This window comes from Anabas testudineus, chromosome 4, assembly GCF_900324465.2.
Source record: "Anabas testudineus chromosome 4, fAnaTes1.2, whole genome shotgun sequence".
In the NCBI taxonomy this organism is placed as follows: Eukaryota; Metazoa; Chordata; class Actinopteri; order Anabantiformes; family Anabantidae; genus Anabas; species Anabas testudineus.
Genome location: NC_046613.1, coordinates 20,378,443 through 20,613,635, shown reverse-complemented (window position 1 = coordinate 20,613,635; position 235,193 = coordinate 20,378,443). Strand labels below are relative to the sequence as shown.

General features: G+C 39.2%; 7 protein-coding genes across 10 annotated transcripts; 3 read left to right on the top strand and 4 right to left on the bottom strand.

Moving 5' to 3' along the window:
• Positions 1–8,312: 8,312 nt before the first annotated feature.
• c4h1orf52 (chromosome 4 C1orf52 homolog) lies at positions 8,313–10,343 on the bottom strand. Its single transcript, XM_026345865.2, has 3 exons — positions 9,917–10,343; positions 9,250–9,460; positions 8,313–8,865 (listed from the first exon to the last, which is right to left on the bottom strand). The coding sequence occupies exons 1-3, from the start codon at positions 10,214–10,216 to the stop codon at positions 8,711–8,713; spliced, it is 666 nt and encodes a 221-aa protein (XP_026201650.1). The 5' UTR covers positions 10,217–10,343; the 3' UTR covers positions 8,313–8,710.
• A 20,067-nt stretch (positions 10,344–30,410) lies between these two features.
• LOC113152336 (collagen alpha-1(XXIV) chain) lies at positions 30,411–101,673 on the top strand. The gene is made up of 60 exons (XM_026345520.1): positions 30,411–30,919; positions 37,637–37,707; positions 42,107–43,479; positions 46,472–46,525; positions 50,586–50,639; positions 53,733–53,786; positions 54,588–54,641; positions 55,919–55,963; positions 56,754–56,807; positions 57,233–57,277; positions 59,290–59,343; positions 59,893–59,937; positions 61,326–61,379; positions 61,885–61,929; positions 66,227–66,280; positions 66,633–66,677; positions 66,892–66,945; positions 67,323–67,376; positions 67,741–67,794; positions 69,440–69,493; positions 69,580–69,633; positions 70,187–70,231; positions 70,424–70,477; positions 70,768–70,812; positions 73,412–73,465; positions 74,458–74,511; positions 76,095–76,148; positions 77,350–77,403; positions 78,527–78,580; positions 78,765–78,809; positions 79,323–79,367; positions 81,771–81,824; positions 82,519–82,572; positions 82,696–82,749; positions 83,126–83,179; positions 83,591–83,644; positions 83,971–84,078; positions 85,923–85,976; positions 86,340–86,447; positions 87,301–87,354; positions 88,142–88,195; positions 88,337–88,393; positions 89,227–89,280; positions 90,225–90,278; positions 90,766–90,819; positions 91,972–92,025; positions 92,445–92,552; positions 94,905–95,012; positions 95,122–95,229; positions 96,709–96,762; positions 96,887–96,949; positions 97,064–97,117; positions 97,319–97,354; positions 98,167–98,202; positions 98,395–98,421; positions 99,100–99,162; positions 99,304–99,472; positions 99,565–99,674; positions 99,875–100,111; positions 100,331–101,673. The coding sequence occupies exons 1-60, from the start codon at positions 30,867–30,869 to the stop codon at positions 100,472–100,474; spliced, it is 5,166 nt and encodes a 1,721-aa protein (XP_026201305.1). The 5' UTR covers positions 30,411–30,866; the 3' UTR covers positions 100,475–101,673.
• Positions 101,674–102,215: 542 nt separating this feature from the next.
• znhit6 (zinc finger HIT-type containing 6) lies at positions 102,216–130,285 on the top strand. The gene is made up of 10 exons (XM_026345768.1): positions 102,216–102,382; positions 103,167–103,232; positions 104,881–104,987; positions 105,168–105,253; positions 107,292–107,392; positions 116,757–116,825; positions 117,123–117,203; positions 118,193–118,273; positions 127,508–127,632; positions 129,519–130,285. The coding sequence occupies exons 1-10, from the start codon at positions 102,246–102,248 to the stop codon at positions 130,106–130,108; spliced, it is 1,443 nt and encodes a 480-aa protein (XP_026201553.1). The 5' UTR covers positions 102,216–102,245; the 3' UTR covers positions 130,109–130,285.
• A 6,249-nt stretch (positions 130,286–136,534) lies between these two features.
• On the bottom strand, positions 136,535–139,310 carry ccn1 (cellular communication network factor 1). Its single transcript, XM_026345769.1, has 5 exons — positions 139,054–139,310; positions 138,627–138,852; positions 137,967–138,311; positions 137,642–137,844; positions 136,535–137,523 (listed from the first exon to the last, which is right to left on the bottom strand). Exons 1-5 carry the CDS (start codon positions 139,099–139,101, stop codon positions 137,221–137,223), a joined length of 1,125 nt encoding a protein of 374 aa, XP_026201554.1. The 5' UTR covers positions 139,102–139,310; the 3' UTR covers positions 136,535–137,220.
• Positions 139,311–140,142: 832 nt separating this feature from the next.
• Positions 140,143–203,543, top strand: ddah1 (dimethylarginine dimethylaminohydrolase 1). 3 transcript variants are annotated; one of them, XM_026346415.1, is made up of 7 exons: positions 140,143–140,611; positions 144,600–144,932; positions 185,774–185,873; positions 186,762–186,835; positions 192,176–192,295; positions 197,213–197,356; positions 200,647–203,543. In XM_026346415.1, the coding sequence occupies exons 2-7, from the start codon at positions 144,633–144,635 to the stop codon at positions 200,761–200,763; spliced, it is 855 nt and encodes a 284-aa protein (XP_026202200.1). In that variant the 5' UTR covers positions 140,143–140,611; positions 144,600–144,632; the 3' UTR covers positions 200,764–203,543. The 3 variants fall into 3 exon arrangements, with proteins under 3 accessions (XP_026202200.1, XP_026202198.1, XP_026202201.1); XM_026346413.1 differs by lacking the exon at positions 140,143–140,611 and adding an exon at positions 144,329–144,465; XM_026346416.1 differs by lacking the exons at positions 140,143–140,611; positions 144,600–144,932 and adding an exon at positions 183,325–183,330.
• Positions 203,544–203,624: 81 nt separating this feature from the next.
• On the bottom strand, positions 203,625–209,981 carry mpl (MPL proto-oncogene, thrombopoietin receptor). Its single transcript, XM_026346353.1, has 12 exons — positions 209,795–209,981; positions 208,850–208,970; positions 208,336–208,514; positions 207,618–207,772; positions 207,165–207,303; positions 206,961–207,075; positions 206,634–206,803; positions 206,235–206,377; positions 205,713–205,872; positions 205,525–205,606; positions 205,200–205,287; positions 203,625–205,066 (listed from the first exon to the last, which is right to left on the bottom strand). Exons 1-12 carry the CDS (start codon positions 209,904–209,906, stop codon positions 204,599–204,601), a joined length of 1,932 nt encoding a protein of 643 aa, XP_026202138.1. The 5' UTR covers positions 209,907–209,981; the 3' UTR covers positions 203,625–204,598.
• A 2,917-nt stretch (positions 209,982–212,898) lies between these two features.
• On the bottom strand, positions 212,899–230,299 carry tie1 (tyrosine kinase with immunoglobulin-like and EGF-like domains 1). 2 transcript variants are annotated; one of them, XM_026345967.1, is made up of 24 exons: positions 230,002–230,299; positions 228,647–228,940; positions 228,424–228,534; positions 228,085–228,240; positions 227,435–227,566; positions 226,265–226,405; positions 226,027–226,155; positions 225,505–225,647; positions 224,289–224,433; positions 224,050–224,208; positions 223,708–223,848; positions 222,492–222,794; positions 221,801–222,091; positions 221,097–221,290; positions 220,830–220,976; positions 220,655–220,718; positions 220,350–220,460; positions 218,501–218,691; positions 218,030–218,143; positions 217,373–217,443; positions 215,450–215,490; positions 215,096–215,192; positions 214,447–214,546; positions 212,899–213,913 (listed from the first exon to the last, which is right to left on the bottom strand). In XM_026345967.1, exons 1-24 carry the CDS (start codon positions 230,045–230,047, stop codon positions 213,842–213,844), a joined length of 3,393 nt encoding a protein of 1,130 aa, XP_026201752.1. In that variant the 5' UTR covers positions 230,048–230,299; the 3' UTR covers positions 212,899–213,841. The 2 variants fall into 2 exon arrangements, with proteins under 2 accessions (XP_026201752.1, XP_026201753.1); XM_026345968.1 differs by lacking the exon at positions 222,492–222,794.
• Between the last annotated feature and the right edge of the window lie 4,894 nt (positions 230,300–235,193).

The window sequence follows — 235,193 nt, the reverse complement described above, 5'->3', positions numbered from 1 at the left end:
TAATTAATCTGATGAATCAGTCACAACCTGGCAATGGAAAAACTATTCTTAGAAATGTGTTGTTACTGTTGTTACTGCCAATAAGGTTATTTTGAAATTGTAAATAGTTTTATCATAGTTCATTGAAATCACATTCTATGAATCTGTTAACTGATAAAAATAATCAGATGATTAAGCCTTAATAATAAAAAATAGTCTTTATAGGCTCAGTTTTTATTAATGGTGGAAGAGTAAGTAAAAGCAATTACTGAGATCTTTTATCTGTAAAATATATTAGCTGTTAAATAAATGTAGAGGAGGAAATAGTAGAATACCCCCCTTTGTATGTCCACACAAGTTCCTCAGTACAATGCTGAATTTCTGTAATGCTTATAAAAGATGAGGGTGGTGTCAGATATCATCAGGGTGTTTACTTTTCTCTAATACCAGCGTGTAAACTCTCTGAGCTTAAGTCTGGGTGGTGGTACGTGAAATGCAACTCCAGCATCACTATTGAAATTCAGCACATTTTTGTCCCTGAAATGTGAATTCACTTCAGTTGCAGAGCAGCGAGCCGGGTCTTCTCCACCACCTTCACTCGTAGCTGTGAAAGCATTTGAGCAAACCGCAGAAAAAACAACTCACATCTCAGGGGAGTTGGAGAAAGAAACAACAAAGAGGACGGAGGATGGAGATAACCTCCCGCCTCTCAATCATCTGCTACCACAAATGAGCCAGATTGTGAATGTCATGAAGCATTTGTCTTTCTCATAGGTTCATCTTCATTATTACCCACAGATGAAGGCTATTTTTTATCCTCCAGTGTCAACACCTATCCAAAAACAGGGCTTGTCACATGATGGATCACTGCTGATTATGGGACAGACAGTTTTATCTGAAGAGCATCTTGAGCAATCCACTCCTCTTTGACCTTGCGTATAGGCCCTGTCCCTGCTCGCAGCACAACCTGGGGCTTTAAGGCGGGCGGACACAGCGGAGAAAGGAATGAAATACTTAGCTTTAACCTTAAGCCATTTGTTTGCTGTTGCCTCTACTTGGAATGTGCAAGAGAATGAGCTGCTGAAAAGCTGCAGTGGGTGTATGAGTGCACATGCGCTCTGTAGGCCTCTTTAAAGCACACACACAAACACACACTCACATACCTGAACACACACACACACACACACACACACACACACACACACACACAGACCGAATCTGAATCCTTTATAACCCTCCTGGCAAAGCTGTGCCTTTATTAAGGTACAATGTCTACCCATGATTGAGGGCATTTATTGTCAGAGCCATTCATTGACCGGGCCCCAGCGTCCCACATTCACCCCTCCACCACCACTGCTTCCCTCAGTAAAACATGATAAGCATCTGTTATTGCTCTGCAGGAGCCACGCAGGCCCTGACGCCTCGGCCTGCCTCCCCGACTGACTGACTAGACCCTGTCTGGGCAGTTATTTACAGGTCAAAACCTACGGGCTTCATGTGTCTATGTGGGAAAGAGGCAAAAAGGGAGAGTGATGGGGAGGATGGAGAGAGTTAATGAAGAGAGGCTTGATGCATTGGGAAAGCTGCAGCATTTAAACTATACAGGAGGGTTCCACACACTCACTGCAGTGCATGAGCCATGTCTGTTTGACAAATAAGGCCAATAATTGCATGCCTAAAAATGTGATTTTGTGTTGTGATATTCTTTAGTATTCAGGTTTATTCAATAAGGCATGACTTGTACTTAAACCAGGGTTTTGACCACTGGTGTAACTCAAGTGCTGCACATATGAGCAAATTTGAGGTACTGAGGTTTTACCTGAGCAGTTGTGTTTCCTCACGATTACTACTTAGACTACATGAAAATATAAAGACCGATGTTGCTATACGTTATATTGTATGTTTAGGTTTGACTTACCACTAAGAGGGGAAGAATGCAGATTGATTTGTCCATTTCTTTTAGTGATTTAATTTTTTCTTGTCCAATAATACAACATACATACAATAGGAATGACCTTGTGTTGGAATATCAGATATAAGCTGGAACGTCTGCAATAATGACCACATCAATTTTTAATCCTAATTTAGTTTGTTAATCTGTGGATGAAATGATGACTTCATGAGTTTATTTTTTCACAAACACATTTTGCTGTTAACGAATCCATAAAACCATGGCCTTGTTGATTTGTTTACATTCTACAAGTAAACAAATCAACCTCGATTTAAAATAAAACAGCATCCAATTTGGTAATAGGGATTTAAAGGAACACAAAATAAGCTCTTGTCATGAGTCCTGCATGCTGAGTCAAGGGAAAACGAGGAAGTTTGTCTCCCTTTTCTCTTTTCTCCTCACCCGTGCCTTTGTGAAGAGAGTGCCTTTGTGAAGACAGTGGCAGAACATCTGCTTAGCTGCCCCCCTTTCAGATGTCCTGGCCAGAGAGTGCATGACCAAGAAAACGGAGTCAGTGTGTGTGTGACACAGAGGGAAAGAAAGCAAAGCAGAGAGACAGTATAAATGTGTATGTCGGTGCACGTTTCTGTGTGCACGGGAGTGTGCGGATACGTGGTTGTGCAGCTGTTGGGGTTCTCCTCCTGATGGCGGCCCTTTGTTCCCTCTCTCTCTCACTCTGCGCCGACCAGTTTATGGGCCTTCTCTATTTCTCAGCGCACACCACAGCTAAATTTATGTCCCTGGACACAAGCCTTTCTCATGGTATAAATTAGGATGGATGATCCCTCTTAGAGTGGGGTTGCCAAGGGACCGCTGCCTTACATTCCACAGGGTCCCATTATTTTTATAGCCATTCAGTCATATTTTACTTTTGAAAAAAAAAAAAAAAAAAAACTGAGATGAAGTGCATCTGTATCCACACCAGTGTCTTGTTAAGATTGTGAATGTTTAAGTCAGGTTTTGAACAATGTTTCTTATTCTATTTGAGGGTTTATGGATACATAGGTAGTAATTAGATGCTAAAACCCAATCAAATCAATAAGACTATTAATCCTTCTATGTACAATGGTACAATGGTCTCAATAAAGGAATAACTCATAACTTCTGTTTGTTTTTGCACGGATCAAACAGGGACAATGTGATGTGTTGATTGGTGAGGTTAAAAATAGAGGATAGCTGTTTCCCTTGGTTTCCAGTCTTTATGCTAAGCTAAGTGGCTTCTGGCTGTGGCTTCATGTTCAACAGGTAGATGTCAGATCAAAAATGTCAATCCATACCTTTATGTTAAATCAAAAACAAGCTAAATTCCTAGTGTTTTTGCTGCATCTGTGTGATCAGGGTATGAATGAACATAACATGAACAAAGTGCACATAATATCCCAAGTGTGATAAAAGGGCAGTGAATTGATTGGTGTAAACATAACTGTTGGATATTGAGTCGGTGTGAGCAAACATCATTTCCTCATGTCTGGAATCCAGATAAGCTCTTATCTCATTAGACATACATACTGCAGTTATATTAGCCTAAATATACTGTTTGCATAGAAACATCTGTGAGTGTTGATGCACTGGAAACATAGAAACCGATTCAGGCCTCACTGCCTGTAGCTTCTAGAATAAAGTGTTTCTTTAGTGACTCATTTGAGCTAAATTGAGCAGCTTCATTCAGGAAAATTATATAAACTATAAATTACATTACATTTCAAAGTTCTAGTCATACAGAATACAAAATACTGAGAAACTGTGTGGGTGTGCTCACAACCTGCCCAATTGGGTAAAACAAGCAACTCCTCCATTACTGGACAGCAGCCAGGTTAGCTGACCGCCGCTGGCTGACTAACCCTAACCCTAACCCAGAGAGAACATGGAGAGCCTGGGGTGTCCACAGCACGTCCTTATCAACAGACGACCTCTGACATGTTTATCGAGACAATAGGTCACACTGCATTTCTCTCGCTACTGTGCTCCATCACTGTTCCTTCCACGTAATCAGGTGTGCTAAATACATTACTTAATGCCCCCATCCCCCTGTGCCTCACTTTGAACCACCTAAGGAGAGAGTTAAGGAAGTCTAAGGCCAGGAAGGCCACAGGCCCAGACTACATTAGCTCCGAGCTGCTCAGAGAGGTGGTTCTGTACATGTTTAACATGAGTCTGGGACTGGTGTGAGCAAAACCAACCTGCTCCTGAAGATTAGCAAAGGAGTTGGTGATTGACTTCGGCAGAAACCTGCACCACCCATGCTGGTGAGCATTCACACAAACTGTGGAGGTTCTGAGTATCTCCTTCAGCACTCCAAGTGCAAGTAGGAGCGCTACCGCAGCTCATTTCTCCCCACTGCCATTATACTGTACAATATATCACTGAAGTACTTAAAAAATGGATTTGGACTTCAATGGACTTTGAATTAGATTAATTTTAATTACAACTTTGTCTTCATCTCTATAGCAAAGCATATCTAGCTAATACAACACTGTAACCATGATTTATTGTGTCTTTTTATAAATATAATTTTTTTGTTGAATATTAACAACAGCCAGGGGCGCTGGCAGAGGGGTGGGGAGGGAGGGCACAGGCCTCTTTTGCTGCCACTCCTGTGAAAATCTCCTTAGGAGAAGGATATTAGCCACACAAGAGTTGCTATAGAACGAAGTGTCTATATACACAGTATATTACTTCTCACTTTATTAGGTATAGCTATGGTATAGTAACACAGCCCCACAATAAATCCTTCCATTCATGATGATTGTGATTTTCAGTGCTGTGTTGCTATTTTTCTTTTCTTTTGGAGAGCACAACTTGTCTCTCTTGCGTCTCACTTGCGTTAATGATTGTATCTAAACTAATTTTAGGAAAATTATATCAGACAAAAACCAAAACTAAAATGAGGCTGAAATGAGAATCACAACTTTGACTCAGAGCAGTGGTAGAGCAGTCAAATTTTCCTCTGGGCTTCTTTTAACATTGGCACATTTTGAATAAAGTTAAATGTCAAATGTCAGGAGCAATCTATGAAATGTAAACACAGGAACACGTATAAGAATATTGTCAGAGATGAGTTTTTAGATCATTGATTAATAGAAATAGACACACAAATAAGTATGCATGACTAATTACTGAAAGGAGAAGAATAAATTAACAAACTGTGTGATTCACAATGTCATGTTTGTGACAGATGACTACTTTTGTAATTTGCCATACCTGGATTTATGTTGTAGATTGCAGCTCTACTACAATACTGATGTGGTTCTTCTTTAAAATATGAAACTTTAGAGAAGTTATTGTGTGATTCAGAGGAATAGAACTAGTAAGCTAACTTCAAACAAGTTGGGACTTTTGGAAATATTCAGCTGCAATCAGCAGCCAGTACCACAATGTTACTGTAAATTACAATATTAGGTTACAGCCTGACCATCATCTGGAAAATTCCACTCCATGTTTAATATGAGGACTAGAAAGTAGAACCTGTGGTGACCATAGCGTGCTCTGAGCTGAGCAGTTATTTCAGTCTTATGAACTGACTTATGAACTGATTTCAACACAATAAAATACCATACAGTGATAACATGCCTGCAATATGCTTCTGATCTGGAATAAAAGCCCAAATGACAGATCCGAGAGACATTTGTTTGTCTCTGGCTCCACAGATCTTTCCTCTACTGCTAAACATCTGTTTCACATGATCAGCCAGGTTTCTGGTGTGAAAAGCAACTGTTTGCCTCAAGAAAACATCCAAGATCAGTGAGAAGTTGACAAGTCAGTGAGTGTGTTGACACGGAACCGGAGCTCTGCGTTTAGCCAAGCCAAGGTATTGGTCCATTGGTTCGGACAGCCAAAACTAAATGTACATGCAAGCAGCAACGTGCTGTGTGAAAATGTCAGACGGCAGCAGCTGTAGGCAGACATCTCAGTGGGGTCCCCGAATACTCAATGGCTATCATGAGGTCTTGACCTTCCTGGCAGTGTGTCACAGTGATAAACAGCGAGTGTGACTGACACTGAATAATTAAATTTAGAAGTGTTCTGACTGATGTTCTGATTGCAGCAGTGTAATATAAGAGCCAAGACATTCTCTTTTAATAAAGGAAGATAAGGTCAGCCATGTGTGACATCCAGGAGAACAAAAATGCAACCTGATCCCTGAAATCCAAATAGGATATAATCCAGGAATGCCGTGGATGGATATCAAAGACAGAAACGGTTCAATCCCACATACACACAAAAACTACACTGGAATAGTAGTTTACCACACAATTAAAAAAATACAACTTCACACTGATTCATTATCTAAACAAAGTGACAGTGAAGTGAGTCATTCTAAAACGCTGATGAATGTAATCTTGCTTGTCAGTTCTCATAGTTAGTACAGAAGGAAGAGTTATTTGTTCATAGATATGACTGATAAAATCAGTCTGCTGCTGCTGCTGTGCAGGACCAGGTACACATTTCAGACAAGGCCAGGCACATACCTGCAGGTTGGAATTTTATCAGAAGCATATTTACCACTATTTCATGTCAACTCACGATGACAGATAGGCCTGGAATTCCTCTGATCACCAAACTGTTGCAAAGTGGGAACTTTCCTCTTTTTCTTGACTTGAATAAATATATTTACCAAAGTGGACAAGGAAATCCAAAGTATGAAATGTGGGAATATATGGTCTAGTACAATGGTCCAAATAAAAACAATATAACATTGTTAACACTTGGGTCAGTGTGATCACGAGTGAGTTTATTCTATGCTGTTATCTCATTATCAGACAAACACAATTTTAAATGACTGAAAGAACAGAAAGATTTCCATTAAAATCTTTTATTGCTTATGAGGTTTATGATATCTCAAACCTTTACAGTTGTTTGCACTATGTGAACTAACTTGTGAAACAAATAATAATGTTCCAAACATCTTCTTTATCAATACTTAACATGTACAAACTGGATTTGGTTTATTAAGAAACAGATGTAAAGTGTTGTGGGACCACGAGGCAAACTTCCAAATCCAACATTAGCACTCCCTTCCTAGGAAACCCTGCTTATAAACACGGCCCCTGATTGGGATTTGGATTATCACCATTTACACTAAGTGCAAAACTTCAAACTACACAAGAACACAATGAATTCTAGTGCAGCTTATGGGCGCCACCTGGTGCCCATAAGAAGGAAGAGCAAGTCCTCTGTTGTAAATGGTAGTTTTTAATCACCTAAGACATTTTGACGTGTCGCAGCAGGAGAAACATTTTGGGTTTCTGGTACAGTGCATGTTGGTGCACTGTCACACCGTCATGACTTACTAGGAAAAAACACTAAGTCAACACCCGTGCTTTTCCTACTATGACAAGACAAATCTGCTCTGAAAAAGGAGTATTTGAACAGATTTACAGTCATTTTGATCACATTTTAGAGGAAAGTCGCTGAATGAACACAACACAAACACTGAGGATACAAAACATATCACAAACACAGGGCACATAAACCACTACAACCAGATGTCAATATATTAAAGCACAGTAATTAAATAAGAGAGAGACAAATGACCACCACACCTAAATGTGTCACAGCAGGATGGAAAGTGGCTCCTCATTTAATGAAAACTGCAGTGTTTGACAACAATCAGAGCACTCAGACAGAATTAAACATGTCCCATGTTGCCCTGTTGTCTAAACTACAGTGTTTGAATTCAAGCAGCTGGGACCAGACATGGCTTGTTTGGTAATGCGCAGTCTTCTGTACACAAAATAAAGCTGTGCCAAATTAGTAAGGACTGTAAAGCACTTTTATTTCCCCTTGACCTTGTAAAATAGATAGAAGGGATTTCTAGAATCAGGGTTCTCAGATGTAAAGTGTTTTGTTTCAAGTCAGTGAAGGTCATTTGATAACAAAAGAAATATACACTGCCCATCAAAAAAAAAATCACGAACGTCCAGAGTTTACGTTTTAAATTAAAATAACTTTTTCACTAAGATTTTGTATTATGATGGGAGACAGACCACTCTGCAAAGTCTTCTCCAGCACATCCCAAAGATTCTCCATGGGGTTAAAGTCTGGACTCCGTGGAGGCCAATCTAAGTGTGAAAATAATGTGTCATGCTGCCTAATTCACTCTTTCACAATTTGAGCCCGGTGAATCCTGGTATTGTCATCTTGGAATATGCTCGTGACACCACAGGGAAAAAAATCCATTGTTGTAATAACCTGGTCATTCAGTATATTCAGGTAGTCAGCTGACCTCATTCTTTGCACTCATAACGTTGCTGGCATTATGGGTGCATCACTTCACCCACCTCTCTTCTTACCCCATCACTCTGGAACAGGGTAAATCTGGACTCATCAGAGTACATGACCTTCTTCCATTGGACAGTTCCAGTTTTAGTTTAGTTTCATCAATCTCTGTAGATGTTTTCTTTGCTTGATTAGAGCCAATAATTTTATGCTTCTGAAACAGATTAACATCTTTTCCACGACCACAGGATGTTTTTCAATATATGAGAAGCTACTTACTGCATCATTAAGGGTTAAAAAACTTGTTGCCAGTTGAAAAATAATCATCCATGCAGTATTTATCCAATGGGAGGCTCTTACCCATTTGCTTAGTTAAATCCAGGTGGTGACATTTTTTTGGGACGGGCAGTGTATATTATTACTACACACCTGAATAGGTAAAATGGTTGTGTGTGTTTGCAGCATACAATCTGCTTGAGCATTGTGCTAATGTCCATGAAAGTTCTTGACTGACATAAAATTTAATTATACACTAAATCTTTGTTACAGGAAGTTTGAGCCTCACTCAATCTTTTGCCTGAGGATCCTTTTCTCCTCCTCAACAAAATTCTTGTCAGAGGTGGCTTGTCCCAAGTCCCTCTTCCTTTTCTCCTTCTGCTGGAAAGTTTCCACCCGACGTTTTTTGGCAGACAGACCTGGCTTGTCAGACTCTTCATCTGATCACCAGAGGAGTGGTAGTAGTTGGTTTAGGAATTTTAGGGAAGTGGAGGGACAGCAGAAAATAGTGATTATTGATTTAGTCAACATTAGACTATTCACATTTTGTTTTGATGTAGCCTCTTGGGTTTATCTTGATTTAAGCTGTAGTATATCTTTACATTTATTATATTCATACAACCACATATAATATATTTGTATATGTGTATGTATATTAAAGCATTTTTTTGCTTGTTTTTTTGTATGGCCTGCAATGTTGCACTTGACGCAATTTTAAGTATGTGGTGAAGACAAAAATAATTTTCCACAATGTCGTCAATAAAGTTTCTATCTAACAAACTAAGGGACTCTAAAGAATGCTCAATCTGGCACATTTCACCAACCTGAGTCACACAGTTGCTCCTCTGCGGGTAGGAACTGGGCCTTCCCAGTGTAAGGTTGTGGGGCATCTTCCCCATTGTCCTCATACACACTGGACCACTTTATAGCCATGTCCATGCCTGGAGGAGGTCCCTTCTTCTTCTCTGGTTCTGAAGCATAGCTCTCTGGAGGGGGGACAGCGTTTGTCTTCCACGGCTTAAACTCTCTGACGGGCTTCAGGTAATAATGAAAAAAGAATACAATTGGAGAACTGACTTTAATAATGAAGCAACAAAGGAAAGGTTTAAAAAATGTGCTAAATTACACATCTAAATCCATCCATCTTATGATCTTATATTTATCAATATATGTATTTATATACATTTGGAAATGATTCACCAACAAATCACATGTCAATCAAATATCGTTATTAGGGGTTTTAATGTTTTATTGTCAGTTATAAGCTTATAGCAGAAATAAAATAGTCACATGTGCCATCATTTACTCTCACATAAGCTGGTGCCAGTGACACATTTACCTTAATTCATTTAATATTCATCAAATATTCATTTCTACAGCCCTGGTTGGTTTCTGATATAATAATAAAACAGTAAATTGGGTGTGTACATGGGTATTTGTGTAACTTTACCAGCTGAAGTACTTTAATATATCGTATGTGTGGATTTTTACCTCTTCGGGGGCTTTAACAGTCAGACTATCCCAGTCTATCTGTTTATTCAGTGGGTTGTAGAGAAACGCGGGTTTGGACACGGAGCTGAACAGCTCGTCAGGTCTGGGTAACGGAGCTCCACCGGCGGCTCGTTTGGTCCCGAGTTGGGAGGACTGAGCCCCGGTCCCCGGAGCATCTTTACCCGGTGTCTTCTTCCGACTCTGTCCCTCCTCGTCCGAGTCGCTGTCGTTGCTGCTGTCGCTCAAGTCGTCGTAACTCGAAAAGAAACCCAAAGAGCCGGACTTCTTTTCTTCTGACATCTTGTTTGAGTTATTGATTTTCTAATTTAGCAGCAACCAGTGGACGTAAAAGCGGACGAAACGTTAAATTAGAGCTGAGGAGCCGGACTCGGTTAAGTTCAGGAGCTCCAGGCTCGACTCCATTTTGAATCAGCCTCCAAAACAGTCGTAAAGCGCGAAACTGTCGTGACGACTGTCGCAAAGCCGCTTGGTTAAAGGAGCAACCCGTGTAAAAACGAATCCTTGTATAATTATACATAAGGATTTCTACATAATTTCCTTTTATTTATGATCTGTTACTAATGCACTCATTTGTACTGGATGATTTATGATCATTCTTCCACAAACATCTGATTCTCCTGTTACTTAAATAATCTACAAACTGATTTTAAATAGTCTGTGCAGCCTCACCATGTCCCAGTTAAGTTGTCTTTGTGAGTATTTTTCTTTTATTTGAAATAGAAGCAAATGACTAATACTCTTTTGCTATTAACACATCAATGATATATTAGTTAAGTTAGTTAGGAACTTGTACATAACAGCTTTGACAGTGACTATACAGAATGATTAATATGTCAAAGCACAAAACTAACAGTCACAATAATAAGATAAGATAAGATAAGATATTCTTTATTGATCCCACATTGGGGAAATTCAATTGCTACAGCAGGTCAGTGCAAAAAGAACAACAGCAATGTGCAAAAAGAATGAGAGGGTGTGCAAAAATACAAAAGTAATAAACATTTTACGAGAATCTACAACTATATACACTATTACGAGTTAACATATATAATATGTTATACGTAATAAAAAATAAATAAAAAATAAATAAACTATATATAATACTAACTATATCCACCTTTTTTCCACTGTTACAGGCTCTAAAGCTGTTGTATCTCTGATAATGCATGCACACACAGACTTATTTGCATATGTGTGATATGCATTATACATCTCTTTATCTTGCATCTTAGTTGTTGCCTTCACTTGTCGATGTACAGTAGGATCACCAGTGTGTGCTTCACTGTGCAACAACAGGATGAACAGAAAAAACAAGCAAGCAAAGGCTTTAACATTTGTTGACCACTAGAGTGTAGTGTAGTCACACCAATGAGACCGACTAAAAAAAAAAAGCAGCGAGGAACTGAACTGGAAGTGACATTCACCAAACCATTGTCCACTCATTACTTTCCACTGTATCTATATAAACAATCCCTGAAGTCTTGACTATAGCTGTAAGTAAATATGTCTCTCCACACTGAGAGTAACAGTCTGCTCTCATTAAACGTATCACCACATATCCTAAGCCTCCTAACAGACATTCAGCCCACATAACACCTAAAGTTCAGACCTTCTTCTCCGTCCAACCACATCAGGTCTTCTGATGATGACTAGCTGTTCCTAAACCAGTCTGACAAGTTGTTTTTTTTTTTTTGTAATCAGGTAAAGGTTGCAGCCTTTGCCCTGTGCACGTCCAAACACCAACTAAAGTTACAAATATTTCTCTCTATTTTCCCCTTCTTCTCTCTCACCCACCCTTTACGCTCAGTGATAACAATGCAGATCCTTTGAATGAGGTGTCTTGAGTTTTTAGGTGAACTGAAGGTCAGTTTGCAAAGATTTACAGGCAGGGGGGGGTCCAGCCTGAACACATTCTAAAGGTAAAAGTTCATGTAAAGGAAATAATTGGCATTTTTTCACTATGAGGCTAAAGAGCGTCTTCCTCGTTGTTATTCTGCTCCTTCGTCCTGGGATTTATCTTCACCTCTTTCTCTTCCTCCTCTCATCTAACACCAACTGCAGTCAGTCACTGGTTCAATTAAAATCAGGTGGTTTCTGTACATTGAATGCTGACAGTTGATTTCACCTTTCTGCAAACAGAAGCATTTAAAAAAAAAAGGTCTTGTAGCATAAAACACAGTGACATGCGTGTGTGTGACTGTTGGGATATATATCATGCTGTTACAACCCCCATTTAGGCCCAGTGGTGTTTTTGCACTAATGCATTTGATGGCAAATGATGACACTGTGTCAAGTTGTAACTTATGAACCAGCCAAAGCCTGGAAGGTGATATACGCAGATATTCCCATTTTTGACAGGCTTTATGTTACTTACATAGTAATTGCGTGTAACTTATATCTGTGTTATATTTTAAGCTGTTTTATCTTTGACAGTATTGTCTCTTTCAGCCTGTGTTGTAAGGCGATCCAGATCCAGACTTCTTGCAGAGTCTTGCACCAAATAAGCTCAATTTAAAGTTTGTGAGGGAGGTGAATTGCATTGAAATATGATGGTATTTATTTCACAGCTGTGCTCACCTGAGTCTAACAGAGCACTGACATATAGTTGTTCTAAGTCCTGGAAAAAGAACATGATGTTCATCTCTGGTTTTATACTGACCTGTCTGTGTGGATTACAAAATGTCACTGAGTCACTGAGACACTTAAAACTAAACACTAGACGTAAGTAATTGCAATTTGTTCTTTGACATTAAATATTTACTTTTAGAAAAATAAATAAAAAATGATTAAATGTGCTTTAATAATTTCACTTGCTCCAAGCCCAGTCTTCACTAAACAGGATATGGCACATCAAGAAAATGTTTCCTCTGTCAGCTTCACTGTTGAGCTACAGGAAAAGTACTTTATAATGTTTTTCCTACTACATCTAACATACTACCTGGACAGCAAGAGACTCCTCTTCCTCTTGTTTTTCTAATCATGAAACTGGCTTTGGGCCAGTGCATGTACTTGGATGCAAAGAATCTGAAAAAGGAATTGCCCCTTCCTCTGGCTTTCATTTTTGCCTCCAGTCTCTACAGAGGCTGATCGTGATGTGAGAAATTCCCCATGGAGGTGAAAAGCCACACCTATCTACATCTCTGTTTAATCTAGCCATTCATAATACCTTGGATGTCTTTATTTTATCCATAGGCTTAACACAAGTCAGGACACATGTATGTCTGCATGACATACATGACAGCGTGATTTAATTAGTTTTAGCAGAAGAGCAGTGGGCAGATGCTTCTCTCTGTCTCTTTTTTACTTTCCTATAATTAACAAGAGAGAGATGCACTTATCTGAGCAAACTAGCGCCTTTACAACAAATAATCCCTGTTACACTGGACATCAGATGTTATCTGTTTGTTTGCTTGATGTTTCCATTGTAGCACCTGTGTGCTCTCTCTCTTGAAGGCACACTGGATGAGTTTGAGCATTTGAGATCTTAATTATAGAGGTCCTGTTTACATTTAACTTAATTAAACCCACAGTCATCATCCAAGACACCTGCAGAATAAAAAAGTGGGTTGTTGATGTTATGATACTCATAAAACCCAGATGGAAGTTTTTGTTCTTTTTATTTCACCAACATGCAACAATGCCGGCTGGACGTCTTCTTATTGTCTTGCAGGCTTAGTTGTTTTCACCAGGTTTAGTCTTTATCCATCATATCTCTTGTCTCTTTTCATCGACACATCCTTATTTACAGCGTTAATAAGGTGAGCCTGTATACTTTTTATTTAACTTTCTAAGAGTTTAAACAGTTAAAGGTGCAACTCAATAAACCTCTGGCTGATGAAGTGAAGTGACTGAAATGACCTTTGACTTCAAGCTGTGTTAATTCTACTGGGATGACACAAGGTAAAATAGTGACCTTAAAACAGTTAATGAGGAAAACAGACACATCACTGTGAAGCTTGTTCTGCTCCTTGAAAATAAATCAGTTTATCAGTCCTCATATAACCCATCAACACATTTATGACGGGTTTCTGTTTAATGCCTTGCTGACAGAAATGGGAGATCCAAACTAAAATGCACTGATAAAGCAAAATTAGGTCATATGATAGCGCTGATTTGACAATTGAAATAAAAACAAGTTTTAGCGTGGCTAATTTATTCCAGGAAACAAGTCTCTTTTGAGTGGAAAACACATGTAAATGATTACGTGAGTATTTAGTGGTGGGAAGGTATTTACTTTGCTTGAGTATTTCCATTTTCTGCTACTTTCTACTACTACTTCATTACATTTTGCAGGTATTGGGGGGGTTAGACTTCTCACTCCACTACAGTAACTTAGATATATCATAGAATAATATGAGACTTTATAAATCCCTAGAGGAACTTCACAAAATGCCCTGATACTATAAAACATGATTAAAATGATCAGAAGCAACATTACAATGATTCAGTGCTGTATTTTACTTTTGTACTTGTACTTAAGTGAACTTTTAGTATTATTACAATATAAAGCCAATCTTTATGCTTTTTCTTAAGTAAAGGATCTGAGTATTTCTTCCACCATTTTGTGCATGACATACTGTAGTTTTTTATGTATCTTGTGTTATTGTCTGTGTCTGTTTTATGTTTTACCCAGCTGCAGAACAAATTTCCCATTGGGGACATAAAAGTTAAGTCAAAGTCGACATTGCTGTTGTGTGCGTGCACTTCTGACATTGCTGACTGTGACACAAATACTAGATGTTATCACCAATCCTTCAGTTGTCTCATGGTTCAAATGACTCTTTTTGTCTTCATCTATCTACATTGTGAAGCCTTAGAAACAGAACTTGTCATAACAGAGTGAATTGAGTAATGCAAGAATTATTTATGCCATCTTTGCTGTGTGTTTTTGTTTATAGCCAGGCTAATGGTCAAACAGGCATTTTTTAGTCATGAAAGCATCATAGGACATTTAAATATCATGCAGCAGGAACATTTGACTTACAGTCATACACAACGTGCGCCTATTATATAACATTATGCTGCTGAACAAGACAAAACATAAAAAGATCAACCTCAACTGTCAAAGCAGCACCTGTGGAAATTAAACATTCATGCTCACCTCCTCTTCCAGCATTACTCGATACATATCTATCATCTCTCCTTTCATCTTTTTCCATCCCTCTTTCCATTTGAATCCATCACTGATATCATTACTTGAAAAAAGACTTAGGTGGAAATAACGTGTGGTGTCATGACTCGTCTCCCCCCCCCCCCTTTTTATTTTCCTGAGAGAGAGAAAAAAAAAGTCGCAGCTGTTTAAGTTGGAAGTCCAGAGGGAAGATTCATGTTGAAACATGCATTTTTATATTTATACATGCTGACTGTACATAGATTAATAAAATCTGAACAACCTTCCATCTTCAGCTTTATTAACTTTTTCCTACTTCCTTCCTCCAGTCTACTGTTCTTTGCATTCAGTCCTTTCTGTTTTTAGCTGTGTATGCCACACAGACACATGCACACATACACTTCACCGCTGTGTTTTCTCTGGTCACTTAACACTCAGTCAGATTTCAAACCTGAGAGGTGGCATTCTTTGGCTCATTACGTTAACTCGAGGCTCTGTTTGCACCGCGGCCTGTTGGGGCTCGTGGCTGGAGGCCGGAATGGGATCCAACTGATGTGGCAAGAGGAGAGAAAGTGCGAAAGAGAGAGAGAGAGAGAGAGAGAGACGGGTAGGGTGGGGGAGCAGGGAGAGAGAAAAAGAAAAGTGCGTTGCTGTGATGAAGGTGTGGGAGATCTGGGTCAAAAGGACAGTTTGTGGGTGAGTGGGGTGAGGTATGGTATGGGCAGGGGTGGGTGATCATCCCCATCACATGTTCCACGGTGTCCTGCAGCGTGGATGGCTGTGGGCTAAGCACACACAGCACACTCAACCCCATGCCCTTCCTGATGCTTTGATTTTTGCCGCTCTCCCTGCTCAACAACACCACGCCACTCACACTCTCAGCTGTACTCTGAGATGTTCATTCATACAAAAACAAAAATTTGAGAGGGGCAGTTCGTGAGTTTGTAGAAATTGTGTGCAGCAGGTCATGTTTTTTTCACTGCTCCAAGGCTTAACACATAAAGTCACAAAGAATGATGCTATATGAGGTAACCACACTGACAGTTTTTGATTATGAATTTCACTGTGTCCATGTCCAGCTATGTAAAAACAAACTGCAGAGCGGAAAAATCCATGTTAACCTCACTGTCTGAAACATTTAATATTTTGACTGCACTGACAGCTTGTTGATTTATCTAGAAAATTCTCAGTTGTGGGTCATGTCGGTGCTTTTATGTTGTAGCGGTGCCATCACTTCCTTAAATCCATATTGTCAGACAATCTGTTTGCAGGCTGTAGGGTAGTCCACATTTGCATATTTTGGCTTTTGGATATCTATTTTCCCAGTAAAGTTGTTAGGTTTCCAGTAATGTGGCTTTGAGTTTGTCTGAAAACATGTGACTGTAGTATTTCTTTTACTCTTCCAGATGCAGATATTCTTTAAAAATAGTGTTAAGATGTTTTGTTGGAAGCTACACTGAGAGAAAACCCTGACGTCTTTGCTTTCAACTGACAGGAGTAAGACAGCCCCCACTCATAAGCCAAAATTTGCTTAAACAAGATCAATTACTGGTTGACTCTTGTCTATTCTTAGCAGACAAAAGGGAATTACACAATACCTGAAGGGCACAGAAATAAACAGAGACAGACAAGCATGCTTCAATGATCTTGTGGAGAAGATTCAAGGCTGTCTGCAGAACAGATTGGTCACTACGTGAAGAACCTCCCCGCCTGTATGTTCTGCACATGTCATGGAAGAATGCTTTGAGCCGGGGCCAGCAACATCTACTTTTCGAACGCATAATTCGAATAAGCCCCATTCAGTTCTTTCTGCCAATCATGTCTACAAAACAGGAGAGCAGGATGGGGGATCAAAAATAGTTTGATAATGAGCAAACATTGCTATGCTCCATGAGAAAGGATGTGAGGAACAGACAGATTAAAGCCAAGCCCCTGATGCAAATCCTGTACTTGTCACTTTCCCACCACTGCTCCTTATTTCTTTCAAAATTTTATGGTTAATTTGACAATGCCTGAAGTGTTTGTAACATTTTTGCACGTTTGAACCTACTAATCCATAAGCTAAGGCATAAAAATATGTCCTCAAGTGACAAATCTAATGAATCACTGTACATGAGTGCCACATGAGAAAGGGATTTTCCCTTTAACAAGAGGTGAAATCTTCTCCCACTGGCTTCGTCAATTCTTTACCACAACACATTTTATCAGGGTCTATTGCATTACTGCACACCATGTTTAACAAAAAGCATACTTGTGTTGTGCACAAAGCTGTGCAACATCAACACGAGGGAGGGAATAATGTGATTGGTGGAAGTTGGAGGACTATTAATCAACAACCTGGAACGTTAGCCATTGTGATGATCATCTTATTGTTTTGTAACATTTCTCAATATGTTGTGCTATATTGTAGGAAACCATGCACATTAGTATGAAGATGTCCTATTAGGTCAAAAACTGAAATTATATTAACTATTTGGAAAGAACGATCAGCACTACATTTCGTAAGGTATGGTGGAGGAATCATCATGATTTGGGCCTGCTTTGCTGCGCCAGGGCCTGGCCAGCTTGCAGTGATTGAGGGGAAGATGAATTCCCAAGTACATCAAAATATTTCTCAGCAAAATGTGAGAATGTCTGTACGTCAGAGTGGCTTGACTTGAAGAAAGCCACAGACATGAGACATTGAAACAATATGACGGAGCTAAAGCAATTGTGCAGGAAGAATGGGCTAAAATTCCTCCTGAACAATGTGCGGGTCTGATCCACAGCTACAGGAAGCGGCTGGTTGAGGTCATTGCTGCTGGGGGTTCATATACTTTTTCCACTAGCATTGTGAGGTTTTTATGGTTGTTCTCAATAAAGACATGAAAGATTAACAGGTTGCTGACTGGGAAGTGTACTTTTCTTGTTAGATGAGACCACGGATAAATGATTATTTGTCCATTAAGCGTACAGCTACAGCCAGCTTAGCCAGCTCTGCAACCTCCCAGTGGCAGAATTCAAGAAGCTGCTCCCTCAAACAAACATAAATCTCAAACGATAGCTTGTCATTTTTATGCTTCAGTTTGTGCACTGATTTTTTAAATAGGGATATAATGTATTAATTAGAGAGCTTTAGAAGTGCTGGTAGACAGATTTTATTACCTTTGGACAGAGCCAGCCCAGCTGCTTTGCTGTGCTTTCCTGCTTTTCTGCTAAACAAAGCCAATCGCCTGCTGGCTGAAGCTCCATATTAAACGTGCAACCATGAGAGCAGTGTCAGTCCTCTCATCTAACTCTAACTCTCAAGAAAGTAAATAGGTTCATTTCACAAAATGTTAAACCGTTTCTCTGAACAAATACTTCTTCTGCTTCTGTGATGGTCAGATACCGACATTATAGGAATAGCTGAAGGCTTTGGCGCTGCTTTCTGTGCTGTCTGTTCCTGTGCCAGTCCTTCTCCTGCTGTAGGTCTGCTGTGTGATGGGGCGTGTAGGAAAGGGATTGGGGGCACATTTCACACCTTGGGGGCAGCTTGGTGGGGGGGTTGGCAGCAGCTTGATGAACAGAGTGCACCTGGCTGAGTGGAAAGGTCCCCCAGCCTCCCTGGTAAAGACATGGTTTATAGATCAAAGCAGGGTAATCCCTGCTGCGTACACACTTCTTCTCCTCCTACGCCTTCTCCTCCTTGGAGTCCTTGTAGTGTTTAATCTCTCCAGCTCTGAGTTTGCTCTCCTGCAAAGCGCTCTTCATGAAACACACCTCGTCCTCTCTCCTATATGCTTGAACTACCTGTTTCCCCTGATGGCCATGGTGAACCCTGAAGCCCTGGTTGTAGGATTTTCTGACTCATTAGCTCTGCTCAGTCAAGTGGAGCATCCTGCAGATTCCTTCCAACCAAGTTCATCAACCGAGCCAGCAGCTCTGACTGTGAGGTGATAAGAGAGAGGGGGCTCCAGCCATCGGACCCTGCAGCGACTTTGTTTAGTGTGAAATGAGATGAGGAAGAGGGGGAAGGAGATGGGAGTGCTAATCAAGGCCTGCAGATGGGTTTTGATGAAGTCAGGTATGGGCAGCAGGGTAGCCTAATGCAGTGCAGCGTATTTAACACAGCTTAGCAGTGTAGTTACAGGAGTGTTAACGCCTGTCAGTTATACGGCTCCGCGTCTTGGCAGCAGGTGTCTCTTTGACCCTGGGTCTATTATGTAGACGGTGTCCTGTTGACCTGGACTGTGTGAAGGAATATGATGATGAGCACAGAACAGCATGGAAAGAAGGGGAGCACCTTTTCACACCAACATTCTCAAAAGATTTGCTTTTGACCCGAACTGTTAAAAAGATGATAGTTGCTCTCGTCACGTGCTCTCTGACATCTGAGCACTGGCCGTCTGCATCTGAGTAAAACAGTTGAGAAGGCTTACCACGTTAATCGTTCTGCAAAATGTTTTTCAGCATTATCTGTTTAAATAAATTTCCTTTCATGTTGGCTGCATTGAGCTAAAACTCTCCTCCAAAAATCGTTCTTCAGAGAGTCAAATCCTTCTCATCTGTAGGCGTCAGAGGAGGCACTGAAGTGCGCGGCACCAACCAGCAACCTGCTCAGCCAAAAATAAAAAAATGAGAGTTGCTTTCCAAATTGAGCCATATGACATTTTAGGTCTGGTGCCCCTGATTTCCATAGCAGACGTTTAGACAGATCTTATTGATAACACTACAGTGCACCAGCCTACAAAGGACCTAAAACTGAACATTCAGACATCTTCATTTTTATTTATTACATCTGTGTTTTTCCTACAGCTAAATCTTTGGAAAAGATCTTAGTCATGGCAACAAAACTGAGAGTCAACTGGCGCTAAACACAGGTCTCCCAAACACCCATCCTGACCTCATGACTGAGGTTTTGTAGTGCCACAGTACAACGTTACGCCACTTAACCGTCCTGCTTCTCAGAGACAACAGCCATAAATCACATCTACAAGACGTTCCTGTGAGGTAAAGCTAGACATACCCAGACTCTTTAAGGCATCTGACCAATCAACTGATGCATGAACATCATTTTGCTGAAAGTGGGTTTCCACAGGAATTCATTGGAAATGTTGTCTGAGTCAATCAGTCAGTCTGAGCAACCTTTGCAGTCTTTAATCAGGGAGTATTAGATTCTTAAATTTGATTTCAGTGGAGTGTACCTTTTAAACAACTTCTTCTTTCTTCTTTTTATTTTCTGTTCATGAAATGAAATACTGATTTCTATGCTTCTGGCATTGTGTGATGGGCTGGTGCTGATCTGAGCAGTTGAGTTGATGTATTAGATTTCACACAGACTCCTTGATTCAAAAACAAAGACTTGCCAACAGAACTCTGCCCTCCCAATTTCTACTTCAGCAAATAAATCAGAGCTGGATACAAGCATGGTTAAAGCTGCACGACTGTTGTGCCAATGTACTGAAAATATTCTTTTGAGTATCCCGGTTTGTTTTACCCACTGCTGGACTCCTCTGGTGCTCATAAACATGTGCCTTACTTATCTTGCCACTGAAGCCATTTCTGTCTCATGGGGGAAATGGGTGAACAACAGGGCTAACAGATATATCCTTGTGAAATGTGAAGCTCAAGTGTCCTTGTCTCTATGCTGTAAATAAATGTAGAGGAATTAGACAAGCAGCTGGAGTCTCTGGTGACGGCACGGTTATTTAGCACTGAAACGCTTGACTTGCAACACACCACACACAGGAATGAACACAAACTGATAAGAAATGGACAAGACTCAGTGAGAGTATTAGAGCTTTTCAAGGCCTTATTTGCATCTTGTAACTTTGCAGACAGTCATCTTGTTTCATTTAGGTCCGTTCCCTACAATTTAGCCTGTATGTTCTCCAAAGGAAAATGCAGTCAGTGCAAATCCACCGGCAGGAACTTTACAGACCTTGCAGGGCACAGATAATAGCTGGATGCCTTCACCGTGTGTGTTTCTTCAACTCACGCCACAGGCTACTCATTTAGAGGAAATTGTTCACAGATCTTAACTCGATCACTGTATTCATCAAAGATGTTCCTTCTCATTTAATTCATTTTTGGACTGATGTTGTTTTGCTTTTGGTGTGAACAGGTTCGTATGGGTCTTGTTTCTTGTTGGGATGGCTGAATTTGACCTTTTCAGCCCCAGATGAACTAGCTTATCTTGGCATCATAATTTTAAACAGGAAAACAATTTGTCGTTTTTACGACCTAGTTTTTGTACAGATTAAACAAAGGAGCTACGGCGTGTTAATTGGTGACATCAGAGGAGGAGGCTGCCCAATGAACTACTTCACCCTTGCAGAGCAGGCTAAATTGTGCCACAGACATTGAAGCCTCATGTAACAAATACATGTAATTCCCAAAATATCAAACTATGCCCACGAAAGATGAAGTCTTTGAAATAGGAAAACAATAATAAAATCATAAGATTAATTTTTTTTTGAGGGGGGGAGGCATTAATTCGTTCTATTCTAAATTACATAATATAACCACAGTTGACATAACCTCTGTCTTGGCCTGTTTAATGTTTGGGTTTCCATCCTGTCCTGTGTCCACCAGACCCAGTCAGCTCAAAACAGTCTGGAAGTCATGATGTTACAGACTTCAGGGGCATCCCTGTCTAGTCTACTTGGGTAAATCTATTATTAATTTTCAGCTGTGCAACGTGATATATTCCTTGAAAATATCCACAATGTTTTAATCATAGTTTCAACATTGATCTTCATCAAGTGTCCAAAACTATCCGTTATAGAACATGTCAGTGACGTGGTGCTGAGATGCAGATATCATGCTTAGAGTCTTCACAGTTTCTACTGGGAGTACTTGCTGTACGTGCATATTAAATCTGACTTTACCATCAATTGGTTGTTTTTTCAAAATTGAAAAACCATGTTATTTGTGTGCCTCGGCCTTAGACTGGGTCCTATTTTCAGTGATTCCATTCTCAGTAATGAAATAATGAGGGAGCCTTTAACATGAATATACTGCGATACTCAGGCTGCAAGATCTAATTCAGTGGTGCAAAGTACCTTAAGTATATACATTTGCTAAAGTATTGTAAAAATTAATAATTTGAGTGACCTATACTACTATTCTTTCCGTTTTAGTCTACTTTATAGCTCTACTCCACATTTCAGAGGAAAAAAAATATCACATTTTACTCATTTACAGTAAGAGCTTTTGAAATAATAATTTAAAAAATAAATAAAATGCACTGTTAAAGTTCAAATGAGTCTTTCACAAACTAAAACTTAAAACAAAAGCTTTGCCTTTGTTATGTTTCAGATGTTTATGAGATATTAGCAGCTTGTATGAATTTACTGCTGTGACCTAAAATGAAGCAACTATTAACGATTAAGAAGGAAAGCTTAATGTCAATGGAGCAGTACAATATTTATGTGGGCAGATAGATAATTAAGCCGTCCACTGGTTCAAGTCTCTCATCTCAGGCTTCACCAATCATCTCAGCTAGAAGCCAAATCTCATTGTAAACCAGGCTTCTTCCATGGATGCCTTTGATTTGGGGTCATTGAGTAAGTAAATGAATGCAGGTTTTAGCCACTTAATTCGCACTTTAGGAAATTATTAATCTTATGTTGTCTTTAATCCAAGAAGTGACCTAAGACTTTGTTCTTTTATGTCTATGTAATACTGTTGCTGGCAGCGCTGACAGCATACACGTATGAGGTAATGACAATGAAGTCTGCGAGCCAGCCACACCAAAACCGGCTGTAACCCTGATAGCAAACACATGAGCTAGTGATGACTGTCCATCTGTGTCTGGAGCCTGGCTTTTTAGACCGGTGTTGTGGCTGACAGGTGGCACTGCTTTGCCCCAGTGGACAGAGACGCTGCAGGGCAGGAAGCCTGGGTTATTTTTTGCCCGGGTGACAGTAGATGGTGACACGGGGCAACTGATGGATAGAGAAGTGTCTGAGTTTAAAGTAGGCCTGACGAGTAAGGAACAAAAGGTCGTAGCCACCCATGAGTAGTGAGATAAAGGGAGAAAGGTTTGGTATGGAAGTGGAAATTAACTGTGACACATAAAACGCATATTCCTATAAACGCTTTAGGATTTTAGTTATCAAGTTTCTATGTAAGATTTTTTTATTAACGATGGAACAAATGACTCATAATGACAAATGGCATTTGGCCATAGAAGGCAGCTGCTTTTAGCCAAATAAAATAAAATCTGACAGCAAACAGAGCAAAAGCTGGCGACTGGCTGGTCAATGTGGTGTATTAAACAACTAAAGAGCCAGATCATTTTCACAGGAGTTAGCAAAGACTAAACTCAATGCTTAAAGGAAAGATAATCCAGCTCCAAATGAACTATATATTTGCTTTTGGCAGCTTGGGCAAGATGTTGCATCACATAATGATGCTTCTCATACTGAAGGTAGCCATTGGTGTCACTGATGCACCGCGTGCGTCGCTTCTTGATGCCTTGGGAATGATGGCGGCTGTCTATCACACTTTTTATCAATATTGAAAGATTTGTTACAGGGTGGAAAAGTCACAGCCTAATTGAATTTAGGTGGAGAAGGTGATATGACATCCCTATGCTTCTTATATATCAATCCTAAGAGGTGTTAGCCTTGATATGAGACAGCAAGGAACATGACAAGGCATCAGTTTTTGACATCCTTGGACTGAGAATGGGTTGATTTGGGACAGTAGTCTACAATACTCCCTTTAAAAGACAGACACACTGCAACTCCCTAGCTTTTATACATTTTTTTTCCAAGTTAAAACTTCCAACTGAAACTGTTTAATTTTGTCCTATATGTGCCTCAGATGTTGAATCCAGTCTGTTTCCTCTTCTCTTCCTGCTCCTTAGGGCTATTATTGTGGAAACCCAACAAAACCAGGGATCACAGTGGGTTCTCTTCTCCTGCAGCAGTAAATGTATGTTGTCCCCCGTTGGAACTGGGAACAATCTTCTGCACAGTTGTTTCTAATCTTTCTCAGAAGTCATTGTTTTTGTGCATTTGCGTTTCCACGAAATAAATAGAAAGCCTGTTTGTCATTGATTCTGTTTGAAGTTTTGAGTAGATACACTTGGGTTTTACTGAGGGTCTGTAGGGCTGCAGTTTCATGCACAGGTAGGAAGGAGTAATGAAGATTTCTAAGGACAGGAAGAGGAGCTGACTTTTCCCTCGCAATACTTCCCAGAGGCTGCCCAGAACTATCACAAATAAAATATCATTGCCAGGACACTCACAAATGTAAAAGCTATAAACTCTGTCGCTGAAAAAAAAAAGGATGTTTCCTAATAGTGTCCTCATTCTCTATTTTCTCTGAGCACTCCACCACTGAAATCTGTGCCAGACAGTGTTTTACTTTCAGTGTTTATTTAAATGGATCTGGAGTAGCAGATGTGGGGTGTAAATTCAGAGAAGTGTATTGGCATAAAAATAGCTTGCCTTTTTGAAATTATCGTAATTTTTTTGGCTGAACAACCTGCATCGAAATCAAAGAGGTTTGTAAAGCCAAAGGAGCACTCAGGAAGCCTGCAGAAGCGTCACATGGGAGAAAGGTAATGGTCCATTTTCCCATTTTCACATGGCCACCATGCACAAGGCAAGTGTTGAGACAGGTGTCAGACCTCTCTGAGATAAAAAAAAAAAACTGGTCCTGCACCTAAACATGTTTTAAAAACATCCCTGTCTCTACTCTGGATCTGTAAGATGATACGAAGGCAGACAAAAGGATATTTGTGGACTTTTTTGGGGTGAAAATATACAGAGAATAATAATTTATCTTCCCCCAAACCACCATCTGCTAAAAGCCATAATTCTATTATGAATGACAGTGAACAGATGAGTTGAGAGGGCTGGGCGGGGGTTGACCTGAAAGGTAAAGTGGGCCTGCAGTCAGAGCAGACATGGGAAATAGTTTTGTCCCTCTTAAAGTGTGGGAGAGACGACTGAGCGAACTGGTGTGAAGTTTTTTACTGGGCTCTGCCCATGAAAGCGGGACATGTACTTCTGAACCCTAATGTCTTAACTCCTAGTACCACCAAGGTCACTGCTGTGCAGCATAACTAGTGTCTCCTGTTCTCACTGCAGCACCTGTGCGATCTCTTCTGACAGCTTCCCCAGCCAGTTTTGGCTGGGGAAGCTTTCCCAGAGTCCCAAACCACCTTTCAATTGAAATATGGGAAATATGCTTATTTGAATGCGGGAATTACAAGATGAAATGATAGCAAACAAAAGCTGGAAACACGATCCATGTGGATTCAGCAGGATGCACCACATAACACTTCTTTTGTATTTGACTTTTTAACTCTCTATCCAGATTTTTCAACACTTCGCCTTTGTTAAAGATAATAATCGTGAGCACTGGCTTCACTTCACAAAGAAAATATAATGGATCAGGCCTAAATTACTTACAGACTAATGTTATCAGTGGAGATAAGAGAGAACATGCCTTTCAAGCCATTCTCTCAACCCTCTCGACAAATGAAATGGGATTTTGTATGAGGAACATTGTAGTAAGCAAGCATAAAGCCACTCTCTGTTCCACAGCCAACTCCACAGAGAATTCAGCCAGACAGAGGATCAGCTCCAGAGATGAAAGTGAGGTCAAGGTGACTTTTTTCCCCTTCGTAAGTAAGCTTCTACTATCACTATTCCTCTCCTCCATTCTCCTGTTCTCTCCTTTTTCCCAAACAGGGGAACTCAGGAAAATAAGGAATGACGTTGAGATAGAGGATTCACCAATTCTTTGGATTGTCTGGCTTGAATATCAACAAAAAGACATTGATTCACACGTTTTAACTATCCAGTACCAGGTTTGTTGTGATCTTTGCTGCTGTTTTATTCGTTGTAATAACATTTTGCATCTTATCCTGTACAGTATGGCCCAGGACTGTCAGGACCAAGAGACTGTAGCACAGAAGCACTAGCTGGCATATTTTTCTTCATCAAGCTCTCATTTGTCAAACGCCAATGTCAATTTCCCCAAATGTCTAATATCCATTTACTGTTGTTACTTTTCATTTCCAGTCGGCTGAGCATAAAATTCCTAATGCAATGCAGAGAGGCATATTTGATAATACACGATTTTAAACAGATGAAGTAGTGAAGGTCATTAGTTAGCAATCACTATTCCTGTCATGAGTGCTATCATACATTTATCAAGCTTTCTAGATTTTTCTCATTTCAGCTTTTTTCTTGTTCAGACTGCGTGTGTGTCAAAGCCATCGGTGGTAATACTACAGAATAAACCATTCTGGATAAGAAACAGTGTAAACATCTTTCTAAAATCGAGTTAGGCGCTGACTGATTTACTTATTTTGGTTGCCAGTAGCAATTTACCTGAGTTAATGTAGCCTTGCTAGAGCTCATTTGTCATTTTTGCAGGGTCAGTTCGCTAAATGAAGACTCTTGTGTCTTCAAACATGATGTTAGCTTTGTGTCATTTTCAGAACAAAACCCTGATATTTTTTAGTAAATTGTATATAATCATGTCCAAAAATAACAAAAACAGAGCTACATACATTCATTACATATAATGGTTCCCTCATGTATCCCAACATTCAGAGCCCATACATTAGAACCAGTTGCCTTCACTTTTGCACTGGACGTTGCATTTGCTTCATTTGGAGAATGGACAATTTTCCTCTCATCACTTTAGTGCATAAAGGAGTCTGCATACTGGAGGTCTGATTCAACAACAAGTGGAAAGACAGTAGTGATTACATAGGACACATTAATTACATCCAAAGTATATTAAAGGGCACATCCCTACACTAAACACATCCCTTTTTCTGTTCCTATTTTTCTAAAAGACGAGTCTCTTTTCTAAGGCGTAGCTACATTCAAGTCCAGACACTGTACTGGTTTCACAAGAACTGTTAATTGATGTAAAGAAAACTGTAAATGACTTAACATTCATATGAAATGTGAGTCATTTCTAATGCTGTGATGTGTTATTTTGACTACATTTGGATGCCAGAGGTTTTTATGTAAATGTTGACAGACAGGCTTGTTTTTGTGGGTTTGACTTCTGCTCAACATGTGCAACATAAACCGTTCTGACGGTGCAGTCATGCAATCAGACGTAAAAGAGCAACCAGTTTGTGGCAATTTCCTCACAATAAAGCAACAATAATAAACATGTTTACACATGATGATACAAAGAACTGTTTAGTTTTCTGCTGTTGTGAAAGGTGTTTCAGGACACCGCTCAAACGAACCATCAAATCACTGGGCACCAGTTTCGAGTGTCACAACTGAAAAATTCATCAGCAGTGTTTGCAACTAAAAGCCATTTTAATGAGGCAACACCTCCCTCTGCAGTGTTAGAGACCCTCTTCATCCAACATGTCAGCTAATGGAGCTTTCACTTTCCCTGTACACTCCCAAACTTCCACTTATGCCAGACACCAATATCACCCCGGACTCCCCTGGCCCCTCTTTCGCTGCTTTCTCATGATTCCTAAAGCTCTGCAAACCCACCTCACTGCATGCACACTCACACACACTGTTACATGCAGCATTGTTTCATCGATTGCTCTATATTCCACCATCTGTTAAACACTCTCCCAGCTGTTGCCCACACTCTCCCTGCTCGGCAAAATAACAGCCCTACAAGCCAGTGACACGCACACAGGACAGAAATTACACAGGGCTGCTTCTGCTAATTAGAGACAAAGGAAGGTTTAGTGTCTAGCCAGTCTGCAGGTAGACTTAGCTGCCAATCTGGTCGTTCTCCCTCAGCCGGATTCATGGTAGACGCTGATGGAGGAGCTGTTTACCTAATGAGGCACACTTAACAAACTGTGTGTGCAGCATTATTTTGAGAGGAATGTGCTACAGTAGGCACTCAAAAACACATTTTATTGAGTCTACGCTCCATCAGTCTATCCAAAGAGCACATGGTGATTTGATTCAGGTACAGTATTCAAATAGGAAACTCTGGAAATTAAATCACTGTGAGTGTCCAGGTAACATGTCTCAGTACAAACTCAGCACGGATTTCCAACACCAAACTGCCAACAAATGCAAAACATGGAGTTTCGTGGAATTGAAAAAGAAAAGTTGCTTCTCATGTATAGGAGTCCAACTTGACATGAAGAAGAAGAAGATGTGTTATTTGATCACAAGAAAGGACTTTGTGTCCATGTGCTGCTTCAATTGCAATAAGGTCTAGCCTTCATGCACAAACTCTGCAGTCGTTATCCGAAAACACAGGTTCATTGACTGCCATTGTGATTCTGGCTTGATTGCAATATATTTACTGGCTGTTTCACGGGATAAGTTATGAAACTGCAAAATGGGGAATACCGCATGTTCCAGGAGGGGGTCAGTGTACACTCATCTGTGTCTGCCCATTCCTCAAGAGAGAAATAGGAGAAGCGATCTGATTCTGATTATCTGACACCAGTCACTCTTTGGGCCCAGCGCTCTGTTCTCAGTGCACATTGGATTGATTAGTACACATCTGGACATGAGAAAAAAGAGAACATTTATCTTGAAGTTTGCTGTAAGTCTGTGTGCATATTTGGCTGATCTAATTTTATTTTATAATATAGTAAAAAACTTTATAGGCTATCTTCGCAGCAAAAGAGGCCCTGTGTCAATAATTTATCCAAAGTCTCATGAACATGACAAAGTCTGGATCCAAACTTTTCCAATGCTTACCAGTCAACAAATAGCACATGTTCTACTCCTCTAAGAGAGATATTATCTAGGCCTCCAATATATGTGTCAGAGTTTTGCTACAAACTCATCATGTGATTAATTTGTTCATGATGTTTCATAGTGAGAGAATCACCATCTCACCAGTTTTGTTACCTGGAAGTGGGATAGCAAGAAGCCTGCTGATGGCAAAGCCAGACTGAAAACGAGACAGGGAGTGTGCATCCTGTTCTGTCTTTGATGAAGAGGGGGAAGAAAGTTTGACCTACTGCAGCAGACACTCACAGATCAGAGGCACAAAGAGCTACAGATGCCGTGTTTGCAGGCACCACCTTTCATTTTCCATGCCACTTTGACCTCTCTTACACTGATCTGCAACAGCAAAATTGTGGTGAACAAGGCAAAAATGTAATGCGGGCCATGATTGACAGGTGCTGGCACACAGAGGGCAGCTCAGTTTGCTGGATATGGGGCTGCGTAGCTGCAGACTGTTCAGGATGTCCATCCTGGCCCCTTAACACCCAGGACTGTTATTGTTATGGCTGATCTGTGTCTCTTACTCCATGTTTGGGCATAATTTCTGTCCCCTTGTTGTTTTCAAGTTAAGAAACCCTGTATGCCTCACCTGGGATTAAAGGCAGGAACTGTTCTGTCTTATTGTAGCGTTCCCCAGTTCCCTAAACTGCAAACCATATGGACTCCCTTCACATCCAGGATGAACTGGTTGAGGCTGCGGACGTCTAGAGGAGGATGCTGGGGTACGTGGGCAGGGGGCCCAGAGACCCACAGAGCTCTGTTTGTTCTAGGATAATGGGTTAACCTGGATAGGGAGTTGCAAAGGTGATTAAAGCCTGTTTGTTTGTGAAAGGACTGTCATTTACAAGGGGCAAATACAGCAATGCTGTGTTCAAAAGTGGTTACAGTGACACAGAGAAAGGTTCTCTAAATGTGACTGCTCCAGAACAAAAACATTTAATAATAAACACTTTTTTACTGCTAATAAATCAATGTTTGCGTTAACCTCTTCAGATGGAGCAGATGCAAAATCTAAACTTCTAAACCACAGGACATTAAATTATCTGCATTTAATACTCTATGACATGCTTGTGATTACGTCAGATGTTGGCGGTCTGTTTCATAATTGTTTGCTTTTGATGAGTACATATGCAGTTAATAGGAGGTTCCTCATTTAAAACTTGATTGTTTTGGATTGTGGTTAACGAAAATAAAGACCAGTATGCAGCAGGAATGATTTACAGCACGTATATGCACCACCACATACTGTGCATATTTATACACCTCAACTCATGTATATAAATACTCTACCTCCTTTATCATCTTTTATTTATGGGTGCATAAGGTAAACAGTCCTTATATAAACAGATACAACTGTGCCTTAAGCAGCAGCACCAAGCAGATTTGCTTGTCAGCAGGCAACATGAGTCTGCAGCAGCTGACCTCCTCTGATCTTCTCTGGCATTATTTCAGTCCATGTTTCTTTGTTAACAGGATTATACTGCTTTTACAAGTAGAACACAGGACACCCTCTACCTTGTGCACAGTGGGCTTTGAGCAAAAACAGTAGTAGTAAAGTTCAGAAGTAGACAATGAGCATTGAAAAACACAAGCCAAAACTATATCCGTGATGTCACGAGTCAGTAGCTGGTGAAATCCAACACCACCAGCTGCAGTTGTGTGTTGGGGTGAATACAGGTCCCCTTGCATCAGTGCAAGTCAAGGCACATAGCAGAAACCACCGCCTGGAGGTAAAGACGCGCAGAGCTGGATCTGCTCCAGTGTTGGAGACCAAGCCGAGAAGAAGTCGAGCTCTGATTCTCTGTATCACACGGAGCAGTCGACTGTCCGAGTAGCCGCTCTCCAATCCCACTTCTTTTTTTTTTTTTTTTACTGTGAAGCTGTCGCGCGTCTCTACTTTGGATAGAAACCTTAATCTGTGCGCGCTGCAGAGCGCAAAGTAGAAGCTCAGGTTTGAACGAGTGGGAGAAATCTCACCTCCCGACTGAAATACGATGAGGACATTCTGAGTTGGCAGCACTCCCCCGTCCAGTGTGTGCTTCCTTTGGCTGTTACCAAAGGATTAGCCCATGAGCAGGTATCCTCTTGAGTGCGATTCTATTTTCACCCAGATCTCTGCTGCCTGGACAAATGCATACAAATGCATTTAGGAGCTCAACGGACAAGGAGTGGACACGTTTCCGCGGCAGCAACGTAAGTGGCTGTTCAGTCAAGTGTTGTGCATGTGTCATTTAAAACAGCAGGAGTTAGTGCTGTTCGTGTTTTTTGGAGTCTTTCCCTGTTAGAGGCGCCAATTGACTAAACATAGACCCCGCAGCTACAAGTTTCTGTCACCAAGTGATCTCTGGTGCATTTGAACTTCTGGTTTATTCTTAGTTCTTAGATCTTGATGATTGTAGCTGAGAGTTGTGGTCTTGGTTTGGATTTTGCCATACGACCATGCAACCTGGCATCTCCTTTTTCCAACACCATGTTGGCTTCTCCTGTATCTTAAATTCTAGTGTGGCTATGATAAGATGAGGAATAGACGCTGGAGCAGGGAAAGATGATGAATGAGTTGGTCCTGGAAGCAGTGATGCTTCTTCAGGGTGTCAGTGCTACATCTTGGCTATAGTGTATGATGCTGTTTGGTGCCTTTAAACCTTAACATTCCTCATGGATGTGTGTATCATTGACATCTAGGATGCAGGTTTTGTTGTCCTGTTACAGTATATCCAGCTGGAACTGTGAAGAAACAGATATGTGCATGCTCTGCAGCTGTTGTCCCACTGTATTCTGTTGTTCTGAAAACTGAAAACAAAGTGCACCTGAAGTCTTCAGTTTGTCCTTGAGAGTGAAAATGAGAGCCTTATGGCAAAACTGAGCTGAATGAGAACAAGTGTGGCCTCCCTTGAATTCACTGAGAGAGTTAGTGTGTATGCATCAGTGGTTAACTGGCTCCTGAGCTCCAGACAATCACCCACTGTTGCAGGCATTGCTGCTCCATTGCTGGCAGTGGTTGGGCCGTATAGTTGCAGAGATTCACAACTACTCAACATATTATACATTCGACTGAGAGCTGTCCTCAACGGTGACTCGTGCAAAAGTTCTCATAATACTGTGATGGATTTGAGATGGGCAGTACTTGTTCCACTGGAGCAGTCAGTCTATAAAAAGGTAAAGAACAGAACTTAGAACAGGAGTTGGTTTGAAAGGAAAGGAACATTGATGAAGATGGGTTGTAGTACACAAAACAAGATGTCACACAACTGCTGCTTTGACTGTGCAGCATGGAGCAGACAATGAGTCATTAATGATTGTTGTTGATGATCTTTGAATCTTGAATCTTGAATCTTGTTGTTGCAAAATAACCCTAAACCTTCTTGATTGATTGGAAATGGATGAATGTTATCTGGGGAAAGTAGAAGGTAACATCAGAACACACTACTGCTCCTGATATGATTGACTGAATGCGCTAGAGGAAGATAAAGTATATGTATATATATGTATATTAGGATACAAATATGAAAATACACACTTTGGCCATGTGATGGGACCACCAACCATGCTAATGACTGGGAAACTGTAAATACACAAGGGATGTTTTTCCATGTAGCATGTCACCACTCACTAGCTCTTGTGGTCATTACATGAAGAACAGATACTCAAGCTTGCCATGAGGTTACCATCATATTTAATCACTATAATTACTTTAATATGGCCCTCAGCTTTTCTTTTCATGTACTCTAGTTGAATATCCTGGCAAGTAACACTTGGTTATACATCACACACTGAAAGCATTCCCATATATGTGGACTATGTTATGGGATGGATTCATTTTTGTTTTGGTGATTGAAATCTCCCATTTCTAATGGTGTCTAGCCATGTAGTCACTTATGATTTTATTTTTCCCTGCTGAGATTGTTGCTGCTTATGTCAATGGATCTCTAAGAAGTAGGATTTCACTTGTGGGGCTTTAGCTTTAGCATTAGAAAATTGAAACTCAACAGCTAAGAAACAGTGTCCTGGTATCCTGGTGTGGAGACTGGCAGCCAGGTTTCTCGCCTGTAGTCTGGTTCTGCTTGAAAAATAATCATCACGGCTTCATCACAGGGATCACAGCTTGCACACTGAAACACACCAACCTTCTCCACACCAGCGGCTGTAGAGACTTTGCCCTGTCTGTGTAAGCCAGTGTCTTTAACCTCCTAAAATCTGCAGCTCCTTCTGCAACAGGAAAAGAGCAAACCAATAAAGGCCAGTGGAAGTTTACTCACAGCCCGTTGTCTGCTCGCTGTCTTATGGACTAAGTCAATCTTTACTCTGGTCTGCAGTGACCTCTTGACTCCAGTCACCAATCTAAGTGAGCCTACAAACGCTTGGCTCTTTGTCAGAGAAGAAGAATCCGGACATGTTTGCCTTTGAAAATTATACAATTCATGTTTTTATTCATGAGTTGCTTGAGGTAGTTTGATATTTAAATGAAAAGTATTTCAAGCCTTGGCTAATGAGGAATTACAAGCAACTGAAACATGGAAATTGTTGACTTGTTAATTTTTGCTGCTGGCCATTTGGATATGAATACAAGCCCACCTAATGTTCCTATAACGAAGTAATTATTATCAGGATACAAGTGCTAAGGCTGAAAAACAGCCAGTAGGAACAGACATTGGCTGTGGATCAGTTACTTATTCACATCCAGGAATGTTTTGGTTGAGATAGAGAGGTGAAGCATGCAGGAACAGAACACCTTATTAGCAAGAAATACAGATGTTTACTTTATGCCTTGGCAAAGTCTGAGCTTCAGCTCTTTATGCTGATTAGCCACAACTTAAGTACCAGCATAGATAAAATGTAATGCCAGCCATGACTGACAGCTGTCAGAACATACAGTTTTTTCCATCTCTCTGGTTTGAATTCAGCTCCAACTGAGCCACATGGTTATCAAAGTGGCACATAACAGTCCAAGGTCAAAAAATCAACAGTTGGGGTGAATTAGGATGCGTCAGTCAAGGTGAGTCCCATCAGGTTTGTTTAGATGATCCAACATGCCTTTACAAATCACTTTTCCACCAAACAGTTGTTGGCTTTTTATCATTTAAGGCATTTATCAAGTTGTTTGGGTAGATTAAGAGCTGCATGGTTAGTCAATACTAATAGATTTGGTAAGTAGCCTGCTAAATTAGACATGTAAACAGTATTGTGTGAAAGTCACTGCTCAAACTAAAGCCACTGCCTGACAGGCTTCAATAATGAACATAACAAAATTGTTTCCCTCTTCTTCTGTGAATTGTTAACAGAGCTTAAGTGAGTTTGCTCCTATTTGCCAAACCAAATTGAACACTCAACACTGAACACTCTCAATTTGCTTCTCAGCCTCTTCCTCAGTTGACTGAACCATTGTGAGGCATCCAAGCTAATTTAGAGCAGAGGAAGGCAAGGTCTGTTGCTTCTGGAATGATTCATGGCAGAGGGGAGTTTTAAGTTGTGATTATTTATAGTCTTTACTTGACACCCATTCCCCACATAGTGGTATTTCCCTTAGTCAACAGAGCAGTGTTTGGGGAGCTTTGTCTTGCTTTCAGCAGTCTTTTACATTAACTCTTAAGATTGGGAAGCATGTCATAGTGTGCTGTCACAGACAAGGATTTACCACAGAATTTAATAAAGAAATATCAAAATTAATTGATTTGCAGGCCATAATGGAACTGTCTCAGGTTATTCACTTCCTTTGTGTTTGCTTATAAAAAATAAAATGCCTAACACATTTCAAAGATAATAATATACTCAAAATCATCTTACACCGATACAGAAGGATGGCAAATGGTAGGGTCAAGGTGCTGGAAAATTCCCGCCATTTGTACTTAAATGACTGTGAAAGGGCTGAGTGTGTTGGGTGGCAGAGCCTCAGGGATGTCTTAAATAGATCTGTCTTTATGACAGACAGGCAGAAAAAAGTTGTCTGAATCAGCATCAGATGGCCCCACTTGACACTTCAAAAAGGGAATGTTAAGTATTAAGTGTTGAATTCAATTACTTATAAATTCAGTTTTTGTCTCCTTTTAAACCAAACTAACTTTGAAGCTGAACGAGCTACAGTACTTATTGGCTTTTTAAATGTCAGTTTTATTTGTTCATATACCCCCCTTCTGTTTTCTCCCATTGCATTTTCCCTGCTTTGGAGACATGTCTGTTTTCCCGGCTGTGGAATGTCGCACCACTTTCTTGATGGGGAACAGGTGACAGACAGTTCATGGTGTTTCTACTTATAGTTAACCAATTCGTTTTTCAGTATTTCTCCTTGCTATTTTTTCTCTTTGCTTCTACCCTCCATCTTTCTTTGACTCTTATTCTCTGCCTCTGTTTCTCTTTCTTTTGCTCAAATCTGCAAGACCACCTTTTTCTGAGAAAACAAACATGCCTGTCTGTCTGTGGATCTCTGTCAAGCAGGGCCATGCAAACACTGGAAGCCTGTGTGCTGGATTAATCTGGTCTTTTAAGTCCACAAAGGAGAAATGTTTGACATTTTACCATGGTGTTTGTAGCTATCACACTGTGTAACCATAGCCTGTGACTGATGGCACTCTTTTTGAGACCAACAAAAAGGGAGAGATCATACAGTAACGTGTATGACCATGCCTATTCTACCTGATCTGATGAACACACAGTAAAGATACATATGTTCTGTGTAGTTCCTGATCTTAAATTGCCCTTTGTTGAAATAAAAACGGACTTTACTTTCCATATGCATTTTAACAGAAGTAGTGATGTGTCTTAACAGTCCTGCTGCTGACAAAAAAGGAGCAGATTGACACAGATGGGCTCATATGAAGTACACTTTGTGTTAATGCAGATGCACTCAATTTAATGTATGTGAATAAGTTAAACAAATGTCAGTGTAAATTCTCACCTGGGTTTTGTTTGGCATTTAACTGATTTTATGTAGCAAATGCTGCCAGTTTTCTGTAGCTGTATGGTGAGCAGTGCCACCTAGAGGTGCTATGAGTTAGGGTCAAACAACTGAAGAAGGTTAGTCTCAGTGTACAATATTAGTAAAATAGGTCATTAAATCTCACTATGTGAGTAGTTTGAAATAAGACATAAATCTAACTCTAAAGTAATATAAAATTAGGCCATTATGTGTGCTTTTTATTTTGTACTGCAGCAGATTCTGTTAAAAAGTTAGTTTCACAGTGAAGATTTGTGGCTTTTTTTTATATGATTTTATTTTATATTTGAACACATCTGATCCAAGTAATCTGATTTGGGCAGGGATCGGTGGAAAACAAACAGGGAAGTGGGCTTGAGGACCAAGGTTGGACATTTAAGTGGTCTTGGAACAGGAATAATCCATCATTCTGTGGAAACACTAAAACATGATTGAATAATGCTTTTTAACATATTTTTAGTTATAAAAATGTCAATGGCTGATGTCTTTTTGTGATTACACTGTGCCTGTGGAGTCACTTTGTCTTTAAGGACCTAAACATTTTTTTTTCTATTACATGTTCCCTGTAGGCTACTGATTTTAATTCTATTATTCAGTACTATCCAGGATCAGAGATATCAATTTTTAGTTTAGTCTACAAAATGAAAACAAAGAAAAAGTCACATCTTGCATTCAGATGCTAATAACGTATTCCACTTTTTCCAAAACCCAAAGATTTTGCATTTACACTTACACTGCCTTTGGGCCAAATTAGGGCAAACAAAAGAGTCCTCATATATGAGACATTCGAGACAGAAAAGTGGAGCCTGATATGTTAGGATTTCATTTCTTGATACAGGAACTGTACCATGATTATTATTACCTTAGACCTTTTACCATTGGAGTGAATTACATAGACTAATGAATGAATATGAACAGTGGTGAAGTAGTGCACCCTATATGCAAAGTCAGTCAATTATTACAATCACAATTAAGATAAATGTACCTTTCCATTAAACCAGAGCAGTGATAAATTACTGTGCATGTTTAGGTATGTTTCTGTATTATGTTTATTAATTTGGCCTAAAAACAGATAATATGATAAGTTTGTAGAAACAAAGATCCGGTCAGCTTTTTACAAATACGAATCACTGCGCAAGGTTTAAATTGACGTTGCTCGGGAACTAATTAACGCGACTTAATAACCGTTAGCTAGCCAGCTACTGCTAAATTAGCTTAGCTCAGGTTAAACTAATGATAATTGGAGATTCAGTTATACAAATAAGACAAACAATTTTAAAAAAATACCTTAACTAACTTAATCTTACGACATTTAGCGACTAACCACAGTTTGGACCGACTAGTACCATGTGTAGAAAAACTACAGAAAAGCAGAAGAGGGTGAGAATTTCCTCTGTTAGCTAACAGCTAGCCTAGCTAATGTTAATGATTGACTGTTTGAGGTTGGGTTGTAAATTAAACTAACATAATAGATTTCTCTCCTGTCTGTGGTAAAATATTCTGTATGTGAATGTCTTCATTATTAAGATTTGAAAAACTTAACATTCAGAATTTGTTACTAGCATTTCAACAAGTAGCTACAGTTAGCTAACTAATTTCCTAAGTCATGCTAAGTCACAGGAAATATTTCCAGCCTCTCAAATGATTATCTTCACAAATGTGTGTCTTCACCTTATGGCCCAGTTCCAAAAAGATCAATTCCTTATTCTCTAAACTCCTGATTACAGAGAAATGCTTACTGCTTCTGACAGAAGGGTAAAGCAAGACTTCTAATAGCTAATGACTGATAAGAAAACAGAGCCGATTTGTAGTAATGGGTTTTATGTCAGATTGTTCAGTTTTGTCCATAATAAATAATAACAATAAATAAGTGCATTTACAATATGAATGTATAAGAGAAGGAACTTAAAAAATGCTTATCTGCTTAGAAGGATTTTTGATCAGAAGTGAATTGATGTCTTTGTGTTTGTATGTCCCTTTAGGTGGAACTTTCTCCTGCTCCTGTCAGTATGCTCAGCAGTACTCTCTGGAGAAGAAGACTACCTAGCTCAAGGTAATTAGCAGAATCCTAATGCACAATTAAAAACAGGGCACACACAGACCCATAGATGTTGAGAAAATTGTTGGTACACTTCTGTTAAAGAACGAAAAACCCTCAGTTGTCATTTAAACTGACAACGGTAATAATAAATACAATTTTGTAAAAATAATTAAATCGTGAAAATCAGACATTGCTTTTGAGCATTTAGAAAACAAACTAATGAAACTGGCCTCTACAAAAAATGTGGTACCCCTATAAAAACTAAAATGTGTCCTGTAATTAGCATCACAGGTGACTTCAAACTTGTAATCAGTCAGTCTGTCTATTTAATGTGTGAAAAGTAGTCACTGTTCTGTTTTGTATCATGGTGTGTACTACATGAACTAGAGAAAGCTAAGGAGAGAGTTGTCTCAGGAGATTAGGACAAAAAAGATAGACATCAAGGTAAAAAACATAAGACCATCTCCCGGCAGCTTGATGTTCCTGTGACTACAATTGCATTCATTATTCAGAAGTTTAAGGTTCACAGAACTGTAACAAAATTTCAACATGAACATGAGTCCAAGAGAAAAAAATTGACAAATGGAAGATCCAGAAAAACATGTATATTGTAGATGTATATTGCCCAACCACAAACCTTCTGGGAGAATGCCTTTTTGGCAAGTCACATCAGCTGTGTTCACAGATCCAAAAATTTAGCATACAAGGAAAAGAACGCTATGCTTACTGGGACACAGTAGAGGCTTGGTTATGTTCTGGGGCTGCTTTGCTCCATCTGGCACAGGGTTTCTTAAATCTGTGCAGGGTACAATGAAATCTCAAGGCAATCAAGGCATTCTGGAGCAAAACGTGCTTTCCAGTGTCAGGAAGCTTGTTCTTTGTCACAGGTTGTGGTCCTCCAAAAGGATGTTACTTTCCATTGCATTCTGCATAATGAGGTACACAGGCCTTAAATGCTATGCTTCATATTCAATATTGGAAGCAGTACTTGCATAGTCCACTTTTTCCATGCCACTATAGTTACTTTTTGAGGCACTATTACACGCTTAGAAGTACATTTTTATTGTTTTATATTTTATAATCGATCAAGTAGATATTGAGTCAGCCGCTTCAAACAGCCCACTTGTGTTTTCCTCTTCTTTTTAACCTTCTCTTTTAACATGTCAGTTCTTGCTCCCCAGGCCACAGTATCCATCTATTGTTTTTTTAAACAAACTAACAAGGATCAGAGGAGTTGTATGTAACAAGAGCAAAAGTTAGCATTTAATCGTAGAGGTAAATTTTTTTTATCAAGCCTCTAAAAAGGATGTGCCTATCAAAGTAACTTTTGAGTAAAGGGCTGTCAAAAGAATCCAAAGAAAACCCTTGAAACCAAACTCATTTGAGAAGATGTGTTGTTTTTTGAGTGACTGGACCAGTGACAGAAATAGCAATTTAAAGTTGCCTTCATGATGAATTTTCGCATTTGTTAATGTCTCCACGTGTCTGCTGCCCCTTATACAGAGGAAAAAACCCGGCCCCCCTAATTCATCCTTGGATTGTCTTCTGCCCACATATCTAGTCCACACATATCATATAGTCCACACAGGATCAATCCTTCATAGTGAGGAGAAGAGGAATGCACATAGAGGGGTAGAGAGGCTTGTCTTCACATACAAGACAGGTTAATTTGAATCTGGGCTGACATTACTTTGGGCAAAGAATGTCAAGGACACTGCAGTGTGTCAGCTACCTGGGCTGGAGGATTAAAAATCCAGCAACACCACTTTCATTATGATGTATGTGTTGCTTCTACTAATCACATACTCTCTCTGTCTTGCCCATTTTTCCCCCTCCACAGCACTGTTAGATTATTACATCATGAAAATAACTTACTTACAGAGATGATCATTTTATGTCTAAAGTAGCAAGAGGCTGTAACTACACAACATCTAATTAGTGTAAATTGCCATTTAAATTGTTCTAGGTTACCTTGAAAAATTATATTGTGATCGTGACAAATTAAACCCATAACGCTGTGGTGAAAGCAGGTTTCCAAATTGTTAAAATGAAAGAATACAAGACAGTGGAAACCCTTCTTTGAAAGTTGACTCCTCAAAAACTGTGGAGAAAATGCTTCCAAGGAAAGGAGTATCTCTGGATTAGCAATGAAAATACTTCAGACTTCTCCTAAGATCTCTGCACCAAAACCCTTTGATGCTAATGACAATGACACTTCAGCTGACTGTCTCAGTCTCGCATGGACAGAAATTGTTCACATAATAGACATTTTTCTGGAGCAACTGGAACTCATTGCACAGTACTTATATATGTGACATATATAATGCTAAAGGATAAAATGGCTGACCATTAATTAAGGTTAAACAAAGATTGGATAAATAACAGCTTTCCTGTTTTATTAAAAACTATTAAATTATCCTGTAGGAAAATCTGTTTTGTGGCAAAAAACTCTGGCTTTTTTCATGCGTGTGCTAAATAGTGTATGCATTAGTTACTTGTTAAATTATAACAACAAAAACAAGCTAAATGGTAATTTAAGACAGATGAATGGACATGAAATAATGAGCAAAAACCTGTAGAACTGCTGCAAAATGAGCATCGTACATTCAGTATTTTTCAGGATCTGTCATCTTGTAGGAAAAAGATTTATGAAACTAAATTAATCTTCTGAGATTTCGACAAAGATGTAACAAACCATTAAAACTTCTATGAAGGTAAGATTAATATTTATTGTTGTGGCTATGGCTGTAACATTACTGTCAGTGGATATGTGGCTTTCAAAAGGAATAATTAAGGTGGTCAGCCATCTAAATCTTCGCAAAATCAGTCAGAAGATCTCACTTAATCATTTGACCTAGGTGAGATTTGTCGCGCAGTTCTGTTAGAACAGGGCTACTAGGCTGCGTAGCTGACGTGTTACGACAAAACAAGGAAAACATTTGACAGAGAGGAGGAAAACCGTGTTAATAGAAAGATTAAAATGAGCTAATGTGAGTAGAGTCAGATCCTCTCAAAAGACCAGGAAATGGTGTTGTAGTTCTCTCATTTGTAGTCGAGCTCTGCAATGCTTATTTCTGTTGCATAGGCTAAGTGTGTGTATGTGGAAAAAATTTGGGCAGGTTGATTTCTGACATGGGGGTAGCTAAACTCTTGACACTATTTATCAGTAGTAAATTACAGTATACAAAGCATTCAGAAGCAGCTAAATAGAATGGACTTGGTATTGGCAGATATACAGTATTAAATTACTCCAATACAAAAAATATATACATATATTTTCAGTGAGACTTGACATAATACACTATATCTAACAAACATGATAAAGCAATTTCTTTTGTTGTTAATGGTATAAGGCACAGCCCTTTGTTAAAGTCAAGTCCTATATTTACACTTGTTTTAATGTTTTGTCTTACACAGTATATAGTTTTTAATACAAAAACCGAATATATTAAGATATGTATCAACATGTTTTTTTTTTTGTTTTTTTGCGTGTTATGCTGATGACACTGAGGTGTACATCTCAGTTAGAACCTCTTACACTAGCATGGCAAATGCCTAGCATTGCCAATGTGATGGCAAAAAAGCGAATGTATAAAGTGTTTCTCTTGCTCAACACTAGTGAAACAAGATCTTTGTTGTTGGCTTCCAGCACATTACATGACAAATTCTGCCATCTGCTGGTCCTCTGCTGAAACATGTTAAGCATGTTGCAAGGATTCTGTCTTTGTTTGACAGTAATTACCATTCTTAGCCACATATGACAAAGCTGGGACAACCATGTTTTTATTGTCTTAAAATGATTTAAACATTTTTTTTCTTTTAAAGACAAACCATTTTACAGACATTAATTCAACAAGAACTAGGCGTCATGGCCACATTACTACTGTTTTTTTTTTTTCAGTATGTTTTAGAATTTATATATAACTATTTTTATTTATTTATTTGGAAGTTTTTCATTACACTTGAGAGTCTTCATGGCTTTCCTCCCAGGTAAATATATGACCCCTTAGCACCATATAGGCAAGTATGTATTATGACATCCTCAGGCGAAGATCTTTTATCTGCTCCAGAGACCTGGCTGGAAACTAAAAGGAACAAAGCATTTGCAGTCAGGGCCCCAAGGCTCTGTAACAACCTGCCTCAGAAAATCAGAGAGGCTGAGTCATTGACATTTTTTAAATCCCCACTAAAAACATTCTTTGAAAATCCTACACTAATTTTTATTTTTATTTTTTTATTTTTATCTTACAACACTCAATTTGTTTTTTTTTTTTACCTTATAATTTGATTAGATTTTGTTGCCTTTTTATGGTATGCTCAAACTTTATTAAGTTTTAAATTTGCTATTTAAACAAAGCATCCCTGCCTGCTTTGTGAACCTGTCTGAGCATGTGTCTTCTCTGTTCTGCAGGAGTGGATATCCTTTATCGTTTGGGGCTTACAGCTCAAAGCAGGACCGACAGCGAGAGGACAAGCTCACCTTTGACTACATATACCACTGTTCCTTCGCCTTTGAATCTTCCTGGTTCTGGATATGGTGTATTACTCGACTCAAACTCCCTTTATGAGACCCCAGCAGACAGTCTATTCCCGCCGGAGTTTGGCGAGGAGTTTTCTGTTGTGGTTAGCCTAAGCTCCTGGCGAGCAAACAATGCTTTTCTTTTTAGTGTCAGAGATGGCAGGGACAGGCTGCGTTTTGGCATTCAGCTGCTGCCACACAGAGTGGTGGTGTACACTGCTGAAAAGGCCTCCATCTACTTCACCTACAACTGGCAGGATGGGCGCCAGCATCCTTTTGCTGTTGGTGTTCGTGCTCGCTCAGTGTCCTTTTATGCGGATTGTGGGGCAGTGCAACAGCGAGAGCAGACCCTGGGGAGATCGCAGACTTTGGGGAATACTAGGGGTCTATTCACTCTAGGGAGGATGAACTCCAAAGCAGCTGCGTTCAATGGTCAAGTCTGCCAACTAGATATTTATCCCTCTGCTCAAGCTGCTGCTCACTACTGCAGCTACCTTAAAAAAGAGTGCCGGCTGGCCGACACTTTCCGGTTGCCTTTGTCACATTCTGGTTTGGATATTGAGGCAAATGACCCTCCTTCTAATCCCTTGACTAAGTCTTCTGTTGGAGAACCTTTTACCCACCGTGTGTCAATCAAAGCTACAGAAGAAGTGAAGCAAACCTTGGTCACACAGACTTCAACTTTAAATACATCAATAAAACTTAATCAGGAGGACCAGAGCCACATTTCCATGTTGAATACCCATGCCGACTCCACTACATCCATACATCAGCCTTACAGCCCCACCTCACCTCATCTGAATGGGCAAGCAGTGCTGGATCCCATCTATAGCACAACTATGACCACTATTAAAAATATGTTGGCAGAAAAGAGTGGATCCCAGGGGGATGGTGATCTCTCTGAAAACAGTACAGAAGAAGAGAGCAGCTCCTTCAGCCTGCAGACTCCACATGCCACCCCAGGCCTCACTTTCCCAGCGAAACAAAGTCTAATGAAAGAAGGACCGGGAAACAACTCCATCTCCAGTTCCAGGGATTCTCGCTTTCGGTCTAAACAGACTCTTCAGCTCCAGGAGATGTATCTGAGAGGCAATGGAACAACTTTGTACCGGGAGAATCAGGTGGACAGTTCAGAACAGCATGATCTGGATGGCAGCTACGATGATGTAGAAATGGGGGGATATGATTATGGATATGAGGATCCATATGTCTTCTATGATTATGAAGATATTTTTCGCGGTCCCAAAGGAGAGCCAGGTCCTCCGGTAAGCAATTGAATTTATGAATGAAAAGCAGATCGGAGTGTTAATGGAACAGTTTTCAAAGAGATGAAATACAAGTCAGTGCACTGTTTTACATTGTCAAGAGTAAAATATCAATACAAGCAATCATAGCTGATTTATGGTCCTTACACTTTGAATGCTATGTAAAATTTGCTACATGGGCTAAAAATATATGAAGAAATATTTTGGCAGGGTGGTGTAGTGGTTTAGAGGTGATGACATGTTAAAACACTGTTCTTTTTTCATGCATCCACAAGTTGTTAAAATAACATGTCATTCCCTTGCTGAAATCCTGCCAGCCACTTCTGTTCTTATGAGAATGGATTGCCCAGATGAAGAGTAGGAGTAAACCCTGGCTAGAACAAATTAGCTGTCTATCCACCCTTATCTTGGAAGTAGACTGTGAGTTTTGCCTCCAAACATGCTTTATATCTCCGTTTTTTTGGGAATTGTTTACGTTTCTGTGTGAAAGGTGTTGGGATGTAAGATGTCTGGACTCATCTGCCAGTTTCCAAAGCATTACCTCAGCTCTAAAGTGCCTGCAGGCCATTAGGTGGGACAAAGCTGTCATAGCACCGAGCACTGCTCCTCATCTCAGGACCTGACTACACTAAATTACAGTATTATGGACATGATGCAGTTTTTGCCAAAGGCCCTTTTCTTTTGGCTCAGAGTTGGACAAAATATTGACAAATTAGCTAGTGTGTGTTTCCTTAGCCACAGTATGGAGGGACGTTTCAGATAACTCACAATTAATTTTAGTTTTACCTGGAAAGTAAATTGCAATTGGCAGCCTAACCTAAATCACAAGATCAAGTCCTGTAAAGTAAGGGCCTGACTCTTTTCCTGTACTTATTTCTATAACTAAGCTCTTTAGTTGTCATTACATAGTTAGACATGCCATTTTAACCTATCGTTAGGCCCCACAGTGTGGTGTCAAGCCATGCCATCATAAATCTGCTGGCCCTATGATAAGTGATAAGTTCAAAGGATGACTCATTCTACCCTTCAGTTTGACAATTTTACTGTCTGAGTGCTTCAGTTTCTGTAGGCCCTGGTGAAGGCGGTGGTGTGCTCACAGTTTCCATGTGTCTTTATGTGGGAGTCAAGAGGAACAAACAGCTGTTTCTTTATTAATGTCTCCCTCTCTGCCCATCTACTGCTCTGATGGGATAAGAATACTCTAGAGAATCATTTTATCTTTATTTTAATTTACACTGTTCAAAATGTGTTTTTTCCGTTTTTTTAAAGAGTGGAATTGGGCAGTAGCAGACTTAAAGTGTGATTTATTTATTTTAGCCAGTCACTTCACGTTAAAGTATTATTTGACTTGTTTTCACAAATATCAGTGAAATGTCCTGCTTGATTTGTATGCTTGGCATGCCAATTGAATTTATGGTAGATATTCAAAAATGTTTCTATTGTGCTTTTTTCCATAAAAAACAATTTTGATGGAGACCCAGCCAATCAGTATTATATTAACATTCGGAAAAAAATATTTTTTAGTTAATATATTCCAATATAAAATATTTTAAGTTAAAAAGTAAGGTTAATTTGAGCTGCCTATCTTACCCATCTTCAGCTATGACAAACTGTATAAATGATGGTCTATGTGGAACCTCATCAGTTTATTCAGGTTTAGCTATCGCTTAGCAGATCTAGAGAATGTATCTTCAAGAAGGACAGGCTGGAAAAAAAGACTCGGACCCCTGAGCTCCGAGCTTGGTTAGTTTTTTTAAGAGATATTAACTCAGACTACATGTAAACAGATACAACTGAGTTGAACAATGTGTGGATTCAACTATCTTCAGTCCATTCCTGCCAGTGAGCTAATGCTAGCTGGCCAACTGACATCAGACTAATGTCGTAATGTTGGTGATCTGACTCAGTTTCCTGTGTGCTCAAATTCATCATTAAAGAGGATTTGGTGAATTTAGTAGAAGCATAAGAGAACATTTATTTAACTATATTTATTTCATGCTTGCTCAACTGTTTTTATACATAGACAGTTTTAAAAGTCAAAGTTAGACACAGGTGATGCTGTAGAGACAGTGTTTTTTTTCTAGCAAAGATAGTTAAAATGCCCATATTATGCCCCTATTGAGCTTAAATGAGTCACCATACAATTCACCACTGCAATTATAATGATTTTAAAAGTTTCACACAAGGTCTCTAGAACTTCCTGACCGTCCAACTGTGTAATTAGCCTGATTATTTCTCCTGCTCCAGAGTATGAGATAGGCCAACGTAAGCCACATTAGCAGCTTAGCATTACTGTGCAGCTAATGTGACTACAGTCAGCTGGCTAACCCGGCAAACAAACAAGACAAAACACTTCAAAATGAATGGTAACACTTGACTTGAAACTCTGAATGAGTCCTAAGTTTAGGTCACAGACAGAATCAGACTATCTTTGAGCTTCAGTCCTTATCTGTCATGAAAAAATAAGCGTGTTCAGATCCTGAGAGTTTTCGTGGGTGGTGTTTGGGCGGAGCAGAGATTGGGTCTCTGAGACTCGACAATACGTTATTTCAAGTGTAAACTTTGTATGTCACATTTGTATGCATCATAAGTGTAAAATGTACACAGCTGTAACACAAATGCATGTAAGGCCAACAGATTGGCCTGCGGTTTCTGGGATAAGGCCTATGTCTTTTTCAGTCTACTTCTAAAATATGTCATTTTCGTTTTGTATCTCATACACACTAGAACATTACATGCAATTGTTCCATATGTTTTATGCTAGGTTTTGCCATGATAGAGGATTATGCTAATCACAAAGAGTTGGTGGTTTCTTATCTTGATAATATAATGTAAGCCTTCTGCTCAGAGCATTCCAGATAGAGCGTTTAGTTAAAAACACTTGGATGTTATTGCTTCCCATTAACATACTGTATTCTCTTTTTCCTCTTCACTCCATTTCTTTCCCTGTCTCTACAACATCACCTTCTTTCTCTCACTGTCTCTGATGTAGGGTCCTCCTGGTCCCCCTGGTTTACCTGGTCCTTCAGGAAAGAGGGGTTCTCGGGTGAGTAACGTGCAGATGCAGATTCTGCAGATGCTTTTTCTATATGTAATAGTGTAACAACTGGACTTGCTTGTTGCTTGTAAGTTGACAGCTGCATAAATAGTGCTGCTATTTCAAAAAATAGACTGTTTTAACATCTTATGAGGTGCTGGGCACTTTACAGAGGCCATCATAGCAGATAACATATTGTGGTTTGACCACTGAGGTGCTACAAAGGCTACAAAGTCTAGTTTATTGGCATTGAAAACTGTATGATTATGGCAGTCAGAGGGCACTGGCTATTGGGCATTTTCCTGTATTTATCATATAAAATCCAACTGCTTCGGTCAGGGCAAATTGTGCTGACAGATATGGTAGCATGATTAAAGTCAAACATGGCACATGGCAATGATAGAGTTCACTTTGATGCAGGCAACGTTGTTTTCAGGGTCAGCACTTTTGAAGCATTATGGTTGAGTGACAAAACCTTTTCTGATGCAACCAGCAGCAGTGTCTGCTGATTTCGAGGGTACCCTATGTGCAGTTGCTAATGCTGTCATGATGTAATGTGTGATCATGCAAGAGGTCTCAAACGCATCTCTAAAAAGAACAAGACACATTTGTCTAAATGGGTGTGGTATGTTGGTGGTATGCATAGTTCACGCTTGGTCTTTCTGTAAGAAATATGTACCCTACATATAATATGCAATTAAATTAACTCAATTCTCTATGATTTATACACATATAATTTATTATTGACCCCTAAAAAAACAAAGACACCCAGGTGTCTGAATAATTGTCATTGATAAATCATTGTAAAATGATATAAAAATAATATACAAACCCTTCATTGTCAGGAAGAATCAGAAAGACAGATTAGAATATGTTTTTTGAGAAAAGCCACAAAAGGTTAATGGGCTGTTGAGACAAGATTAACCTCATCCAAAGTGATGGAAAGGCCAATATGTGATGAAGGAAGGGATGTGATTATACAAGCTCATCTTTAAAGCATGGTGAAGGTATAATGGCCTAGGTTTGAATGGCTGCTTGTGAAGCAGGCTTACTTATCTTTATTGTTGCAGTAATTCATGATAATAGTAGCAGGATGAATTATTGGGTGTACAGAAACATTCTGCCTGCTCATTTACACAAAAATGCTTAAAAGACTGGAAAAACAACACATCTATCAGCACAGATTTACAGAATATCTGGTTAGAACGGAGAAACTGCTAGTGGATTACTACTCCAAGCTGTGCTAAGAACATCAGAACTAAGAAATCACTTGCCTAAATAATTTCTCTAGTTTAATGTTTGCTCATACATTAATATTTAAGTTAACAAAGCTGAGATATGTCATTTTAAGATGACATTTGGCATTTGGAAGCTTTTCACTGTAACTCTCCACGAGGTCCAAAGAGGTGTCTATCTAAGTGAAGGAGGCCATCATCGGGCTGAAAAAAGCTAAAATTTATCAGAGAGACCGCAAAAAGGCCTGGAAGACTACTGTTATGTTACTTCTGTCTAGGGGTTAAATCAGTCCCCTGATCTCAACCTGATAGAGCAGCTTTTCACTTACTGAAGACAAAATTGAAGGTAGAATGACCCACAAACAAGCAGCAGCTGAAGGTAGATGCAGTAAAGGTCTGGCAAAGTATCTCAAGGGAAGAAACTACACTGCTCCAACACTTATCAGAGTTTAGCATCAAGTCAGTTATGGGATATTATTCCAGTCAGTTAAGTAGCAGAGGGGATTGTTAATCAGTTACAGCTGCTTTAATGTTACTGAAATTAATATCGGCGAACTAGAGGGGTAACTATGAGATGGGCCCCAAATCAGGAATGGGTTTACAGGTGGAGGCCACTAAAAGTTTTTCTCTCCTCATCTTTTCTGACAGTTTTTTCACTTTCACATTTTGCGTTCGGCTAGGGTCAGTGTCACTATTGGTAGCATGAGGTGATACCTGAACCCTACAGAGGTTTGACAGGCAGTCCAACTTGTGCAGGATGGCACAGCAGTACGTTCCATTGTCAGGTTTGCTGTCCCCCCAGCATAGTCTTAAGAGTCTTACAGGAGACAGCTACTTTAAGGTACTTTAAAGCTGGACAGGGTTGTGGAAGGTCCTTAACCCCTCAACAGCACCTGTATCTGCTCTTTTGTGCAAAGAGGAAAAAGATAAGCATTGTCAGAACCCTACAAAACGACCTCTAGCAGACCACTGGTGTGAATGTCTCTAACCAAACAATCACAAAGAAACAGACTTTATGAGAGTGGTCTGAGGGCCAGACGTCCTCTTGTGGGGCCTGTGATCACATTAAACCTGAAAGATTTGACATTGCTAACATCTTGAGTGTTTAATTTCAAATTTAATGTGGTTATGTACAGAAGACACATTCTAAAATACTTCTTTGTTCCATTACTTACAAACCTGACTAAATATAACTTTCATGTTGTAATACAATCAAATAGGAATGTAAACTTACATGTATTTGTTTGGCCATACCAGTCATATACCAGAGGCAGGCTCATCCCTGGAGCCACAGGCGTGGGAATCTCTGCTACATCAAGGGCTCAAAATGAATGAGAGTTAAGTGTTTGTTTTTTTTGTTATGCAGCACTAAAGTAACTCTGAATACACTTTATTCTCTGCTCTTCTAACAGGGAACATGACAGGAAAATAATACCACAGATAAAGAGAAGAGGAAGAGAGTAAAACATGTCCGCTAATAAAAGGCTGAGAAAACACATGGCTGATACATAACATACTCTTAAACCCATAGGCTAAGTCATAAAGGAGAGACAGAGGGAGGATTGGAACCATTATGTGGTGATAGCTGAGGCATTGTGTGATTCTTTGGTTGTGTCTGCTGGCTAAGCACAGAGGAGCAGACCTGCTATGCTGCCTCTAATTGTTACCTGACTTGGAGCTTATAAACCCCAGCATGTCGCTTTGAAGGGGCATTTGTTATGGAAATGATGAATAGTAATTTCCTTAAGAAGTCTTTGTTCTACTACTGAGGTGATGATCACCATGGCAGAGCATGTTAACATAAGGGAGTGCAAGTGGGCGAATTTTGGACGGAGCTCAGTGGTATTTTATGAGGAGTATCATCTTATGTCCCACCCAAAATGTATTTTTTGGGAGTGACAATTTGAATGGAGCAGGGTGCAGTGTAAGGTGAGGGCAACTTTGTGCAAGGGGAGTGAGGCAGGTGAACTGCTCCATAAGTGAGGAGTCACAATCCTCATTGCTCCACTCATGTTCTGTGACACGGTAATCAAACATTTTATGAAGAAAAAGGCTGACTAAAATTTTGTATTTCTGTTTTGCCATTTTGAGATGTAGCAAAGCTTGTTAAAGCATTTCCTTGCATAAAACCATACAAAAATCACAACTATATATATATATATGTATATATATATATATCAACTTGCATCTTGTAAGTTTGTAATTTGAGACTCTCTTATCACACATCATGCAGCATATACCAAACCTTTTAGCCAATTAAATTTTATTTGTATTCTTTTTGGTTGGACAATATATTCTTGTGGAAACCACTCTCAAAAACACACAAATAGACACAGTGAATGAGAGGAAGAAAGGGACAGGGAGATATTTTCCCTGACTTTTGGCTGTAGTTCATAAAAAACAGCAGGAAAACACATGCAGGAATGTACAGTATTTATGGTGTGTGGGTGTGTGTGTGAGAGAGAGAGAGAGAGAGTGAGAATACACTAATATAGTTGTTGGTGTAAGTGTGAATATGTGGTTGTGCATTCATTGGATATCTGTGATGTTCAAAGAATGAAATTGATGTGGTGCTCATACAAAATAACTATAGTTACTAGTTTATAGTAAGTGTTTGTGACTTCATATTGCAGAAACTACAATTTTACCGATTGTAGTGCAACAATTTCCTTAATTTCTTCACACAAATACGTCCAGGCTTTTGTTCTGTAGGTAACAGTCTTACCAGAAATCTAGCTGTCATATGAATTCTCTTAAATTCTGATCTGCTGAACTGTCGGCAATATACAGTAATTTTGTGTTGTGTTGCCTCTCACTATCTGCATTTTTTTTAGGGTCCTACTGGTCCACATGGAAACCCAGGACAGCCTGGACCGCCTGGGCCTAAGGTGAGTGGCTTCCTCCCATGGTTCAGAAAAAAAAGTTACTTTTAGATATGCACTGAAACCCAGAATGTATCTAGCCATTACTCCAGGTAAGCTAAATGTGAGAATAAAATATCCAGTTGGACAAACTGGAAATTACCAGGAGTTTATCATGCAAGCCCCTCTAGTACAAAGTCCAGGTGATGCTGTAATGTGAGCTCCCCTGTGTTACGCTATGCCTCCTGCATGCTCTACACAGGCGGCCTTGCCCCTTGCTGAATTCAAGCATAACTTACCCCAATGCAAGAATGACACAGACAACCTCCCACTGTGAACTACATATGTGAAAGCGCAACTCTGTGCAGTGTCTGGACCTGTTTATCCCAACAGTGTCTGAAGTTTATGTGAAAAAGGGTAATAAGCACCAGTGTGCCAGACAGGGTTCTGGTTATTGGCTATGTGTAAAAATTATTTACCACACCAACTGTCTGCCATTAATTATTCAGCAATACCTTTTTTTATCCATGGATTCATTTATGCATGATGGTGAATGTATTTGAACAGCAAGGCTCATTCATTTATTTTTGCTTCACACTGTGAATACATTTAGCCTTAAAGATAGATATGAGATGATAGTTTAAAATTTCAGCTTTGCATTCATGTTCAATCAGGTTAAGGTCTGGTGTCTGACTTGCCAAGGCTAGAACCTTTCTTCTTAAATGAAGAACAGGATCATTTGACAGATGTGTTTCTCCCTAAACAGCAGATCACTGCTTCTTTGTGGGTCCTGGTCACTGCTCACTAAACTTCATACATACCTTTTATAGTATAGGGGGAAAACCAAAACAAAAACAAAAGAATTTTATAATTTCTGTGAATCTTTCCTCACCATGGGACCAGATGTAACTAAGGGATTAGTATAGCTGAATAAGGATGCAGTGAGCTTTATGGAGATTGCTGTGGTGACTGTGGTCCACAGTCACCATTGCATTGACTGCATAGTGAGGAGCATAACTCCTCACTTGGAAAAGTACAGCATATAGCTAAACATTAGACAAATTTATGGGAATACCCTCAGACTTATTATCTCTTCGCCTAACTCACCCCACTCACGTAAAGACAGGAATGTCTTGTTTTCCCTTCTTGATTTGTCAAATAGCACAGGGAGACAGATGGATTTCTTCTGTATCGCCCCTGATCTTGCTGAGGCACTGTGCGCCTGAGGGACTCTGACGGATTATTATGAAATATATTGCTTTCTTCCTTTTTGCTGTTCCTTCAGCCAGTACACCCACATTCACGTGCATGCATACAAAACTGAGATCAGTGTATCTAATACCATAGTGGTCTTATAGTGAGTCATTCTTACACCCTAAACCCCTTTGCGGAGGTGGAATTTGGATTGAGAGAATCTTTGTCTCAATTTAGGAGAATATCTCGTGTTCAAATGTGTTTGGTTACAAAGTACAAATATAGATAAATTGGCTTTAGTTGATGTGTTTTAAGCACATTCTGAGCTATCAGTCAAAATATGTGCTGTGCTGGAAATGTTAAGACATTTATACATTAATTAACTGCATAGCTTAAATACACTAGGACTTCTTTCTTGTTTGGTTGAAATGTTTCACTACTCATCCTAGAAGCATATTCTGTCTCAAGAAGTCTCAGAATGAAGAAGCTACTTGGATGAGTTTTCAAATTAAGTCAAAGTTCAGTGGCCATGACCCAACTTCCAGATAACCTCACTTCAGTGGTCAGACTGGTCAGCATTCTCAGGCTTTTTCCTAAGTTTCTAACTCGTAACTCTTATGCCTCGTCAGGATAAGAACTTTATGGTCTTGGAAATATATTTTCGTTTGTATTAAGGGAGCACGCACTTAGCATCATAATATAAAGAATTAACATTAACATTACCCACTTGCCGAAGCAGTTGATATTGACCAGCACCTATGTGAAGCATGCTCTAAGATAAGGATGACTTTTTCAGAAAGCCAGTGCCTTCACACCTACAAAGTCTGGTTCTCTCCAGTATTAATGGCGTTTTTTCAGCAAAACCATGCAATTTATCTGCTGTAGTACTACAAATTATTGTAACCACTCAGTGTACTGTAGGAACATATGGATGATAACATCTTTGTCTTAACCCATAGATCCCTAGGGACATTTTAAGGGTTGTTTATTTTTGTAACAGAAGTGTGTTAAACACTGCAACTCTTAACTACTTCACTGTTCGTAAGTTAATAATAAATAATAATAATTACAACCATATCGGAAGACACGTCCTGTGATGAAATTATTGGCATGCATCAAGCAAAGAAAACACCTAAGGAGACTGCTGAAATTACTAACGTTGGGTTAAGAACTAACCAATGGATCATGTGGTCCGATGAGTCCACATTTACCCTGGGTGCAACAGGGTAAGGAGAGGCAGGTGAAGTGATGCATCCATCATGCCTAGTGCCTACCAAACAAGCCTGTGGGGGCAGTGCTATAATCTGGAGATGCTGCAGTTGGGCAGGTCTAGGTTCAGCAACGTTATCTGCCCAAAGAATGAGATGAGAATGAAATTAAAGTGTATGACTTTTATCAGTTTATCTCAGCACATATGCAGATAATCAAGGTGCATTAACTGGAGTTTCTAATCTGCTCCCCTCTTGATCAAGCTTCAAGTGCAGCAATGATGTCCTTGTGCCACTTAGTCTCCTTGTTTGCTCAAGACACAGCAGTGTTTAGATGTTCTGCTAGGTGTGGAGCTTGGAGGTTCTGGGCATTAGTTACTTCCCTAGGTCCACCTTCAACTGCCAGTCAAGACTCCAAATGTGTCTTACTATACTTGCTTACTCACATTTGTGTACTACTCAAAATGATTTTTGATGTAAAATGAATTTTACAGCAGATTTTCTTTAATAATGGGTGGTGATTGAAACTCTAATGGTGGTAATTATCTGTAGCCCATGACACATTACATAATTGGTCTGTTCACGTTAATGATATTCATGACTGTGAGAAAAGATTGAATAAGAAATGTTAAAAGAAATCACAGTAGTAACTAATAGTTTTGAAATAAAATTTAATTGTATAAGACATCCTTAGACTGCGATCTTGTTTCTGTTCTAGGGATCCAAAGGAGACCCTGGGCTGTCTCCAGGACAGGCTCCACTGGGAGAGAAGGTAATAAATCTGCCAACAGACTCTTTTTTTACTTTTGGTCTCTTCTGTTCTCCCTAGGCCCCTTTGACAGTGATGCATCAGTTTACTAGTATGCTCGGTATAATTAGGCTTCCAGTCTTCACAACATCAGTCCTGTGATATCACACCTCACAGCCTCTGATCACTGACTTCCTTTTTCATTGCACTTAACATTTTGAGTCTCTTCATTGTATACAAAGGCATCAAATCAACACTGTGTAATAAATTTCAATACCCAAAGTTTTGTTGTATGAATGCGAGAACATGAAATGAAATGAAATAAGATTTAATGTAAAAACGGGAGAAGCATAAAATAAACAAAGAGATGACTGAACACAAAAAACAAAGTAACAAAAGAACACAGGAGACAGGGTTTAGCCCAATATAATGTCTCAAAACTACTTAGCAAAAGATAAGAACAAGTAACAACAAAAGGTGCAGCCAAAAGAGCAGGGGGCTAAGGTAAAGTACAAGGTCTGTAATCTGAGCTCAGGTCCAAAGCTCACGGTAGGCAAATCACAAAGGGGCTAGGGTGAGGCAGGGTCCAGGAGTAAACAAGGTCTGGGTCTGGCAGGGGAGTGAAGTCTGAGGGGATCTTTAAAAAGGAGCAAGAGAGACCAAGTGAAACAAATTAGGTGATATATGGCAGGAGAGAACAGGTACAATACATTAGGGATGATTAAGAGAAGCAGGAGTTGTTACTCTGTAAATTAATTTGAGAGCCTTGTACTCCACATCTCATTTAATGCATTAAGCAAATTTCTCTTTCATTTGTCCTCATAGGGTGACAGAGGTCCACCAGGTCTGCCTGGGCTTAAAGGATTTCCAGGTCCACCGGTAAGATTTAGTGTGTTAAACAGTTTGTGTTTGAATAAGATAACAGTTAAACTTGCTGTACATTTTAAGAAATCTGTAATTATTTTTACTTTTAAAACACCAGTTTACTGTTTTAAAAAAAATAAATACAATTTCATAAATATACTATGTTTATTTATTTATTTTCTGTATTGATGTGAGGCAGCACGAGACATTGCACAAATGTCATTGGTTCATTTAAGTCAATTAAATTACATTTTACAGTTAAGAGCAGGCATATAAGTATGTACAAAAACATTATTACATACACGCACACACGAACACTTAATATGGTTCTCATACTATAGCCATTCAGGTTTTTGCCACGGATGTTATAAAGCTTCAACAACCCCACCGATCAGCCACAACATTAAAAGCACCTGTTTTAACATTGTGATCAGTTGTCAGAAAACACGGTGCATTGTAGGTTGATGTGTACGGAGCTAGTGTTTTATAGAGTGGCAAGAAAATTATGTGAACCTTTTGGAATTGAATGGTTTTCTGCAATAATTTGTCATAACATGTGATCCGATCTTCATCTTAGTCAAGAGTATTAACAATTATAATGTGCCTAAAATAATAACACAAAACAAATTCTGATCTTTCATGTGTTCATTGAGAACAATCATAAAACCTCACAGTGACAGTGGAAAAAGTATGTGAAGCCTAACTATTCTCTTAGGCCAACATTGGCTTTTAGTTGAGTGTGCTGGTGTCGAAACCTTGAAACCTTATAACTAATTCCATTAGTTTTGGCAATGTGACAAATAAACTGACCTAGTCTGGCCTTGCATTTTAATAATAAATTTAATTATTTTAAAACTGTAACCATCAACATCAACATGTTGTTGAAAATGTCAAAGGGAAAATGTAAATGGACTTAAGAGAACAAAAAGCTCTTTTACTAAATAATAAATCTTGTTTAGGTTATAAAGAAGACATGTATGTAAGTGGATTTGTTTGTAGTACAAAACTGAATGTGGATTACGAAGAGAGAAGTTTTAATGTTTTAAATTTTGTTCAAATTATTTTAAGTTATTTTGTCCTGACTTCATGAATATGTTAAACTAGATAGTGAACACGGTAAACATACCTACTAAGCAAGTTATCACTGTCACTGTAAACATCTCAACATCCTGACTTTAGCATCTTGTTCAGTTGCATCTAGCCTTAGTGGCACTGCTAACATACTGTAGCTGTAGACTCCTATTTATGTTTAAAGTACACTCAAAATACACTTGTTTTATTCCATTGTCAAGGGTCCTAAAGGTTATCCAGGCCCACCCGGACTTCCAGGTGAACAAGTAAGTAGTTACGTTTGTGTGTGTGTGTGACACATACACAAACATTTAACATTTAAGTTCATGGTATGTACATAATTATGTAAACACACATAAAATAGACAGCTGTGCCTGTGTGCATTATCAGCTAGTTACATCAATCCTGTCTTCTCAAGTCAGTGGAAGAAGTTTTCACCTGCTCAAAATGCTAACAATTTACAAGCCCAGTAGACAGGTGCTTTTATGCTCTTATTATAGCCTTCTGCTGTCCTCATCAGAGGTTTATGGAAGAGAGAAGTAATTAATTTCTGTTAATGCTGGGAATAATTTCAAAGCCAGTTATGCCGTAATCCTGCAGGTGACAGAGAGACCTGCACGCTTCCATTGGTATTTTGATTTGTTACCGCAAACCACTGATGATTTCCATTACAAAATTCAACAGCAGTCTGTGGAAGAAAAGTATCAATAGTGCAAAAATCTAATTTTTCCTTTTCAACAGATGAGCTGTTGGCGGTTTTAGAATGTGCTGTGGAAGAGCAGTGTAAATGCATAAAATGTAAAGTAAGATTTCAAGAGTGAGTTAAAAGAACAAAAGAGTGAGCCTGTGTGGGAGGGGTTAGTGGGAAGGGTGCACAAAGGTACAGGGTTGTTTTGGTGGAGGTTGTCTGGAATGAACAGTGCCTGTTTTATTCCTCAGTTGGCAAGACTGGTAGACATGTATGTTCTCCTTTTTCACTTTGTCATCTACGAATCTAATCTCTGTATTTGCTGCTCATGCTCACTCTGGCTCGCCTTCTCTCACTCTCTGTTGCAGGGCATACAGGGACCTCCTGGGGAAACTGGGGCTGCAGGTTACCCTGGCAGGCAGGTGCAGTGAAAAATACAACATTACACCTGCATCGATCCTGTTAGAAAATCATTGCTCGCTAACACGTGTTACTTTTTGTTTTTCTTTGCACTTTCCGTACCCCTGGACTTGGGACTTAGTGGAATATAGTTGCTGATTCTGCTATATTAAAATACGGTTTACAGTGAAATGCATAAATGAATGAAATTGGTTTCCTGGTGTTTTTCATGTGTGCAGTGTTTGGACTTTAACCATGTGCAGTGCCAGCAATGTGGACGAAAAAATTTAAAGTGCAACTTACAGTATAAAAACTATACATGTATATTTTTATTTAGTTGTCCATTAGGGCACTCAAAGTCTGATGAGTTAAGGTTTCCTTCACCCATGTGAGTTTACATGTATTGTGAGAACTGGTCCTTCTCATAACAGTCTTTGCTATGTTGCAGGGCTCAGCTGGGCCACAAGGTAACCCAGGACCTAAAGGTGTACGTGTAAGTACAAGTAACACTCTGCTCTCATTCTGCTTTTTTTTTCTTTTGCAGTGCTGAACACTTAATTTCCTGAAAGGATTAGAGCAGTGTCAGGCCTCCATCCTTGCTACAGGGACAAGCCAGGATATGAGTTGCATTTCTGACATGCTGCCTGATGGAGGCATAACACCCGATTAAGAAAAGGCTTATATCTCTGTAAAGGCAGGATAGTTCCTTTTAGTATGGTCCATTCCTCAGCGAGAATGATTACTCACAAAAAGAGAGGTTAGCAAACAGATGGGAAAACATTTAAAAGCAAGGAGGAAGTGGGAAACTGGGCAAGGGACTTAAGTTGGGCATAACAGCTCAGAGAAAGAGGATAGCTGGGATTAGTATGACAGAATTGAGGTAGGCAGTGCAACAGAGCCACAAAAACAGCCAGTGCACTGATAAAGTAGAGTGTGAGTGAGTGGTGGGATAGGATTGCACAATAGACCTATACATTCTCCCACGCTGACATAAACACTTAAATGCACTCAAGTCATGATGCTCTTTCCATATCTACCATGTCTAATATCACAGTGGTGGGTGATGGCTGTTTTTGATGTGTGTTAACCAGCAAGATACAACAGTAGTGGTAAAATTGGCTTATACTTGCAATAGCTTGCTTATAGGAATATATTGAGACATGGATATAAAAGGTTATATTGGTGTTGGGTTAATATATTTGTGTTTTGTGAAGCCATCCTGAAAGATAAGTAATAAGGAGGTTATATACAAAAATATATAACTTATAGCTCAGACCACTAAATTGAAGGAATTTCTTGCTTTTAAATATGAATTTATGTTTGGTTTGGGCAATTTTTGGTCTGGTTCACAATATGGCAGTACCCATAATCTCTGCAATACTGCAGTTTTATTTGGTCTGTCACTAGACCATCACCATTCAAGCTACTACTAGCAACACTACAACATTATAATAATGTAATATCATAGGAATAATCATGTCCAGGTCCGGAGTTCTGTATTTACTCAATAGATGCACTGCATTTACTATACTGTCCACATTTTAATTGAGTGTCTGAATCTTATGTTTAATTTTATTCTATATTGCACTCAGAGTACAGCTCAGTTCACTGTACAGATAAAGTTAAATAAAAGAGTTACAAGTGGGGAAAAAAATGCCAATAAGAAAAGATAAATATCCTGTTCATATATAAGAACAGTCGCAGCACCAACAATTTGTTTCATTTGCATGGTTATCTGTTCAGGCGTACCACTCATAGAGCGTAAGAAAGCCTGAACAGATAAGTTTTGAGCTGGGATTTGAAGTTAACTGATATTAGTTCAGGTAGGGAGAAGTCTAAACCGGGGGGCTGAGCAGCTGAAAGCTCTGCCCCATATAATAGTAAGGCGAGCAGTGGGGACAGCGATCTATTGTCAATAGATAAGGTAAAACTGTTAGATTTGGTAATAGTAGATTTAGTGCCAACAAGGAACATTTCGGTTATATCATTACCGGTATTTAATTTTAGAAAGTTATGCGTAAGCCAGGATTTTATATCGAGGAGGCGGTCAATGAGGGATAAAGGAGGAAGGGTGGAGTAAGGTTTGGTGGAAATATAGAGCTATGTGTCATCCGTGTAACAGTGGAAATGGATATATTTACGAAAAATGTGACCAAGGGGCAATATGTAAAAAGCAAGGGACTCAGGACAGAACCTTGGGGCACACCGGTGGTGAGTGGAAGAGAGTGCGATGTATAGGATTTCAACAGAAGCAAGGGGTATGTGAGTTATACCAATAGCAAGACGTCTAACCAGAAGAATGGTTGCTTGTTATCCATTGTGAACAGTAATTTCTGTGATGCTGCTCTGTGATACAGTATACAGTGTCTAGGCTACAACTGATTTATTCAGTTTAGAAAGGAAGAATGGTGGCTACATCTTAATGAAATACCCATCATATCTAAAATTCAGTTCTGTTGGTCATGTTCAGATAATGTTTTGATATGAATTATTGCTATTTTTCAGGGTTTCATTGGGCCTCCTGGCATTGCTGGGCCTCTGGGTTTGGAGGGTGAGAAAGTGAGTGATGTTTATTTATTATTATATAAAGTATTATTTCAATTTATCTCTAATATTGTCCTCCAATTCTTGTCTGTCCCCTCTACTTTTTCTTCTTCATTGTCTCATATTTATTATATCACAGTCTGAAGTTTGATACATGCAGCTTTTCATGAGATTTTTTGTTCTAGCACATAGCCTTCATCAGCATCTTGCTGTCAGCTTTGTTCCAGTATATCTTGATTTATGTTGCATTACTAAGCACACAGGAAATCCTGGTCTCTGTGTTCTCTGTTATGGCTTGCTGCACATCAACTTTGTCCCAAGGGAACTATTAGGTCAATGTGCTGAAACCATTTCTTGGCTTACTTACTACTCTGCTATAGCCTTTAAAAAAAAAAAAAAAAAATATATATATATATATATATATATATATATATATATATATATATATATATATATATATATATATATATATATATATAGTTTTTTAGTAAGATGCTAAAACCTTTTCCTAATGAACCACACCATTTTTAAATCTGTCATTACTTAACTTTTTTTCTTTTGTAGGGCCTTCCTGGTCCCATTGGAAAACCTGGCCCAAAAGGAAGACATGTAATAATTTACTTTTTGCTATGGTTGAAAGTTGCTTCCAAACACAAAAATATATCATCTGTCGTCCATCATCTGTCAGTAGCTATTGGAGCCACTTCCAAGAACAATTGTCCAGCTCATCTGAAAAATTAGGGTGATCGTGATAAAATTATTAGAACTTATTAAAGTTGGTACAAGTTAGTAAGTTAGGAAATGAAAGCTAAGTTAAATAGCTTAGAGAAAAACGAGAGAGAAGTAATTCTTTGTATGAAACTGAAAAGTTAATGTTTGAAAAACAAGCTTTAGCTTCTTTGCGTTGAAGTTGCCAAGTGGGCAGGCAGCCCAGTGTCTGTTTAATCTGAAGGTTCTTTTCTAGAACAATCATGTCTGGTTAACTGGATCAAAGGTTTTGGCCCAAGGGCTGTTGTAACTCAGCCCACAAGCTCACCAATACACACTGCTTAAAATTAAGGGAATACTTAATCATTACACTGTAACACTGAGCCAGTTAAACTTCAGCGATATCAATCTGTCCTTTTAAAAGGCACAAGTGATTGTGAATCACCTTCTTCGGTTCAAATTAAAGTGACAATCGGTGCATTGGAGAGGCAAAAGCAAGGAAACCTCCACAAGGGAAGGGTTTTGCATGTGGTGACCCCAGACAAATGCTTTCTTCTTTCTGACTTGAGTCTTCTCAAGTCTTGTGTTTTGTTAGTGTCATTGTCATTACTAGTAGCATGAAGCAGTGCCTGCAGTCTTCACAGATACATAGATAGATCAGTTTTGTATCATCAGGAGATTTGTATCTCCCAGCGCTGTCTCAAGAGCATGGACAAAACCGTCAGATATAGTCTCCCTGAAGGTGGCATGAAGGACCGACATCCTTTAGTACAACTTGTACTCACATCCAGACATTGTGCATTGTGTGTTTGGGGAGGGATATCCTTGGAGGGCTGCACAGAACTCCTTGTCATAGGCGACATTATCCTGTTTGCTGTGAGGTACTGGGATTAAATCTTCAAAGCAATTGTAAGACCTCTCTCAGGTGCAGTGTGTCTGTGTGGGTTTTGTCGTAGGACGTCCTTCCACAGGCTAAGAGGGAAGATTTTTAGGTAACTTAATGAATCGAAATTGCCTGTAGGTGTGAATGGTTGTCTGTCTCTATTTCTGATAGACTGGTGGGCAGCTGGGATGGCACCCTTTGACTATTAACAGGAACATTGGTTGGGATGATGGATGGATGACTGTTGTAATATAATATTGTCCTGAAAATTGTCTGAAAAATTTGCTTCGTCAAAATAATAATTTTGCACAATGTCAATATCGATTTCATCTCAGCAAAGTAAAAAGGTATTTAAAAATGTTTCTCTGACTTTGTTCAATTGAATATGGATGTACTTGTCTGACAGGGTGTGATGGGTGATGTGGGAGAGAGGGGGCCTCCTGGTCCTGATGGCAACGAGGTGAGGACTGTTGTCTTCCTCCTTTTGGCATTATTTGTATGTTTTTGTACACTTTTCATCTCTACCTGCTATTCCACATTTCTCTTGTATTTGAGTTTCCCTGCTACTCACCTATTGCCTCGTAACTCACCACATACAGAACACTGTACTAGATTATTTCTGGTATAAACTGATTTAAATGCTAATGACACAAAGTGCTATTGTAGTGGGACTGTCACTTTCTATTTGAAGTACAATAGGATGTGCATAAATTAGTTTGATATCATTAAGCATTTGTTAAGTGGCCGATTATACAAATTACTAATCAAACTTAATAATTATTTTATTATTCTTATTAATATATTTTTGTATCTCAGACATAAATACAGTATCAATGTCAATCAGTTGGTTAGCACAGAAACATTTTTTACTTGGCAATATTTCAGGTAGGCCTTGGAATAAGGAATGTACAGTACTGTAAGTGTCCTGTCCTGTGTACTTAGGATGTTGCTGTGATGTTTCACAGGGGCCTGTTGGTGGAACTGGTGTTAGCGGCTTTCCCGGTCTGAGGGTAAGTATCAGTTTTGTGGTGTTACCAGTTGTATTAATGTGTTATGTCCTAATCTTAATCTTTGCTTCCTTATCAGGGTGTACTGTGTTGCACAATGTGTGTGATGAATGTGAATTTTTTTAAATTCATTTATTTAAATATTTAATGCACCTTTAGGGCTTTGATGCTGAAATCGACATATACAGTGGCAAGGAAAAACCATATGAGTTTGGAATTTCGTGGTTTTCTGCCTTCATTTGGCATAAAATGTCAGCAGACATACAGACATTCTCATATTACTCTAAAGATTTTTGATACACTTGGCAATCACCCCTCCTCCCAATCAGGCCCAAATCACGTTTCCTCCACAATACTTCACGATTGGGATGATGTTTTCATGATGATATGCTGTGCCTTTTTTATGCCAGATGTAGTGCTGTGTGTTCTTTCTAAATAAGTCAGTCTTAGTTTTGTCAGTCTACAAAACATTTTGCCAATACTGCTGTGGAGTGTCAATGTGCTCTTTGGCAAACATCAGGCGTACAGCAATGTTCTTTTTATTAAGCAGTGGCTTCCTTCCATAGACACCCTTGTTCAATATTTTACCTACTATAGACTCATGAACACAGATGTTAGCCAGTTCCAATGATGCCTTTGACTGTCACTCAGGGTTGTTTCTTTACTTCATTAATGAGTGTTTGTTTGTGATCACAGGGTCATTTTCACTGCCGTTAGTGTAGCCACAGTCCTAAAGTGTCTCCATTTGTAGATTGTTTGCCTAACTGTGGACTGGTGAATTTCTAAAGTCTTTGACATTACTTTGTAACCCTTTCCAGCTTTATGTAAATCAATAGTACTTCATCGCAGATCTTGTGAAAGCTCCTTTTGGTGAGGCATAGTTCATATAAGCGCATTCTTCCTGTGCAGAACAAACTCAAAACTCAAACTCAAAACTCAAACTCAAAACTTTGAGTGTGAGGGTTTTATGGTTGTTCTTAATAAAGACAAAAAAGATCAGAGTTGTTTTTGTGTTATGACAAATTAATGCAGAAAACACACTGACATTAATTAATTAATAACCTAGTCTTTTTGAGCACAAATAAGAGGCTACATATTTGTACACAGCTACAGCTGCCCGTAATTTTGCAGAAGCAGTAGTTCAGTTGGTAAAGCCAGGCATGCAATGGATTCCCTGCAGTTTGCTTACAGGGAACACGTTGGTGTGGATGATGATGCTGTCTTCCACATGAAGCCTTCATCTGGAAGAACCTGTAAGTTATGTGAGGATGGTGTTCTTGGATTTTTCAAGTGCATTCAATATCATTCAACCAATCATCTTGTGAGAAAACCTGAAAGGGATGGGGGTTGACTCTTCATTTGTTTTCTGGACTACTGATTACCTGACAGAAAGGCCACAGTTTGTCAGGCTGGGAAACTGCATCTTCATGGTATTCTGATGATGCTGCAATTGTTGCATGTATCAGGAATGGAAAGGAAGAGGAGTACAGTGGACTGATGAAATCCTTCAGTGACTGGAGTCACAAAAACGTCCTCCTACTGAACACCTCTAAAACCAAGCAGATCTTCGAAGGTCCAAACCCCCTCCACATCCAGTCAGCATTTGTGGTGCGGCATTGAAGTGGTGCCAGCCTACAGATATCTAGGTGTGCACCTGGACAATAAGTTGGACTGGTCACTTCACACAGATATGCAGGACAAACAAGGGCAGAGATGTCTTTTTATCTTAAAGTGGCTTAGGTCATTAGACAGCTGCAGAAATATGCTAAAAACTGTTTTACCAAACTAGAGTAGCAAGTGTGCTGTTTTATACTGCAGTTTGCTGGAGAGGCAACTACTATCTTTCTATCTACAAGACTACCTGATTTTCCTATTGGGGATTAATAAAGTTTATCTTATCTTACGGTCAGTCAGGATCAGTTTGGACAGTCCTTGAGCAAGACAGTTAAGCTGCTCATTGTGTGTGTAAAGTCTAACATCTCAGTTGATTTGGGTGAAAGCAGAGCCAAATGACTAACTATAAGACAGTTATAGATATAGTGAGCTCATTAGATGAAGAATGCACTGCCTTGTTACGAGAGTAAACATATTTTAGTGTGCCGTTCTTGTTATCATTCTATGCCTAAGGCACAGGCTCCGGCTGTAGTTGTATCATGTTGGGTACAGTCAACTGTAAAAACATGATAATCTGATACACAGCACTTCAAAAGTCAGCTGTAGATTTCCAGTACCAATATATGTCATGTCTCGCATCCAGTTTCACTCATTATCTACTTGTGGAGTTGTTAAAAAGTCATTCACAAGTCTAAAAATGTTATCAGCATAATCAGGTTTGTCTGTTTGTTTAACTACATAATGTTCACAGAGGCCCACATGTGCATATCAGCCACCTTTTCTATGTCATCATTTCACGCTTCTTTCGTAATGGTTGTCATAACATGGAAATTTATTGGAGTGCTTGAAGGGTCACCCTGGTGTCCGGTGAGACACATGTTGATGGATGAGGTTTCCTTAACCTTCACCTTAACTATTGACTGTAAGTCAGCTTTTCTACTGACAGATTCAGATATGAAACATGCATACACAATCTTTACACATCTCTCCAGTGATGTACCAGTGCCCTTGTTGATGTCTGTAAAGACTAGACACTGTGATGTAACTCAAAAGCATAAACAGAATCATATGTGGCACTGTGGTATTAAAACCTCATGTGGCCAGAGCCTATGACAGTATTTCTTCAAATCATTGTTCTTTCTTTGATGGCCTTTGTACTAAATAAAACCTGTAAACTGCAAGTCCAGATTATGTATAAATTTAGTTGCCACATACATTTGGTCATTTGACATTGTTTTATGTATAAATTCTGAAACAATAACAACTGCAAGCTTTTGTTGTTTGTGGTGGGACATGTTAAACACCATCAAAGATTAACACATCAGTAGAGTTAATGGTGGGATTACAATTTGCTTGTATGTAAATTATTTCTACAGGGTGTGATCCAATTCTGTAAAGTTCATGTCTGATATGCTAGTGTTTCAGATTACTGGTTAATTGTCTTTATATGTGTTGCACCATGTGCAGAAGAACTTTAACGTGCTCTAGGAAAAGCTGTTTCAGTTTCACTGGGTATAAATGCAAGTTTTTTAGTGCAGAGAAAGATTTAGGTTCAGAGAGGTTCTAAAGAGTTCAGTTTTCACCAAGTTAATTTCACTTCCCAGTGTCAATCACACCCTTGTGGTTCTAGTTTGGGTTCACTCTTCTATTTATTTGGCAGTTACGCAAAGTTACAACTTTAATCAGAAAGAAAACAGAAATTGGAGCAGCAAGTGTTTGTTCTGGTATGCACTTGATGTCCTTGCCAGTGTGTGACTCAGCTTATTGTGATGCAGCCAGACACTCTTTCACAGCCTGAATTAAAAAAAAAAAACAAACAAAAAGGGCGATGTGGGAAAAATATGGTTGTTTAAAAGTGTATATGTGTGTGTGGCTGCTTTACACAGTATTTCAACAGTATTTCTCTTCCTTTTTTTAGGATAGAAACTGCACAAGATTTCAAAAGTCTGCTTTGTGTCAAGTCTTTAATCATTTGTCTTCTTGTGTGGCTACAAGATGATTGTTTGGATGGTCCCTATCCACCTGGAAGTTAGGCTACATCTGTGTTTGAGCAAAGGCTCTGTGTGGGATGTTGATTTACTAGATGCCTTCATTCGAGCCAGTGGACCCTAGTGGTCTGGGGCAAAGTCATTTTTTCAGCTTATCTGCTTCCTTCAGTGCGTCATTTTTCATGTGTTCTCTGTTGAAAGCCTCTCTTGATTGAGTACATGTGATCTGTGTCTATGCTGCTGCAGTACCTCAGTGGAGTTGCAGCATCAAACACTGGCCTTACAGGTTCCAGATGGACTCCTAGTTTAAGCTACATGCCCTTGATGACATAACATCAAGCCATTTTACTGGTTTACTTAATGCAAATAGTTATTACTGTACAATCGACGCCTATAATATTTCGGTCCCGCCACACATTTTTTGCCATTTGGACCCTACTTTTGTCAATTAAAGTGGATGTTGTGGGCTGGCACTGGTGGGCAGAGGCAAGGCCAGACCATACAAACAAGTGGATACACTGTCAGCACAGCTTAGTTGTACAATCATGTTGTGACAAAAAGGAATGTTCTGTGTAGGAAACAGCACATAGCGTTCATGTCTAAGTCAGACATTGGAAATTTCCAATGTGAAAATGCCATTCAGTTTAGGCAGCAACTCTGGTGTGTAAATTCCATTGTGTACTGTCTTGTCTCCACAGGGGGATCCAGGGCCTGAGGGACCACGAGGACTGCCTGGTTTGGTGGGACCTCAGGTAGGCTAAATTTTGGCTAAGTGCTAATGCTTAAAATGTTGGTAACATATTGAACATTCAAATCATATGTCAATCAATCTGACATTATCCTACCTACATACATTATTTGTAATGTCTACATTTATAGAAATAATACAGCGGAAATGTATTACATTTGGAAATGTTTTGCCACAATCTAAATTTATATAATATGTCAACCCCTTGTTGACTTCATTTTATTAGTGAGAGAGATCATGTGTCTAAGGAATTGTATTTATTAAGTCTCAGCTTCCAAAATATTTTTGTCACTGAATTTGACTCACTCAAAACTCACTCATACCCCTTAACTTCCCTTCTTTTCTTTCTGTGGCAGGGCCCAGCAGGACAAGTCGGCCTGCCTGGATTGAAAGGTGATAAGGTGATCTAAATATTTATATTATTGCAGTGTATCTGTGTGTGATGTTTCAGTAGCCCAAGCAATTCCATTTAATTGTAGTCAAATTCATAATGAATGTTGATGGTATATATAGTTTATTTATACATAGCCTAGTTGCCTGTTTTTGTTTTATCTATGTGATTATTGTGGCAGGGTGGTGTTGTGTTATATCTCTTTATGATACTGTGAAATCCAGGGTGAAGTGGGACAAAGGGGTGAACCAGGAGAGATGGGGTACCAGGGTGATAAGGTAACTCTTGTACAACACAGATGCCCACCATGCCAACATTATGTACATAGAGCTCTTATTACCAGCACCTGTTGAGAAGATTTTACTCCTACACCAATTGGCTATGTCTTAATTTTGCTAAATTAGACTACAATACTTAAGTTTTCATAAGGATGTATATCATTTAATTGTACACTGATCAGCCACAAGCAATGATGATCAGGGGCCATGATTGGTGGGTGTCAGAACACAGTGCCTGACTGTGACTGACTTTACTCCACCATGCTGAATTGAATAAGGAAAGGATTGGATTTACATGCATGCATATTTCCGATAGAAATGCACACTCAAAGATGTGTGTAACAGTGGTTTAATAGTGTTATATTGGTATCTTTCAGGGTGCTGCTGGTGCTCCTGGTCCTACTGGGCCAAGAGGGAAACCAGGACCAATGGTATGTTTTTTCAGAGTTACTTGTCTGTGCAGCAAAATCAGTGCATCACCGTGAAGACTCTATTTGCGTTAGCTTGTAAAGGAGTATAGTCTATAGTACAGTTGCTGGCTAATACCAACAGTTCCAGTCAATAGAAACCAGGGAGAACATTAAACACTCCCATCAAATTTTGTAACTGATCAGTTTGCTTTACATCTATCAGTATTTAGCCTTTGTTGCGTTCAACAGCGGTGAGAACAGTGTAGCATCATGCAGTCAGTAATAGCATTTTTTGATCTGCCATTTGTTTTTTTAAATAAAAAAACTAAAATCTGTTAAAAATGCAGTTTCTTTTTTGTCTTGATGTGTTTTGTGTTTGAAACAGGGTAAAATTGGTGAGATGGGGCCACGAGGACCACCTGGGCCACCAGGACTAGAGGTAGGACACTCATGCAAGTGATAAGATTTCCTGTTGTCATTTTATTTTATTTAACAGAGTTTGGTGGAAAATGAACTGCATATATACTTCATATAAGACAAGCCATATGAAGTGAATCCAGAATTTTGGGGAAAAAAAGGGAAAGATGGAAACGCTTTTTTTGGATGTTCAGGAAAAATACAGATGATTACTTAAAGGGTATTTGCACTATTTTGTTACAGTATAGTATGCTGACACATCCTAAACACAGATGCAGATATTAAATATTATGTTTCTGCTTCTCTTTGTTCTCCCTCCCTCTTTGTTGCTGTGGATTGTGGTGGATGCACAGCCAACGCAGAGCCTTTTTTATAGATGTTCCTATGAAATTATGGTCACATAAAAACAGAGAAGTCATGGTTGGGATTAAAATAGTAGATATCTGCATATTTTATTTACAATTCATTATACTGCATATGTCAGGCTTTGGCTACAGGCCGTGATGACTTTTTATAACAAAAGACGAACATTGTAAAAAATGGTTTATTCAGTGAAATTAACAAAGGGAAGAAAAAGTCCAGTGATGGAATAACCTGTTCATTCAGTATATTTAGATAGTCAGCTGACCTCATTCTTTCGGCACATAATGTTGCTGAACCTAGACCTGACCAACTTCAGCAATCCCAGATCATAGCACTGCCCCCACAGTTTTGTAGGGTAGACACTAGGCATAATGGGTGCATCTCTTCTTACCGATGCACCCATGACTCTGGAACAGGATAAATCTGGACTCATCAGACCACATGACCTTCATCCATTGGACATTTCTTAACCCCGTTTTAGTAGATTCATCAATTTCCTAAGACGTTTTCTTTGCTTGATTCATGCCGATTATTTGACCCTTTGGAAACAGATTTATATCTTTTCCACGACCACAGCATGACATAGTTGGTCTTTTGATTTGGTAAAAAATAGAATTTTACAGTTTTAGTAATGTATTCTACTTTAAAGTGAGTTTAAGTTTTACTTGGACTTACTGACATTAAGTTACTTTATTCATACTGATGACATCCTACAATGTGTCTTACTAGTAGCACAACTGTATCAACTGTAACAATTCATCTCCATGAATTGCATTCAAAACATTTATTCTCTCATTTCCCTGTTCTGACATCTCTACAACAAACCCGTGCTTTCATAAAAAATACCTAACCTTTTGTCACAGGGGTCATTAATGATGTAAAGAATGTGAAAATAATGGAAAATGTTTGACGTGCTGCTATCAGGAGCACATCATAACCTTAGGACACCTAGACCCTAGTTTGGAATATCTTGAAATATTTTCTGAAGTGAGTGATTGTGTCATGGCAGACGTGCCTGAAGGTAATTAACCTCAGTTAACTCAGTAGCAATCAATCACTGTCTTTACATTAGTTTTATATAAGTCTGCCTTTACACTCCCCCCCCCCTTTTGTCTGTCTGATACAGATTTATGTGAGATGCCTTTACTGATTTACATAGAGGAGCTTCTGTCGTACCTACCGGTCTTGTAATGAATGTGCTGACTTAATGTGTGAGATCAAACTTAATAAATGAGGTATGTGACTTATGACAGACAGATGTAACAACATGATATAATGATATTCTCTACTCCTGTTTTTGGAAGGGGTTTCCTGGGGACATTGGAGTACCGGGCCCCAATGGTCCACCCGGACCAAAGGTACAACAGCATATCTCTCTTCATTCATTCACCTATTTATTCATGTATTGCCTATTATTTAAGTCATTTGTTTGGCTGTATTTCAGGGTTTGCAGGGTGCTAGGGGGCCCCAGGGCCCGCTGGGGCCAAAAGGAATACAGGTAAGACCATCCAACATCCTGCTTAGGTCTGCATGTCTGCTCAGCTGTTGACTCACTAATAACATAAAGTGGGAAATATGTCTTATCAAAGGATTTCCATTAGATCATTAATCTGAGGAAAAATTTATTTGCTTACAGTGTGTTTTTCTAGTTAGATCTTAAACTACTGTACCATAGATTCAAATGTTTTTCTTTTTTTTTTCTGTGATATTTCTTGGGGCATGTTCCACTGGGTGAGGTCATGATTTATCATTGGGTCTCTATAATAACAAGCTTGAAGGTTTTCCAGCCCTGGAAAAACAACAGAAGCCTTTGGAAGGTGTACAACATACACTCTTTTTTATTTTGCCGATTGTTACAGGCAACTAGCCTGGCAAGAGCTCACAGAGGTGTAGAGTTGGTATTTTGGAATGGAATTATATCAGCTTAGAGCACAGAGTTTGTATTTAAAAGCAGAGATGTGGAACGTAACAAAGTACATTTACTCAAGGGCTTTATTTGTGTTTATATTTACCAGTATTTGTGTAAGATGAATTGTACTTTGTTTCTCCAGGGTGATGAAGGACCGCTTGGCCCACCTGGCCCCGCTGGCCCTACTGTAAGATCTCCCAGATTCACATACTATGTGCACACAAACAGGCAGACTGACTATTTTGCATGTTTAAATAATGGTCTGTTTAGGTGTTTTATCATACGCACATTATGACCTTTGAGAACTTTGACGTGCTATCATTTAATCTTACGTGTGTGTATCTCTCTGCATCTGCAATCTCTCTGCCTGTTCTTCTAGGGACGACCAGGAAGGAAAGGCTACATAGGCGAACCTGGTTCAGAGGGTTTAGAGGTAAGTCTACGTTCAAAACTTACCATAACTTACAAAACAAACTTACTATAAGCATAGACTCATGGTGTCATGAACATGTTCTTAATCAGGAGAAATAATGACCATTATAATACATATTGACAAACAACCATAAGAAGAAACACACAGTCCTTACGCAGTGTGTGGGAGCATTTTCAATGTTAACAAACTCCTCCGATTATTCTGTACTAGTAGGAGGGCAGAGTGGTGACAGAGTTCTCTTTAATTAAAGGAAGCTAATGAGCACACTGTTTGATGTTTTCTGCTTGCAGGGAGAGAAAGGGGACATGGGAAATGTTGGAAAAATCGGACCACAAGTAAGTCTTTCACACTTGTAATGACATTGTTTAACAGTTATCCTGCTGTGGATTAGTAGCTTTCATTAAATCCCTCTGTAAGTGTCAATGTGGTGCATATGGTGTAGCTGTTTTAATGGTTTGCTAAAAGACTAATGTTCATAGTTCATTAAGATAGTGACGCCATGCTACCACGGTTAAATGAAGGAAATCCTCCTGTGTGGTAAGTGAGGAGGAAATTACAGGGGTAATTACATCAGCTGTTTTCCTGACCCACTTTTAATGTCCTGTACTTTTCATGATAAGAGAAATTTGGATCCTCTCAACCACCATCATGAGTGAAACCACAGTAGAACAGAAGGAGCACCGATCAAAGATCTTCTGTGGAAGTGACCTCATTTTAGTTGCACAATTGTTTATGGCTCAAAGCCTGCCAATGTGTATTGCCTAAGAATCACACTTACTTTGCATGCTGTAAAAATATAATGAAGTGGAAAATGTTCCAAAAAACAGAAGAATCTTTATCCATTAAGTGGCGTTGCTAATCCCAAATCATCTGTTAGGACTGTTTCTAAATGCAACAGTTAACAGAAAAATAACAGTTTCATGTGTCTAAGGCATCTTGGTGCTTTATACCAACATGCTGTTTGGACACTAGCCCTTTCTAAAATCTTTCATTTGCACATTTGCACAGCTAAAGTAGGTCTCTCCTTCTTGGAGGCCCCTTAATGTTAATATTTGCATTCTGTGCATAGTGGAGCCAACCAGGCAGGCAGTGTTGAAGTTTGTTGTTGCAGTGAACATATGAGAGGTATTAAGCAGTGAATGAGTAGAGAGGACTTTGAAACCATGGGGCTACACAGAAAAGAAAAGAAAAGAAAAGCTAATTGCAAAACATTATGAGAGCTCAAATGAATGCCATTACATCACTTTCTACATAAATTTGATATGTACTGTAAGACCTAAACATTTCATCTCATGGTACTTTGTGTTCAGTGTTTTTCTTAGATTGTTCTGCTTTTTTTGTTGCTCCCTTGTAAGTTGCATTAGAAAACGAGTCAGTCTCACTAAATTTAAATGTAATGTAATAAACTGAGAAAGACTGTTGTTGACTGGTATAGATTAAGCCAGGGTCAATCCAAGGAAACCTTAGGCAGCTAGGTTTCATTCAGTGACCCTGTATCACCTCAAAACTTTCCATAAACAGCTTTAAGTGAAAATTTACTAGAGACCTTTTGCAGTCTTGGCTGCTCTTTTTTTTTAATCCGCCCTCCATATCCAATAAAACAGAGGCATCTGCTTTAAAATATAGTTCACGTAAATGTCTGAGCTTCGAATTTCATGTCAACGATTCAGTGTGTACAGTGTATGGATGAGAAAAAGGCACATGTGAGGAAGAACATTTAAGAGACTTGGCTGTATTTCTTCCCTAACTGTAAGGTTAATGGTTATATCAGTTCCTTTGTAACCCAGGCTGTGTCTGAGAAACCAGATTACTTTCAAAACAATAGTATAAAGGCATGCTCTGTCACATCATTAACCCTTTAAACTTATTCTCTTGTGATAAATGATTCAGGGTACTACATTGTCCCAATTAGGGGATTTGAGTTCAGTGTAGAGCTACCATTCCCATGCCTTAATCTCACATCCCTTTATAGACATTCTGCTACTAATGTGTTGCTCAACTGCTTTATTTGTATTGAGCAGGATAATACATTTTAGGTGGTGATACACAGTAACACTGAGTATCCCCACAGTCTGTCAAATTTTGTTACTGAGTTAGATAATAAGAACTATCAAAATCATGTTTTCATTTATGTGGGTTTATTCAGATTATTAGAATATGAAGATCATACTCTGCAACTAGGAAGTAAAATTATGGATTCAAATTACAATTCAAATTACATTCACTCCAGGTGTTCAGGCCCCTTGCAGTGCTTCATACTAGTATTACTTTTTGTTGTTTTATTACTAAACAAAATAAATATGCTAATGAGGCTTCAAATTGTACAGTTGCCCTTTATGTATGATTGTGTACCCAGTCACCCATACATCTTACTGTTGGTATGTCACTACATATAGTCCAGTTAAAAAGTTGGCACAGGTCCAAACCACAGTCTGTTTCAAATGACTGATCTGGAAGTGGTTAAGCTTTTCTGGTAACACTCATATTTACATTAGCGTGTGTTTTCAACACAAGTATTGCTTTACTAAGTAGTGCATTTCAATTTGGGGCCATCTGTATTGAGTTACAGTGTGTTGTGAAAATAGAAAGCTCTTAATAATTCCCAATCATTGCTGCACCTTTTATTGCCAAGTAATATAATTTACTGCAAGAAAAAGCTTTGGTAGTTCTTTGTCAAATAATCACTTATTATGAATTCTATATGGGATGTAAAACAGATTTAGAATCAATAATAGTATGCCATTACAACACCTCTCTGACTTACTGTTTACTTAAACATGAGTTGATTTTTAATCTTTTAATATAGTAAAATACTTTAAATGTTATTAGTAATTAAACTCTGTAAAATAATTCAATAAGCCTACATACTAACATACTTAATCCTGATAGAATGAACACTTTTTTTAATCTTTCTTCTGCTGTTCTCCTTTCCAGGGTCCAGTAGGCCCGATTGGCATAGCTGGGGTAATAGGTGTTCCTGGTGAAAAGGTAAAGAGTTTGTTTCTCTGTCATTATGTTGTCAGTCAGCATTAGATGGTTGCTTGTCAGTGGCAGAGCTTTTTAATTAGGGCTGTGCACTCATGGCTTGAGGCCCCAGAGGGTCCAGAACACATGCTTAGATAAACACTCAAAACTCTCAAAATAACAATGTTGTGATAGCCATGTCACCATTACTTCCTCTCACCCCTCTGCTCTCCTGCTAAAGCAAGTTATTTCAAGGCAAATTCAGGAGAAGTTTCTGATAGTTACCCTGGCTAATAGGTACTCTCACAGTTTGAGTGCATGTGCATTCATAGACAGGGAAGGGGAAAGCACCACACAGGCAAAAGTAATGTAAAAATAGTCATAATGCAATCTGAGGAGGCCCCAAGGCTTTCTTTGTATTCGTATCCTATTGCATACCAGCCTAAAAAATGTTAGAAGTGGTTGATGCTCAAGTGAAATGATTTTGCTAGCAGTATGGATTTTGATCATTGACAGATCTCCTCCTTTTTCTTCAACCATCTCTTTTGTTCCTGCCATTTGTACTTTACCTCTTCCCCTTTTCTTCCTACTCAGAAATCCCTTTGTTTCAGAACTATTTATTTCGGTACTACTTTCTGACTAAGAGAGCCTCAAAACAACTATACAACAATTTGATAGTGTTAGATGGAAGTTTAAGAAGAACTGGAAATATAGTTGTACAGTCAAGAATTTTGTACAGTTCGAGGAGGATTAAAAGTCACTGACACGAACATTAGAAGAGTTAGAGTGGAGACATACATGTAAGCAGCTTTACTGCTCACTGAGGTTCTAACACTGTGCCTCCAGTTGGGTACTGTACCTGCTACATTTAAACTTAACCAACTGTCAATTACTGGAGTAGCTTCACGGTGGGAAAAGTGGGACAGGTGTATGTGAAGCTGTGCCAAGGTTTTCTATGTTGAGGTTTCAGATCACAGTTAAATGACCTGCTCTTTCTGTCTTACTGTTTTCCCTAGGGTGACCGAGGACCAGCAGGTCCCACAGGTCCAGCTGGAGAGAAAGGGCCAAGGGTAAGTACAGTTACTCAGAATACACAGCAGAGCTCTGCTTCTTTTCTGACAGTTTGTAAATGCCAGAGCTGTACTGTATAAGTTGAAACCTACAACAGCCTTCCAGAGCTTGAATACTTTATATAGTAAACTAATGTCTAACTATGATCAATATAAAATAAACATCACTAAGCAATTTTGGTTGTAAATTTTGACAAGCATTACGTAACTGCAAGGTTTAGTTCATGGAAATGAACACAGACTTACCAAAGACCTAAAAGGTTTAAGACGGCTCAGGGTTGTAAATTCAGCTGTGTCAAATTGTTTTTTCCTGGTTATTTCAAATATAGGGATGAAAAGTTTTTCAAAGACTCTTTTGGATCACTTGTGATCAACCCAATGAAATGATCTGATTCAACACATGTTATGTGTAAAAGCTTGTAACCAACTTACGAATGTTATATCAGAAAACAGACAGTGCATAACCCAAAGACCTGAAATTGCTGTTTCTGTTTGTTAAACCATGTCATAACATTTTAACAGTATGACAACCGTTGCTATTCTGTGCATTGATGTCGCTCTGCAGCCACAAAGACAGTTGACTGTTGCTTGGATTAGAGCACTTTCATACAAGTGTCTCATTGTGTATGGTTTTCTTCTTTAAATCTATGCATTTCTTTGAACTAGGGTTTGTTAAATATGCAGATAATTACAGGCTAACAGCAGGTTATTTTACAACATTAAGCTACTCAGTTGTGTGTTTTAATAGGATTTTATTACATTTACATTTAGTCATTTGGCAGATGCTTTTATCTAAAGTGACTTAAAACAAGGCAATGGCAGTGTAATGGGGTCTTGCCTAAGGACCCTTAATGGAGATAGACCACAGCCGGGATTTGAAACCTGGTCTACTACATGGAGGGTAGCGATTTTACCACTACACTAAGTGTCTGCCAAATGACTAAATGTATTAACATAATTCTGACAGTTTTAATCCAAAACAAAGCAATAGAGCAACAAAAAGAAGGTTCTGTCCAATGTAGCAGCATTTCCACTGTTTCCTTTAATCCTGCAAAAGTTCATAGAGAGACGCTGGCCTACATCTCTTACTGTACTGCCCTTAGATTTACTCCATGTCTGTCGCTTTGGTTCTGGTCCTGACTTAGCTGGCTGGCAGACTGGCTAGCAGGCTGACTGATAGGCTGACTGGGACGAAAGGATGACTAATTTAGTGGCTGGCTGAATAGTTAGATAATTGAATCACTGCTGGTATGTGTGTATGTGAGAGAGGGATTTTTGACTCCCCCGTTTTTCTAAGAGGGTCTGGAGCACATTCAATCACATCTTAATATGAAACACACTCGAACACACAGAATGATCTTAATTCTTGGCAGTTTGGAATTAATTTAATGCTTTTTTACTGTACAGTCTTGCATTGATATTGAACTGTTGTTTCACACTAGTTCCCATTAAAAATCTGATACATTACTGCAGTATAGCCTAAATAATCAGTAAAATAGAAATAACATTTAATACCCATATAGCAGTGACATGGTTCCTTGTGTACTGTTCTATGCTCTTTGTTTTTTCTGTTTTGGTATAAGGGCTATCCAGGATTACCAGGAAGTCCAGGGGACATCGGAATGCAAGGTCCACCTGTAAGTGCCATAACCTTATCACTACCACATCATGCCAGATAGAGATTCTTTGCATTGAGGTGTTGACATGTAAATCCATGTTTCCTGTATGTAAGACAAAGATCTTTAATTTTTGCTACTTCTCCCTGTGTACATTATACAAATTAATATATTTCTCTGACGTTTTTGTTTCTTTTGTCCATCTTTTAAGTTAAATCAAATAAATGGACCGAGGTGCTTGGATGCGCTGACTCATGACAGTATCTTGGCTGGATATTATAAACACTTATAACTGCAAGATTAACTCAGAATAATTGTATTCATTTTTTCTTGAGTTGTAGGAATGTATACTCATTTTATGTAAACACATTAAATTTAAGAGGGTGATTTGATATCAGTTTTCCTCTTTCCCACAATTTGGTCTAGAGTTATATAAACAGAATAACTGACTGATTATTCAGTAGTTCTGCTGAAAGCTTTTGCACATCTATTAGGTTAATTTTGACTGCTGTGTGAACAGCAAGTATAGGTTTTCACCTTTGTCCTAGTATTGTAGTTGATGGCACGACCAAGTTAGTTACTCTAACTACTATATAACGTTAAGTATTCACAGCACTTAACATTTTCCACATTTTATGTTATGGCCTTATTCTTAAATGAATTAAATTCATTGTTTTTCTCAAATTTCTTCAAACAGTACCCCATAATAATGACAAAGTAAAAAAGTTTTGTACGAAATATTTGTATTTATTAATCTATAAAATAATCACATGTACATAAGTATTTATAGACTTTGATTTGAAAACGCATTCACCTGTCTATATAAGGTCCCACAGTTAAAAGTGCATGTCAGAGCACAAACCAAGCCATTTGGATCTTGTCAAACGGCACCTGTATATATCTCAGGGTCCTGAGACACTAAGAAACAAAATTCTCTGGTCTGATGAAACAAAGATTGAACTCTTTGGCCTGAATGCCAAGTATCATGTCAGGAGAAAACAAGGCACTGCTAAGAACCTGGTCAATACCTATCATTACGAGGTATTGTTTGTAGAGTTCTGAGGGAACTAATGAATGTAATACATTTTCGTATAAGGCTGTAACAGACTGTGCTGTAATACTTTCTGGATGCACTGTATGGCTCCCTTTCACAACTTGATTTGGTAGTCTTTACTCTCTATGCCTTCTTTCTTGTTAATGTCTTTTTGTTTTATTCTTGCAGGGTCCACAGGGGCAGAGGGGCAGTCCAGGCATTTCTGGACCGAAGGGCAGAAGGGTAAGAGCTCTTTTTACATTTGGGACATTTGTAGTTTATGTGACCCTGGTTCAACTCAATAGTGACAGTATGACTACTTCAAATATATAAGACATTTTGCGGTCTGTTTCACATCACAGCACATTACCCATAAACCAGAGGTTGAAGCAATTAAAAAACATGTGCTTATCCTTCCAATTGGCCTGTGATCTTTATAGGTGCATTTACAACAGTTTCATTAGACCCATTCCGAATGGAAATGGTGTGGTAATACTGGTGAGACATCATGTGGCTGTGAGGGGAATGACACCTTCAGGTTTAGAAGCAAAGATATCTGCCACAGCATTAAAAGTGGGAACATTTTTATGCTAACCATGATCAGCACTGGGCAACGCAGGTTGCTTCATAACCAAAAAAAGGTTGGGGTGCCCATGCTGAAGTGTTGGAGTGCTGGAGTTTTTTGGGGGCTTTACAGATTATTGTGTTACCTGCTTAAAAGTGTGCATGTACTGTATTTTGTTGTAGTTTGAATGTAGAATAAACGTCCACTGGCTGTAGGTTTGTTTAAGTATAGTAATAATAGTAAAGTAAGCTTTTCACTATTTAGAAATTATAGTTACCACAATGACCTTTGAACCAGGATTTTAGAGAGAGATAAAGGAACAAAGAGAAAGAAAGCTAAAGCTCATGAAGTTTAAAGGGGCTGAACATTGACCTGAGTCTGACTCAGGTGAAATGGGAGCACATAGTCATCAAACATAGAAATGCAGTATATAGAAGGGGGGCAACATGGAGACGAGCTAAAAGTGGAGAAGTAATGAAAAAGTGGACACATGAGAAACGGGGAGGGTATTGGGTTGTATTTACAGATCTTTATCTATTTCCCTACCTGTGTGGTGGGGCAGCAGTGCTGGAAAAACCTTGGAATGTTTGTGACAGCACCAGGCTGTGGCATCAGGGCAGGAAAATCCTCAAAGCAGATAAAGAATACAGACAAGTTGCTTTGTTGCTGGTGTTGATTTCAGAGTTAGTTTAGTTAACTAGACATACCAAATGTCAAGGTGTGTATGATTCGTTGAGAAATATATTCCTGTGCTGCTCATTCATTACGTTCAAAGGTGTGATCCATGTTGTTGTCACACAGGGGCCACAGGGACCAGATGGCCCATTGGGAGAACCAGGCCCTGAGGGCACCAAGGTAAACCTGCATACCATCATCATGTAATCAATCAGCATGTGAAGATGATATAGATATAATACTTTTGCATGAAATGTGTCATCCTGCTTGTGCATTAATGTGACATTATTACATCATTTGTCAAAGTTAAGAGGTGATGGATTTTTCTTATTCCCACTAAAAAAGTTTTTAAAATAAATTTCAGGGTGAGAAGGGTGACATTGGACAAAAAGGAGAGCCAGGATTCATAGTAAGTATTCTTTAAATTAATATATTTTATTTACCAGCTTTAATTCTTACTTGTGTAAGAGACAAGAAGGAAGCAAATGTTGGTAGATAACATTTATTACAACAGAGACACTTGTTTAATATATAGTGTGAATAGTGTTTCTAAGAAGGCACCATTTACAGTACATGTATCCTGATTTATTCAAAGTTAAGAATATTCATTGGCTTAACAAACCAACATCCTGCGGCATCTACGTTAACAAACGTCCGTTTTGAAGAGGCATATTTACCTCATACACAACACATCACCAAATTCAAACCTTGGCCCAGCATAACCTCTGTGAAAGCACGATGGGGCTTCAATGATTCTTATTGCATACTGGGGCTTTTTCTTCTTGCCTCTGTATCAGGTTATACCAAAATGTAATTACTGTGTACAGCTGCCAGCTTGTTGTGAGGAAACCTGAGATAATTTAGCCGAAGATAAGTAAGATAAAGTAAACTTTGTATTTAACTGATCTTTCTCTCTTTGAAGGGCAAGGCTGGCAGTCCAGGCGAGAGAGGCCCTCCCGGAAAGCCTGTAAGTTATGTTTAACTCAGTTTTTCTGCTGAATTTCTCTTTTCGGGCTTTAATTATCTTCACTTAGTCTTTACTTTGGCAAGAGGCATCACTATGGCTACAACAGACAACACAGAATCATAAATGATTCCCACATCCTCTTTTCACCTGTAATATATATAATTATTATTTGAGTTTCCTCCAATAAAGGCCCCCAAAAGGAAGTTGTCATAGATAAAAGAAAACACTAGGCAGTGTTTACATAGTCTTCAAAATGTGCATGAAATACCTCTATTGGAAAGAGATGAGCCATTAAGTTAGAACAGTTTTATTTATTTCCAGCATTTGATCTGATGTAGTTGTCAAGAATCTGTGCTGTATTGTTGCACATTTTGAAGTACATCTCAGTGTATTTAAGCGTTACACAAAAGTAAACATTTTACAGGTATCATTTGAATTTGGCTGTTATGATAAAGAGGGCAGCATGGTGGTAGACGGACCTGTGTTTGAATCTACCGGCTGGCCAGGTACCTTTCTGTGTGGAGTTTGAATGTTCTGCCCACTTGAACTTGCCCTTGTAGCAATAAAATATTGATCTGGGATACCTACCAGATGTGCGCAGTGTGCTTCAGGCTGAAGCATGACCAAGCTGAGTCTTCAGAGGAAGTGCCTCATCTGGTTTAACTGAGTGAAATGCAATACAGGTTCAGTCTGTGACACCTTGTTTTAATTGCAATGTCCAGTATTCCCAAGGTGTACAGCACAGTTGTGTTTAGTGATAGGGTCAGTCATGTTTGTCAATTTTGTACAATTAATGAACAATTCTCACTTTCATTCCCCATGAAAAGTGTGAGCAGCTCCAAATGCTGACAACAACCACCATTTCTTACAGCTTTGTTGTTGTTTCAAACTAATGGAACTGCCTGTTTTATTTTCTTTAAAATACTTGGTCCACACTTTTTATGAGGAAGAAGCATGTCACCTACCCCAAGTGGTGCATTCCGACAGCAACGGAGGTCTGTGGTACAAATGAAAACGCAAAAATCAGGTTTAGGATTGACAGAGATTACGATTAGTAGGAGCAATTATTGGTTTTATTCCATGTATGGGCATCACCCAAAAGTACACACAGTAAAAATACAAAAAAATGTGTGTCTTATCCTCTAAATGTGCATATCAAAGTAATTCTTATGTATGCTTGTGAGTTTGTATGTGAGGCTCTCTTTGGTACAATTCATTTAGGTTGAGGATAGTTGGTAAAATGATCATCCAGTGCCACCCTCTGTCTACCAGGGTGGTCAACTGGTGCAGGAAAATCTGAAAAATTCCAGTGAACTCAGGGGCTATCTAGATCTTCATTTATTAACAATTTTATATGACCTGACAAAAAGTGGATTATCAGGAGTCATTTGGTAATATTCTCTGCCTGTGGACACTTAAACTCAATCTCCCAATAAAACAAATGAAACTAAAAAGCTCAAAGGGAAGAGCTATTATTGTTACATTACAATGCTGCTATAAATTTTACATCTTTGCATTATCACAGTGAGAGCATCTTTGTTGTTCCCCTTTGTGGAGTCATGGCGCCATCTTGTGTTTGATCAAATCTCCCTCCAACTCCATCATGCTTAAATCTTCATCTTTTCCATTTCTGTGATTAAGTAATTTCTTCATCTTGTCAGAATTCTGTTATCCTGTCAGAGCCCTTTTCTTTTTTGTAGTTAGTACTGTTAACAGTTTCCCTACAATCTCAAACTGTACTTACACTTACATTTGAGATTTAATCTCGCTGGCTATTTAAATCATGGGGGCTGTGAGAACATGTCTGTGTTTTTCTTTGGTTGTTTATTATGGTCAGTTGATCCAGTCTTCCAAAAAAAACTCCTTTACAGAACCTGAGAAAATTCAATTTGGCTGCAGTGTTTTCAGTAAAGATCAAACAAGATGTTTGAATGTTAATTCTAATGAGCTAGTTGTAGTTTGAACGTAAGCTAATGTATTCTGCAGTTCAGCTATTGGCTGTTGCTACTTTCTCATCCAACGTTTGCATATTTATTTTAGTTCTTGGCTCAGCCCGCTGTCTCTTACGCATTCATAAATTATGTCCTCTGTCAATGTTGGACTAAATGCTGTGTAAGTTATTGTATCTTATCTAAACCTGGCAAAACTATGTTTAGACTACAACAAAGAGATCTGACAATCTGGCACAGCATGAAAACCAGTCCATCTGAACTGCATCACGGTGTCATATGTGTCATATCTGTAGGCATTAGGCATCACTGAGCCATGCATCATGTTTGTGGTTACATTGGTAATCAAAATGAATGATGGTTATTATGAACTGTTTATTCATGCTTACTTTCTGTAATTGCACAAGTGAATGACTGAAACTACATTGAGGAGGTCATGACTGTATATTTGCAGGGTAAACCAGGTATTCCAGGCAGCACTGGGGAGAGGGGACCCCATGGCGAACCAGTAAGTGGCTGTTTCATTGATGTTTCTGGAAACTGCAGACAAAGCACACATTATGAGAACTGACTTATCTGGAATCTGTGATGTCTACTGGAGATGGTATGCAGGAATTTATTATTGCTTACAAATTTTTCATGAGGAAGAGGTTGTCAGATTCAGAGTTATTTATTATTCAGCTCTTGCTGGATCTTACATAATGTTATTACCAGTAGTTAAACAGTTTGGGAGGGAAAAGGAGTTATTTTAGATTTATTTTTGTTGAATGCTTTCTTTCTACACACTGTACCTCCTTACATATACACCTAGCTCCATACCTTTTTCCTGCCTCTTTGGATAAGTCTTTGTTCTTGATTTTCCTGGAAACCCGCTGACCCCTCGGGGACATCAAGAATGTCAAGCAATCAGATACGAATATTTATTAGGGTGAGAGGTTTCAATAGTGCCAGAGGCATAGTTTATGTTACGGGTCTCATCTTGCTTTTGGCTGGTCTCCAGTTTTCTTATTCTAGGCATTCTGAGCTCTCCATCTTTGTCTACAGATTAAGATTTTAACTATCTTTTTGATTTGCCATTTTATGCTAGAACTGTGTCTGTTCATATATTATATCCCCCGATTTACTGTACGTGGAATAATCTATGTCTCTCTGGTACTATCATAGTTTTTTAAGTCATCTTATGATAGTTATTTTTGTTTTAGGGACTCAAGGGACCCCCTGGAGAACCTGGACCTGATGGAGAACAAGGACCTGAAGTATTTTTCATTACATATTATTTACTAATTATCAATTAATTGTCAACTCTTAATGTTTTATAGTTTATGTTCCTATGCATATAGTACAGATTAAGTATTATTCATGCCTGTCACGTTTTGTAGGGTGGGCCCGGTCCAGAGGGGGAACCTGGAGCCATTGGAGAGCCTGGATTAAAAGTCAGTACAACCTGTCCATGTTTTATAACCACTCCTCCCATCGCTGCGTTTTAGAAAATATTTGTGATGTGGTACTTCAGCCATCCTCAAGCAATATGGAAAGCTGTGAACTTTCTCACTCAATTTGTACTTTACATAACCGTAGCCTTGGGTCAAACGGCTGATTGTCAAGTCTTACACTGCCTCTGCCTCAATGTACTAGTGGTTAGTGTAGCATCATGACTGTGGAGATTCTGAATCATTCAGGGAACGTTATCTGGAAACTGAGTCATGGCAACTGGACTTCTTTGAACTAACAAGAATGATGTAGGAGTGTGAATACAAAAGGATGTTTTGATCCCTTGACAGCTCTGTTTTGTGTCTTGTATTCATGCAGGGTGATGCTGGGCCTCCAGGAGCTGAAGGGGAGCAGGGACAGGAGGGAGTGAGAGTGAGTAACTGCAAACAACCCACTAATCCCTTCCTTCCTTATGTTTGGGTAAATCTAATCCAGTCATCTTTTTACTCCCCCTCATTCTGACAACGATGCCTAAAATCCACTGGACTGAATAGAGCAGAATAAGATTTTTTTTTTTGTCTGACAGACTTTATACAGTAAAGCCTTTGTATTATTCGAGTTTCATATTCTTGTCCTACTTAGAATCTTTCTAAACCTAATTTAACTGACCTACCTCCAACAGTTCAGCTTCTCACATTGATTCAGTCATGTACAAGTGTACTTTAACACATATTGAGATCCCTGTCAGCTGTGTTGACAGGTACAATAAAGAACACTACTGACGATGATGCTAGCTGTGATCAGAAGTAAACGGTATATTTGTAAATTGTAATGTTTTTGTAGGGTCCACCTGGTCCTTCTGGTGAAGATGGTCCTCAAGGAAAAGATGGACCCAAGGTAACTATAACAAGGCCTTTATTTTTGTTCATTCAGTTTCTGTTTTTAAACAAAATCAACAATGTAGCCCCGATTAGTTATGGATTAGTTTCAAGTGGTGTTTCTCAAATGAAAAAACAGTATTAATACATTTTTAGTAAATGCTGCTTATTCGCTTAATCCTAGACACCAGTCCACTCAGAGTCACATTAGATCGCAATGCATTGTAAAGTCTAATAAGGAAAATTACATTAAGTCATATCAATAGAAGTCACCTCTGTTGGAAAGTTATTTTGTTATTACTATGTTTCATTGTGTTTTCCTGCCTGTTTACTTCATTTTGTCAGGGTGAACCCGGTGATCGTGGACCAATCGGAGAGCCAGGTGATAAAGGAATAGAAGGAGACCCTGGGCCCCCAGGACCATCTGGAGAGGCTGGGAAACAAGGCTTTCGTGTATGTTTGTCATTTTAACTTCAAATTAAAGTGATTTTAATTTAACAGCTTTGATATAAGTGGGGAAAATTAACACAAACTGGTGCTTGTATTGACTTTCAATTTTTTTGGGGGGAAAAGACATATTTGATTTCAGTTTAAGTTAAAACTGAAGCTAAATTAAAAAGACAGATAACATTTTTGTAGACCTGGTTGATCCGTTTTCTCACTGTGGTTATTTATGTGAGATCCAGCAAGAGATTGATTACACATGATTTTTCTGACGCATAGCAAAAGAGCAGTCACACCAATTGAACTGCAAATTCCCGCACCTTATCGGACAGGTTACAGGAGTCTTCTTAACCAGGTAATGTACTTGTACACCAGCAGAGGTCAGCCTTTTCCTCAACAGAGATGTTTTGCTGCTGGTGCATTAAGAAATACTGAATGATAGATTGTAGATGTTTTGCACTGGGTGATAGCTGTGAGTCAGGGTCAGTGGTTGGGGAGTTTGAGACAGATCTACGTACCATCTTGGGTGTTGAGGGGTTCCCTCCTTTCCTAAAATTGGGAATCGAGGGAACATCGGGGCATATGTAAAGTTCTTTGGGAAAGCACTGTTGCCTGGTTTTCAAAAATATGGTGCTTTACAAATAAATTTGAATTGAATTGAATATAAAATTAAATACTGTTAAGATGCAATACTATAACGGTTTGTAGGTTAGCACTTAAATGGGAAATCAAGTCAGGCAGGATCAAGGTTGCCTAAGTAGGAAGGTGCTGTTGAGTAGACTTTGAATCTGTTCCAAGTAGCCACTGGAAACTGGGACAGAGAAATGAGTAATGGTGTGATTTGTCCATTTCATCTTTAAGTGTTTAGCGTTAATATTACACAAGAGAATTTCCCCTTGATCATTTTTGTTGAATTGCTGTTGATAGATGCAGTATAGACGTTTTTTGAACTTACATCCTTATTTATAAATGGGTGTGTAGGAATCAAAGTAGCATCTATCTTTTCAGTGACTTGCATGAATCTAACATCTATGGAAATCATCAATTTCATTATTTGTTCGTGGTCAGTTTTAGCTGGAGCTGCCAATACAGACTCTCCCAAATTCTGTTCAGAGATTTACATTGCTTTCCCTGGCTGTGAAACACATGCTAGAGGAGAAGGCACAGGTTTTCCAAACCAGTTAATCAGTGATGATAGCATTACCCATCTTTGATCTCTCCTACTGATGCCTGAGCTGAACTCTATGGATTTAGTCACTGTCACTCCCATCTCTCAGTCTATATTTTTTGGCACATTTTCAGTGCTTCAGCTTGTGTTTCCTATTTAATGATGGCTGTGATTTAGCTGCTTCTTATCTGGCCATTATCCCAGTAGACCTTGCACATTGTGCCTCTGCAGATTCCAGGAACATAGCAGTTCTGGAAAATGATGGCAGTGGGTTTCTTGAAGTTTAGTGCCTATGTTTTGCAAATCTCTCGCAGTTAATTTTTGGCTTTAACTCTTAATGTGTGGTTTGCTTCGCCGTCTTTCTTCACTGGTAAAGTATTTCATTGTGTAGTGATCATGTTTCAACATTTTGGCTATTTCGGGAGTGTTGCTTCTGATCGACATTTGATAACTTTTGTTTAACCCACACCCTCTCTCAGTAAATCTGTTAATACTGAGGTTGACAGTTTGGTGTTAAAAATTAGATATTATTTCAAACATTATAATAAAAATACCTTATGTAATGATTTATGCACACACTCTTAAGTTGCTGTGGTCTTTATAGTTTATATTTGTCAGTGCCACTAAATACAAAAGAGACTTTGTTTAAAAAAATTTTGTGGTAATCATTTGTGTCCTTGTGCAGGGACCAGAAGGAAAACTGGGACCCCCGGGAAGCAGAGGACGACAAGGAAAGAAGGCAAGGACATTGTTCACCACCACTTTTTCAATACAGTATGTTTGCCTGCAAGAGCAATCTCCAATTTCGTTAAGTGGTTCCAGAGAACTATTGAGTCATCTTTTTCAGTTGAACTCTCATTTGGACCACATTTGAAGTTGTTTACTGTAGTTAGGAGGAAGAAAACTCATTGGAACTGTCATTAGACACAAATAGTCTGCTGCACATTAGCTTTTTCTCAAAGTACAGTTATACAGAAATTGATTATCTCTATGTATATCAAAATAGGTTTAATACTTAGTTTGGCAGTATGTCAGTAGGAATTTAAGTTATCCGTTTGTCACAGGTGTTTTAACCTTCTTCTGACAATTTGTTTCTTTCCAGGGAGAAAGAGGCCCTCCAGGTCTTGCTGGTGAAATTGGCACACGGGGAGACATTGGGCAGCAAGGCGAGCCAGGGCTGAAAGGTGCCAGGGGAACTAGAGGCACACCAGTTAGTTACTATTCTTCCTATTTATGATCTTTCTGATTGTGATTGTAAAATACTGATTGTATTTACTGTAATAAAATGTGTTACATGTGAGCAATAGTGACTTTGTGAATAGGGGAGTGTCCTCAAACTAGAGGTCTTTACAGGCCGACAACAACCCAAACCTAAACGTGATCTGCATGGTTTATAAAGTCATAGTTGTGCCTTCAGAACTAATGCTTCATAGTCATAGAATTAAAATACTTGATTTCAGATGTTTCCACTTTGTGCACTGCTACAGCAAAACAAGTAGCTAAAAGGGCATTATCCAACTTTTTAAATGAGCTTGGCTTCAGTCCTCTAATATCAACAAAGCTCTGGTGAGATGTGAATGAATTAGTTTTTATTTTGGCTTTTTTTTTAAACACACTATGTGCTCTTAGGTCTGTGTGGATCCACTCGTATCTTAGGATATGTTGAGACACAGGTTGTTATTATAATGCAGTATACTAAATATTTAATTGTATTGTGTATTATTATTATAATACAAAATATGGTAAATATTCCTCTTTTAAACTCCAGTTAGGAGGTTTTGAGTTGTATTTTTCTTTTTTGCAAAATATCAAATGCCTGAGAAACACTAAAAAAGGCCAAGAGGAAGGCGATGAAATGCGGAACCACTAAGACTGTGTTGTGATAGCTGTGGAGAAAAGATTTATATCCCAGTACTAAAACAACTGGTCCCCGGATTCAGTTTGCATGTGCGTCTGCTTGAGGCCAATGTTATATTTAGCGAAGCCATAAAAAAAAGCATAACAAACAGTGTTAGGACTGATTCAGATTCTCATTTTGTGTGCATTTTCTGCATTGTTTCCAGGGTCAGCCTGGAGTCATGGGGATAGGAGGACAACCAGGACTGCCAGGATACACAGTGAGTTTCCTGATCTGTGGTTTTATGGGAGCCATTGCAAATGTATGTAAGTACATTTTGTAAAAAAAAATAGCGTGTGTACAGGTTCTTCAAATACACTCAATACAAATTATGCCAGTATTATGGAGGTGATTGGGTTGGATTTACCTCCAACCAATGACCCAGTTGCTAACAAGGAGACACTTTATCAAGAAACTGCTTTAGCTTAGTAAAAGCTGAAGACACTCTGAGATCAAGTCTGGTCGTCATTACTCTTCTCTGTTATCTAAATCACATCACATAGCAGAAAGATTCTTCATAGATACTACACAGATACCTGCCTTAGGTCGATTTGGAACATCATGCACTCTATAAACTAATCTTTCCAGGAAACCCCAAATCCTGGACAGTGCCAACAAACAACCAAAACCAGGGTTTTGGTTACATAAGATGAAGAGCGTACTTTTTTTTTTTTCTTTCTTTAGTAGGAGACAAGAAAATAGATCAGGGTATGAATTGTGGCAGTTTCTAGTGGGACTCGAGCCAGGACTACAAAAGAGCTCTTTTCTCTTTTACATACAGCCCTCAGACTTGCTTCACACTGTCCTTCCTGTGTGAATTCTGGAACTAGTGCCAAATCCTTAAATGACGCAGTATAAGAGATTCTGTACTAGGAACATTGTTTATATAAAACAGTTCTGATTAACACTATATGCTTACAGCCTTTACAGTGGTGAGAAGCCTGCTGTAGCCAATAAAATGATGGTAGAATTCTTAGAAACAATGATCAGCTTCCTGTTTTTTGTAGGGTCACCCTGGCAAGCCTGGGCCTATTGGACCACCAGGACCAAAGGGTGAAAAGGTATTATCACATCAGAGAGTCTGATGCAAGGACTACTTTTTGTTTCAGTACTTTGAATTGGTTTAAGCAAAGTGCTTCAGCATAATGTCGGGCAGCAAAATCTACATGTACGTGACTGTGTTTTTGTTTGCTATATTCCAGGGTTATCCAGGCGAGGATAATAAGACCCCAGGACCACCAGGGCCCTTAGGTGAACCAGTAGGTCTTGCTTTCCTTTAAACTCTCCTTTCTAATCCCCAACACTCCTCTCTGTGTTTAGTCCAAGCCTTTTAAATTCTGCATTAACATCAAAAGTGAAAGTTAGTCTGGATCAAAAAAATAATTTTAGCAAGTACATTATATAATATACATAGTATATTATCACTATTACTAGTATTATTATTTAGTATTATTTAGCATTAGTATTTCTGCTTTTATATCTGTCAGGCATCATCAAATATTTTCTATTAATTGCAAGCTGAGAATTAAAATGTTCATGATTAAGCTTAATCTTTTCTTTGATAAAGGCAATCATGCCAGGAAGAGCTATTGTTCAGTCTGTTAACTCGAGGCTACTGTGTTTTTCATTGCACCTCAGAAACAAAGTCACTCTTACTAAGACTAAGACTAATCTCGAAAGAGGATTGGAACATATCAAATAGTCTTAACAGCTTGGGAACGCTCGCAGCTATACAGTAGTATGACTTCCTGGCAATGAATGTGACTACTACATGGCATAGTCAGTTGGTGTTAGTGTTAATATGTTGTTTGGGTGGAATTGGATTATCAAATTGACACAGTATTTTAGTACATAATATGAGCAATAAAGGGATATAATACAGGCAGATTCTTGTATCACTGTTCACAACCAAAATTCACTGAAAATTACAATTTAGGTAAAATTATGTCTTTCTGTTTAACTTCAGTAAAGCTACAGACTCACAGATCACATCTATAGAAAATGTTTTATTATATCGAGGAAACAAACTGGATATAATGTAAGGCATTTATATACAGTATGTGTGTTTATGTGTGCATTTCTGTCTATACAGGGGCCCCCAGGAGAACGAGGAGAGCGTGGAGAACCAGGGGATGAAGGGTATCAGGTAGCGAGAACCATTACACCAACATCAGACATTTCACACAGTCACCATTCAGAGTGCTTCCTTTCTTGATGGTTGTACTCTTTTCATGTTCCATTGATACAGTGCTCTGCTTAGTTAAGGGCAGACCACACAAGATGAAAAGGATTACCTAATTCCCATTATTAAAGCAGGGGAAATGTGGTGTTTTTGTCATGGATTATGTGCTCCTAAAAGTATATACACAAGTAGCTGTGCAGACACCTTCACAGTGGCCCACAATGAATCTACATTGCAATGCAGAACTGTATGAAATTTAATTCTAACGTTTACAAAAACACAAGGATTCAAAAGGTCTCAATTTTCTAAACATTTAAATAATTTAATAAGGCCTTGCTTAAATCATCCTAATGTATAGTAAATTGTTTAGGTGTTCCTCTTGTATGTTGAATCACTTGTAATGCGTTATGCTAAGGATACATATTTGTCATTAGGTACTGCATCTCATATTCTGGTCCAAAACCTTGTAGCTGTTGTAAGTGCAGTCCTAGAAAGGGCTTCTGGAGATCCTTGAGCCACTGTCTTTAAACTAGTAATAAAAGGTAATATTTAGTTTGGCAATTGAGTCATCATTCCCTAGACAAGTATTAAATACCTTACTTTCTAAATCTTGGTTTTCATTGCAAGATATTTGTGTGCAGAATTTATGGGTCCTATTTAGTAAGAGCCACCTGTGGCATGTCATAAGAATATGCAAACATAATACTTACCTTAGAAACTATTGCATAATGATTTGATGCTGTGGAACTGTGATCTGATTTCCTGCATGCAGAAATGGTACAATATAAATAACATGACTGTGCATAATATTCTTACTTTAGTTAATTGAAGACATGTCCAGTATGTGCACTAACAGACATCCTAAATAGTCCATTTGATATTAAACTATATATCTAATTGTATTTCAGGGTCTAACTGGTGTCCCTGGATCTCGTGGAGCTATTGGACCACAAGGCCCACCAGTAAGTCAGTAAATCAGTAAATGTCAGCTGTTGTGTTCTAAGGGCCCAACTAGTAGTGAAGCTAAATAGATACAGTCATCTCCAAAAGTATTGGAACGACAAGGAAGGAAAGATGAAAGCAACAATTTAGTGATGTCAGTGAGTTGTAGGCTTAATGCAGTTGTTACAAACGAGTAATATTCAACTAAATATTAGGTTGGGTTCACTCAACACAGTGGAAACGTGTACTCAAATAACTTAGTGTATCCAGTAAGGGTTTGTCTAAAATGTATAGGCTCAGATTAAGAAAGATTTACTCAAGGTGTAATATATGTACTGTAATTAGTTAGTTAGTAGTAATTATTAAGTTAGTTGTGTCCAAAAATATTGCTGTAAATTCAGTTTTTAAATGAATAGTTTGACAGTTTATCATGTAAACAAAATATAAATTCATAGAAGATTTTAATATTATTGTGTCTGTGTTTGTCTTTGTTTTTGTTTTACATAGGGATCCCCAGGCTTCTCTGGAGAAACAGGCCCAAAAGGAGAGACAGGAGCTCCAGTGAGTCCATGCTGATCTACCTTGCAAATTGAAAACTAATAATTTTCACTCTTGTATAAAGTAAAGACCATGATAATCTTGTTCTGGAAACAGGATGAACCTTTTCACTATCAAAATGTTTTTATTATGAAACTCTTTGTATCGAGAAGCGTTTTACTTTTTACCACAAAACCAATATAAAAAAAAAAAAAAAAAAGCGAAATCTTTTCGTAAAGGTAACAGCTTTTGCTTTTTTACTTGATATGTAAAGTTATTTTGAGGAATCAATCTTGTCACAGGCCTTTTGATTATATAACTTAATTTCCCCTGTGAAACATCGTTGAGCCTTCTTGATAAAGTTCCACATAGAGATTTTAATAGCAAAGTACTCACAGGTTTTTCCACATGTGAAACAGTTTCTATGCAACAGTGATTATATAAGTCAATAATATGGGATGTGTTCTGTTAATTTATTCAACTTCGCTTGAGTTTGAGCTATATCTTCTTGCATAATGTATAGACCCTTCTGTTTAGAACAGATCCACAGTAGTCTCACATTCGAGAATTATTGTTCTCTGAGGAACATCTTTCTGACATGGTACTTACGTAACTTTATCAGGTTCCATTGAGAAAATATAACAATGATTAGGAGAAACTGATGTTTTTGCTATTTTGGCTTCCTGTGTAACTGTTACACCATATGTTTTACTCAAAAACTTACTCAAAGGCACTTGTTGTAGTTGTGTATCGAGGTAACAATTGTTTATTTTTTGATTGTTTGGACTGAGTTATTTATAGAAACAGCCCTGAAGTTAAATTCTCCATAACCCCACAATTCCCCTAGAATGAAGTGTGTTCCATCGCTGACATGGTCGCTGGAAGTGATTGTTCTCACTCTAGTCCATGTTCGTAGTTCCAACAGGTGTAGCTATAAAAAAAATTATGATTTAGTTAGATAGAAACATCAGGACCAGAGTAAACTGCTCTGCCTCTGAAATTCATCTGGTGGGTTATGAAGTTGTACAGAGGACTGAACAAAATGGGTTGGAGGCAGACGGGTTTGTTCAAATTGCAGGCCAAGACCCTTTTTGGGCATGGCAAGTGAGATGTGTTGTTGTGATTCTATTTGTGTAAATTTATGTGCATGTGTTGTGTTTTTTTTTTCTCATTCAGGGCACAGCAGGAAAGAAAGGGGCAAGAGGACTGAGTGGAGCTCCTGGCATTGAAGTAAGAATCACATCATCCCTACTAATGAGAGAAACCAGTGGTGATGATGCATAGTTTACAGTATGGTTCACAAATAAAATGTCAAGTGATGTACTTTTCAGAGTAACTGATTAAGCTTTAGCATCTCTACCGATTGCATCATATAGGGCTTGGTAAAAACAGATTTGCGGGACTTTTGAATTCCTGATGTACAGGCTTAAGGGTCGGTCACTCTTACTTACAGGTGCAGGGACAATCACAACGAATTAAATTGCACTAAACGTTTTTCAAGTCCAATTTCTGTTAGTTATATTGAATTGTAACTGGGTACTAGAAAGTTTTGTCAAATATTTGTTTATACTTGAGGCCTGCATGAATTCAACTCTATAGCTATTAAGCAGAACATCACCCCTAGGCTGAGTTTAAGTGTCATTTCCCAGGGTCCAACTGGTTTGCCTGGACTCATGGGAATGAAGGGTTACCCAGGGCCCGATGGTCCCCCAGGACTGACTGGCCCTCCCGGACTACCAGGAAAAAAAGGACGACAGGTAATCCGCCTATTAGCAAATGGATAAATATACCGTATATAGATCTTAGTACCAATTCATTGATTCTACTCACATGTTGTTCTCCTAGCTCAGCTCTGAATTTTATTTGACTTCAATTAAGTTCCCAGTGTTTCCTTTGGGATGTTTGTTCTTTAAGGCCCAACATATGTGGCTAACATTAATCATTAAATGTCCTGTTTGATTTGATTGGCTTCCTCTGATGAAGTTTATAAAAAATGAGTGAGTTGAAATGGGATTTCTTCTTGAGCCAAGAGTTACCAATCAAAAGTCCTTTCTGTCTATTTTTCATATTGTTGTGTAAAAGTCTGTTAAGTCTTGAATTATTAATTAATAATAACTAGTATTATTATTATTAGTGAAATTTTATGTCTGTTATTTGAAATTTCAACATGTATCACTGACACTATTCCAAACTAACTTGTATTAACAAACCACAAAAACACAGCATCCTTATCTGGAGTCTGTTTGCAGTAGGTTTAGCAAGTAGTTCAGACTTCCCTACACAGCAACATTTTCCAGCTCCTCCTCCTGTGGGGAAAACCCAGGAGGCGCCTAGTAGGCACACTGATTAGATGGAAGCCTGATATTCTTCTTACTCACCACAGTTTATGTGGAGACACTTTAAGCTGTGTGTCAAACTGACGCACCATGATGACACAACTAGCACGAGTGGAAATGCAACAATAGTCTATTTCAGAGACACAACTTGTATAGTGGAAGCAAAATAACATCTCCTCTAAACATCTCCTCTTTGCGTACTGGTGTTATCGAAAGGCTGCTACATTGTGAACAAGACAAGAGATGTTCCCTTTAACCGGGAAAAGAACCTAACGTTCCTCACACACAATTATTATAGCTCATCTTGCCTGAGCTGCTTCCACCTCTCAAAACACTTATTTTGCATATATGTTACCTCTTCCTTGAGCTTAAAATGATGCTATCAAAATATGCTTTCCCTCTAATTACAGTATCCAATCCAGTATCGGACTAATACACATACTGAATATCAGATCAGTGCACCCCTAGTTGCCACATAGACTGACTAAGAGCCTGCCTTCTGGCTCAGCTCCCTCTTCACTGCAGCGTTTCGGTACGAAGGCTGCATTACCACTAATGATACCCCAATCTATCAATCTTCCTCTCATCTTGTTTACCCTCATTCATGATGCTCTGACATTTGAAATTATTCTCTTTGAACAGCAACTCACAATTTGCTCACAATTTTATTTAGGTATATAGTACATTCAAAGAATCAAGATCACCTGAACTCTAAAGCTGACACATTTATTCTCCAAAATGTCTGTTGCTGTATTGTGTCCAGTATTTCATAGGAATGAAATTCTTCGCTTGGATTGACATACATTGCACACTTCAAACTTCAAAATCTATAAGTCTGTTGTTTTATCTTTCATTGATATGTCAATAACTTCTACATTTCCTACCTTGCATTTAGTCATTTCGTATGAACTCCTTTTTCAGGAGTGTGACCTTTTTTAAGCCTATAGACTTAACGCTTTTCACAGCACCTGCGGTTTGGGATTCACTTAGTAACCTGAAGCTGTGTCAATTCCAGCCTGGTTCTTGAGTTATTCACTCCACTCATCTGTTATTTGCTTTCCTCTGCTTCACCACATGCTGATGGAGCAGGAAACCACTGTGGTTGGCAGTGTTGGAAAGAAACTTAGTGACAGACAGCGGGTACACTTCAGGTGCACGTTGTCAAGAACTATAACCAGGAGAGATCAGCAGGCTTCCAGCTGTGTGGTTTATAGACTATAGAACAAATTTAAAAGTGTCTTTGTATTTATTAAAAAGGATTTAAAAGAATTTAAATAATTTTTTAGTGGTCACTTCATCTATTCTAATGAATATAAAGTGCCTTTGTCTGACATAGCCTGCAGCTAACTGTTAAGACTTTTTTATTCCTGGTGCATTAAACCTTGCTGTTGTTGCTTTCATAATATTTTATGTTTAGGTGTTGTTGACAGTAAATATTAAATGACAGAGCACCACAAAGGTAGAAAAGAAGAAGAAGAATGCTAGTTGTAAACATGGATATACATTAAACGATGGAGGTTTTACAATATAAAAAAAAAGCACATTTATTAATATGCCTATTTGTCAGTGTCACAAGAAATATGACAAAAAAGATTAACTCTGCACTCTTTTGTGGGCTTTAGAGGATGCAGACTGTTTGTTGATTGCCAAGATCTTTAGAACCAGTCTCAGTCCATTGTTTGGATTTTGAAGGAGATTTTATTAAAAATGGTTCTTTTTAAATATATTAACTTATATATTAACTTTATTGACATCAACATTCTTTATATTCAGGGTCAGAGAGGCTTGGTAGGACAAGAGGGACCTACTGGACAACCGGGTCCCAGGGGAGAAATTGGACTTCCTGGACCACATGGAGAAATAGGACTGCCTGGTCCAAAGGTTAAAAACAAAAACACTACAGCATGAATATTAACCTGGTTATATCTGGTGTGGAGCCGTTTTTCTAAGTTGTGCTAACATTTTGAATTTTCAAAATTTGTTTGCACAGGGGGAGCCTGGACTTCCAGGGGACAGGGGATCGCCAGGAATCAAAGGCATGGAGGGGGCTACAGGTGACCAGGGCAGGAAAGGTGACCCAGGACCCAAAGGACAACTAGTATGTATATACAAACATTTGTCAAGTATATTTCCATAACCTGGAATGTAGGGAATGTAGTGTCGGGACTTTAGCTCGTGTTTCAGATACAGATCTGTTGGTATCATTTACATTAACAGTATTATCTCAGTGAGTTTGTATTACAAGATAAGGTATAAGATAAGTAAAACAATCTTCGTTCTGATGTTAATGTTAACAATTTAGTCCATGACTGATCATTCTGACCCCTTTCACAGCTCACTCAAGCTTCTTCCTGGCTGCTGCTCTCACACACACAATGAACACACACTGCGAAGGAGTCACAGCCACAAGAGAGAACATTCACCGATAAATTTTAGTGTCTCACATTGAGGAAAGTAGTTAATGTCTGGCCAAAAGGTGCTGGATTGAATGCTAATTGCTTTTTTGAAAAGTCACTAAAGAGGTGAAAAGTTCTAAAATCTAGCGACACAGAAGCTAAATTGACAACACTACACACTGGAAAGTCATTACCATGCACCGCCTAAACAGAGATTGAAATTGCACAAAACAGAATAGATTTTCACTTCAGCAGATTTGCCACAACTAGATTAATAATAGAACACCAATTTTGTACATATGCTATTTGTTTACATATACTGTACAATGCATTGTTGACTATATTATACTGTCTGCATGATGGTGTTTATTTGTATGTTTTTCTTTAATCATTATCCAGATGTTTCTTTCACACATAAAATATAATCCCTACCAGCCTTAGGAACGTTCTGGTTCTTAAGATTGTTTTACAAGCTTATATACATTTTAAAGCTTCTCTAAATAGAGCCTCAAGGATTTAAAGAGCCTGTGTGTGTGTGTGTCAAATAGTCTGGGTGAAACCAGCAGTGGAAATATTTGCAGCCTGGGAAGGCCAAGTTATGTAAGATTCTCACTCTCCGGAGACCAGAAAAAGAGGTGTTCCACTTATGTAACTCCTCAAAAGGAAAATAAAATAAACATATGATCCTTTGCTCTCTCCTCTCTGCTCTCTCACTACTTATCTACATTGATCCTTGTGAAACACAGAGCAGGCTCAGGCCCTTGGGTCGGATCCCTATAAACTTTTCTGTGAATAGATTTGCTTGGCCAAAGCCACAGGGCCATGTGGAGCTGCCTACAGGATGCTGCTGACTGGCTGTTAAAATATAATATCTACCACCCTGGACATCAGACAGTGCTCAGACACACAGTAGGGTATCGACACCTAACCGCAGTGGGGGTGATACAGTGTTATACAGACATAAAGCTGTGTGTATGTCCAGTTTTGAAATTCACAAGGACCAACTCGCTGAGTGTGTAGAGCACCTCTGTGGGTATCAAATGTGACGAAAGAAATCACACACAGAAATACTCGTATACCCTTTATGATGTGTCAAATGCATATTAAATGTCCAGATGTTTGTTTTTAAAAAGCAAGCCAACTTCATTGGTAGGATAAATGAATGCATTGTCTATTTATAGGGGGAGTCTGGAGATCAGGGGATGGTTGGATTACAGGGATTTCCAGGGCCAAAGGTAAGAGGCTGGATAGCCAACCAACAATTAAATAGTTGTGGGAAACAGAATAAAGCTAACAATAGATGACACAAATCACAGTTTATTGTTCTATAATGACAAAACCTTATTCTCTTTCCTACAGGGGCCAAATGGTGATTTGGGACTGAGAGGTGTCCCTGGCCCTAAAGGCCCCATGGGTACTCTGGTAAGTCAGATGTCAATACTCTGATATATGTAACCACCCTTTTAGCAGTTTGATAACATGGAGAAAATTAAAACAGAAGTATTTATTCAATGTTAATTCTGCTTTTCTTTTCAGGGATTCACTGGACCTGTCGGCCCTGAAGGAATTATGGGCCCAATGGGAAAACCCGTACGTTTGTCTGTGTACATAACAACTGTGCGAATGAATGAGATTAATGATTAATAAGAATTACTGTATGTAAGGACAAAGCAATTGTCACATAAGGAATTCTGAACTGACAGTTTTTAACACACCAAAATGGTGGATACTCACTGTATATATGTAGAATACAGGACGGTATATGATGCTGTTATTTTTCCTTTTCTACAGGGGCCCATTGGTCCAAAAGGAAGTGAGGGTGATATGGTAAGACACAATTTACAGTATGTATGATTACATGCTGATGTATGAACATACTCAAGTGTCAGATTTGTAAATTCCTCACAACAAAGAAGAATTGCTTGGCCAGTTCTGGTGGCACCACCTCAGAGCAGATTGTGCGTATAAATATAGATTTACTGTAGATGACTGAGGCTGCGTTTAAAGATAAAATGAGTGCTAGCTGAGGTTCCGTGATGGTTTAGTTTTATTAGTGTGAGGCGATTGCTGTAGCTGAGCAGTAGTGAAAATAGCTGTTATTCAGTGACTCCTGCACCTTGTTGCGAGGTCTTACCGTACTCTGAAAGCCTCTTGTGTAAACACCATAGAGGAAATGGCTTGTCAAAATGTTAGCATGACAAACCACAATGAAATGTGCAAATTTACTTCATTCCAGATTAATGAGAATCTTAGTTTAATCTAAATTCTATCACACTATTGCACATAAACAGAATGTGTACTTCATTCTAGCCTTTTTTCAAACACAGATGACCCCAAATATATATGCACAGTATGACAGTGCAGTAGATATCATACTTAGTACTGGGTTCCTGCTTCTTCTCAGTGCACCACAGAGAAAGACTAAAACAATAAATGATGAGCTCATTTCTGTCCTCGGATGTGTTCTTGTTCTGTGATGCTGTACTTAAATTATACAATAAGGATTGTTGAAGCTCTCAGCTTAAATAGTTTTTATGTAGAGTCAGGTTTGACAGAGCTAATTCATTTACTACTTATATATTTTCATTACATCATTTTTTGCTGTTTTAAGACAAATTTTCTGTTTCTCATGCTTTCAGGGGCCTAAAGGACCACAGGGAAATCCAGGACCCAGAGTGAGTTAACCCTACTACCACCTTTCAGCTTTTTATTACACACACTTCTTGTAAAATTATTTTTTACAAAATTCAATTTTGCATCAAGAACATTTGTGTAATCAAACAAGTTGTCTAAATACATATATGTGATATACAGTTGTTTGCTTTCTTATTGGCACTCATTGTGATTTTTCTTTCTTCTCGCCTTAGGGACCCCCTGGTGCTCCAGGTCCAACAGTAAGTGCTTCATAACATTCATAAAGAAGTCCTTTATTACTAACATGTAAAAAAGAATTTACACTAATAATATCTAAAATAATAAAATACATTTATATTTCTCTTTCAAAGATGTGCCTGTCCAAACTTTAATAGAAATCAGAGAAATAGGGCAAAGGTGACTGCTCCATCTGACAGCAGAGTAAAAAACTGTAAAAACAGGATGTGATAGAGCAAACAATATTTTGCTTATTTACGCAACGAGAGATGAGCTAACAAATGTGAGTGAGTGAGTCAGTGAAGACATACAAAAACAACCTTTGTAGCTTTATTCAGAAGCCATGACAGTGGAGGTTCCTGACATGTGTTATCGTTTGTATTGTGGATAAAGTGCAGCTCTTGAATATCTAACTGATCTTTTCCAAAGAACCCAGAAAAACAAAACCATCAGATGCCTCGTTTATTTACCCACATTATGTGATAACTGAAGTGTTAATGGTGAGAAGAATGTGTTATTCTACCCCCTACTGAAGCAAGGAATGTGTTGGTTTATTGATGCACGACTTGCTGCTTTTCTCTCATATTAAAGTGTTTTCTGCTTCTGTCAAAGTTTTCTCTGTAAACGTTTCATTTAATATTGAACAGGGTGTGATTATATTTTTTTATTCAAGCTGAAAAATGTTTATTCTGAATCCACAGAGGCTGATTTATGATCCAGACATCTACAGTTTGTCAGACTCAGACGATGCCCTCAGCACAGAGGTAGGGCACTTAATGAGCTCTGTACATTAAGGGTCTCACAGGTGGATATAGGATCAACAGTTGAGCTAGATATGCTGCAGAGTTCTTCACAAAGTGTATTTTGCTCTTGTATTTAATTTTGTCTTTACCCTTCTTGACCAGAGTTTCCAGAATACTGAGATGATTCAGCCAGACCAGCATACTGAGATACTGAAGACTCTGCGTTACCTGAGCAGTGTGATTGAGAGCATCAAAAAACCTCTGGGTGCAAGGGAGAACCCAGCACGTGTCTGTAAAGACCTGCTGGACTGTCAAGACAAACTGGAAGACGGTGAGTGTTTGAACCCTCATATTATTATATAAAACAGTGCTGCCACTGGCCCTGTCTGACGTTCTCTACGTCCTTTCTTCGGGGACTTTCAGGTTGGTTCTGGATTGATCCGAACCTAGGCTGCACTTCTGATGCCTTCAAGGTGTTCTGCAATTTTACAGCGGGGGGACAGACTTGTTTACATCCACTGGCCTCTAATAAGGTAAAACTTAAGTGATTCAAGTTTCAGGTATCAGCCCTCAATTAACGGAACACTTAGTTTAATAAAATGTGTGTTTAGAAATGTTTGAGTATTGAATCCATGCTGTAGGTTGTTTCGGTTTTTTGCGTCCCCATCTTTGTCACACTGTGGTGACGACGACAGGATTGATTGTGTTACTTTTCCTGTACTCTCCCCCACAGATGGAGTTTGGTGTTGGGAAAGTCCAAATGAAGTTTCTCCATTTACTGAGTAATGAGGCCAGCCACAGCGTCACGCTCCACTGCCTGAACCATCCACCTTACAGCCCAGCAGACAGCTTCAGCTCCACCGGACCCGAACACAAACAAAACACCACTCTCCAGTTTCACGGCTGGAACAAACAGATGTTTGAGAAAAACACGCTACTTGAACCACATGTGCTACAAGATGAGTGCAAGGTAATAGTCAGGAGAGTGATTCAGCAAATGTCGGATTTCAAGAGAGATCCGATCTGACTTGTTCACAGCTATTACTGCTCAGACCTTTATGCATTCATTGATATTCCCATGTATTGTTATCTTGCATACACAGACTGAAAAAGTTTCTTTTATACTGAAATAATATTTCACAGGATACACAATCAAGATCTTTTCCTAATCTTTTCCTTCATCTTTCAGATTCAAGACGGCAGCTGGCACCAGTCACGTTTCTTTTTCCATACTCAGGACAGTCGTCAGTTACCTATTGTAGACGTACAGGAATTTCCCACACAGCCCAACAGTCAGCGACATATAGAAATCAGTCCAGTCTGCTTCCTCTGACAGCAACATCACAAAAACTACTTAAACGCAAAGCTGTTTACAAACAGCTGCCCACCAAAGAGAGGCTTGATCACCAAGTTCGTTTGTTGGAGAGCATCAAAAGGACTTGGAGGAGCTCCGTTTCTGTGGAACATCAAGTCCAAGAAGGCCACAGGAGAACAGTGTATACCAATATTTATCAAATACATGTGTAAAATATGTTTCATTCAAACTGTGCTAAGGTTGACTGCAGATGGACCTATAATTAGTCTAGGTCATCACATACTGTAGCAGCCTATTCAAACCAAACACAAAAACTCACACCTCACCCTCCCCTGCACCCCCAAACAGTTACACCTTCCTACACAGGGGCCCAACCCGAAGGAACGTGCCAGGCCTCTACATACGAGCACTGTCTAACTAAAGGTTTATTTGAGTGCAATAGCATGCGAATAATGTGTGGCTGCTTTCAATATTTCATTTTCCCACATCAAAGGCGATAATTTACAGTGAGATTTTTGTCTTCAGTCCTGTCCAGTCAGACCTGTTCATCTTGAGAGATGGTGCTCTACCTCTACCTGCTCGTTTGCTTAATAGAATAGTCGCTAATGTCAAGTTAATCATTTTTGCTTTTGTGTTGTATGTACCGGTTACATCAAGATGTGTTATGTCGTATGAGTACTTATGTTGCTTTGGTCAATTTTAATTTATGAACCATTATTTTGATCTACTACATATTTTTGTAGCGTTTCCTTCTGTGTGGTAGGTTCTTCAGGGCAAACCTATCATTGGTGCTGCATCAAAGAGTGAGTCATCAGTGAGTTTTTACATTTCCTGTGTATATATTGACATCATACTGTATGTTTATTTATAACCTTTTTGTTTTGTTTTTTGGTCCACATTACTGTACTACAGTAAGTTATACTCTCAGAGAACTATTTGGTCAACCACAGCTCAGTCTAAAGAAGTATTTATGTTCAAATGTGTGTTTGTGTGTTCACACCTGTGACTAAATGTTAATTCAGTTAATTCAGTGGCGGTTCAGTGGACTGGCAGCTACAGCCAGAGTCAGAATACACAGAAAACATGTCAACAGTTGTTTCCTAATCTTAAATTATATCAACTTGAACAAAGTGTAATTACATAAAGTGTGCGGAGGATAACGTTGGCTGAAAAAGTGTAAATAATAAGCTGACAAACAAATAAATTGAACATTTTATCCACAAGTGTTCTGTGCTTTTTAAAATAATAATCACTACAAACTACTGCAGGAAGGTGGAGCTGTTCAGTGAGCAGGTAAAGATGGTTTGGGTGGAAAGTGTCTGTTCAGGTGTGAGCATGATCAGGGTTTTACTGGGAGGAGGGGGAAGTGCTGTTGATGTGTTTCTAGTCAAACACATGTTCGATAAAAGATTAAAAATTGAATTCTTGTAAAAAATAATGCATGTTCGCTCCCACTGCCTCATATTTCAAATCATGAATAAATATGTTCGCACGAGGAGGGCAACCACGATTGTGACATCATATGTTCAGAGCTGGATTTTCTTTCTACTCTTCTGCAAATTCTCATTTTGTGTGTGTTGAATGCTTAAAAAAAATGAAAAAATAAACAACTTTCATCAATCTTAACTGAAAGAAATGTTTCTTACCAGCTCCAACATGTTGATAGTAGAGCTGTAGTTCCGATCCTCAAACACCAGGAGGCGCTAACGAGCAGGCTTTCAACCGGAAGTGATCTCCACGTGTGACGAGCGGAAGTAGGTTTGTTTTGGTGCCGCTGGTTGTTTCCAACATGTGCGACTGTTCTCCTGTAACAACATCTCTTAACTTACCAATAACAGACACAATGTCAGCTGCGGAGAGTCAGGTGGAAGAGAGCTGTCAGGAAGAAGAGCTAAAAGGGACGAAAAGAAAGATTTCTCTGTCGAAGTAAGTAGTTCAACGGGTAGAGAGCCCGGAGCAACCCGCTAGTTTAGCTAGCTAACAAGCTATGGTTTGTTGTCATGTGCGCTTGTTTGAGAAAAAATGTTTTAATAGTTATAGTGTTTGTGAAACAAGCAGTAGATATTCTCAATAACAAAACACCAGGTATCGCAATGTGTTGGAATTAGGTGACTATAAAGTTAGAAAGATAAAAGTTAGCTAACGCCGGTATTAGCCTATATTCCCTTTGCTCCGGTTTCTGTCAAGTTAAGTTACCGGGGATGTCTTGAAACCCCGGACGCTCGTTTTAAACGTTTTATTGCTGTTCTGGCTATACCTCTAGATGACCCAGCTGATTCTCTAACTATCTGGATGATTACATTGTCAATCTAAACTATAGAAAAGACTAAAACTAATTTTAATAGCTGTGACTCAGTTTCCTGTTGAAAACAAAAATGGCTGATCACCAGCTACCTAAACAGTCATAAAGAGAAACAAACCTTTGTTACTTTGCAGTGAACGAAATTAATTTAATTAAGGTGATTATTTTAGTGTCAACCTATTCTCAAAATATCGTCCTGACTATGGTTCTTGTTTTCAAACGTTTCAAACTGTGTCTTGTTATTATTGAATGTCTGCAGTGTGAATTGCAGCACACAGTATATTCTGCTTGTTGTTCATATTGTTGATGAATTACAGTTATTGCTTCTTATATGCACTGTGGAGATTGACTCCGTTTACACGTGAAACTTTATGTTTTTACCCTGTTGACCTGTCATTTCTCCAACAGTTGTGGTGTATGTGGATCAGAGGAGGCGAAGTACAGGTGTCCTGCCTGTCACACGCATTCGTGCAGGTGAGATTGTTTTTCCACAGAAATTCAACTATTTATTTATCCAATAGAAAAGAAACAATGCCTTTTTGAGACCTTTACTCTGAGTAAAAGGTCCAGAGCTTCATAGCTTCAAACATCAGTGTCTTTTAACGAGACACCAAAACCTTGTTGTAGTGCCATCGTCAATCATTTCTACATGATGTATTTCACTAATATTAGTTCAATAAAACAATCGTCTGCTCACATATATAGATGAAGAAACAGTTTAATGATGTTTCTTAGAAAATGTATTTACCTGAACTCTTCCATTAATATATCTGCTAAATTCATGTGATTTCAACTTTGAACAGTAATTATTATTATTATGAGCCTGTGCACGTTTGCTTTAAATATGTTATCAGGAAGCTTGGTGTAGTGCACTAACAGAAGAAATGCCAAACAAAAAGTCCAGAGAGAAAGAGTCCAAGGCTGTGATGTTTCCCCAGGTGCTTACTAAAACTAACACTTTCCCAGTGACGTGAACTGATCCAAGGGTCGAATAAGTACAGGGGAAAGGTGTAGACAAGGCATTGCTTTCTTTAAGCGACTATATTTATGTGTGTGTTGGGCATTACTCGATGGATGGTGGCAATAAAACAAGCAAAAAAAAAAGCAGGCTCCACCAGAACTATTGACTTGCCCATAGGGTTCAGCAACTGATCCAATGTGAAGCAGGAAATCATCAGTGTCTTGATTTGTATTTGGTCCTTTGTCCATGACCTTGGATAATCTAGTAGTTTTTCCAGAATTAAAACAGAACAGCCAAAAATCCTGTATCTTACAATCAGAGATGAAAACTTATTTTATTTATACTAAGATTTCCGTGAGATCACTTGAATACAGTGAGCTCAGTTATTGAGTAAATTTTCCCTTCAGCCTCTGCTCTATCTCTCCAGTGACATCACAGACTTTCAGATAAAAGATAAAAGTTGTTTTCCATGTGTGTCCAATAAACGCTAATAAAAAACAAAGAAATACTAATGCTTTTTCCAATAAAAAGCAGTAATCACTGAGGAGTTATGCAATAATATATCTACCTTTGCGTGCAGAAAAATAATATTTCTAATCGACTCCTGCTTGTGTTTTTGTTTTTACTGACCAGACTTTACTTTGATTCATGGCCAGCAGCATGTTGTGGCTGGCGATGGTCCATGATATTTCCCATGAATTATTTTGAAAGTAAAACATTTAGATCATAACCTTGAAGTTGTAAATGATATGTTAAAGGTCACACCTTAACAGACTTATCAAAGGGCACCAGGGGACGTCGTTCTCCTTCCCTTGATCTTGCCTGTTGTTTCGGGCATCGTTCAGCATTCCTTTTACATTGTTTCTGAGGATGCAGTCTTTGTGTGACCCTGACCAAACATTAAAAACCACCTGGTGGTTTTAATGTTTTGATTGTGTGTGACACCAGTCACAGTGCCAGCGATGACTCATGACCACAACAATGTTAAAAAGACCTGGTGGATTTACTGTTGTGGCTGATCGGTCAAATAGCTTTTATCTACTCTCTACTATGTCTTTGTTGGATCCCTGTCTATAGCTTTTCTGCAATCCCTTTACTGCTAACCAAAGCAGCTATTTTCCTAGCTGTCTTAATACATGTGTATGTATCTGCGTTTTCCAGCTTGCTCTGTGTGAAAAGACACAAGAAGGACTCAGGATGCAGCGGCGTCAGAGATAAAACTGCCTTTGTGAAACTCTCTCAGTTTGATGAGATGGCGCTTCTAAGTGGTGAGAGTCTTTACTTAGTTTTAGGAGATAAAATCTTACTTTAAGTAAATCCTACAATCAGTTGGCAGCAGTTTTTGTCACTTTATGCTCAAATAAAGCTAATGGATAATGAATCAATAAGTGTAGAGACATGCCACTCTTGTATGTGAAACTGCTTTTTGATCATTACCTGTACTGTAGACTACAGGTTTCTGGAGGATACAGGGAGATTTGCTGATGGTGCCACCAGGGACAATCTCATCCGGACCCCTCGTACCACTTTAAAAGTGAGTCCACTTATAGATTAAGTTATCTTCTATCCCTGACGTTGACTGAAGTGTCTTAGATTATGTTACAGTAGTCTATTATGCTGGGTTAAGTAGACCTCTCACTCACAGTATGTGAACGTGATAAATGAAGTGAATACACAAGAAATAATACTGGTTTTGTGCAGACTCATGGGAATAGAGTTAATGTGGTCAGGGTCAATAATTCATCTGAAGGTGTCACTGTTTTTTCAGTTGATAAATCATTTTCAAGAATAAACGTAAGTGAAATCTAGTTTTTATGTCCATGAAGATTTTTTCTACAAAATAGAAAAATATATATATGAATATACTACACTATACACTTCAATAGCAATTGATGGGGTTAAAGTTTCACATTTTTCAAATGATAATGTGTGTTTCTAATAAAAACATAAAAATATCTTACAGGGTAAGATTTAAACTGTTAAAGTGCACAACTTCATGTTCAGATTATCACAAACTCTTTATTCAGAGGAGTAACAGTCTGACTCAACAACACCAGAACTGAAGCAGGAACTAAAGTCGGCATCAGGAAAAAAAAAACATACAGTACTAGTACCAGAACTAAAGTATCAAATTGACAAGTGCTCAAGTTGTTCTTTTTGTATCCATGATACATGCTAAAACCATTATGAAACCATTATAAAATTCAGTCAGGTGTTTAAATCAAATGTTAATAGTAGGCTGAATTATACCCACACCCTCAGCCAACACAGTCAGTTCCAACTCTCCAAAATATATCAGAAAGAAGGTGGAAGGTGTGCACTAACCAGTATTACTGCCCTGCAGCCGTCTATAGGTTGAGTTAGAGCATTTGTAATTCAAAAGAAACACTCTAGCTTTGTTAGTAAGAGTACAAGTGTCTTAATCAATTTAATAAATGCCAGCCTTCCATCTTTATCGAGCCTTTTCACAACCAACTTTAAAATATAAGTAAAAAAATCTGTTGTGGATTTTATCATATATAAATTCAATCATTTTATTCCTTTCACAGTTAAAATCAGCATCATCTCAATGTTTTCTTTTGGCTTTTGTTGCTGTTCTTATATAATTTGCGGCTGGAGTTACGCAACGCTTACATCTGTTGCTCCAAACCACAGATTTTCATTTATGTAAGATTCAATGTTCCTGCCAGCTTTCACCTGTACTGTTACTACAACACAATGTAATGATATTTCATAGCTTGGAGTAATGTGTGTTCTTTTTATAGGATTTTAGGAGGAAATGGCTGATCAGTGGCCACAATTAATCAAAATAATGAGGCTTATTCTTAGTGAGAGATAAAGTTTTGGCTCATGATGAGCTTTGGGATTTGGATTCATCCCACAACATTGCAAGTGCATTAATCTCCCATTAGCCCTAGCTTTTAATAAATCACTTTCACTGTCTTTACTCGCCGATCTGAAATCATCATCAAGGAATTACATGAAAACCACAAAGGAAAAGCTTGTGCATTTAAATTTAGACAAGTGCAATAAGAAAAGTTCAGGTTATCTTTGTTTAATTGTTAATAAAAACCTGTACGGCTGGATTTATTGGTGCAGAGCAGATGTTCTACATCAATAAATCCTGTTGTTTTTAGTGAAGATCCCCCTTGGCGCTTCCACTGAACTGAAATGTCAGCCAGCCTGTGGTCCCAACAAATCTCTTCAAGGCTAAGAAAAGAAGCTTTTTATTCAATCTGTTTTTTGTGTTTTGTCTGAAGTACCTTCTACTAATATTTTACTATGACACTGATATGTAAACCAAAGTCAAGTGCTGCAAGTAAGAACTGTTATTATTATGACATAATCTGGTTATTTTTTCTGTTTATTCTATAAATGTCAGAAATCTGTGAAAAGGCCAAAAGTAAAAAACTAAAGGTGGCGCCAGTGACAGCATTGCTTTAACCTGACATGATTGATTGAAATAATGACCCACTTATCAAATTATCAAGTCATTTCAAGTCTAATAGTACACTTCAATACTATATTACACTATACTGTAACATACTGTACTGTTCTGTTCTGTGGTCCAGGCCAAGAGGCTGGCGTCTGGTGCCAGAAAGATGAACATCACTTTGCGGTTCCTCCCCGTCACCTTCACCAAGAGCAGGGAGAATTCCACTTTTTTCACAAAGTAAGAAGACAGTTGCTCCTCTTTTGTGTTGTAAACGTAATTTAAAATGGATAAAGTTGTCACTCAGGCTGCAGCAGTAAGTACAGAAGTGTCTGAGTTACACAAGTATTCAATAGTTTGTTCCTTTGGCAGTAATTACAGCTTGTTTTCTTGGGTAAGCCTCTACAATCTTTGCATATTGTCCGTTTAGCCCATTCTTCCTAGCAGATCCTCTTAAGCTCCTTCAGGAAATGCTGGGATTCTGACTATGTATTTTACTTTAAACTAAATGTTGTTATGCCCTTTCCCTAAATGTATTTAAAAAAAAAAAAACAGAACAACAAGAGCAACACAGTTCAGAACATTTTCAATTTAACCACAATTGCTGTAATTTTGTGACTCACCATGTTCTTCATGCTCTGAATCAGTGAATTACATTTTGTCTTTACTTTGTCATTACCGTCTTGAGAAAACTGTAACCAGAATGAAATATTCAAATAATGATCCTTTACATAAATATTATACTATTAGATATTACAGAAGAGTTAAGACACAAACATGCTGTACCACAAACAGAAGAAATTCTAATACCACACCATGGATCTTTAGATTTCTATCACTATAGCATCGTCATCCCAAACATGGAACTGTTTATTATAAGTTTAGTCACAACAATAATCCTCTAGAGAAGTCCTGCTTCTGATTAGTGATTTTTTTTTTAACTTTACCACAGGATGGCACTCTTGTTAAGCCTTAGGAGTAGTTTTAGTGCCGGCCCTCTACAGGTTTTCTCCAATCAAGTCATGTGTATGATGATGAAACACGGATATCCATTCATCTATAAGAAATAAGTTACCTGAGGCATTTGAGGTAACACTGACATTTACACTTGTGTATGACATACTGAGATGAGTTGTAGCTAGTAAAGGCAAAATGATTCAGGCAATACATGGCAGAAGATGCTATAGTACTATTGGTTTGTACTTTTCAAGACTAGAGACTTCTGGACCTATTGTAAAAGGATTAAATAAAACTCAGTACAACAAGTAAGTTTCAGGTTGTGAGAATGGGAGCACCCAAATGTTCACAGGCTTATCTCAGCATCATCCATGATGTCGTGTCATCATTTGTTTAATTATTTGTGAACATTCTTGTTATTTCGGATAATATGATGTGTTACCCTCTATTGGAGCATGATACCAGTGGTGTTGTTTACTGTAGTCTGTCAAAAAGTACTGAGATTGTCAGAGAAAATAAAAAATAATAAAACTAATAGAAAAAGAAATGAAGCAGCTCTAGTAACAGGTCAAAAGACTATTCGGCGTATTTACATGCACTTAAGTAAACAGTCACTTGTCTGAAATAAGCTGGTTTCTTAACAATCACATAGACGGTCTCTAAATCAGGATAGTGGATTAAGGAATCCAGATTTCCCCAGGTGAACCTATCCTTTAGAATGGTGATCCCTTATGGAAACATCAGCACACCACTAGCACTATTAGATTTATATTGTTGCTCTTAGTTAAGACATGAAAGATCAGAATGTTTTGTGTTATTCCTTTAGGCACATCATATTTGTTAATACTCTTGACTTAGATGGAGATCAGATCACATTTTATGAGAAATAATGCAGAAAACCATGAAATTCCAAAAGGTTCACATACTTTTTCTTGCCACTGTATTTGTAACCAGGTTTCTGATTGAAGCAGCATCTTTTATAACTACAACCCGTGCTGCACAGATGAGCTTGTGTGGTTTTAATACATTTTGCGATATGGCCTCTGTCTTTCAGCTTATAAGTCTTGTTTTTTGTAGCTGAGTTGTGTATTACATTGCTTCCACCTTGTTCTATTGGTGATCTCACTGATTGTTGTTTTGAGGTTTCTCTTTATCAGTTGTTGTTGGCTGACCCTTGACTGACCCAATTGGTGCATGTTGCTCAGTGCACCAGAGATTTGTTTCTTTTTCTGGACATTCATAAATGGTTTTACTGACTACGTCCAATATTTGTACAATTTAGCTTTTCCTTTTTTCCCATATTCATAGGATTAACTTATCACTTTTAAGAACCAATTTAGTCATTACAGGTAAAAACCAAGACCTTATAGGACATCTGTGGTTAACAAGAAACACTGGTTGATTTCATACCAAAGGTGCTGTGCGAAGCATAAATGCTATCAAATAAATTCTGAAATACTGAATATTGTTTCATATAAATCTTGGTAGTTATGTCTTTAGTGTACAGTAAATGATACATTTGGAGGGGACTGTGAAATACACACAATGCACATAAAAACATATAATAACCTATAATTGGGCGATAAAGTTGTTGGTGTTATTTATTGGTCTTTCCTTTGGTGGTGAAATGGTTTTGGGAACTATAATTTCAGTGCAGTCAACACTGCATACTCATTAGTTTCTTGAAACCTGGCTTTGGGCTTTTTTCCAATTTACTCATTTTCACTGGTGGTCTTTTCATGTCACCTTCTCTCCCTGCTTGGACAACCTTCTGCCACTTGTTTTCCTTTTTCTTTTGAAACTGTCACTCTAATCCTTCAGTGGAAGAATAGCGGTTGGGTAAATGGTTATTGAACTCCATATTAAAGTTTTACAAGTCTTAAATGCCCAGGGAAAAGACTGGGTGCCAATTGGGATTGCCACTAAAAGAGTCCTTTGTCAATCCCTCCAGATGGTTTTATGTTGTTACTTTTCCCCTTCACCACCCTCTTTTCCATCCTTACACCTACGACTCTGTCATGTTTGTCTCTGGCGTTTTGCAGTTGACTCAAATGTACACGTCACATCTCGGGATGAGGCAACATTATGTCAGGTTGTAGTAGCAGACTGTATCCTCCCTCCCATTCTTTACTCCCCATTCCCCGCTCAACACTTTTGCTTTTGTAGGATCAAACAAGAACCTACTTGCCTGGGAAATGTGCCATATACAAGTGCTCCAGCAAAATTCACAGTTAGAGTATTAATGCTCAGAAGAATCATGAGCTTGTTTTATACTCTGTCTTTGTCTGGCCTTGCTAGATAAGGTCTCACTTTGTGTCACTGCAAGCACTGTCCTAATCACAGAACAACAAATGGACACAAGGGATAGGATAAAAGTTGTACAATAAATTGAGATGGATAGAGAGAGAATGTGCTTCAGAATGTACCAAGTACATAATATAAAAAGCAGATGTGTGAGCAGTGTGACTGCAGCTGGTTAGCGACATATTCATGCTACGCACTCACACTGCCAAAGAAGGATCATTACTGGCAGACTGCTGACTAGAGGGCTCTCATGCTTGGCGATCGTGTGTGTGTAAGTGTGAACGTATGAGTGCAAGTTTGAGAGCATGTGTCTCTTTGATTAAATATTTGCATGCAAAATAATAGCTGTGCAGCTACTTTCTTTTCACCTTTTGCTGGTGACTAATTTCAAAAACAAGGGGCACACAGTAAAGAGATTGACGAAAAATTACAGGCTGACTCTCAGTCCAGCCCTTGGAGGGTAAGTATATAATAGCTGTCATTTGGCAGAACATTGGGAGTAGTTGTGTTAGGGTGGAATTATGTTTTCTACAGCCTCAGCCTGGGCATAGCAAAGCATTTTCTAATAGACAGCCTTAGTGGACTGGACAGCACATTTCAGATGTAGTTAGTATGGGTAATACCTGAACAGATTTCTATAAATGCTTGAGGCAATTAGTAGTGTGGGCTAGTGTAGATTTGTTCAATTTACCAGTTCTCCATATGTTGTGATTCAGCCTCATGAAATGTGTCATTTGTTGATAATATTTAAGTAGAACAAAGTTATATGTACAGATTGCTTCAACTAAGTGATTTAAGTAAATAGGTATTTCGATCTGGACTGCTTGATGCTTTGCCTTCTGTCAGACTGCTGCTGCAGTGATCCTCTACTACGCTGTGCCCTATGACATCTGTTGCATGAATGTATTGTGTGAAATTCTTCCTCTTGCCCCTGTTTTGAGTTCAGTGGTTGTGTTGTAACTTCAGCTTCTGATAGAGCCACAAAGGAGTAAAGAAATTGACTCCTTGTCATCAACTTCTTATTCTTTCAGCAATTTCTTGACATGATGATGTGTTTGAAGAGAATTTGTCCATATTGCAGGAAACAGCTGTCACCTGTACTTTTTTTTTAACCAACACAGTAGATACTGCTTCTTTTGCAGTATGTAAAACTGGGGTGCTTCTCATTACCGGTCCCCATTATGAAGCAAATCTCAGTTCCCTTATTTATTTTCATAGGATGCAAGGATTAGATGTAGGTTAAGCAAATTAGTTGAAATTTTAAGGTACCATTCTCAAACAATTATCAGGCTATTGCTCAATATGATCTTGGGCCATATTTTACATTTACATTTCATTTTAAAAAATTGGGAGCGAGCTTGCAGAGCTAAGTAGGTAGTTCCACCATTGTGGAACCACTGAGCTGAAAGGTTTACCCTGAGATCTTTTGAGGTGTGGTGAGGTGACCACAAGATGTCGTTCCCATGGCAAAGTGCAGTGGACAGGAGTCATTGTAGAGCTGGATGAGGGAGAAAGTGTTGTTGTAGGAAAGGTTCATGGCTTTGAAGCTGATGCGGGCATCTACAGGAAGCTAGTGCAGAAATCTGAAGGGTGATGTAACATGATCAAAAATGAGACCTGCTTCTGCATTTGGATCATTTGGAGGGGCACAATGAGTTGTGGACTACATTGTTGAAATTAATAGTTCTCTAAAGGTAGATATAGACATCTATGCGAAGATAAGAGTTAAATCTTCACAATGCATTGTTATAATTGAAGATGCTTAGGTGCCTTACAGCCTTAAGTCAGCTATTGTTGTGAGTCTTAATATCGAAAGCATTCCCTTGAAAGTCCTTTTGAATTGAAGAAGCATTTCCCATGGGATGAAACAACTTATGTGGCCTTCTGCATAGAAGGCACAATGTTTTTATGAACCTATCTTAAAACAAGTCCAACAGTTGATACTTGAACAATAATTTTAGGATGACCATGACCGGATTACTGAAAACCTTCACAGACATCTTTAGGAACTTTTAAAAATAAAAATTTAAAATAAATTGCTACTTCCATTTGGTTGATGGAAAAAGGTGGAATTTCAATACCTCCATAAGGCCAATTAATGCAAATTTAAAAATGCTGTAATGTAGCAGTGACGTTCATTACAGGTTTGTAGAAACTTTGGTAGTAGAAGAAATATTACACTAAATAAATATATATTAATGAAGTATTGAAGTGAACTAAAGCAGACAGAACCACATTTCATGGCGGGAGACGAGTCATTACATTGCAAGCTCACATGCACAACCCCTCCTACTTTCCGAAAATTACGTTCAAATGAAACAATCAGCAGCAGCTGTAGTCAGATGTTTTTTAGACTCTAGCAGAGAGCCTTCTGGCTGTCATTGACTTGATTAACCACTGCTGATGTAGAACAGTGTATGCTGGTTGCCATTCGAGGCAAACCTCACATCAGAATGGCGAGCAGCAATTTCATCAGTGTTGCAACGTCTGCCACCACAATTGGCCTCATAACTGTGCGCTACATGCTGCCCTCTGGCTCTGAGTGAAATTTCAAACTGTAAATTAATCAGAAGTGTGAGCATGGAGCTGGAGAGAATATAACCTTGCCATGTGTTATGTTCGGTTGACTGAGTTTTAATTAGGTTTCCATGTGTTGTTCAGAATCAGTTACATAGTTTTGTACTTGAACTTCAGTGTTAGTGACTTTTGGCCATGAAACCCTTCCTTTTTTAACTCGGTGATTCTTCAGCACTAAGGGTGACTGCATTGGCAGAGTATAGTGACAGTTATTGGATAGCTTACCATGAAATGTGGTATAGACGCTCACGATGCCCTGAGTATTAATCTTAATGTCCTGGTTTATCCTTGATTAATTTATTTTCTAGCCCAAGCAACAGGTCTAACGCTCCACTGGTCCAACATGTGAGTTCATGGCTGGATATGCAAAGCTAATAACCAGACACACAAGTAATGATCATCCCAACCTCAGGGAGCTTTTTCTGTTGCTGTAGACTGGTCTTCTTTTATATTTACAGATATAGTTAAAGGCAACGCATGCTAACACATCTTCTGTGATTTTCAGGGTAATTGGACCCAGAAATTAATAATAGAATTTGTGCAACAAATAAAATTCAAACCAGAAGAAAAAGTAGTCTTAAAATAAGGCTTTGTCTTCATCACTACATCCTCGGTGGATTGAACTGTGGATTCAACCATGAGTTTAGATATTAGATTTATTTGCTGTATAGAGCAGCCCCAAAGACTTGTCACTTCATTCCATTGACACTGACTTGCCACCCAGATACTCACATCTGCTTCTGATAGGCAGACACACGGGACACATGCTTGTATATGTTATTCCATAAGTGTTGGATCTGTCCAGTCTTTAATCCTGCTGATGGATATCTGTTCACATTGCCAGACCACCAGCCAGACTTTCTTCTCTCTAGTGTTGATGGCACATACAAATCCAATCATTTAATCAGCAGTGTGTTCTGGTTAATGAATTCATCCATCCTCCTTCAAATCCGCTTTAATTTCAGTGGTCCTCAGGGATGCAAACAGTTGCTCAGTTCATTATGCTTCAAATAAACTAGTATGTTATGTCAGTCGACCATGTCAAAAGGCAATTGGCCACACAATCCCTCTCCAAGAATCCTTAGTGTTTTGCATGCCTAGTTTGCGTCAACACAATGAATTGTACAAAACAAGTTAAGTGCTTACAGTTTAGGCTAGCTTCATGTCGAACGTATTTATTATGTTCCACTCAGTTGTACACAGGAAAAAATGTTGGAAGATGAAACACTAACTTTTCACCTTTTGACAAATTGCTGCATACACAGTGTGACTTTCTTTATTATGTCTCAGGGTTCTGAAAATAATACAGTTCTGAGAGGAAAATAAGAGAAAACAGATCCTTTCAGTTCTTTTGTTATAATAAATGTTACATTTTGTACAGTTAAACAGCGTAAACACCAGGCTTTGAATTTATAAAGCTGTTCTGAGCAGTGATGACTAAATTGGCCCAAAGATTGTTTTAATCTGAAAGAATAAATAACTCAACATCTCAAATTCCCCACTCGCATATTAAACTGTTAAATATTTAAAAAAAAACAGACTTCATACATGCAAATCAATGAGATTTGCTCATTTCATTTCAGATACAACTGTTTTCCTTAAAATTTCAACAACAGGCTGTTATTGTTAAATCTTTACAGAAAGTCTTCTTTAAGGGTTTCAAGTTTTTGTCCAGACTAGTGATTTTTATCTCTTTTTTTGGTAAATATTGTGTAACCTAGTGAGGAACACAAAATACTATTGTGCTGCCAATTTAAAAAAGAGGAAACAGAAGCCCCTTGGGATCCACTTGGAGATGACCGCTTCCATCCTTCCTACGCAATTCACGCTGCTGAAAATAATTTGAAACCGCAGATTTTTTTTGCTCAGGACACTGAATTTTAAGACTTAGACAAAATAAACAAAATCAGAATCTAGAGGTCATTAGTTAAAGCCCTTCAGAGGTAACTGTTGAGTGTCAAGGCAGTCAGTTCTCATATTTATCAGTAGTATTCGATATATTTAAACCGGTTGTCTTACACAGTTGATACTTCTGTTTTGACCCCCTCCAATGAACGGTGGCAGTTTTTTCAAGTATGTGCTGTGACTTTCCCTGAAACTATTGCATGCATCCTTGGGCAAACCCCTTTTCCACTGAAACACATAGTTTCCATTTGCTGTAATGACAGAATAATAGCATCACACCTGGTGCTACACCCACATTTGCTTGCATGTACAAACACACATACTTTCAAAGATGTGCAAGTTCATTGGTGCACCAAAGGAGAACCTAAGCAAATATATAAATTCCTCTGACTAAGAGGTTTGAGGTGTTGGGTATCTCCTACAATTTCTCAGTAAATCTCCTCCCAGCTCCTTATGTATACTCCCAACCTGCCTAATACTGCCTTCACTAGCTGAAGCTTTACTCCTTCACTCTCTCCTTATGGCCAAGCGGAAACCCACAACCAACTCATTGGGTGTTCCACTTTTAAACTCCTCCTACCCGTCCAGTTTCTGTTTTAAAGTAACAAACATGTTGTTATTCCCTGTTTATAATGCTACCATTTGGATCCACAAAACCTATGGACCAATGTAGTCAGTAACAGAACATATTAGACATTACAGAATGACAGCAAATTAATGTTGCGCTGTTGCTATCATCTTGTTGGAGTGGAAGGAAATGGAAGGAAAGCCTTTTTCTGCTCCTAGAATGAGCTGACATTTCTCCAGATTGACTGGAGATAGCTGTGCAGAGCTTTGTATTCAGATTGTAGTTTTAAAAGACGCAAAAGTTTTATATTACAGATCTCACAAGAGACCTTTGAGTCTGAGTTCTAAATCCCTAATCACAAGGTCTCTTTCATGTAACTTACAATTAAGATGTGCGTCTTTTCAGAAGTATGTTTCTTCATTCCTCAGATACATCAAGGTCCCGGTCTTCCTGCTTTGATGGATAAGAGGTTGATGAATCAGCTTCACCCTATATATGGCAAATGCTGCGGTGTTGGTCAATGCAAGTCTTTGTAGTTATTTTCAGCTCTCAGTTTGTGGGTATGACACTGGAATAGCATGTTGAGCAATAACTTGGAGTTTCTGATGCTTCTCCAACAGCATATGTTCATATATTCTTAGGAAAAGCATCTATAACACAGTGATAACAAGATATCACTCTCTGTAAAGACATATTTATTCACATATGATAAATGATAAAACAGCATGCAGCAAGTTAATTATAGTTATAATATTTAAAAGATTAAAATAGATAGAAGTGTCTTGTTCTCCCTAACTGTTTGATACATTAGATTTTGTTGTCTGTTTCTGCATCATGATGACAGTAGTAGATGTGAATACAGCAGCTGTTTAGGGGCTAAATGTTTGGTTGTAGAGCACGCCCAGCAACCCAGAAAACCCAACCACATATAATAGTTACTGCCCAAAGCATTACCCCAGAAGAAGTGGTCATTATGTGATATCCAGCAGCTGGTGTCCAAGTATTGAGTGTATATGTCATGGTCTCCATGGTAACTCTGGTTTATTCATTTATACACACACACACAGTCACACAGATGGACAAGATCTTGGAAGCAGTCGGGCGTATTGTCTTGGACAGATTAACGCTGAATCCATTTTATGCTCTGAATTTAAACAATGGCATTTGTGTTTGACTGTGAAGGGGATACTTTGAGAGCACTGGTGACCTCATCTGTCTGTGTTGAAAAACAAGAATTAAACACTAATGTTTTTGATAAGCTGAAACTAAAAAGTTTCTTTTTGTCTCCTTTAGAGATAAACAGTTCATGTGGCACCTGAAGCTTATCTTTCCTCAGAGCAGCACAGAGTTCAGTCAGAGGAGGTGAGTTATTTAACAGTATACAGTTTCCTCAATAATATCCTTATCAAAGTTTCTGCTCAAGCCCAAGGGCTGAAAGCAGAAAGTCTCAATACTCACAGAAGTACTTTTTGACTTGGAGAACCTTTTGATATACACACTTTGTGGCTGTTGACTGTGCTCTCCAACTTTGCACGAATGACCAATCAGATATTTGTTTACTAAACTTTTCAGAAATATGGTCTTGACTTGGATATTAACATTCACATTATGTTTTCGCTCACATTTGCGTTGTCCTTCACAACTCTTTTCTCATTTTAGGGTACCTGACAGGCAAACTTTGGAGCAGATTCTGACCCCTTATATCCACCCTACAGAATCGGACCCTGTGACACGTCAGAAGTGAGAACTTGCCCTTAATTTCCATATGATATTTGTATTTATTATGTAAAAAATATCCCTGTAGCACAAATACTTTTTCTAACTATGGCACTCGAACAAACAAAAACACTCGATATTTCTAATCTCAACCTCTCACAAAGCAGAGATCTGACACCCCTGACCTAAACATTGCACTCAACTGTTATCAGTAGTTAAATGTAGTCAACAGTATTAAAACATACAACAGGAGTGCCCTGTAGACAAGTATAACTCTCTAAATAGACCCTTGATGTGGCCTAGATTCAGCCAGACACAGCCTCTAGTTAGTTTTGATTGAAGTGTGTGAAGGTTATTCTCCACTGGCTGTTTATGGGGCTCAGTTCTGTGGCTGCCAGTAGCATGGAGGATGTCCTTTACACATGATACCTCATTCAAAGTCCATACATGCATCAGTCAGTATGGCGGACAAGTGTACATTTGAGTCTCTTCTGTGCTAAACTCAATGAGCTCTTTGTATTTTGACCTTTACAGCGACCACCTTAAAAACTGCAGTCTATCATTTGTCTCTTACAGTGGAGCTTGAAAGTTTATGATCCCTTTGAAATGTTCTTTATTTCTGCATAATTGTGACATGAAATGTGATTAGATTTTTATTGACATAGTGAAACTACACTAAAGGAACCAGATTAAGCAAGTAGTTCATTTAATTGTGGGGTAATTAGAGTCAGGTGTTTGATTCAATAGAGTGACAATCGGGTGTGAGTCTGTGATGCCCTACCTTGAAATCTGTTCCTTCACTACCAAAGTCGCATCTTAACAACATGTGTGTGTCATGGCTCAGAAAAAGGGTATATCTGAAAAAAAAAAAAGAGTTGTTGATGCTCACCAGGTTACAGAAAGTTACCAAGTTTCTAAAACATTTTAGACTTGACCACTAGTGACAAGCACCACTGTGTGTGAGGCTGGTATTGAGTCTTTAACATCCTTTGTTCTGTGAATTTCTGTTTCAGGTTGAAGATTTATGTGCACGCTCCGTTTGACCATGTGAAAGTCTTCATGAAGGCAGAAGGGAGAAAGGCTAACTCTGTGAGGTGCTCTCTACTTCTCTTTTTTGTCCACAATGAATATGATATCATCTTGGTTGACAAAGCACGTTAGGTGTCTTTATTTGACAAAACAACAGTATTATGATGGTTGGATTGTATAAGTTGTAACCCCTCAACCACCCAAGTTTTAATTAATTATACTCGATACTCATATGGTTTTTGAGTTTTGAAAGAATTGAGCCACTTCCTTTCGCAAATTGTAAAGATGAATAGAGCAAAATCTAGTGGAGCTGACGCAGAGGTCGGGATTTGAGGTCATTGGAGTTATGCCTTACAGTTAAATACTAATAGAACTAATTCATGACAGAGGTTTAGTTTCAAGACAACATACATTATTAAATGTGACGGAGTATAGTAGTCTAATGATGGACTAGACTAATTTATAAATAATGTGGCATGGAGACACCTTTTTTCAGTCAGAATTCTCATGAATTATTACTCCGACATCCTCTCCGTGTGACTGCTGTGACCCTTCGATTAAGCTTTCCAGTCATGACTGATTTTACTCAGGTTTGTTTATTATATATAGGCCAATACCATAAATCAATTCAGTATCTATGAAATCAACATATTTTCTTTATTATGAACTTGGCGTCATAGACTTGTAAAAATCCTGGGAAGATACACAGACTTTCGTCAGTGAGGCATTAAGGAGGGCGTTTTACTTAGAACGCTGATCACAAAATTCTCTACAACTTTCTTGTTCACTCGCTGTGTTTCCATAGACATGCCTGCCCTGTGAGTTCTCTCTTCCCGCCATATCCATCATTCTATTTTTTTTTTTAATTCAATTTTTTTTGGTATTTAAAAGGAAGTTGGAGGATTGTGTTTATAACGACCACTTTCCATGCCTCCTTTCAGATTCTTTGGCTGTCCTCCATTTTCACTTAGTCATGGAGTGAATGATGATCTTTAGTGTTCATAATCCTTAGCCCCCGGCCAACTTTAAACGTCATGAAACTTCCCATCCTTGTTCCTTGTACCACTCACACTTACATCTTTTGTTTCGCAAGGTGTGCTGGCTGCACACGTTTTCTAAGCGGATACAGTAAATTATATTTTATGGTGGCATATGAAGAATTACTGAAAGATTAGTTTAGAAATGTGACGGCTCAGTGCAAGCCAAGATTTATCATCTGCTGTCACCTTTTAAAGTTATCTTAATAGCGGGAGTACTTCAAAATGTGTCATTATCTGGGATGCCACACACCTTCACAATGTCACATTTATGATTACATTATAATAAGTGTCAGGTCTTCAATACATTTTGTGATTAATAATCTTCTGCATCTTGTCATGGTGTCTCCTTTTTCCATATTTTATTTATTGCAATAGATGCAGAATTCACTATAGTCACTCATCACGCAAACAGTACACTGTAAAACAATAATGTTTTCTTTACACATTAATTACTCTGTTCTATGTAAATACATCTCCATTAATGGAACTGATGGGTATATTTTCAAAATTCGGACATTACTAGAATGTTGGTACTGAAAGTTTCTGTTCTCATGACATGTCTAATTAAAATGCCTTCCCATTATTTATTTAGCTCTTTGTTCTTACTGAGTTATGGCATATGTGGCTTTATTTGATAATACAGCAGTATTATTCAATTGTAAAATTCCTGGGAAGCTACACAGACGTCCGTTGGGATAGGGTTTTGTGGGTTGGGATGTTTACTTTGGACACTGAAACAAACCACTGTTTAAAATAATTGTCAGCAACTTTCCTGCTTACTCACTTTGTTTCCTTAGTAGTGTCTTTCTCTCTCTTCTTATCTTTTCTTTTTTAAATAGTAGTCAGAATGTTGTAGTTTATAACACCCACTTTTCTTCCTCCTTTTAGATGCTTTGGCTGTTCTCAATTTTCACTTAGTCATGAAGTGAATGATGAGCTTTGGTGCTCATAATCCTTAGCTGGTCAACATTAAATGTCATGAAGCTTCTCATCCCATCCTTCATCATTGTACCATGAAAACATACTCCTTGTTTTACAAAGTGAGCTGGGCTAAAGCAGATGCAGTAAATTATATTTTATGGCAGCATATACAGATGAATTACTGAAAGATTAGTTTAGAGTGCAAGCCAAGACTTAGCATGACCTATCATCCTTTAACCTTATTTTATTTTAATAGTTTTAGCACCTTAAAATGTGTCACACCACTTATCACACCAGACGTCCTATTAATATGTCTGAGTTGAGGAATTGTCCAAAGTTCTTCCTGAATGTTGTGCAGGTCTAATTCACAGCTACAGGAAGCATGCTTGAGGGCTGACAAAGGTGTATCAACCACTTATTTAAAAAAAAAAAAAAAGAAGGTTTCTTTCTATGTTAAATGGGTGTGTTCAGCGACAACATGAAGGATCATGAGTGTTCTGTTTTAATAGCTTAGAAATATTGTAGTTGTTGATATGTGTGACTGTGTGGACGATCAGATAACATTTCACTTAGCCTAGTACTGTTCCTATAACCCCAATGACATGTTCCAGTCTGTGTAATAAAATGTTGTGATATATTCTGTCAAGTGCAGCACTAAGATCTAACAAGACAAGTATAGAGAGAAGTCCGATGTCTGAGGCTAAGAGAAAATCGCTAGTGATGCTAACCAGTGCTGTTTCTGTACTATGATGTACTCTAAATCCTGACTGGAAATCTTCATACGTTATTCCTGTGCAGGTGGTCATATAATTGCTTTAAAACTACTTTTTCAAGAATTTTAGAGATATAGGGCAGATTTGATATTAATCTATAATTTACTAAACCCCTGAGTCCAGAGTAGGCTTTTTGAGTAGAGGTTTGACTACAGCAACCTTAAAAGCCTGTTGTACGTAGCCTGTTAGTAAACATAGATTAATCTGATCTTATATGAATGTACTAATCTAAAGTAAAACATCTTTGAGCAGTCTAGTCGGGATGAGGTCTAGAGGACATGTTGATGGTTTAGATTGATTAATTAATTGATTAATTAATTAACTCAGCATGATATGCAGGGAAGAAGCAGTCTAAGTACGAGTGAGGTTGTACAAATGAGAGCTGCTGTACATGCAAAACCATCTATGCCAGTTTCAGGGAGGATCTGATCTGATGTGATTTTTTTCTCTAATACTTACGATTTTATTATTAAAGAAATTCAAAAAGTCATTACTACTAAGAGTTAGGGGGATACTAGGCTCAACAGAGCTATGACTCTTTGTCAGCCTGGCTACAGTGCTGAAAAGAAGCTGCCCTCCTTTGTGGCAAACTACAGTGCCTATAAAAAGTGTTCACCCCCTTGGATGTTTTATCATTTTATTGACATTAAAAATCAATCATGGTTAATAAAAGTTGGTGACTTTGACCAAAAAATTCAGAAAAATTAATTAATTAATTAATTAATTAATGTCAAAATGAAAATAGGCTTCTACAGAGTAATAATAATATTAATTAATTAAATAAAAATACATAAGGTGAAATCAGTGTTTGCATTAATATTCGCCCACTTTAAAATGACTGACCTAATCCAACAGAGGTCCAGATATTTGGTGCTAGTAGTCCCACAATTAGTGAAATGGGGATCACCTGAGTGCACTGAATGTGTCTCAAGTGACTGCAGTATAAAGTCACTTGTGTCTGGAAGATCCTGTCACTGGTTCAGTATTCAGTATTCCTGGCTACCATTACACCATGAAGACAAACGAATACTCCCAGCAACTCAGAGAACAGGTCATTGAAAAGCAGAAGTCAGGGGAATACGGCACATGTCTAAATTTGCCTAGAACAGGCTGTCCACAGAAACTGAGTCAGAAAGAGCAAGAAGGAGACTAGCGAGAGAGGCCATTAACCCACTGATGACTACTCTGAGGGAGTTACAAGCTTCAGCAACTGAGATATAGGAGAAACTGTACTCACAACAACTGTTGCCTGGGTTCTTCACAAGTCAAAGCTTTATAGGAGAGTGGCAAGAAAACTCATGTTAAATCATAACTTCAGTTTGCCAATAGGCATGTGAAAGACTCCATTGTCCAGTGGAAGAGGGTTCTATGGTCTGATGAGATGAGAGATGGCTGTCAGACAAGGCGTTATGTTTGGCATACACCAAGCAATGCACGTAACCACAAACACACCATCCCCACTGTGAAACATGGGGGTAGCAGAATCATGCTGTGGGGATGCTTCTCGGCAGCCGGCCCTGGAAGGCTTGTTAAGGTAACATGAGTGCGGCAAAATACAAGACAATCCTGAAGGACAATCTTATTCAGTCGGCAACACAACTACAGCTCGGGAGAAGATTTGTTTTCCAGCAAGACAATGACCCGAAGCATACAGTGAAAGCTACACAGAAATGGTTTACCGACAACAAGGTGAATGTTCTGGAGTGGCCGAGTCAAAGTCCAGACCTCAATCCAATAGAGAATCTGTGGATGGAAAAAGGCTGTTTACACCTGATCCTTATGCAAGCTGACAGAGTTTGAGCAGTTTTGCAAAGAAAACCGCTTAAAATTCTAGTGTCCAGATGTGCAAGCCTAATTGAGACCTATCCACACAGACTCCATGCAGTGATTGCAGCCAAAGGTGCATCTACTAAATACTGACCTGAAGGAGATGACTATTTATGCAAACACTGTTTTCAGCTTACATATTTTATTTGATTGCCACTATTTTGTAGAAACCTTGACTCTGTTTCAGTAAGACAAAAATAAATCTATTTGATGGTCACTTATGAAATCATTCACTAAAAGGGATTTAGACGAGAGAGATCTGATAATACAGTCCACATTTGATTGTTTTCTTTTTATTTTGTTATGTGAGAGAAGTCATCTTTATTTTTATTAAGTTCTGATAGTTTATTGGAACATTTCAAGAACCTCAGAGTCTGGCCACAATTCGGCGTACTCGACACACTTCACTGCAGCTCTCCTGGTTTATAGTAGTCTGTCTGTTTGTTTGTTTCTTTCTTTGGCCATTTGATGTGGGTTAGTGTGGTATTATATAAATTAGACACATTAAAATGGAGAGGAACCAGAAGCACAGGCATTTCCTGCTCTTTCCTGAGAATTTTTCACAGATGAGTCGTAATAGGAGTTATCATCCATGTAGCAGCATTATCTATTTCTAGAGAAAGATTTTATAAATTACTCCTGACGGTTGTTAACCGGACTCATGGTTGTAAGTCAGGCTTTTACTAAAGAATGTTGACAGCTTCTTGTTAAGTCTGTGGAAATGAGTAATTTAGCATCATAAATCATCTGTCTGTATTCTATTCTCTCTTCGTAACCTTTTACTCTCATACCTTAATACTTCTGAGTGTGGGAATGCATAATGACGGTTAGTGTTTATTGTCAACTTTATTTAGAAGGTGAATGAATAGTGCTTGTTCATGGAGGAATTACTGTTTCATAATATTTACTGCATGCAGTTAGTTATAGCTGTAATACGTGACATTCCTCCCAGGTTTTGAATAATGCAGTCCTACAAGTAAATCTGTACACTTGAACTGCAGTACAGTATGACTACTTAGAAGTCAGTTGCCAAGTCTAACACAAAAGGTATGAGGGCATTATTTGTTGTTGAATGTCTTCTGGAATATCAACCCAGCAAAATAAATGAGCTCTTGTGCTTAGCTAAACATAGCTGTGTAACAAGTCAACATCCTCTTACTGGAAAGGAGAAAGTGCATCAAGAGAACCATTCACAACCTTCTGGGTGTTTGTTTGTGTTATTTTTTTTAAATGTTTATTTTTCATTCATTCCACTCTTGAGATCCAGAGGATGCCCTCTCCATCTTTCCCTTACCTCTTCTTTTCCTCTCAGCCCGCCGAATCCCACAGAACATCTACGCCCATTGACGTGTCAAAAGTAAAGATGCTGTTTTTGTATTTGCAGCCAAAAAAGGAAACCTCTGTGTGTGCATTCTGCTTTTTGAACCACAGTTTGGACTCATTAGACACTGACGTTTCTGTCCCAATGATGCAATGCTTTCTGTCACATATTTGTGGCAAACCCTCTCTCCAGCCCTCCTGAGACCGTTGATGTGCTGCCCTTCAGCTTTTCATAAAGCTATGTTCTAAGTTTGTATTTGTGTAGCAGATTCATATTGTTACAATTACTGCTGGACTGGTTTGGGGTTTTGTTTTTCAAAATATTAATCAATGAATAGCAGCAGATAGTATTGCTTAGTTGTTCAGTGTCATGGGTGACTTGTGGTATACCTGAATTGATTGTGTCCATCATTATTTATGCAGCTTCAGCTTTACTAGTCCATAAAAAGTGTTGTGGGTCTACATCTGAAGGCAAGTGTTAAGACATGTTTCAAATGGCTGCACTTATTATATCCTTAAAAAGAACCACTTGTGGTTGTTGCACTTCTTTCTAATAAAAGAAGGTCTTGTGTGAAGAATAAAACAAAATAAGGGGGGCTTGCTTGTTGAATTGTACTATAAGTGGACACAGGACTGGTTTCCACTTATAGTTTAGTTTTCTTCTTCAACTAATACCCTAAGTTTCTCTCCGCTAGAAGCAGCTCAACAGCCCCACAGCATTATGATCCCACCACCAACTGTAGGAAGGGTTTAAGGCCTTTACCTTTCTTCTCTAAACAAAAGCACCATCCACGTGCCCAACACCTCAAGTTTGGTCTCATCAGTTCAAAGGACAGACTTCCAAAACTCATCCCTATGTTTAAATGTTCCCTTGCAAACCTCAGTCTGGCTTTGGTTCGCCTCTGTGTGAGGAATAGAGTTTTTCTTGGACGATGACCTCAAAGCACACTATGATGAAGAGCCTTCACAAGTCTCCAGTGGAACATCCAGGCAGATCAGCAACAACCAGCAGAAATCTTGTTGACATCTCCGACTATCTTCCTCTCCAACATTTTGGACATCTTACACTTTTGCCCAGACTAATGTTTGTTTCTAACAGTATTGATCTTTTTTTTGCTGTATATTGATGCAGCATTCATTTTTGCCATTATGAAATTTCTTCTTACTGGGATTTTAAGAGTAGTCCCTCTCAAATTTTTAATTGCTAGACCTGTTTATTGGAGCCCCTAAGGTAAAGTTCAGTGCTGATTGATTGCTCACATGTGGCTAGGGGGATTAACATTGTTGAATGTTTTAATATGTAAAGTTTTATAAATGTTTTAAAGGAAATGTTCCATAGTTCATTGGAGGATAATTATTTTGTTTTTGACTGTAGTTAAAAACTACATAAGCATTTTGACATGAAATCACACCAATGGAGGTAGAATAATAATTTCAGTGGTTATCAAATATTGAGATTATGGCTTGTTTTTACATAAAAACAGTAAAAATAATTAAAACTTTAAGATTTTCACTAACCTCTGTAGAGTACAGAATTTATAATGACTCATAATGAATCTTGAACATTTTACTTCCATGCAGCATTGCTGTTGCCCCTAATAAGCATGTAATGAGAGTTTGGCTAAAAGATTTCAGAGATCTGCACTTTCTCATATTAATTTGTCTGTTTTTTACATCCGAGCCTTGGCATAAACAGCATATACATCTTTTAAGGTCCTATGGGTCCATTCTCAGTTTTGATAAATGATTCCCCGGTCCATCATTACATAAGGACACATAAGGACATAGAACTGGCAAGAACAAAAAAGGTCAATTACCATGCAATCCTGGAAGCCTTCTACTGTCAGGAACATCCAAAGAGTGAGTTCAACATGAGCCCAACTGAGAATATTTTTCTTACAAAATCTTACAGCAAGTGGAATTAACAAAACAAAAGCGCTACCAAGTAGTGAGTACCTAGAACATGGTCAGGTTGATTTTGCACGAAATGAATCCAAGTTTTTAACCTTATTATTATTTCTTATCAAAATGATGTCTGTTCAATGTCAAAATATTTTCAGTGTTTCTTACCACAACTATCTCCTTGCTGATGGGACTCAGCAGTGGAGGGAAAACAATGACAACCTCCGTGAATAAAACATCAGTCTCGCCCTCTGTTCCACTCATTCACTAGAACACTATATAGAGACCAGATGTGTGCATGTTCTTGGCTGGTCCTTCCAGCCGTGTTTCTAGAGATGGCCAGTGCTTTAACAATGACATTGACACCACAGGGAGCTGCAGTGTGCTTTGCCATCTACCCTTCTTTCTTGTTGCTCTGCTTGCTTGTTTAAAAGCGCTTATGTTTCAATTCAGCATGTACATACAAAAATAAAAAATAAAAACACCTATGAAATAGACTATTTCATAGGTGTTCATAGGTCTATTATGCACATTACAAATTGTTTAGCAATTTTATAGCTCAGTCTTTGACCCTAGTTTTGGTATCTTTGTTTTCTCCCTGCAACCCGAATGCCAAATATCCAATTATTATTTCCAATCTTTCTGATGTATCCACCTCATCATAATACCTGGCAACCATTTGTTGCCATTTGGCAAGAAATGTCCTCTTCATTTTAAAATTTTTAAAGCTGTCAGTTATTTTTTTATTCTGTTTTTCTGGTATTGCTAACACATAATCCAGTTTGTTTGTTGGATCTTATGAAATGACCTTCAGCCCCCCTGAGAGAAACTCTTCCTGGAGGGAGGGGTTCATGGAAGTAGACTCTCTGTTAAAGACCTGTAAATGTCATATTATAGTAGAGGACTTTGACTTTGCCTTGGGGAGTGGGTGTCTCACTGAGCAGCTGTCAGTCTGCTTGTGCTTTTAGCCAAACAAACAATTGTTCAAAACCTGGAGGCTGTCAATGAATTGACATTTGGTCTGAGCAGTGCCACTGTACATATCCAGCATGTATGATGTCCAGTATTTTGGGAATGTCAGTTTAAGCTGAATTGTTCTGCATCCAGTCTCTCAAGAGCCCCATTAACTGTTTAGTCTTGAGATTTGTGACTGTCTCTAATGCATGACAGAAATATTTAAAAACAAGACTAGACTGATGTCATCACATGCAGAGGGCTTAAAAAAAGGGGTAAGAGGGTAGCTTCATGTGCTTGTCTGCTTGATGTTTTTGATTCTATCTCTTGAGGCAAACATCAATCAGCATCTTGACTGAGCCAAGCTTAACTCAAATCTCCAATGATTTTTCAGCCATGATGGGCCTGAGGCAGCTGGAAATAAAAATGCAGCAGTTGCCAGTTGAAGAGGTTTAGCTGTTTATGTTGTTACCTACTGTATCACCTAGTTACCAAGCATGCAGTAATTGTGTTGCCCTTATAATTGTAATTGACTGTTGTGCCTCAATTTTATCTAAAATAGGTACCATGAGTTGGACCTTGAGAAGAGCCTGAGGGACAACTTGAGCTACAAAATACTGATTGAATATCCTGTACTGTATGTTGTACTACGAGATCAGTGGAAGGAATATCCATTAAAAGGACCAGGTAACAAAAACACCTTCATCTATAATCTAGACATGATGCCATTTAGGCTCATTTCTGCTCTAGCACTAATATCTTTTCATCATTGCATTGAGCTTAATGCTTCTTTTTTCACTTTTCACATTTTCTGTAACTAAACAAAAGGGTGGATATATGTTATGAGTCAAAACCCTATGTAGCCCCAAAACACCAACCCCTCTTCGCTCCCCCGATTCCAACAGCATTGTATCATGTCCTGCTTTCTCCAGCTTCAGACTCGCTGTTCTCTTATTTTTCACTATGGCAACATGCTACCCCAATGGAAATGAGTGTGTTCTGCTCAGCATCACACACACCAACTTAACCTCAACTATGACTGCGGCCAAAAAGAGGATCAAACATGCGTAACTGTTCAACAGTGAACTCATGAGTTGTGAAATGGCAGAAAATGAGAAAAGAGATTATCGGCCTGTACTTTTTCTCACCTGTCTCTTCTGGTCTTTGGTGTTTAGTGCTAAGATTCATGAAATCTAGGGCTGAATATGTCATGATGTGCACAGTGTTGTCAGACAGTGTCTATCTCAGTATCATTACAGTGTCAGACCCAGACGGGCTGAATGACGAATGAGGTAATTTTAGTCTGAGTGTGTTTGTGTTTTCAGTGATAAGGCGTTGGTGCCACACTGTTTTGCTATAATACCAGGCATAGAAACATCCTGATAATTGCACATGCCATGGCCTGGGAAGCTGGGCAGGAAGTGATAACAAGGAATTGGTCTGTGTGGCAACAGTATATCCAGTGAAGATAAAGAAATGTTGAGGCTCCAACAGGCTTCACATAGGCAGCACGCAGCTGCTCAGTGTTCTGGTTTAAGCTGCATTGAGCTTGTTAAGGTGTACACTTTATTTATGGCCTTTATGTTTGATGGCTGTTTAATGTCACACTTGAGAAACGAGTGAATCCTGTGTGGCCTGATGTGATAAACCATGAGCAACATGTAAGCAAAGCGTTAGGATAGGTTAAATCAAACATCACACATTTACTCTTTGTTCTCGTTCACAGTGTTTACTTTGATATCTCACAATTGGACAGAAAGTGAGGTTGTAGTAAAAGTAGTGGGCCAAGTCACAGTGCTGTACTGTTTGGAAAGTAGAGTGGCATCTACCTATGGTGGAGATAAGCAAAACAGAATCACTGGGAGTCTTCCAGTTATGGACGTGTCCCATGGATACAGACAAATATAGCTGCCCTCTAAACTGACATGACACTGTCAAAAAAAAAGACACCTCATCACTACTGATGTGGTGCAATGGATGCATATGAATGTACCAAAAATTAATACTCCATCGATAAAAGGTTAGTGAGAGACAGGCATAGCTTTTTAATGTGTCTCACAGCACAAAGACGAAAAGCTGGATAGATCTTTCATAATATAGGCTCAACTGGATGATGTTGTTTTTAGGATGCATGCTAAGATGTGTCAGCCTCACATTTAAAGTGAGTTTTACTCAAATGGCTTCGTGTACGTCATTGCAAGTGTTTTATGATCCACCAGACTGTTGGGAGTTCATGTTGAGAAATAATTTGTTACAATTCACTATTGTTTTATGGTGTTACATTCTACAGCCTTTCTTTCACGTGTCCATCCTAGTTTATTGCATAACTAATTGCTTGGCATGCTGCCTCATCCTGAAAACCAGCATGGAGCCAAAACATAGCATCATCATTCTGAAGCTGTCTTACTAACCCTCCCTTTCTCGCCACTTCTGTTTAAGCATGACCCCCGCTGTGCTCTGAACATCAATTTTTATGCAAATGATTACTTGTGCATGGGTTTGAACATGTAAGACTTTTACTGTGAAATAGCTTTGTTTAATCATGTTATACACAAATGGGGTTATTGTTTCAGCTGAACCAGTGTCAGCCTGCAGTCATTTTACAACAAATACTGAAGGAGTGGACCAAGAGAAGGACGGTGTGAAACACGTTTTACCATCCCCGCAAGGGTCTGACACCACAGGAGGAACCAACATCTGGATGGGAACCTCAGAAACCAGCTCTGAAATTGAACAGCCACAGGAGAAAAGGGCCAAGAGAGAAGCAGGGGAGGAAGAGTTAGAGGAGGGAGAGCTTATGGACAGTAGTGAAGAAGAGAAAGAGGAGGAGGAAGGAAAAGGTGAAGACAATACCCCATGTGAGAAGAGCTGTGATCATGCCAGAAGACCTGCTGATGACGTGGAGGTGATGAAATCTAAACTAGGAGACACTGTGGACATGAATGTACATGATAGTATTAATAAACAGAGTGACAGCAGCCAGGATCAGTATATAAATGAGGACATTACTGGACCCAATGGATCCACTTCAGCTGTCACAGAGAGTGCTGAGTTCAGCATGACTAAGCAGGAAACTGTGAAAGACTCAGGGCTCGTTCATAACCATCACTGTCAAGATGAGAGTGAGTCAGCTAATGCTGCTGACAACTGTGGATTGGAATGATAATACCCAGATGTTTATGATGAAATGAGTGAGGAGGCAGACACATCTGACATCTGATTGATGTGTAGTGAGCCAATTCAAACTGACAGTGTCTTCTGTTTTTTTTTTTTTTTTTTTTTTTGGTTTACTAAGGTATCATTGTGTATACGCAGAGTAATTTCTATATTATAGTTTAAAATGTCGTATTTCTTAAATAAAGACATTAAAACGTGTTTGGAGTCTGTAAATCTTTATTATACTTCAATTAAATTGTAACAACAACAGTGTCTTTAGGTCAACTCATCTTTATCTATAAAATAACTCCCATAGATCATTTTGGAAACAGTGGTTGAGCTGAGATCGCTGAGAAAACCTTTCTGCTTATGAAGATCAACACTCGAGGTGATTCGTCCAACTGTTGACTCTGTTTTAATTGACGTTTCTGGTAAAAAGAGCCCCACAGTGCTCATCTGTCACCTTTTGAAGTTCTACAAATTTCTTCTTCCTGTTAAACTTCAGTGAAACCATTAGTCTCATTTTCCGACAGCTAATAAAGTTCATGTTGACGTCATCATTTTTGTGACACCTCTGTTGTGTCCCCCTGTATGAACGTACTTATGTACCATATGGTGCCTCTGCATACCATAATCTTACCTAATGTTGGTGTATTATGACAGCTAGTGCCACCAGTAACTGACAGTGTAGCCTGCTGATGGGGCCTGGGTGTGTTTTTATAACCCCTCTCCTCTAACTCTAACCTCTTCTGGATGTTAACGCCTATGGATGGACCGTCTTTTATGTCTGGGCTGTTATGACGCATTTTCCACTCCTGCAGTCAGGAGCAGTGCGTTCACTTCTCACTGTGCATCTGTCGCTAAGATATTACACAGAGACCCCTAATACATTTACCTCTTTTTATCGTCCTAATCAGTAGTGCACACGTGACCTTATGTGATCTTTTTGCCTAGAATTAGATTAGGAGACACCCATCCCATGTTTTGGCTGCGTCCAGCAGCTGTTTTGTATAGAGATTAAATAAAAGAAACTGCTGCTTTTCTGTGTCTGAAGCTAACAAAATCTGTCTACCAATACCTGAAACACCCTGTTAAACCTGTTAATTCTGTATTTGTATGGATTAATCAAAATGTAACACGTTAACTAATGGTATCCACAGTGTTTTACCTTCCACCCCTTGATTTCAGTCATAAAGTAAGCTAACCAACTTTTAGTTGTTTGCCTTAGGCCTTCTTAAGTCACCCCAACTGTTGGGTGGCTTGAAAAGTCAAGTATTAATTAATGGCTTGATAGGATTCTAACTCCACTCTGTATGAGCGTCCTCTGTTGAAGAGAACATTGTAGAAACTTATGGAACATCATGTGGCTGCATACACATATGTTCTTTCTTTTGTCTTGGGTTTGCCTGGGTTAAATTACTACTCATTTTATTTTAGCAGTTATCTTAATTTTCTGTCTCAATAAAGTTGCTCAATGCGACCACACAAAAGCTGCACTTTTGTTTCTGTTAGCTGTTAAAAGTAAATCTGAGCTGTTTTTAGTCTGTGGAGAACACATGCACTGGAAATAATTCCTCCAATTTAGCTAAATTGCCCTTTGAAATATCTTGACTTGGTTTGCACTTAATTAGTCTTGATTTGTTGGGCAGGGCTTAATTGTATTGAAAGTGGGGAGTTGGTTTTTATGAGACCAACTTTGGGACACAGCTGTGCTGTGGTGGCCTTATCCAGAAACAGGCTAAAGTTGACAGGACGACAGCACTCCAGGGCTCCAGGACCAGGAACGGCAGGTACTGAAGCACAGAGCTACGTTTGCAGAGCCTGATGTCACCCATTTTCACATGGCACAGAACGACTGACATTATTCACAGTACAAATAAGTTAACATGCAGACTCTCTAAAATGGAAAACCTTTTTAGTCCTCAAAAAACTCTTAACACGTTTCATCTTCAACCAAGTTTATACTGTAATAGAGCACATATTTCACATTTGATTTCATATTTTGAATTGACGATCAGTTGATATTTTTTATGTCAGTTCCAAGCATAGAAAAGTACTACTAAATGAGGCCATCTGTGACATTTTGGAAGATGCACCATCATAGTTTTCGATGGGCTGTACTTCATCAAACTTGTAGAGAAATCTGAAGAGGGTTTTCTGAAATGTTTCAAGGTGCACAGAACAGTCTTTGTGATCCTCCCTAAGGCCTAAGTTTGCCTAATGTCTTTTGCATAGTTTATACACTGTTATTACTTATTTAATCTCTATTTAGAAGCGGTTGACAGGTGGCTGTGGATCAGGAGGCTGAGCAATTGCCCACTAACCATTGGGGTTGGCAATTTGATCCCAAACTTAGGTGCATAAGTTTAAGCTTGAGCTAAACACTAAACCACAGTTGTCATGGTGGATCAGGCACCTGTGCAGTGAGAAGCAACATTATTCTGTATGTGTTTGAGTACCAGGAAGGTAGAAAAGTGGTATATAAGTGACTATTTACCATTTGACAGGACATGTTTTTCTAATAATAACCAGACCAGATAGCAGTACCTTGGAGACTGGTCAGAGTTTTTCTCAACTGTACATGGTTGATGTTGAACTGATGTTATTGGTAAACAAATGTCACCAATGACATGTTACATTAATTAACCTCAACATTTTGTGTCCCAGCTGTAAAATGAAATAAACAACACCATGCCAAAGGTGTAGATTAACTGTGCAGTCAGTTCATCTGTTCTGTTTGGTCCCTTTTATTGAGGTTAAGTTAGTACTTCTGCTGAAGCTCTTCAGTGTTGTGCACTTGAGTGTGAAACAGTAGATTTCCAGGTTTGGAAGTAGTCTAAATATTTCTGAGACCTGTTCCTGAAAGAGAGTAAAATGGAACATCGGATCAACTGGAAGTTTAGTGCAGGATTTGTGCCACAGGTCTTTTATATTTGTCAGTGTATACCACCATCAGTCGACAGGAATCTGGTTAATGAAAGAAGGTTCCTGTGAGGAGGCCTTAAAGATAAACATCCAGTGAAAAGACTTCATATTTGCTTTGTATGGAGCTTTTAGACATGTTAAATGTTATTCAAACATTAAAATCACTAAATGTAAGGCCACATTTCATCCATCTACTTCTTCGTGTGCTTATGAAATTGCAGGCGGTGAAAAGAAAAGGTCACCAGCCACATTTTCATGCACCCATCTTAGAGTCATAGTTGCCACTCATTAGCTATATTTCCATAGCACAAATGCAGTCGGCTCCAGAGATCAAAAGATGCAGAACAAATCTCAAATCGTGTTAAAGAGGGAAACAATATAATGGGGAGCAATATAATGACCGTATCCCTTCACAATAGCGGAAACCGAGCTGCAATTACATAGCATGTGGGAAACAAAAGGGCTGGAAAATACATCACTCTTGTCACTTAATGTTCCAAAGGAACATCAGCAAAATCCTGGTCCTGAGACCCACCAGTGTTTAGGAGTATGAGCACATTTGTAAATTCTAACCAAGAAAATTATATTCTATGACATTAATTTTTGTGGTTCAGATTGAAGACATTAAATTGTTCTTTTGTGCAATTGTGTTTCCCAGATATTGAATGTTGCATATTTACTAATTGTTTTTTTTTTTTTTTTGGTATCTTGCTGCTTCTATTCTACATATCTTTTTATATCAAACCACCTTTCTATATCAGTAATAATCAACATGCTAGACACGTTGGAAGCTAATCTTACAGTAATTGTTAAAACAAAACAACACAGAGAAGCTGTATTGTTAAATCCCTTGAACATTTAAGGGAACAGTGCAGCTTCTGATGATGTGACTTCATTCGTCTGCCCATGTCAAACAATAGCGAGAGCAGCAAATGCCAACATTAGCTCAGCTGTTGACAGTATTTACCCTCCTGGAAATGATTCAGTGCAACATGGTCTCCATTGGGCTGGGACTCGAGATGCCAAGAGACTGAATGCCGCTTCTCCCATCAATGCTCAGCTTGTTTGAGTAAATAATCACTGCAGTAGCCAGTGCCCCTCTGGGGACAGGCTGAACAATCCAACAGCCTGGGAGGGATTGACTCTGATTTTCCTCTAAGCCTGCTCATCAGGTATTCTTATGTAATTGCAGATGGGCATCTGGAGGGGCGTGTCAGAAGACTTGCATCACTGTCATTTGTTTGGCTGTGCTGATTGCATCCTGTTAGCTTTTGGCAAATGGGTGTAATCTGCATCACTGTTAAAATTTAACATTTGATTTACTATAAATAATGCAAAATTGCACTTGTAAGATATGAATTTCAGCTGCACATTTAAAATGAGCCTAGTGTTATCAGATTAGCCTTTTTCCTCTTTTGTCCAGCAGATGGTGCATATTCAAACAAAGGCCTCCCTCTGCATTTGCACTTGGTGGCCATGCAATAACCCTTTTTGTTTCATAGCCCTAGGTTCCTTATAACAGTGAATATTAACCTGAGATTGTAGACAAGTGGGTTGTAAAATACCTGACATCAGTGTTCAACAGCTTCCAGTATGTTGTAATGGCCACTCTCAGTCCTGTTAGCTTCTGGTTTCGCAGCATTACGTAGTGCTTGATGAAGCTTTAATGCTAATGTCTTTGTCATATAAACACATTTCGGGTTCAGGGAATGAGGTAGTCGTTGAGAGATTTAATTGCACGGGCGCCTGTGTGTGAGAGTCTTGTTTGCCTGTGAGTCTGAGAGCAATAGTTTTTACAGCTTTGTGCTGTGTTGGCTGGAGCAGCGCAATTTATTTCTCACAATAAACTTGATCTTTGTGTTCCCTGGGACAGTGGAGGGATTGTGAACCTTGCTACTGTGCTTATCTGGACATTATAAAGGGAATACCATGGCTGGTTGACCTGCTCACTTAACACACAGACACCATTACATAACCAAGTTAGCTGCATTGTGTTAACATGACAATTGAATCTGATTGTGTGACACTTTCTAAACTATGAAGAGCAGCAATGGACATTTTCTTACTTTGGAAGAAACAGAAAGGGAAAGAGCAAAAACAGGGCTCACTGTAAATCCAGTCGGCGAGAGGCAGCCACACATCTTTGTGATTAGGTAAACCTCAGAAGCCTTTCATCTGAGTAATCTGTAAAACCTCAGTGGGCACATCATGCGCGGTATGCAGGATGTGTAATACATTATTATTAAATACACTTGAATAAGACTTATTTTCACCAGCTATGCAGGAAAGCTGTGCAGATGTGTCATGTAGACTGGGATAGACAGTTTTTATAGTTGTTTGTGAGGAGATAAAATGCCTTTTGTGGATACAAGTGAGTACTTGGGAGGGTTTGTGTATATTTGGAAAATCTTCTTAGCTAAAGTGAACATGTTGCTCTAAAATATTTTCCAACATCTGCCGCCCATCAGGATGTCTGCTTTCTGAGCCACTGCTGCATTCCTGAGCCACTCCTTCTACCTGGATCAAAAAAGAAACCCTTCCCTGTCGTTACCCCTGACCTTTGTTACTCCTACCCCAGTTAAACTGCACTATGGGGATTTATACCATCTGCTATCAGACCCCATGTCTAGCAAAGACAATTAGCACATACTTAACAGACTGATACTTATTGTTTTCTGTAATTATAGTTTTTATATTGTGTGGAATTTATGTACTAAGGGTCAGGACCCATATGAGCTCAGGTAAACAAATATAGTGAAAGTGTAATGTTTTTATGTAACACTAGCAACACATTGTTTCAGTAGCTCCAAAACTGAATTAGACGTTTCTTTGACCACAGAAACAACTATGTTTCCTGCCCTTCCCCTCTCTCTACCTCATAATAGTATTTCTTAATCCTTATTACAGTGAAACCTGGAAGGGAGACTCAAGCCCTCGCTACTCTGCAGGGCTGTTTACAACAGTTTAGCAGACCCCTGCAGTTTAAGAGCCAGCAGAGGCCAATGCAACCAATTCACTTTTAATGGAAACTGCTAATGAATTAGGTCAATTTGGTAGTACTGTTCTAGTGTGCAATAAAAGAAGCATACCCAGAAATGCATGCATGTATTCACCCCATTGTATGCAATAATAGTCATTGTCCTTGTTGCATGCTGTCTAATCCCAACCCATTCAGAGCAGCACTTAAGATTCTTGCCATGCTCCTATACTCATTGCTACTCGTGGACTTAATCTTTTTTTCCTGCCTCTCAGAATCAGTCAAGTGTATGGCTTAGCCAGATCAAATGAAAGCAAGCTAGCTCGCTGCAGAAAGGCATTCCAAAGCACACAAAGTCAGGAGAGAGAGTCTTCAAGGTTGTGTCATATAAGAACAAGGTGAACCTGCTCAGTGTCTGTTGGGTCTACAGAACAGTAGAACAGATCCTCCCCCATCTCCCATGCTGGGAGAGAGTCTGTTCTTTTCTGCAGTGTCGTTTGGACAAACTGATCTGACACAGTGCCATCCTTTATAAATAAATCGTTTTATTTGTAGCATATAAAATTAAATCACTTTACAGTTTATTCCAGTATGACAATATCCACATAAAGTAGCTACAGTTTTTGATAAATAATATTAATAACAATAAGAAAAACATTCATTCATCCTTTGACATGTTTCGCCTTGTCTTTTTCATGAAGGGAGTTCAGTAGCTGCCAGTAAACATGAACAATAATGCCCACGTCAGGAAGGAATGAAACTGCACACTTGTTAAACAAGTCGACAGGTTACATTTCGGTTGGTGTCTCGTTCTTAAGATACAAGATGTTACACTAATGGAAGTTACGCGTGTGCACATCTACATATGCACACACAAGTCTCGAGTCCGGGTCATGTCTGATGTAAAAGATCAAAATATACACAGTGAATTGATATCAGCGACTAACATAAATGTACAAATATTAATTACACCTTGCTCCATAACGAAGCTACTTCATATGCTCCATTAATATGAAGCTGTTCTTATTAAGAATGCTGATGTATTCACAGCAAACAGTGCACTTCATTAAGTCCTCATGATGTAAGCCCACAATTCCTTGGGAATCTAGTTACAACAAGAAGCCGGTAGTTGATTGGTTGTCTATTTAAACCCCTGCATTCATCTGGACAGCCATTGGCTGCCAATGATGCTGACGAGTTTGGACGTTCTTCACCAATCAGTCTCTGAACTTGTGGATGTCGTTGGAGAGGCGGTAGAAGGGGTAGGAGGCTTCATTGGCATTGGGACAGTTGTAGGTGCACTTGCAGGACTCGATCATCATGATGTTCTTGTTGAAGGTTTCACCGTCCTCGCAGCGGAACTTGACGCGGATGGTCCTGGTATCGTGAGGGCTGCAACAGCGCCCGTCCACACAGGCTCCGCAGTACTTAGGCCTGTACTTCTTCAGGCTGGAGCAACCAGCATATGTGAACTTCACTGGCTGACTGGACTTCTTGGTTCTGCTGCACTTCTTTCCTTTCTGGAGAAGAATAAACAACATGGAGAAGAGCATTAGTTTTGCACTCAGATCCAGCATTCATGTATTTTCAGCATCACCCAAGTTCTCGTCTCCTTTAGACACGGTGACTCAGACTTACCTTCAGACTGGAGTAAGGTGACTGGGTGCATGGCCGCACTTCACAGATTCTAGACTCTCTGATCAACTTGCACTCGCTGTTGTTGTTAGTGACTCTGGTGGAGATGCCAGTTCCACAGCTCTTGGAGCACTGGGACCAGGGTGTGGTTTGAATGATGCACTTCTGGCTGTCAAACATGTGGACTTCTGGCTGTGGTCTGTATGCTATAATTAAAAAGAATAATAAAAAACATTAGTAACGTGGTACGGTAGATATTATAAATAATAAATTCAGTTATCTATATATCTAAAAACAATAATTTCCTGAATGAAAGACTTCTTCTTACCAGGTAGAGACTTGAGTCCTCCTTTCACAATTGCAATGAGCTCGTTTCTGTTGGTGAGGTCTCTCTCCAGTTCATCAGTCATCAGGTCTTTTCCGAAGATCTTCTCCAGGATGTCCGTCTCTTTGCCATCATCACACACCCACTCCTCACAGCACTTGCCTGCCACCTTGACCAGCCTGGGGTTGGCACAGCCCAGGTTGGGCAAGGAGAGCTCCTGCGGGCACAATGGGACACATCCCACTGCTCCGTCGATGCATGTGCATTGGTGTTTACAGTTGGGCTGGAAGCTCTCTCCATTCTGGTAGATCCTGCTGTTGTACTCGCAGGGTCGGCCCTCTAACTTGGCTGCAGCGGGAGAAAAAACAGGAGGAAAGGAATGTTATTCTTTCCTGCCTTGCTCAGAGATGTCTGCTGAAGACATCACATGGCTGCCAGATAAGGATCAGTTAAACTGTGAAATTGTTGAGGCTGCCTGAGGAGCCTCTTTCCCTCTACAGTGGCTGACTGTGCTTTGAGGTTTAGACTACATTTCCTTCTAGCTACATTCCACACTGTTGAAATCACACACATTCTCATACTCCTGAATTAAGCCCCCTTATTAAAAAATAGTCCTTCAGACTAAATTAGAAGCGTGCACTGGCGCATGGGCTTCATACATACCTCGGCAGATGCCACGAGTAGCAGCAGCAGCAAAACTGGCCCCAAAGTTACACTCCAGTCCTTTGGTGTGATCACAAGGCTCCGTCAGGCTGCAGTCCTCATTCAGCTGTCTGGCACAAACTTTGCAGCAACCGCAACCGTCCAGGACGACGCTCACGCCGGGTGCGCACTTGGGCATCTCCGGGAGACACTCACACACGGTGGGGCATGAAGAGGAGGAGAGGACCTGAACAACAACAACAACAACAAAATCTGCTATTAAATGCTGGATCTTCACTGGTCATGTCGCAGAAAATGTATTAAATTTCACTTGAATCCCATTTAAGGAGATATTTACTAATTCCCCAATCCTTAGGTTAGATTTAAAAAAAAAACTGTAAAAACGTTCAAATTTCACCTATAATTTCATAAACAGTGAGTAACTTACCAGGCTGAGGCTCCCAAGGAAGGTAAAGACAACAGTAAACATCAGCATCTTGGATTTTCTGTATGTGCGCGTTCAAGCAGGATCCTGTTCCCAGGTAAATATATCAGTCTTCGGTGGAGTCCTTCGACCTTAGGTATTCCCCCACTAAGTCGTCTGTCTCTCTCGACTTGTTCTCTGGTAGTCTCGAGTGTTAGAGGCTCCTTTGGAGTCGATGAAGCTCTCGGTAAAGCCGTTGCAGTCTGCTGAGGTCCGGCCACCTCCGGACATTTATACCGTAGTGGGAAGCTGACGTCGTTCCTGGGCTGCCTGCTGAACTGTTCCCAAACTATGTCAGGAATGTTTCTCGGCGCATTTTCCATCCAAGACCTAAGCTCCACCCTGTCTAAACCTTTCTCTCTTTCTTTCTCAAATGGATTTTTCCCTCCTGGATCCCATCTGAACACACTTTTCCGTCTCACATTTTCCCCTTCTTGTTTATCCCTCCTTTCATTTTCTTCCTCTGGTTGCTTCTCACATCTGTCAACTCAGGTTCAGTGTCCTTTTTTGTAGAAGTACTGGACCTTATGGGTTTTAATGTAAATGTTAATGTCTGTGACTAGAGTAGAGATGGGATCTTCTCACTTTGCCCACAATGGAAGAACTAGCACTGTTTTATGTTATTGGGTTTCAGTGGATCCGTTTTAAATATGTTATTATGTGATTTAAAACTAAATCAGGCCATGAGGAACTGAAACGTTGTTATAAACTAATGTAATTGTCAGTTCATTCCTCATGACTGTTGGACTATTGCTGATATATGAGTTAGTCATTATTTTACATGTTGCAGTGGCCACGTTTAAAATAGCTGTAGTCTTACTTTTTCTCTGTGAATCCTAAAAGGTGTGGGCAGAAATACTTTTAACAGAGTCTATTTCTGGCTCTCCAGTGCCTTTATTCAGAGAAGCTAAGCGTTTCCAGATGCGCACCAGGACTCAGACGTAACAATATCTCCATATTTGGTGAGGCAGTAGCCTACATTATTAACATATTTCTCTTCCTTTGGTCCGCAGACCACAAAGCATTCCTGATAGCATAAAGTACTTGTTAAATGTGTTCTTCATGCAGGGACATTCCTTTGCATTCATTCCTTGAGGCAATTTGACTTTTCATGCAATCTGTCCATCACGCTCCGGAGAGAAAAGTGGCTCCTGTAATCCCGTTTTCCAATAGATGTTGTGGTGTCAGTGGAGCGGGCAGAAAAATACTTGGTCTATGTCTATTTTTACATCAGGGCTTTCAATAAGTCCCCTCCACCGAAGTTTTCAAATGATTCCTGTTGAAAACATTCACCCGAAGGAAACGAAATGCGTAAAGATGTCAAATAAATCGTTCTTATTGTCACGAACGGCTAGCAGATGGCAAAGAGGACGATTTTCATGAGGGTGCTTACAGTATTTGTGTTTGTGAGGATCGGACAGTTCACTTCTTCTGTCTCCTCTGTTGTCTCTTGTGTAGACTTTACATAACGCACATACAGTGAGACAGCGGCAATGAACAAGGCGGCTGAAGAGCCTCTCGGGTGAGTTTGGACTTCTTTTGTTGTTCATTTTATTCTTCGAGCTGTAGTCTAGCTGACTTTGGTGACTTATGAATCAGCTTTGAGCTGCAAACCCCCGGATCATTACTGTACTTACGTTATCTGAGTATGAATCAAAGCAGCTCAAGTCGATTCTTCAAAGATCCGAATCTTTACGCAAAAGTACCAGAGCCACGATGGTGTTTTCCCAGCGTCTCTGCGCCGAAGATGGACAGGTTGAAACTGAACACTGAGGCTTTTTATAAACGTATCTGAGGTGTAGGTTTCTCACACAGTGTCTGGGCTGAGGTTGTGATTGTGTGCACATATTTTTCTACTTCCACGTCAAGACACTAGGTGGTGACGTGAAAAGCGCAACTTTTGGATGAAATAATTTTTTAGGAATGGTCAATATCCAAATGTCAGCTGTCATCTTACCTTTAAATCGAGTGTGTTACATTCGCAGGATTACTTTTCCCATCAATGTAGCCTGTGGCTTGTGTCTGAAAGTGGGAGGTGTGTGTTTGCCTCTTTGGATGGGGGTGTGTCTGGGTGGGCACACGTGCTCTCATGTGTGTATTTTCAAGCTGTGTCATATGCAGATAGCAACTGTACATGTCTGATTTAGGATTTTAAAAAGGCACTTCACTGATTTACACACTAATATTAGTTTACCTGTCATGGTGTGTGATGTCAAAGTCAAGAAAACTGCTGTAAATATCTCCTAAGATTCTGAAAGGAGCTTTACAGAATGGAATTATGTCCTGATAATGGCATCATCCTGGGTTATTTTTAATGGAAGGATTCCCTTACAAACTGGGGCCAAGGGGTAATAGACATTTACCAGGCATGAATGGTAAATATCTTAATTGGCTGCAAGATTTGTGGAGCTAAAGTCAGAAAGTCTTGACCTGTACTCCGTCGATTTTGATCATTTCTTTCCCCTAACTTTGTGGAAGTGCAAAACAAAATTGTTGTAATATCCCTTTAATGTGTCCGTAATGTGTCTGTTACGTATCTGTGTGCGTATGTGCATCCGCCTGTGTGTTGTGGTGGTAGGAAACAGTGTTGTCATTGTACGTCAATGGTCCTCATTCCATAATTACCCATTGAGTTTAGGAAACATTTCAGAACCTGGACATGCGTCTCTGTGTTGTGATTGCCGTGGCATAATAGTTTCCACTAAAGCCACTCGAGAACCACCATCTCACACACGTACGTATTCGTCCCACAGACGTGATGAGGGCTCTCGTTTCTTTACCGAAACTATGAGCAGATTATTTTCACAGCTCTGTAACTCGGCTATTTGAGCAGCTTCGCAGCCTGTAGCTGGGATGTGAAAGCGTTTAGACCACTGAGACGACATTTGAGAGATTGTCTGTTGTGTTGTGGCTCAGCGTATTGTCAGATCCCACCAAGAGCACTGGGAGAAACAGCAGCCCTCAGAATCGGCTCTCAGGAAGTCTGTAGCGAGCAACACTGAGCCTCCCCATGTATGTCGAAGTGACAGATACAACGGAACCGGCCCAGCCCAGCGTGTTTAAACAACTGATTCCATTGTAGTATATCCAAGATGAATGTCATGACTGGTATGTAGTGTGTACTAGCAACGCTTCCTGTCTCAGTCAGCTCACAGAGCAGCAGGAAGTCTGCTGAGTTATGGGTCATTCTAATGTGAACATGTGCAGAGATGATGCAAAGGATTAAGTCAAGTTCTAGAAAGGTATAGGTGTGAAAAGCTACTGGTACAGGATGACCCACTTTAATAATATCTGACTTCATTCAAATGTGGTCTCACTGGTCCAAAGCCTTTAAAACATGACGTGACACAGCGGAAAAACAAAGTAATCCTGGTCGCATAAGGTCAGTTAATATTCACATACAAATCACCCGCTGGACTCGACCAGCTGTGTCAAAAACATGTAATCAGCAGCTACGATGAGATGACACATGTCGGCCATTTGTGTCTAAATAAATTCTTTTAAAAACTGTCTTTAATGCTCTGACACAGTTTCATCAATCTCTGCAGCTCCACTGCATTCCAGGAGTTATTGTGTGATGAACTGTACTTTTCCTCTAGTCTAGTTCTACATGCTCTTAGTAATAGTACAGTACTTGTAAAGCCAGTAATTTGAAAAGACCCAAAACCAATAATGTCTGATCTTATTCTCTACATTTTATGATTCCCTCAGCACTAAGCCTATTTATTCCCACTGACAATGCAAATATCTGCAGTGTTTTCTCTTTACATGTTTATAATTTGCTCTATTGCTTTGTTGTTGGTGGTATTTATGGTTTATAAATGTTCCTAACTCCCAAGAGTTAAATACAGTTTGCCCCGTGCACCTGTGTAATCATGCATGTCTGTGTCACTTTAGACGTCTAGGATCTCATCACGAGTCCAATCATACTAGACAAATAAAGAGGTTCTGCTTTGGGTGCCGCAGCTGGAGGAGCGTGTCTGCTTTCACTCATTTTCTTTTATAGCCGTACCGTGTATCAGCCAGGTGTGCCTGAAGTATGAGGGATTTCCTTCATCTAAAGTAGCTGAAATTCCTCGGCACGGAGAGAAGGGCGAGTCTTTTCTTGGACTATGTCCAGCTGTAATGATAACGAGGAGGAGGTGGGGGAAAAAAAAAAAAAGAAGTGGTCCGGGTGGGGGCAGGTGTTACTGCTGGTGGATGATGATCCTGGCTGGAGTGGAAAAAAGGAATGTGCGGCTCCTGGAATGTTTAGAGCAGTCGGGAATAATTGAGTGAATCTGGAACAAGAAAAAACAAACCGAGGTCCCACAGTGGAAGAATGTGCTTCTGGGACGTCTGTAGAAACATTCCATCCATTCAGACGGCTTCACCGGGCCCAGAACCTTCCTTAGATGGCACCATAGGGAATATTATACACACTCCCTTCCTTCTCCCATACACACATATTCGCACTGCTCTTCCTTTCATAATCTTCTCGCCTTACAGCCCAAACTCTACAGGACAAGAAGAGACCTTCCTTTATGCTGCGTGCATTCCTTGTCCTTAAAGCAACAACTTCAACAGAGAATTGCTGTCAAGCATAAATCGTAAAATCATGATTTAATGAAATCATATTCTTTACTAATCATCTTCTTCTTGACAGCAACATTTCCTGCAGAAATATTAGCGTGGTCCAGTAAAACAGCCATTATGTGAACAGTAACACTACTGTCTGCAGACTAATGTTGTCAAAGACCAAAGCAGAGCAGATGAACACATGTTGCCTCTGCTGAAAGGAGCGAATGATGCATTTTTTAAAACAAAAACCTATGAATGCTCTCATACACTGTAGTATGACCCCTTAAAACTGAGAAGCTACGTCTCTATAACACACTGGAGTAGTTATTGATGTTTTTCAGTCCATCAGCTAATTGATGAATCACCTCAGCTCTAATTGATTTCTATAAATATTATAAATATATATAAATGACTAGAAATAATATGGACTGTGTGCATTATTCTGTGTTTTTTAAAGAGATCTTTACTATGAGAGCGTTTGACTTGCAGGCTCTGATTTGCAAATCCAGTATTGACTGACCACAGGTCCAGTGATGTATTGACTGACCACAGGTCCAGTGAAGTATTGACTGACCACAGGTCCAGTGATGTATTCACTGATCACAGGTCCAGTGAGGTATTGACTGATCATAGGTCCAGTGAGGTATTGACTGACCACAGGTCCAGTGATGTATTCATTGACCAGGTCCACTGTGTCACTTGTTGGGCTGAACGCATCACTGAGAGCTGACGGACTCGTGGCTACACGTGATGGTCGGTGCGCGTCACCGCAAAGCTGTCGCTCGCCTGGAGACTGGAGCAGGGCTGACTGACACTGTGTGTATTGCAGGCTACTGTAAATAAAGAATAAAACCCCAACAAACTAGCAGGGAATAAATAAGCAAGCCAGGCAGCATCGGGTTAACTGACAGCGCTTTACTCATTCATTCGCTGACTTGTCTTTTCCACAGATTTCAGGGTGTCAAGTCAGGGCGAAGCTAAACATGGCTGGTTTAATGGCAGGTTTTGGTCTTTACACCCACGCCGTCGTCCGGGGACTCCCTGCATCCCTGGCCAAAGAGGCGCTCCGGACCAGCCAGTCGGAGGTGGAGGTGGACCTGGCCAAGGCGCGGAGGGAGCATGATGCGTACGTCGAGGTCCTGAGAACCAGGCTCGGGCTGGAGCTGGTCGAGCTCCCCGCGGACGAAGCGCTGCCGGACTGCGTGTTCGTGGAGGACGCGGCGGTGGTGTGCGGTGACACGGCGCTCATCACCAGACCCGGGGCAGAGAGCAGGAGGAGAGAGGTAGGGAAGTGTTGCACAGCATGATTCAATCCGCTGGAAATAAAAAAAAAAAAAAAAAAAGTTTGATGTGAAAGTGGAGAGGAAGTCGTCCTTCCCCTCGTTCGCCTGTTGTGGCCACTTGTCGTGCAATTAACGAGCTGCAGGGATGAACTATAGCAACAAACACTGAGGAGGCTCATTTATGTGACAGCTGTTAAGTATTAGTAGAGATTCAAACAAAAGAAAACGGGTTGTTTTCTTGCAAAATCACGTTTTGCACTCGAAATGTCTGCTAATTCACAATTAACCTAATTGACGCGCACTCCAGCTGCGTGATGCTGAATTCAATCTTTTCCTCAAATGCTTGAAACTTATGTGTTTGCAGAATTTAACACGCACAAGGCCTGCACCTCTGAAAGCTGCACAAACACCAGCTGTGCCACAGCGACATCACATTGTGACCATGTTACCAGCCTGTACAAAGGGATGTGGTGATTTGGTACGAGGCGACGCCCATTTTAAAGGCAGCGGTGCTTTTTTAAAATATCAATATTTGTGCCATTCATTCATGTATGTAGTTAATGAGGCAGTCGTTCACAAAAAGACTGCGTTTGTGCGTGTGTCTGTCAGTGTAGTTCTCCTGGTTATGTGTTGGCATCATCGTCAATTTAAATTCAGTAGAAGCTGTCAATTCAAAGCATCCCAAGAGGTCTTCCCTCATAACTCACACACTAATTGACTGATTTGAATCATGACAAGAATTAAGGAAAATGTATAGAGAGACAGATACAGTTTTGCAGCCCAGGGCCTTTTAAATGAATGAATGAATGAATGAATGAAGGCATTTATGAAAACAAAACAGGATGAATGCACTTGGTTGCCTAGTGCCAGTAGCTGCAATGTAGGGGAGCTGTGTGAGTGTGTGTGTGTTTGCTTGTTTGTGTGAATGACAATGAGGGAAATGGTAGGATGGCTTCTGTGAAAGCCCCTGTCATTTCACATCAGAGTCACTTTACTTCTCCCACTGGTGCTAATGGTCCCTGGCCTCACTGGCAGCGTAGATATTGATTGAAAATCTCAGTGCTGCTACCTCCAGCCTCCACATTTCATTTATGCAGAAAGTGGTGCAAGTTTCATTTGCATGCACATATGCGCACACCATCAGCACTCAGCCAAAAGCCTTTCTCACATGTAAATTGTGAAGATTTTCATATTTCAAACAGAGCTGTTATGTGGTTTCCAGCCCATGTTCTGCTTATGGGAGATTTCTGCAGTGATGAATGAAAACTGTGGGACACAAGTGCATAAATAATATGTTTGTAAAGCCAGCACTGTACAAATCCTACTTTTTTGGAGTAATACCTAAATCAAAATAGTATTTTTTTTCCCCCAATCCACCTTTTTGGTTTGTGTACTGAAGAACAATGGTCGTTGTTATTGTTCATAACACCCTGGGTGCAGTATCTATCGTAACCATTTCATTTATCATGAGATACAGCTGTAAAACCTGTGATGTTTGCATTGTCAGCACGATCAAAGTACCAAATCATCCTGGGTGTTATTTCTTTTATAACATTTTTTTCTGTGCAGAGACTGAAAAGCATTCGTCAGAATCTTATCTAGCTCACTGTTTACAACAGCTGCCACGGTAACAGATAAGGCGTCGCAATCCGTAAGGCTGTTGCATGTCTTCGAACCGTCCTCCCTGCTGTGAAACATACGTTATTACACCACACGTCAAAAATAATTATAACGCTTTAAAGTCGCAAATGTTGTTGTAAGTTTATAGATGGTGATTTTACTTTCAGCGTGAGAACGATGCTCCATTATTCACCTCGAAGCAGAGGTTGTAATTATTAGGGGCATCTTCTTTGACCTGAAAATGGGAATCAACTGTTGTTCGCCTTTTTGTCAGCTCTCTTCAGAATAAATCATTTCGCTGAAAACTGCAATTATCTGATCAATCACATCCAATAGTTTTGAGTTGTGTTTACTTGGTTGGTTACAATTATGTTTGAAGGCTCTGACTTTACAGTGGCTTTAGACTCCTTCACTTTGCATAATTTGTGGTGAAGATTTACTCAAAATTGTCATTCCTGCCCATCTGCTCTCATTTTGAAGTATTCAGACCCCTAATTCAGTCCTTTATAGAAGCCCCTTTGACGACAATTACATACAGCTTTGAACCTTCTTTGTTAAGAGACTAGCGAGCTTCTGAAGCCACTGTTAGTCTTCAGACATGCTGAAATATCTCCCATTTACGGCTGATTGAATCTCAAGGGCTGATTTTTACCTCTGATGTTTGAGCAGCCTTGCATGCAGATTAGGCTGCAGCACAACACGGCATCTTAATGTCGTGATAACAGTTTGGTCTAAAAGTGAGTCAAGAGAATGAAACGTGATTCTCCGGAGTAAATAAACAAACTGGGACTTTAATTGCATCAGTCTGATTTGTGTCCGAGAAGATTAATGAGCGACAGTCAGGAAATGTTTCTTCTATCTGCTGCGTCACTGGCCACTGCATCTTATCTAGTCTCTGCCTCAGTTCCCATATTTTCAACCTTGTAAGTTTTTTATTTGTTACTGAAAACTGCCAACATAGGTGAGGCAGGTTTCAGTTGGTTTCTCTTGCAGAAAAAAGGAAGAATCTGTCACAGCTTATCAGTAAAGTGACCAAATATTTATATGTTGTACAGTTATATATTGTCGAAACAGCTGACTTAAAAGCCGAGAGTTAATTTATAATTAGTCATGATGGTTCTTGGTTCCGCTTGTAAGACTTGGACTTTGTGCTGTTGTTATTTTACTTAGTTGGTTCACACAGGTTGATATTTCTCCTGTATCTGAGACCACAGTTTTCTGTAACTGGTTATAAACATTGAGAAAGGTAATGTTAAAGATCAGGTCTATACGATTCTATGGATTCAAATAACTTAATGAATCGTTCTTGAAAGTTGCAGGGATCAAATCCATTAGGCTGTGGCTTGAAAGCTTAATTACTAGTGGGAATGCTCGTCTAAATGGACTACATTATTGTCTACTGCAGACTTCAGCATTGTCTAAAATACTCCAACAAAGAGCCTAGGTTATTTAGTTCATCAAATTAAACATTAAGCTAATAAGCTGTTCATCAGCTGGATGCTGTGTTGCAGACTGGAAGTGACTTTTATTTTCTTCATACTGTAAAATGAAAATCAGCTGGGGCTCCAACCAGCAACTACTTTCATTATCAGTTAATCTGCTAATTATTTTGTCAATCAATTAGTTAATCATTAGTCTGTGAAATGTTTGAAAAATGTTATTCAGCCACAGTTATGCACTGTAGTTGATAGATTTTCCGTTGGTGTTTCAAGTGATATCATGCACTATCCAGGCGTCTCTAGGGCGTATCAGCAGAGATCATAATGTGTTGAGTGGTTTGTGTAGGTGTTGACTTCTTATGTCTGCAAGACTCAGTAGCCTGACCAGCTAGCGCAGCTACAAAAAGGAGTCCCACTGGGATTTTATCTGCATGTGCAGAATGACTGATTTCAAAATACCTCCTTTGCCTGCTAACAACATAACAGCTTTTCCATCCAGCCTCCCCACCTTACATATTAATACCAGAAACTTTCCTTACTGTGAACCTCGCGGTATAAATAACTAATAATTTCCTATAAATAAGAGTGAATACAGCAGACTGTGAATGTTACTATTATAAATCTCCTGAGACATGTATGTTTAGCATAATGGAGGGATGTTGGTGTACTACAGCTCTGGTGCGGATGAGTTTTTAGGTAAATTTATTGTTGCACTTGCTAAAGAATGTTTTGCAGAGTGTCATCATTGCTCTGATGCAGGATTTGAACTGCTGTCACTTCTTGTGCCAATGAAAACTCGCATGCTTCTGCTTGCTTACATACTTGATTGATCATTCTCTATCTCTGTCTTTAGATACGTGAGGATAAAAGGGTATTTCACATCTCAGATTGAGGGAGGTCAAAGTGCAAATGTATTGCAGTTCAGCCTGAACTAAAAGAACAGTTAGTGAACTCGCACACAGGGATTCTCTTCACAAATCCTCTTTAGAATAGCTCAGATAGCTAAGAAAGTATTTTGCACTTGGTTAAATTGGCTATGATAAAGAGTGATTTGTTATAATCTGTGGGTAAATTAATAATACATTTACATAGAAAACATGATTTACTGAACACATGTGTCAAGCCGCTCAGTCATGTTCACTCCAGGAGAAAATGTTTGGTTTCTGCAACTCAACAATTACAAGAATGTTTTTCTGGGGAAATTCAGTGATGTGTAACCGTGCAGAAGACCTCCTGTGGCATAAAATCTCAGCTCGGTACAGGTGCTGTGGTTTTATAATGTGGCATGGCTTTGTACTTTCGCTAACTCGTCAGTCAGGCATTTAATTGGTAATTAGATGTTTTGTGGATGGGAAGCTGGTGAAGAGACATGTCTAAATCCTTGTTCCTGTCACGTTTCTTCCAGAGCAAACGTGGGATTGAAGAAGACAGCAGTACAGAAATTAGTCTTTGCAGATTTGTTGAGAGTAAAACAGCACAATAGAGATTTTCTCCTTATTGCCCTAATTTCAAATAGATCACGTGTAAACAAACACATTCAGAACAGTCAGTGTATTAACTCCAACTCTTAGTGATATAGATGTAACAGTAAATATGACTAGGCACACAAACAGAAAATCTCTTTATCCTTTGCAGTCATATTATTTAATTGATTAGTTACAGTCCAGCATGCTTAATGACAGGATGAAGCAACCTCACAAATGCAACTCTACATTCTGCCTAATCTTTGTTTTACCTTGAAACATAGTCAAATCCTCCTATACAGTCCAGATGAGTAGATCTGATGAGATTTACAGTACAATATTTAGGTTAGAGGATTTTAAATGCACCAAACTGTGAGGATTTACAGCTGCAGTAATGTGTCGTTGTTATTTTTATGTTGATAAAAAGTTTGATTTTGCCAAACTTCTGTATAATTTGGTTGCAGTTGGATGACCTTTTATCTGTAGTCATATCCTGAACTTTCTCTATCTTGCAGAAAAGGCTAATTTCATTGCTCAAAAAGAAAATCTCTTCTCTTTTTTCATCTTTTTCACCCTGTTTTTACTGAAGCAAGAAGATGGGTTCAGAAAGAGTGAACAGGGTGGTGAGGAATGAATGAGGGTTGCTTTATCTGAATTAACTTGTGGATCAGTCCTACGTGATGTGCTTGCTAAACCTGCTATGTTGCTATAATGACTCAAGGAGTAGCCACTGGCTGTTTTCGAAGTGCTAGTCAATATTTACTGTGTTTTATAATGTTATACTGCTCTAAACACTTATTATCAGTTACTTTGCTGTGCCTGGAAAACATGAGCCATTGAAAAGTAATGTAAATGTAGTAATGTAAAAAGCTTAGGTGTCAACTGAAGTCTGGAGACAGGATGGAAAAATTTTCACCACAGACACAATATTTGGGTCATGTTTTTATAGACGTAATATTTAGATTGAACCTAGCAGTTTATGTGTCCATGCGGGCCCCTTTCCGGTCATGCCTCACGTAGCTTCCCCCAAATTAACACCAAACAGCACAGAAGCCTAGTTTTGACTAGCAGGCCTGCAGATGCAGACTCCTCGCCATCCTGCCTGCTCCTATAAGACTTCCCTAACGGAACCACTCTGGTTTCCTTCAGGGAGGCTTGACATCCGCGTGTGAATGGTGGAGGAGGGTGAGACACCTGGAACCCGCCAGTCGTATGTGGGACGGGGTCAACGTGCCTTCCTCAACTGTCTGTCACATTCCTACTACATTTAACCTGCCCTTCCTCTCACTGTTTGTCTGTCTGACTGCACATCTGGCGTGATCATTCCATCTTCTGTCTCTCATTCACAGTCTTGCAGGAAATCGTGTCAAAGCATAAGATCTTAGATCTCAGAGTAGGCTGGTTACATTTAACAACCACGAATCAGCTACGCAACAATGGAGATGGTCTGCCAGTGCAAAAGTAATAATCCCTCTTTGAGGAATATAGATTAACCTACTTTCAACACATGAAAAATAAATTATATTTCCAGTAATATGGTAATAGCGATAGTAAATTATGGTGCTGTCAATATGTCTTTGAAAATGTACTCACATTGAAAACACATTGAGAACCAACAGTGGAACGTTCCACTATAAATGGATTTGAAGTTAGACAGGCATCAGAACAGAGCTTTTTAAACTCTGAGGAGGAATTTACCCGTGTTGTTCTTAATCTTTTCATACCCAAACCAAAGGAAAAATATTTAAAGAATGTCAGTCTAAATTCAGTAGACCAAAAAGTGGTTGCACCAGCTGTTCAGAGTTAGCCACTTACAGCCCAATTATTTTATAATTGTTCCACACAAAGTAGTTCGTACATAGAGAATGAAAAGTCACATTATATTCATATGCAACGTAATCTGATTTTTCATTCTAAACAGCAAGAATGATGTATTTTACAAAGTTGTTTCAGTGTTAACAGTTAAATTTAGCTAATGGTATTTTTTATTTGCCCCTATGAACGGTTGTTTTTGGCAGGTACTTAGTTAGTGACTTGCTGTTTTCTCATTCGATTGCTTTTTTCCTGCCAATTTACACATTATTACAGAAAAAAATGCCTGTATTGTTCAATTATGCCATTATAATAATGATAGATTTAACAATAGCTGGTTAAACCCTTTCCTTTGTTTTTAGCAGGAGCATCTCATTGTGTTTGTTATGGTTCAGCCAACACGTGCCAGGACCTCTCCCCTCTCACATTTACATTTGGTCCTTCTACAGACACTTTTATCCAAAGCGACTTACAAGGTACAAGGCAAAGGCAGGGTAAGAGTGAGGAGGTCTTGCCTAAGAACCCCTACTGGACATAGACCACAGAAAGGATTCAAACCTTGGTCTCCCACATGGAGGGCTGTATAGTGCTGCATGAATACACCAGACAGCTCTCTGCCCACACCAACATCGTCTTGGACCCTGCCCTCTTTTGGCCTTGGGTTCACCCTCCACAACCTCTCTAACCCAGCACAATGCTGCAGTCTGCAAGACAGCTGTGGGAGATTCGCGAACAGGAACTCCTTTTAGTCTTGCAGGATGACCGGGTCATGCTCAGCCATCACTGTGGGTGTGTAAACGTCTGGTTTGGTATGTGAGACCGAGCAGTGGAAGACACAGGAAGTAGGCTAGGCAGAGTGTTATTGAGAAAAGTTGTGCTGAGGTCAGAGAGGGTGTAGAAAAGCCCTGAGACAAATCTCCTTTTTTAATTTTTGTCTCTTTCTTTTTCCTCTTCTTTGTAAATAAATAAAAAAGTAAATGTGTAAAGCCACAACCCCACTGAGCACCTGTACTGGACTTCAAGACATACCACTAACCTCTTAGTTTATCTTACATTTCATGCTTTAGGCATGTTGACCATGGTTATTTGGTTTGAACTGGGAACTAACAGATGTTTGGAGGCAGATTACTCCCCACACACTGATAAGTCAGTGGATGCAGTATTGCATGTTGGTTGTGGCCTTTATGTAACCACACAAATAGTTTTCTGGTAATACCATGATTACTTCTCCCACATTTTGCTGAACACTGTAAACATAGAAGAAATCAGTTAGTCAAGGCTAACTGAGATTAGTCTTGGCATCATTTAATCACTCTCCTTTTTCTCTCTTGCACTTTGGCTTCAACTTTATTAATAGTTGAAGCCTAAAAAGAATCTCCTAAATGTTTAACATGGGTTTAACCACCAGTGTTTCATGTCAGTCCAGTTGTCTGTTATGGTTAAATGCCCAGTTGGCTCTGCTGCCGCTGAATAACAACAGTATTAACAGCCATTTTATCTCAAGGCCTGCTCATTTGACTTGGCTGTCACCACTGGTGGTAAAAATTAGATAACACAGTATGCAGTTTATTGAATTGTTACCCTTGTGTCATGATACGTATTATTTCTCAGATTTATCTCTTTCAGCTGTAGTGCTAGAATGTTTTTTTTGAGTAGTAAATCCTCATGACTGGCACGTGACTATTAATATAATGATAATTGTAATGGATATTATATTATAATTATAGTGGCTATTTACTTGAGTACTTACTGTGGAATGTGGAAAATTGTTGTAAAATGACGTAAAAAAAAGGAAAATAATCATTAGCGGTAATTGAGTCTGTTTGCGTGCTTCATACAGGTCCCGATGTTCAGGCATGTACGTCGTTGTTTGAAGAAGATGATTATTCACGTTAATGAACAGGTGTATCTGTTAAAGCAGGCTGGGAATGTAACGGAAATGTTAAATGCGATAAACGTTGAAATGCGTTGCACTTCCTAAGAGTCTGACTACAAGTGTGAGCTTGTCAAAATATTCTGCTTGTAATTATCAACCTGGAGGTTGATGTGTGTTTTTCTCTAGTCTGCACATTAAATTGACAGAACATCAAAGGAAGCCACTGTCAGACTACTTGCTTCAAAGTAGCCCACTTTCCAATGAGCTCATGCTAGCAGAAATAATCTAATTCTTCACACAATCAGGCAGTGAGTATGCAGACATGTAGTGGAGACAAAGCTCAGTGCCGTGTTGAAAGAACATGGCTGAAACTGTTTTGGTTTTGGCAGCAGGTTTCAGTGTGAAACAGAGCAGTGCTTCTGGCGACGTGGGACTTACATCAAGAGTGAAGTAAGCGATGAAATGTTGAACAAGTATTATGTGTGTTATCATAATGGCAAAAACAAGGGAAACAAGGCACAATGATTTCTGACTAGTTTGTAAAAAGTTCTCCATCACACTCTCTCCTTGTGAAATTCCTCCTAGCCCGACTGTAACTTTGGGCCCTCCATGTCAGTTCCAGTTGGGTTGTTTCTGATCTAACCGCCTTCCAGACACTGAGCAAATTATAAACGCTTCACCTCTTCTCCTGGCATTACTTGGAAAAGTTGGGTTTTGTATTTACATGTCAAGATTAAGCCAGTGTGAGCCAGACCCATGACGCATGGCGACACCTCTATCGCATCTTGAGATAGAGTGGGCTGCACACTGTTACTCTCAGCAGAACTAGTCTTAGTTTAAACCATGGAAAATACATATGGGTAGACTCTGTCTGTGAATGTGTACTCAACACGTTTTAAAAGCTTTCACCTGCAGATGTTCCTGCATTTTGTCCCCACCTATCCCTTTTTCACTTATATACAAAGCAGACAAACACTTAATCATGTCGATTTCATGTCTCATTGTTGGACGGCATCCTGGGAAGACAAGCTAAAGCAAGGCTCACTCATATTTTCTACATCACTGTGATGGTGTGTGTTGAAAACGCAAAGCCTCCAGAGCACTGCCCAGGCAAAAACACTGTTTTCACATCTGCTCAACTTTCAGAACACGCAGCCAATATTGTTTCAAAATTATCTTTCTGACAGGAATATGAAGTGATTTGTCTCTGAAACACGCTTTGTACTTCATTCCTGTTGTCATAGATCTCCAGTGATCTCCTTGTTTCTTGTCTTCAAAATCCAAATTTCCACAACAAACTTTGTTTCGTTCTTGGGATTTATAGATATTTGACCTGGAACTGATAAGGAATTCACCTCCTTTTGCATTTGTTCACGTATTTGCTAATAGCAAACTGATGATAACTCATCATCAGTGCTAATATTCTTTCATGCATGCTTCACATCATCTCTTATGTTTTTAAATTATCCATCACAGCATGAAGCAAATACTTCTACCTCTGTATGAACTTTTCTGCTCGCTGCCTCATTGGAAAGACCTGCTCATCAGTCTTTGATGAAAGTGAAATATATCTCAGATGCCGTTTTCACTCCAGAACCTCCTCTTCGAATTAACATTTTTCTTCGCTAACTCAGCCTCAGACTAATGGCATTTGCAGAGTAGCTTTTAATTATGCCAGAGTACAGGGCACTGTCAAACTGAAATTAACAGTGAAGAATAATGAAAGAACCTCAGCTGTGAAACTACACATCGTCCAGGCCACTGCTGCACCACTTTGATTCTAATAATTATTATTATTTTTATTTTTACCATCAGAGTCCCAGATTATCTAGAAGTTGCACTAATGATCAAGTGATGTAGAGTAGACCGATGCATACAGTAGCATCATTTATGACCTAAAATTACCTAAATGCTCGTAGCTGATGAGTCTTTAGAAAGAACAACACATAACCTAATATCAATACTTTAACAATTTAAATGTTAAATTATACTACAACTCGTCTGACAGAGAAACTGTCCTCCTCAGTCTAATTGGATTATGAGTGTTGTAACTGTGACTGTATAGATTTAAAACCCCATTAGAAGTAATTAGTTAAATTAAACAAACCAAAGCTCCAGTTAACAGTGCACTAATTAATAATTTATATTAACAGTTGCTGTAATGTGAAAGGATGATTCAAAGTGACACAAAACTAGACAGAAGACTCTTGTGTTTTAGCTTCTTTCATTGTTTCAATTTTAATGGCTGCAGCTTCCATGTTTTAGTCACACTTAGTCAGTCACACTTTGTTGGCCAGCACCTTCCCAACACCAAGCAGGAGAAACACAGAATTTGTGCCTATCACATATGAGCATCTGAAGAGGCAGGTGTGGTGCATTTTTTTCCACATATGTGTCATATGTTCCCCAAGACCTGTAAAAAAGACTGTAAAGTTGGTGCACTTGCCCTTTAATTCCTTCAGCGCTGAAGCAGACAGTACTGTATGTGCTTACTGCTTGTTGATCTGCAGGGATTCATCTTAAGAATGTTTCCATTTCTGTGTATTCATCACGTCTTCATTCACACAAACACATTACTGTGTGCACCCTTGAGTCCACATTCAATGAGTCCACAGACGCAGGAGGTGAGACTCAGGTGTCTAGTTTCCACATGATGGTTAGTCAGGAGACAGTATGTGTCGACTGGGTGCCACAATGTTCTCAGAGTTTCATGAGCAGTCTGGGGGCCACGGGCAGAGTGCTCGCATGTTGCATTTGTGGCACCTATGTGTAATTTATTCATACATGTGTGCACTATTAGTGTGTGTCTCCGTTATATCTGTTCTGGTGCAGCTGAGATCACACAACCTGAACAGAGAGGTTCACACAAATGGTACTCCGGTAATCCGTGAGGAAGGTTTTGGTTTTATTGTTCATATTAAGTTCATATTAAGTATTTTGCTTGGAAAGTTTGTAGCAGCCACTAAATACAACTCTATCTCTTGTGTCAACATAACAGTATGTATCCTACAGCAGTAACTTATAGCCTGGAGCAATTGGGGATGATATGTGGTGTTTTTCTGTCTATCTGCAATGATATTTATGTTCATTTTGCCAATATTGCCAAAACATCTGATGTCATAATTAAAAAACAGAGTGAAGTGCTCAGACTCGAAGAAGCCTTCTTAGCCAAAATAATCAAATATCAGTCATCGAGATCTTTGAAATATCTTCAGCTTAATGATTCTCGTAATCAACAGCTTTAGACATGTTCACAAATGGGCTATTAGAAGTTTCTACATGTCAGACGTATCATCAAGTTTAAAGAGCTCGAAATACAACTCTTAGTCTATTCATATGTACATGTGCGTGACGGTCAAAAGTTTGTGTGTGCATGGAAGATGTGAGACATCCGGGCAGGGCAGGTATCAGGGCTGGGCAGGGAGGTGTGCGTTGCCTCCCCGTCTGCTTCGACTGTCACAGTGTGGTGTGATGTCCGCTCTCAGTCTGTTCTCACGCCAAAGATCATACTGAAAACACAAAGTTCTTCTCCACCTCAGTCACGCAGAGAGGACATGCCGAGCCAGCAGAAATGTGTCAGTGTTTAAACAATTAGTCAATTAGGCTTAGGGCCCTTCTTCCCTGACTGGGAACCGGCTCTTGGAAGACTTCTGGTGGTGCCAAATGTCTTTCATTTGAGAAGTATGGATGCCACTGTGCTCTTGGAAACTTTCAGTGTAGCAGTAGCCTTCCCCAGAGCCGTGCCTTTTAATAATCCTGTCTCCGAGCTCTGCAGTCTGTCTCTTTGACCTGGTGGGTTTTGTTATATGATACAGTAGGAGTTCTGTTTTCACTGAGTGTAGATTGATGAAAACAAATGTACTTGAATTGTTATAGTATGCTGCCAGATAACAAAAGTGAAAGGGTTCTGGATACTTCTTTAATAGACATAATCTACTTTCTGCCACACTCTGTACTGGACTTCCACTGTTTGTTTACTTGTAGGACATCATGGAACATTTATTGCCTGCAGCTCAACAGCTTCCATTGTTTTTGATGAACAACATAGATTTAAAAGATAAGAACAATAGACATTTAAACCATCGACATATTAGCACACGTTGTTTTTTCTAACTTAAAAAAAAGCATTAAAAACAACTCTGATCAGTTTACGTAGAAGTTGCCTTTTTATTGTCTGTAATATTTGCTGTGTGTAATTTTTACCTCTCTACATCTGGGTGTTTTTTTTTTTCGGGGATCATTCACAAATCCCTGCAGATAGAAGCAAATACCACATATTACATAGCAGGTGGATGTTATATATACAGTGTGTGTGTGTGTGTGTGTGTGTGTGTGTGTGTGTGTGTTAATGCATGCATGTGTTGATGGGTGGGGGTATTCAAGTTCAGGGCCGTGAAAATTGTTACGTTCTAGCCACAGCATGACTGGTGTTGGTTACATAAGACCCCCTTTCCATTGTGTAACTGTGTTTATTTAGTTTTCCAGCAAATACTCTGGTAAAGAGGTGAATCTTGTACAGAGACTCAGGAGGATACACAGGCCTCAGAGGTGGAGCAGATGAAGTATTTTGTTGGCACAGCACTTGGAAAAAATCCATCAAGTATGTTGGGAAATGCTTTTGGGACTGTTATGTGGATTTTTTTTTTCTTCATTCATGTAGAGAATACTATGCTAGTGCTTCAATGTTTATAATGTGGTTTTACTCTTCAGTGTGGAAAGAATTTCATTCCTGTGTCATGCTGCAGCTGGATATCGCACCATTGTTTGATCTTAGATTGATTTTGTGGGTATCTTTTGAAGCTGATTATACAGACTCAAACTGCAGCCCATGAATGTCTACAACAAGTGCTTGGATCATATGATGATAGACATTTGTAGCTCACTAAAAACAGTTTTTATTTATTGTTTTATTGCTGGTTCATCTATCTGTGCAAAAGTATTTAAAATCTGCAAATCCTCACCAGTCAACCTTTTAATGGATAAAAATGATTTAAGTTGCTATGCATAAAATACAATTACTGCCAACAAGCATGTTTTGGCTCCAATTGCTTAGCAACAAAATGTAGTTATAAGAAGTAAAAACTGAATCGCTGCAGGGTTCAAAATCTTCCCTCAACTTTTTTTATTTCTTCTAAATACATGCTTGTGGCCCACATCCACCCTTGGCAGCCCGGAGAGGTCGGTGTGTGAAGCGAGGGGGAAATCAGCTCTGACAGAATGACAAGCTTCTCCGCTTCTTAGCGCTTACCATAAACTCATCTAATTGCTCTGGGGCTCCAAACCCACAATAAGAACTCATCCGCTGGGGCCCAGAGCAGTAGGAGGCTCCAGCAGACTTCCGGAAAATTGGAAAGTTTAGAAAAGGCTGACACGTGTGTACATGCACAGTGAGCTTGTAAGTTATTTTTTTGCAAACTTAAATGTTTTCCTCGTGCATCGGCCCATGTGGATGTGACACATGCAGTCCCACCTACTATTGGCTAAACGTTTTACCTCTAGCAAATGTTTGAACAAAGCAGAGGAACGTGTCTCTCTGTAAGTGCATGTGTGTTTAAGTATGCATGCCATTGTATCTTTGTCATAAGTTCAGGTTAATAATAAAAGCACTGCAGGAGGTAAATTGCACATTGCTAGTCTCTCACTGGCTGGCCAGCTTCTCTGTAAACAGTCTTGGCAGGTGATCACAGGTCAGGGGCTGCAGGGTCAGAAGGCAGACTGATGAACTGGAATCCCACTGGCCAGTAGGGAAGGCTTTTGTCAGCTGGTTAGCAGACTGAATCGGCACATTAGCACTCCAGGAAGCCTGATTGCCAGTTATTAGCTTTACAGGTCATGCAGTTATGTCAACAACAGTAACTTTCTGGCACTGAATGTTCCCAATTTGGACTGATTGACTTATATTTGTAGTGATTTGAAGTAAATCAGGGAATGCAACTAGGGATCATTTTCTTTGTTGATTTCTGTCTTAGCGTATTAATTCTGTAATCATTGTGTTGAGAAAAAAAACCATCACAATTTCCAAACAGTCTCCAAAATGTTTGTTTTTACAGTCTAGAATGCAATTGTATTTAATTAAAACTGAATAAAGTAGCATAAAAGAAGTGGGTGGCTTTTTCTTGATACGTGTTTAATCAATTGTTAATATTGTGTTGATTATGTGTTGATTAATTGGCAAATAATTGATAAATAAAGCCGGATAATCACTCAAGTATGTGTTTCATTTGGCCCTGCATCATGCTAAATCGTTATATAGGCAAAGTGTAACTACTGTGGTTGCAATAGACGTGGAGTGATATCACACTCAGTCAGTGCCAGATTCCTTCCATGACTCAGGCAGATATATTAATGACTTGAAAGGTGGTGATGACTCGGATAGCCTGAAGCTAAATAAGCTCTGAAAGGACTAAATTAGGCTTGTTGTGATCTTTGAGCCTGATGGTCGCCTCATCAGAGGATTTCCAGTTCCCCGCAGAGAGTCAGTGAAGCTGAATGACGGCCAAGTAGCTCCGGTAATGTTTTGGAGATTTGCAGGTGCCAGGGTCATTACAGCAGAGCTATTAGGGAGAATCTGCCATCCTCTCCTCAGTCTTAATGGATCCACATCCCTTTTAGCACACGCTGCTGTAAAGGTTAAAGCACATGGGACCCATTGGGTCAAATAAATCTCAAATTACACTGTTGTCACTTTGTGGAAATAGTTTGACTTGACAACTCCAGGATAATTGTATAATATGGGAGAGATGCATAGCAATAATTACTCAGTAACTGAAATGTCAGACACTGTTAAACAGAGAGGCTCTTTTCTCACTGATGGCATCTGTTACACTCAATCCTGGGTATGAAAGTTTAGCTCTGCCACAAAATCAATTTATGTAAGATGGAACATTTCAAAATCTGCTCACAAATGCTTGTCTCAAACTATCCATCACTTTATTTAGTGAAGCGTGTCTCCAGGGAGAACAACATGTGATGGAGAGGAGTGTGCAGGTCATGTTTTAGGTCTTGTTTGCCAGGGATAATGTGGACAGACCACAGTAAGAGGTTCACTCAGCAGTAGCAGCTGCAAAAATAGAACAGTAACTCAATAGTGCAGCACTAAATGTATTCCAACCCTTAGTCTTCCTGTATATCTCAGATGGGGACTCTGCTTTGCAGCCCAAAATGTACACAAATAGAGACACTACAAGTACATACTGTATACTGTACAGATGAGGTGTTTACCATCTGGGAGGCACAGTGGGAGAGATGTGAGGCTAAAATACTGAGGTGAAAGGTTCAGGTGCATTCCAGTGTTCTGAACACAACAGAAGTTAGTTATTGTAGTTTGGTCTGGTGATTTGGCTCACAGTCCGTCACAGTCAGCAGTTGGAGCTGCAACAGCAGCTGTGAAACACAGCTCATGGAGGCAATTGAGGTACTTTAAAAGTCACTCTGCCAATTGCTGCAACGTGCACACAAAAAAAGCTTTTTCTCAGAGTCATAACTCAAATGTTAAACAATTGTTTAACATGTCTTAAAATGTAATTACTGTCTATAAGAACTGCAGCATTTATAGTCTTGTATTGTAATCCAGTCATAGTAGTCTGTATATCCCTGGATATGTACAAAAAAGTACTGTTAATATCATGTTTTTCACATCTTTTAATATTGCCAGTTTTCCAAAATGTAAACAAATATAGTAGAAAAGAACTTGATATTAGCACAAATCTCACCAAACTGCCTCCACTGCGGCATTTATTTCTTGGTTGCATCCTCTCCATTTCCTTTGTCTGTTGCTATAAACATAGAGTATTGTTCCAGTGTTGAAAACTAATGAACATGCAGACAAAACACAAATACAAATACATTTTAAATTTGGACTGTTGGGTGGTGCAGTTGCCTTTATTTGGTCTGAGAGGACACTCCCAGTATCAGACTTCTGCTATAGACTACACACACATAATCCTGATATAAGCAGTCTGGGAGGAAGTATTTGGACAATTCCAAGCTTCAATCCATGATTCCTCTTCTTCCTGTGTGTTAGACCGTCCAATCTAACCCTCCATCCCACCCACACACTCACAGACACACAGGGACGACAACAGATAAATACACAAGTGCGTCCACATCCAGACAGATACATACACAGAATTAGATAAGAAAACAAACATCTAAGGACAGAATACCCCCTCAAAAGTGTGTCCCATACATAATAGCATGCCTCCCAGACACACAGGTCAGCGTGTCCCAGACAACAAAACTCAGCATGTTTTTCCTGTTGGCTCTGAGTTGCACTTGTTGTCCAGCCATAACAGTCTGCACAGTCCCTGCCCATCGTGTCTCCGCTCTGGGATACTATTGATTAACCTTTTTATAACCAGGCCTGTCGGGCCAGCTGTTGTTGCTGCTGCTTTGTGCACAAGTTAGCACGTTTTACATAGCGACACACTATAAGCCCTCGCAGCAATTTATCTGATCACTAGCTTTCTATATGTTCCTGTCACAGGCTCTGATCCTGAGCTACTTTATTTGTGCGCTTCATTAACTCTTTGTGCATAACATCAGCAGACACATTGTATAATCTAATGGAAATGACAGTATAGTTGTCAGTGCATTGAATATTGGAGGCAATTAATGGAAAAAATATACACATAAAGTAAAAAACTAATAAAAGCTGATGTGTCTGTTGAGGCTTGAGCAAGTGTCTTTACCCTGCACATAAACAAACAGCTTGCAGTTGTCTGGAGGCAACGACGGGACTATTTGTTTTAAACTCGTATGGATTTGGAGGATAACGTTACATGCTCCTCCATTAGCTCCATTCTTCTTACCTCCAGCCTCTGAGGAGTTTGTCATGTGCCAGGTTTCCTTTCATCACAACATGATTAAAACCCCTAATGTGACTTTGCCCCGTCATTCAGTATTCACTTTGCAAATCCACTTTGAGGAGCGTGGAGAGTAAAAACGTTGATGTTTAACTGAAAAGCTGTGCTGTCACTAAAGGCGCTGCTTTCATGAATAGCAAATGAGAGCCAGCATGTTCTGACATTTTCTGTAATTGAGGTTGTAGCATGCAGAGATTGTAAATGATCCTCTTATTTACTGAGATGTTAATAGATGTGACCCTCTGTGAATGCTGAGAATTAGATAGAAAAAGATGCAGTGATAATGTGCTGTTATTGCAGCATCTTTTCTTCATATGGGGATGTATTTAAAATTCCTCTGATCTTAACTGAATGATAAACAAGCACTCATCTGCATGGCAACACCTGTATGTTGTTAGTAATAACACATGGTCTATGTAAATGTTTCAGAAGGGTGTCCCTGATGCCTAAAAGGTCCCTTTAAATGGTTATCTAAGCTGGGAACTCATCACCTTTGACACACTCACACACACTTTGTCTAACACACACCCACACTTAAACACACTAGCACATTTCTTTTGGATGCTGTCATCCACTATAAATAGTCCTGCTCCTGGCAAAAAAAGGCTGAGCCCCCAAACCATAAGGTAGCATCAATCTTTTCACTCTGACCTCTGGAATGACACGACCCCTCACGTCATCTTCAACCTCTCTGTGTTTCCCATCCTCATCTAGTTTACTGCTGCCTACACATGATGAGCAGCTTGAGCACCACTCAGTTTATGAGCTGTGTATGTGCATTGGTTTGTTGATTAACAACTAATAAACATGCATTTATAAATTGTTGTATGTTTAAAAATGGGCTATAGAAAGCATATACAGTATTATATTTATTATTAAATATGCACATACAAAATTATCTTTAATTTGATCAATCATATGGTTTATACTGACTTTTAAATAGTTCCATTATAAGCTTAATTTAGTTTAATTATTACCCAAACTGTCTATTGTGGCTTCCATTACAGGCGACACACACCACTACTTCTTTGTGTCTAGTTGTCCTAGTTGAAGGCAGAACCTTTTTGTTGCTCTATAAAGTGTTATTACTGACATCTGAGATGTGCTCACCTTAGTTTTATTTCCAAATAAATTGGTTTTGATCATCTTGATAAACACTGTCTGATCATCTTACCTGTTCTTGTCCTGCCCTATCAGACAATACTCTGACCTTCCTGGATCTCATCAATAACACCAGCACCATAAAGATAAGACCCAAGTTCTAATAAACCTTGATTTTCCTTTGAAGTTCTACAATTCAGTGACAAATAAGTTCAAAGTTTAAATAATAAGAATAATATAATAATAATAGTAAGATATAAACTCAAAGGCTGGCAGAACGCCTGAGGTTTCAGCACTATTGATCCTTTTGGCGGAAGCTCTCTATTAGAAATGAAGACAGCCCCACAAACAGGGGGGTATGTAGCAGTGTGATGGTCTAAACCGACTGATCGGACACCAAGAGAAGTGGAAATAAAAACTAATCAGATGAAGTCAGGGATCCAGTCAGAGAAAGAAGGTCAGAAAACTCTCACTGTCACCGTTCTTGTCCCCTCCTTTTTGTTTCTCCCAGCCTCCTTTTCCTCCCCCTCTGGCACTAACATAGCCTCAATCACAGCACCTGCTTTCCCCATCATCTCTTTGTAGCCGTCCCTCTTGGTGCAGAGTGAGTGCTGTGCTGTTCTACGGCCCGCTGACTTCAAACATGAGCTACTTCAGGAATGATAATGACAGAAACATGCCTGGAAAAATAGAATTTCCCTCCAAAAATACACTCTGCTCTTTGTGTTGCAGCGTCCATTTTCTGTGCGAGTAATTGGCGTGAGTCAGGTCTCAGCGCACAGAGTGATTGATGGTTGTTCTCTTCTACCTGTTTACTAGTGTTTGCATGTGATGGGCTGGGCATGAGGTGGTAATAAAAAAGGCTGGCTGGGAAAAAAACAGGGATTGTTGTATCCCAAGAAGCACACCTGTCCTCGGCCAGACCTGAGGAGTTAGACACACACACACACACACACACACACACACTGGGAGCCTGTGAGACATTCCCACTGTGCTCCATTTCACATTCCTGTCCTCTGACAGCATGTCTGCTCTTATATGATTAAATTCAAGGTTTACAAAAAACTAAACAAAACAAAACAAAGAATGACATCTTCAGTTTGAAGGACTTGTTTGTTTTTGTCTTACGTGTCCTTCATTTGGAAAAAACCTGATTATTTTTCAGATTGCTAATGGTCTGTTATGCCGCCCTCCAGACAGATCAATCTGTGTCTCCATGGCTGCGTCATTCTTATTATAGATCCCCATGTTATTGATTTGTTTTAGATTATCTGTTATGTCTTGTGACATTTTGTGGCATTACATTAGATCATACACATAGAAGTCATTTGCACACAGAGGGAACATTTGGAAAATGTGCATCAGCCATAAACTACAGTTCAATGCACAATTTCACCTTATAGACTCAAGTTCAATTGCTTTTGACTTTTACTGCAGTTTAAATTAAACTCTACACTAAAAGATTATATTACATAACGACAGTCAGGAAAACTGCACACGGTGTCAATTAGAAGAAAGTGAGTTTGATATATCTGTAAAGATTTAAAGCAAAGAAACAAAACGCATTTTCACACACCATTTCTTAACAATACATGCTGTTGATTGCTTACATTACAGGATTACAGTTCCTGTTGCTTTGAGTCGGTGCTTAAATTCTGCACAGATGCAATATATCAATGCTTAATGTGTGCTCTGTGCCTTTCAACTACTGACCCATTGGATTGAGTGTGTTAGTTCAGTATTGTCACATATTTGCTGTCAGCTAGTGGATGACCTCTTGTAGCTGGTGAGTGCTGCTCCACATGTTTCTTAATTATTGCCTTCGATAGGGTTCAATAATACTCAGGAGTGTTGAGGTCGGGTGTCATCTTTGGCCACTGCAGCCTTTTCACCTTGTTTTTGCCGTAGGAATGCAGCAGAGCGCTGGAAGAAAGGTACAAATTACTAGTTGTACATGATGAAGAACCGGAGGAGGCTCAACACATTGTTATGTGTCTGTGTTTTTTTTAAATGGGAGCAGTCTCCAGAGTTGTGAGTCTTTGCTAAACATGTTGAGTTTACTGTGGTAGCCATCCAGTCCCCTCCTTTGTATTGATTCTCAAAGCCCTGCCAATATGTACCTTGGAAAAGGTAAAATTATACGTATTTCTTCTGCTTCAGCTTCAGTAGTGGCTTCCTGCATGGATGACAGCCATGTACTCTATTTTGATACAGGGTGTGTCTTACTTTGAGATGAAACAGTCCCTTCAGTTTGGCTTTCCACAGCTTCAGTCAGCTGTGAGGCAGTTGCTTTGTGTTTCTTCTGTACTTTTCTGAGCAACAATCAATCAGCACAAGGTGAAAGCTCACAGTGACAGCTTGAACGTTTCAAGGAGCTTGTCACAAGCCCATATTTTTGAACTCCTTTATCACGTTCCTGTTCTGACTTAATAACAGTGATTTACTACTCCTCTTGAATCCTTGTCATCATCTGTGCAGTGAAATGCAGAGTTCTTTCCAATAAGTGATGCCATTGTTTGCAGCATTGAGTCTGAGAGGTATTCAGTAGAGATTTTTTTAACCTAATTGAGTGCACTTGAGTGTTTATCGTATACCTCTATTTGTTACCGAAAATGAGTTTATTTTGTAATTTTCAGAATAGGGTACCCATTTTTGCAACATAGCCCTTAGTCCTTTAGATACGAAAATTTTATTTTTCTAGTTTACTAAGAGCATGTTTTATTGGTAATTCATACACTGCTGTTGCTAAGAATCAATCAATGAAGTATATAGCTTTCTTAAAATATCACTACCTCCATTTAAGTACTTCTTGAAGTTCTCCCGGCTCAGATTTGTTCACGGTTATTATATCATTATGTGTGCTGGAACCTGTTTTGAGCAGCTTGTCAACACGTCAGCTACAAATCACTTAAACCTGCAAACACATGCAGGACATGCGTGTTGGTCACAGCGATGTCCTTGTCATGACGGCATGACATCAAGGTCTCCTTAGGAATATCACAGAGGTCTTGGCCGTCACCTGCTTGGCACTACTCAGCATGACTGGTCGACACATAAATTGACCATGTAAGGCTCTGGGCTCAGGATGTATCGTGACTCAGTGTCAAATCTATGGCCTCACTGTACAGACTCATAGAATAAGAATGGAGAGAAAATACACCTGCTTTCTGAATCATTCCAGTCAGTGGTTTGCCACCTTTTTTGGCTTGCAACAAAGATATGTCTGCATATCATCTGTTGCACAATTAGATTTGGTCTTAGTTGTGTTTGAAAAGTGATTAATCTTAAGTATCTCAAGTTTTTTCACTGAATACATTTTAGAGATCTGAATCTTGTAAGTATAATCATGCATTAACTAAGAGCAACAATAGCTTTCCCATCCTGTTACATGATCATTATAGCATTGCTAAACATATTTAGTGTCCTTAATAGAGCAAATTATCCAGTGGTAATTGGTTCAAAATGTAGTTGATTTCAGCCGTAACATAAAGATATCAGTCTAATTGTTTGAAATATGTATGAAACTCTACTTACAGAATACTGCTCTCACATTTGTGAACTGTACCTTGTACCTGAAACCTGTAAAAAGGTTTCTGTATCCATTAATGTAACTTGTTCATCTCTTCTGACTCTAAGCAGCTAATAAGTTACAAGTCAAGCAGTGAGAAGGAACCTTGACTGGAAAAGAAGAATGAATTGGCCATTTATGGAGCTCAGCACATTAAGGATAGAGTCAGCAGAGGAAATGGATAGACTGACGTCTTTATCAGCTATTTTATGACGGATGCTATGTGCTGAAATAAAACTTCAGGAATGTAAAATATGTGTGCTTTCCACATGAGCAGATGATGTCCTGGTTCACATTTGACCACTTAGTAAGCTGCTGTACTTTTGTTCTTGGGAAATCTTTTGTCCTTTCACTTTGTTGTTTATTGAAGTTGATATGTAATGGAAGTGGAATCACAATATTGAAACCGTACGTTCTTCCACCTCAATTGTGATTCTCATTCAAGGACAATGACTAATGGAACACCAGAAACTAAGCGCCTTGAATTGATTGTTCTGAGACAGAGCGGCATTTTGCATGCACCCATTTCCATTGTCTCAGACTTACTTACTTGTTTATTTCCTGCTGCTTTAAGGAGGTATTGAATTTTGTCAAAGGAAATACGCTAAAACCACAATCCAGAGCATTTACAATGGATAATTTTGGTGCTGAGCCAAATCTTTTCTGTAAGAAGGAAGAGATTAATGTGAAGCCAAATTCCTCGTCATTCTTGCCATAGTTTGTCAAAGGAATACTTCAGCTAACACGCAGTTCATCTCCGCCCCACCATCTGCGTAATCCTCTCAGATTGGGTCCATGACATCATCAGGCGATATCAACATGAGAGCCTTTGGCTTCTAGGGAAAAACTCTTAAAAAGACTGGGCCAGAAATCATAACAAAGTTTAAGGGATTTGGAAAGGTTTTGCAATGATGTACGAACAGATTGTTTCTGCCTGACTATTTTCCTTCATGGTGCATAAGAACATTTGATTCTGGTTTCCAATGCTTATAGCAAAACGATAGAGCTGGTCATGCTAAGCCCATTAAATATATCATGTACAGCCCTGCAAACACCCACAGAGTCATATGAGACTCTTTACCAATGGAATGTCTTTTGTAATCACAGATTGGTCAATTTTAAAACTTCTTTGCTTTATAAAACATTTCCCCTATAAATTGTTGAATTACAAGGCTACATTGTGTGATATGGTTTCAATTTTTCTTTTTGTAATCTACAGTATTATGCAACTCTGAAGCAGATTCATTGACCTGTCTGTGGGGGGTTTGTTGCCTGTGGAGATGCTGATGAAATATGTGAAACTGAACCAGCAGAGTTATGATTAGTCACAGAAACAAGCTTTGGTCCGAACCCATTGAGCAGAGTCTCGTTTATCCTGAGCTGAGAGCTTATCTAGGAAGAAATGACAAATTAACAATAGTGCAAAAACATATCAAATTAATTCTTCGTCACATATATTTCACTTGCACGCTGTCAACAGCTGTCAACTGTCTTCCCATTGGATTTCCATAGCCCTTTGCTCTGTGTTTTCCTGTCTTTTAGTCACATTATTATTGATAGTATCTAAAAATGAGCTCAAGTCACTTGTCATCTTGGGAACATTTTCAGTCCAGTACAAGTTCTTCTCAGGACACTATCCACCCGAATGTTGCCATCAGTTTCAGCAGGCCCAGTCTGATGTCAGAGACCAATGTTTGGATGACTTTTCTGAGACTTATTTACTATTTTGTTTGTAACTTAGAGTGTTGAAATTTGTGTCCTTCTCTTGTTATGCTGTTTAATGCTGGAGTCTTTTTACAACCACTCTACATGATGAGGTCACCACTCTTGGTTTAAATGGCATTAATCAGAGTCAGGATATCAGCCTTCTTAAATATATTTTTTATATAGTTTTAGTCTTGTGTATATACCAACCACATTGTTTCCCATCACATGTACTCATACTGGCAGTTGTTTAACATGTGTGTCTTTGAACTGTGTGCTGTGGCCGGTGCAAGTTTCTGATTTCTGTGTCAGCTGTTGCTCTGCTTTCTGCTGCACCTCTTTTTCTTACTCCAGTCATTTGAAATGAATGACTGAGGGTAACTTTGTCTCATGGTGTCATTTCTAGTGTGACAGCACACAGAGTGTGTAAAGTGTTTAACACCATGAATGGAGATACTTTAGTTCAATGACTAAATGCCATGAGCAGGGGGCTATACATAGCTGGGACCCTAAATGAATGGCCTTTGTTTAGCACTCAAAAAGGTATTTATCATCATGTACAGCCCTGAACTTTGACTCCAAAGTGAGGTATTACTGTTAACATGGATATGAAGTCAGCACACTAGTATGTGCGCATCAGCAGCTGTTGATTAGATAGTTTAGACTGCAGTCTAACTGCATGTGCATGCTTGTCTGATTGTATGCATGCATAACTATGTGAGCACGTGCTGTCAATGAAGTGTTTCATATGTCTTCTTGACCTTGATGATGGTCTTTGTGGCTTTGCCCCTGTAATTGTGCAGTCAGATCAAAATTTGCTTCTCCTTCATGTCTCAAACTGTATGCGACACATTCACTTCCAGTTATGAACTGACACACCTCCTTTTGCTTTGCTCCAGAGTTCAGTAATGTGGTTCTTCAGTGTTCATCTGGGTTTAAGAGAGCGAATAGGATTGACGTGTCAATCGATGTTTCCTTGCATTCTTGATTTATAACAGCAATTAAAGGAGATGCTTTTAGCTGTAGTGAGTGTAAGGACAGTGACAAGTGTTAATGGCAGTAACTGTACAGTATAATTTCCAACTATGAATTGCTCTTGTATGCCTGTATGCCTGTTATTCATGCTGTCTCCTGCAGGTGATGTTCACAGCTTTAACCACATTCTTTCCTTTCTTGAATTTATCAGTATTCAGTTTCAGACATGCAGCTGTGTCTAGAAATGTGTTGCAGAGGAAACAGATTTCTTTTGTCAAGTCACTGTACCCATAGCTTATCAGCAGCCAAGAGGGACTTTAATTAGGTATATATTGGTGTTTTGAGCAGTATCTAAGCTTATAAATGTGTATTTGTAAAAAAAAAAAAACAAACTGGGCAAAACATTTTTTAAGATTTTTTGAGTATTAATCAGCATGACAAGCACGTAAAATCCACCTGCAAACTTTTTGTAGATAGTACTTGTTAGAGTTACAACTCCTCTGATGTCTTGCATGCTCCAGCAGCAGTGGACCAGACTGCAATATACATTAGGCTTAATGGTGCAGTATCCTCAAGAACTGCAGAGGAAGGCAGGCTTAGGATCAGAAGCTCCTAGAATTCCAACAATGTTCCAGTTCAGACCTACCACCAGGACGATTTGTGTGTTTTTATGTGTGTACGTGTGTTTTTGTGTGTGTTACTGGCATTGACTTGGTGGAATGGAACGATGTTAGATCAAGTGGTAACCGTGGAATTTTCTCCTCCTCTGCTTCAAGCTTTCCTAAACCACCGCTGATTCTGCCAGAGACACCATCACTAGATAATAACAAAGACTCACCAGCTGTGCGAAATACTCCCTCCACATCTTAACCTGTCTTGTCCAGCACATCTTCGCACGGACAAGCACATATACAGATATACACACAACCTGAGGCCTAAAGTATTCAACCCCTTATAAGGTAATATCGCAGGTCGGTTTAGAGTGAATCTGTTTTGCAGCATCCCGGGCGAACTTTGGTATTTGTGGCTGGGAAAAACATCAAGTATGCAGAAAGGACATCCTTCACTATTTGTTTTTTCTGCTTCCCTGTATGCATCCTGTGGTTCTGACTGACTGACTGACTGCTGGCATTACGTAAACCAGACGCCATGTTTATATATTTTTTTCCATCTCCGTTTTGGTAAATGATTTAACAGAGCCTGAAAAAATGAAGGTGCTCAGAGCCGGTTAATGAATATTAACAGCTTTCCATTTTTTTTTTGTGCCCTGAAGTGCTGATCATTCAAATTTTTTGGTTGGTCTATGTCAGTATGCTGAATGTTTGAGCTGATATGACATTTCATGTGTAGATGTCCCTTTTTCTAACCTTTCGTAGATTTGTGTGTATATTTAGTATTTACTAACGTTTCTCTATTTCTGCAAGTGTGTGTACGTGTGTGTACTGTAATGTTTTTGTGTCAGTGCATACCTGAGCTCCCAGCTATGTAGTTAATCTTGACCACCTATGGTCATTCAATAAACCCTAGTAGAAATGGCGACTCACCCACAATGCCTCCTTCTCCTCTTTTTTATCACCAGCTAGTAATTATGTGCTTCAGTGAGAGGCATGCAAATCGCTCACACACACACACACACACACACACACATGCTTGTCAAACCCAATTGAGGGGCCCTAAAATTCTTTGCCCAATTGTGGGAGCCACCCTTTCCAGTGATTCTACAACTCAGTAAAAAATCAGGGAAGACCAGAAAAAAATCTAAATCACAAATATCACTTCAATTCAAAAGAATTCAAGACTTTTTTTCCACGCTACTTTTTCTACCACTTGTGAGGTCTGTCTCCAACATTTAGTACTTTTGAGGTCCACCATTACACACACATATATATTTCCAGTTTTTATATCTTAAAGGGAATCAAAATCCTTATCTGGAGAAATTATTAGTTTCTGTTGTTTACTCTTCACAGTGGAAGGGAAAGAAACTGCATTAGTCATGTATATTCTTTTTGACATCTCCTCCATCCTGTAGCTCATCTCTTGTCCCGAAACAGCAATCAATTCACATCCTTGCTCAGTCACTATAATGTTGACCTGATCTTAACAATACATCTAGGTAGACAGAGCAGTACCTTAGACAGTAACAATACTTGATTAAGCACTGTTCCTTCTAGGGCTAAGTAACTAAGTATCTAAGGAAACTCTTTACAACAGGATTTGTACTTAATGAACATGTATTTGGGAATTCATCATGGTTATATAATGCAAACCAAGTGACCCTCAAGCCATATTATATATTTCAGATGTATATAAAAATAAAGCTTTTCAGTCCTTGTCACAGCTAAACAATTCCAACAATGGAGATTTTTTCACATGTGCCCCCAAGTCCCATTATGGGTTAACATTATTTTCCATGAACATATATTTGGTAATACGTAATCGGCAGGAAACGCAGCCAAAGAGAGGACCACACAATATCATAATTTTAAATACTTATAAACATAAGAGATTTTCAGCCTTTACAAAGAAAAAAATGTGTAGGAGTGAGGAATCTGTGAAAAAAGAGGAAAATATTAATCATTACTTATAAACTTAAAACTAAATATATAAATATACACTCACTAGTTTTTTATTAGGTGCACCTGTACAATCTAATGCAGTCCAATACAACGACTCTGCTATAAATTCTACATTTACAAATATATATTATATTTAAAACCGCATAAATATCAGTACCAATAGAAATAATATCAATTTTGGTTGATGGTGTCGGTTGTATCCTTAACTTACCATTGAATGCCCCTGGCCCTAGGGGCTAGGATATAGGAAATGCTTTTGAATCTAACGCACTCCAGTACAACTCCACCACAACCATACTATTTGATTAAACTCTGGGTGAATGTGTAGCATGTGAGTGTGCTGGACAATGAAAAATACTTGTTGAGATGTTTAAGACACCCAAAGGTTTGATATACACCAACAGGAGATTAAACAAAGGGCCAGCCATATGTTTCTACCCATGTTTAGTGAAGCTCTTTCACTGTACCCTTCCTCTTGTGGTAGTAATGCGATTTTTGATGAAGTACTTAACAGCTTTCCAATCTCGGTTTCCTAGGGCTTGAGGTTCTGCAGAAATCAGATTATCAGTTTAATCAACTCTCTGACTTTCTTTCCCCGAAACAACCTCCTTGATGTCAATCAGTCTGGCTTCAAGAGTGGTCACTCCACAAAAACGGCACTTCTGACTGTTGTGGAATCCCCACGGGTGGCAAAAGCTGCAGGTAATTCTTCTGTCTCAATTCTATTAGACCTATCTACAGCCTTTGATGCTGTGAACCATCAGATCCTTATGACTGCACTCACAGACTTGGGCATCTCTGGATCAGCTCTAGCCTGGCTTCGGTCATACAAGCAGGGGCGTGATTCAGACTTTCATAACCTGTCCACCGGTGTACCTCAGGGCTCAGTCCTTGGTCCTCTTCTTTTTTCCACTTCTGCAACATCAACCTTATCGATGTGTTTCCGCAGCAGATGCCTTGACATTTTTTGAACTATTACTCCACAATACAAGCAGTGATGTTTCTTGTTATATTTTCTTGAACCATCCTCCTTCTTCAAAACTGGATTAACATAGACAGTTTGGTCTTCGCCAAGGGGTGCCATTTCATTTTCATTCCTATCAGCCCTTTCATCAGGACACTTTTTTGTGGAGTCATGTCTTGTTACAAAGTTTCTGCTCTGACTAGACTCACACCGACTTTGACTGGAAGACTTGCTTCTACTCTCACTAGCAGACACAATTTTGTTCTTTTTTTTCCTTTTGGGGGATAACTCCAAGCTACCTTCACTGTCTGTGCTTTCCTCCCTGGGATTTGGAATATACTCCTCTTCGCTATCTCCACTTGTATCATCTGATCCTACAAGAAGAAACAACTTAAATAAATATCTATTTTACCAAATAACTGTGTAAAACCTAACTACACTTAATTGTTTACTGGATGTTTACGTAATGCACTTTCTATAGGGGCAGTAAGTGAAATATGTGTGAGTACTTCAGGTCCAAATATATTTACGTACAGTATACTGATGAGATAAATAAGTACATGCTAATATATATGTACTACAATATTTGGAGACACATTATTGAAAAGAATAGAGATGGTAACTAAACATTAGCACCACCAGAATTCAATACCAGACTCATCAACAAGAGCAACAGATATGTATACTGAGCCTTGCAAGCAACAACCCTGATGAAATACAAACACCATCAAATACTAAACTGCAACAATTAAGTTGGCTAAAACAAAGAGGAGAAAAGGAAAAAAGCCTTACAGGACACTAACAGCTTCTCTTCTGCCTTTGTGAAGCCATTTGAGATTTTGATGTGGAAGGGCCCTGTGTGTTATCATCACTTGAATCAAAGAGAGCATCAGAAAAATCTGGTACTCTCTCAAACACACAGTCAGGGATACACATTCACGTGATAAATAAACCTACTGGATCACATAGCTCTATATTCCAAGAACATTTCATAAAGCAGAGAACCATTTAAGTGCTTTCTACCATGAGAATTGTAACAAACATTATCATAACATGCTACCACCTCCTCTTCCTCTGCATCTATCTCTGCCTGCACCCATGCTAATCTTGCTCCTTCATCTCCTGCAGTATGCTCAGACATCACATAAACCTGCTTAATGTGACTTTTTTGCCACTACAAAATCTTTTCATGTTGCTTTAAGCTGTTAAAGTAGTTATAATGTCATTTGGAACAACATCACATGACAGTTTTGGTACCGTCATGTGTAGTACTAGTTGAGTTAAGTTCCCCCTTGAAATGATAAAAGCTAAAATAAACATGAAATTATTAGACAGCACATTTGTGGCTCAGTAAGGCAAACCATTGTTTTGCTGGTTTTCTTGCAGCAGCCTGTGAAAAATAAGAATGTCTTATTCCTCAATGTGCAGAAGGGTTCTGGTTGTCTGCTTGGCAGTAGTGCAGAAAATCAACAGTAAAAAGTGTTGTACAATAGCTTGGGGCTTGTTGAGAGACAACATGAACAGGGTAGGAGGCTTTCCATATCATTCTGCTGCCAAGTGAGGGAATTGAGGGGGTATGTGGAAGGAGACACATGGGTCAAAGATGCTATAAGCTAAAAGTGGCAGGTGCAGGGATGAGGGAGAACAAACTAAAAAAGATCACATCTTCAGGCAGATTATCAAACAAACACTTGATAATTTTAGTGTTCTAAAAACAGCAAGAAGTTAGTCATTGTAGTTTGCTGTGTTGATTTTTACCTGCAGCTGCAGCAGTGGTTTGTTTGTTGTGCAACCCTTGCCTTTTTATCTAAATATTAATTTCAGTATAAAAAATATTAATTTAACACTCAAACACTAAAACAGATTTATGTGATTATTAGTTGCATTGCAAGTCTGATGCAGTTTTTTCAAGTACAGATTTACTGCCAGCAGGCTTGTGATTGTTGCGTGCATGTGTGTGTGCATACAGTAGATGCAGTACACACAAACATCTGTCTAAAATAGGTCAGTGTTGAACCATATGCGCATGCTTACCCTCACATCTGCCATTTGCACCTGCAGAATAATCTGGACATTGAAGCAAAAACATGCTCATATAGGAAAAGCATGTTGTTGTGTAGCCACAGTCAAGTTTGCACATAGTCATGCATTCTTTGTTAGCTTAAGTTTTCATGTTGAAGCAAAGGCTCACCCAGGGGCTATTTTCCTACCAGCTTCACTCACCCAATGAGGTCACATCAGCCAGAATCCTGAGAATGTGAAGAATGGCGAGGTTTAAGAGCTTCTGAACAGTGCTATATGTTATCAGATGCAAAGGGGGCTGATTGAGAGGGGGGAGATGGAAATGCGATCCACTTCTATAATGGTGAAATGAAGGAGGGAGGAGGGAGTGACATGCTTTTTAACTCGTAGCGTTGTAGCTTCTCCCAGCTACGATTCACCTATAGCAGATGCTGTGACTTCATGTCAGCACTTTTACATTGTTGTTTTAAAACTGATGTGCACATTGGGAATATTACATAATGATGGCCTGGCTCTCACAAATTGTCAAAGGTATGTTAAGAACAGGTCATTAACTTATTTACAAATTACTATGACTACTACTACTTCTTATTAGTGAAAAGCTAATTGCCTATACTTGCTTTGTACATGTTCAAATTGCCTGTTTTGTTTGACCCAGATTGTCTGAGCACTGTAAATAACCAAGGAGATTATGAAGACAATTATTTGTTCCACAAAACAAATACATCCATCCCTAAACCTGCAGGTCCACAAGTGAGGCTTCACATTCCAGAAACACTCAGCAGAAGGATTATTATCAAAGTCATATTTTTTCACATTATTTAAGTCTAGACTCCCAGTTTGTAACACTGAAATATGAGTCTAAGGAATGTCTGCACTTCCAAAAGTAAAAAGTGCAGTACAGCAGAACTTTACATCAGTAGAACGTACCAGGTTCATACTTAATGCTCAATCTTGAATGAATGAGGCTTTTCATTGTGTTTGTTATCTTAGAAAAATCACCAGACTTGAGGGTTTATTATCTATAATATATTCTATTCATTATGAAACCTACTCAGTTATTTCCTGAAAGGCGAGATGTCCCGTTGTCCAGACAAGCAGAGCAGGTGCTGTATGTTTTTTCGTCAGGCTCAGGCGGAGATGCTTTCTATTCCCTCAAGTGTCTTGAACGTGTGCCGTTTCCATTACGGCCTGTCTCGTTTCACCTCAGCAGTAGTGATATTTTTGCATGGAGGCCCGGGGGTGAGAGGCGAGATCTGTGGTCTTGTGAGTCCAGTCCTCAGTAGTTTAAGGTAAGAGAGGAATGGATGTGGCCATCCTAGACACACATGGATTACATGTGGAGTTTCAAAGACATAGCTTGACAGGCCTGACTGCTGGCCGCCTGTTATCACTGTCAGGAAAGCAGAAGCAGGCTGTGAAGGGCTGCGTTCAGAGTAGTTAGCTAGATGAATGTGGCCCAGTAGAGGAAAAAGCTAAGTGCACCATCAGCACATTGAGATGTGTCTGAGATTTTCTGCAGAAAAACAGTTTTATCAGCTTCGTCATCCTCAAACAGCTGTTGTCTCCGTCTCCGTGATGACATCATTAGTAACTTTAAATAAGCTCAGCCAATGGACACGACTACACAGATGTTATGAAGCAGTCTTTCACTGAGACAAATCTGTAGAGTAGAGTGTACAGTACAACATCAACTGTAGTAAAATCACAAGTTATAGGTTATATTTTTGAAAAGACCAATGTTTTTATTGAGTATTTTGGGGTGATTACTGGATAGTCATTATGTCAAAATGGAAACAGCCCTCACTGACACAGTGGAATCATTCAGGATTTTATTGACTGAGAGTCAAGATACCAAATGGCTTTGTCCTAATGGAGTATAAATATTAAATACTTTATGAGCTCAGGTATCTCAGTGTTAGGATACTTCATTAGAAAATACATTCTGTGTCTCAGTTGCATAACTGTTAAATCAGTGACACTCAGTTTTAATGTCTTGTGGATTGTCACACCATCAGAGGAGCAAAGGTGTGCCCAGTACTGTAGCTTATTGTGTGCTAAAATACTCAGAATGTCTTTCTTGGGTTTAGCTGCAGGGCTTCTCCCAAGGCTCATGGTTGAATGGAAGTGAAAAACCAGCCATCTGTCACTGTCACAGGGATGGTCACACCTGGACTTAACAGGTTTTCTATCACCACTTTTCTTCCTTTGCATTTTTTTATTAGGCATTTTGATTATAAGGTGGGGATATAGACGGTTGAAATGTGAAACTTTGTGCATTAGGAAATATATATTGTCCAGTATGTACAGTGGTACATACTTCTGCATAGTGGTGTTATAACTCAGACACAGAGCCTACATTAGAGATACACACATCAGAGTCTTGTAATGATGTTAAAACACAGGCAGACTGGTACATCCATTAACTAAATGCTACAGGGTTAGGTTATTAAATAACCTTTGGGTTACTGAGGTTATTTAATTGGTTCTCCCAACTCAAATAGTGTTGCCAGTTGTTCTTCCAGAAGACATAACAATAATCTGTGGTATGCTAGAACCTTTCCCTCCACACCAGATACAGCTGAAAGTACTTTTGCTGTCCTGACTTGTGTTGAGTTTAACTGCTCCTAAAATAACTTCTGAAACAACTGTTGATTCTGATGCACTGAATCAGAATTGACTCAACATTAATGAGCTACAGGAAATGTTGGTCTTAAACGACGACAGAAACCAGATTTTATCAAGACAACCAGGAACATATGTAAAGATATCAACAATTCTTAGCAACTGCACAACAACTGTCAATCATTGTGCAACCAACGACTAAGGATCAGGAAATTGCTCAGATTATTCATTATACCTCAATACAGCCACAGCAACACCTGTCTGGAGGCCAGAGACCTGTGTGCAAACACATCATCATGCAAAGTTGCTGCTAAATCCCTACAGTATGGTTAATTCCATACTACGTAGTTTTCCTCTGTTATCTGTAATATGCAGGTCTCTGGATCCAGCACTGCTGGTTAACATTAGCACCTGACCTCTTGTTTCATGTTGAAAGGAGGAAAAAATCTTTCTGGGAAAGCCCTTCATTAACATTTATGGGAAACCTTTTGGCCCATTTTATTTTTTTCCTTTTTAAGATTAAAGCACATACTCCTTTTTCTCATTTTCCATTCCAGCCCCCTCCCATACACCTAACTTGAGATGGCTGTTTTGGGAAATCCCTCCTAACGAGCAGTTAGTCTGTACTTTGCCTGGCAAACAGTACTTTTTCCCCTTTGGGAACACGTCCATTGCATTTTTTGGAAAGCATGGGCGTAACTGTGTGGTATGATGGTGTTTTCTTTCTGCAGATTTCACTGTTTCTAGGCTCTTTTTAGTATTCTGGATGGAGCAAAGAGGAACAACCACTGAAACACCTCAACAATGAAAGGAATGCAGATATGAACAGACATCAATTGATTTTTGTTTCACATCCTCGACAGTATGAAAGACTTCAAAAGATGGTCATATACTCAGATGATATAAGCTACCAGACAAATTCAGGTTTGCTTGATTATGGATATTTAAAAACCAATAGTGTGAACAAAAAGTAAAAGTTTCAGTGTGCATGTTGCTAAGAATTTTTTAATAGGGCTGCTTTTGTCAAACTTAAAACTGTCTGACTCCTCCCTCCTCACTCTGAGCCTTTACTAACCTCTTATACGGGGGTTCCTCTCTGATTAAGCAAGCGCCATACAGTACGAGGACTCCCTGCGTAGGAGGGAAGAGAGAGAGAGAGAGAGGGGGAAGCCTTCAGCAAGACCTTCATCTAAACATGACTCACCCAAACTCTCCGCCTCTTTTCTCGAGCTTTCCTGTAGCTTTGTGCTCTCTCCTTTGCACCACACTGAAAGTACCAAAAACATCTTTCTCCTCCCATGAAAAGGGCTATGGGAGGTCATTTCCGGGCCACATGAATTCAGACAAACCAAGAGTGTGTTTGGTTGGACATTCTGTTCTGTGGCACACATTAGCTTCACAGATGTTGAAACAACTTAAATATGTGGCAGCTCTGGGTATTTTTACTTTGGCTTTCCAGGGGCCTCAACCCATGGAACTAAAACAAATATAATGGGGATTCCTAGTCAAATCATCTCAATTGAATCATCTTTGGTACACGTGAGGTGGGTTCCAAGTTTTGATTTTGTAAGGATAATAAGCTTCGGTTAACCACAGCACTCAGAAAGCCTGACAGGTTATGACTCCTAGTGACAGTTGCCTGGCTTTCCACTTTCCATTCAACTTTTAGCTGCTTTTGTCAATTCTCGACCATATGCGCATCCGCAAAACCTCACTGGAAGATATCTATCGAAGCATATTACCATAAGATTATCCTGTTTCCAAATGTCATTCGCTACAGTTGGTTTAATCATCGTACAAAGGTTCACATACATTTCAGACAGCCTGCACTTTCTTAAGAGCTCATTAAAAGATCATACCAGAGCATGTGTGATTGATACGCACATGCTCATCTTGAACTCTTGAGTCTCATCACCCTGTACTGCAGATGTGGGTGGTCCTCTGTCTGTCAGCCCAGGTAGGCCAAAGGGGATGGTGAGTAAAGTTTCCTACTCAGGTTTCCCTTGAAGGAAAAAAAAAAGGCAAGGGAAAGGAGAGAGAGTATGCAGCTTTTATTCTCAAGGTGAACAACACCAACAGTCCTGTGCTTGCTACAGTGTTAAAATATGACTTTTAAATGATTTGCCAATTAGTTTGTTTTATTGCTTTGGATAGAAACATCATGTAAATGCATGAGTGCAAATCTCAGTTAATCAGAGAAGAGCTGGGGACCTCTATAATGGATTGACCTTTAACAAAGCTAGCATGCACAGTACTTTTGTTACGCTTCAAATCTGTGGCATATTTCAAATTTTCCTGTTGATGTCATGCAGCACAGGAAACCTTGGTTGTAAAAGCAGTTTAGTGCCATTTCTTGTCAGTGGTATTGAGCAGACCAACTTGGAAGACATGCAAGCAGTTCATCTTAAGTGCAAACAACCATTGCTGACACCCAGCAAGCCTGCATTGCAGCACTGCTTGCAGAGAAACGACTATTTTCGTGTGCATTCATGATTGTGAATTTAATAACTTAAATTTAAATGTACTTTCTGTGGTAGCTGCATTTTAGGTAATGCAGTAATGTGTGAGAAAAATCTGATTTTATCAGGTCAGCATAGCCAGGCATGGGAGAACTATAATTCTCCATGAGGTAGGTTGGTTTATTGGCTTTTCCCCTTGTTGGGGTTTAGAGGTCCAGTCTGTGGGGGTCAAACCCAATAAACATGGAGGAGACGGTGCAAAGTGAAGATGTATTTACTGAAGCCCCCTCTGTTTTTCCACACTGTGAAGGCTCACATCCATTACCAACCAGCAGTCTCAATCCTCCTGCTTTCCAGCAATTTCTAGCCTGCAGCTCTTATGTATTTGTGGAGCCATCACAGTGAGAGGTAAGCAGCAGACGGATTCTTTACAGGCCTGCTGATTGGAGCGAGCACTTTTTTTTGCCCTGGGACAGACTTTGGACTTGTCGAACAGGCTCATGTTTCTGTTTATTTTTACAGTACTTGGTTTTGCTTGGGTGTGTAACTATGTGAGCATACACCGTGACCAGCAAGGTGTTACAGTATAAGATGTCTCTTTAGTCACTCCTTTAAAGACCTTTTTAAATATTTCCTGATTACTTTAATTACATATTATATTTGTCATTTAGAGAGGAATCCTTTTTTTAAAATTACTGCTGCGCTGAAATGTGCTACGCCCTTTTTTCCTGATAACTGGTGATTTCAGAGGTTAAGAGTGTTATCTAACAGTTGTTCCTACAAGTCTTATTCAACAGAGATATAAGTTGTAATCCTCAAGACCCTATGCGGTTACCATACTTAATGGTAAACCAACACATATCTTTAAAGATACGAATGTAGGACAGGTTTTATGATTAGATTTGAAATTCATTTCAAAAATTTGACCTAGATTCATATAGTTGAAGTGTCAATGTGTTAGAAAGATAATTTGTCTTTGATAAACGTCTGGGTAAACCTTTTTTAGTAATATGAAACTATTATTTCAGTTGGTTGGTAGAAAGTCTGTTGGACAATGAGAATGAGAATGAGAATAGTAGGACTCAAATTTAGTCCCCTGTTCACTGAATGTTTCATCATGGTATTTAATTCTGGTATTCTCTAAAAATAATAAAAGGAAAAGCTAATGACAAGCCACTAGAACATTTATAGAAAACTAATTATGGACAAGTCTTTAATGAAACTAACAGAAACCAATCATTCCTACTTTTATGTGCAATTACATGAATAATACTGTTTCTCAGCTTCCTGAGATGTAATTATCTCTCACATACACTATAAGCTTTCATTAGGCTGAAGACACCACATTTAACAATCGGAGCATAATGACTTGCAATTTTACTTTGTTCCTCTCTTTCCTTTCAAATGATTGGTGTTATTCTGGTCTTACTGCTGTTGCCCTTCATTCACATAGCAAAATGTGTCCAGGCAGGGCTATAGTATGGCATTTTTCTCCTTGGAGCCCTGATACCCTGGGAGCCCCAAGTGAAAGCAATCTGAAAGTGTAGCAGGTTTGGCTGAAAGAGCTCTTCTACTGAGGCAGACTGCCAGATCCTTGTGGGCGATGTGGCAGACGGGTCTCCAAATCTGCTACTGTTAACTGTGCACGCCTTCACATTGACCTACTTCTCAACATTTATGTAATCCTAAAGCTGATGGGGGGGATTGCAGTAGAGAGGGGATGTCATGGCTTGGTTAACCACAGGTATGTTCCAACATACACCAAGGATTTGTTTTGATAACGCATGGACAGGCCACAGAGGGTTTGTTTTCTCTTGGCTGCTACTAAATGAGTTGTTGTCTTTTTATACTTTGGTTAACAGGCTGTGACAGTGGAAACCCTTGCAGTTAGTTGCCTTTAGGAATCTGCCATTTGACCACCATGACAGCATCAGGCTGGGCCAATTTTTCCATGTATGCACACACCTCTGTGATTTCTGTAAGAGTGCTTTTTGTGTTATTTGTGTTTGCTGTTCTGCAAGTAAGACTCAAAAATCATTAGGAACTGATTTTCACTATTAGACACGGTCAGATTCATACTTTTTTTTTGTGTATCCTCTGCTGTGTGTGTTGAGTGCGAGTGTGTGTGCATGCAGTGGCGTTTGAGAGGCAGATGAATGCTACAATAGCCTTTTCTGCTATTCTGGCTGCTGTATATGTAGTTAAACCATCAGGCACTCTTTGTAAAGGAGCACTCAATGTAGCCGCTTCCCATGGCTAACTTTTGACAAATCTATAATTGAGCCATTTAATAATGGTTACTTTTCCCAGCAAACAAAGGGAATAATTTTTTCTGTTTCATCTATGACGTAAGAGACTTAATACCCGAAAGGTTCAGATAGCCTTATCCACGTAGTTGCATATCTAATGAGGTCTGTGCATTCATTCTGAATGCACTTGGTCGATTGCCATCAAATGCAGCCATTACTCCCTTTCTGTCTATTAGTCTTTGAACTTACCTCAGCATTAGGTCTCCGATATCTGTTACCATCATCATCTGTGTACGGATGCCCAGCAAACCTTCAGTTTGACACGCAAAAGTCACCATTAAAAGTTATGCTGAACACTTTTCTTAGGTTTTTGTAAAAATTTATTTCAATTAGATCACTGCTACTTTGGATCAGTTGTTTATTACTATATTTTTGAGTTAAGTTCTTAAGTTCAGATAGAAACTTAAAGCTGCCCTACTAAATATTTATATTGTATTAACAGTACATCAGATTACTCTTTGTGAAAGTATTCGCTTATAGAGACAGACCCCTAAAAAATGAGGAGATACATTTGTTAGGTGGACTAAGACAAGGTATTGTTTACAGTCACAAACAAAATCACAAACTGCAGCTGATAACTGCCATTTAAAGAGGTTACCCTCTTTGTGTGGGTGAAGCTCAGAGGAATGCAGTATCCCTATTATGTTGGAGCGTGGGACTCTGTTGCCTGGTGTGGGGAGGCTAGGATGACCTTCAGGAATGCTATTGTTGTGTACTCTATTCCCTTTCCAAATGCACCATGCTCTATCAGACTGATGGTCCTCTTTAGCAGAATGCGATATCCACGGGTACGGGGCGAGAGAAGGGAGAAGGGATCCATAAAAAGGTCCAAATAAAAGGCTATTCTCTCTGCTCCGTCTCCTCTGTTCTGTGCTGGAACGGCAGGAATGCGGCAGGCAGACCGACTGGCCCTCAGAGCCTTCAGCCCCTAATGAATTTTAAAAGGCCTTTTTCATTCAAAGCAGGGTGCTGGCTAACAGCATGTCGCCTGGCCAAGCACTCGGGGAAAAGGAGGAGAGAGGTGCACAGGAGGGTTGGAGGGAGAAGAGAAGGAGGCGCTGGCAAAGTGAGTTGGCACCCAGGCAGGGTGGGATATTGGATGTCCCTCACAATGAGAGATAATAGGGCACTCTGCATGGGAAGCCAGTGTAGGAGCATTCCTGACCCTGTTACAAGGTTCGTGAAAGAAAAGAGTGAATGTGAGAGACAAAGAAATAAAAGGGAGTGAAGGAAGAAAGGATAAGAAAGAGGTCCAGAAAGGAAAAGTGAGGCTAGCTTGACTTACCGTAGACATGAAAGTAATATCAATCATCTCACCTAACTCTCTGCATGAAAGCAAATAGATTGCCCCAAATGTGTAGCTGTTCTTGTAAAGCCTGCATCTGAACAACTGATTGGGATTATTTTTGTCTGAAAGTCATATGAATCATATAGGGAAGCTGCTAAACCTAAAGCTTAATCTGTGCTAATTAGCAGTGCATCTATGGGGAACTATTAAAGGGCTAATTGTTTTAATGATATGCAGTAGCCATCTCAGAAATGTCAAACTCCTTTGGATTTTTGTCCACATATTATGTTCCATGTGTACTAATTTGCTCATTCAAACACAAGAGCTGCAGTTTTTCAGACAGCTGAATTGATTCTCCATACCACAAATGTCAGACAAAGCAGATACCATGCTGTCTATGGATATGGGCCATTACATTTCAAATGGTGTGGGGGAACTAAACACGCTTTGGGTCAGTTTAGCTCTAGTGATGTTAGAGGAAATGCCAGAGAGCTGAGGTAAAGAGTTGCCTCATGCAGTCTGGCAATTTCCTAGGCAGACGACCATTGTGATAGTGGAGGCTCCAGAGGTTTCAGCGAGCAGCAGATGATTTAAAAAGGAAAAGTCACTGGTAATGACAACATAGTGTTCAACGGAGAGTATTTGGCCCGGTGGCAATATCCACTCTGAACAGTTAGATAGAATCAGCTCTTAACCTCTGGGGATAACGTATGAAGCTCTTCAGCTTTGTTGTTCCGCTCTGGCTTCTGATGGGCACTGGCATCCACACAGGAATTTTATGAAAAAGTTTCAGAATTGACTCATATGACTGAAGTCTCTTCAGATGTGATGAATCAGTGCTGGCTTAGGAATGACTTTGTTGGGACCAGCTAAGACTCCCTAGAAATGACACATCAAGACAAAATAACACATGACTTGAAGAAACATCAAAAGCACAAGTTCTCATCAAGCATCTGGATTGTTTTCTTCCTCAAAACCTGACTCAACCTTTTATTTGCTGCCCAACATTTCTACAAACCAAACTAAATAAAAAGCAGAGTGCCTCGATGATGCTTTTGCTTTGCATGAAGATAAAATGAGAGAGATTAACTGCTACCTATACTTGATATGCTGCACACGGTTACTGTTAAAGCTTCTTAAAAACCACTAATGAATTTGTGAACCCATTTACTTGGAAGCACATTGTGTTCTTCCTAGGTTAACTGAAGCAGAAAGATGAGTAAAATGCCTGCAGTGAGAATGAAACATGGAGGAGGAAATTTCAGTTTGTCTGTGGGAGAATCAAACAATAAGTGAATAGAATGAGGTAGTGCCTGAACCACTGGGTCAAAATGCTGCTAAAGAGGTATTTATGTAAAAAACTGTAAGAACTATTAAATAATAGCTTACACAACTGAGTGTGTTCAATGGTGTGTATATTTAGGTGTAAAGGACATTTGTGTGTTGATGTGTTCATTATCTGGGAAGTGCATGGCAGTCTACCTGGATGACCTCATGGTTCGGCTTTCCACAAATGAGGAAAGGCATAGTGTTTGCCAAAAGGCACAGTGAGCAGGCTGAGGTCATAGTGAGATAGGGCTTGTGGAAACACTGATGGTCTTGCTAACACGACTGGCCTTGGAAACAGTTCCCGCAGGAACCTCAAAAACGACACAGTAAAATCACACTGGGCGGTCAGACCGGAGGGCAGACCAGCCGAAGTTCAGCCAAAAACACACTCATTCCCGGGTTTCAGCTTCAGCAGAGAGGACTTACAGGTGAAATGTGGATTTCCTGTCATTTTTCCGTCATTAACAGTAAATGCTAATGTTCTCCATGTTTCATCCATCATTTCACTTCTTGTTAAAACACAAAAGACAAATGACCCAGAACATCAGACCAGGAAAATGTTGTTGTTTTTTCTAAGTTTGTCTTGGTCGCTCATACCTGTTTTCTACAGGCGCAGTCTTGTAAAAGTTTTTAAATGATGTCATCACAACCTGTTGGACATTGTCTTACATAAATCCATTAAAAATCCTCGAAATGATTCTCAGTACCTTTCTTGCACATGTACGATTAGAGCTGGATCACACAGAATATTCCTGTCTATTGGAAATAAGTGGTCTTCACGATTCAGTCATTTTGTTTAATATCAGAAAATGTTCTAAAGGAAATCCTGTCTGTGTGTTTCTTCCAGACAGAGGCAATGAAGGGAGCTTTGAAAGACCTGAATCTGAACATCGTGGAAATGACTGATGAGAACGCTACACTGGATGGAGGAGATGTGCTTTTTACAGGTAGGTTACAACCTAGTAAGGAGTGAAGAAAAATAAAATGAATTAAACTAGAAGATGTAATTATAAACTGGAAACAATAGAGAGCAGTGACTGCATGCCTGTGTCTCTACAGTCTTATCTCAGAGACAGTGTACTGAGCAAGCAGAGGGTTGCATGTCTGAAAGTACGTGTCTGTATTTTGGGATCCTCCACACAAACATTCTTCTGTGCAACCTCAATGACCCCGTCCCTCTGTCCCTCGCTGCAGTTTGCAGAATTTCCCCCGAAAGTAATCTGTAGTAAAAACATTGTGTGCCATACTCACGGTCAAATCAGATCAGCGGGACTCCAAGTGCCTTTTATTACGCTGTCATCAGGTAATAACACTGATTGAAGCTGACAATCACGAACATGGTGGTCTTTGTCAGATTTTCTGTACATTCTGTCACTGTTGTCTGGAGAGTCAAAATGTGGGTCAGTGCCTTCTACACTGTGCAGGCCACTAGGAAAAAGTATAGTACACTTAATTGGGTTTCTAGACGCTGGCTCTATGCTCTCGTTTCTTCCAGCTGAAATGAGTTTCACATGGCAGAGCTAGAAACATTTCCTGTTGGCAGGGCCCTGGCTGATGGCTCATTTTGTAAAGGCTCAGCAGCTACATTAGGAGCACATCCCTGAGCTCAGTGTGCTGTTGCAACCTTGCCAGGCATTCAGGACTCGGTCTGTTCCTGCCCTGCCATACTGACCACAGCCGTTCTCACAGGTTTGCATAAAATACTGCTGCAGCTGCAGTGTTCAGCCACAGGCTCGCTGTATTGTTGTGAGTTTATGGCACTGTAGATTTGCAGAGATGTGTATGTTCACATGTATGTGCTTACAAAACTCACTGGCTTGTAATTCTTTGTCCAGGTCGAGAGTTTTTCGTCGGCCTTTCCAAACGGACCAATCAGAGAGGCGCAGAGATCCTAGCAGATGCCTTTAAGGTGCGTGAAATGATGTAGTGGTGACAAAAGGAATGAACACACTAGTACACTTGATACTTGGTAACCAGGCCATCACATACCTTACACACAAGTTCAAGTCTATTTGGATTTAAAAGTTAGACCTGCACAATTTTGTCCTGCTCCCCTGGGAGCAACATGAGCTTTAAAAACAGCCTCATGATCATTTTGTAATTACCATCCTTTTAGACCTGTTTTGGCTTACAGCAAATCCTGAGGGAAATATTTGGTTCTCTAGGTGCTAACTGCTAATTTTCACTGTCTGCTATTTGCTGTTAGGCAGAGAGTTGCAGCTTAAAATCATGCTAATGAAAATGAACTGTGTTTTGCTATTAAATACATAAAAACATAACAATATGGGTTAAAACAGCTTTAAGTATTAAAATTACTTAGGTTCTGTGCTTGTACTTGTCAGTGCGTCTGTTTCCATGTACGAAAGAAAGAAGCAACATTCACTGTGACAAATACAATTAGGGCAATCTCAGTAAAAATAGAAGTAAAATAACTTTCGTTTCAAAGTTGTAAACGTTGTTATGCATAAAGAAAATACAGAAATGCATTCATCATTGTGTAGCCTCCTTAACACAAGCCTGCAGACATCACACACAGTAGAGGATGAGATAAATGTGTTATAAATCATAAAGGCTTTAGGCTGGGAAGATAACAGCATCATCACTACATTCATCTTGCTTTTTTCATTCTGTCCCACCTCCCGTTCTCTCTAATTCCATTTGTCTCTCTATCTCTGCCTCAGTCCGCCCCCTCCATTCTCTCTAACATATCCATCCCCCATCCATCCACATCTGCCTCCATTTCTTCCTTCCCTGTATCTTATTCACTTTACTCTGTCGACTGCAGATGTCTGATTTCCTGTGTTGTGGACTGTATACAGCAGATATGGGGCATTTAAACCGTTCAACATCCTGCTGGCTGTTTATAGAGTCAAATTAATAAAGAATGTCGAGTATTATTTGTAGGCTAGCTAGTAAGCAAATAACTGTTAATGTGTACAACAGCTGTGTCTAGATGTTGTAGGGAACAGTCTCAGGAAACAGTATTGTAGACATATGGACATAAAAGCAGAAAGACTCGAAAGGATAAACAAAAAATATACAGTTAAAAGAAGAAAAGCGATGTATACTTTGTTATTCAGCACCACTGAAGATAGATGCTCTCTAAAAAGTCCCAGTGGCATTCAGCCAGTCTCGGGTGCCGGGGTTCAGGCTTCAGCTTGCTTGAAGGCATTTTTAATCAGCCATTGATGCAGAGCTCTGTCATCTCAGTACAGAGTGATTAAACATGCAGTTAATGATCCTGATTAAAAAGGTGATTTAGGAGATGAAACACATCTCATGAATTATTTTAAGGAGAAATTCTCCCTGTGATATACTTATTTACTAATTAAGGCTACCGGTCCACTGCTGTGATGACAAGTTGTTAATGAGAAAGGAAAACATTTTCTTAGTTATTTCTAACTTATTTGAAATTGTGATTGAAACCAATGAGCCTCATTTGAATGACACAGTTTTCTTCAATCAATATGAAGATGGTGATATGAAATTGGATTCAGTGGAGCACACTGGTAGCCCAGTAATAATTACAAATGCCACATAACTTCTATGTCTCTGGTTTGAGTCTGGCTATGGACCTCCGTTGCCTGTTACACCCTCTTTCTCTCTTAAACATCCCCACAAAAATCAGTGACTCTGTTGTCAACATCTCGATTAAATGATAAAATGTTTTTGCTTTTCAGTTGGACAAATTCAGTGTCATCTCAAAGTTCATCTTTAAAAAGCTGTCAGACTAATGCATGAGGACAGAGATTGATTACTGAAAGCAAGGAGGCCAAGGCTAAGAGTTCAGGAGGCCCCCGGGGCACAGTCTATTACGTAGTAACTGTTTATATAAGCATAAATATAAGTGATAAAGCTTAGTTAAAAGATTCAAAATGACCAAACAACCAAAAAGAGAAACTAAATAAAAAAAGACAAGAAGCAAACAGCACAACTGCCTCATTTTGGGTCTTCTTCAGTCTGTGTGTCTGATATTGTAAGAAATATAAGTATATAACTGAGTCCTTGTATCAAACGTTAATGTAAATACATATATGCATGAAAAGACGCCGCTGTTGCACTTGGTGTTATGTTCCTTCATAAAGGGCATGTACTCGGTCCTTCCACTGTAAATACTCATCTGCAGCTTTAAGTAGCTGCAACAAACTCACTATGAGTTCTGACTAACCTCTCTGTGCCGAGGCCTGAACTTGATAACCACTCCTGTGTGACACACATCCAAAGGAACGATTCTGAAAAATCCCAAACATCACTGAAACAGCAGATTTGCTTCAGGGAGGATTTAGACAGCTTGCAAACCAGGTCAGAGTGGAGGTCACAAACACAGACTGATGCTATCTGTCCTGTTTACTGTTGTTGTAATGTCAAATCTCATGCTGCAGACTAGTGTATTGTTTTTGAGTTCGCACTGAGAGATCATGACAAAAGAGAAAAGTTGGCTGACTCAGTGGAGTTCAGAGGTAGGTCATAGTGTGAATAGTTCAACACATTACCGTAACCTGAATGGCCTTATTGAAGTCCTTCCATCTTCCCATCTGTATCTGATTTGCATTCCTCATTACAGATCGCGCTGTGGTTTCTGTTATCTTTGATAAGAAGGAACTTAATGATGCATCTCTGGCAAACGACAGAAGGAAAAATCACTTAAGCGTCCATTATTGTTTTTTCCATTCTTTTTTATTTTCTTTTATCAGATTGAGTCCTCCTATCACAGTTTTTTTTTCCTTACATTATCAAATTAAAGATTGTTCACTTGCCGGGTTTGTTTAGCATTCAGCAAGTGTGTACAGATGTTGAAGAGTTTTTTCTTTATGGTACTTGCAAAGTTCAGAGTAATTGATGGAATAAGTTTGTTTAAGAAGTAACATAGACACACACTTCTTTTCTCTTGTAGGTGTTAATTCCTATTCTGTATCTATAAGACATTTAACATGAAGAACTGAGCTCGTCAATAAAATCTTTTCAGGTCACAGTGTGGCAGTATATCCGCTTGTGAGAGCAGATCAAAAGGAACTGGGTCTCTCCCTTAGGGTTATAGCGATAAGGAGAAAAGCATGACTCTTTTTTTCCTCTCATTTCTAATTTTACACTAAAACAAACCTTCCTGTTCATGGATAAGGAATGAAGAAAGTTCAGATTACATAATCCCCAGTTGTCCTGCTGTATCTTCTAAACAAGTGCCAAAGAAAGAGTTCAGGAAAATATCAAAGATGGGGTAATTTAAGTTTTTCGCCTAATGACCTGCCAAGTGCTATTCTGATTTTGAGTCAAAATAACTATGTTAGTGAATCATAGCACTTAAATGGAGCTAATGATGCAGTTGTTTTCACTATTAACATTTTAACATATAGTGAAATGGAAAAAGTTCACAATAGTGTGTAATGATGGAAAACGATGGAAAATGATGAAGCACAAGTGCTTCATAGGGTGTTATGACTTTACGAGCTATAAAACTCCATTCAAAACATATTATGTGATTATAAAAACACACAAGTGTCAGTTGGGAAAGTTATTTATATGGTTACATAAATGAATTCACATAGATTCAGGAAGGAAAAGACTTGGAAAATAAACTTAGTCTCATATCATATCAGAACTTAAATTATAGTTCGGTATCACTTCAAGGTTTATAAATCTCTGTAGGCATTAACTATGGCGTTAGTAATTCCCCCAGCGGCGTACAGTACGTCTTAACTGTCCCAAACTGAGTCCTCGTATCACCCGTTCAACTTGAAAGTAGGAAAATTCTTCTACTCCACTAAATCAAAGTCAAAACAAAGTTAGAGGTAAAATAATGTTGATTCAACAGGATATGCACTAATTATATTATTATTATTATATATATATATATATATATAGCTTTATATATATGGTCCTATCCTGGACCATAAATCAGTTAATATCAACGCCCTTATTAGAGATTTACAAAGACATAATTTCTCAAACAACTTCGTGCTATGAATGTCGGGTTTCTATTGTGTAATGTAGCACTAAGGTTTGAGCAGCTTTGGACATTTCATGTGAAAGTTGTGTGCAGTCAATATGTAATGTAATCGTTCAGAGAAACCTTTCAAACCAACTGTGATGACAGTTGGGTTGTTTGCTTATGTTGCCACGAACCTGATCAAACGACTTCGGCACAGTCCTGATTGACTGACGCAAAGAAAAACTGGGAATGTTTTTCTTTTTTTCACATCTTAACTTTGTTTCTTATGCAGTCGTTTATATACAGTTATGGACAGATCCCACTTCTTTTTTGTACTCTTTCTGTCTTTGTGGTCATTCTGTGTCTGTTTTGGGTCATCAGGTGTCCCCTTTTCATCATTTTTCATCACTCGGTGGCCATTTTTCTCACTTGTCTGTCTCCTTTTGGTTGTTTTCCATCACTTTTCCATCTATTTTGGTTGTTGTGTCAGTTTTTGGTTATTTTTCATCTGTTTGTGGCCACATTGTATGTCACTTTGGGATTGTTTTGCATTTGTTTGTGGTCATCTTGCGTCTTTTAACCTAGTTTTGTGACAAAGAGCAAAGAATAATCACACAAAGGCTCTGGCCCGGGGGCTCCCTTACTTGTTGGTCCTGTTCAGTAGTCCATCTATGACAGTATAGAGAAAGATACCAAATACAATATACAGATTTCAAAAATACTTACTCTATATTACTCATTGTTTTCTCATCTTGCAGCCAGAGACAGCCTTTCCAATCAGACTCTTACAAGTTGCTCTGTAATCTTCCCTGGAGCCCTCAGATCCGTGACATTATCCCTCCGACACTCCTTCTGTTAACACCCTTGAGCCGCCCAATACTTACATAATGGCCACTTGAAACTCTGCTTAATGACACTGCACAAATCACTTCAGTGATAAAAAACACTGTCACACGTTATGAATATTATCTTGTTAGAATTAAATTATTGTATATAGATGTTTGCACATTTAAATTGAATAAATGGTAAGGCTGGGTCATCAGATTGCTTACACACTGGTTTATACTGGGTAGTGTTGCTTAACACACAATTTAGAAGACAACTACCTATATAGAATTACATCTGTGAGCAAACATTGTGTCCTCAATTAAAGAACCTCTTAACTCATGACACCATCAATCTGAAGTGCTCTGTGAAGTGTACTACTCCACAGTTTGGCTCTTTACAGAGGTGCTGTTAATTAAAATGCTTTTTTTATTACCATGGCTTGTCAAGTTTTTATATTTACTTTTTGCTTCACTTAATTGGATTGTGTTTTTGCAGGATTATGCTGTGTCGACTGTGCCTGTGCTGGAGGGGCTGCACCTGAAGAGCTTCTGCAGCATGGGGGGACCAGGCCTTATAGTCATCGGCTCCAGCGAACCCGCTCAAAAAGCCCTCAAAGTATGGAGCTTCTGCATGTGTGTGTTGTACGTACAGTAGCAGCATCATCCCATTGCTGCGTTTTCCTCAGCTGTAGTCATGGAAACCACTGAATCAATGCAGTGGCTTTGTTTTTATGCGTATGACGCACATTGACGCAGCAGATTCAGTCTTTTCTTTGGTTGACTCTTGGCTCAATCCTGTTGGTATGAGCCTTTTTTTTTCTCTTGTTCTGCAAAGTATTCAGCAAGAATAACACTACAAGACAGGACATCACACTTGTTGATTCAGAACAGACTCCATTTCATACAGCTCGATGGCCGCGTCCCACTGCAACCACCTGTCACCTTAATCCTTCCTCATTAATTTATATTCTCTGCTAATCTGTTGGGATTGCCCCTGGCGCTCACACTGCAGCTTCTATTATGAAGGCATTGTCCTCCCATTAAACAGCTTGAGCTCATTACTGCATAAAAGGCTCTTCGAATTGATTGTTGAATTGATCGAGGTTCGTCGCAACATTAGAAACCCACGGGACGGTGAAGGACTCAACATGACGAAGAGACAGTTTCCGCCCTGACAGAGACAGATTGTCATTTTCACAGAGAGAGTAATAAATCTCAGCCCATCCCTGTAGTGGAATTATCCTTAAAATCCCCAAACATCATTAAGTAAGCCTGCATGTGAGCTTTGTTGACGGCACACATGACTGAAATACAGTGAAATATGCAATGTCGTATTTACACAGCACAGACACACATGCAGTACATCTAATTACAAAAGCATGGAGACCTAGACCCACAGGCACATACACCCTTGGCCTTGACAGATGCTTTCTGGCAGAGCTTTTCTCTTGCCTCTTAGTGTGATATCTCCCCCTACTGGCTAAGGTATAGATAGGGTTACTTTAAGTCAGTTAAAACCACGTTTATCTCAGGGGCAATTAAAAGCAGACTATCAGACAGCATGTCCTAATAAGACTGGAGTGCTTAATAGAAGCACAAGGTCAGCATGGTCGCCTTGTAAACATGTTTACTTTGCATTGTGTACACAACAACTCAAGAAATTATGCATAAGCATGCGCTAATTAATTTTACATTCCGGCATCGGCTCATTAAGATTCCTGTGCGTTTGATGACTCCAGTGAACTACTGGAGTGAGAAGTGGCCGCAAGTGAGACTTATAATGACAGACTGCTCACTTTCTAATTATGGCTCACGTCATCCTCTTAGCTCCTGTTTTAAAGAACAATCCTGTAATTAGGTAATGTTCTCTTTAAGGGGGGAAGGGGGATCTTATGAATGCTGGTTTAATGATTTCAGAGACCTTGTTTTGGATGTGAATGCTCCACTTATGGCAAAAGGAGTCCTTGTCTGTGTACACTTAGACAAAGACACTCAGACTGCTGATTATTCTATTTCTCTTTACCAGAAATGCGACTTAGGGATCATAATGTGTGTATGCGTAGTCCAGGTGCAGTCTCCTGTCCATGTTTAGTTCTCCCAAGCGTGAGAATACATGTTGACCGGATGGATTTCGTCATCCATCTGCTGGTGTCACTGCCAAACCTTCGCTCATGAAGTCATCGTCCCGAAATATCACCTCTGCAGCACCCACTCCCTGCTCTCTCACACACTGCTCTCTTCTTAGCTCCTTAGCTCACCAGCCACCCGTTTACTCAGCGCTGTTGTGATTCATGAGATCATTACACTCTCATGGTCAGGGTCTGATCGTCATCTCTAGGATGTTTTACACACTTGAGCGCTGTAGATATTGAGGAAAGAAACTGTGAAGGTCACATGGACACAGACTTGTGCTGGATGATCAAATAGCACAAACACATTAATACATTATGTTCCCTTGAGAGTAGCAGCTAAAACCATATTTTGTGTTACAGGTGTTGTTCTGATTTGGCACCGTGTTTCCTTCTCAGACAGTACCCAACAGTATTGATGCCGTGTCCCATACTAATTATATACACATTGTACTTCATACTAATCATCAGCTTACTTATAGTTTAACTTCACAAATAGAAATAGATGAGCCTTTTCCCAAAGACATTTCCCAAAGAGGTTTTTGAATTCCTTTCTCCACCAGCCACAGTTTAGTTTAAGCTTTTAATGCTAACGTCATCATGCTAATATTTTTATAATAACAGTTTAATAACATGGTGATGTTTAGCAGCCCTTTGTGTTCTATGTTCAGTATCTTAGTTCAGCCTGTTGACATGCCAAAGCTAATGTGGATGTCTTTAGTTCTGTAGTGGGAAGCAGCCATGAAGCTGTAAATGATGTTGTAAATTGACACATGAGATGTAGATTCTTTCCATTTAAAATTAAACATCTAATACATTCAGTGTGTTGTGAAAACACTCGCTACTGTTGAGGTTGTAGCCTTCTTTATTTCTTAGATAATAAGAAAAAAAAAACAGTTTCAAGGCAGGTATGTGAATTATGTTCTTTTCTCAGTATTAACAGCCTGTATTCTTTGGATCCTCTATCCTCCCTTTGCCTTCCTTCCTTCCTCATCTTCATCATCCATTGGATACCTCGGGGTGCAGCAATAAACACTCGGCAGCAATAATTTTTTCCAGAGTGAATTGTGTGTCAAGGAACTATAACAAACATTTATTGTACATCAACAGGAAGCAATTTCAGTCTCATTTCCCCTCTGGATTTAGCAGCAGCCTCCAGAAGGATTTGTCTTGTACATGCTGCTGCTGTTCATCAGTGAAAAGAAGTATTGTAAAACTTTTAAAGGCTTCCTGGGAAGCATTACAGCAATAAGCATTGTAAATATTCATACTAGGACCCAGCGTACCAGCTTATGCTGATGGCTGCAGTGGACAACACCTGGGGGTGGTAAATTGTCAGTGTTTTTGTTAACTGGTCAGTCGGTCGTCATTGCCCAGGGATTTTATTACCTTCCAGTAAATATTTCGGTTTAGCAGCTCTGACTGAGCACATTCTGCTGCCCAGTTACCACTCTGTGTATTAACTGGACCTCAGCCACTGTCCAAAAAGTAAGTTGATGCTGAGTTGTTGTTGCTTTACGCTTGGTCGAGAGCCAGGAGGACTTCTGCACATAGACAGCAGCTTCTTTTCTATCATAAACACACAAATCTGAGGCATGTGAAAAGAAGGTGAACTGATTTCAGTAAAATCTAAATAAAAAAATAACATATTAACAAAGAAATCAGCCACAGAACAGAGAGCCCGCTGTTCCATGAGTCAGGTGAATTTTCTAAGGATTTAATTGCATTTCATGGACACGAAGCACAAAGAAATCTTGCTGTAGGACATTTACTTTACACCCAGAATAGTTTCCCGCTCTGTTTTTACTGGGAAAATGAGATGTTTCAGAGACGAAGTGGAGCAGGAACAACTGTGATCTTTGGTCGAGTCAGAGTTTATTCTCCCCTCTACCTCTGTTAATTCCTCTGTGTGTGAGAGACAGTGTTGGCCGTCACGCACATGGACAGTGTTTTCATTTAGGGCCGCTGCAATCACGTAACACGCCCACAAGTGACCTGGGAATGTGTCTGGTCTGGTTACACACACACACACACACACACACACAGGCCTACACACACTGCTTGAACTCCACCCTGCAGCCTTTTACTTAAAAATGGCAATGTCAGCTCCTATAAAGATACTTTGATTGATTTTGGCTTTGTCACTCACTTGCGGTGACTGTTAATTTACCATACATAAATCATAAATTAGTTATGGCTATTATGTTGCACCGCACTTCCCAGAGATCACGCTTCCACTGAGTCTAGTCCTGTGACGGCCTTTTCACTGGGTTTTCTATTTAATGATGGGATTTATTACTCATACTAACAGCACAATTGTTCTCTTATTTAGTAGTACCAGTCCTGATGCTGCTGCCAGAAACATAAAATGTGTCACTTCTTTTGTGTCAAATAGATTTTTCCCAGTGAAGTTCTAACAAAGTGCTTAGAACCGCATATATGTCATTGGGTTTGATAAGTAGTAATAACAAGGTGCATAATGCAAAGTAATCCATATTTGTATATAACTCACACAGGAAAAGACATTTCCCGTCTTAGCGAACGCCCTTTTGCAGCAGACCTCGTCAGTTGGGAGCGAAATGAAAACATCTTTAGCCACAAAGGCCGTGCTGCTTACAAAACACTTCCCACATTTGTAGATGTGTGTCATCGCATTAGCTCACAGTCACTCCTCCAAGTCTTTATGTACGTCAAGCAGACGTCACACCTTTTGGTTCCAGTGTAATACTTTAGATGGCATTTGCTGAATGTTATTACCCTATTCTGATCTTACACACAATGGTTGAATCTTTTTAAAATTTCAATAATGACCTTTTCTGATTGCTAATAACTAATTCATTCTCCTCATGATTAAAGATAAAAGGTGTTTACAGGTGAATGGCTGCATGTGGTAAAAAATCTCACTTCTTAAAATACCTTCTCTGAATGTTGTCACTTTGGATTTTTTTTTTACACTCAACTTTCCAGCTCCCCTCCCTTTCTTGTCTCAGAGGTATCCGTCCACAGATGTTCTGCTCATAAACATTAACAGGCACCTGTCTCTCTTCTGGTCATAACATCCTTACCCCCTGATTTCCACTTGGCAACACGGTCGTCTCCTCAGCCTCGCTCCACCAACCACCCTTCGCACCTTCACCTTTTTCAGATTACATAAATAACATGACATCTGCTGAGAAAGAATGTCTGTCTGCTCCTGTGTTCTCCATTAAGCCCCCCTCCACAGGCCCTCGGAGCGGTTTGGCCAGCAGAAAGATGCGGTGCTGCCTTTGGTATTGCGGTCTTTCTTCTGACTCAAAGTGTCTGAATAACTGTTTTCTGTCTGTCTGCCTCTCTGAAAAACCCTCTGAACTCCCTTTGCCTGTTTATCTAAATGTCAATTTCTTGCCTCTTATCTGTTTGTACAGATCATGCAGCAAATGAGTGATCATCGCTATGACAAACTGACAGTGCCTGATGACCTCGCTGCCAACTGTATCTACATGAACCTGCCTAATAAGGGACACGTTCTTCTGCACTGCACAGCAGAGGAGTTTCCAGAGAGTTCCAAGGTAATGTTTGGGAGCAAGAAACGCTTTCATGACAGCCTGACTGGTTTTGAGGCTTAGATTTAAGAGCAGTGTCCTTTGTTGGTTTTTGGCCTGTCCAGATCTCTGAGAAAAACAACTTGCCTGAGAGGGAAACCCTTCTTAAGCTACATGGTTGTTTTACACAGACCACTGCAGGTTAACCACAGCCAGCCTGTATTTTCCGGTAAAGGACCCTGCAGTTTCATGTAAAGTGACCCTTTGTGGACATGGCTCAGACTGCAGAATAGGAGCCAGAGATGTAGGAAAAAACCCTATGTTGCTTGTTTCTCAGAACTTGTGTGATTCATCTGAATAGTTGATCAAAATACTTCTGAATGTTGTCAGCAAAGGGTGAAATGTCTCGCAGTTTCTGGGTGACAAACCCAGAGTACTCCACAGTACAACTCTGCCCTTCAGAGAAGCTTCTTTCAACTCACTGCTTGGGCTGTGCAGTCAGACAGACTTCACTGTTTTGGTTGAGTCTAAATGCTGCAATCAACATTGTAGATATACAATAACAATATGATAAAATAATTCCACTGTACATGTACAGTACCTGCTCAACACCAAGCAGCAAACAAATACAGTTGGTGACCAGCTACCAGTGGAGGAGTTAGCAAAGGTTGTTGGAGCCCAGACCAGTTTCTCAGACTAGTACTATAAAGAAAAAAGAAATGCGAATATAGCTGTATTTCTGCAGGAGGTATAAATAAACCACATTTAAGCCACAATATATTCACTATATAAACTTAAGAAGGTAATAATACATGTTTGCAGTGAGTGATTGCAGCTGGTTCTGGTTCAATTTATTAAAACTACTGATTTAGTGTTTCTGAATGACTTAGTGGTCTAAATACTGGAAACTGGCAAAATGGCAAAAATGTATCTTACAAAAACACGCTTCCCTGGCTGACAGTGAAGATAAAGTTAAAATAGTTTGCCGCTAGTTAGAAAAATATCTTTTTCTACTTATGATTTCCAAGTTGGCTCGACTTCCAGAACTCATAATGGAAACCTAAAATAAATCTAGTAAGGATCAAACTAATTTCAGAGAAGTGTTGAAGCATTGTCCTCGGTGCCTTTTTAAAAACTACACCGGCTATACATAGGATGTCAGTAACTTGGCTAAACAGTACCCATTCACTGCATGAAGACAAATAACCATAGCTGTTCTTAAATTTCTTTGACATCCACTGACCTGCTGTGTGTGATCATCTTCGTATAGGTGTCGACATGTAGGTATGCATGTTGTACTCTACAGAAGCTTGACATGAATGACATATTATTGTCTCACTTGGGCTGTTGGGGTTTGGAAAGGCTCAGCAGTAGTCGTGTCATTTCGATGCTTAGGGGTCATTTCACATCACAACAAGTCACAGTGTTCTCACAGGCTCGAGCCCAGAACCCTGCAATCTGCAGAGACAGAGCTCAGACCTCAAAATGTGCTCTGTGGTTAAAACACCAAGCTCCGCCAGCTATTTTTAGAAGGAAGAATTCACAAAATTATGCGTCTTTGGACTAAGCTTGTTTTTTTTCCAAGAAGATTAACTGAGGGAATTCATCTCGAGCATAATAAAATCTATTTGTGTATCTCATGCTTCCTACTTTGGTAGCAACGTTTAACAGACCACTTGGAGCAATATTTAACAAATGTATTTTCTTCTTTGCTCCACTTTCCTTCATAATGTTCCGACCCACCTGAAATTAGCCTGAAATAATCTTCTGGTACCAAACCAGTGTTTGTCGCTTTAAGAAGGTAGACTAGTATTAATAGCTCAAGACATAGCACAAGCAGTAAAATAGTGTGGACAGCTTCATGGAGTTGACCATCATGTCTTTTAGTACAGTAGATCTACATGTTTCCCAAGGGAACCTGCTTGTTTCCTCTGTGAGATGTAGAAATGTCTCAACAGCACAAATCTGCAAGACTTCTGCTACTGCCTAACTCTAAACATTGTCTGTCCTAATCTCCTGTCTATTTTTAGTCTGCTCGTGAAGTTACATAAGAGTTCCACATTAACAAATGCGGGGGGTCATGAGAGCGGTTTGGTAGAGTCATTCAGAGTGAATGGCGACGGGGCATCTTAAATGGTTTGCAGGGCAGTGGCTTTAGAGGGTTTGAGTTGGAGATAAAGAAAGTGAGCAGGAAATATAATGACCCCTAATGTGTGGGACCGTGCCAGCACCCCACGAATGAACAGGAAAACTTGGCTGGAAATGACATATTTTAGAGGCGGAAATGCTGCAAACAGCAGGGGGTTTCCTGGTGTTTTGGAGGAGTTATGCAAAAGCACCACCTCCCCTGTGTTATTGGATAGACTGCTGTGAAACTGTACACCCTAGAATCCAAAAATGCCAAAATGCCAATGCGAACAGGCTAAAGCATTGTCACTGTGAGAATCTTAGTCTTGTCTGCAACACTTGCCAATGGTAAATTAATTAAGTATAAGTATAATATAAATATGAGAATAGCACAACATGTGCATTTGTCTTCAGTTCAATAATGATGAATAAAGAAAAAAAAGAAAACGGGGCTTATAAGGTACATGGACCAGAGGTTTTGTCAGTCATATTGCATCATGTCATAGGAATCTGTTTAGTTGTCTCCCCTGGCTGTGCCGCAAGGCCTCGCTCAGTATCACAGCAGAGTTGAAGCAAAAGTTTAAAGAAAAAAAAAAAAATCCTGGTTTGGACGTCTGGTAGGAAAACACGGGTTTTCATCTGGAACATGTCCACAGGGTGACACACCACTTCACGAGGGTCTTTTAAGAATGCCGTAATAATTCTCACTCCTCATCTTTTTTTTTTTATATATATTTTACCAGAGGAGCAGGAAACCGTGGTGAATACTTGTTCTCCAGTTTCACATTTTGTGTCTCTCTGCAGGGTTTTAACATCTCAGAACATTACAAGTTGATGAGTAAACACGTTTAAGAGTTGCATAAGTCCTGTCTTTCAGCTAAACTACTGCAAGCGGTTAAGCTGAAAGCTGGTCAATACCTGTAACACTGGCTCATTGATCGGGAATCGATCAATGAGCCAGAATCGGGAGGCAGAACAGGGACAACTGTTGCCATGGCGATATCTATTTGGTCCTGATTATTTCCGTAATGTAAAGGAAGACGCTCCCAAATATACTGTAGCTCTAAAACATGCTTTCCTAACATATTGGCTGATTATAGACGATCTCCTGAATGTAAACAAACTTTTATAACACAACATACGTAAAATGTTGTTTCGTCCAATGACTGCCTTGTCCCTGTGTCCCACAGGTGTTCGAGAAGCTGAAGGACCACATGCTGATTCCTGTGTCCAACAAGGAAAAGGTCAAAGTGGATGGCGCCCTCACATGCTGCTCTGTACTCATCAACAAGAAGGCCAACAACTGAGCGTGCTCGCCAGGGAGTTTCTCTGTGCATGGTAACCAAGTTGAGCCTGTACTGTACTGATCATCAAGGGTCCAGAGGTTTGATGAAACTAACTTGGTACTTAGAGGAGCGCGGTTTGTAATTGCTGTAGTGCAAAGAAGATCCTAAACATTCAAAAGTGTTAAAAATATATGACATAAAACACAATCACTTATCTACTTTATGTCACTGTGAGAATTACAGTATTATCTTAAATTAGTCTAATTATTTTTATCTTGATTTAGTTAAATTCAAACACTTGGTACAAAATCAGGTTTTGTAGTGGGTCATTAACTTTCACATGCTAAGCCACGTTTTTGACAGTATTCATCGTTTGCAACTAGTCTACAAACTGTGAAAATGTTATTCCACTTAATGAGAAAGGAGAAAAAAACAAAACAGTAGACGTCACCCTATCCACAGAGCCACCGCTGCTCGTGTGTAGACCAGTCTGTGCTTACCCTTCAGTGTTTACAATCCTTAAAAAGAACCACACGCTACAGAGCGTTGGACCAACTAAACCAGATGGATCTGTTTTGATAAATAGCTTTGTTGCCATCGAAAAGTACAGTCTTATGAACAGATTTATAGCTTACACAACAAACGTCTACAACGAAAAATGTATGCCGGTGCTTGATACTGTTTGCGTGCACCATTTAAACTGTGATTTAATTTTTTGGACTGAGTTAGTAATTATCTTTTCAAGAACTGTATTTTCAAGCAATGATGGAGAAAACAAATCTGACTACTGCTCTAATATGAAAAACTCACTTTATAGTTTTAGTTTTGTTTAATTACTTCTGTTTACAGTTGAGCAAATTCAACACTTGTACTCAATGTCAAATCCACTAATACACCAGTGTTTATTTTAAAATAACATGCACAGCCAGTAATCTCAGACATAAGGTGCTCTGCCACTGAAAGTACAGTTCTTGAAAATCCTTCTCGATATGAGCTGTTGGTATGGTCACAGTGTTACGCTGTTTTGTGATGTGTTATGATTTTGTGATTGATATTGAAAGTACTGCCACTGAGACCTGAGGTGCTCTTACTTGTCATGACTACTGTATACTAATCATTGCCGTTGATTGTAGCCTACCAGAAACAAGTTTTGACGGATTCTTAATCATTTCCCCCAGCTGGAGAAGCTAACAGTAGCTTGTTAATTTATTCTACTAAGGGCCATCTGTGGCCATTTTGTTGCAGCAATTGTGAATCCCACCTCGTAGGACTGTAGATGGTGGTGGGATGTGATAATCTGTGCTGCAGAGAATAGATAACAGCTGTCAGTGTAGTAAATGTATGTATTGATTATTTTAAGATAAATGTAGCTTTCATGTACTGTATCACAACACCTCTGCTTCATTTAATGTCTACCTTTATGGAAAAGCAACAACTTCACTTCTGCTGAACGATTCTGAAGGCACTGTAGTTTTCACACACCACTGGTTTTGCCTTTGTTGTTGATTGCATCGGTTCTTTTTTCCCCCTTCCTTTAACTCCAAAACAGAGCATGCTGTGAAATTGATTTAATAGCACCGAATGTGACAGTTTGCACTCAGCATGCAGAACAAACTAACTGCCTCTGTTTGGTGTGTTTCCATGTGTTCACATAAGAGCTGCCAGCAGGAGCTTAAAGGATGTTAACGAGCTCTGTTTTAGTGGCCTTATCTCTGTTGTTGAGGAACTCATGTTTGAAACCTGTAGATATGACATCACATATGTAAGCATCTACACTATACATACCATATATACTGTACATCGCCCATCAGAAACCATGCTGTTCCTCAACGTTATTGTAAGTGAAAGTTGAGGAAATGACATCAGGAGGTGATTCAAACTCCCTGTGTAGACGTTTGCGTATGGGCAAACGGGCAGTGATGGAACATGGAAAGAATTCCTGTTGGGAGGAGAGGCTTGTACGCCAGTAAACACTGACTACATTTTCTCTTTCTCTCGACTGTCTCACTCTCAACAATCGCTTTCTCCCACCGTCAGCTCTTGCCTCATAGTCGACTCCCGGCTAATTTATGGCTGTGATATCATACAGTCTGCCAAACACTGTAGATGTCATAGCCTGCCATTAAATTGTGACACTGGCAGTATATTTTACAGAAGGCTGCTGGCTGAATAAAGGGTGATAGCATAGTTGCAGAGCATCCAGCTCAGATTCTCACAGTTTACTCTAGTAGGCTGAGCCAGACGGGACCAGTCATACACTGATTTGTACTATGTCAGCCACTGGGTGTAACAAGTCATCTAGTCTAAAATCATAAAATCATCATCATTCCCTCTTGAAGTGTTCACAATCACCTGTTGGTCGGCTGCACACCTCTGAGACACCATAACCTTTTTCCCAACTATGACAAAAAATCATAATGGAAATAAAACAGTTAACATATTTTTGACTTTTGAACAGCAAGAGATAAGAAATGAGTGCTTCTGAAAAAGTGTGCCGACTTTATCCTGCTGCTCATTCCAGTTGTCATTGCCCATGTTTGAACTCAGGTCTCTTGTTGTGACTAATAATTATTTGAGTCATCTTAAATTAAGTCTTTCATCTACTTCGTGTATTAAATTAACATCTAGCATTCAGCAGTGTGGTACTTCTTGATTTTTTTATCTTCTTTAACAGCTCTTAATGTATTTTAGGTATGATCCTCGGTGACAACACTGATAAACGGCATCTTCAGCTCTGTGGTGGAAATACAAATGTTAACTGTTCTCTCATTTTAACAGATACAAGTGATCTGTGTGTTGTTCTCTGCTGCCACTTAGTGGCACCAACAAAGTAAAACAGATAAAAATAACGTTTGTACTTTACCAAAACCTGTTGTACGACATGTTTTTGTTTATTGCAAAAAATTACAAACACGTTATACAGTAGTATACATGATGAACAAAGCTTGTTTCATCTATTATTCAGTAGGTAAAGAATCAGTTGTATGCATTTTGGTTACACATGAGAACAGTTATACACAATATAAATGAATTAATGAGTAGCAAACATCAAAACTGTTAAAAGAACATTATTCAATAATGAAATATACAAATCTGCTGCGATGCAATCTCAGTGGAAGTTGCATTGAAATGTTCGTAAGTGGAAAGCACACTTGCCTGATTTCACAGGCTGCAAAATGGAACGTGCATCATATCACGTCATCTTTTCTGTTGAAGCCTACAGTCGAGTACAAAAGAAAAAAGCAACTAGGCCATCAGAATCATTGTCATTAGCTTAATCACCATTTACACATTTATCTAAACAACTGTGTACTTATTCTAATACAATCTAGTACAGTATTAGTACAATTTTCCTCATCTGACTGCACAATAGAAACAACGCTTAAGGTACTCAAAACACTACACTCTCACAATTGTTTTTGTAAAACAATTACAAAAAGCTGGTCCTAGTATAGAAGCTGACTTATTCATTATTCATAAGAGCTCTGTAAAGTCCTTTTGACAACCTAAGCCACTGAGTGGGTGGTTTTTTATTTGTAGTCTCCATTACTGTACTGTTCCTTTCCCACGAAAAAGTGTTGGTCGGTAGGTGAAGCGTCCTAAATGGAGGAAACCCTACTTAGAATTACAGCAACAAAGTAATGATAACTGCACTAATATGAGAACTAAAGGGGGTAAACCCACATTATGCAGTTTAAGCCACCGGGTGCATAAATCCCGAAATCTTTAAGTGATTTCGTTCTTACTGAAGCCTTTTCTACAACCACAGCTACTGGCTACATAGCTGCATAGGCTACATTAAACATGCACCAGTGAAAACAAAGTACAAGTGCACTTACTAAACTGAACTAGACATTCAGCTACAGGGGAAATTAGCATACAGGTTTCCAGGACCCCTTGCAGCAATGACCTTGCAGTTTAACCTGTCAGCCTCACCCACAGGCAAGTAGGAATGGTTAAGGTATACAGTGCATAAGCAAGGTGTGACACAGACTGAGCTGTCCGTGCAGGAACAGCTACATATTTGAAGGAGCTCATCTCCCACCACTGGGTCTCCTTTCTCTTCAACCTGCTCGTACACATACTTGTTTCCTTTTGGACAAATAATGGTACTATCTTTGTTCAGAGTCACATAGTCCAGAGATACTTCAGTCCCTGGGCTCCCATGTACATTTTCTCTGCTGGAGAAAACTTCTTCTAGTGACAGAAGCTGGGTGGATTCCTGTGATGGCTTTCCCAATCCTGCAACCTTGTTTTCAGACATGATCTCAACCACGGATGAAGTGGTTTCTTCACAGCACTGCTTTACATTGACTGAAAGATCCTGTAGTGTGAGCAGAAAGTGGAAATTTTACTTAAGTTTAAGCAAGACTCTAGTAACTTAACCCTTTTCTCTATTTAAATTGCACCTATGTGGCTAAAATCTAACAATGGTTGTTGTAAAATCAATAATTTACCCATTTCTGCACGTTGATATCTGTTAAAAAGCCTTGCAGTACTTTGTCAAGGTTGGGCACTGGTGGCCAAAAATACTCCTTGAGCTTACTATAAAAATACAGACATGACAAACAACGTTAAACAATTTGAGTAAGAAGGTAAGAGACAATTTTTTTAAGCAGATGATTTTTAGGATATAAAATAAACTACACAAATGTTGGGGAGATCGTGTTGCCAAAGTTGGTATCTATTTTAAAAGAAATGAATGTTGTAACATGATGAAATTAAAGTCAACTTCCAAAAAGTAGCAGATTACAATGTGAATAAGCTGAGAAAAGATCCTACCCGAGGTACATGGAAAACAGGGAGAAGAGGATAACAGCAGTGATCACCATCAACAGAGGAATACACAGAATGAGCAACATGCCTGAAAAAGTTATTTATACTGCATTTTAGTTTTCAGGTTGTGATTTCTATGCCAACTGATATTAAATGTGTTATTCTGACCTGTGTCGCTCTCAGTGGGAGCTTACCTGTATCAGGTGGAATGTCACCAGTGAGCACATCTGACCAATCACTCCAGTAGCCTGAATAAGTGGACCCCACAGGTTTAGCTCTGACCTTCATGCTGTACTGGGCACCTTTTGCAACATCTAAACATGTTTCATTTGCTGGACCCTCTAGGGATACTGCCTGGGGACAGAAAAGCAGATTTGATGATTTATGTCAAATTAAAATAGCATTTTTAGTTTCTCTAAGTATTTTTTATTTTTGTCTTCATAATTTTTTTTCCATGAAATTACATTGCAGCAAGCCATGTTAAACCAATACAACAGTTCATTGTGCAGCATTTTACTTGGAACTCTGTCACTGTTTAACTCAAAATGCTGTACTTTGGTACCATCTGGTGGCAATAGTCAAAAAGTCATAATACTTCTACTGTTATTCACATAACATTCTGCTATGTTAACACAACAAAAATGTAGAAAAGGAATATGAACAAGGAAACACAAATAGGACAAATAATAAGCGAAAGACCACTGTGAATATCATACCATCCATGGTTCACCTCCTTTGGTCTGGTAACCAACTTCATACTGCAGGTGAGTCAACACAGATAGAAGGGGAGCTTCCCATTGCAAGCACAATTTGTCTTTCTTTGGTGCGCCTCTCAAATTACCTGGTGGAAATGTTCTGACTAAAAGCAAACGGAACAATTTATTACTGAAAGATAAAAATCATGAAATCACACTTTCGCTGAGCCAAAAAAAAAAAAAAAAAAATCCACGTGTAAACGTGATCATCATCGTGAATCACCTTATAAGACCTGTTAAATATTATTTTCATTATAAACCACAGCTATATTTCCTCTGGGGAATATCAGACAAACGATATCCAGTCTCTGTGTTAGATTTCATCACATCACGTCAAGAATGAAAAACAATATCACTTACTGCTGTTGTTAAGATTGAACTTTGGAGTATAGAAGGTTCTGCTGAGCGGAGCTGGACGGCCACTGAGCTTGACCAGGACTTCTCTTGACTTGTCTCCAAAAAAATGACACAGGCCAGTGAAGCTCTCATCAGCCAAACACTGAACCCATTCTGTCCAGTCCAAAGTGTTGCTACAGGGGTCATAACGCAAAAAAACTAAATACAGCTTTACTGTTTTGTACAGTATACAATGTAAAATGAGAGGAAAAAGAGATGGTTAAACTTCTGTTACACTGATCCTCAGACTCTTTCAGTCAATGAAGAAATGTAGAGCACATTTGGTGTTACCTGAGACATGTCTTGTAGAAAAGCTTGTAGTCCTTCTCTTCACCATATATGCTCCCATCCCACTCACAGGTTATATTTTGCAAATCAGATGTGAAGCAGGTTAATGAAGCATCATCTGGAAAGACACAAAATGTAAGACTGATATATTCATATTGCAGCTATGAATTTAAAAAAGCATGACAGTTTCACTCCTAGCAGACCCACCTGCAGATTGAGGAACCATGGCCTGCACAGGGTGTGACCAGCTGCTCCAGTATCCTCCTGAAGCTCCAAAGTTACATTTGACGGAGACCTGGACTTGGACCTCTTCCCCTGGTACCAGAGAGTCTAAAATGTAACCCACCTGAAACAAACATAGGCTTAACAGTCCTCACAGAACACATGCAACAAAAATATATAAACTTTCATACTTTCTGAAGACACTGGAAAAGGAAATTTGATATACGCTGATCTCTACATGTCCCCATCAAGATTCTAACACTGACAAAGACAGAGCTTGTGACATTAATAATGGACAGCTCCAACTGTGAATCATCTCTCACTCTCCATTCTGACCACAACAACTGTGCTTTAGCATGCTGTGCCTACAGCATGTGGTTTTACTTTTACAAACAGTCTTTTTAGAAAGAGTTTATGAATTTAAAGAGTTGTGTGTACCTCTTTTGTCCTCTCCGCAAGCCCCTTGGAGGAATATCGAATCCTATGCTCTGTATTTGGGCAGTACTCTGTGTCTTTTGTGTGCCATGAAGCCCGCAGCTGTCCTGCTTGATCATTTTGATGTAAAGACACATTGAAAGGAGGGTCCAAGAGAACTAGAGACAAAATGATACAAGATGGAAAGTCACATTATAAAATCTAATATTTTGGATAATGGATGTTTCCCAGCCTGTATCCACCTAAAGATACCTGGAATCCACTAGCCCTGCTTGTGGTGTTGTTCCCCCCTCTTACCTTGCCCTGTATCATATGTATTTTTGTGTCATTAACCTTAGTGCAATGCCCAAAAAGGAAATAAATTACTAGCAAATAAAAAAGTGCCTGCTCCATTCCCTTCCTTACATCTCTTCAGTTAAAAAAGAGAAGTGAGGAGAAGTTTCAGTTTTATTTGTATAGCACCAATTCACAACAGATGTCAAGTCAAGGCACTTTACAGTGCAAGGTTTAAGACCTTACAGAATATAATTATACAAAAAATGATATAGAAAACCCAACAATCTCCTATAAGCTTAGCATGTTTCTACATATAGTTTTATGTTTTCATTGTTTCCATCATAGACTGTATGTTAAGATAACATCATTATATACAGACACATTACTCCATTACTGTTCCTTCTTTTGTTGACAAAGTAAACATTGTAAAAGAGAAATGTCTTACTGTGCTCCTCTACACAGACAGTCCGACTGTAAAGGCTGATGTTGCTGTCGCGTTCAACCACTTCAAGGGGTATTTCCGTAAATAAATGAACATCTGTTTTAGGAAATGAGCAGATTTGGAGGAATTTTCCCACTTCTGTTCTCTGGACTGACATGGCACACCTTCGCTCTTTGGGTTGGCTTGATGAGCACAAGTGACAAACACAACAGACATTGAGCCAGATATTAATCTAAGCATCTGCATTAACATTTGAAGTTGTGTAAAAGGTAAGTGCAGTTTAAAGATTAATACTAAACCTCATAAAAGACCTGGTTTAAAAGGTTTGTCATGTAATGGAATTACTATAGCACAGAATGCGGTCATCTTTATTTTGATATCTAGATTTTGAAGTGCATTCATCACACAAGTCTTCCTACATGTAATAAATAACAAATTTTAGAGACAATAACAAGGAGACCTGCAGTATATAAATGTGTCAGTATATAAAACAATATATTTACTCTGTAGAACATACTTGTCAATCTTGTAGAGCAAATCATAAGTCCTGTTGTCTGCAGTCATGAAGAAGCAGGTGAAGTCCTCTTGTGTCCGACTGAAACATTTAGGATCTTGCTTGTCCGTTATAAGCAAAGCATCTGCTCCACAAATGACAAGCACAACAAATGAGACAAAGCCATACATGAATTGAACAAAACAGGCATCCCCACAGTCCAGCATACAAGATGTTAAGTAATATGGCAAGAAAGAAAAATACACAAATCCTTTGAAATTACCATCAAGTAAAAACAAATACAAAGTGCTTAAACTAATACCACACAGGGGGAAGTGCTTGTTTGAGGTTAGTAAGCCCAAAGGACCCTAGACCTTACTTGTTTGATTGTGATCTATGACAACATGAAAGATTATAGTTGTTAATTAGCCTAATAGTACTGTGTATTACTACAAATACTTGTGAGTACTACTACATATGACAAATGCAGAATGGTTCACATACTTTTTCTGGACATTTTGTAGCAATATGTTATTTAGGTTGTACAAAATCTCACTTTGTGGTAACAAAACTTATTCAAAGCTGTAACAAGATGAACCTTTAGGCACACAATATTAATTTCCATAAGAAATAGAGATAAGATAAGAATATATTAGTGTAATACTGGTGTATTGTTCTCACAACTTGTTAACATTTTTCCACAAAATTGTAATTTTAAACAATATATATTGCTCCATGCCAACAAATAATGTGTAGTTGCCATGGTTTAAGCACATCATATTATCTTGCTTCCAACATCTTGTTGCCACAAGACTTAAAATAATGTATTTAGAGCCTTGAAGCTGTGAAACAGTTTCCACTTTACATGTTTGTCAACTTGAATAAATAAATGAAAAAAAAAAAGTTAATTAGCCTTAATAAAAGTCAAATTAAACTTCAATTGTAAAAAAAAAAAAAGAAAAGCTCTACCTTCACTTGACATGTGACTGACAGTTCCATCACTGCAAGGTATCCCAGGCACAAAGCCAACTAGTATCCACAAAGTAATAAGAAGTACCTCCCGTCTGCAGGACACATCCATTGTTGGTTGAGATATTATGTACTGTATCCTAAACAACCATGGCAGCACTGCACATGTCTGTGTCTTGTATACATAGTATTGAGTTGCATGATGGGCAGGTTTGAGCAGTGCTGAGGGGTTAACCCCAGTGTGACGAGCAGGAAGTGTGCTCTGTGTAGAGTGGAAGTAAGAGCTAAAAAAAAGGTTCGAGTTTGAGAAGTGAGATTGAGAGTAAACATAAATTATATTTTTCCATGTTTTCAGCCAGCAATTACAGTAACAAAAGCTGATCCATGAGCATGTTCCAGTCCATTATCTGTCTAGATATGCAGTTTCTTTCTCACTCTGAATAAAATTCGTCAATTTAAAGAGAGAGAGTAATAATTCTAATGATTTTATGAACACTTTGTGGACTTTAGAAGGTCTAGGAGTGAAGAACACAATTCTGCTTCATAAGCTTTAAGCTCCTTTAATTTTACATGAGACTCTCTCAGTCTCTAAATACCTCCCAGATGAAGACCATATCACACTGCTCATGCCATCTGAGGAGACTGAGCAGCCTGTGCTGATCATCTCTGCTGATTTACCACATCCTGATCTGCTGCACAATAGCAGGTTATACTAGCAAGGACATATTCTTTACATGAAGCTAACTAAATCTGATTTTTGTGCAGTGCACTTTTCCTTAAATGAGAGCATCATGTGTAATGGCTGGAAACTTTGATTAGCATTCATATGACTTCAGTTACAGCCTGCTACAGAGACACTTAGTTGGACGTGTGCAGGAGTTCAGGGGTTAAACTTGAGCAGAACTTTAATCAAACATATTCTTTAAGTTTAAAAACACAAGATTAGTTAAATGTAACTCTTTATTGTAGCATCTCCTCTAAAGTTGTTCAAATGTGCTTTGGTGGATTTTATTGTTTTTGTTATCTATTCATAGTTATTTTTTATTATTTCAATAGAGCTTGATGATTTATATTATGTCTATATCAACGTGTCTCACTTGGAAGGAATCATTAGCTTTAAAAAATGGGCTAGAAATGCCGCTGACTTAGAAAACTGGCAACTAGTAGTCAAGACTACCCATTACAATACTGGACCATAATCCCCAAGATATTGCAGATATCTGTAACAACCACTACTTCTGTAGAAATATCCATGTACCAAAGGACCAATCACTCATCTACTTCTTCTTCCATGTGGCAAATACAACAGGACTCCCAGCAGGCACCCTTACACCAGATTTCCCACTATAATGTTTACTCTGTAATCGCCCTGAACTACTTAATTTGTAGTGATCTTTTGTTCGGTAAAATTTTACACATCACTGTGTAAAAATGCTTTAATCTTTAATATGTAACTTTGATTAATCTTTCACAATACTGCAATTAATAATGCACACTAAAATATATCCTAGTTATCTTTACCAAATAACGAATCCTGAGCTGCAATTATTTTGAACAAATTTGTGTATATTTCTAATTCAACAGTGTCAGTTAATTGATTATTTAGATGTTGGACTGTTGGTTTGACAAACAAGCAATATGAATTGTAAAAATGCCTTTGGAAAATTATTTTATATACAAAGCTATTAAAACCACAACACTTAATAATTGCAGCCCATGATCTGTGACTTTCTGTGCTTGCGATTAGAATGCAAAGTCCTTTTAGAAGAATGGAAAGGTGTTAATGTCCACTTGAGTAGCCTGAAAGAACCTTTCTGTAAAGCTCTGAGTGTGTTTTCACGCTCAGAAAACACAAGAATTGAAACTTCCGTGACACTTGGGGAGCAGGAAAACATACTGCTCTGCAGTTGAGCGTTGACCACAGACTGATATAATCTCTACCAGCACATTGGGGCTTAGATGAAGCTGTTCTGAGCAATGTACACAAGCTACTGTGCATCTGCGATACTTCAAGAATAATACCACTGGACACTCTTTTAGAGGTCCAAAATTAAGTTGCAATATCTAACTTAATGTGTATTATTGTGTTAAATTTGCTGTTTGTTTGTTTTTTTGTAAGGGTAATTCTGAGTGAAGCCAAAGACTAGCAGACCACTAACAAGTCATCTAAGAATATGAACCCTGCACCATGAGATAAACTAAATCAAGCTAATGTTACTCTGAGGAAATACTCACTGGATGTAGGCCTGAGGAAATGTAGTTTTAATCTCTGCAGAGATGAAGGCAACACTGGTCCTCTGAGGGTTTCTGTCCTGCACGTCTTCTCCTGTATAGCTCACCTGTTTACTGCTGTTTACCTGGATCAGGTGTGTTCACTCAATCAGAACCAGGAAGAGACCATCTCACCCTTATCTTCCAGCTTCTGATTCACTGAGCACACATGATCCAGAGGTTTAAAACTCAAACTATGCAGGGAAGGTTCAGAAGCCAAAAATAAATAAATACATATCCGGAAGTTGTAAATCAGCAGGGAAGAACTTAATGGCGTTAAAAATAATTTTAAATGCGGCCAATTATTACAGCTAAAAGTCAGGATGAAATCATATTGTAAAACCACAATGGAAGCATTAATCCACTAATTAATTATTTTCGATTGCCCATGCCTATGGCCATAAAATATTTTCTGTTAAATACATAGCTTCTTTGTAATTAGTAAATAGTTTTTTTCCCCCTCAAGGGAGAAGGGAGAGAGAAAAGCAGGTGCTGGGGTCACATAGTCCCACAGGGAGGGTGTAGAATATTTAAAACATTAAGGAGAGATAAAAACATTTCCTCTAATTGTTCTTATATTATAGATGATTGTGTTGTTATATAGGTGGTCTGTGTGGAGGTCCTCAGGAAGCTGGTCCACAGAGACCATGTCTGACAGATAGTCCTGAGCCTGTGGTTGGTTTGCAGGGGAAACCCAGTGACAGATCAGCCTGGTGCAGCAGGGAGATCAGTGATCCTCAACTGGTTTCCAACCCTGCTGACTATTAAGTAGGCCACTAACAACAACAGTGGAGGAAAAGGCTTGTGCAAATGAAACAATTTGTGGTGATGGATCTAGTCATCACACAAAAGCTTTATTCAGGGAACCAATTATGAAGACACACTGTACAGTCTCATACACTGAATACATTGCCATATATTGTGTTAGATTGCATAGTGTTAATGGTGGTACAGCAGCTGATCTACAGACTGTGCATCTGCCCATAGTAGCATTTTCCAAACAGCTACTGTTGTGGCAGAGTTTTGCACGCAACATGAACGTCTGCATAGTTGCATTTATATCACTCTGCAACTCAGAGTACATTCGAATATCAAACATCGGCTTTGATAGAGCTAAATGTTCTTGAAATACTAGAAAAATACAGTAGTTGTTACATTCACATGGCAGTGATAAGCAAATAATAGAAGACACAGATGGCACGAATGAGGCTGGTTTTAAGTGCTACATCAAAACACTGAATGTCTTTCATCCTTTTCTAAAAGTCTGAGAACTTGAATGTTTATGATCCACGTTGTGCCTTTTAAATTCATTATTTCTTTCCCTGTTTGGAAAAAGGGAGAGAAAATAAAGTCTGGCATTGACACCCCACAGACCCTGTGGTGTTTCAGCAAGTCACATAGCTCATTTGCCACTTCCCCTCATCGCTCAGAGAAAAGAAAATCCAGCACTGTAACTTTTGTAACGGCAGGAGGTACAATGTTGTGTCTTTTTTTCTGGAACTGGTTTGTATTGATAGGATCAGCATTTCCCAAAAGGTAAGGAGCAATCACATCTCTCCATCAAAGGCCCAGCATTACTCCAAATCTCCTAACGCCTCTGATACCTCCACACAGTGTCCTTTCACAGTCCTCCATCTATAGCTGAGTGGTTCTGAAAGAGTGCCGGGTCCTCCTGTCTCGACGCTGAGCAGCAGGGAGGTGAGAGTAACGTGGCGACCATCCTCGGGATTTCCTCTTGGAGCTACGTGGCCTGCTAGGGTCTGGGGGGGCTGGTAGTCAGGCCTCCTCAGCTGTGGCATCTATCCCAGCATAGGTGAAGTTCTCAAAGAGAGCCATGTTCACGTAAGCCTGAAAGATAAATCAAAACGTCTGAGTTACGTCTCAAAAAGATCATTGAAACCTCTTGTCAGAACTATGACAGCTAATCAAATGTTTCCTCCTCTGGTCTGTTCACATTTTAATGGAAATACGTCTTAAACCAAAGTGGTAGCCTTAAACACTGCCACACATGATAATTTTTAGCTGATAAATTTTACTGCTGACAAAACATGTTTCTGTCCCTTTGTGGATCTAGATGTAACTTTAGACTGTGTAAATAGTGTCATTCACGACGACCAGGAATCCAGGAATAAAAGCTTTCTATGGGGTAATACCTCCAGAGTTTGGGTGAGTGTTGTCAAATGACTTCACAGATTTAGAAAATGTTGCTATGCATTGATTTCTGTCAGTTTGAATCGTCCTAATGCTTGAAATCCACACCAGCACCATTCATCTTCATTTATGCTGTTCCTGCTAATATGGTGGGATAAACAGAAGTAGTCACGTGGCATCCGGAGGTCTATTCTTCTCTTTCTGCCGACATTGTATGAATGCAGAATTACCTTCCTGGCCTCCTGCATCCTGTTGAGCTGAACAGAGATTTGGGAGAAGGGGGGTCTCTCATAGGGCCGATCTCTCCAGCACTGCTTCATCAGCTCATAACTAAACAGAGAGGAATACAAAAATGAATATGGTAAAAAAGAAAGAAATAAATACACAATAATAACTACAAACAAGGACACTCCAAAAATTGGCCAGAGACACTAAGTGTAAAGTATTTGAGTAATGTTTGTGAGTGGATATTCAACCTCCAGCAGAAGAAGAACTAACCAAATTGTGAAACAAACCATTATAATAAATATATAAATAAAAATATAAATAATTTAAAGTGATGTTAATTTCTTTGTCATACTTTTGTGGCACACTTTTGCAGCTGACAGATCACAGACATATTGCAAGTGAAGGATTTTTACATCAAGTAAAAATGTTATTTATTTATTATGTAACCCAATTCCCAAATAACAATTTGCCTCAATGTTCTTTGGTTGTACAACAGCAACTTTCTCCTTAAAAACCTACTATATAATAATGTAATGTAATGTAATGTAAGATATCTGTCTTTTAAGTCTGTAACATGTGACACCCTTCTTTGAATGTGTGCCTCCGTCTTTAAATAAAAAACAAAAGTACTAGAAAATGTGAAATACTTACACCTCGTCATCGCAGTTTTTGGGTTTTTCCATTCTGTATCCTTGTGGCAGTTTTTCATAAAGCTCAGCACATGTCATCCCACAGTAGGGTGTACCACCTGACACGCACACATAAACAAGAGGGGGATAAAGAGTGGTTCAAGTAATGCTAAGGATAATTAATACACAACATCATGGAGATCACACTGAATTTCTCACTGATTGTTAAGCAAGTACTAAGATAGTACAAGATACTGAACAACTGTTGAGGCTGAAGTAGGCTGAATCTGTACTGTAATATATTTCAGTAGGAGTTAATGGTAACACTTCTGTGCTGAGAGCTTTAGGATTATTTTGAGAAAGTATGCTAACTTACCCAAGCTTACAATTTCCCACAGGAGAACACCGAAAGACCACCTTCGGGGGAAAACATAAGCACGTGACAGAAATATTAGCCAACCAGAGAAGATGACAGGGGGGGAAATGTTAGGGTTTTGTAAAAGTAGTGCATAGAGAAAATCCATGAATTGATTTGAAAATGTGCATAATCACATAAACACCAGAGGTTTTACAACTCTCTTTGGCCTTTCTCACAGGAGTACTTGCATCAATAATCATTTATTATAATGGTGAAATCTTATCATTGACACAGAGACGGGTGAGGAACCACCGAGTGCTTCAACAAGATGAAACCATCCTTTGCCTGCAATCTGATTACTGACTGAATTCAATAGAAATACCACTAGTTACACATGTAACAATTCTGTGCGGTAGATCATACGAGTAGACAAGTGTTGTTTGTGCTGTTGGCCCGTCCCTTTGTCACTGTTTATCTCCTCTCCTCTGCACACTACGTTTCACTGTCTCACACCTCTGTCTCTTTCTCTCACTCACTCATGTTGTTGTTGGGTTTTTTTTCTATTTTTTATTACTTGTATTTACAATTCTATCTGGCCATAGAGGCACCCTTCACACGTCTTCCGTTAGCTGTCTTGGGCTCTTGTAGTTTGTTCTCCATAGTGTATAAATAGGCTACAGTTGTCAGACCAACGTCTCAGTTTGTCTGCTAAGTTGTACCCAAGGCTTCCTGGTTGTGCTTATCAGTTACACAGCACACTATTATCACTCTACCAGTGACAGAAAGATGATTTGTTGTTTTTCTGTGGCAGCACACTGTGTGTTGAACGTCATCTAAACCACATGAGATGGTGAAATACAGTCTTTTAAGCAAAGCTCTTTTAGAAGCTAAAGAAGAAATGAGAAAGATGAACCATGATTATCAGTTCAATCAGAGAATGGTAATTAAGTGAAAATATAACTCATCTACAGTACCTCGGGTTCATTAACCACATTTTGAAGTTTTTACGTTATTAGTCTTTCAGCTGCCAGTGTGCTAGTACATTTCGCAGAATACATTTACGTATTGATACAGCTGCTTCATATACAGTATCTACAAAGACATACAGTCCAGTTTGTGAGTCACAGAGTGAAGATAGGTTTTTTGGAATTCATTCTCTGTATACTACCACATTCAATTTGAATGAAACATCTAATGTGTGAGCGAAGTCAAGACTCTTTGCTTAAAGGGTATGGCATTAACCATTCTGGATTTCATGCCATTTTCATGCACATGCACACATTTTTTGGGGACTCATAAATAGTGAAACATTAGGACTGCATTCAATACCTGTATTAGCAGCCAGTTAATTTCTTCTTTTAAAAAATGTCTCAAACTGTTGTACTGGCAACTCACAATGTTTTTACCATCTCTGTAATAGGTTTATTTTGTTTACAGCCTAATGATGGCCTCCTTTATTTACATATACACTGCTTTGGACCTCATGTAATAGTTCTAGTGAATGGCTAATAAATGCAAATGTAACACTCAGACCCACATCCAGACCTTTTATCCCATTGATTAGTCATAGTGTAATGAGGGAACATTGCTATGGCCAGACTTGGCCATGCAACCGTTTGTCAGCCATTTTCTTCCATTATTTATAAGCCCCCAAAAAATGTGTGTGTATGAAAATGGCTGTAATTCCTGGATGATTAGTGGCACACTTTTCTTAAACCCCTTTAATTAAATCTGAAAGTCTTGACTTTGCTCACATGTTGAGTGTTTTATTTCTAATTCAATGTGAAAGTGTACAGAGGACACGTTTCAAAAAACACATCTTTATTCTTTATTCTCTCTATTCTTTATTACTTAGAAACCTGAGTTCACCTTGGTAATCCCCACCTACCCCAATGAGTGTAAGAGTTAAATATTAGTTGAACAGTTGATACTGCAACTTACACATCACTCTTGGTGGTATACACGCTGTAGTTAAGGGACTCAATGGCCATCCAGCGCACAGGCAGCCTCCCCTGAAAGAAACAGATTCATATCAGACGTTCTGCCTTGTGAATATGTACAAATATTTTGATGATTCTGATTAAAAATAATACATACATACAAGTAAATGAATTGATTAAAAACTATGTTTAAATGCTTGCCTCATTATTAAATGGCTGTGATTGATTATAAAATTTAAAATCCATGGCCAGTGGATTGTAGTACACTGCTATGAAAGCTGTACACTCTATGCTACACTTGATGGGATTCAGAAAATTGCTCTCTACAGATGATTTGACCTGTTATCAAAGTCAGTTGCTGGCTGAGCTGTATTGTGTAACAAAACCAATCCAACAAAGAAACTAAAGCCTTCCTTAGGCTGTTAATGGATATGTTCTCTTTGCAACTTAATAGTCTTCTACTACATCACCGATAAACTTTACTTTTCACAAAAAATACAGCAACTATTCTGATAACAGCTGATATCAACAGTATTAATCCTTTCAGACTGAAGTGAAAATACACAAAATACACAAATATGAGTCTCCCAAACACTTATTGCCCTCTTCTGGCTAAAACAGAACATGTGTATTTTCTGTAAACGTTGCTATGACTCACCATTGTCTTCTTAACATAAACTTCCTCACCACGGGACAGACCAAAGTCTGCTATCTTTGCCACAAGGTTGTCTCCTACAAGAACATTCCTGGCTGCCAGGTCCCTGTGGATGAACTAAAGCCAAGACAGAAAAGAAGAGGACGAAAAAAAAAAAAGCACATGTGATTATGAAGTATATAATTAAAAAGACAGTATTTAGCTTTATAAATAAAAATATTAATGAGTAAAAATATCTGTAACACTGTTATTTAACAAATGATAATGTTATATCTACTGGACAGTTTAACATTTTAATCACATCAGTAATTAACTTATGATTCAGTGCTGTGAACAAAATACTAAATTCAGTCCTTATAGGTGACTGCTTCTATTACATTCTTAACCAGAAATAAAAATATAAAAAAACAAGCAATGGACAAACACACACACAAGGACAGACAAGAGTGGCCACACACATTTCCTGCCCTCTACCTGTTTGTCACTGAGGTAATGCATTCCCGTTGCCACATCCACAGAGAACTGAAGCAGCTGCTGAGAGGTGAGGGTAGAGGCAGTGCCATGCTCTTTTGCAAAGGCAGGGTCAGTCTCCAACACACGACTCTTCCTCAAGAAGTCAAGAAGGTTGCCATAGGGAGCATATTCAATGGCTATGTACAGGTAGCCTGGAGAGGACAGAGGGACAGAGGCTGTAGTTTCTGGTCATTCACAAACACTTTCAACTCTTTCTCATCTGCCTTGTGAAACAGTGAAATTCATCATGGCTTCATAGCCATTAAAAAAGACATGGCTCCTGCTGGCAAACATGTTATCGTCTGCCTGTACAAGCTGTTAGCAGTTCAGCAGACTATTACAATGAGAAACTGTGACTGTGGCCTTGGCTGGCCCGCCTGCATTAGAGCGGGAAGAGACCCAGCTACAGCTGGTACGGGGCCCGACTTTTGGCAGTTCTGTCTCAACACAAACAGAGGTAGACCAGGCCTTTCATTAAATCCTTACAGAGATCAACCAGATGGCTAAGGCTTTGTAACATATGACAGCTTCCAGGCGAAGCCGGAGTTCCTACGGGTTTGTGCTTGTTGGCAGGTTTCCATGTTGATTTCACCAGAGGCAGCGAGAGTGCCAACAAAATTAGTTAGTGCTATACATGGAAGGAACGAGTACAGGGCGATGGACAGACTGGTCAAAGAACTGGAACCTAACACAGTTTGTGAGCTGCAAGAGGTTGTGAAAATCAGGACATGTGTGTGTGTTTCCTGCTGTTCTATTTTGGAAACAACTAATTCTCTCACTGTGTTTCTACGAGAGAAAACCTAAATTAGTTTGTTTGTGTTATTAAGATGAGACCGTGTTTAAGAGGTAAACTGCACTTTATATTTCCAATTTAAAAAATGCACACATTTCATACACATATCTTAAATTAAATAATTATCCCAGAAAAAAAGCAGAAAATGCCAAAAACAGCAGTTGGGCAACAATTTGCATTACCAAGGCAGTCACTCCAGCAACTTTCACTGTTGCAATAAAAGACACTTAACGACTTCTCCCTTACAAAATACTAAGTAAAGAGAGAGAGGCTGTATTTCAAAGAAATACTACTTACTGGAAACATTTAGTGCTTTCTTCCCAATTACTTTTATATTTTATTTACTATCTTCATCCCTTTTTAGCTACTATACTGTGTCAAATGATTGGTTAAAAGATGTGAACCTGAGTTTAACACAATAGAGTGAAAGTCTGCAGAGTCAGCTACTTCAAAGTGAGAAGACACACTGAATTAGTTAGATGTTTATTTTTCACGTCTGATTTGGTTTTGTAATTTCCTCGCTAATGTTCATTCTACACCGGTTGTCCCCTCTTACATGGTATCAATCTTTGATCAAACACAAGCAGTTCAGCTATTCAATGAAGAAGCCAGCGAATGTAGCTGGGAGAAAGAACTGGGGCCAAGGAAATCTTATACAAACAGATAAATACATGCCACAGCAGATTGGTTATGAGGCACACGCACAAATCAAACAAATGTGATGTGTACAAAATCCTTTTAACACACAGGGATTATTTAGATTGGACACATCCTGGTGCTTTCCATGTGCAAATGAAAAAGATCAGAAGGGATGGAAGTATCTGTTTGCATCTCAAGTTAGAAGAATTTTACCTTATTGTTTATTAGCATGCAGGATCTGCTCATTGTATTGTCCACAGATCACTGACTAGTACATTGGGATATAATCTGCCAGTGTCCTTCACTTGACCAACATTTAAGTAACTAACTTCAAAGCGCATCAGTATCCAAAAAAGCCACCAGGTGTCACTCACTCACCTCTGTTCTCACAGGCTCCTATTAGGTTGATGATGTTGGGATGCTGGCCTAGTTTACACAGCACCTCCAGCTCCCCTGCAAAGTCTCGATGGTCATTCTCTGAGGCAAACTCTGCAGGAGGATCAGCACATGCAGCATTGTTAAAGAAAGTGCAAGCAAAGCAGCTTCAGCTCGGATCTTTGAAATGAAATTTCCACATCACTCAGAAAATGCACTGCACTGGGATTATGCTGCGTTTGTTCTGTGTCTGTGTGTCAGTGCGTTTGCGAGTTCTTGCATGAATGTGTCAGAACTACAACAACTACCTTTCAGCATCTTGATGGCTGCGCTCATTTTGTTGCCGTCCTTCTTGATCATGGCTTTAATGACCTGGTTTTGAAACAGTTGTTAGCTCATGTTTAACTTTGAACAGCAGATGGAAACCAATGAAGAAGAACTGTTTAAATGATCCAGATCCAAGTACATTAAGAGCCTAAACACCTGGCCAAAGTTGCCCTCTCCAATGACATCCTCAAACTTTATATCTTCCCACTCCAGGATGGGGTAGGTGAGGGGCTCAGGGGTGGGCTTGGGCCTTCTTGTCAGGGTCAGAGTTCCTGAGTTAAACTGCAGAATAGTCTCTTCACCCTACGGATATAGAAGCATCACAATAGATACAAATTTATTAAGGTATGGTTTTAAAACACAGTTAGGCTTTATCAGACCTCCTCTAATTAAAAAAACTTGGTAATACTGTTGTATTCTTACCGATCCAGACTGGTAGGTGAACGTGCGCCTGCGGTTGAGCAAAGTCTTGCGGATGAAGAAAAGAGCCAACAGTGCCAGCAGGATAGTCACACATGTGACAGTCACTGAGCCTACGACTGCCACCAGCAGCTGGTAATTGTCACTGGCTGGCTTACTAGCCACACCCTGGGTGGTCGGAGTTAAAATCTGAGAGCCTTTTTTTTTTTTAGCAGAGGGGAAAGAGATGAAAAAGGAGGATGGGAGACGGGATGGAGAGACAAACCAAGTAAGGAGATGGAGATGATTTTCAGACAGTCGAGACATATAGGCTGTTTGATGTGAATGTATTATTATCTTGAGTAAATCCCTGTTCCTATGTGGGTGGTCGGGTTACATGCCACCTGGGAAAAGCCGAGTATTGGCTACAAGTACAGATTTTCCACTGGTAGCTATTTTAAGCTTGAAGGGGAACTGTACATCCAAGTAACCATAAAAAGTTCTTAATTTATGTCACTAGACTGCCATATTTAATCATTCCTATTCAAAGAACTACCCGTTCAAGAAATCCAGATTTTTTTGACATTGGAACAGTTTTTCTCCAACTTTCTTGGTATTATTTTCCATTTTTCATTTTAGAGTCAGTCTTCAAAATCTCCCTCGACCCCAGTTTCAGCACTCTGTTGCTGGATGAAGATTGAGGGTGCAGACAATAAAGTCCTACTCACCATCTGCTTGTGTCCTTGCTTGAACAAATTTGCTCCACTCTCCTGGCACTTTGGAGAAAGCCCTGACTCTGAACTGGTAGAGTGTGCTGCCATTGAGTGCTGTCACATCTTTGGTGGTCTTGTTCCCATCATCGGTGTCCACCCAAGGCTGAGGGCTCCCCTGGTCGACTGGCTGGTACTCGATGATGTATTTAATGATGCCTCCATTGGGATCCTCAGGGGGCTGCCATCTCACTTGGATGGCTGATACAGACAGGGACATGGCCTGGACATTGCGGGGAGATGATGGACCTGAGACAAAGATAGGTTGTTATTGCTAGTGTCATCACAGTCATGACTGCAAAACCCTTACTACCAAAGACCAGGGTTTAAAAGCATAAATTATCATTCTGTATGATGGATGTGATCCTAACCTGTTAATCCCTGCAAACTAATTATTCAAATAATTTGCCTCATTCACACAAAGTCTGTGGGCAGAGAGAGAGTCACTAAACAACAACCAGTCATACTTTTTCTGAGTGTTTAAAAGATCTAAGAAGCACCTGAGCCCCTAACATACATGCATACTGCATTAGACCTCATGTGTTGCCACGAACCACTGTGAATACATTATTAAGAAAATCCTTTCCAAGCATTTGGAAGGAGTCTTTCTAGCAGTTCATTTCAGACCAACAGCAGACATTTTAGTTACCCTGGCTGTGGATGTGGAAGTGGTAGGGTCTGGAGGGGGGTCCCTGGCTGCCACAGTTGATAAGGCGCACCACTACGGTGTATTCTTGCTGGTACTCCAGGTTGTGGAACTTGGTAGAAAGCACATTGAGCAGGGTGGTTTCCTCCAGCAGTTTCTCACTTTTGGGTGGCGGCCCAAAGAGCTGCACTAAAAAGCCACTGGCTGTAGCAGCATTAATGCCATTGTTGCCAGGCAGTCGCCACCGTACAGTGGCATTGCGGCCTTCCATGGAGCTGATGTCAATCTCAGGTTGTACTGTGGGCTCTGCAGTGACAGGGAACACAGGATGAGCTGACGGGACTAAAGTAGTTTAAACTGAACTGGATGGATTCCCTAAATTAATTATTTATATTTTGATTGGCAGCATCAGACAGTAGGCAGCACTGTTCGCTCACAACAAAAAAATACTGGCGCTAAATCTTGGCCTTGGGTCTTTCTCATTACTTCGCCCATTTTGATGTGAATTCCCTGAGGGTACTTTGAGATCTGTGATTGTCTCATGGTCTGCCTGGGGTGTTTTCTTCTTTTGCCTATGAACAGGCTTCAGTGCTTCACATGGGGTAAAATGGATTAATGTGAGATGAGTGGCTAGTAAAAATAAAGTGTTTGTTGATGCACAGTTCAAGCTGGGCTATTTTCTATTCTGACTAGTACCACACGACTGCAAGAACCTCTGTTTGGTTACAGCCACTGACATGTCTTCCATTTCATACACTCCTCTCTTTCCCCACATTTACACAATTACAAATAGTTTGTGCAAGAGGCAAATATTTCCAAATGAAATTCTTCTATTTCACACATGGACCTAACGTATTACCAAAGCGGATCTGAAATGCTCTCTTACAGTCTCTAAAAAAGACACTCCTTTCTTGTACTCACACACTCAGATATGTTCTCTCCCTCTGCACCACATTTATTGCAGAATAAAATCCCTGTCTCTGGTGTTTGAATATAGATTGATTGATTTCCAATAGCCCTATAGTCTCATTTTATTTTAGCAAAGAAGGCCACAGATAATTTGAGACCACTAATATAATTAATTTGTCCCAGATTTTATCAGCACATCAAGACAGATGTTTTCACTGTGTGAAAGACACCCTGCTCCCTTAGTGTGGCAAAAGTACTGCTGTAGCCAGACTCAGTATAATTAGCCTTGCTTATGTTCTATGGGTCTTACGGGGACAGTCAGTCTCCATTATAGTCTCTGGCCCCGGGACCCCTTCTCCTCCTTCCCCGGGACGGCTCAGCTGGACACTGACGTGGTAACGTGTTGAAGGCTTCAGGTTCATCAGTGTGATGGGCTCTCTTTCACCGTAGACTGAAAGAATTAGAAGTTCATTACACATTTAATTTATGGTTCACAGAGGATTTTGAGATAGATACAGTTAGTATAGATACAGAATATAGCCTACATTAAAACATTTTAAATGTTACACATTTTTGTTGTTGGTTGGTAAACTTGAACTCAGTAGGACATGAAACTAGACCAAAATAATTCACTGTATCTCTGCTTTCTTACCTATGATGGATGACCAAGCGTTGTCACTCTCCACAGGTTTGTAGAGGAGCTTGGTGGAGATGATGGGGCCATCACCCCGGTAGGACTCCATTGGCATTACCAAGAGCTGCTTACTTCTCTTTTCCAGCAACTTAGGAGGAGTCATGGGCACAGGGGGCTCTGAGTAGACACAGAAAATTATTTCATTTACAAATCTGAAATCATTATAACAGTAATATGCAGTCACAGTTATAGTTTACCTTTCACAGTGAGGTTGAACTTGCGTGAGTCCTGCCCTCCATTTGTGGACACCCTGCACTCCCACAAGCCCTCTTGTAAAGCAGTTACATCAGGGATTTCAAACAGGGCTGTACTCTTATTTGAGTCCATGATGGTACGAGAGGCCTGAGAAAACAATGCATAACACACAATATTAAAGCAATGAACGATGAAAAACACATTTCCATTTCCTGTGCCTATTTTTGCTGCAGCTTGTTAAGAGAGTCCTCAATCTGAGAAATTGCTTTGTTCCTGTTGGAAATGCCGTCAGAAGAGTGTTTCTATTATCAAGGAAACAGCACAAAAAGAATAATATCTAAGCTGAACATGTCATTTATAAGCAACAAGTGGTCACTGCTGTACTGTAGATTGATATGGCCTTATCTGGTCAGGCCATTGTGTTGTTGACTTCCTTAGAGCTTGACTCAATCTTGTAATGACCAGCTCAGGCACAGCACTTTCAGCTATGCACAGAGAATTCTCTGCTTTAGCTCCTGTCCAAGTACATTAAAATGCTGGCTAAAGTCGACAAGCTGTTTCACTTATATTATGTAATAGCTGGGTGATTTATAGACTATTTACTTTTACACATATAGAATGATATTTTTGGAAATGCACTTGCTTTCTTGCCCAGAGTTAGACAAGAACATCAGTACCACTAACATGTGTCTAAGTATGATGATCAAGCCAGGAGGTGATTAACTTAGCTTATCTTAAAAAGGGGAAGCTTGACTCTGCCCAAAGTAAAAGAATATGCCCACCTGTTCTTCTAAAGTTCCAGTAACCTGACAATTTCTTAATCATTTTATCTTCATCTGGAAGTCTATTTTTGAACTTTAAATCAAGTTCCTTTCCACCTGCTTCCAGTCTTTATTTGAAACTAAGATAATCACCTCCTGGCTCCAGCTTCAAACACACCGAGACATGACATGAGTCGAGATTCACGTCTAACTCTTGGCAAGAAAGTGAAATAATGTCTAATGTAATGGAAAACTGTTGCTTTAACTGGCATACATTTAAGAATACAGGCTCTGCCTTCATGACATTCTACCCGTATTAAACTTGCTGCGTGAGCTTGTATTTTTTCTCTGGCTGACTACCTTGACTTCAGTTTGATCCAGCCTATTATTTAGTTTATTTTTGTTTAGGCTGACTGTACATTACAGTACCAGTACCAGAACCTGCTGATCCTCCTACCTTGATCACAGTGTCCATCTTTCGTAGCTCGATGCTGTTGTGGCTTGGAAGAGGATTGCCTGTGGCTGAACAAATGATCTTGGCGCTGGATTTAAGATTACACTCTATATAATCCTCCAATTCTAAAATCTGCGGAGCCCGGTCTGAGAGATGCATTGGAAACAAAGAAAGACAAGGTGCATAATGACAAAATTATGTGGTGGTAAAGAGAACGATGACAGATAACATCATTGGGCAGAAAGAACAAAATCATCAGGGTTTTATTGGCAGAAGCCAGATTATGGGTTAATGAAAGTGCAAGGAATGTTTTGAGGTTGTCTAGCTTTTTAAAGTTAAGTTTAATAACTTTTGCATATTACAATCTATTAATATTCTACTGTTGAATGAAGAGAAGTATCTGGTATTTAGATGAGTAATAGTAAAATTAACATGCCATTGATTTAATTTCACAGAGGAGGCAGAGCTACAGTAAAGGATGAAACTCAGAAAAAAAAGAATTATTATGATTATGACAATGCCCACCAGACTTTTGACAGTTCGGTCCTCTCCAGCCAGGGGGACAAAGACAACCAATGAAACGGTTACAAATTCCTCCATTCTGGCATTTACAGCTCAACCTGCAATCTGGTCCATAGTTGTCATTATGACAAGCTGAAAATAGAAAAGAGAGAGTTTAATGCATTAAAGTGTATTAATAAGCCCATATATTTATTACTTTCATAAAAGATACTGGAGCAAACTGAAACTATGGACTGCTTACGCTTCTCACAGTGACTCCCAAACCAGCCGCTGGCACAGGAACAGCCGTAAGGGTCCGGTAGACAGAAACGACGCCCCTTGCAGCTGAGTTCAGAGCCACATGACTTCAGGCAGTTTCGACCAAACATTCCTTCTCTGCAGGCTGCACGTGAATAAAGAAAGACAAATTCACAAAGGGTTTCTTCAAATTCCTTGAGTTTTGCTACATCATGCCTAAATCTGCCTTGCAAAACACCACAGAGAACAATAAAAACAACTCTGCCAGTGGTCTAATTTGTACATTTGTTGATTATATTGTGACACCTTATTGCATTACATTACGTATTGTTTGAAGCACATAATGTTAACAATACGATGAAGTCAGACTAACACATGTAACGTCTGTGCAAACCTGACTTTGCCACAGTCAGGTCACAATTTACAGTTGATTTACACAAATGCAGTAAATGCGTGTCATGATCACATCATTTATACAATGCGTGACAGCAAAGCTGACATTATTTTGGTGACCCAATGGCTTTTCTTCCACAGAGTCACTTTCAGATATTTATGTTCCAGAATTAGTCATATTGGCTTTGGTGGTCCCCTGATTTTCCAATAGAGCCATCATAAGGTTCACATTTATGGGTTAGAATAAAATATACTAGCACCAACTGGCTGGCTAATACATGAAATTTGCAGCAGATGTTCAAGATCCTTCGATGATTTACTCTTTGATGATCTGGCCACAGTTTAAATTTATCCAGTACTTATGAATAAATACCTGCAAAATAAGTACTTCCATCAACATCGGTCGTGCTTTGTGTTAAGTGCTATTTAGAGTAATGCCAACAAACTAAATGATCTTGAACAGACATTAAACCTGCTAATGCTTGACATTGGCATGGCACTACTGTACATGTTGGCATATTGTCATTGACATTTCACTCAACTCAATGCTGTGACTAAGTAGAACCTCACTGACCTGGTGGCATATTTGCAAATGCTTGTTTCAATATGATATTTATGATGCAGGTGTAGGACAAAGAGAACTACTGCACGTAGAGCATACAGTTTACAGCCACAGCCAACACTGTGGCTGGGCTTTTCAGGTTTGGCAGTTTGATCCCTGGATCGTCCTATCCTCATGTTAAAATGTTATTATTTGTTTTGTATTGAGTGTATTACAAACCTGTTTCACAGCGTGTCCCCATGAATCCTGGAGGGCAGATACAATCTCCGTAAACATCATGACACTCTCCACCATTGAGACACTCCGGACAGTCCTTGTCACAGTTAGGACCCCACTTCTTACTCGGACAGTCTACAGAAGGCAAGCACACATAATACCTTCAAATACATATCAAACCATTAATGTATTTTGTTGTTTGGGGTATGTTTTGGATAGTTTTTCCAGCACAAATGACCTATTAATATTCACTAAACAGAAGAAGACCACCACATGGGGTGTATGATCTAAAGTGTGAGAAATACAGGCAAAGGGTGAAAATGATGATGATACAGCTGATGTCTCTTTAAAATACTGAGATACAGTACATGAAACACAGACATGTGCTGTAGATGTCTTACCAAAATAGTAATAGCAGATATACCTTTAGTTATCATTGGGGTTTCAGTACAATATAAATTAAATTCAGGCTTCTTTTCAAATACACTTGTGCTATTTGTGAAGTACAAAATTGCACAAATTATTTTTCTTCGTAATGTGGTTAAGTGAGATCACTCTTCAAGGGCTTCTCCCTGGGCAGAAAATACACACACAGCTGTGCCTTAAGAAGCGTTGCAAAATCCTTAATACAATCTGGTCCTGAATCAACAAACCTCTGACGATGAGCCTCATCCAGGCGCCATGGAGGGGGCTATCCCCCACATAGCTGGCACTGTAGATGCCTTGATTGGCAAGAGTTACGTTCTCCACTGTCATCACTGCTGTGCGATTGATCATGTCGTTCCAGTGAGTCATGTAATAGTAGTTTCCTACACAAAACACATAAAACATAAATGACTCAGTTTCCATTGAGTCAAAAAGCATCAATCTGTCCTTATTTTCTCAGTATCCTTAACTAAGAACAAAGTATTTAATTGTCGTTTGCAGATGGTTTGTTATTTGCATGTTAAATTACCTTTCTGTGCATTTAATAAGTTGGTAAGATGGCTTACCATTGTACTTCCAAGTCACATCTCTCCTTTCAGAGCCAAGTAGCTCCATGCTGAGGTGAACTGTATCGCCTTTGTTAGCAGTTAGAGTCAGGTGAGTTGGAATAAAAGTTGCTGTAAGGAACACAGAATATCAGCAAATAAATAATGACATGATAGTCTAGATCATCATAACATAAATGAAAAACTCTCAAAACATAGCAGGTTGTATGAAGTCTGAACACACTTCTTTCAAAGTTGTTGATCGTTGTGACCATCTCAGGTGGGGTAACTGAATTGGATTGGCAGTAGAAGATACCAATATGACCAAGATCATGGAAGTCTGTGGCCTTTGCTTCATTATTCCCGAGTTTATATACTTTAAAATTTGGCTTCTTAGTGACCATGAAGATTCTGTTGTCTTTCTTAATGTCCAGCTCAACTTGGTTTGTGCTGCGTTCTCCACTGATGCAAGAGATAGTGAAGCGATTGATGCTGGTGACCTCTGCCGTGGAGATCATGGTCAAGTCGATCACAGCATCTGTAGGAAATGAGGCAAAGTCGTTACATGAGATACTGTGTGATTCACTGGGTAAAATAAAGCACACAAATATTCTTCTTAAGGAAAGGAAATAGACAAGTCAACCATTTCAGGAGAAGAAGAATTAATGCAAATGTCTGTGGTTAAAAGACAGTGAATCTACCTTGAATAATAAAGAGTTAGTAAAGTTTTAAAGAATACATGGTGTTAAATTAATATTTTCTTTCAGTTTGTTAAGTTAAGCTAAAACTAAAAAACTCATCTAAACAAGTCCAAACAAAAACAGCACATTACAATCTTCACAGAGGTGGGATTTATTACTGTGTTTATTTATTAGACTGCATGAGTTTTAACAAGGTGTATCCACCAAACAAATGAGTGTATATTGAGTTGCTTTGAAATCATGCTCATGTTTGTCTCAGCATACCTTCAAATCTCCTTGTACTGCTCATGCTTCATACAGCAAAGTTCAACCACATTATTTTCACATATGTGGTGCAGGTTTTAGCACACATGTTCATATTTTATATGTAAGTCCAAACAAACCCTGTTTCTACTGTCTCACATTAAACTCAGCTCACACACAATGTACAGCACTGGTGTAGCTCACATGTTCCTGTTTAAATACATGCACACAGCTTTGCTGTAGGCTCTCCACACGTAAACAACAGCACCAAATAACAGCTGAAAGTGACTCTTTCATCCAAAACACGTTATATATTGGCACCTGGAAAACAGCCTCCAGGAATGCAGCCATTTGAATGAAAGTGCCAAACTCAATAATGTCCAGCATTCCTTCTCTCTGGTATTTAAGCCACAGATCCGAAGAACAATGGCAGGAAACATGGATGAGCTCCTTTTTCCTTTAGTGTGTCCTTTAGAGATTCTTCTACACTCTGAAGTTCTTAACAACTTAACAATCACAACATATATTTAATGAAATATCAATTATTAAATATATACGAATAAACCTTTGTACGTAGGTAAAACTATCACATTTCTCAAAACAATTACTAATTTGTACAGTTTGAAAACATTTTTTCAATGAGGTTTTCTCTTACCTGATACATCAATGAAGCACAAAACAAACACCCACACAATCCTCATTTGGAAAAAGTTTGGTTACTAAATCAGCTGTCTGGTTTTCAGGGAGAGCAGAGCTCTAAAATCCAAAGCAGTGACGCTGCGTCACAACGAGCGGTGCGCTTTTTTACGCATAACTAGGCGCATAATCCAAAGCTTCAGGTGAGGTGTAAAATGTGTAACGATTGATGTTTTGTATAAGGTGTAAAATGTAAAACTGTCTTGTTTAGCCTTAAGAGATGGTATCACTGTCCGTCACGCTAAGCACAGTGTTGGACTTGGTCTGGGTGGGAAAGGAAGGAAGAGAGTCACCAGACAGCGGAGGACTGTTGGCGCGCCGGACCTCCCCAATCCGATTAATGTATTTATGAGTTTAAACTTTGTCACTTCTTGTTCTAACCACTATAGTTCTGGATCTATCTTATTGTCTAATTTTAGCAAAGAAAAGAAATTCCAGCGTGTTTATTATTTTTAAAACTCATTGTAGAACAGCATCAACTATATGTGTATACTTATGTTCTAAGATGTGTTCAGCACTAAAACTGTCACAGGAACATTTTAGTTTTTTGTTGTACATTGTTTTCTAGCAAAACATTACTGATTCTCATAGGGAAACTTTGAGCATCACGATTTGTGCTCATGTCAGTAATCTTTTAAAGTACAGCACATTGTTGGTGAACTAAACAATATATTTCATTAAAGTATGTCTCCTACATAGGGCTAGTCATAATAAGTGTGTACTAGACCACCAACCAAAGACTACCTTTTTTTAATATGCAATAGTGAGGTCAAAATGTACACTCTGCATGCCCCGGGACTGACATTGCATTTTATTGCTGCCCTTGATTTTCTTTCTAGATGCTTGCAGCAGCAGCTGGTATCATGTTTTGCCAAATGCAACAGCTTTGTTGTCTCACTTCAATGAGTTGGTTACAATCCTGCAGCTTTTATGGTTAACCTCCCCTCTCCCTCATCATTACACTCCGTCAACCTCAGGAAATTATGAACAATATGCTTGTTGTGTCTATTCAGGAATTTCTGCACCAATCTTTAAAAAGTGTTGCTCGACTTTGAAACATCTAGTAGAAACAACTGCACACGCCTTTTCTCATTTTCTCTGTAAAAACTGCCAGGCTTATTTGATGTTTTCTTTACATTTCCTTGCTGCTTCAGACAATCAACTTGAGGTTTACTCAACTTCTTATTGTTTGAGATTTCCTGTTTTTGATTTTAGGAGCTCAGTAGGTTTTCTTTTGCTTGCAAGTAATTTTCTATTGTAAGGGGGACACTTAAAAAACAAAGAATAAAATGAGTTGTTGCAAACTGTTGAAGTGGACAGAAGTGGACAAAATAGTTGGTATCCTTCCCTTAAAGAAAGAAAAATCCACAAAGTTAAATAACCTGAAAATGACTAAAAATGTACTCATGAAAATAAGACATTGCTTTTGAGTTGTTGTTGTTCAACAGAAGTTTAAAAAAATTAAATGAAACTTATTATTTTGTTGCACAACTTTTGTTGCCTTTCATTGCAAGCAAGTGATTTCTGTAACTCTCAGTGAGACTTCTGCACCTGTCCAGAGGTGTTTTGGCTCGCTCCTCACAAGCAAACTGCTCCAGCTGTCTCAGGTTTGAAGGGTGCCTTCTCCAAACCGCATGTTTCAGCTCTTTCCACACATGTTCAATATGGTTTAAATCAGGACTCGTACAAGGCCACTTTAGAATAGTCCGATGATTTGTCTTAGCCGTTCTTGGGAGAATTGTAGTTGTGGTTTGGGTCATTATCCTGTTGGAGGACCATGACCTGTGACAAAGAATGATCCTTTCCAGAATGCCTTGATATTCTTCAAATGAGCCTCGAATGTACTGTCTGATTTTTAGTTTTTAGTTACATTTTAATAAATTTTTATTTAATATTGCTTTTGTCAGTTTCAAGTTATTTCAGTGACCTTTGTGGGTTTTCTTTCTTTAAGAGAAGGGTGCCAATAATTTTGTCCATGTCTGTACATTTAGGTCATGACCTAAACTAAACCAAACTAAAAACCATATTCAGAGGAGAGAAGATGTCCCGTGTCTTGTTAGTTCAATTAACTGAAAAAGAAAAGAAAATCAAATCCAAACTGAAATGTGTCCACCCAGATGGTTTTGTTTTGTCTCCAAAGTTTCCATTTCCACTTTCACACTGAAGTCTGCATGGTCCCTTTGACCTGTTAGTGTGACCTCTTAAGCTCGGTAGCCAGAACCGCCTCTTTTAAAGATCATTTTGTTTCCTTTGCACACTCTTCAGATTAACCACATAAGGGCACAGATTTACCAATGAGAACAATGACAGTGACCTTTACAGAAAACAGGCTGCTAACTGTGAGCACAAGCTGTAAAATACCACAATAAACATCAAACTGTGCTGTTAATTGTGCACACTGTTATTTTCGAAGCATTCATCTGATGCTTATTGTATGTTGTGCAGAATTGTGCAGTCTATGTAACATTACTTTGGGAAAACAAACTAGAACAAGTGCAAGCAAAGAAGTGCAAAGACAGGGGACTGTATGTTGCAGACACTGCTTGGCAGAGCCTCTATAGGAAGCCAGAAGGGAAAAGACCAAAGGCTGGGTCAACACAGATGCATCAGCCTCTGGCTGCTCAAAGGCTGTAAGTAGCCAGAAACCAGAGGTGAATCCTTTTGTCATTGTTTGTTTATGTGCTTGAACAAATGTGTGTATGCTGTGTGTGACTGCACAGGAGTGGGAGATGTGTAACTGTATGCTGCATGCTGTAAAAGAAGACAGGACACTATTTGTGCATCCATATGTGTGTATATGAAGAAAATGATTCTGGTGGAAGATATGTCACTCGCTCCTCAGAAAGGAATCATTGTGCACAAAAGATTTTCTCATTTGACAGTAATTACTAAAACAGTGTTTGTTGTTCTAGTCATGGTAGCTTGCTTTCTGACACTTTCCGAGAAAGATACGGCTCAGCATGTCTCCTGACCAAGTTCAAAAAGCAAAATATTGCTTCCTCTGGTATAACAACGGTGCAACAAACAATATGTACTGTGGTGTTCGCAATGCCAAAGAAAGACAGATAGAAAGAAAGAAAGTGGTTGAGAGCACTTGTTGTTGAGTGAATTTAGGGGTACTAATTATTTCTTTCAATCATATAAATGTGAAATATGCTAATGACCTAAAAAGGCGCATGCATCTTTTAAATAAAGTACTTGTGTTATGTAGCTGTTGGTGTGAGGTACTAAGGTTTTCTGTAACTGTTTATATTGTCACTCTTATTCTTTCACAAACTCTGTGGTGAGAACTGGTGGTCAGCTGAAAGACTGTGGAGAAATGCCACCTAAACTGTGTGAAGCAGTAAATTTACAGCAGCACGCTCCCGGGCATGTTTTAGTGGTTTCTGACATTTTGTTGTGGTTGTAGTGGAGGACGTGGTGATAGCTAAGCTGAGGGTGTCTGGAAGTGAAACCGGCAACAGAGGCGGGAGGTCTTCTGAGACTTTGTGAGAAAGTTTGTATTAAATTCCCATTTCCCCTCATTGTGTGGTGAGCTGGCCCAGCGCCACACGCACTGATCCTGCCGGGTCCTGGGAGCCGCAGCGAGGGTGTCACTCACACCTCTCAGGATCACTACAATTACCCTTCAGCCCCGAATTCTTCTCCATCTGCACTTACAAACTCCATCTGACTTCCATCCCAACTTACCCCACATTGCCTGGGACCCTGCCGAAGCAGCACATAGACCTAAAGAAACATGACTCACGAGTAAATTTTTGCTTTAAGGCACGATTACATGAGTGTTTGCGAGGGAGCAACAGAGTGAATGAGATGATGAAAGACGCAAATGCAGATTCTTGAGATAGAGCATGTATGTGATTTACAAACCTCTGGCTTGCTGCGTCGGATTTCCCCAAAGATAAAGAGCTATCAGACCCTGATAATTCTCCAGCATTACTCTGACATTAGCAATAAGTGTCTGAATGTTTTCTAAAAGCCAGGAGCTTTTCAACACTACATGGTGACAAACTGACAGGTCTATAAACTATTATCTCAGCTACATTACCCGTTCAGTTCAGTGAACATAAGGCAGTCAGCCAATTATGTTCCAGGAGAGTTGAGTGGTGTCTGGCCTTCAAGTTTTAAAATAATAAACGTAGCGAGCTTCCCATTCTGCAAACATGCATATTCCCACGTGCCCTTGCCAACTCTTTCAGTGATCGGCGCAGGCACATTTAGTTGTAGTGAGTCCTACATATTGAAAGTTGTTCTACAAGGTTCTACTAACAAGATGTGTTGTGAGCATGTCTGCCCGCTGCTGACTACTGCATGTAGTTAAAAGCATCACAGTACCCAAGTGGTGCCCAAAAATGGACTATCATGCATTCCCTAACAGTATCAGAGCCTGCTGATTCAGAATTATCAGGCTCCATGATGATTTTTCTTTATTTGTGGAAAGATATTGAACCATCTTCTTGGCCAGAGGCCTGAAGACAGGAGTATCTTCAGCACAGAACAAATGAGATGCTGTTTTCCAACCTTTGCCACATGTTGCTTCCTTTTCTCTCCCTTATTTCCTGCCACTTTTCCACTTTATACTTTCTCACAAGAAGAACTGTCATCTGAGTAACCTTAAGGGGAAAATGCCTCCTACAGATGAATTTACACATCCAGTGATGGGAAATGATTTGACAGAGGATGAGAATATACAAAGTCAGCATGACCACAGGGTGAGCAGGATGTGTACAGCTGATAATTCACACGTGCCGGGGACGACATGCCATATCTTATTGTTTTTGAAGATGATATAGCCAGATTTTATAAATCAAGCACTTGCTGGCAGCCATCGCTCACCCCTCCCAAACCATCTTTGGGAGTGTACTGTACACCCTCCCAAATCAGGGTGTAACAAAGTGAGTTACTGAAAGGTTTTAGATCCTCATGACTCAGTTTAAACGTTCCCCATGGATGAAGCACTTCCCTACTTTCCCACCCATTTCCTCTAGCTCCACTACCAATCTCACCCCCACTACCACATGGCAAGTCAAGAAATGCCATCTACAGCCATTAATGTGCTGGTTAATCCATCCATCAGTCCATTACTTTAACCACCTTTCTTGTTAAGGTGGTGCTAGAGGAAATCCCAGCAGTCATTGAGTGAGAAGCAGG

Coding starts and splice junctions, on each gene's coding strand:
- c4h1orf52 (XM_026345865.2), bottom strand. CDS start 10,216: ATGTCAGAAGAAAAGAAGTCCGGCTCTTTGGGTTTCTTTTCGAGTTAC. Junction 9,461..9,916: donor CTGTTAAAGCCCCCGAAGAG/GTAAAAATCCAC, acceptor TATTACCTGAAG/CCCGTCAGAGAGTTTAAGCC. Junction 8,866..9,249: donor GGAGCAACTGTGTGACTCAG/GTTGGTGAAATG, acceptor TCTGGTGATCAG/ATGAAGAGTCTGACAAGCCA.
- ccn1 (XM_026345769.1), bottom strand. CDS start 139,101: ATGCTGATGTTTACTGTTGTCTTTACCTTCCTTGGGAGCCTCAGCCTG. Junction 138,312..138,626: donor TACTCGTGGCATCTGCCGAG/GTATGTATGAAG, acceptor CTCCCGCTGCAG/CCAAGTTAGAGGGCCGACCC. Junction 137,845..137,966: donor AGGACTCAAGTCTCTACCTG/GTAAGAAGAAGT, acceptor TTTTAATTATAG/CATACAGACCACAGCCAGAA.
- znhit6 (XM_026345768.1), top strand. CDS start 102,246: ATGTGCGACTGTTCTCCTGTAACAACATCTCTTAACTTACCAATAACA. Junction 105,254..107,291: donor CCCCTCGTACCACTTTAAAA/GTGAGTCCACTT, acceptor TCTGTGGTCCAG/GCCAAGAGGCTGGCGTCTGG. Junction 118,274..127,507: donor AGAAAGGCTAACTCTGTGAG/GTGCTCTCTACT, acceptor TATCTAAAATAG/GTACCATGAGTTGGACCTTG.
- LOC113152336 (XM_026345520.1), top strand. CDS start 30,867: ATGCATTTAGGAGCTCAACGGACAAGGAGTGGACACGTTTCCGCGGCA. Junction 57,278..59,289: donor CAGGACCTAAAGGTGTACGT/GTAAGTACAAGT, acceptor GCTATTTTTCAG/GGTTTCATTGGGCCTCCTGG. Junction 81,825..82,518: donor GGGGACCCCATGGCGAACCA/GTAAGTGGCTGT, acceptor TTTTTGTTTTAG/GGACTCAAGGGACCCCCTGG.
- tie1 (XM_026345967.1), bottom strand. CDS start 230,047: ATGAGGATTGTGTGGGTGTTTGTTTTGTGCTTCATTGATGTATCAG. Junction 228,535..228,646: donor GATCAACAACTTTGAAAGAA/GTGTGTTCAGAC, acceptor TGTTCCTTACAG/CAACTTTTATTCCAACTCAC. Junction 228,241..228,423: donor TGTGACTTGGAAGTACAATG/GTAAGCCATCTT, acceptor TGTTTTGTGTAG/GAAACTACTATTACATGACT.
- mpl (XM_026346353.1), bottom strand. CDS start 209,906: ATGGATGTGTCCTGCAGACGGGAGGTACTTCTTATTACTTTGTGGATA. Junction 208,971..209,794: donor CAGTCACATGTCAAGTGAAG/GTAGAGCTTTTC, acceptor TTTGTGGAGCAG/ATGCTTTGCTTATAACGGAC. Junction 207,773..208,335: donor TGTCTGTGTAGAGGAGCACA/GTAAGACATTTC, acceptor TTTTGTCTCTAG/TTCTCTTGGACCCTCCTTTC.
- ddah1 (XM_026346413.1), top strand. CDS start 144,400: ATGGTCGGTGCGCGTCACCGCAAAGCTGTCGCTCGCCTGGAGACTGGA. Junction 186,836..192,175: donor TCCTAGCAGATGCCTTTAAG/GTGCGTGAAATG, acceptor GTGTTTTTGCAG/GATTATGCTGTGTCGACTGT. Junction 197,357..200,646: donor AGTTTCCAGAGAGTTCCAAG/GTAATGTTTGGG, acceptor TGTGTCCCACAG/GTGTTCGAGAAGCTGAAGGA.